Source organism: Wyeomyia smithii, chromosome 1 (genome assembly GCF_029784165.1).
Source record: "Wyeomyia smithii strain HCP4-BCI-WySm-NY-G18 chromosome 1, ASM2978416v1, whole genome shotgun sequence".
In the NCBI taxonomy this organism is placed as follows: Eukaryota; Metazoa; Arthropoda; class Insecta; order Diptera; family Culicidae; genus Wyeomyia; species Wyeomyia smithii.
Genome location: NC_073694.1, coordinates 136,799,496 through 137,023,132, shown reverse-complemented (window position 1 = coordinate 137,023,132; position 223,637 = coordinate 136,799,496). Strand labels below are relative to the sequence as shown.

General features: G+C 38.7%; 8 protein-coding genes across 12 annotated transcripts in view; 2 read left to right on the top strand and 6 right to left on the bottom strand.

The window, feature by feature from the left end:
- Positions 1-17,006: 17,006 nt before the first annotated feature.
- LOC129717223 (uncharacterized) lies at positions 17,007-29,296 on the bottom strand. Its single transcript, XM_055667078.1, has 3 exons — positions 29,097-29,296; positions 28,234-28,984; positions 17,007-17,468 (listed from the first exon to the last, which is right to left on the bottom strand). The coding sequence occupies exons 1-3, from the start codon at positions 29,294-29,296 to the stop codon at positions 17,022-17,024; spliced, it is 1,398 nt and encodes a 465-aa protein (XP_055523053.1). The 3' UTR covers positions 17,007-17,021.
- A 192-nt stretch (positions 29,297-29,488) lies between these two features.
- Positions 29,489-30,976, bottom strand: LOC129717222 (uncharacterized). Its single transcript, XM_055667077.1, has one exon. It carries the CDS (start codon positions 30,974-30,976, stop codon positions 29,489-29,491), a length of 1,488 nt encoding a protein of 495 aa, XP_055523052.1.
- A 213-nt stretch (positions 30,977-31,189) lies between these two features.
- Positions 31,190-33,091, bottom strand: LOC129717221 (uncharacterized). Its single transcript, XM_055667076.1, has one exon. The coding sequence runs from the start codon at positions 33,089-33,091 to the stop codon at positions 31,190-31,192; it is 1,902 nt and encodes a 633-aa protein (XP_055523051.1).
- Positions 33,092-34,177: 1,086 nt separating this feature from the next.
- Positions 34,178-54,404, bottom strand: LOC129729667 (mucin-2-like). Its single transcript, XM_055688413.1, has 2 exons — positions 54,083-54,404; positions 34,178-37,329 (listed from the first exon to the last, which is right to left on the bottom strand). The coding sequence occupies exon 2, from the start codon at positions 37,277-37,279 to the stop codon at positions 35,741-35,743; it is 1,539 nt and encodes a 512-aa protein (XP_055544388.1). The 5' UTR covers positions 37,280-37,329; positions 54,083-54,404; the 3' UTR covers positions 34,178-35,740.
- Positions 54,405-57,240: 2,836 nt separating this feature from the next.
- LOC129728434 (oxysterol-binding protein-related protein 8) lies at positions 57,241-130,781 on the top strand. Of its 5 annotated transcripts, none has more exons than XM_055686880.1 (12): positions 57,241-58,054; positions 87,407-87,517; positions 114,876-114,931; positions 124,725-124,871; positions 124,968-125,199; positions 125,260-125,481; positions 125,740-126,183; positions 126,267-126,415; positions 126,475-126,653; positions 126,714-127,578; positions 128,787-129,103; positions 129,158-130,781. In XM_055686880.1, exons 1-12 carry the CDS (start codon positions 57,901-57,903, stop codon positions 129,429-129,431), a joined length of 3,150 nt encoding a protein of 1,049 aa, XP_055542855.1. In that variant the 5' UTR covers positions 57,241-57,900; the 3' UTR covers positions 129,432-130,781. The 5 variants fall into 5 exon arrangements, with proteins under 5 accessions (XP_055542855.1, XP_055542852.1, XP_055542866.1 ...); XM_055686877.1 differs by having other exon boundaries at positions 124,722-124,871; XM_055686891.1 differs by lacking the exon at positions 87,407-87,517.
- A 5,455-nt stretch (positions 130,782-136,236) lies between these two features.
- On the top strand, positions 136,237-137,369 carry LOC129717873 (uncharacterized). Its single transcript, XM_055668112.1, has one exon. It carries the CDS (start codon positions 136,272-136,274, stop codon positions 137,367-137,369), a length of 1,098 nt encoding a protein of 365 aa, XP_055524087.1. The 5' UTR covers positions 136,237-136,271.
- Positions 137,370-194,178: 56,809 nt separating this feature from the next.
- LOC129730430 (probable salivary secreted peptide) lies at positions 194,179-195,067 on the bottom strand. Its single transcript, XM_055689757.1, has 2 exons — positions 194,831-195,067; positions 194,179-194,770 (listed from the first exon to the last, which is right to left on the bottom strand). Exons 1-2 carry the CDS (start codon positions 195,008-195,010, stop codon positions 194,603-194,605), a joined length of 348 nt encoding a protein of 115 aa, XP_055545732.1. The 5' UTR covers positions 195,011-195,067; the 3' UTR covers positions 194,179-194,602.
- Positions 195,068-209,894: 14,827 nt separating this feature from the next.
- LOC129718766 (uncharacterized) overlaps positions 209,895-223,637 on the bottom strand; it is an 88,651-nt gene continuing 74,908 nt past the window's right edge. The window contains exon 3 of the mRNA XM_055669816.1: positions 209,895-210,359. Coding sequence (XP_055525791.1) covers positions 210,055-210,359 — 305 coding nt within the window. The 3' untranslated portion in view covers positions 209,895-210,054. The remainder of the gene's footprint in view (positions 210,360-223,637) is intronic.

Genomic DNA, 223,637 nt, shown 5'->3' with positions numbered 1-223,637 from the left:
TATATATATGATTATTCAGTAATGCTCAATTGCATAAAAATGACAGATCGTTTGCTGCATGTTCAGTAAAACAAAATACAAATTGCTGGTTGTCAGCTATGACAATTTGCTGTACATTCAGCAAAGCATAAATCAATTTACTGGTTAACCAGTAAGTTCAAGGGAACCATGTTTCCCTAAGGCACCAGCTTTTATCCGCCCATCGGATCATAGCCAGATTACTGTTGAACTAGAGATGTATGATTATCATTTCAACCTTTAAGTTCTCGCCAAACATGTGAAAAGGGCCCATGTGCCATATGTAAACAAGCCAAATTTTCTCGTTTTTTGATCAATACAAGCGAAATCTGCTCTTACCAATAAAATTTATTGATAAAAGAATTCACTTTTTATCAAAAAATCTTATTTGTACGAGTAGATTAGGCTTGTATTAATTGAAAAACGTAAAATTGTGGCTTGTTTACATATGGCACATGGGCCCTTTTCACATGTTTAGCGAGAGTTCATCTAGCCCAACAGTGACTTAGCTATGGTACCATATCCGCTATCAGGAGCTTAGAGATGATCCCGTACCAGCTGCCAGAGGGGATTCACTGCTGTCAAATTTCATATATGTGTGCGTTATCGCAGATCAGCTCTGGTCCATGACGTTTGTTGGTCCGTGACGTTTGTAACTATGAACGATAATGAGGAAAAAATCACTACACAACACATTCATAAAAGTTTTCCGCGGTTTCTCGAGTTTTGATAAAAAAAACGTTCCAATTCTATAATATTTCACATCGATCAATTTCATAACCAAAAAGAACAAAAACCAAAACAAACACCATGTTGCCGAATATGTTGGTTACACGATGTTTGACAGATAGATCCCCCCTGCCAGCTGCACAGCGATTTGGCGCGTTTTACTAATGTCAGCTTGACGTAAAATGTTTTGACTAGCATTGGCCGATATCGTATCGAAACTTACGGTATCGATACCTTGGGGCCCAAATATCGTTATTTTTTATCGATGCAAGCGACTTCGATATCTGGCTGGATCGATACCTTCGCCCCGATATTTTTTCGATACTGAAGAGAAACTATAAAATCGGTAAATATTGTTGATTGCTACAAATTGTCTAACGGAAAAGCCTTGTGAAAGTGCGCGGATATGATCCATCACGTTAAAGTCTTCTACAAACAGTGCAGAAATTTGGTTTGTGCTCTTGTTGTAAAAGACACAAACCGGATTGAATATACCCGCTCATTTCTAAGACGGCTTTCCATGCCTCTTGCATTTGGTAATACTATCTGTGCAGAGCAAAATCGTAAGCGCCGAGTTTTTGCAAAAAGGCAGACAAAAAAGAATGACGCAGACTTTCTCAACATCTGTGAAATTTTTTGCAGACTTTTGCCTGCACGAACGCATTTTTTCAAATCAGACAATTTTTTTTAAGACTTTAAGCAGATTTTGTCGGTTTTTCGATTAGTTGCTTACATTTTTCAAAAACACCTGGCATTTCTGATTTTCCCTATTAATGATCAAGAAAAAATGGTAGCTTTTCATAGACCTGTTTCAAGTAAGAGGGCAGAGTATCGATACATCTGGTATCGATGCTCCGCCCTCGATATCAACCTGGCATCGATACCACGAAGGAAAAATTATCGATACTCGCGTATCGATACTTCTGCAATTTTTGGCCAATGCTAATTTTGACATATCAATTCTTTCGCTGGATTCCAGCAAACATTCTTTTACTGTTTTCTGTTCAGCAAATAGATGAAATACTGGTTTACAGCAAAAATAAAATTACTGAACGAAATTCAGTAAATTGTAGAACTGAATTGAAGTAAACTTTTTAAAAAAATTTACTGTAATTCAGTTATACAATTGTCAGTAAACATGTGATTTGCTGATACACTTTCAGCAATGTACTTTGCTGAACCATAAAGAGAATATATATATATATATATCTTTTCTCAGCTTTCCAATACTGGTCTCAGATCGAAAATCGGTAGTTGTGAACACGGTCAAATTTGCATTTTTCTGATATCTGATATATTTAGAGATACAGCTCAAATAATACATCAAGAATTGCAAAAATTTCAACTTTTTTGAAAACTGTTTCGCCCCTTGGTGACCAAGGGTTGACCCCTTTCGATTCGATTTCGATCAAACAAAAATGACATTATCATTTTTTCTCTATTTCTAATAACTATGTGCATTTATATCAAATTTGAAAGACCTCGTGCACCTAGTGGCCTAGTTTCAGCGAGAATTGCTCAATTTAGAGTAATAGGGATCATTCAAATAATACATAACGCGCTCAGGGGTGGGGGGGTATTCAGCGAAGCGTTATATTGCATGTGGCAAACATGTAGAATTGCGTTACATGGGGGTGGGTGGGTATTGAAAATTGCCAAATTCCGCGTTATGTAATATTTGAATGGTTCCATAAGTGTCTTGGTTTAATGGGCCCCTATACCTAGTAACAGTGGATGACAATGAACTCTGGAGTACGTAAACAAAACGAGTGAGACATACGACCTATAGACACTATATACACTATATACATATATATATATATATATATATATATATATATATATATATATATATATATATATATATATATATATATATATATATATATATATATATATATATATATATATATATATATATATATATATATATATATATATATATATATATATATATATATATATATATATATATATATATATATATATATACACTGAAAATAAATCGCACTAATCATTGTGCAGTTGGTCAAAAGGGGTGGAACAGTTATCAAAAAAGTTGAAATTTTTGCAATTCTTGATGTTTTATTTGAGCTGTATCTCTAAAATTCGTTACGTAAAGTGCTACAAGTAGCACTATTCTGTAAAGAGGAATGATAGGGCTTCCTTTTGAAGTGATCAGAATTTAGGCCGCCATCTTGAATTTGGCCGCCATCTTGGATTATATCAGAAAAATGCAATTTTGACCGTGTTCGCAACTACCGATTTCATTTATATTGTTATTTTTAATTTGACTGAAACTTTGCGTAGACGTTTCTATAGGCAAAAGATGTCATTTTATGCTATTGCTTCAATTTTCTGGAACACGACTTATTTTTGAGAAGCTATTGAAAATGCTATTTTGGGAAGGTTTTATGATTATAAATATTTCTAGGGCCAGAACGGTTTGTTTGATCGGTTTGACGTCTTCGATAAAGCTGTAGATAATGATTTTGTCTTTTCGAAAAAAATACACACTCTATAACTTTTTCTTTGGTTGCATTGTTTAGGTAATCTTTTGTAGTTTTTATGAAAATAGTTTTTTAAAAAATGAGCCTTTTTAGATAGGTATCGGCTCTATTATCGTCAGGTTTTACCTATTATCGTCGGGGGGGTAAATGATGTCCTAGAGCGTTAATTTTTTGCATGATGGTTCATCATAATGCAGAACATTTTCCTGCAAAAGATTGGTTCTCTATGTCTTCATCAACTCCCGGAGCGATAATAGGTGAAACCTGACAACAATTTCACACTTTTCTTTTACCTTTAAAAAAATCATTTTGAAGTGTATATTTTTTTCGGAGAGACAAAAATACTAAGGGGCCATCCACATACCACGTGGACAGCTTTGGAGGGGTGGGGGGTTGTTGGCTAATGTCCACGGTCCATACAATTTTTTTAGAATTTATATGGGCAGTTGTCCACGGGGGGAGGGGGGGGGTTCAAAATCGTTAAAAATCTGTCCACGTGGTATGTGGATGGCCCCTAACTACAGCTTTATAGAAGACGTCATACCCATCAAACAAATCGTGTTGGCCCTGAAAATATTTGTAATCATCAATACCTTCCCAAAATAGCATTTTTCAATATCTTCTCGAAAATGAGTCGTGTTGCAAAAAATTAAACCAGTAGCACAGAATGGCATTTTTTGCCTATGCAAAGTTTCAGTCTGTGCAAAGTTTCAGCCAAATAAAAAATGACAATACACTAAATAAAACATTAAAACTGGGACATTTTTTGTGGAACTGTTCAGTAACAAAAAAACCTATCGCTTTGTTAGCATCAAACATGTTAGTGTTGTATTCATTATTCTCACTAAACTCAAAAAAACAGTAATAGCGTACTAGTTGTAGCACCAATCGATTATGATTATATGGAGCTAGTAGGGCTATAACATGTGCATCCACTTGGTCTCAGTAGACAGGTTACTGCGTTGATCGCGTGGTGTACGTTGAATATTTTAAAACTCAGCTTGGAAAATACGTTCACTTGATGAGTTAACACTCACACCAAATTTTCATTGCTGGAAACCAGCAAAATTTTGCTGATTTTTGGTGTGCTGTGTTTCCAGCAATCTGTTCAGCAAAATAAAATTTGCTGATTATTCAGTAATGCTCAATTGCATAAAAATGACAGATCGTTTGCTGCATGTTCAGTAAAACAAAATACAAATTGCTGGTTGTCAGCTATGACAATTTGCTGTACATTCAGCAAAGCATAAATCAATTTACTGGTTAACCAGTAAGTTCAAGGGAACCATGTTTCCCTAAGGCACCAGCTTCTATCCGCCCATCGGATCATAGCCAAATTACTGTTGAACTAGAGATGTATGATTATCATTTCAACCTTTAAGTTCTCGCCAAACATGTGAAAAGGGCCCATGTGCCATATGTTAACAAGCCAAATTTTCTCGTTTTTTGATCAATACAAGCGAAATATGCTCTTACCAATAAAATTTATTGATAAAAGAATTCACTTTTTATCAAAAAATCTTATTTTTACGAGTAGATTAGGCTTGTATTAATTGAAAAACGTGAAATTGTGGCTTGTTTACATATGGCACATGGGCCCTTTTCACATGTTTAGCGAGAGTTCATCTAGCCCAACAGTGACTTAGCTATGGTACCATATCCGCTATCAGGAGCTTAGAGATGATCCCGTACCAGCTGCCAGAGGGGATTCACTGCTGTCAAATTTCATATATGTGTGCGTTATCCGTGACGTTTGTAACTATGAACGATAATGAGGAAAAAATCACTACACAACACATTCATAAAAGTTTTCCGCGGTTTCTCGAGTTTTGATAAAAAAAACGTTCCAATTCTATAATATTTCACATCGATCAATTTCATAACCAAAAAGAACAAAAACCAAAACAAACACCATGTTGCCGAATATGTTGGTTACACGATGTTTGACAGATAGATCCCCCCTGCCAGCTGCACAGCGGTTTGGCGCGTTTTACTAATGTCAGCTTGACGTAAAATATTTTGACTAGCATTGGCCGATATCGTATCGAAACTTACGGTATCGATACCTTGGGGCCCAAATATCGTTATTTTTTATCGATGCAAGCGACTTCGATATCTGGCTGGATCGATACCTTCGCCCCGATATTTTTTCGGTACTGAAGAGAAACTATAAAATCGGTAAATATTGTTGATTGCTACAAATTGTCTAACGGAAAAGCCTTGTGAAAGTGCGCGGATATGATCCATCACGTTAAAGTCTTCTACAAACAGTGCAGAAATTTGGTTTGTGCTCTTTTTGTAAAAGACACACACCGGATTGAATATACCCGCTCATTCCTAAGACGGCTTTCCATGCCTCTTGCATTTGGTAATACTATCTGTGCAGAGCAAAATCGTAAGCGCCGAGTTTTTGCAAAAAGGCAGACAAAAAAGAATGACGCAGACTTTCTCAACATCTGTGAAAATATTTGCAGACTTTTGCCTGCACGAACGCATTTTTTCAAATCACAGACAATTTTTTTTCAGACTTTAAGCAGATTTTGTCGGTTTTTCGATTAGTTGCTTACATTTTTCAAAAACACCTGGCATTTCTGATTTTCCCTATTAATGATCAAGAAAAAATACAAATATACATTTTCATAGACCTGTTTCAAGTAAGAGGGCAGAGTATCGATACATCTGGTATCGATGCTCCGCCCTCGATATCAACCTGGCATCGATACCACGAAGGAAAAATTATCGATACTCGCGTATCGATACTTCTGCAATTTTTGGCCAATGCTAATTTTGACATATCAATTCTTTCGCTGGATTCCAGCAAACATTCTTTTACTGTTTTCTGTTCAGCAAATAGATTTGCTGTATTTTTGCGAATCACTGAATCGATTACTGGTTTTCAGTAAATTTATCAATGAAATACTGGTTTACAGCAAAAATAAAATTACTGAACGAAATTCAGTAAATTGTAGAACTGAATTGAAGTAAACTTTTTAAAAAAATTTACTGTAATTCAGTTATACAATTGTCAGTAAACATGTGATTTGCTGATACACTTTCAGCAATGTACTTTGCTGAACCATAAAGAGAATATATATATATATATCTTTTCTCAGCTTTCCAATACTGGTCTCAGATCGAAAATCGGTAGTTGTGAACACGGTCAAATTTGCATTTTTCTGATATCTGATATATTTAGAGATACAGCTCAAATAATACATCAAGAATTGCAAAAATTTCACCTTTTTTGAAAACTGTTTCGCCCCTTGGTGACCAAGGGTTGACCCCTTTCGATTCGATTTCGATCAAACAAAAATGACATTATCATTTTTTCTCTATTTCTAATAACTATGTGCATTTATATCAAATTTAAAAGACCTCGTGCACCTAGTGGCCTAGTTTCAGCGAGAATTGCTCAATGTAGAGTAATAGGGATCATTCAAATAATACATGACGCGCTCAGGGGTGGGGGGGTACTCAGCGAAGCGTTATATTGCATGTGGCAAACATGTAGAATTGCGTTACATGGGGGTGGGTGGGTATTGAAAATTGCCAAATTCCGCGTTATGTAATATTTGAATGGTTCCATAAGTGTCTTGGTTTAATGGGCCCCTATACCTAGTAACAGTGGATGACAATGAACTCTGGAGTATATATACCAGATGTATCGATACTCTGCCCTCTTACTTGAAACAGGTCTATGAAAAGCTACCATTTTTTCTTGATCATTAATAGGGAAAATCAGAAATGCCAGGTGTTTTTGAAAAATGTAAGCAACTTATCGAAAAACCGACAAAATCTGCTTAAAGTCTGAAAAAAAAATTGTCTGTGATTTGAAAATATGCGTTCGTGCAGGCAAAAGTCTGCAAAAATTTTCACAGATGTTGAGAAAGTCTACGTCATTCTTTTTTGTCTGCCTTTTTGCGAAAGCTCGGCGCTTACGATTTTGCTCTGCACAGATAGTATTACCAAATGCAAGAGGCATGGAAAGCCGTCTTAGAAATGAGCGGGTATATTCAATCCGGTTGTGTCTTTTACAAAAAGAGCACAAACCAAATTTCTGCACTGTTTGTAGAAGACTTTAACGTGATGGATCATATCCGCGCACTTTCACAAGGCTTTTCCGTTAGACAATTTGTAGCAATCAACAATATTTACCGATTTTATAGTTTCTCTTCAGTACCGAAAAAATATCGGGGCGAAGGTATCGATCCAGCCAGATATAGAGTCGCTTGCATCGATAAAAATAACGATATTTGGGCCCCAAGGTATCGATACCATAAGTTTCGATACGATATCGGCCAATGCTAGTCAAAATATTTTACGTCAAGCTGACATTAGTAAAACGCGCCAAATCGCTGTGCAGCTGGCAGGGGGGATCTATCTGTCAAACATCGTGTAACCAACATATTCGGCAACATGGTGTTTGTTTTGGTTTTTGTTCTTTTTGGTTATGAAATTGATCGATGTGAAATATTATAGAATTGGAACGTTTTTTTTATCAAAACTCGAGAAACCGCGGAAAACTTTTATGAATGTGTTGTGTAGTGATTTTTTCCTCATTATCGTTCATAGTTACAAACGTCACGGACCAACAAACGTCATGGACCAGAGCTGATCTGCGATAACGCACACATATATGAAATTTGACAGCAGTGAATCCCCTCTGGCAGCTGGTACGGGATCATCTCTAAGCTTCTGATAGCGGATATGGTACCATAGCTAAGTCACTGTTGGGCTAGATGAACTCTCGCTAAACATGTGAAAAGGGCCCATGTGCCATATGTAAACAAGCCACAATTTCACGTTTTTCAATTAATACAAGCCTAATCTACTCGTACAAATAAGATTTTTTGATAAAAAGTGAATTCTTTTATCAATAAATTTTATTGGTAAGAGCATATTTCGCTTGTATTGATCAAAAAACGAGAAAATTTGGCTTGTTTACATATGGCACATGGGCCCTTTTCACATGTTTGGCGAGAACTTAAAGGTTGAAATGATAATCATACATCTCTAGTTCAACAGTAATTTGGCTATGATCCGATGGGCGGATAAAAGCTGGTGCCTTAGGGAAACATGGTTCCCTTAAACTTACTGGTTAACCAGTAAATTGATTTATGCTTTGCTGAATGTACAGCAAATTGTCATAGCTGACAACCAGCAATTTGTATTTTGTTTTACTGAACATGCAGCAAACGATCTGTCATTTTTATGCAATTGAGCATTACTGAATAATCAGCAAACTTTAATTTGGTGAACAGATAGCTGGAAACACAGCACACCAAAAATCAGCAAAATTTTGCTGGTTTCCAGCGATGAAAATTTGGTGTGTAGTGTTAACTCATCAAGTGAACGTATTTTCCAAGCTGAGTTTTAAAATATTCAACGTACACCACGCGATCAACGCAGTAACCTGTCTACTGAGACCAAGTGGATGCACATGTTATAGCCCTACTAGCTCCATATAATCATAATCGATTGGTGCTACAACTAGTACGCTATTACTGTTTTTTTGAGTTTAGTGAGAATAATGAATACAACACTAACACTTTTGATGCTAACAAAGCGATAGGTTTTTTTGTTACTGAACAGTTCCACAAAAAATGTCCCAGTTTTAATGTTTTATTTAGTGTATTGTCATTTTTTATTTGGCTAAAACTTTGCACAGACTGAAACTTTGCATAGGCAAAAAATGCCATTCTGTGCTACTGGTTTAATTTTTTGCAACACGACTCATTTTCGAGAAGATATTGAAAAATGCTATTTTGGGAAGGTATTGATGATTACAAATAGTTTCAGGGCCAACACGATTTGTTTGATGGGTATGACGTCTTCTATAAAGCTGTAGTTAGGGGCCATCCACATACCACGTGGACAGATTTTTAACTATTTTGAACCCCCCCCCTCCCCTCCGTGGACAACTGCCCATATAAATTCTAAAAAAATTGTATGGACCGTGGACATTAGCCAACACCCCCCCACCCCCCAAAGCTGTCCACGTGGTATGTGGATGGCCCCTTAGTATTTTTGTCTCTCCGAAAAAAATATACACTTTAAAATGATTTTTTTAAAGGTAAAAGAAAAATGTGAAATTATTGTCAGGTTTCACCTATTATCGCTCCGGGAGTTGATGAAGACATAGAGAACCAATCTTTTGCAGGAAAATGTTCTGCATTATGATGAACCATCATGCAAAAAATTAACGCTCTAGGACATCATTTACCCCCCCGACGATAATAGGTAAAACCTGACGATAATAGAGCCGATACCTATCTAAAAAGGCTCATTTTTTAAAAAACTATTTTCATAAAAACTACAAAAGATTACCTAAACAATGCAACCAAAGAAAAAGTTATAGAGTGTATATTTTTTTCGGAAAGACAAAATCATTATCTACAGCTTTATCGGAGACGTCAAACCGATCAAACAAACCGTTCTGGCCCTAGAAATATTTATAATCATAAAACCTTCCCAAAATAGCATTTTCAATAGCTTCTCAAAAATAAGTCGTGTTCCAGAAAATTGAAGCAATAGCATAAAATGACATCTTTTGCCTATAGAAACGTCTACGCAAAGTTTCAGTCAAATTAAAAATAACAATATAAATAAAATATTAAAACTGGGACATTTTTTTGTGAAACCGCTCAGTAATAAAAAACCTATCACTTTGTTATTATCAAACATGTTAGTGTTGTATTCATTATTCTCACTAAACTCGAAAAAAAACAGTAATAGCGTACTAGTTGTAGCACCAATCGATTATGATTTATGGAGCTAGTAGGGTTATAATATGTGCATCCACTTGGTCTCAGTAGACAGGTTACTACGTTGATCGCGCGGTGTACGTTGAATATTTTAAAACTCAGTTTGGAAAATTGGTTCAATTGATGGATTAACAATGATGCTCACCTAATTTTTTTTTTGCACCTTATAGCATTTTTTCTTAGTTTTTTTAATGCTGGTCTCAGATCGAAAATCGGTAGTTGCGAACACGGTCAAAATTGCATTTTTCTGATATAATCCAAGATGGCGGCCAAATTCAAGATGGCGGCCTAAATTCTGATCACTTCAAAAGGAAGCCCTAGCATTCCTCTTTACAGAATAGTGCTACTTGTAGTACTTTACGTAACGAATTTTAGAGATACAGCTCAAATAATACATCAAGAATTGCAAAAATTTCAACTTTTTTGAAAACTGTTCCGCCCCTTTTGACCAACTGGTCAACAAATTCGATCACACAAAAATGGCATTATCATTTTTTCTCTATTCCTAATAACTATGTGCATTTATATCAAATTTGAAAGACCTTGTGCACGTAGTGGCCTAGTTTCAGCGAGAATTGCTCAATTGCAGGAAATATTCAGTTCCTTACGCGCCATAATGACGAACGCTATCCAGCTTTTTACGCACCATAATGGCGAGTGCTAATGCGTGTTCGTAATTTGTGAACCTCTTTACCTACGTCTTGCATCTTGCCATTACGGAGAAAAGTCCATGGAGTCGTATGCCGCGAACAACAGTAAGGTCACCGACAAGTCGGTGGTAAGGTAGTGCCAAAGGAATTGAACTTTCTCGGCACACCAAAGCTCGGGCCTATAGAAAAATACTTGGCTATCGTCACGCGGAACCTCAAGGAGACACGAAAGGCAGTTGTCAACGAAATGCAGTTCAAGGCTAAAGCCTGTATTACACTCTTTGACCAAGCGTCAAATATTTGGCACTTTTTGACAGATAAAATTTTGGTCAAAGATAATTGTTTGTCACTCTCCAATTTTAACATGGGGCAAACACGGGCAAACAACAACCATGATGCCAAATAAATTTGAGCATTATGTCAGAAGGTCAAATATTTGACCATTAGACAAAGAGTGTACTACAGGCTTAACTGGCGTTCTGCGGCAAACAAAGTGCTCTTGGTCACAAAACTACGAAACTGTTGAGCTGTACAAAACTTGATGGAAAGAGTCATAAGAAAGGTCTGGCAATTCGCATTCGCTAAAAAGGAAGGTTGAGTCAATATTTTTCCTTTATTCTGTCAAACTGAATTTGCCGAGCAATAAAAAACGGCATCGCGATTTACGACACAAGTAAGAAAGAGATGCCAGATAATTGTTTACGAACTAAGGGTCAATATCGAGCGAATAAAGAAGGGTTTTGACAGCAGTTAGTGCGCTTCCAGGTCAAAACGAGGTGAGCTAATGGAATAAAGAAATTCGCTATATGTCTGTATGTGTGTTAAGGTTTTGGCACGTTTGAAAAGACATTTCTGTAGTTGTTATTGTCAAGCTCGTATTTGAAAGTTTATACACATTATACACACATTCATCATTGATGTTTCTGGGAGTCGTTCGGGGGCGCCACATTACTTGAAGTTCGCAAAGTATGTGAGAAGATCTGACACTTGTGTATCTTGTTATCTCGTCTTTACTTTTATCCAGCTCTCCACGAGTTGTAATTGTGGACCAGGGATGCCAGGTCATTTTTCCAAATAGACCTATTTACGTGCGAATGTGTTAGTGCCACTCATTGAGGAAAATATTCATAAATCGCTGTTTTGTTTGCAATGCTATGTTTTTAGCAGCTGGACAAATAATCAGTGAAACACTTATTACAAGTTCTAAACTCGTTTCTGAATATTTTTTTCATTCGTGATCATGAATCGGAAGAAGTTGCTATAAACATAATTGACCAAAAATGGTAAAAAGTGATAAAAACTCGAAGCGACGAGCTGCGATGATTTACAGTTTGGAGGAAACAAAAGCAACGGGTTTACACGTTCACTAGGTGAAAAGTCACTTATCTCTATAATAAAGTCCATCACAAAAACTGTGAAGGTGTTAACTTTTATATACTTTCACCAGAATTGATCATCATTTGAAAATCACTGTGATAAAGCAATTTTGGAGCATTCTCAATTCGTTGTTTCATAATAGAAAAACGTGTGATTTTGATTGATTTCTTTTAAAGGGACTTTAACCCCAAACGGTCATTCTTCCTTAGAACAACGTGTGACAATAAAAATATCCTTTATTGTACCTGATTGCAATACCTATGAATTATAGACACTACATATATAGACCTGCGTAGTGAATGACAGCAGCACTGGAATCGCTGGTTTTTTATATTCTTGTTATTTGTTTGATACAAATTTTTCGTTATGTTCATTTTGGCTCGCACGTTTGACAGTTATTTTGGCTCGCTGCGATTCAGTCCGCAGGTCTATATATATAGTGTCTATACTCTCAATAGATCATTGCGATTATTGCACACGAAAAATAACCTCACTTTTCTGACACTTCCCACGGGTTTGTTTACAAGGTGTTAGAAATTTCTTTCATTCACTGTTTAGTTATAGGAGTGAAAATGAATGATACGAGTATGAAAAAGATGGGAGAACAAACCGCCTATGCAAATTCGTTACTGTAATCTTTTAGAAACGCAATTTTTAAAAAACACCCGCATTTTTATTCGAGCCGAAAATTTTACTATGTAAACAAACCCGCGACAACTGTCAAATCTCTTTCTTTTCGTTTTTTGTGACGTCATCGTGCAATGATCTATGTGTTACCTTTCTTTTTCGTTTGGCTCGGATTTTGACATGTTCGTTTGGCTCACAAGATTCTCTTCGCATATCTCTCCCTCTGAGTATTGCTTGTTAGAACCGACCAAAGACTGAAAAAATTACCGGCAAATCGAAAACTGTCGAACAAAAAAAAACGACTAATGCCAATCAAACAAACCGTTTGACTGTAAAAATATTTTTAATTCCCCATAGAGTGCTCTTTTGGAAATTCAAAATATTTCTACAGCCAAAATGGTTTGAATGATTGGTATGGTGTCTTTGCCGAAAGTTATGGATAACAATTTTGTCCTTTGAAAAAAAAAAAAAAAAATATGCCCTTCGAAAAATATTCATGCCATAACATTTTTTCTTGATTTCTCAATGATCGGACCGGTTGCATTGTTTAGGCAATCTTTTGTAGTTTTCATGAAAAAAATTAGATTTCAAAAAATGAGCTTTTTTAATAATTATTTTAATTTTTTTTGTTTATCCCTAAAAATATTTGTAATTATCCAAAATAGCATTTTTCAATAACTTCTCGAAAATGAGTCCTGTTCCAAAAAATTTACCCAATAGCACAAAATGGCATCTTTTGCCTATAAAAACGTCTAAACAATGTTTAAGCCAAATCGAAAGTGACAATTTAAAAAAAAATATTAAAACTTGGACATTTTTTGTGGAACTGCTTTGTGACGTGACATGTTACATGACATGCTATGTGTACCATAAAACATGTGACACTAGCCATTTTACACGAGTTAACCCTTTCTTTACCACAAGGTTTTTACTCAAACAAAAATCGAAAAATAGGTTTTTAGCGAAAGCGCTTGAACAAACCCTTCTTATTTTATCCCAAATTATAGTTTGAACGAAAAAAAAAAACAAAATCCAAAATTGTGCTGTATCTATTTTTTTTCTTCTTCATCTATGAAATTGTGCTGTAGAGCACCACTGGGTCTTACGAGTCACATTTTACAAACAATACAAAATCAACAACTAACTTTATTTTGTCTAGATATCTTATAAAAAGTTAATAAAACTGAACGGAATAATATTTTATATTATGTATGATATGCTGTGAAGCAATTACGGTCTCTTAAAAGGCATAACGGCACTCCACATTTCGAGCAACAGAAATATGTGAAATGGTTACGAGAATCATAATGGTAACAACGTGATCGCTCGTCACATGCTACAGACCAGTGAGCAACACCACAGGCATCTGTTTCAGGGGTCGACCACTACGCTTTACTATTTGTTTTCCACGCTGAATGAGCCAATTTGCAATTTCGATACGAAAGTCCAGCAACGTAATTCTGGTTTCATCAAGTCGCGTATCGACGTGACGTCGGTATTGTAACCAAGCATTTACTACACACACACACACACACACACACACATCTAGCAAGTGATATTTTTTAGTGCCAATGTCGGTACGGTATAGTGCCACTAAATAGTCGCTCAAATCTATTCCACCCATATTTTCATTGTATTTCCTAACAATGGAAGGACGATTGATGGATACATATTTCTTATCTGAAGCTGACCATCGCTGAATAACCTCTTTTGGTTCGATTCCGCTAAAGGTGGATATCAAATGAATCGGCTTGTTATCATACCATTTTACTACGACTATACTATCGGATGATGTTCGTGCGTCGTGGGATCCGCGGCCTTTTGCTTTCATTTCCTGATCTGGCAACAATGAAATCCCTGGAATACGACTTTGACGAATGGTTCCAGTGTATTGAAATCCGATTCGTTTCAGTCCCAAGCATAAAGCGTAGGAGGAAAACCAGTTGCCCGCATAGATCCGCAAATTTCGATGTAGGGGTAGGGTAGTGTTTTAATTAACTAGAGAACTTTGTCTCCACTTACACCCCAAGTGCCTTCGGAAAAGCGTGGTGACTTTCCGGTATATATTTCAAAGTCATGTACAATTCCATCCTTACTGGCTCTTGCTTTAATAAGTATTTCAAGACGGTGAGGTTTATTTTTGATGTACTTACGAAGTGGTGAATTGGCTTTAGAAGGAACCATGATTTCATCGATTGATTGATCCGGTAATGGATCAATTTTCAAAAAGTTTGATCGGATGGCATCAACAAAAAGCCGAATTTTGAAAAGTTTATCATATCCATCCTTGTTTCGTTTTTTCATTTCGGTATTATCGTTAAAATGTAAATGTCGTTTAATCTGCTGAAATCGATTTCGGGGCATAACAACTGCGATCGGACAATATCGTGTTGATGATCCCCAATTCATAGTGTAGGAAGGTGTTTTATGGATACCCATCAAAAGGAGCATTCCAATGAATTGTTCCATTTCCTGTACAGTGACGTCAAGCGATTGATTTTTTTGTTCCGCATATAGGTTTGATTGTTCAGTCATATTTCGAATTATATCAGCATCAAAAAGCTCCTGAAAATATTTAGCAGCAGATAGAGGTTTTGGAGGAGCCAGAGTTACCTCAACAGTACAAATAGGCGGATCCAAACTAATGTCAAGCAAACTGTCCCATCGTGGTGGTTTCAACTTTTGTATTTTTGAACGTGTCATGGGGCGTTTTCGATTTCGTTTGATTACTGGTCTTTTTTCTGAACGCAATGGCTGCTCTTCAACTTCAGAGGAGTCCAAATTTTCATCAAACTCTTGATCGTTTTCGATATCGAACATATTAATTTCATCCTCTTCGTCCGATGCACAGAGTTTTTCTTCTTCCGAGACATCTCCTTCGATGGTAATTGCGTGCCTTATTTCAGATGAAGAACCTGCAGCATAAAATATGAGAGTGAAAAAGAAAAACAATGAAATTAATAGTATACCATCGAGTTTCTTCACACTCAACAATGTTTTCGGAATTTGTTTCGAAACATGGCCGATGTCCGCCACGCGGAGTCCTCTGAAAACCTCGTCATCATCGTCTTGGTCTGAAAAACCGAAAAAATCCGCTTCGCCATCAGCCATTTTAAGTTTTCACTTCGCGAGATGATGTTTATTTATGATGAAGAATGCGAAACAAGAAGGCATCGATGTGCTATTTCAGTCACTCTTTAGAAAACAGCACTTTGAACTATAATTCTGAGTTTTCAAACGTGTTGGGAACAACTTCATTTTTGTTGTTATTCACCCAGTGGTGCTCTGGTGCACCAAGGTTTGAGCATTCATAAAACTTGATTATAATGGAAAAAATGACTACAATTTGTTTTAAGGAGTGTTGTGACACCTAATCAATAAGAAAATGTTTTTTGCACGGATCAACAATAGAATGGTGATGGCTCATGAACAATTGAAAATATTGAATTATTTTTCGATTAAAAAAACGGCACTTTTTCAAATGTTTGATACTCTAATAAATTATTGACTGTACATTTTTGGATAATTTTTTGCTGGAACATAAGTTAGGTCTGCAAGAATATATTTTCGAAATTTGAGCGAGATTGCTAAATAATTCGTAACGATACACACATCCAAACTTGTGGTGCTCTAGAGCAACCATGGTAAAGAGAGGGTTAACGTCATTTTCTTTGTTATGTACCTACTAGATTTGTGTACATTGACCACTCTGTTCCGAAACGATTCGAGGATTCCAGTGAAATATATATATATATATATGAAGTTAGAATGGTCTATGTACATTGATATGATAAAATCACTTATTTCGCATAGAAAATATTAATTTTATGTATTCCCATGTTGAACCGTTTAATACCTGTTCCACATCAATGGACCATAAGACGTGGGTTAGAAACGTGAAACCCGTGACACTAAAAAGTTGTTCACGATTCCCTGGCCGGATTAGTTTAGAGTGGACTGTATACGGTTGATCGATCGATGGAATACACGTGATTTACACTTAGCAAACTATCTTTATTAGCTTTAAATTTAAATTTGATCGCGCGAACTACGAACTGAACACTTCAATGGTCGTACATAGAATGAATGGGAATTCGCGTTGACGGTGTTGCTGATATTTGTTTGGTTTTTGCATGCGAAAAAGAAGGAAGGAAATATTTTTGCTTTTGTCATCACGCACATTTTGACAATTACATATGAGTGTTCACGTAGGTGCGAACAGCCTTTAAAATCTCTTTCAACGCGAATAACCCGAATAGCATCGATGAATCGGTGCTCACTCCATCAAGCTGCTAGGTAGAGAGGGATGTACGTACTCAATTTGCCTTGTCTATGTATTCGCGTTCTTATTGTTGCTGTCGTGACGGATGGAACATTCTCCCCCCGGGTTGAAACTTCGTATCAACAAAAAAGACCGGGGCAGAGCAGATGTTGTCCTCGATTGGAATTATCAAGACCTTGTTGATTGGACGACGGTATGTTGCTCCGTTGGAAAATACGTCAATGGCTCGCACTAAGCCGTCGTCACCAGGATACACTCCGGTGATTCTGCCCAGTTTCCAGCTGAGCGGAGGTTGCGTCTTATCGTGGAGAAGAACGACCATGCCAGGTCGAACGTTCGACGTTGCTCTGGTATTCTTCTTACGTGGTTGGAGAGAATTAAGGTAGTCCCTTGACCACGCTCGCCAAAAATGCTCACGCATGAGCTGGAGATGTTGCCATCTATCGAGTCGGCTCACCTTGGTGTCTTCTAAAGATGGCTCAGCTGGTGCAGACAACGGTCGACCTATGAGGTTGTGTAGGTATACCTATATCCTGGGTATAACCTACCAGGACTTTCTCCAGAAAACCCTGTACGCGCAGCCGGCGCGGAATTAAAACGCCAGTTTTGAGCTGATGATAATTAATTAACTTTTATTCTGTACATCACTGCTTAAATATACCCTGCCGGTAACTCAGAGAGAGAGACTTTCTCCACTCTCGGTTTACCATTTACCTTAAGCTCTTATCTTATAATCTAGTACCGCATGTACGATAGAACGCATGCGAGAGCATCAACACCGTTGAACCGGCGACTTCTGTTTTGTTTACAACACAAAACTTGTTTATTTTATTCGGTTTGTTTGCCTGTAGCACAGCAGAAGGCTGCGCGAAGTTCTTTGCCGCCTATTGCATAATCTGTTGATACCTAGTATGTTGACAGAGCCGTACGCGGTCCTCTGTCAAGGAAACCAAATGTTTCGCCAACGTTTGCTTAGCAGAACCGTTCGCGGTCTTTCTTCAAGATCTTTCCCGCTTTCTTTACAAATGATCTTGTTTTAGGGGACAACGACAGGCGGCCGTGTCCTGGTTCTACACTCTACCTGTTTTTCATTTCTTTCAACGGAAGGTTTACTGTCTTTCGGACTAAGCTAAAATGTACCGTATCACAAAATTCTGCGTGACGGAACATAAGGTATTTTCTGCGCGGGGTGTGACGTCACATCTGCCACCCCGCCTAGTTGGCCATTATCTAGAAGAGATAATGGTCACATGGTCTGTTCTGATGGCCGATAGGTGTGTTTTTCTCTTTTTTATTACAATTATTCTCGCGTTTTTATGCAACTATATACACCGTTGTTTTTTTTATAATATGTTTTTTTTTTCTCTGGCAGATGAAATTCTGTTATTCAAAACTGTAGCACCGTTTTGAGTTTACATTATCATACATGACATTTTCCTTATTTAAAATTAACAATTGCTTGCTCGCCTGATGCGCTGCGTCGTGAAGATATCTGCTGTTTAGCTGTCGTGTTCAAGCGCCGGGTTGCAGGGGGTTTGAAACGGGAGGGTGCGTCTAACAGTAGAGGTTCTCATCGGTTGGTTGTGGTGCAAACTCATCTCTAAGGCTTCATCGGGTTATTTACACTAGTTTAACGATTACCATTGCATTTTAATTAAGACTGCAGTTTAGCTGGTTGTTTTACGATTGTTCAGAGTGTGTTGTTGAACTTCAATGTTGGGTTAGCCGTGTCCCTTTGGCATAGAACGGCTGTATTTTTGTTTGGCTTATAGTATTGTTATGCGCCGTGTGGCGAAAAGATTTGCGATTGCCACTGGCTCTGTTGCATAATGCAGTCACTTGGTTTATCATCTTTAACTGTCTGCGCGGGGTGTCCGATTACCCGCTAGCATGTGTGCACATTTTCAAAGCGTAGTGCGTAAAGACCATAGTTGATTAAACACGAGCAAAATTTTATAGCGTCATTTTGCTTGTTTGGCTTTGACCTCGAATCCTCATTTGTGGAAGTCAATAACTCTCAATGAGTAATATATATTTGGAACAAATTATTACGCCCTTCGCTGTGTAGTTTGCTGTATTCGTCTTCGCGCTGAAGTCTCGATTCTGGTTTGAGCCGCATTGATTGAGTTCTGTTGCACATCTAACCTCTTCAGGGATCAAAAACTGGATACTGCTCGTCTCCTCTTGGTAATAACGTTTGGCTTTACCTCCATCTCGACCATAGACACCCGCCGTTCAACTCCCCTCACAACCGTCTGCTTCCCTTTTCGCGTCATACTGGGCATTATGGTATGCCCCCATCTCAGCATCCGTTGTAATCACCTCGGTCGTCTTCGATGATCGGGAACTCGTCTCGTTGTCAATTCTTAGATGCTAGTTGCCCTACTTAGCAAGTGGTGCATTTATTTTTTTGCCATTCTTTCATCAATTTTTTTTTCCGTTAATTTTTTCCACTTGCTGTTTAAAATTAATTTCACACGCGTACGGGCTCTTATGTTCTATTATATCTTCTAATCTTCTACTTAAACACTATGCCCGTTTTTCTTTTTCTTCGGTTAACATAATTTTTCTTTTCCTACTAAAGTGTACAATATATTTTTCTCTTGATTATATCGGATGCTATTGGTTAATCAACGTCTACATTATTCATTCTCAACGAATTTTTACTTCACAATTATTTTTTTCACTTGAACTCAATCCGATTTACAAAAAAAAAATCTTTTTCTAATTCTTGTGCGTTTTTTTTTCTTTGTCAACCTCTGTTGCCCGTCGTGGCTCTTTTTCTTTTCATTAGGTGTGTTTTTTTTTTGTCAACCTCTGTTGCCCGTCGTGGCTCTTTTTCTTTTCATTAAAACATTTCTCTTTCTCATAGCAACTTTTTCTTTTCTTTTATCGGATTTACAATTCTTTTATCCGATTTACAAAAACTCTGTAGGCCACTTTAATTATGATACTGCTGTCTCAGTCCGTCATACTTACGTTCTACTTACACTTCGCCTGATATGCAGTAGTCTGCATAATACCTCTCCCCCTACCCTTCGAAGGTGCGTCTACCTGTTGCTAGTGATTCCTGAAAGATAAGAAGGTTAGGAAATAAAAGAAAAAATTTCGCACTTCCATTCATACTGGGTTGACAACTCCCTTGTCCGTTCACCTGATACGCATTCATCTCAATCGTTCCGGGTAGTCACTCCCGTTGTTTCCACTCGCCCAATCTTAACTTACAATAGATAGGTGGAATCTTTTAACGCCAGTAGTCCCCTCGTCTGGATGGTTTAGCCTTCTTGTCCAAAGTCTCTCCTAGTTTTATTGTCGTTCGTTATTTAGGTCATCTCCAATACTTCATTAATCGGTTTTCTTCTCTCATTGGGCCATTAGCCATTTTTAATTAATCAAACCCCGTTCTCATATTCACTATATATTTTTCCCATGTTAACATTTGCATTTTTACAAACAAATGCTGTTCTAAATTCTTTTAACTCCTTACAATCGCCCTCATTGTTACTTCCCGTCCGTCTTTTATCGGGCCATTGGCCATTTTTTCCTACGTCTGCCTCGCACTAACGGGGTCATCTGTACTCTGTCAATCTATCCCATGTTAAATTCGCATTTTATGTAAAAGCGTTGCCTGTGTATTATTTACTTCTGTTTTCTGTGTTCCCACACGATAGGTTATTTTTTTTGTCTATAAATTCAACCACGTCTTTCCCCAAGTAAACGTCACGCCCTTTTGACACTTGTCCATCAAAAGCTTTCCATAATATCGGGGCCTATTCATATTTCTTCACGTCATTTTATTTCAGTATACTATTTCATACAGCTTTAGGTGCTTGCTACTATAACCTATTTTATTTCATTTTATTTTATAACATAGTTTAAGTTCGTATAATCAGTCATAATATCGTTTAAGTCGGTTATTATGAACTTTCTCTAAACGGTTTCCGTTTTTGATTACTGTGGTCATTTCACTTGGGAATTCCACTACTTCATAAGGTCCTCTCCACATATTCTGGAGCTTTTGACCTGATCCTGTCGGGACTGATTTCACTAAAACTAAATCGCCATACATGGGCTGCCATTCATTTGCCTTTCTGTCATAAACTTGCCTGCGCTTTTCTTTTGAATCCTTTAGGTTGGCCTTCGCGTTCGCGTGGAGGTCAAAAAATATGTTTTTCATCTCTTGTGTATATGTTTCATATGTCAAATTGTCCACTCCATTCCGCTTGTAAATGGAGTTGGGAATGCGTGCTGTACGTCCATACAACAATTCGAAAGGAGTGTACCCCGTTGATGAGTTTACTGAAGTATTATACTGAAACGTAAAAAATGGGAGTAAGTTATCCCACGTGTGCGGTTTTCCGCCAATAAATTGCCTTAGGTAAGTTTTTAACTCCCGATTAGATCTTTCCACCAAATTTGCTTGTGGGTGGTACGGACTCGTCGTTATTTTCTTAATTTTCAAAATTTTGCACACATCTTTCATGAGTGTGCTTACAAAATTCGCACCGTTATCTGTAACTAACTCCAACGGCACGCCGAATTTGCAAATATAATTCTCTACAAAAGTCCTCGCTACCGTCTGGCTTTCTTGGTTTTCCATAGGTGCGACAGTTAAATATCTAGTTAGGTCGTCCTGCATGACCAGACCATAACGATTTCCTAAGTCGGACTCGGGTAATACTACTATATCCATGTATAATTTCTCAAATGGCTCCGATGCGGTCGTGGTGATCTGCATCGGTATCTTGTTTGATCTTCCAATTTTGTTCTTTTGGCAGGAATCACACTGCCGAACGTAGTTCTCGATATCCCGTTTCATCGTAGCCCACGTAAAAAGTGTGCCAATTCTTTGGCGCATTCGTCGCGCTCCTACGTGCCCTCCTAAGGGTGCATCGTGAAATTCCTTTAAAATTGTTTCCACTTGATCTGGCGCAATTACTGTACGCTCGCTATTAGCATTATATAATACTATTTGTTTTTCTAGCTTACCCGCTAGGAACTGAATCATTTGCAGAACTTCCTGTTGCTTGATTTTTCTGAATGATATTAGGTGAATGACCCCGGCTGCCTTTACTCCCGTGGGGCTCTTATTGAAGCTATCTTAAAATTGTGAAAAAAATTTCCGGCAATCGATTAATGAACTTTCGCTGCCGTCTACTATGAAACCGCCTACCTTCTTGTCTTTAAATTTGAGTACACCATCCTCTACGTAGTCCTTCAGTCCTTGTGACAGCTGATACAGTGTCTGAAGTTCTCTGTACGCCGTCCGGCTGTTCAAAATGACAAGACGAGCTTCGATATTCCTCTCGTCCAATATTCTCTTCGAGACTTCCACCGTCTCACTTGGTATCAGGTCATTTGATAATGCCTGTGAAAAGTCATCATATGAAATGTTGACGAGTTGTTGCTCATCCTCGTCCTCAGCGATGTCCGCAATGTCTATTGCACTCAAATCTTGTATTGTGCCGTTCAAATCATCCGAAGCGTTCTTCTGCTGCTCTAGCAGGCGTTTCTGCTGGCGCGTAATCATGGCTATCTGCCTGTGGGGTGAACTTTCTTGCCCCTGACACGTCCCATCTGATAAACGTGACAAAAAATCGGCGACTATATTTTCGCTACCTTGTTTATACCTGATGCTGCATTCCAAACCCTGCAACTTTAGTCTCAATCTTGTCAGCGTTGGAGATGTCTCTTTGAGCCTCCAAATAGCTATAAGTGGTCTGTGGTCCGTGTAAACGATAAACTTTTGACCAAAAATGTAATGTTTGAAATATTCTATGGCCCATACAATCGCCAATAGTTCCTTTTCTATGATATGATATCTGGTCTCTGCACCTACAAGTGCACGACTCGCGAACGCGATCGGCCTGTGCATGGATTTTTCATTCGACAAGACGGCTCCAATAGCATAATTGCTAGCGTCTGTCGTAATAACAAAAGTGTCTTGATAATCTGGCCGGACTAAAACTGGCTCTGTAATCAGCGCGTTTCTAAGGAATTCGAACGCTTCCTGACATTTTTTCCCCCACACAAATTTAGCGTCTTTCTTCAACAAATCATTCAGCGGCTTGCGCTTCTCCGCGATGTTGGGGATAAACTTCCCGTAAAAATTTACTGTTCCCAGAAATGACCTTATACCTTTTACGTTTGTGGGTGGCTTAAGGCTTTGAATGGCCTTAATATTTGCATTGGTGAGTTTTATGCCTTCTTCATTAACGACATGACCCAAATACTCCAGTTCCTTTTTCAAAAACTGACACTTAGATGGTTCTATTTTTAAGTTATGTTTGCGCAAAGCTTGTAATACTTTTCGCAAGTTATCATTATGGTCGGTGATAGTGTCACCGAAAACTATAATATCATCGAGGTAGACAAAAGCTTTCACGTCCCCTATCTCAAAGAGAACAGTATTCATAAGTTTTTGGAATGTTGAGGGGCTGTTCTTTAACCCCATCGGCATCCGTGTGAATTCGAAGTGGCCTTTGGGAGTGGAAAACGCCGTCTTAGCCGCATCTCGGCGGTCTATCGGGACTTGATAGAACCCCGATTTTAAATCAATTGAGGAGAAATATTTTGCTCCTCCAACATTATCCAATATCTCATTTATAAGAGGTATTGGGTATACAAACGGCTTGGTAACTTCGTTCAATGATCTAAAGTCTACCACAATTCTGTATCTTTTATTACCGTCAGCATCCGTTTTTTTTGGTACACATAACACCGGTGCATTCCAGGGACTAGTGCTGGGCCTAATAATTCCCTGCACCCTCATTTCCTCGATTTCTTTATTAATGTGTCGTTTCGTGGCCTCCGGAAATCTATATTGTCGTTTATTAATAGGCACCTCCGATGAAGTTTCTATCGTGTGTACGGCGGCGTCAGTAGTAGTTAACTTGTCGCCCTCGAAAAAGAATATATCCGCATAGCTTTCGACCATATTCTTCACTGTCCTGAATTCTCTATCAGGCAAGTGCGCCAAATTCAGCACTTGCCGTAGTTTTTCAATTCTTGCATTTCCTTTTGACTCTGGTGTCAGCTTGTGCTCCAACAGGTCATAGTCAAGCCTCGAGTCTAGGTCCAACTCGGGCATTATAGTATTCTTCGAGTCAAGAAAATTGTTCTTCGGCTCTTCATTTCGATATGTTTGGTGCTCTCTATTTATTTCGTTTTTGTCTACGTCAGCCTCATTGCGGGCTGTGTTGCTAGTATCTCGCAATTCGTTCTGCACCATAACTCTATTTCTGGCTGCCACATAAACATGTTGACTAAGGACTTCGTCTTTGGGCATACTCCACGGACTCAAGTCGTCGGGACTTCTGTTTCCGTGTTTCTTGAACACTATGTAATCAAAATTATTTCCTATTTGAAGCGTATGCTTCTTTAAGAATTCTGCGCCGATTAATCCGTCGCTTGGCAAATTTTCTAATATATGAAATTGCGTCGGGATCAAAAAGTCTCCGACTATTAAATCCAACATAATTGTACCTGAGGTACGCACAATGTCTTGGCCGATACCTCCAAAAGTGGTTACGTCCTGTGTATTTACCGGTACATTCAAAAGATTCACAATGCGTGCATTAATTATATTCGCAGATGCACCTGTATCTAAGATCAGGTTCAACGTAAATTTGACATTCTGCTTAGCCAGTAGGGTTAACATTAAGTACCCTCTGACATCGTAATATACTCGCTTAGCCACACAAGCACTGTTGTCTCTTATGTGATTGCATGCGGTCCTCCAATCGGCTATTTTTATATTGCTGGGCTCATCGGTACATCTCCGCCAGTCAACATCTTCGCAAATTTCTGCTAAATCCTCGTTAAAATATTCCTGTGCAACAGGATCCAAAATACCTTCTTTTTGCGAATTACTACTTCTTTCATTAATGTTGGCTACCATAAGCATTTTCTGAGGCATCCGGGTATACGAATTCCTGTACCTTCTATCAGTTGGTCCATTTTGACCGTAATAATTATATTTCCAACCAGTGGCGTAGCCCTTTTGACTCCGCCGACATGAACGTGCGGTGCGATAACTGTAATTGTATCGATTACCGTCGCTAGATCTACATATATTGTCATAATTGTTTTGCTTGTAGATTATTCTATCCCTATTTTTGTGATTATAATATTCATTTCTTCCCAGGCGGCTGTTGCTTCAATTAGCGTCTTCGTTATTAATTGTGAAAATATTTCTGCTACTATCAAATTGTCTAAGCGCATCGCGCTGTCTTTCGACCCATTCTAGGCCCTGTATTCTGTTTTCTATTTCCGCGATGTGATAACGCTCATGGTAGTAATCCTCTAAGTCGTCTAGCAGCTCTTCTAACTTCAATGCTCGTTTACCTTGAGCAGCTTCTTTCAATGCGGTGTCACACAAACCCGCCATAAAATGTAATCGAAGACTAACTATCATGCATGACTTCGTACAATTAGTTTCGTAGGAGTCGATTTGCTCCTTAATTTTCAATATCCTCTTTTTATAATCAGGAAAGGTCTCATTCGCATCCTGTTTCAATGTTTCTACTTGATTTATAACTGCCTCGATGCGTATAATATCCCCAAATTCCTTTAATAAATTCTGCTTAACCTGTGGCCAAGCATTTGCGTTAATTCTATGTATTGCGGCAGCAGCTCTGCCTTTTAGTTTCAATAGAATAATATAAACCAGTGGAGCGTGTGATACTCCTTCTGGTATCTCCCGAGCAAAATGCTCGATATGATAAACGAACGCTTCTAGTCCGTCTAGCGATCCATCAAATTCTGGGATGCACTGCATGGCATCTGCTTTTGGAAACATGTACTCCATTATGAATATAAAATTTTATATATATTTCTTGAAAAAAAAAAAATAAAAGGTACTGCGGAATAAATACTATAAGGGCAGAATAAATACTACTACAATAAAAGGCTTATGTGGCCTTCTTCCTCTTTTTCCTAGGTATCACCAACGATTCTGTTGACCAGATGTGATAACGTAGCGTGACCGACTCTAATTTCTTCGTCGCGCCATCAAAAAATCTGAACACCAAGTTTCGAACCATTTGGTGTTAAAGCTTCAATGTTTATTTCTGTTAATCAATCAAACAATTATTTTAATAATATTTTTACCCCAACATGTCTGAGATAAAATAGTCATTTTTTTATAGTTCAATGTTTATTTCTGTTAATCAATCAAACAATTATTTTAATATTATTTTTACCCCAACATGTCTGAGATAAAATAGTCATTTTTTATAGTGTAATTGAACCAATTTTACAACTAATCTAAAAGTGTAAATGTTCAAATTAGATGGCGTTAAGAGCTGTTTCATAAGAATATTGCAACATCTGTCTCCTTACGACAACATTCATCATAACATATTTTTGCTGTCTGTTAACATTTCCCCCCGGCGGATATTTAATTGTATCGCCGCGCGCGTTGCGCTTATTGATTTACTTTTTTCTTTGACCTACTAAACATTTCACCGCTACTGAATCGTTTTGCTTATGCCAGCAGCACGATCTACCAACGGCCATTAAAATTACTGCATACAAACCGCGACCTTGACCGTGCCTGGCACAGCTGATCGCAATAACACTGTAAAATACGTCACCTATTCAACCTGGTGGCATAAGAACGGGACGACAAGCATTCTAGAATATGCTACTATACTGTATAAGTAAAGACGCGATCGCAGAGGCTCTCACGCTCTTTTTATATCGCTAACGATAGCGTAGCTCCCAATTTTCATACTTGCTGTATGGCTACCAGTGGGCTAAAACTCTTTTTCAGAACAATTAAGGTGAGTTCCATGTGCGTAACTCTGTCTGTTTGCGTTCTACAATTCGTCTTTGCCATCGGTGTTGCCGCAGGCACTGCTATTTAATTAGTCAGGTCGTGCAAATGTCAACTAGTTTATTTCGCTGGTACGGAGTCACATTATTTTTGGGCGAAATGAATGAACCTTTTTTGTTATAGAGAAGAAAATCAAGAACTTACCGGTTAAAATTTATCCCCTGTTGCGACAGATTCGTCTGAAGGAAAAAAAAAAACAAATAAATCGAGTTCGCGTAATGTTAGATTTCTTCCAACACTTTTTCACACTTTTTACACACTGGTAAAGAAAATCCTTATCACACACAACAACAGCTTCGCACTTGTGTTCTTGTCCATTCTCAATAATTTTTCACTTCGTCTTTACTCGTATTATTATTGTACAATTGTTTACTTGATCATATTATTTTTCTTCCTCTTGTTTTATGTTGCTTCTTTATCACTATAAACCACTTTTACATTTTTTTTTCTTCAAGCGCGAACCAAATTTGTTTTTAACACTATAAAAGTTTGTAGCCAATGTTCTTCCTCACTATTTTTTTGCTGTTTTTTCCTGTTTCGCGTGCACAATTTTTTTCTCTAACACTTTTAGTTCTCGTTGCACAATATCCACTTTCGTTCAACGTTACACAATTTATACTTCGAACTATTTTATCGCGCTTTTTACCGTTATCGAACACTACTTATACTTAAGCTTCTTTTGACTCTTTTTTACCTCGCGTGGTCCGTTTCCTTTCCTAGAAACCATATCCCACCGCTGTCACCACATGTGTAGGTATACCTATATCCTGGGTATAACCTACCAGGACTTTCTCCAGAAAACCCTGTACGCGCAGCCGGCGCGGAATTAAAACGCCAGTTTTGAGCTGATGATAATTAATTAACTTTTATTCTGTACATCACTGCTTAAATATACCCTGCCGGTAACTCAGAGAGAGAGACTTTCTCCACTCTCGGTTTACCATTTACCTTAAGCTCTTATCTTATAATCTAGTACCGCATGTACGATAGAACGCATGCGAGAGCATCAACACCGTTGAACCGGCGACTTCTGTTTTGTTTACAACACAAAACTTGTTTATTTTATTCGGTTTGTTTGCCTGTAGCACAGCAGAAGGCTGCGCGAAGTTCTTTGCCGCCTGTTGCATAATCTGTTGATACCTAGTATGTTGACAGAGCCGTACGCGGTCCTCTGTCAAGGAAACCAAATGTTTCGCCAACGTTTGCTTAGCAGAACCGTTCGCGGTCTTTCTTCAAGATCTTTCCCGCTTTCTTTACAAATGATCTTGTTTTAGGGGACAACGACAGGCGGCCGTGTCCTGGTTCTACACTCTACCTGTTTTTCATTTCTTTCAACGGAAGGTTTACTGTCTTTCGGACTAAGCTAAAATGTACCGTATCACAAAATTCTGCGTGACGGAACATAAGGTATTTTCTGCGCGGGGTGTGACGTCACAAGGTAATGAGCTGGTGTTATAACCTGTGGATTGGCAGGATCGTTGGACAAACTGAACAACGGACGAGAATTTGAAATGGCTTCTATTTCGGCTAGAATGGTTGCCATTTCTTCGTAAGTGAGGTTTGCATTCCCTACGACTCGCTTCAGGTGAGTTTTCGTCGCCTTGACCGCCGCTTCCCAGAGACCACCGAACTCTGATGCGTCTGGTGGGATGAAATGCCACTGTATCTCGCGTACTTCACAAAACTGCTGGATTTTCTTCACCTCTTGTTGATTCTGAAACTGTCGGTACAACTCGTGCAGTTGGTTGCTTGCTCCATGAAAGTTGGTCGCATTGTCTGAGTGAATTTGCTGCACCATTCCTCTCCGACTAATGAACCGTTTCAAAGACGCCAAGAAGGCATCCGTTGTTAAGTCGGACACAATCTCTAAATGTACAGCCTTTGTCGCCATACATACGTCAACTGCGACGTAGGACTTAACAAGCTTCGGACGATAAGAACCTTGCCTCACCATGAATGGACCGGCATAATCGACGCCAGTAACTGCGAACGGTGGTGATGGCACAATTCTCGAGGTAGGGAGATTTCCCATTAGCTGTTTGGTTTCAACGGGTTTTGTTCGAAAACATGTAACGCACGATTGTGTTACTTGTCGCACAGTTGATTTAGCATTTAAAAGCCAGTACCTTTGACGAATGATGCTGATCAAACCGGCCTGGCCGACGTGAAGATGCTCCATATGCAAAGTTCTAATGAGTTTTTTCGTTACAGGATCTTTATCGGGAAGTATTAACTGATGTTTTGCAGCAAACGGCTGAGCGATCTAATCGCCCTCCAACTCGTAGTAAACCGTTTTCATACACTGGACGCAGGTTACCAAGACGCTTGCATGTTTGGTTGGAAATCACTCGCTTAATTTCGTCCCCAAGATGTGCTTGTTGAATCGCCTTGACGATTGCTTCGGATGCTTGACGTAGTTCTTCGATGGAAAGATGTACTTGCTTCACACGATTAGACTTTGGCCGTTTGCAATTTCGAATAAACCGTAGAACGTAGCACATGGTGCGCTGGATTTTCCGAAAAGAACTGAATTTTTCGAAGAATGGAAACGAATCGTGAGCTGACACGGTTATGACGTGGACTTTCAGTTCGGGAAGATTATTCTCCAAAATCTCTTCGGTGTCTTCAACGTCATATTCTACTTCACACAGGGACCTTGGACCGCTCAACCAGAGAATATTTTGTTTTAAATCTTATGGCAGCTTTCCTCGAGAAACGATATCGGCGGGATTATTGGCCGAGCAAACATAACTCCATCGATACTCATTGGTATCCTTTCGTATCAAAGCAATCCGATTCCTTACGAACGTCTGAAGTTGATCTAACGGTTTCTTCAGCCATGCCAGAACAATGGTGCTGTCCGACCAGAGAACAACTTCTCGAAAGTTCATTTGAAGTGCGGGAACGACCTGGCTGATCAATTTCGAAAGCAGATGAGCGGCACAGAGCTCTTTACGAGGAATGGAGACATCGTCTGATGGGGCAACCTTTGACTTGCTGCATAGAAGACGTAGGTTGGCGGATCCATTGGTGAAAATACTTCTCAAGTAGACGCATGCACCGTACGCCACGTTCGATGCATCGGAAAAACCATGCAACTCATATGCAATCGCATTCGGGAACATAACACACCTTAGAACGTGAATGCGTCCAAGGTCTGGAAGGGATGCGCGCAGAGTAGCCCAATTTTCGCGGATGGTTTCGTCGATGGGATCGTCCCATCCAGCTGATATTTTCCAAAGCTGCTGTACCAACAGTTTGGCCATGACAATTACTGGCGCAAACAGTCCGAGTGGATCAAACAATTTTGCCACCTCGGAATAAATCATTCGTTTCGTGGCTAGCTTATCATCCTGAAAAGAACATTTCGGCGGATTGGCTATCATGAGGACGTCGCCGTCAGGATCCCACAACAATCCAAGCACCTTTATTACTTCATTTGCTCCGTACTCATAAAAAGGAACCTTCCTTTCTCGGTCGGCTGGTGGAATGTGCTCTAGAAACTCTGCCGAATTGGAGCACCATTTGTGAATATGGAAACCACCTCTGGTTAGCAGTTCTTTTAATTGACGTTGGCTTTCGAGAGCTTCTTCCAACGTGTTAGCGCCAGAAAGCGCATCGTCAACGTAAAAGTCCTCAGTCAAGATTCGAGAGCCGATGGGAAACTCGGAACCTTCTTCTTTGGCAAGTTGTACCAAACACCTTGTTGCTTGGTATGGCGCACAAGCTGTTCCGTAAGTAACGGTATTAAGCTCGAGAACCCTTAATGGATGTGACGGGTCGGACCTCCAAAAGCATCGGAGGAATCGGCGTTCTTCCGGCGCAACGAACACTTGCCGGTACATTTTTTCTATATCGCTTGAAAATGCATAAGCGTACTTACGGAATCGCAGCGTAATAGAGAATATTCCATTCTGTACAACTGGTCCTGCTTGAAGAACCTCATTGAGCGATAGTTTTGATGGGTCCATTTTGGCACTAGCATCGAATACGACACGGCACTTCGTGGTTGAGCTTGACGGTCGTAATACTGCATGATGCGGCAGATAGTACGTATCCATATTACTTGGATCCTCAGCTTCCTTAACTTCTCTGCAGTGGCCGAGGTCCTCATACTCCCTTATGAAATCATTGTATTGCTGCCTCAGCTCGGGATTACGCTCCAATCGTTTTTCTAACATAAGGAATCGCTTGAGTGCTAAAGAACGGCAACTATCCAACCGGTTGAGGTTTTCTTTAAACGGCAGTTTTACGACAAACCTACCCGTTGCATCGCGCTTGTATGTCGACAGGAAATGGGCTTCACAAGACAGTTATTCGGATAAAAATGGAGATGCGTTTGGTACTTCCTCCACCTTCCAAAATTGATGCATCATATCCTCGATGGAATCGATCTAAGCATGGTTGACGTGTTGAATAGCCGCATTCGAAATGTACGGCTCGTTTATTACTCCAGCTACCACCCATGCAAGATGAGTGTCTCGAAGTTGTGGTAAATTGTCACCAAGACTTATTTGATCGGGCTTCAGTAGATCAAAGAACAACTCTCCCCCGATTAACATGTCAACCCTTTCTGGCTGGAAGAAATGTGGATCGGCGAGTTGAATGCCTTCAGGAAGTTCCCAGGAGCTGAAATCAATCGTTCGGTTAGGAATAGTTCCAGGTACCTTGGTTGTAACCAGACACGCGATGTTGGCTTGAAAGTCTCCGTAGCTCGATTGGAATTTAACGAACACCTTATCACGAGCTAGACTTCTCAGGGCATTGATTCCAGTGATTGATACATTTGCTGGCATTCTAGAACAACCGAGGCGGGTTGCCATTTTCTCGGTGACGAAGTTAACTTGAGACCCACTGTCAAGTAGGACTCGACAAGGGTGGGACTGGTTATGTTCATCAATGGCTTGAACGACAGCAGTCAATAGCAAGACGGTCTTTGATGTTGAAACGTGATTGCTTGAGCATGTAGTGGATACTGGTTTATCCACCACCGAAACAGAAGGTTGAACAACAGTTGGTTGATTATTCGCGACAGGTTGCTTTGGCGCGGCAATGTCAGCTTTTGAATCCTGACTGCTGTTCCTTTCAGCATCATCGTGGAGAATGGTGTGATGTTTGCGGCTGCATTTTCGACACGTGTTGTTAGACGTGCACTGTTTGGACTGACGTCTCTTCCGGAGGCAGTTAAAGCACAAACCTTTTGCTCGAACCTTTTCTGCCCTTTGAGTTGCTGTCAGCTGCTTGAATTCCTCACATTGGAAGTTAAGATGTGAACCTCCACAAAAGTGGCAGGAACCTGAAGACTTGCTGGAACTTGAAGTAACTGCGTTAGTCTTTAGCGATGGCATTTTGTTGTTGACTGGTGAAACTTTTGATTTTACGGCGGTTCGTTGGGAGAAAGCTTGCGACGATTCACACTGCTCCAGCACTTGACAACTGGTTTTGAGAAAGGAGATTGTTTGTTCGTATTTCGGGAGCACACTTCTTTGCTGGGTACGTTCCCAAGCCATGCGGGTCGAATCATCCAAGGCACTGACGATAAGATGCACCACGATGTGCTCGGAGATACCCGTTAACTGTTGTTTTTGGTACCGTAGGCCTTCAACATGACCGGTTGCTTCAGTTAGCAGGCCATCCAATTCTTTGAATGTTGCTTTAGACATTTTTTCAAGAGTAAGCAATCCTTGAATGTGTGACTCAACGATCACACGTGTGTTTTCGTAACGGTCTGTTAGCACCTTCCACGCTTGCTTATAATTACCCTCGTTGATTATTTTTGCATCTAATATACCTGCTGCGGATCCAATCAATGCTTTGTCTAGGTGGTACAGTTTTAATGCCTCTGAGTCCCCGGACTGTGCCATCAGGTCTTGGAAAATCGCCTTGAATTTTGGCCAATTAGCATAATTACCGTCAAATGTAGGAATAGGTGCTTTCAACGGCTGCTGCTGAATAATAACCTGTGGGGAAACAGATGAACTCACGGATTGCATTTGAGTAGCAGCATTGATTCTTTTCTGGATGTGATTCGACAACTCGGTATGACGATCCTCAAAAGTGCAGTAAATTTCATCTTGCTCATCCGATGCTTCATCAGGAATCAAGGCCATGATTTCACTATGGAAGTGGCTAAACTCGCTGTAGATTACAACTAGTTTCTTCTCCGCGCACTGCAACTGGGCTAACGTCATACTACTCTGCGTTCGCAAAGTCAACTGAGTCCTCACTAGCTTCTGTTCGATCTGTCCTCTCTGCCGGAACAAGCCCTTCAATTTTCGCATCGACTCCAGCTCCATTCCTTCCTCCCAATTGAATCCGTGAAATGAAGCGACGAATTGGACCTTGAATGTTGTCCGGTTGGAGTATTACTGTCTCGGCTTCGACTCAGAAGTGGAACATTCTGACCTTCTTGCAGTTGGTCCACTTGGTTTTCATTTTCTAGCATATTTCTTACTGGTGAATGTTTTAGCGGCATTTCGAAACTTCTCACTTCACTTCTTCTTTGTTCGATGGTCTTTTCTCACACAGTGTTCGTATCGAGACTCTCTTTCACACAAAAACGGCAACGTAGCACACGCGCAACAAAAACGTCCTTGAACACGTTCTCGCTTGTATCGACTCTGCGATTTTACCCTCGCGACGCGCACGCGACGACTGTACTTCGCGATGGCTGTACTTTCCGCTCTGCTTTTATCACGTGTTCTTGGAATGATTCCTTCTTGGAAGGAAACCTTTTATGAACTGGATACCGATCCTTTGGGTCACTTTTCATTCACTGTGCTATGATACGGCTCGAAGGACCAAATTATGTTCCACATCAATGGACCATAAGACGTGGGTTAGAAACGTGAAACCCGTGACACTAAAAAGTTGTTCACGATTCCCTGGCCGGATTAGTTTAGAGTGGACTGTATACGGTTGATCGATCGATGGAATACACGTGATTAACACTTAGCAAACTCTCTTTATTAGCTTTAAATTTAAATTTGATCGCGCGAACTACGAACTGAACACTTCAATGGTCGTACATAGAATGAATGGGAATAGCATCGATGAATCGGTGCTCACTCGCTAGGTAGAGAGGGATGTATGTACTCAATTTGCCTTGCCTATGTATTCGCGTTCTTATTGTTGCTATCGTGACGGATGGAACAATACCCTATTAGAATATTTTGTTTGGAAGAATTCGTTGAACAGAATTTTATTGAGATATTTCGAAAATTGCCTTATCTGAAAAAATGCCACTATATTTCGCAGCGGCTCGTTTGTGAAGACAATAACAAACCAAACAGAATTGAGCGTTCTAGTCCAATCTAGTTTGCACTTACGGTTTAAGGACTCAATGCCATTAGTATCTCACTGTTAAATTTAAAACAAAGACAAAGGCTTTATTCATGTATTTATTTTACATATTGTAATTCTACACTTTTTTCTCCTCATTTTCTAAGCATTTTTTGTTTCTGCTAAACATATTTGTTCATATAAGTAATATTTGTTGCTATTTTATTTTACTTGATGTTTAGATGAATATGTATGCTTTGTTAGCATTTTTTTTATTATCGTTCAATTAGGCTTCTCAGAATTAAAAAAAAATGACCTACAACCGAGATAAATTGAAAAAAAAACACACGGGCCTTAATAATCGTAAAAAAAATCTTCCAAAATTAACATCCCGGCCATCGTTCGGACACAAAGCAGGATCGTTTTGAACATTTTATCACTAAGAGATTATAAATGTATGAATCAAAATATTTCTCTCTTGAATATTTAATTATTCTAGGAATAGTTTTTTCCAGATTTTCTTTTCAAATTTTTATTTTATGATATATTTTTTCCGATTTTTTGTCGTTTCATAGAAACGTCATATACCAACTTTGAGCTACTATTTGGTTTATGAGCTACTATTTTTTGCAGCAGGTGATGTCCGAGCAACTTGGGAAATTTCATTAAGGTTTGTTCTGGAAAAACTACCAAGATTTCAAGAAAAATTAATCTCCCTTCATGATACTATACCCGTGCAATAACGATATAAATTCTGAGGACTATTATGTCATTTTATACGATAATAAAGAAATGCTCAATAAAAAAATCCTTATTACTAATGTCGTTTTCGTTTTTGCGGTGTAGCTACCCCGCGGACTACACTTTGTCCTATCACTGTTTTTTTTACATTTTCCGGACTATCCCGGACTACCCTTTTTCTGTCCCGGACAGTCCGCGCAAGAAACAGAGTGCAGTTTTGAAGACACCAACACATTCGCACGTATGTGTCAAAATCAAAAAAATGTGTCAAAATCGGTTTGCTTTGATTATCGTCCTTCGCGTGTCTAACATCAGGTTGAATTTTATTTATTTTATTTTGTTATTTTGTCATTTTTCAGTAAATTGGCAAATTTTTCGTACAGCAGCACAAACGCGATAAAAGACAATGGCGATAATGACCAAAACAAAAGTGACAGCTACCTCTGGTATTATACGCACACCATTGCAACTGCTCGGAAAGTGTTTTTTTAAAGCTGCAAAGCGTAGTCCGGGACGGGATAGTCCTGCCGTAAAAAAGAATTCGACATAACTGTTAATTTTCAAAAATTATCTTTGAACAGTGACATGATTACTGATGCTTAGGATTGTCATCCTTATTAAGGATCTGTATGTGAGATAAAAAGCAATTTATCATATTCGAAGACGAAATAGCTTCATAGCTATCATATAAAATATATTTTTTCTTTAAAAAAGAAAAATCTCATTTTGTAAAAAAAACCGCAGCCGAAATTTGCGACAAAATTTATTTGGACGAACTAAAATTTCTACGATGTGCAGGAATACTTCTGAAATTCCTGCGGCCAAATATAATAGCATAGCCTTTAGCCATAAGATAAAGGACAATAAAATCTATAATTGAAAAAATTGGACAGCGGCACATAGATTTAAAGTGTCCTAACGCATTACATAACAATGCAAAATTGTCGCTTATTTGTGACGTCTTTAACCACAACTTGTTCGCTTCCGTCTTCAGCATCGTTGCCATATTCTGAATCACCATCGCCAGAGACATGTGAAGCAATTTCGTTGGTGTTTGTCTTATCATCACCGCCATCCCCAGAAACCTTTGCGAGCTCTTCGCCTTTTGGGTCTTCGATCACCTCCACTTCCATTTTGCCTTCTTCACCAGAGATATTGGCAGTGGTAGTTGTTGCTTCGGCTGTTACAACGCCATCTGAGTTAGGATTATCTCCATCGAAGTTTCTTTTAGCAACCGGGGTTCTAGCCTGTAATCTAACTCGTGAAAGACGATTTTTGAGCATTGTTACTGGGCTGGCAACGATTCCTAATAATCCACTTAAATCCAATCGACCACGTTTGGGACTGTCAACGATTTCTTTCACATCTAATGCATCCGAGGTCGATTCCGGTGTCATCGCTTTACGCTTACGAGAGGATCCCGGGGCTGGAGTGCGTAAGCTGTCATTGTGAATCTCTGATCCGATAGTTACATTGAGGCTAGATGTGGAATCGTTGAGCTCGACTGATCGACGATGAGTCAATTGGATGTCTGTAAGAGGTCGCGTAGAGCGGCGACCAGAAATCGTACGCAAAGAGCGATTATAGTCAGATGCCGGCGAAGCTTCATTGGACTCTGTGACGCTTGTCTGGCCCTCACTAACAGTGCTAAGATTAACCATAGTGCTGGCATTTTTGGCAGCCTCATTAACACGGAATGGGCTGATCCGTGCTCTGGCTAATGGCCCGGTGCCATATTTGAGCAACTTGGATTTTCCACCAGTGCGCGGTGGCATTGGAGAATCTTCATACTCCGATGGCTCGACGACCAGTGATTCCATTTCTTCACCTTCTGCGGTGAAACCTTTCAAAACTTTGTCGGCGACCAGGGAATTTTCCGCCGAAGGTTTTTCTTTCTTCTTCTGATCGAGAGTTACCGGTGATGGAGGTTCTTTTGCTTTCTTAACGGTTGCATCTTTGGAGACAATGGTCTCCTGATCAGGTTGCGGTTGCTTCTGAGGTGTTGAACGTGGACTTTGCTTAACCTTTTTCTCTTTTTCATCTTCTTTTTTGGATGGCTCTGCAGCAGTTTTCATTGGGGTAGAAACATTTTCTGTAGTGTTACCGTTTGACGCCTTCTCCTTGTGAGTCCCATTCGTGCTGCCTCCATTAGTAGCGGTAACTTTTTCATTGCTATCCTTCACTGATACTTCCTTCGAGGGACTGGTGGTTTCATCCGGCAGTTTATTTATTGATAAGACCAAAGTTTGTGTTGATTCCTTGTCACCGACGATTGTAGGATCTGTCGTAGTTGGAACTACAGAAGTCTTCTCGCTCGCCTTCAACGAAAGTTTTGAGGAAGACGTTTTATTATTTCCATTGGTAGGTGACGTTGCACTGGCACCGGTGCTGAAATTCTGGTAAACCTGTGGAGTACGTCGGCCGGACGGCGGATGCTGACTTGGTTGTACCTGCAGGGACATAGCTGCTGCACTGACAAACTAATAGGATAATGCGCTGGATATGTGTGTGTCTGGAAGATAAGCAATGAGAAAAAGGACGATCAGTGTCGAAGAGAACTTTGGCATAGGTTTTGTCTGCAAATATACGCGAATATCATGATTCAGAGAAGAGTTGGTGAAATTATTCAATCTACATTATTTTCTTTAAATATATTGCTGTTATGTACATTACAATTCACAATTGTAGGATAGAGTATTAAAAATCACAAACAGCAAATCTCTCTATGCTATTTTCAATGTCGTAAAAAATCTTAGCGACTGACCTGGCAATTATATTCAACTAGTCGGTTTCATGTGCGATCACGGTAAATGTTTTTTTTTAATTAGCTTAATAAGTAAAAAGACCCCACGATTGTTGTCTGAGAACGTTGGTGCCAGTATTCTATCTCTGAATTCAGTATTGACTGCGTTGGTATCTGCCAAATATCATCAAGTGAAGAATAATGTTTGTCAAAACTCAAAGTTGATAAAGTTACAGTTTGAAACACATGGGTAATAAATATCGTGACTTTTTTTTAACAATTTCAGATGTTTAATACATAAAAAGTGAAGTAAAACAAGGTTTCAAACAGCTCAATCGTGAACTTCATGAACTTTATCAACCAATTTATTTACACACTAAAGGTTGTACGCGCAATTGTTACTATCTTTGGACGCGTTGAAATGCAAAACAGGGAAAGTCTTGCGGTCGCTAGTTACAGAGATGGTACATGTTACCTTTGTTTGGCTATGCAAAGAATGTGTTGGGAATGAAACGGTGTACGATAACATACCTGAACACTCCAGTATAGCATATGTATTGATTATGTCAAAATGGAGGAATTATACGAATAATTATGATATCTGTCTTGCGATTACTCTAGAAATGAAGAGTAATTCATTTTTCCATTTGACAAAAAAATGCACACTCTTTATCAATTTGTCGAGATTTTTCTTTGAAAAGTTATAACAGAATATAGAACGTGTTAGTTAGCCGCGTCATTGAGACGACGCCACATAGTTATTCACGAATCCATGTGGTGGTGGGCTAAAACTGACAAATTTTAAGGTGCGCTTCGGACAGCAATCCAGGTCAATACTGGATTAAAATCAAACAAATAAAGAAGAGTTTTGACAGCGGTTAGGTCAAAACTAGGTAGGCTAGTGCAATAAAGAAATTCGCTATATGTTCATAACATGTTATGGTTTTAGTAACTTTTATAATATAATTGCGCTTTTTCAACACATACAAGCGAGTCGTCCAGTTGCTTTGTTTGAAATCATCACATGCATGTATACGCATACGACCAATCAAACGTGCGAGATAAAAGATCGCAAGAGTTGGAAGGCTATGGTATATCCCAGATTATGAATTTTTTTGAATTTTATGAATTTCCCACAACTTCAAGATAATTTTCCCAAGACCATAAATTAATAACGAAATCTACCTTTTTCCCATATGTTCCCAAGAAACCTTTTACCCATATGCTTTCAAGAAAAGCCAAAGCAAAGTATTGCTTTGTTTCCCACTCACAAACCATAATTTCCAAACCACTCATGATTCCCACAAGTCCCAAAACGATTAACAAATCCTTTAATTTTCTCACCAGTCTAAAGTACATGTCCAGCAGTTATTCTGGGTCATGTTCTTTCCCAGCCAATAAATTATTTCCAACCTCACAAGTTGCTTAAAGGAGCTAATGCACTTGAGTTGCATAATGCCCTAGTGCCATAGTGAGTATCCAATTACACCCATAAGTAAATTATCCAGACCTATCCCAAGCCCAGTGCGATGTGCGCACATGGCTGAAAATAATAAATAAAATAACATTCAAGCTAACTGCGCCTGCCGCGCACGCTTGTATGTTATGTATCTCCTTTCACCAATCGTACCGGCGTTATTGAGCTGGCCCACGATTGGTTGACAATTATGTGAATAGCTATGTTTTCCCTCTCTACTTTCTACTCTTGTACTAAAATGACTAGGATTAAGGTTTTGCTGTATCTGGAAGAATAAATAAAGAACATTCTTATTTCAAACGCTAACGTGAAATGTTTGATTGTTGCAATATCCAGAAGAACGTTCCCTCGGTTTAATGTATGTTAGAATAGTTTATGGCGACCGTGCAGCGGCGCGAACGGGTGAATAAGTGAAAATAAGGAGTTAGTATCCCCGCGCGTTTGTTGCTTTTACACCACCAAGTGTGGAATAAAAATGTGTATGTGAAAATCAGTAGTTATTGTCCACGCGTGTCAATCAGTGACATCAAGCAAATGCATATAAAATTTCGAACATGAGAATGTCGTTTGCAGTTGCGATCTTTGTGAGAGAACAAAAGTGACAAGTCTAATTGTCTAAACTGAACTGAACACCCGAGTGAGAATAAAAGTGACAAGTTTAATTGCCTGAACTAAACTGAACATCCGAGTGAGAATAAATGGTGGCAAGTTTAATTGTTTAAAATGGGGAAAACGCAGTCAAAATCTGCGACAGTCCAGAACGCGGACCCCCAAGTGAACATAATTAATACGCAACAATTACATAGTGAGTCGTTGGAAACTCACGAAGTGCTGTTGTGGGTAATATTGTGCGCGACGGGCTTACAACTGTTACTTACCGCGTACAGCTTGCTAAAACAAAAAATCAACAAACGTGCTCTGAAAATTGCAAAAAGCTTGCAAGAAGTACGAGTAAATAACGTGTAATAAACTTATGTGACATGGGCTACTACCTCGCCCGAAGAAGGTAAACAGTGTAAAAAAAAAAAAAAAATTTGAAACATTTTTGATAAAAAACTTAACGGTAGCTACCTCGCCCGAAGCAGGTAAACAGTGTTTAAAAAAATATATATAAAAATAAACCAAACAAATCGTCACCATCAATGGATTCACTAGTGTACAGTTATCGAAATGTTCGCATCAGCAGCAGAGGTCAAGCTTCATCACCGATTGTCACCCAGCCTGTACGACACGACAGCAGCAGTAATGCCAGATAAGTGATACTTGTGTTTGTATAATAAATATAATAATTTAAAATTAAAAAAAAAAAAAAAAAACTGCTAGAATTTTGTGTTTGCATAATCAATATAATAATTTAAGATTAAAAATCTGTTCATGCTAAAATTTAAGCAAATGATTTTGCATCATATCGAATTTAGTTAGTAGTAGATGGAGCGGTTGAAAGAGATTGAAGCTTTCATAAACAGAGAATATCTTAATTTATATAAAAATAAAACTAGAGGAAGAACATTATCGGGCATACAAACCAAAACAATTCAACTTCAGGAATTGTTTACAGAATATAAAATCTTATTACAATCCCTACGGTATAGAATCAGAACTGAAAACTGGAATGAGGAAGTAGAAGTCTATACTAAATTAAAGGAAACATATAACAAATGCATAAATATTCTGGACAACACCCCAGTGACTCAAAGAGGGTATGATAGTGAGCCTGAAGTTACTTTGAAAAAAAACTTCTTCTGAAACCCGACATTAATGATTCGCTTTCAAGAGCAAACAGCGATAATAAATTAGCAACACCGAGTACCACTAACTCGTTCTCGAGAACGAACAGTGATATTCACTTAATAAAAAGAAAATTTAAATTAAAAATTTTAGCCAAATTAATCATTTGGTGTAAACGTGCTCATACCGCAGTATCAATGGCACTTAATATAAAAACAGCAGCCGAACTGGCTACCTTAATTCCTGCGTATGATGGAAACTCCGGAGGAGTTAAATCCTTCGTGGACGCAGTAAATTTAGTTGAGACAATAGTACCCGCTGAAAACAAAGCAGCGGCTATTCAAGTTATTTTAACTAAACTAAGTGGGAAAGCGAGAAATCTATTCGCTACAATTCCGGATGATTATGACGGAATTACCCAAGCTTTGATCAGCAATTGCAGTGAGAAAAGTACGTCAGATTCAGCTAAAAGTAATCTGAATAACCTAAAGTTAAAATCTCCAAGCGATTTGCAAAATTTTACTAAACAAGTAGATTCACTTGCTGAAAAATTGACTGAAACCTATATTACCGAAAAAATTCCGAGCGAAGTCGCAAAGAAAATGTCTCAAAAAGCTGCTATCCAAACATTGGTAGCGAATGCTTCAAACTCAAAGACAAAAATAATGTTAAAAGTAGGTAAATTCACCAATCTCCAGGAAGCCATTTATATAATGGTGGAGAATGAAAATGTTACTACGTCAACATCGAACGCAGTGGTACTAAACGTCACGAGTAACAGAAATAGATATCAAAACAATAACGTGAACAGGATACCGCAGAGGAATAATAATCAAAGAACTAATTTCAACAATCGATATCAACCACGATTCCCACTTAATAACTATAGAAATCATAGCAATCATAACAACCAATACAATCAACAGCAGAACAATAGAAACTTTAATCGGTTTAATAGAGGTTTTAATCAAAATTACAACCAAAACCGTCAGTTTAACCCGAATAGAAATTTCGAAGCTGCAAGAATGTTTTTCGCAAGACAGCAAAACATTCCGCAACTACCGAGCAATATTCCAACTCAACATCAAGAACGCTTAGTTAATCCCTGCTATGCTCAAGTAGCAACGGGATCCAATCAACCAAACAGTCAGCAAAACGCTAATAACCAACAGTTAGCAATACCACAAAATGGATTTTCCAATCCAAATTATTTTTTTGGCCAACAGTAACAATTGATCCTAGACGTCGACTAACTAGTCAGTTGTTACCAACCGCCACACCGATATTGACAATTAATTTAAATGCATCAAACTTTATCCAGGTCAAAGTGCACATGACCGGGAATACAATTTGTAATTTAATCATTGATACTGGAGCTGATATATCGTTATTTAAAGCGCGTAATATCAACCCAGATCAATCTGTAAATATTAATAATAAAATAAAATTAGTTGGTATTACAGAAAATAGCGTAGAGACTTTAGGCTTAGTTAACACCGCACTATGCTTTAACAATAGCCTAGTTTTGAACCATAATTTTCATTTAGTTACGCCCGATTTACCTATTCAAGCGGATGGTATTTTAGGACGTGACTTCTTGATTAATTATAAATGTATTGTAGATTATGAATATTGGCTACTTACATTTAACATAGAAAATATACAGATAGCAATACCCATTGAAGATAATTTAAACGACGGCTTTATGTTACCAAGCCGTAGCGAAGTTATCAGAAGAGTCCCACATTTAAGAATCTCAGAAGACATGGTAGTTCATTCTGAAGAGATTTATCCAGGAGTATTTTGTGGAAACTCCATTATTTCAGCAATAAAACCTTACGTTAAGTTTATAAATACTAATAATGAACCATTGTATATAGCTTATTCTCAATTTAAACCTACGTTAAGTCGTTTAACTGACTATGTTATTCTTAACGTGAATAAAAACAAACGTCAGCATGAAAGTAGATGTGAACAAATTTTAAATAACATTAACATGGAAAAAATTCCGCAATATGCTAAAGAAAAATTTATGAATTTAATTAATAACTACCAAGATATTTTCTGTTTACCAGAGGAAGTGGTTTCGCAGAATAATTTTTATTCTCAGAACATTGTTCTTAATGACAATGTTCCAGTATACATTCCTAATTATAAGACAATTCATGCACAGCATGACGAGATTGACAAACAGGTGAACAAAATGTTAGAGAGCAACATAATTGAGCCCTCAGTATCTTCATATAACTCTCCAATTTTACTGGTGCCAAAGAAGTCTAATGACAATGAAAAAAAATGGCACTTGGTGGTCGATTTTAGACAACTCAACAAAAAGATTTTAGCGGATAAATTCCCGCTACCGAGAATTGATGACATCTTAGATCAACTCGGTAGAGCAAAGTATTTTTCAACTCTAGATCTCATGTCAGGTTTTCATCAAATACCGCTAGACAATGAATCTAGAAAATTCACCGCCTTTTCAACAAAAAATGGTCATTATCAGTTCACAAGATTACCTTTCGGACTAAATATAAGCCCGAATAGTTTTCAACGAATGATGACAATAGCCATGGCAGGTTTGACGCCAGAGTTAGCATTCATTTATATTGATGACATTGTAATAATTGGTTGTTCAGTTAATCATCATCTTTCAAACCTAACTCAAGTTTTTGAACGTTTGAGATACTATAATCTGAAACTTAATGCACAAAAATGTAATTTTTTCAGTACAGAAGTGACATATTTAGGTCATAAGATTACTGATCAAGGTATGTTACCAGATGATTCCAAATTTAAAGCTGTGTTGAATTATCCAGTACCATCAAATGCAGACGAAGTTAGAAGATTCGTTGCATTCTGTAATTATTATAGGAAATTTGTGCCAAATTTCGCAACGTTGGCATATCCTTTAAATCAGTTGTTAAAGAAAAATACGACGTTCGTTTGGACTGAGAAATGTCAAATTGCATTTGACAGTTTGAGAAATATTTTAATATCACCAACATTGTTACAATATCCCGATTTTTCAAAGGAATTTATACTGACGACAGATGCTTCAGACGTTGGATGTGGAGCAGTTCTGTCTCAACAAACGCAAAATGGAAATTTACCAATCGCTTTTGCAAGTAAAGCATTTATTCAAGCAGAGAAAAATAAACCTGTTATTGGGCCATTAATTATTTCAAGCCTTACTTGTATGGAAGAAAATTCACAGTTCGGACAGATCATAGACCTTTGGTTTATCTGTTTGGAATGAAAAATCCTACTTCTAAATTGACCAGAATGCGTCTCGATTTAGAAGAATATGACTTCACAATAGAATACATTCCAGGAAAAGGAAATGTAGGAGCTGATGCGTTGTCTAGAATAATTACAACCTCAGACGAGTTAAAGAATATAAATATATTAAAAGTAAATACGAGATCTATGACTAGAGAGACTCGAAAGAATAAAATAAATGATATTATTACGGGTGAACGGGAGTCGACGCCAGAAGAGATTGATCACCTCTCCGCGTACTCGACTAACAACCCCTCTGAAACAAATAAATTACTTAAATTAGAAACAATTGTAGTCGCAAATGAATTAAAGTTTATAATCAAGAAAAATAGTAAAATTGTTGCACAAGTGCATCAACAGTTAAATAACGGAAGTCAAATTTTAGAATCTGCTCTTCTGAAATTAGAGGATATCATGGTAAAAATGAATCAAGGAAAAATAGCGCTGTCGACTAACGACGAAATATTCAAAATGATTACTGTCGAAAATTTCAAAAATATAGCCAATACACTAGTGTATTCTATACAAATTATAATTTATAAACCACCAATGATGGTTACAAAAAAGGAAGTAATACAGAAAATATTACACGATTATCATTACACACCTACAGGAGGACACGTAGGACAACATAGACTATATCTTCAAATAAGGGAAGTTTACAAATGGAATAATATGAAAAGATCGATTGCAGAATTCATCAAGGCCTGTGAATTATGCAAACGAAACAAACTCATAAAGCATACAAAAGAAAAACAAATAGTAACTACAACTCCATCATTCCCATTTGAAATTATATCAATAGATACAGTTGGTCCGTTACCTAAAAGTAATAATAACAATAGATACGCAGTGACTATTCAATGCGATCTAACAAAATACGTTGTATTAATACCAGTACCAACCAAAGAAGCAAATGTTATCGCTAAAGCGTTGGTTAATGATTTCATACTAACATATGGAACATTTTTAACTTTAAGATCCGATCAAGGAACAGAATATAATAATGAAGTCTTTGATCAGATCTGCAAAATATTACATATCAAACAAAAATTTAGTACAGCTTATCATCCTCAGACAATCGGAGCGCTCGAGAGAAATCACAGATGTTTAAATGAATACCTGAGATCTTTCGTTAACGAGCATCAATCTGATTGGGATGAATGGTTGAAATTTTACGCTTTTAACTACAATACTACTCCACACACAGATCATGGATTTTCTCCACATGAACTTGTTTTTGGAGTTAAAGCTAAATTACCACAAGAAATTTTCAAACAAGGAATAGAACCAGTTTACAACTTTGAACAATATAGTAAAGAATTAAAATATAAAATACAAAAATCGAACGAAATTGCAAAAAATAAATTGATTGAACAGAAAGTAAAACGAACAATTTCAACAGAAATAGGTACAAACCCGATCCAATTAAAAATAAATGATACGGTTTATCTAAAAATTGAAAATAGAAGAAAACTAGATCCATTTTATGAAGGTCCATATATAGTAGAAGAACTTTTAGATCCAAATTGCAAAATAAAAAACATTAATTCAAACCATTTAATACTAGTTCACAAAAACCGTTTAATAAAAACTTAAATTTCATATTACATTTCAAATTACATGTATTCAAATATTTCCAAGATATTATATACTCAGATAGCATATATAAATTAAAATCATTTTCATGTATTTTAATTCAAATAAGTAATCAAACGATGTCAAAAGCACAGTATTAATGATCATTCAATGTAATAAAATTCAAATACCGTTTGTAAGAGAAAACATAGCACATCCTATTTTTCAAATTACTCCAAAGTGTTGACAACAATAAATGGTTTCATTTCAATTTCACCATTTATGTTCCTCTTGGAGGGATGGTATGGTATATCCCAGATTATGAATTTTTTTGAATTTTATGAATTTCCCACAACTTCAAGATAATTTTCCCAAGACCATAAATTAATAACGAAATCTACCTTTTTCCCATATGTTCCCAAGAAACCTTTTACCCATATGCTTTCAAGAAAAGCCAAAGCAAAGTATTGCTTTGTTTCCCACTCACAAACCATAATTTCCAAACCACTCATGATTCCCACAAGTCCCAAAACGATTAACAAATCCTTTAATTTTCTCACCAGTCTAAAGTACATGTCCAGCAGTTATTCTGGGTCATGTTCTTTCCCAGCCAATAAATTATTTCCAACCTCACAAGTTGCTTAAAGGAGCTAATGCACTTGAGTTGCATAATGCCCTAGTGCCATAGTGAGTATCCAATTACACCCATAAGTAAATTATCCAGACCTATCCCAAGCCCAGTGCGATGTGCGCACATGGCTGAAAATAATAAATAAAATAACATTCAAGCTAACTGCGCCTGCCGCGCACGCTTGTATGTTATGTATCTCCTTTCACCAATCGTACCGGCGTTATTGAGCTGGCCCACGATTGGTTGACAATTATGTGAATAGCTATGTTTTCCCTCTCTACTTTCTACTCTTGTACTAAAATGACTAGGATTAAGGTTTTGCTGTATCTGGAAGAATAAATAAAGAACATTCTTATTTCAAACGCTAACGTGAAATGTTTGATTGTTGCAATATCCAGAAGAACGTTCCCTCGGTTTAATGTATGTTAGAATAGTTTAAGGCAGAGTTATGCTACATTTTTTATTTAACCTTAATATATTGTGTACTGCTTTTTTTTGTCTATTTCACTTGTATACAATTGCAAAACAACTCGAGATTTTTTTGTGAGAGCTTATTCTGACTCACTTAAATTTGCCGGCTTGCCGGTGGTAATGAACCGGCTGAAAGCACACCCAGAGAAAATGAAATTCATACAGAGAAACACCTCTTACATTCACCATTCACGCTGTCTACGGACGCTATCGCTCAGTTTACTATGCTAGTGCGGGTTACCCATACCATTATAATTAAGCATTCATTGTGACTACGTGATGTGATGACGGTTGTGCGGGAAGATTGATGATTAGCCTTTTCGGAGAGCGAATATAGAGGAATGTCGCTGCTAATCAATTCATCAACACATACTACGAAATGAATCCGACAAAACATTGAAAGAATATGGTTTTCATCATATCCTTCTGTGTATTTTTGTTATACATTTTTGTTATTGTAACGTAGACCAATATTATTTAAAACAACTCGAAAAGTTAGAATCAGCAAACTTTCAAATAAATATTTGCGCTTCACAATTTGATCTGGTTAGCATATTTTCCGACCAAAGACAAAAACACTGCAAAATATTGTAGTTTTAAAGCTGTTGCTAATGAACAAGCTAAAACTACTGCTGTCTTTTTTACATCTTACACACAATCGTGGCCTTTTTGCTGAGCGCAACTTTTTCATTTGATACTGATCAAGAATACGGCATAGTCATCGCTGCGCACAGCAATTCATCCAACGGTCCAAGCGAGTGACACTGATATCCGATGATACTTTGCCTCCCAAGACCTACCTGCTGTTGCCTTCTTCGTACTCTGCCTAGCAAAAAAGGTATTTATTTATAAACTCGAACCGATTGCCGAACGTCAACTTGTCGAGCATTTGGCAATTATTCTGCGTCTCCCCTATATACGTGGTCCATTATCTGTCTTAAGGGCGTAACATCAAACGATTACAAAAATCACTATACCACTCAATGTTCAAGAAAACTTGTTCATTGACATGCTGTGAACGCAGCTCGGTGAACACGGCTTAAGGGGGACCCTACTCTAGAAGGTCGAAAAATCATGAATTTTCAAATTTTTTTTTTTGGCTGTCTAGAGTAAAGTGAAGTGTTTGGCTATTTTGGCTATTGATTAAGATATTTGAAGATGTATTTTCCATGTCGTGAATGTAAATATAGTGAGTATTACACTGTTGGCAGCTGGGAACGTGGATGCTCTCTCTAAATCAGTACCTAACTGGTGGTAAGTTTTTCTCAGCATCTAGTAGACCGATCGGGCTGAAATTTTTTTTCAGTATATAGAAACATTATCTTGTTACGTAGCCGTTTATGAAAATTTCAAAAATTGCCAAAATGGCGGCCATTTTAATAAAAAAATTGTTTTTTTTTTCATGAAAAATCACTATTTAAAAAATCATAAAACATTGAAAAACTCAGATATCAAAAAACGGCTACGTAACAAGTTAGACAATCCATTTTTACATGTTAAAAAAAATTCAGCAAAATCGATTCAGTAGATGCTGAGAAAAATTTACCACCAGTTGAAAAAACATGGTTTCGAGAGAAACGCTGCTTACAGCGTAATCCTCACTATATTTGTCTCCAGAACGTGCAAAATATATCTTCAAATATACCTTAATCAATAGCCACAATATCCGAACACATCACTCTACTCTAAGCATCCGAAAAAAAAATACGAAAATTTATTATTTTTCGACTTTTCAGAGTAGGGTCCCCCCTTAAGTAGTAATTGGCCGGTAAATGATAGTAGAATCGTGTTCGGATTTCTTTCCATTCAGGCAACTGAATGTGTGTGATTGATAAATAAAACAAACATTACGGTCTGTTACACTTTTTTCGGTAGTTTTATTGGCGTGCTTCATTCTGCTATTTCTGTCCTGTAGCGAAAGTTTGAGCCAGGTTGAATGGAATAAGAGAAAAATACGAAGTATGAATTGATAACGAAATTAAACAAATGGAGTTGATTGCGATCTTCATGTCGGAGTTACAAGTTTTTTATTACATGCAATAGATAATTAATTGCTATGGGATAAATAGCAAATTCGCTAAGTGGCTGTGGAACGAAAAGGTAAAATTGATTTGATTGTAAACCAGAATAAGGCCGTAAGCCCGTTAGACTTTGAGACGATCCTGCCATTCCCATAGACGAGTGGTTGATGGGCACTCTTGAATGATAGGTTCGCGTCCAGATATTTTTCAACTTGAAGTGCCCTTTTGTAATATAATTTATATTAATAGTGTTTAAAACATTATAGGAAGATAAAGTTACATCTTTGTTGTGTATCAACAAACAGGTAGTTTAAGCTTTTTCTGCTGACCAAGATCTATGTGTTGTATAATATCTCAAATGCATAAATAGTCCAGCTCGAATCAACATAGAAATGAACCGTTTTCGTTATCGTTATTTTGATATGTTAAGTTGATAAATTGTCCTAGACCACGTTTAACTGTCTAAATCAGAAGTTTCCAGCATTTTTTCAAGCTAAAGCATTTAGAGAAGCACTTGCTTTTTTGCACCAAAGAGTAAACTGAGGAAGGTTTTTCATTGATTCACGGTCGCTCTAAAGAAGAACAATTCCTAAAACGCGAAGTATTATTACAGCATGGAATTCATGTTTTGCAGGAGCATTATTACTGCAGGGTAGCGAAAAAGTTTTCAAAGTCAAATTCCCTGATTTTCCCTGAAATATAACATTAATTTCCCTGATATTTTCCAGCATTCAGCACAAAAAAGTGCAACGTGGATGAACGCACCTCTGGAATCCCAGGGAAAAAGTATTTATTCCGATATAAAACCGAACCGAGGAAATCCCGAAATAGCCTTTCATGCTACAAAAATCAGTTTTTGCGCTAAAGAGCCGTTCAAAAAAGAGTCGCGTCTCGGATAAAATTGTTTTCCCTGATTATTTTTTCAGTTTACTCGATATTTAATGATTTCCCTGATCGGAAAATGGATTCCCTGACATTCCCTGACTTTCCAGGTTTTCGCCAACCTGTACTGGTTCAATATGCCGTGCAGTGGAGCTTTTCAAAAGGTTCTAAGTAACATTAAGAGACGCTCTTTGTTTACTTTCGTTTGAGCGATTTTCACATTTTCATAGTGCTATTTGCATAGAAATCTATGAATTTGTACCAAGAAATCGTTGAAAACATTTATCGTGACGCTGTAATTAATGAGAGTGAGAGAGAAGAAGATCTCTCATTGTTATTTAGGTCATTTTGGTTCATGTTATAAAGTGCCAATAAAATTTATGTAAAAAATTACCTTCGAATTCCATTAAACATCGAGATCTGCTACTATTATCTAAAAAAATTTCTACAGGAAAATCGACTTTCAAGTTTGCTGAGCCGAGTCCGTATTAAGGATAAAATGTTTTTAGATCCAAAAGTTTTATTCAGGGTGGCCACTCAAAACCCGAAATTAAATTCCCGGTTTTCTCCCGGTTTGTTCAAATATTTTCCTGGTTAATTGTACTTTTGAATTCTGTAGTTTTCCATGCAGTTAAGGAATAAAAAAGCGTGACTTTCGATTTACATCTCAATATGCTCTAAGTCACTTCTTGACGTGTTCAGCCTTATTGGAATCAAGAGATATAGTTGCAAAAAATCGAAAAATGCGACGGATGTCACCTTTCCGAGAGGAGATGTCTACAAGTATCTTATAAACAACGCATATAATACTCATTACCGAGGAATTTTAGGCCAAATTAAGTTTGAAGGGATCGTTTTTACCTCAACCAGATAAGATTCAATATATAAAAGAGTAATATATAAAAGAGTATTTTCATAACACTTAAAACACGTTACTCCAGCAGCTCACGCATCTCCTCATCAATATCAATTTCGTGTCCTCTTCCGGCAACCTGTACTGTTATCGTACACCAAGCGCTGCGCTACAAGACTGTCTTTTTCCAAATTCATGACTACGCACTCCTTGTTCACGGAGAAACCTTGCTCTAACGTGGCATTGCCATGCGATAGAATCAGAATCTTCTTAATAAACACAGTAAAGTTAGGAAGTTTCTTGCCTGAAGCAGCTATCAGATCTCTACAAAAAGTATCAAGGTAGGAAGTCAGCAATGTCTTCGTCGAATGCATACTCAATAGTTGTGAGTATTCTTGGCGACATCTATCAGCTACAGTTCCCGCGAGATTATCGTTGCTCTGGGCAAAATTCGAGCCATTTGAATGCTACTTCCGGGGAGCTTACCATGGTCAAGTTAGCTTCCAAGAGAAAGATGAATAAAAACAAAAAAAAACTGTTTTATGCACTGTAAGATATGTCAGCCATCTTTTCCGGGTCACAGGACTAGTCTTTTTTGGTTAAGTATTCGAGGAAACTTACTTAAGAAATTTTGGTCTTGTGATCGCCATGAGATGGCTGCAAAAAATGGGTTTGTATGGCACAATCCCACCTCCACTGTCACAATCTCACCCCGGCTTGTAATGTTCAGTGAAATTCCCGATTTTTTCCCGGTTTTTCCCGGTTCCAAACGATTCCATTTGTTTTCCCGGTTCTCCCGGTTGGGTGGCCACCCTGTTTATTTGATTGGTATAGTAGCTTCTACAAAGTTGTAGATAATAAACTTGTCCCTAAAAAACACAAAAATATGCTGAAACAGAAAAAACTTCAAGATAGTTTTTACTTTATTTATTTCTTCCAATTGTAGGCAGCCATCAATATTTAGCTAATAGTTTCAACATACACTAAGGTCGCTTTCTACGCGGTTTTTTTACGCGGCTTTTTTACGCGTTTTTTCCGCGGTTTCCGGAATTTACGTGTTTTTTTTTACGCGGATTCCGGAATTTACGCGATATTTTTTTTGCTCGGATTTCGGTTTATATTCACTCGGATTGCAAAACGCCGGTGTTTTTTTACGCGGATTCCGGAATTTACGCGGTTTTTTACGCGGATTCCGGAATTTACGCGGTTTTATTTTACGTGGCACGTATCCCCCGCGTAAAAAGCGACCTTAGTGTATTTGATTTGTAATATTTGTTTTTTTCATTCATTTTTTTCGTTACACCGCAAGATACATTTTTATGGAAAGAAAAAGTATCTACAATTTGCCGAAGACAAACTGTTCTGGCTCTAATTTGATTTTAGGAAAATTTCAAATTTCTTTTTTTATTTCAAAAACAAAAAAAAAGTTCAGTTTTGTCATTCTCGCGATGCTAACCTCACCGGAAATCAGAAATGCAAACATTTAGGATACCAGTTGCCTATTAACTCGAATCGCGGCGTCAATTCTATGACAATTGTTTACGGTTCACTGATTTACTACTAACATAGCAGGGTTGTATTGATAATGCAGGGCACGCCCGCGAAACAGCAATAAGAATCGACTTACTCTGTCCATACGACCAGGGGCGACTCGTGGCTTTTGAACCTAGCTGTTCAACTACAAATTTTGAAAATCGCAGTTTGAGGAAGTAATCACAATCATGTCCGCGTAATCACGCAAGTCTATTCTATTTGTTACTATTTGAAAGTGAAACTAAAAACCAATAAAATATTAATATAAATTTGCGATTGAAATATATTTTTTGCATGGCGTTCCCGTGTGCAATGCACAGGTTGCACTTATGGACGAGTCGCCCCTGCGAAGTTGCATTATTATTTTGGGGAATCGGGGTCAATATTTCTAGTAGAACGACCACGCAACGTATATCAAACTTTCTGTATTTAGAAAACAATTTTTATCACGCTGTTTTTTTTTTGTTCAAGATTGTGGTCGCGTGGCTTTCAAAACAAGTTCAACTGAAATCGCTGTCACAGGCGATATCTGATCCTAGACCTATTAGAACGTGTAGTTCGTACACAAACTATAATACATGTAGGATAACAGAAATAAAATGTCTAACGAAAACAGGTTTTCTAACATAGCTTCTTGATTTCCATTGTATCAAATTCCACTTGCTCGTCATTATTGCTATGCAGTTCTGACTACAGAATTCACGATACTGCAAGTTTTGGATTGAACATGGAGTCAATATTTTCGCTCTCATTTTTGTTTCAGATTTGTATTTGAAAAAAAGAAAGTTGGGTTGTATTAAATAAAATGAAGAATGTATTTGTACAATCTGCGCAAGTTTACTTTTAAAAAGATATGCATCACAAGTTTGGGAAACAGTTTAACAATCGATCGAGATTTATTTAATGTTTAGAATTCGTTAATGCATTAGAAAACGACACTTCTTCGTTACCTACACTTTTTACAGCATGCCGCCTAAGAAACGCGTAATCTTCTTTCAAAAAATAAACAATGTTATGTTCAATGTATTCAAAACATTTCTGCTTCATCTGAAATATGGTATTATAATTTCATCGCATATTGGGTGATTAAACCACTGCTTCTCATGAGACTGGTCGTTTAATGACCTATACATAGTGTTGCAGAAACATAAAACTTTCTTTTTTCTTTCTTCGCGATTTCATACATCGCGTCGTTGAAAACTGTTAAAGCTGCTATAACAGGTTACTAACTTAAATCATTTGAAACATTTCCTTAAAGGCAGGGTTCTCATAGCAGTTTTGGAGAAACACCTATAGCAAAAATTTATCACGGGTGTTTTCAAAATCTTTATTTTATTTGTGATAAAGCTTAAAATTATATAAACTTCTCTAGAAAGTTAATAGTTATTATTGGTTCGGAGCCAAAACATGACATGCTGAAAAGCTTCCCTGGTAAACGTTGTAGAACGGGGAACAATGTAAAAGAATCTCAAACACATTTGCTCTTGATAAATCGTAATCAGGCATTTGAAACATCCCTCCCTAAGCAATTTATTCTACTACCTGTTTTGACTTTTTCTACCATATTCACTGATTCCATCTTGGCAGCATATCAGATTTTCTCAAGCCGAGTTTGTTTCGGCAGCGGTGCTATAACGGTGCAGCACATCTACCCTAAATTGTGTTTAATTTTGGTTTTCGAGTTACACCAGAACTACACTGTTTTTGCACTGCATGAAAATGCAGTGCAAAAACAAATTTCAAACGAAAAATAGGACAACTACACGTACTAATGCAACAACACTAAAAATATTCGTTTTCAGCTGAAAACGATACAGCACCGCCAAAAAACGAATTCGACATCAATCTTTATGTTTGCCACTGTCTGTGGACGCCATTTTCGAATGGAACGTGCCATCCTTTTTCCACTACCGTTGAAATCCCGGAAGTTTTCTACCGATCTCTGCCTATTGCCGGTTTTGAACCCATCCCAACATAACTATTTCAAATATCCGAGATCGCACATCGTACACTAAAAATGAACCTAAACCGCGCGCGTTTTCCTGCCAAATATGTAAAAAATACAATACCTTTTTATTGCCTCTCTCTTGATTAGTTTTGCTTGCCCTATTCTCCTGATTGATTCCTTCCAAAAGTGCAATATTCTATCGGTTTCTTCGTTTTTTAACGACGTTGTTATATAATTCACCACTTATCCAATTACGGATTACAAAATTCACTTAGAATATTTGAAACGCTGCACTACATGCATACTATTTCACTGAACACCAGCGATTGTTACTACTAGAAACGACCACCAAAAGCAGAAAAAAGGCAAAACAACTTTTCCACAGCGATACACGTTCAATCAACGAACAAACCGAAAGGATCGACGCTCACAACTAGGGATGGGAAACCTATCGATAATTATCGATAATATCGATAGTTGCCGGCTATCGATAGAATCGTTAAGCTTTCAGCGTTATCGATAGCTATTGATAATTCTCTCGCGGTGGCATGCATACTCCACAATGATGCCAGAACTGAAAACAATAAATTGACCTTGCCAGTTTTGAAAGACACTTTGATGCTTGTTCGCTCTCACACGAAATCCTTTTTAAAATTGTTAGAAAATTGAAAGATAATCATTTTCGCTCATTTTAACTCGTACGGACAACGGCGAAATTTCGCATAAGTGTGAACGATATGTGCGAATAAACTATTAAATATTGTTCCTGTCCACAACGTAAGCAACATTTTGTTGTTTTTCTGCATCTGCTTCTAGCTGTCAAACTATCGATAATTATCGATAGTTATCGATAGAATTGGGAAATTATCGATAGTTATCGATAGCGATTTTAGTCGATATTTCCCATCCCTACTCACAACACAACTGAAACTCGAAACAAAATTCGGCGGATACTCTCCGACGGGCGATTCTCTTTCGGCGAAATTTGTGCAGTGATGTCAAAAATATATTCTTTTTCTACTTTTGTTCAATAAATCAGAGATGCCAGGTAGTATTGTTGATTCGGGACTACGAAGTACTGCCTTCCCGAAAAAAAATTTGCATGTAAATAGATCTCCACCACATACATAAGACATACGTAACACTCAGGAAGAAATCTTCCATAAAAATTTGGTACAAAATGAACTACTCGAATAGTACCACACCCTGAATAAAATCACTGTTTGAGTTATTTTTGAAGGCAGTGCCCCAGCGCAGCTCTGCATTTGTCTCGTTCCTACTCGAAAAATGCTGTATTGATTTTGTAAATAACTTTTTGACAGTTCCTTATGGGATTTTTTTTTGGGGCTCGATAAGGCCGAGAAAAAGAAAATTCATTTTGTTCATTATTTATCGCGCAGTTTGACAGGGCGAGGTACGGGGTACTATGGGGCAACGTGTACCAGAAAAAAACGCCAGTGTTACGTATGTCTTATGCATGTGTCTCCACTATTAGTCAATGAAGCGAAATCACCATGCAATGTGGTTCACTTTCCGCAATTATTATAAATAAAAAAAAAATATCCCTTGTGCACTGTTTGGCTAGGTTTAACTACTCAGCGAGGCAGTGCATAGTAGATCAGAAACATTCGATATATAAGGAGACTTTGAAAAAAATCTGCAGAAACCGTGAAAAAACTGCAAATATCTGCAAATCAATAAAAATCTGCACACGGACTCCAAAAATCTGCGTTTTGCAGACAAATCTGCACATTTGGTATCCCTGCCGTCAACGCGAATTCCTGATGTTACTAAAAACTTCGTTTGAGTCAGGCATGCGTTACAACAAGAAGATAGTTACACCACATACATAAGACATACGTAACACTCAGGAATAAATCTTCCAAAAAAGTTGGTACAAAATGAACTACTCGAATGGTACCGCACTCTGAACGAACTCACTGTTTAAGTTGTTTTTGAAGGCAGCGTACCTGCGCAGCCTTGCGTTTGTCTCGTTCCCACTCAAAAAATGCTGCATTGATTTTGTAAATAACTTTTTGACAGTTCCTCATGGGATTTTCTTTGGGGCTCGATAAAGCCAAGAAAAAGAAAATTCATTTTGTTCATTATTTATCGAGCAGTTGGACAGGACAAGGTACAGAGTACTATGGGGCAACGTGGTAAGTTTATGGAGGTTGTGTACCTTCGCAGCCCTGCATTTGTCTCGTTCCCATTCGAAAAATGCAGCATTGATTTTGTACACAACTGTTTGACAGTTTCGTAAGGGATTTTGTTGAGGGCTCGAGTAGAGCCGCGATTAATAAAAATTCATTCCGTTCATTTTCGTCGAGCAGTTCATATTGGTGTTGGTACCGGGTGATGTGGGGCAAAGAGTACCAAAAACAAATCGCCAGTGTTACGTATGTCTAAGTATGTGTTAATATCAAGTTCCGTCATTTTTCAGTAAATTTGCAAATTTTTCGTACAGTAGCAAAAACGCGACAAAAAGACAATGGCAATAATGACCAAAACAAAACAAAGTGACAGGTACCTCTAGTATTACGCACACCATTGCAACTGCTCGGAAAGTTTTTTTTTCAGCTGCAAAGTGTAGTCCGGGACTGTATAGTCACATACATAAGACATACGTAACACTCAGGAAGAAATCTTCCAAAAACGTTGGTACAAAATGAACTACTCGAAAGTACCAACCTCTGTAAATAAAACCTCTGTTTGAGTAGTTTATGGAGGTTGTGTACCTGCGCAGCCCTGCATTTGTCTCGTTCCCACTCGAAAAATGCAGCATTGATTTTGTAAACAACTTTTTGACAGTTTCTGTCTAAGTATGTGGTATAGTCCTGCCGTAAAAACGAATTCGACATATATCTGGCTTGGTTGGAAGCCATTTTTACGATTACTTGGGTACAGTAAACCTTTGAATCTATATCGGTTTTCGCAACCGTGTAAGAACACCTTCTTTATTTTTTCTGACATGTTGTTTTTTATCTTTTTGACAGTTTGCCTGCCTCGTGACGTTTGTTCAACACAAAGATACCAGATTTGCAGATTTATCAGTTAAACTCAGCTTCTGGAATCCGTGTGCAGATTTGTATTGAATTGCATATATTTTAATTTTTTTTTGTGCAGATTTGTGCTCGAATCTTCCCAAATTTGCGTAGACTTTTTCATGTGCATCTTTCTGCTGACTTTTACTTGAGTGAGCTTACCTTCTTTAGAACTTCGAGCAATATATTTCTTAATTCAAGCAGACTTCTCTTAGTTATTGATCTGTTGAAATTATTTCTCCAAAACATCTGGCATCTCTGGTGCAACATTTAATATCGGGCCGCCAAGAGTGGGTTGAACCGTATATCCGTCACGGTCTTTGGCACAGTTACAGTTCACGAATCACAATCGTCAAACGCGAATCGAAGATTAGTTATCCGTGTGTGTGTTCGAAGGCAATTAACATTGGTTCCTTAGCTATTGGAGAAAGAGTGTGTCATCAAATTGTGAGGTCGAAAGTTTAGAATTTTTCTCTGTTTAGTGTCACTTGAGTGTTTCTGTGTTCTTTGCTTGTGCGTGTATTTCTCTGCCGCAACAAGAACTATTCGTGAATAATCCTTTTATTTTACTAACTATAATTAAAGAAAAGTTGAAGTGAAAAAGTTTTATGTGTGCAGCGATGAAAGTGTGGTAATAGCGACTGTTCAGAAATTAGTATCTACAAGAATTTAGTAATCTACAGCAAGATTACTAAGCAAAGCAATAACACTCCATGAATCATCAGGATTACGCCATCCGTTAGCGTTATTCTATCAAAAGCGGAGTATTTCCAGTGATTCTCATAAAAAATTGTTGATTTAAGATTCGTGTATGATGGCTACCTATTGAGTTGAGAGTGAAAAGAAAGTGAAAATTTGCTGTTCAGTATCCGGAGGAGGTAGCTTACAAGGCGGAATGAGTGGTAATACTGGGCCATCGGCTAGTGCCAGTGCTGTTTCAACACCTATAAACGCCGGAACACGACCAGATTCGGCTCCAGTCTTTGGTTCATCAAACGTTGTACAGGCCTCCACCCCACCGCCTACTTCTACTGGGGGGAAATTTCTAGGTAAGCCGGTTTAAAATTTTGCTAGTTGCCAATCTAAACTTGTCTGTCTGTTTGTGCAAATCACTATTGCTTTGATTTTTAAATTTAATGCATGATTAATATCTATTGCACCGTAGAGTGCGTTATCAGTCTGCAAGTTCTGCATTGTGTTTTATAACATCCGCAAAGTTCCGTGAAGTTGGCGTGTGATAGATAACCGGATATTGACTTCTTTTCTCCACCTTTGCCTTCCTTCACCGTGTCAATTTCACGCAGGGCCGTGTCAAATGTTGTATCTTCTCTGTACAGGTGACTTATTTTTGCTACTTTACCCGAATAAACCCAACTGTTGTGTAATATCTTGCTGCCACAGGTATCTTGCTGCATACTGTCATTGTTGCTTGGATTGCTGTCTCGCTAGCTGGTATTACAGAAAAAAAGTTATATTTTCGATGATTGCCAATTAGAAGTGTGGTAAATCAGTCTATTCCGCATTATTTTTAAGCAGAACCAAATTATCTGAAAAAGGTAATTATCAGGACTGAATTCAGTAGAGTTGATAAGTAGTTTCGAACGGCTTTGCAGTTTGCGGCTTACAACAGTCGACTAGTTAGACTAAGACTAAGTCTAAGAAAAAGATATGTATTCAAAATAAAAATAAATCAAAACTTTTGTAATCTAAATCTAAATCTAAATCGGAGAGAATTTCGTTAAACTTTAAAAACGACTTTTGTTTGCGTTTGCATTAAAGCACAGATTAAAGGGTACGTTAAAGTAAATTAACTATAGTTGCTCTAAAAGTTGCTCGTATCGATTTTGATGAAAAAGCAATAATACTATTTTAGGCAGTCGTAACAATTTTACGAAATGGCATTTTTTGAAAAGTTGTTTGAAATGCAAAAAAAAAACATACTATTGAGAACCGATTGATCTTTCACAATACAGTGAATGAGGTATGATTTTTCGCGCTAAAATGGATTTTTCCAGTATAAAAGGCTAATGCGGGATTTCTAATGTTTGGTTTCATATCCAATCCAATTTTTTTCTCTTGGATTTCAGAGCTGCGTTCCAGTTGAGCTGCGTTTGTGCTGAAAGATGAAAAACATCAGGGAGAATAGTACCTATAATATTTCAGGGAATATCAGGGAAAATCGGAATTTTATCTTGAATTTTTCTTTCGCTACCCTGGATAAAGTTTGCACCAAAAGCGCTTGAGTAATGTGTAGTACGAATGTAAAGGTAATTTTTATAAGTAACAACTGATTTCTTCCTGCGGGAAGCGTTGAGGGTGACGACCGCTGGCTTTGAGTGTTTGGAACTCGAAGAAAAGGTTTCTGTTTAGATTGGTTAGTTTTCCATATTCACTATTAACTTTCCTATACCTGTCTGAACGAGCGATTGCGAATAAGGACAGAATGCCTCTTAGACAATCTGGACTTTTCAAAGTGAATACTAATGCCACTTTCGAAGAGTTTTGAAGCAGCTTTCTCGTTTTTCTTAAAATTGATCTAAGGCGTCGTACACACATTACGTAACGCTAAAAGTCTAGATTTCTCCCCTATGTAACAATAAATAGCGCAGACTCAAACCCCCTCCCCTTCATGCGTTACGTAATTTGTGTGTGACGCCTAAGAACCTTGTCAGGAGGTGTTGATAGTATTCCTAATTTTATTAGCAGATTTATGAAACTGGCCGCGCAAACCAGCTAGCTGGCATCCCGCCATGTTTCGAGGACTAACATCTCAGTGTGTGTGTAAACGAGATAGCATATCACCGCCACTTTTCATACGCATAACATAGCATCTGTCAATGGGGCCCGCAAATCGCGGATCCACTGCGATGCTAGCTGCGATGAAACAATGCCAATAAAATAGAGATGCCAGCTAGCTGGCGCAAACTGTATGATCACAATAAAATTCGTCATGGACGACGATCTATACATATTTATTACTTTACTAAATTCTTCCGGTTTCTCTTCTAGCTGGTTACTTTGATAATATCGTCGAATAGTCGTAATTTTGTATCGCGGGTCGTGCGTTGTTTGCCTTCAGAAAAATTTCTTTTTATTCTCGTTATAATGCTGGAATTGCATCTAAGGCACTTTTGTAATTATGTAATAATGAGTAATATATAGAAACACCGTTTTTATTACTTGAAAAGTTGGCGTTTGGGTAACTTTCGCGAATCGGTAAATCTTGTAAGACCTTTATGCAAATAGAAACTCTGAACCAAACCAATACTCTTCTGTTGAATTAACTAGAGCAAATGTCCCGTAACTCTTAAAGTCATTGCTACGCTTGAACATATTTTTTTTCTCATCAGGCCCAATCGAAACACGGAATACTTCTATTCTCATGGTGGCCATAAATAGAATTCGTCAATTCGAGAGCAATAACTTGAGAATGAGTTTATAACACGTCAAACCTTTGACTGCATTAAAGGTTGGTACAATTGGACAACCACAAATATTTTTGATTGGTAACGTCATCTCTTTATCAACTTAGACATTTCAGCCCATACAGTCAGAGAAGTCATACCAATTCAGTATGATATCCATATAAAAAAATCAATACATATTATACATGCAAAAGTTCAAGCTTTAATCATCCAATGTGTCCTTCCAAAACGCACACTGGTTGCTCTGATCTCGCACAAAAATGTGTGAAATACATAACGCATAAGTGAATACACGGACAGAGATCGGAATCAGAATATGTATCATACACACAAAATCGTGATGTTTCGGTATACTTCGCTTTCGGGTTAACGATCATTTTTGGGGCGCTCAAAAAACCGCTGCTTACTTTCTATCGTCGTGAAAGAAACACTGGTTGAAACTCTTGAAGTATGGTGATTTGGAAATTCGCTAGAGCATCAAATGCGTTATGCCCAGCACACATTTGTTGTACTGGTTTCAAACTCAATCAGTAAATGCGCTAATTTCGCTCATAAATGATCTGGTTACGCACATTCCAACATTTGCGTTTATGATTTGTAACGAAACTTTGTTATACACTAAGGTCGCTTTTTACACGTTTTTTTACGCGGATTTCGGAATTCACGTGGTTTTTTTACGCGGATTCCGGAATTTACGCGTTTTTTTTACACGGACTCCAGAATTTACGCGGTATTTTTTTACGCTGGTTCCGGAATTTACGCGGCTCGTATACCCCGCGTAAAAAGTGACTTTAGTGTACTTACTTTACTTTGTTGGCCGACGGACCGTTTACCGGTATAGGGCCGAACAAATTGGAGATGTCTAGCTTCTTCTGTCTTGGGCAGCTGTTCTCCAGTCACCTCGTCTTCTTCAACCACGCACGTCCACCGAGTGCGAGACCTACCACGAAGTCGATGTCCTCTTACTGGCACTCTACTGAAGATAGTTCCGGCGGTCCTCTCGTCAGGCATTCTGGTCACATGTCCAGCACACTGAAGCCTGCTACACTGTGTTGCCTTCACTATATTGGCATGAAATCTCTTTCCACCACGAGCAACGAAGTTAAAAATACGGAACGGAACAATCGGCAAAGAGGCTACGAACACGGAAACATAAGACGGTAACCGATTGGAAATTGGTTATTTGGAACGTCCGATCCTTCAACCAGTGAGTTGATAACGTGGCAGAATAATACGTCTGAGCGCTGAATCAACGGATCGCAGAACACCAGGAGGAACGAGTGGGAGACATAAATGGGCTGTGGAGTAGTATTCACGGTGCCATTGAATTAGAAGACAACTTTTCTGGAAACCAACTTCTATAGAACAGACAACAGATAGAAGCAGGAATTACCCTGTGCCGGTGATGTGTAAAGACAAGTAAAAGGAGCACTTTTGGGCGCTATTGAACGGTGAGGAGCAAGATGAGCAAAACAAGAATAGAATAACGACTATGAACGACTAACAAGCTGTGTACCCAGGTTACGTGCAGTGTTGTTAGTCTTGCTCATAAACAGCATGCATCGTTGCTACCGATACCACACACTGGAGTATTCTCTATTCAAGCTATTTCTCGTTCTTTTCGCTTTCTCCCTTACTCGCTCTCGCTCCCGATAATATATGCATACACTCGCGTCTACTCTCATACTCGCGTGTACTCCCCTACTCGCGAGCACGACCAACCGGAGACAAATTTCGACTACTTTGTCTACTACGTAAATAAAACGAGTGAGAGTTATATCCCTTGTACTTCACAAGCGTAAATCATCTCTCACTCGTTTTGTTTACGTTTAGACATACGACACATCTGTTCAACTGAAGAACCAGAAACGAGACAAAATCTCTTTATTTTAAGTATCGACATCTTTTGCCTGGTCATTGAAGCAAAAAAAAAAGTTTTTTGGTGCATGTTCAAACTATTGGAGCGAACTGTTCGAACTATGCGCTGTAAAATCAATGTAGGATGGAACAGCAAAAAATGAATGCGAAAGCTTGGGCACCGATTTACTGCAGAGTTTTGTTCGAAGTTGCATATCTGTTCTGTGCATACGACCTTATCATAAAGTAGTCGAGAATTGTTCTAAGATACATAGCATCTGTGTAAAAGACTTGAGAAGCGTAGCATATGTTTCGTTCTCAAACAAAAACGAGCAGAACGGTTGCGTATAACTTCGCACGTTTGCTCTTCGTTCTGCACCGGGCAATGTTGAACAGTAAGTTGGAGAGCGCATCTCCCTGCTCAGGTCATCTAACGTTACAAACGCGACTCCAGCCTCATAGAAAGCCGAAATTCTGTTATATTTGCAATAATTCGAAAAAAAAATCAAGATGTTTGAGTTCAGTTACCTTTATTATCTTTATTAGGAAAGCACTCAGTTCTCTAAATAGCGATATACACTTCGGTTTTCACTTTAACACCAGCTTTAACACCATTTTTTCAAATCGTTGGACACCACCAAGCTAGACGTCATGAAACCCGCTGTTTGATTTGGAGCCCTATATCACTTTCCTCGGAATATCTATAATTTTTTTTTTAGTAATTGAACGGTTTGTGCGGCTGCAGGACACAGTATTGATGCTGGATAGCTTTTCGTCGCGAACAGGTTTATCATTTTTTCTTCATTTAAAAAAAAGAGAAATCTCTTCGAAGGAATCACTCGTAGTTTCTTGATCCGCTCCGTAGTGAAGTGGTATTTCGTTCTAGCTCTGGAAGATGCGTGAAGTCTTCAATGATGATTTTGCGTATCGATTTTATTGAATTTATGGCTTCCTCGGTAAGTTTCCTGGTAAGATTCGCTACTTACGACCATCCTGGATAGACTTTTTGATCCAAGCAGCAAACTCGTAAACCTTTTTTTTAGATACATTTTTGCAAATTTGCAATGAAATAATTCCGATGTTCTGAAGCAACACTTTAAAATAAACGTAACCAAATACACTGCTAACATAAATAAGTCATTAGTGACCCAAATTATACTAATATTGAAGTTTCAATATTTTTGTATTTTGTCTTGATATTTGTTATTTGATATTTGTGAAATATTGTATGTTTAAAACATTGGTTTTGATCAGTGATGAGCTCCTCAAACGTTAGTATTTAGGAGTCACCATTTATGATTATAACTTAAATTTTTTTGAAAAAGCACATGCTTTATATAACGTGCGTGTAAAATGGGAATTATATCGAAAGTTTGGCGGAGGTGAAAAGCATATCACCCAATGCCGTGTTTGCCAACGTTATGGCCATGGTTCAAAGTTTTGTAACATGGACCAAAAATGCCTCATTTGTGGAGACTCTTCTCACAAAAAGGACACATGTCCTGTGAAAGAGAGTAAAAATTTTCGCTGTGCGAATTGTAACGGCAACTATATGTCGAATTTTTATCAATGTCCAGCCCGTTTAGCAATTGCTAAGGCAAGGCAAGGTAAACAAAATTCAAAACAAACTTCAAAACAAAATTCTCCAAGCGTACCAGTGACGCATAGTTTACCTACTCCTTTGCATACCCGTTTAACTTATGCACAGGTTACAGGTAGTTCGAACATTATACCGCCTAGTGTTGGTAGTTCGAAAATGACCGTTAATATGGGTAAGCAAAACACGCTAGAAAATAATTGTACACCTATTACTCCAGCTAATATTGCTGCCGAAAATATTTTTTCTAATGTCAACTGCCTGGGGCCTATTACGGCAGGTAAACTTTCTTTTTTGCAACAGGCAATGTTCGATCTTATGAACGCCATGTTGCAGGCAAAATCAATGTTTGAAGCCATTCAAATAGGCACAAATTTTACTATTAAAATTGTTTCTAATTTAAAATTTAGCCATGGGCGCAACTACGGGGGGGGGCTAAGGGGGGCTACAGCCCCCCCTAGCAAGTTTTAAGCCCCCCCTAGAATTTCCCAGAGAATAATTGTAGTCAATATAAATACATCCCATACTTCCTATCAGAGCATCAAAATCAACACAAATTGAGAAGTCATCATTCATTGGCTGAGAACTAGTACTGTGCCCAGGATCGATTCTCAAACCTAGCTCTCTTACTTACCTCACTAATAAGACGAGTGCCGTGGTGGCTCGTGCTGTATCAAGGAGTTGTTGCCATGCTGCTCGGTTTTGGGCTGTGTTTCGCCAGTTCCTCAGACGTCTCATCACCCGCAAGCCTCTTTCGATCTGGTCGAGCCATCGCGCACGCTGCGCCTCCTAGTCCACAGGGTCGCTGAAGAGAAGTGATTTCACAGGATCATCGTCCGGCATCCTTACGACGCGACCGGGCCACCGCAACCTATTGACTTTCGCCAGCTGTGCAACGGGGTTCTCTCCAAGCAGCGCGTGCAGCTCATGGTTCATGCACTGTTGCCATTATCCGTCGTCTGTCTGTACTCCACAATAGATAGTCCGCAGCACCTTCTGTTCGAAAACTCCAAGAGCGTTGAGGCCAGAAGCGTTGATGTATCGATTCCGTAGAGAACTACCGGTCGTATCAGCTACATCGTCAACTTTTTTCTTCTTCGCACTAGACTCGATCGAAGTGGTCATGCCAATACCCCCACCACAATTGGTGTGTACGTTTGCATGTCTGAGAAAAAAGAGCCGTCGATGAGAACATGGTCAATTTGGTTTGTTGTACGTTGGTCAGGTGATCTCCAGGTGGTTTCGTGGATGTCTTTTTGGTGAAAGCAGGTTCTTCGGACTGCCAGTCTGCGGGAAGCTGCGAAGTTGACGCATCCCTGGCCGTTGTCGTTCGTGACGGTGTGCAGACTGTACGGGCTAATCACCGGCTTATATATGTTTTCCTTACCGACCTGAGCGTTCATGTCCCCAATGACGATCTTGATGTCTCTCCGTGAGCAGCTATCGTAGAGTTTCCCCAGCTGTACGTAGAACGTTCCTTTCTCTAAATCGGGACGTCCTTCGAGAGGGCAGTAGGCATGGAGGATGGTGTAGTTGTAGAACCGGCCTTTTATTCTCAACAAACACAACGTTTCGCTGAACGCCTGCCACTTGATCGCACGACTCTGCATCCTGCCCAGCACTATAAAACCGGCACCCAGCTCATTGTTTGTGCCGCCCTGCGGCCACAAATTCGCCGTACCTTCTCTCCTTTTCGGTAAAGCACCTGGAGAGCAACGATGCCGAACTGGTGAAGCTGATCCAGCAGGATCCGGTCGGCATCCGAGGCGTTAAGCGATCTACTGTTACATGTACCGTGCTTCTAATCGTCGGCCTTATTTCGTCACTAGATCATTGCGGGTAATTCCGGTTCGTTTTCAGTTCTTGATTGTTCGTAGTATGTTTATTTTAGCATGCTGCTTTACTAGGGCTGCGATACCTAGTCTCGCGACGAGGCCGCCGTATTGGGTGTAGAGGCGAGACACCGCATTTCATAGTTCACCGTCCACTTCGGATCAGTCACTGTTCGAGCCGCCCCCATCCTGAAAAAAAACAGACGCTCAGACAAGCTGCTCTCCAAGGAGAACAACTACCGCTTCCCTGTCAGCATAAGTTCCCACCGGTTCCCAATCTTCTCATGGTTGCTCGTATTCCAGTCGGTTCCACGTGGAGTTAAGAATATGGCATTATGCCTTGGACCACACTGGGATCTATTTTATGCCGACTAGCACGGGTGTACTGCTGGTACGCACTGCCCAGCCGTTTACCAAACCTAGTTCGCCTTAATATCGAATCAGTGTCAGCTGAAAGAGATGGTCAAGATATTCAGTACATCTTCGGAGATTTATTCCCGATTGAAGTGATTTTGTCTTCTGTTACGACACTACTTTATGCGTTTTTAAATAGGCGCATTGTAACTCTTTTTTTTCTATTTTTTTTAAATGAATGAAATGTATGAAAACCAGGGTTGATATTTGTTGACACTCTTGAGTGAAGGTGAAAAAAAGCATCCATAAACGTTATTTTTTTACAATCCTTTCAGAGTTCTCCCTTCCCGCTTTTTGCATGGAAGTGAACTGTAAAAACACCTCATTATATTTCAGGCGATGAAAGCAAGACAACAAAATCAGTTTATCAGTTAACGAAGATTGTCAAGGCATCGGTCAGTGTCAGTGAAAAAGTGTTTCGGTGGATTCATTTTGGTTGAGTGGACTGTGTGTTTTTTTTTTTCGCTTTGAAGTGAAGATCATTTAGTTGGATTTGTCGTCAAATTTTATTCCGTAACCGTGAACGATGCGCGCGATCTATTTCATCTGAGTATAACAGCACGTTACTAGGACGAAAATCTAGTGTATCTGAAAGAGTGCTGCGATCATTGGAAGTGAAAATTGAAAATGATTGGCTGTAATTTTCGAAGAATTTTGCTGAGGAAAATGACTTTTATCAGCACTGATGAAAACTAGCCACCCCTAGAAATTTTCCTTAGTTGCGCCCATGAATTTAGCGATGATTTTAAATAAAACAATTAAAATATTAAATTGGAATGCTCGCTTATTGAAGGCCAATGAGAATGAGCTTTTTAACTTTTTGACAGTAAATAATGTGCATATTGCAATTATTACTGAAACATTTTTGAAACCTAACATAAAATTAAAATATGATTCCAATTACGTGGTTCAAAGATATGATAGGATTCAGGGTTCCGGCGGTGGAGTTGCAATTGTTATTCATCGCCGAATCAAACATCGTGCTCTTCCCCATCTTGAGACGAAAGTAGGGTGGTCGGTATTACCGACTTTTTGAAAACCGGTAAAAAACCGGTATTTTTATAGTTTTTTTCGGATTAATACAAATCAGAGTTGACTCGTGGTCTTTAAACCTACTTTTTCAACTACAAAATTCTTAAAATCATAGTTTGGGAAAGCAATGATGATTGTCCGCGAAAAAAACGCATGTCATTCTCTCTATACTAGGTATTCAAAATTAAACTGAACAATGATTAAAGATATAGGGTGTCGAACGTTTCCGGTAGTGGTTGTCTTCGGCCGGTTTGCTGCCGCAGTCTTATGCAAAAACCTACCGAAGTAAGCCACTGCCGAAGAATAAAATTTGGATTCGAAATTTATTTTTTGCTTAGCGTTTCCGGTTGTATTTATGTATGGACGTGTCGCTGCATGATTATGTTTTTGCATTTATGAGTGCCTATGCTTCATTACGATCCAGATTTTTTTGTAAGATTAGGACCTCTGCGACCATTGTTTTGATCTCTTGTGGTATACGATCCAGATACAAAACTGGATAACAATGTTTGAAGAACTCCAATGAATGAATCTAGTGATATGATTGCGAAGAACATAATTTCGAAACTAATGTAATAACAAAAAACATGCAGATTTTTACTTAATTTTTTTTTATATCGCAAAACTTAGTTTCAAATTAGTGAATAACATTAAAATTCGTAGAAAAACAATATTTGAAACTGTTGAGAAGAGCATATGAATGAAGTAAAAAAAAACGAAATCACGATCAGACCAGAATTTACTTTTTACGAATTCGAATGATCGAAGGTAAATACTTCTTTATTCTGTTCGATGCTCTTTAAACAGTTCGTTCAAATTATTTATTATTATAATTATTTTATTAACTTTAGCTCCTGATGGAGAAACGAAAAATGTGGCATATGAACAAGTTTGTAACTGAAATAGAAATAAATGTTTGAAATGAGAGGTTGGTAAAACATATATAACATATATATATATATATATATATATATATATATATATATATATATATATATATATATATATATATATATATATATATATATATATATATATATATATATATATATATATATATATATATATATATATATATATATATATATATATATATATATATATATATATATATATATATATATATATATATATATATATATATATATATATATATATATATATATATATATATATATATATATATATATATATATATATAATAAAAGCCCGCTGCGGTACGGGCGACGAAGGTTGACTATTCAAATTTCACTTTTTCCAGGAGCAGTAATTTTTAGGATGAAATTCTATTGGTTGATTATTTCATCCTGTAAACACTTTGTATCAACAAAAATGAATTCCTAATCCAAATTTATATTTATTTATTATTTTTTTAAGTTTTACTTTCAAATAGCACGAATGAATAATGAATTTTCGCTGACATGATTGTGATTACTGCCTTAAACTATGATTTTCATAATTTGTAGTAAAACTGGCAGGTTCAAAACCCACGCGTTGCCACTGTGAGTATAAGAGTGTAAAAAGATTAGCTGTTCTACTTAGAAAAAATGTTTTGCTTTATTGATATGAAGTTTCTTTTGACATATTATCGATACAAACAAACACATCGTCTGAATCCTAGCAGAACAAACAAAAAGATAACAAAAATTGATAAATAGTAAAGGGTAAATTATTATTTAATGTTGCTTTTGTATAAATGTATTAATTATACATATACATCGTCATGTGATTTGTAAAGCCTGTCTAGTGAGCATTCATAAGCCTAACAATGATTTGTGAACGTTTTTTTTTGACAAGTTTTTTTTTTCAATTTAAAGAAAAATACCGAAAATACCGGTTTTTTCGCCTTTCTCTAATACCGGTATTTTGGTATTGAGAAAAATATCGGTTTTACCGGTTTTTGTTTTACCGGTAAACCACCCTAGACGAAAGTTATTGAAACTTTGGGAATTGAAGCTCAAACTGAACTTGGGATTTTATTTATTGCCGCAGCATATTTACCATTTCAATGCACACGCGAGCACAAAAATTATTTTAAAGGTGATTTACAAAAACTCACCAGAAATCGTTCGAAATTTTTTATAATCGGTGATTTTAACGCTAAACATCGTTCATGGAATAATTCTCAAAGTAATTCCAATGGCAAAATTTCATTCAATGATTGTTCTTCAGGATACTATTCTATTTTGTCTCCGAATAGTCCTATATGCTTTTCTTCTGTAAGAAACCCTTCAACAATTGATTTGGTGCTTACAGATCAAAGTCATGTATGTAGTGGTTTGATCACACATGCTGACTTTGATTCTGAACATCTTCCAATAACTTTTTCTTTATCACATGAATCAGTTTTAAACCCTATGAGCTCTGTTTTTAATTATAACAAGGCTAATTGGGAAAGATACAAAACTCATATTGAGAGAAATTTCAATAATGAGCTTGATTTGCAAAACGAAGTGAATATTGATTCCGCTTTGGAAGCATTTAAATGTGCAATTGTTGATGCCAGGAATTATTCTGTTCCAAAGGCTCAAATGAAATTTGATTCACCAATAATTGACGAAAATCTTCAACTTCTAATTCGTTTGAAAAATGTCAGCAGACGTCAATATCAACGTTCTCGTGACCCTGTTTTTTAAACTATTTATAAAGATTTACAGAAAGAGATCAAACATAGATTTACTCTTCTGAAAAATCAAAATTTTGAGACTAAAGTTGAAAAATTGAATCCATATTCAAAACCTTTTTGGAAGCTGTCGAAGATTCTTAAGAAACCTTCAAAGCCTATTCCAGTTTTAAAAGATGGTGAACGTTTTCTTGTATCCAATGAACAAAAGGCTCAAAGACTTGCTCAGCAGTTTGAGAGTGTTCATAACTCAAATTTGAATTTCGTGAGTCCAATTGAAAATGAAGTCACACGTCAATTTGATTTAATTTCTTCCCAGATTTTTTTACCTGCAGAAATAATTGAAACTAACTTGAATGAGATTAAATCAAATATTAAAAATTTCAAAAATATGAAAGCACCTTGTGACGATGGAATCTTTAATATACTAATCAAACATCTCCCTAAGAGCACAATGGAATTTTTAGTGAAAATTTTCAATTGCTGCTTCAAAATTGCATATTTTCCCAAATTATGGAAAAATGCAAAAATTACCCAGATAAGAACCCAGCTGAAGTTTCAAGTTATCGACCAATCAGTTTGCTTTCTTCAATAAGCAAACTGTTTGAGAGAATTATTCTTAACAGAATGATGTCACACATTAACGAAAATTCAATTTTTGCAGATGAACAGTTTGGATTTCGCCAAGGGCATTCCACTACTCATCAATTGCTCAGAGTTACTAATATGATACGAGCTAACAAATCTGAAGGTTATTCCACTGGAGCTGCTCTTTTAGACATAGAAAAAGCATTCGACAGTGTTTGGCATAAAGGTTTGATTGCGAAATTGCAAACTTTTAATTTTCCATTTTTTCTAATCAAAATTTAAAAAAAATATCTTACTGATCGAACTCTGCAGGTTGTCTATCAGAATTCAAAATCTGATAGATTTCCTGTCAGAGCAGGTGTACCTCAAGGTTCAGTCTTGGGTCCAGTCCTGTACAACATATTCACTTCAGATCTTCCTGATTTGCCTCCAGGATGCACAAAGTCATTGTTCTGCGATGACACAAGCATTTCCGTAAAAAGAAAAAGTCTTCGTGTCATATGCAGTCGATTGCGGAAAAGTTTAGGTATTTTTTCTTCCTACTTGCAAAAGTGGAAAATCTCTCCCAATGCTTCTATAACTCAAATGATAATTTTTCCGCATAAGCCTAGGGCTTCTTTCCTCAAGCCAAACAGTAATCACGTTGTCAAGATGAATGGGATTATTTTAAGTTGGTCCGACAAGGTTAAGTACTTGGGACTAATTTATGATAAAAAACTTATTTTCAAAGAGCACATTGAGAGTATACAAGCCAAGAGCATCAAATATACGAGATGTTTATATCCTCTCATTCACAGGAATTCTAAACTTTGTTTAAAGAACAAACTTTTGATTCACAAACAAATTTTTAGACCAGCAATGCTTTATGCTGTACCGATCTGGTCAAGTTGCTGTTCAACAAGGAAGAAAACGCTCCAAAGGATTCAGAATAAAATTCTGAAAATGATTTTGAAGCGTCCTCCTTGGTTTGGTACACTCGAATTACATAGACTTACTGGTGTTGAACCATTAGAAGCTATGTCAAATAAAATTATTAACAATTTTCGATGTCCCTTAAGCTGGAAGTACAAAGTCAGCAGAACAAAGAGTTAATAGCATGAAAATTTGGTGCTCATTCGATGATGTTTGGTGATTTTCGGTTATTTTACACTTAAAGAATTGTTAAACATACATACAGGTGTTCTATTGCAATGTGCTGAGTGCGGAAAGTTAAAGTTCCACAAAAAAGTGAATTTAATTGTGAAAATTGAATATCATTGCGTTGCTTTTTAGATTCACCGAAGTGTTTATTTTTTCTCGTTTTTTTTTCTATCGCTGTCTTGGCGACGGTTTGAAAGTGTGGAGTGTGTGGTGTTATTGCATACAATTAGAATAGTGTTTTTCGGGCAGCTGCTCCACATAGTTTTATAGTGACTGAATGCTCATTAGGAATTTATCCGTAATACATCGCAAATCGAAGTAGATTTCGTTCAATCGATAAATATTTCAACCTACGCGTCGATACCTTCCATGAGGTCGTATTATCTACAGATAGATCAACAACGCGCAATAGTTTTAGGTATAAAGAGGATCACCCTACGAGGAGATATACGGTAATTTTAAGTGGTCTCGGTTTAGTCAAAGGTCCTGTACCCTCGCGTACGTTTTATTGTTCCGGTGTTACATTATCGAACTAAATAAGTTCGAATCACATTATGAATATCGTGGCGGATGTAATAAACTTGTAGGTGCGGCACTTGTTCTGAAGAACCCGACATTCGAATATAGCGCATCGTTTACCAAAACGAACTCTGCTGTATGCCTTTCCCTTTCTCCAACATCCCAGTGATTTCTCGTGGAAGTGCAGAGGTGCTCTCGGCTTCCAATTAAGCGAGTATCACGTCAACATATTCCTATACAAACTCCTTCTTTGACCTGCATTCGGATGCGGCCGGCGCTGGTATTGCCTAATATAAAGATTTAGGTCACCTGTTTTTACACATTGAGGATGCATGTTGGTCCCAAACATCATCTGTTGGTTCTTTGTGTAATTACAGCTGATCTGGCAATAACCGAGTAGCAACCGCGGGCGGTCAATCATGCTCATGCTCATGCTCATGAAAATTTGGTGCTCATTCGATGCTCATTTAATGCCATAATCCCGAATTTAATGCTCCATCATTTCTTTGAAAAATGCTCTTGTTTGCTAGCTTAAGAAAATAGCTAGCAGACAATATTCGAAAATAGCATTTTTAGTCACAAAACAGTTCTGTAACGGTCAAAAACATTTAATGCACATTAAATGCTCTTGAAAAAACCTGATTTCATGATAATTTTATTGATTTTGTATAAATTTTTCAATAATATGATAATAATATGATAATACATAAATAGATTCAGTTTTTTTCAAACATTTTCCTCTGAATACAATCAGAATCCTTTTGATACGATTAGATACCAATTAAATGCTCCCATATGCGAGCAGTTTCAATAACTTAGGTGTATTTTTCATTGAATATATTTTTTTAAAAAATATTGTTCTGCTAGCTTAAGAAAAAGTTAGCAGAACAATAGCCAGAAACAGCATTTTCAAGCAATAAACTGTTTTAGAATGGTCATAATAATTTAATGCTCATTAAATGCCCTCGAAAAAAACTGATTTTCATGATAATTTCATTGATTTTGTATAAATTTTTCAATAATATTATAATATGATAATACATGAATAGCTTCAATTTTTTCAAACATTTTCCTCTGAAAACAATCAGAATCCTTTTGATACGATTAGATACCAATTAAATGCTCCCATATGCGAGCAGTTTCAATAACTTAGGTGCATTTTTCATTAGATATATTTTTTTTTAAAATATTGTTCTGCTAGCTTAAGAAAAAAGTTAGCAGAACATTGGCCAGAAACAGCATTTTTGAACAATAAACTGTTGTAGAATGGTCATAATAATTTAATGCCCATTAAATGCTCTTGAAAAAACCTGATTTTCATGATAATTTCATTGAATTCGCAAAAATTTTTCAATAATATTATAATAATATGATAATACATGAATAGCTTCAACTATTTCAAACATTTTCCTCTGAAAACAATCAGAATCCTTTTTGATACGATTAAATATTAATTAAATGCTTTGATATGCGAGCAGTTTCAATAACTGAGGTGCATTTTTCATTGAATTTACTTTTTTTTTCAAAATTATTGTTCTGCTAGCTTAAGAAAAAATTTAGCAGAACATTGGCCAGAAACAGCATTTTCAAGCAATGAACTGTTGGAGAATGGTCAAAATAATTTAATGCTCATTAAATGCTTTTAAAAAAACCTGATTTTCATAATAACTTTATTGATTTTGTATAAATTTTTCAATAATATTATAATAATATGATAATACATAAATAGCTTCAAATTTTTCAAACATTTTCCTCTGAAAACAATCAGAATCCTTTTGATACGATTAGATACCAATTAAATGCTCCCATATGCGAGCAGTTTCAATAACTTAGGTGCATTTTTCATTAAATATATTTTTTTCAAAAATATTGTTCTGCTAGCTTAAGAAAAAAGTTAGCAGAACATTGGCCAGAAACAGCATATTTTTAAGCAATAAACTGTTGAAGAATGGTGATGATAATTTAATGCTCATTAAATGCTCTTGAAAAAACCTGATTTTCATGATAGTTTCATTGATTTTGTATAAATTTTTCAATAATATTATAATAATATGATAATACATGAATAGCTTCAATTTTTTCAAACATTTTCCTCTGAAAACGATCAGAATCCTTTTGATACGATTAGATACCAATTAAATGCTCCCATATGCGAGCAGTTTCAATAACTTAGGTGAATTTTTCATTGAATATATTTTTTTCAAAAATATTGTTCTGCTAGCTTAAGAAAAAAGTTAGCAGAACAATGGCCATAAACAGCATTTTCAAGCAATAAACTTTCGAAGAATGGTCATAATAATTTAATGCTCATTAAATGCTTTTGAAAAAACCTGATTTTCATGATAATTTTATTGATTTTGTAAAAATTTTCAATAATATGATAATACATAAATTGCTTCAGTTTTTTTCAAACATTTTCCTCTGAATACAATCAGAATTCTTTTGATACGATTAGATACCAATTATATGCTCCCATATGCGAGCAGGTTCAATAACTTAGGTGCATTTTTCATTAAATATATTTTTTTTCAAAAATATTGTTCTGCTAGCTTAAGAAAAAAAGTTAGCAGAACAATGGCCAGAAACAGCATTTTCAAGCAATATACTGTTGAAGAATGGTCAAAATAATTTAATGCTCATTAAATGCTCTTGAAAAAACCTGATTTTCATGATAATTTCATTGATTTTGTATAAATTTTTCAATAATATTATAATATGATTATACATGAATAGCTTCAATTTTTTCAAACATTTTCCTCTGAAAACAATCAAAATCCTTTTGATACGATTAAATACCAATTAAATGCTTCGATATGCGAGCAGTTTCAATAACTTAGGTGTATTTTTCATTAGATATATTTTTTTCAAAAATATTGTTCTGCTAGCTTAAGAAAAAAGTTAGCAGAACATTGGCCAGAAACAGCATTTTCAAGCAAAAAACTGTTGTAGAATGGTCATAATAATTTAATGCTCATCAAATGCTTTTGAAAAAATCTGATTCTCATGATAATTTTATTGATTTTGTAAAAACATTTCAAAAATATGATAATATATGAATAGTAGGGCGGTTCGATTTGTAGGGGATCAAAAAATCGCTTAGGCACATATGATTTTCGGATTCTAGGGATCAAAATAAGATACTTTGCTCAAAAAACCATACCTCTAAAATGAATTCTGATGTCCCTTGTACTAACGTGTAGGTACCCAAAAGGTCAAATTTCAAAAAATCCTGTTTTGACCCATTTAGAGTGCTCCAATCGAGTCCAAATGTATGACCGACCCCCACTAACTTTGGAGGGCCGACCCACCCATGCTAGTGTTACCTCCCTGAGACCCCCCTAGGGGGTCTCCCATACAAAAATATGAAAAAATATCAAAAAATCACCATTTTTGGCACTTTATATGACAAAAATCAGTGAAATGGCTATTATTTTTCCGCACAAATGAAGTTTCTAGGAAAAAAATGTTTTTTTTTTGTTTTTAGATTTTTGTTTTCTCCTGCTTCGCATGGGATTCGGTCCTGAGTCTTCAGTGCATACATACACAATTACACATATTTCTGAGCTATTCTCATTGCAGATGGCGTTTGCAGTTGGCGTCCTTTTGAACATAAAATCGTATATCACTCTGTTACATCATATGTAATATTTTTATTTCGACCAGTCAGGCGAGCACCGCTGGTATGCTACCACAACGGCTACCACGCACGGACGCTCCGTTTCCACTGTTCCCACGCACACTGTAGAACCAGAGTGAATAAATAGAGTGACGCAGAGTCTGAAACCAGAAAAACCAAACGAACACTGCAAAGTCGGGTGTTTTCGTCAATGAAATAGTCTGCTGGGAGGCAACAAAAATCCATCCACTGTTTCCTCACAATCGGATTCTTCGGGAACCGAAAAAAACTCACATTCCTTACCGTTTTTTGTTATTACACAAAACGCACTTCATTTTATTTATCTCTATCAAACTTTATCAAACGAACTTGTTTTAAATTTAAATACAATAACTAACTTTTCACTCTGACAATAACAACACTCCGTTGAAGTCAACTGGAACTTGAGCAAAAAGGGGCTACCAGAAAAATATTTTGGTGGATACATAAAAAAAACCGTGTTGCTGTTTTGACTGAATTTCTCTCTGCGTCACTCTATCTATTCACTCTGTGTAGAACTAGTGTAGGTTTCGTATAGGATAGAAACGTCAACATAAATCATTCTACATCGTCCGCCAAAGAGTCAACACCTAAAATAAAAACCTGAAAGTGAAAGTGAAAATTGTTAAAGTCAAAATATATTTTTTTTAGTTTACAATGAACCCGCAAGATGAAATAGCAACAACATCATCAGCTATCGAAAACCCAATGAGTCATATACCCAAGCATGATGTTGCTGTTTTTGGTGTGTCTTCTGATTTGAATGATATTAATTTACCAACCGATCTGGATATCTTGAGATATTATTTTTACTTAAGCGAACGTGCGAAAACAGAACAAAAAAAGTTTTCTTATAAACAATTCTCTAATCACGTAACAGATAGGTTGGTTGGAATTTGGGAAAAACTTGGTATGGAAATAATTTCAAAAAAATATGTTGCTGTTAAATTGAATAGATTGGTTGACAAATACCAAGCCGAAATTAAGAAGACGAATAGAGACCTTTTAGTGTTCCCCGGTACTCTGAACGAAATTTTTTATATTGGAGCATGTAAATGCGATTTGACGGCAGCTCAATGTAATTGCGGTTTGGTTCCAGAACGCCTCAAAGAGTTTATGCACGATCGACATAAACAGAGAAGACTAACAATTGATGCATTTCTGATGGAAATTGAAGAGCAAGGGACATCGTCATCAATGCCAACAATGCCAACATACGAAGATCCCGATGATACAACATACGTAGACGTACCGATGACGGTTGATGAAGATGTTATGAATAGAAGCACAAGTTCACAATACACAGAAAGATACGATTGTTTTAACTTTGCCTTGATGTGTGACAGATTTGGTGTGTCTGATAGAGTAGCGTCAGCATTGGCAACCAGTCTTTTCAAGGATTTTGAAATGAAAGATCAGCATGGCGAACCTCTCATCATGGATAAATCGAAAGTTCGTAGAGAAAGAGAGAAATGCAGACGAATAGTGCTCCGCAAAGTTTAATAGCGTTTTCATTCGACGGCAGAAAAGATGATACTTATACGAGAGAAAAAATTGATGGTAAGTATCATAGTAGGATGGTAAAAGAACCTCACCTTGTTATTTTGAGAGAACCGAATTCTCGATTGATTGATTACGCAAGACTGGTAGAGGAAAGTGCTGAATACAAAACAACAAAATTGAATGAATTTTTCAATGATAAAAACATATCTCTGAATGCATTGATTGGCATATGCACTGACGGTGAGCCAACAAACACTGGCACACACGGTGGAATTATACGAAGATTCGAATTGCTGCTAAAAAGACCATTGCATTGGTTTGTTTGCCTTCTACACTTCAACGAACTTCCGTTTCGACATTTGTTTGGGGTTTTGGATAAATCATCCACCACTGGACCAACATCAACAACCGGGAAACTAAGCAAGCAAATTGAAAATTCTGAAGCTCTTCCGGTAAGTTATTGCTATCACTCATTTATTATAATTTTCTAACATTTTGAATGGTGAAATCATAATAAATTTATTTAATTATTATATATTTCTAGGTGGTGAGCGACTTTCAGAGAATTGCGTTGGAAAATATGCCTCCTGTTGCAGAACAGCACAAATATTCCACCGATTCGCAGTACTTATACGACATGGCACATGCAATTTCTAATGGCGTGGTTTCTGTGGATCTGGCTAACATAAAACCAGGGAAAATTGTACATTCTCGCTGGCTCACCAAGGCCGCTAGATTATTACGATTATATGTGACAATGAAAAAACCACCTAAAAATTTAAGAATTCTGGTTGAATTTATAATTAAGGTTAATGTGCCAATGTATTTTAATATCAAGTATTACAGCTCTGTCGTGTACGGTAGTGTATTATTTTTCAAGTACATTACTTGGGCACAATTTCTGGAGCCAAATTTATGCACTGTTGTCAATCATGTAATTAAAAATAATCCATATTTTGCACATTCGGAAAATATCTTGCTATCAATGTTGTTTGATGATAGGAAAGAGGTGCGCGACTCTGCTATCAAGAAAATTTTACGATATCGAGACAATGTTGAAGACCCATCGGAACTTAGAGAATATAAAAAACCAGATATAAACTTCCATTGCTTCGATTACACGAAAATGATCGATTTGACTGATAAAAATAACGTATTTGAACCACCATTCACGCGAATCATTCCGTATGAAACATTGATAGCATATTTAAATGAAGATGATTCACCATTTACTGATCCGCATATTCCATTACATATACAAGGAACGGAACAACACGTTCAACTGCTAGCTAGCGTTTCCAAACGAGTAATATCGGAAAATGTAGAGGCTGTTATGGAGGCGTCATTAGAGAGCCGTGCGAAATTGCCCAGTGTTGAAACCAAAAAAGACTTCAAACAATAATTTTTTAGTTCCTTTCCTATGTTCTGATCGAATAAATTTTTAAAGAGAAAACAAAAATCCAAAAACGAAAGAAAAACATATTTTTCCTAGAAACTTCATTTGTGCGGAAAAATAATAGCCATTTCACTGATTTTTGTCATATAAAGTGCCAAAAATGGTGATTTTTTGGTATTTTTTTATATTTTTGTATGGGAGACCCCCTAGGGGGGTCCCAGGGGGGTAACACTAGCATGGGTGGGTCAGCCCTCCAAAGTTAGTGGGGGTCGGTCATACATTTGGTCTCGATTGGGTCACTCTAAATGGGTCAAAACAGGATTTTTTGAAATTTGACCTTTTGGGTACCTACACGTAGTACAAGGGACATCAGAATTCATTTTAGAGGTATGGTTTCTTGAGAAAAGTATCTTATTTTGATCCCTAAAATCCGAAAATCATATGTGCCTAAGCGATTTTTGAATCGACCCACCCTAATGAATAGCTTTAATTTTTTTGAACATTTCCCTCTGAAAACAAGTAGAATCCTTTGTTTTGTGCATTTTTCATTAAATTATAATTTTATTGATTTTTTCTGAATTTTCGAAATATGATAAAGATATGATTTCCATCCTTTTTTATTGATTTTCAGATCAATTCTTTTGTCCTGATAAAGTCGGAAAGATCGTTTATTTTTTGATTTGTTTTTTTTTTATCTTTAAAAAAAAATATTTTCAGCGTGCAGAACTTTTTTTTATGTAATTTTGAGTGATTGTCAGGTATCGTGTACCATTTCTAATGTTGTCTTATCGGCTTTTGAATGGTTGCGTGCGATTATGACATCACCATACCTCCATATAGTCCATTCCTGCCCATAATGCAACTGATGATGCACTAGCAGTAATGAAATGATCGGAGTACAACCAGATCGAACCAATCTCCAAAAACATGATTTCCAGTCATCGATGTTCAATGTTCTAGAGATTTTTTGTAATTGGGGCTTATTACAGAAAACGAGGCGAGCGGCGAGTTACTCGCCTGAACAATTTTGATATTGCAGATAGCTGGATTTTAGACAAGTAGCTGGTCTGCGAAACTGTTCGACTCAGCTGTCACCAAACATGTTTCATTCGCATTCTCTCAGTCAGTGACTGGAGGTGAGGCGAGCTGCTCGCCTCGTCTTCTGTAATAGGCCCATAGGCGTATCCAGAGGGAGGCAGGGGGGGGGCGTTGCCCCCCCCCCCCCCTAAATGTTGACATTGGTGCAGAATTTTGTTTTCAATAATTCTAATAGCACAAAACGACATCTTTAGCCCACACAAACATCTGTAAAGTAACGGCCAGATCAAAAATAATTGATTGAAATGCTTGCGCCATGTTGCGTGGAATTCCACAGGTTTTTCAGTTGATCCACCAAGGATATTGCAGCAGCAAAAGTACCGGGCAAATCCGCCTGCATCAACTAGCTTGGAGTATTGGAACCGAGCTGTGACAATTCCTTACTTTGATTCTCTTGTAACCTCACTGGAAGCACGGTTCGATGAAGATAGTGCACCTGCCTACGCGTTGTCCTTGCTGCATCCCGCTAACGCAATACGCATGTCGTAGGAAGAGTTCAAGCGCAAAACCAAAAATTTCGTTATTTTTTATGAAGTTGACAATTTTGTTGGAGAGGTGGAAGTTTTGTATTATCATTGCAGCAGTATGAGAGCAGACCTTGGAAGAGTTGGATCTTATAGACCTGCTAGCTAAAGACCGTTCTTTCTTCCCTGCGACTGAGAAAGCAGTTAAAATTGCATTTGCTCTACCATGGAAACATACACGATTGAACGCTCGTTCAGCACATTACGTCGGGTGAAAACCTGGCTGAGGTCAACAATATTTGAACAGCGGTTGAGTGCTCTCTGCTTGCTGAGTGTTCATCGGCAGATAGTCAACAACAATCGTGAAAAGACACATGAACCGCTTCCGGAACGTTTGACGTTTGATGCCCGAAGATTTTATTGAGACTTCAATCAATTGAGACTGTGTCTTCAATCTTCACGTCCTTGGGAAGCTTTGACAGGATGTAGTTGAGATAGCGGCTGTGCGAATGGGTGTCCAGCTTCCGCAGAAGTAAACGTACCTTCGCCGCATCATTCAGCTGGCCTGATTCATTCTCGAAGAGGTCCTGGTAGCGGTTCAATAACAACGTCCGAACGTAACTCCGTTTTCGTCGTCGAAGACAAACTCGATGATGTTCGAAGAGAGGAACTCCAGAATCTACTCCGGGGTTTGATACTGACGCTGCTGCTGCTGGACCGCTATCCGCTGTAAAACTTGGGCCATCTTGTGAATAATATCTTGAATTCCCGGTTGCGGCTGCTGATCAACTCTATCTTCTGCCATGTTCGTGGATTCTTGAGATCCTCGTCGCCAAAATAATATGTCCAAGGGTTTAAATGAACTTAAGAGCTTTTTTTTTTATTCTCGCTTATTTTCCGTCGGTCTAGTTCCGCCACTGTTGTTGTGCCAATCACCGACGCCCAGGGAGGCGACTCCACCCAGGACCCTAACTCACGACCCGTTTATTAACGGACCGGCGCCATTGGCTTTACTTCCTCATGCGATGGAAGGCGTGATCCCAGAGATTTTTCGCCTCAGAAAATCTCCCGGTGTCGGCTAGGATTGAATCTAGACCAGTTTAGTTGGTTGTGAGTGGATCACGCCACCTCACAACCATCGACACCTATGTCGGCGGTGGGATTCGAACCCAGGCGTCGAGCGTGGTTGGCGGAGAGGTTACCAACCACACTAGGCCCCGCTCATGAACTTAAGAGCTTTTAGTAAAGAACATCTATTTATATTCGAGGTTGAACAAAAAATAATCAAATTTTCCACTCTGATGTCAAGGACAACTTTTCACTGAATGCCTTGATGTAACAATCACTAAAGACTAGTATTTATTTCTGTTTTTCAAAACACACTAAAGTCGCTTTTTCTGTGGGGGATACGTGCTGAAAAAAAAACGCGTAAATTCCGGAATCCGCGTGAAAAAACGCGTAAATTTCGAAATCCGCGTAAAAAACCCGTGTAAAATCCGGAATCCACGTAAAAAAAAACGCGTAAAAACAACCGCGTAAAAAGCGACCTTAGTGTACCATTTTTTTATTTCTAAAATTTTGAAGAGCTTGCTCAGGATTGGTCGGTGTAAGCGCATTCGTAAAATACGTACACCGCTGTAAACACCACCAAAAAAGTTCTTCCACTTGTCGTATCTGGTAGATACGACCTCTCCATATGCTGCCATTTGCTTACAAATCGCGTTTGATTCGACATGAATCGGCAAATCGTGCACTCGAACTTCGATGGCATCGTCTTCAATGTGCACTGGGATGGTGTATCGAGTTTGTTGATGGGAGATAGCGTGTTTAAAGCTGTTCTGTTTCACAAATTGTTCAGCTATTTCACGTCCACCGTGAAATGTTATCAGGATACAATGCCGTACATGGTGCATCTGTATAGCCTTGCACAGACTGAAATCCAATTTCATTCTGTCTCTAGGAGTTTTTCTACCTTTTCAATCGGTGGTCGTATCGGGCATACTCGAAAATCGACACAGACAGTATCTCCACGCATTTTTGGAATGTTGTTCACTTCCATCAGTAAGGCTACTGACATACTGAGGCGTCAAACGAAGCGAAGCAAAAAGCGTCGTAAAGGCGTCTGAGCCACTTCTTCGAACGTCTATATGAAACGCTCAACCCGGTCATACTGGAGCGGCAAAGACGCGTCGGTAAAGGCGGCGATACAGAACGAGTAGTGTTTTGACGCGCGTATAGGTACGCGGTACTACCATATTCAGACTAAATTTTTCATCGCCAGGTGCTTTATATTTGCTTTGTTTTGGTTTGGTAATTGAAAAAAAGCAAATAAAATACATTTTCGTTTAGAAAATGTCAAAATGTTTAGAAAATGTTAGTGTAGTAATACCATGTTCAGACTAAACCTGATATCGCCAGGTGCTTTATATTTGCTTTATTTTGGTATTAAATCTTAAAAAAGAAAAAAAGTAGGATAGAAAGTACTATCGGGAAAAGTTTTCAGGCCGTCGGAAAAACAACACTGGTATTTTTGATTGATGTTGAGTATTGATTCGAATGGTCAGGAATCTAGCATGCTGAACTTCTTTGGTCGCGAAAGTGCAAGCCGCTGAGTAACTAGCTGTGCTCACATGGGTTTTTTAAATCCTAATAGATATTGTAAACTAGTTGAATGTTGCTCGGGGTCAACGGGTTTAAAATTCAGAATAATTTCTTATATTTTTTACTACGCCTGTAGCGCAACTCCCTTCAGTAATATTATTTTATTTCATAAAAAAATCTCTATGTTTACTAAAAACGTAATTTACCGTGCTTGAAGAAGCAAAAAAATCTCCATTGGACGAATTCATATTTCCTTCAAACAAAACCGCCACTGAAATCTAGGAATATGACAATACAACGCATTGGCGACGCTCGCTCCAGTATGTCATAGGAAGCTTCACCCAACGCTTCTGTTTATTCCGCTTCTCAAACGCTCATCGCTTCGCTTCCTTTGACGCCTCAGTATGTCATTAGCCTAACACGCGGCAGGCAAACCACTGCAAAATAATAGCAAATATAGCAACGTACGGCAATCTTAATCAAACAAAAGGGTATCGAAAGCGTATTGTTCTCGCGATCAAGAGCACTTGTGTCTGTTCTGGCTGGAAGACGAGCACGAACTGTCTTTTTTCGATTTGTTGGGTACTATTTGGTCACTTGTTTTATCAACTGCTTATGCTTATTAGCTGAGTCAATTGAAGGCCATAATCGTCTTGTTCAGTATTAAACTGATAAGATATACAAATTTTTAACCTATGACATCAAGAACGTCAAGCCGGTCGAGGTTGTCTTGAAAGGTCTCACCAACGGTCAAACCGCTCAACCACCGATCATCAAACTTACCCCAACAGAATTAATTGGCATATCTAATGAAACGAAAATCGGGCGAGAAAAGTCAGAGAGCTGGAATTTCCCTTGTTAATTATTTAATTCATTTTAACCGGACTTATCTCCCAGATGGTCTCGTCGTACGATGCTGGCCTAACAAGCCAGTCGTCGTAAGTTCGAGTCTCGGTTTGGGAGAGACTGTTAGTGTCTGTAGGATCGTAGCGCTAGCCACGCAACACTAAAACAGTCGGCTGCGAAGTCTTTGTATAGTAAGCAGAATGTCAATTTCCGAATCGGAATGTAGCACCCAGGCTTTACTTTGCTAACCGCACTGAGGTTAACAATTTTGAATTTTTTGACAAACCACATGCTATCCATAATGTTCAGGTAAAGTGGGAGTTATATAGAAAGTTTGGGGGAGGAGAAAAGCCCAATTGCGAATTTGCCAACGTTATGGCCATGGTTCAAAAATCTGTTACTTGGACCAAAAATGCCTCATTTGGGGAGACTCTTCTCACAAAAAGGCCATATGTCCTGTGAAAGAGAGAATAAATTTTCGCTGTGCGAATTGTAACGGCAACCATATGAAAAAAATTTATTAATGCCCTGTCCGTCTAGCAATTGTTAAGGCAAGGCAATTTAAACAAAATTCAATTTCTCAATCAAAACAAAATTCTCCAAGCTGTACCGCTGTGCCGTCCATTTTTTACTCTTTTGCACAGATAACAGGTTCGGAATAAAATTCTGAAAATGATTTTGAAGCGTCTTGGTTTGGTACACTCGAATAACAGAGACTTACTGGTGTTGAAACATGAAGCTATGTCAAATAAAATTATTAACAATTTTCGACAAAAATCATTGCAATTCTAAATTGCTACGATGAGCACTCTTTTTAGTCAATAAGTTTAGAATTAAGTTAGTTGTAAGTATATATTCTTTTTTGATAAGTAGGTTTAACTCCCTACGAATGATAAATCCTAATTGAGACAGCAAACAAATCTCAATAAATTAAATTACATTTTTTAAATTTAATTTTAATTTTAATTCAATTAAATTTTTTAAGCTATTGAAACTGCTCGTATATGGAAGCATTTATTTGGTATCTAATCGTATCAAAAGGATTCTGATTGTTTTCAGAGGAAAATGTTTGTAAAAATTAAAGCTATACAAATAATATTATAATTTTAGAAAATTAATACAAAATCAATGAAATTATCATGAAAATCAGGTTTTTTCAAGAGCATTTAATGAGCATTAAATTATTATCACCATTCTACAACAGTTTATTGCTTGAAAATGCTGTTTTTGGCCAATGTTCTGCTAACTTTTTTCTTAAGCTAGCAGAACAATATTTTTGAAAAAAAAAATCATTTAATGAAAAATGCACCTAAGTTATTGAAACTGCTCGTATATGGAAGCATTTAATTAGTATCTAATCGTATCAAAAGGATTCTGATTGTTTTAAGTGGAAAATGTTTGTCAAAAATTAAAGCTATACAAATAATATCATATTTTTGAAAAATTTATACAAAATCAATGAAATTATCATGAAAATCAGGTTTTTTCAAGAGCATTAAATGAGCATCAAATTATTATGACCATTCTACAACAGTTTATTGCTTAAAAATGCTGTTTCTGGCTTATGTTCTGCTAACTTCTTTCTTAAGCTAGCAGAACAATATTCTTGAAAAAAATATATTCAATGAAAAATGCACCAAGTTATTGGAACTGCTCGCAGATGGGAGCATTGATTTGGTATCTAATCGTATCAAAAGGATTCTGATTGTTTTCAGAGGAACATGTTCGAAAAAATTGAAGCTGTTCATATATCATCATATTATTATAATATTATTGAAAAATTTATACAAAATCAATAAAATTATCATGAAAATCAGGTTTCCAAGAGCATTTAATGAGCATTAAATGTTTTTGATCGTTATAGAACTGTTTTGTGACTGAAAATGCTAATTTCGTATATTGTCTGCTAGCTATTTTCTTAAGCTAGCAAACAAATGCATTTTTCAAAGAAGTGATGGAGTATTAAATTCGGCGATATGGCATTAAATGAGCATCGAATGAGCACTAAATTTTCATGCTATTAACTCTTTGTTCTGCTGACTTTGTACTTCCAGCTTAAGGGACATCAATTTTCGACAAAAATCGTTGCAATCCTCAATTGCTACGATGAGCTCTCTTTATAGCCAATAAGTTAGCAATTAAGTTAGTTGTAAGTTTACTTCCCCTTTTCTGACAAGTAGGTTTAAATCCCTACGAATGATAAGTCCTAATTGCGAAAGCAAACAAATCCTAACATATAAAATTCCAAGTTTCTAACAGTGTTGAGAAGTCACCATTTGTGATTGGACACACATACTCATTATTTACTAATAAAAAAAAACATTTATGATTAGTCACACAAAATAATTCATTGATAATTTGTTATAAAATACTTGAGTTACAAACAAACTCACCTAGTAACAAAATGAATAGAATATTAAAACTGAAAACTAAAGCTAAAAATACTATGACGTTTTCACTGAAGGTTCGTAAATCTTTTATTTTTCTTATAAAAGCGAAAGAGCCAAAGTATGAATTGATCTGTATTTTAAATAACAACATTTACTTTTAGTCTTTTTTTCTGACGAAAAAGGAAACAACAATTAATTTGTCTACCGGAGTGTTCTGGCCTATCTCGTACGAACTTTATTATTTGTCAAACAAGATTATACAGATTTGAATATCCAATCAGAAAAAAAAACTGTCTGACCTGGTACCGAGAAACCTTTCAGTTGCTCTCGAGGTACGATGCCTAACAAGCCAGTCGACGTAGATTGGAGTCTCGACCTGAGAGGAGACTGTCAGTGTCAGTAGGATCGTAGCGATAGCCAGCCCCGAAATTGTCCTGTACATCAGACAGTTGACTACGGAGACTGTGTATCATAAACAGATGGTATACTGCCATGAAACCTGCTATCTGATAATCTCTGCAGCATTTTCGTTTATTTCTTCGATTTTTTTCCCAAAATTAACACATACGAACATACACTATAGACCACTAAAAAACATTACTTTGACGCCATTTTGATCAAATTCGTAATTTGTAATTTATCATTTTGTCTTAAGAAAAAACCAGTTATAGAATATAATGTTCTGGAAAGCTTATTTGAGGCGAAAAAGATGATTAATGAAATATTCTATGTGGTAAGGGTAATTCGGATCAGAAGCCGTTACGTCCAGTCATTTTGATATTTAGCGTTGCATTTCTCCACTTATTTGTTACTCTGCCAATTCGAACTTTTAGTTTTGCAAAATCACATTCAAGAAGAATAAGTGAGAGGCCATCCACATTCCACGTGGACAGATTTTTAACGATATTGAGCCCCCCCTCCCCCTCCGTGGACAACTGCTCCGTGAACCCCCCCCCCCCCACCAAGGCTGTCCACGTGGAATGTGGATGGCCCCTAATAAGTCGGAACGAAACGGAAGTCGAAATGAATCAAATGTGGCAAATCCTAGATCGGGGTTCATTCTTATTTTTAGTGGTATAATTTAAAAGAAAAAGAATAAAAAGTTATCTACTATTTCGCCGTTGTTTTTTTTTTGTTGGTTGGGTGGGTAGTTCATAGTTTATAGGACAACAAATATTTAACCTTAGTATATCAGACTAATCGTTGTTTTATTATTTCCTTTTAGTTTGTACTATATCAACGGCCATCTAAACTTCAAAACACTCTCTATAATGGCATGATTTTGTGCTTTCTGTTTCTTTTTTCTATCCGTGGTTTTAATTTCGGTGCACGCAATCTACCTCAATGGCGAAATGGCACCGACACTGATTTGATGTATACATTGTGATATGTATGAACAAACTACCCACCTCGGAGAGCAGATCCCCGTTCCGCCGAAGAGAAGAAATCCCGACGGACATCGCTGCAAGTTCCACTACCGAAGCTGCCTTCGTCGGAGAGTCTCAGCCTTAGCCCTGGACCAGCATCGCCAGGTGAATTTTCTTTGCTTGTTGGTCCACCCTTAATTTTTTTTGTTGGTTCCAGTAGATAACGGGTAATTGTTTCTTCGTTTAATGGTGCTTTTTTGTGTCGACGATTCGAAGTCTGAGTACTGATGACGATGTATATCAGTTTTCCAATAACTTTTTTTCTAAAAAAATATTGGTGTTGTCGATAATGTGTAGTTAATTTGTCTGAACCTCCAAATTTTTGTTCATTTTAACTGCCTGAAATAATTTTATTGAAACATAAAAATTGGCTGAAAAGAAAGAGAATTTAATTGGCGTTCTTCAGAAAGAAATCGGGTAATTTTAACAATTTGCCTTACAATGCTAAATGGTCGATTGAAAGGAATAAAAATTGATCGCTTGCCTTTTTTTTGTTTGAGTATTTTAGAGTTGTACTGTTTGTTTTCAATTGTTTGATAGATACTCTATTTATGTATACTGTAGTAGCAATAAAACAATTGAATAATCAAAACAATAGTTGAGTAACACATTAGAACGTAGTAAATAGTCGATTTTCTAACACAGCATGGGATATGCTGCCAGTACAATTCCAGACATTTATGTTAGCCATGCCGCCTGAGTTTGACTTGATTTTGGCAAATTTTCTAGACATGGTATGTATGGAGAACAACTTTATTTTAAAAATAAGACATCGCCAAAGTCTCCATCATTCTAAAATATAGCTTTCTACATTTCATTTAGAACCCTCAGGAGAATCAGCCGTCGCGGGTTTTCGAAAAACTTTTTTTTCCTAAAAAAGTATCATGACAGCAAGCGTCCAATTTCCAAGAGAATAGTACAAATGCAAGAACTTCTGAAAATGCCCCTAAAATTTGAAGTAATTGTCAAAACTCCGTTTTTGGACGTTGGCTCACCTTTTCTATTTTGAACTCAATCATTTTTCAATCAATTTTTTATGTTTTGGCTGTTGAAATAAACCGGTGAAATTAACAGTCCATGTATAGTTGCGCGATGAAAATCAAACATCCCTTCCCAAAAAAATATTACTCAGCGACATATCAGCCGATTTATTTGAATTTCTTCAAAATAAAGCTGTATATTTTGCTTAGCAAAAGACACCACCAGACCTGACGAATACGGCCTAACAATTTTTAGGCTGATCGTGAACCGACACAATAGGTAGTACAATGCTTTAATCCAGGATAAAAAACGTCACAAAAATATGCTTCCTGTAAATATGACACCCTTCCATAGGAATTCTCTGGTGGAAGAGCCATCGCGTAGAATGGACATAGTCTCAGCTTTGTCCTGTGGGGAGCATTACCATTCAAATGTCTCGAGCAGATTGTGTCTCAAAAAAATCTTTTCACAAGCTTTTCGCATATTTGTTCCTTGTGCAACAAAAGAAAACCCGCAAGACCCGTTAGTCAAGAACTTTGTTACTTCGTAGATTCAGTGATGTGAAATTAAATTTACGATTTATTTGCGAGATCTAAAATGCACTGAATACGTGAATATATGCTTAAAATGGCGTAACATCAGATCAGAGTAACAGCATACCTGTTGCGTTGAGACTGTGTGAAACCATTTCCTCGAATGTGTGACACGGAATGTAAGAGAGAATTGTCGCTTGTCACTAATAACGACAGGCACGGGTTTCCTCCACATTTGGCAATTTAGCATGCATGGAGAAATGGCTTCATCGTCGAAGTTGAATCCCAGTTGACGTGCGACGGTAATTGGAAATTGATTTGAATTGATGGTGGAGAGCGTGTACTGCTTGAGTATAGAAACTTGTGATAAGCGAATTGAATGAACTGATTTGATTGGATCATTGCTTTTTGTGTGGATAAATGTTTAATTTCGTGCATTTTCATGATGGAAATTGCTTTTAAATTATCCCACATTATTTCATAAAATAACCTAAACGGCTTGCTTTGAAAAAACAACAGATGACGATTCAAATCATTCTTGAGAACAGTTTTTTAATTGTGATTTCGAAAAGTTATATAATTTTTTACTAATATTTGGAGGCCTTGCAGTTTCTTTGTATTTTGGAAAAATACAATTTATTTGGAGGCCTTGCAGTTTCTTTGTATTCTGGAAAAAGAAGTCATCGAATTTGACCTAATTTTTTTAAATGAAAATTCAATAAATTCTAAAAGCCACTTGTAGATAGTGGGCGGGCATCGCTTACCACAAATTTGACACAACTTATTGCTAATAACACAATAGAACAGTTGAGCACCATTAATCGCAGAACGATGAACGCTACGCTTAGATAAGCGAAATTTCCGCTAATCGCTGTTCGTCAAATGATTATCATTTGTACGTGGTAATGGTAAAACGTTCATGATGCGTTCAGAAAATATTATGAAAAGGTGCGAAATCGAATCATAGTTTTGGCCGTGAAAAAAAAAAAGGCTAAACCTAGCTAAATCAAATTGAGTAAATATAATTCTAACAATGATTACAAATTATTCTCTATTTATACCTCGAAGGATTGAATCTATTGGAGTTCATTTCATTGAAGAGTTTTTTCGCTTGTAAACTCTAGGAATCTAGTCCAAGACAACATCAGAAATTGTTCTATCGAAAAAAATTAAATTAATTTAGTGTCAGCGTAGAGATTCGAAATTAAATTGAAATAGTCAAATCAAATCATCTTCCAGTTAGTCTTGAGGTACGTTGCTGGCCTAACAAGCCAGTCATCGTCGGTTCGAGTCTCGGCTCGAGAGTGACTGTTGGTATCAGCAAGATCGTAGCGCTACTATCCCTGCAACTGTACTGTACAGTTGGCTGCGAAGCAACCCGGGCAGGAGAGCATAACAAAATAATAACTCATCAATAACATATTTAGCTATGAGGACTAATCGTGTTATTCGAAAGATATTCACGTTTCAAACATGCATATGAAAAAATCATAAAATTTTGATATCATGGAGTGATTCGCGATTAGGGCGCAACTAACAAAATGTAAACAAATCGTTTTATTACACCATTGGTTTCTGAAAGACTGACAAAATTCATGGAGTTTTTAGTAGAGGGCGACAAAACAGTTTACCCAAAACAAAAGATACTTTGGAACTAGGTCCTTTTCATTGTTTTGAAATATTTGCGAAATATTTCGTAAATAGGCGACAGTGAAGGGCGGATCAACAATGTTTTCAAAATACAGGCGCATTCAAAGAGGTGCAACTGAAAGAAAAATAAAAACAAGACGAAATGAAGGTGGGCGCATCTCGTTGTCAGAATGCTTTTAGGCTCATTTGAAAAGGGTTAGCAGAAAAGCGCAGATTTGGCCATAAATGCACAAACTTAATGTAGCATTGTTAGGAACCTATAAGACAGGTTTATTTTACGTCGAGTTTTGGTATAGAATCGAAGTGTAAAAAAAAAAACAATCACTAGACGATAATTATCGGAAGAGAGAAACGATCGTTTGAGCAAATTCCCCTTTCTTTCTGAGTCGCAAGTGTTGACAGTCAAATAGATTATTCATTGTTTAACAAAATGTTGCTTGCTATTATCATTCTCAACTCAATGTAGGGTAAACAGGTATAATACGCGCCCCCTAAGGAACATCGTCAATACTGTAGCTTTGTTTATCACAAACAACAAATCTTTCATGCAGTTGGATACACTATTTAGTTGGTAATGCACTGCTATTATTTTGTTTTGTTATTACTGTTACCCAAAAATGCCATAATTTTATTAAAAAATATGACTAAATTTCAAGCTTTCCAATCTACCGGGGCAAAACGCCCCAGATGCAGTATAATATGCCCCATGCAGTAGCTTCATATGCCAGCTTAGCATGCGAAGTGAAACAGCGCTTGAAGTCTCAGAAGCAAACGCTAAAGCAATGAACAAATCAGCCGGGCTAGCGGTGGGGCATATTACCCGGGAGCAGTGATGGAAACGAAACGAATATGATTCAATCGTCGTTTATTCATCATATGTGCACTTCACGAAGTGTACGGGCCGCGACTAAACTCGAATCCTCTCAACCCAAAATGAAATGATGATAGGGTGCATAGGTTTCTGGGAGAAAACAAACTCATGACTAGACTGCATCAGCTCTGAGAAGCGATTCGATCGTTGCGTTTGTCTCTCCATAGGCCGGTAGTTACGGGAAGAAAGGATAGCAACAGGAGAAAATCATGTCGCCTGAACAGCAGCAGAGGTGTGGTGCGGTGAGAGGGAATGTGTGGGGGAAGGAACTACTTCGGCAGCGGTTGAGTTTAAGCGAGAGTAGGAGAGCATACACTGTCATTTTCTTTCTTTTTCTGACAAAAAATCATATTCATGAGTCAATAGAATAAGGATATGACAAGTTTTGATCGCTCTCTGTAACAGAGACGAATAACTTCATATACCGAGTTGTGCACATTGAGAACCACGTATTGTGGTGTACACTAATGAATAGAAATATATCGTAAAGAGGAAAGCAAAAAGAGTGCACCAGCACCGATACTTTGTTTTTCGCATACTGACGACGATTTCAACGCATCCTAGGCTAGTTTTATATGTATTCATTAATCGCTAGAGGTGATTTTTTTCCTTCGCTGCCCGGGAGCTGTAGTGTAGCAGAAACCATTGAATACTTAAGCAAATTATACAATTATTATCGTTTCTTCACTAGATACAGCTGCTTAGAGGTTCGTTTGAGATATATAAGTACAAAAACTAGGTAATAAACTTTATACATTAGTGAAAAAACGTTACGGAAACGCTGCAAGAAATTAGATCTGAAGCAGCTCAGATCAAAATTGATTTTTGTTTATTTTTTTGCTGCTAGTGACAATTATCAAACTTGCACAGAAGGTTGGTCCTATGACCCGCTACGGATTCCCAATAGTCTCATGTCTTATTTTTTGTGTGTTTCCGAATAAATGGACTGGGGCGTTATGCCCCGGGGGGGCGTTTTATACATATTTACCCTACCTTTGTTTGTCGGTTTTGTTTGCATCAAAGGTTTGTTCACTGATGTATGTTGGTCGATCTAGAGAAACACACCCGAAAAAAAAAATTATGGTTATCGTAGAGTTCTAAAAATATTTATAATAAACATTATCGTAGAGCTCTCACTGCTCATAACATCTTTCCATTTCTCATTGCCTTTTTTTCAAATATTTTTTTAAAGGTTGAGTTTTCGAGCATTTTCAACTTTTTTGGTGTTATGATTCTAATGGTTATTCCAAAACATGTTCTTTGAATTGTGTTTTCACTATTACACAATTCACTCTTTGATAGCAAGAAGATTGTATGAATAATTCAGAAGTTGTACCTATCAGAAACTCTACAAACATTTTTACGCGCCTCTGCGAATCGTCATAAAACCCAGTGAAAGGTCAAAATAATGCATCTTTTCATGCTAAATTTGGTAAACATTTCTCCGAACTACAATAACAATACATTAACATGCCGGGTAAACTGAGACTTATTAATTTGCCAAACTATATGTTTACATACCGGTTCGCCGAAAACATGTGCGCTATTAATTCTTTTACAACAGGGCTCATTATACGTTCAGCGGGTGTTACATATTTTTGTTCATATACCTTCGAAACCAGAAAGTGTTTTGTTACTGGTCTGGAGAATTTTTTTTTATATGCTTTTGTCAATTATATAATATGATAATGTGTCATTTTGGGATACGTAAAAATAGACACCCCCCAGGGTTTTTTACCTCGGTGAGCTCTGACGTCAAGCGATTTTCAGGCTTTTATTCAAGTGAATAGTTACATATATACCTAAGTCCTCTTTCCGTCTGAACTGAAGCAGAAGATGACGCATTTTGTGACTCTGCTGTATTAATGTAATGTAACGTTTTTTCTGCTTCTTTTTGGACGTTGGTTCGGACTGTTTGCGATTCTAGTAAAAGTCGTCCTAAACTGTGTATGAGCTTGCTGTGTTTTGTGCAAGACGAAAAGTTTACTAGTTCGGTATGTCGTTGTGAGTCAAGCAGGTTTGTTAATAGCCTTTGAGCTTTGTACAAATAATGAATTAATAGTTTATTTCATGTTCATATATACATCTTCGTAAACTATTGTAACTTGTAACATTGAAGAATCCTCTGCGTAGCTCTCTTTTTCAACCCTAATATGAATCCCTATACCCAAGTATTGATTTGCTATCTAGGTTAAGAGGGAATAACCTGTTGCGCTTGGTGCAGCGCGCTTCAAAGACACGTCCGCCGTTTTCCGGACCGGGAATTTAGTGTGCTATGACCTCTTGTCACTAGCCATTTCCAGGTAGTACTCATGTGTTCTTCTGGCAGGTACTGCGGTGTTTGTTTTTAAGCAGTTTCAGCTGAAAGACGTATGTCTGTGTAGCCTGCCTCCAGATAACAAAGACCAACCATATTGCAACAGTTGGTTCTAGCTGTGTGAAAACCAGTTGCTATTTTTGTCATCGTTTATTCTGATGAATGCCAAAGGCAGAAAATGATGTTGCAATTAGCGACCTTGTAATGTTATGTCATACGGATGTCTCATGCTTGCTTGCTTAAACTAGAGATTTGCTAATGAGCGATGAGTTAGTGTTGTTTTGTAAAATTACATAATAGAGTCGTCCATTCAACAAATTGTGTATAATCATCCTTCTTTCTCTGGTCTAATGTATTTTGCAGACACCATAGATAAATATAAACTAATGTCTTCTGGGTCAATAGAGCCATTAACTGGCGAAAACAGTTAAAATTATCAGCCCGCTTACAAACTGGAATTCGAAACAAGTTTGAGTGAAAGAAATAATATGAATAAAGGCACAAATTAGAGACTTAGCTTCTTGTAGACTCATCAGTCAGAAGTTGTGTTTGAAACCTTAAATGTTCTATATCAGTTAATTATTTTTTTTGGGTAATCACAAAAGTTGGCTTTCCAGCACTAATCAGCCAGAAGCTTACAAAATGGGCGTGTTTACAATGTATTTTAAATTTATTGAAATAAATCAAATCAGGAATTAAATATATCAAATCATCAAAACAAAATAAAAAAAAAACGCACAGAGAACAAAACCAAAGTCACTCGAACTGAGAGCCACCACGACTCCTGGGAAACTATTGGAATTGCTCGCTAACAGTCAAAATTGTTGTGTTGGTAAAATTAATTAAAATTTTCATTTCATGCATAATTTTGATTTGTTTTATCATCAGGTCACACAACAAATCTGAAGATGCCATGGTGGCAACTGTTTGTCGGAAATTTTCACAATCATATAACAAATGCAAGAAAATTTTCCTGCAGCTTACAAATTATTTTAAACAATCATCATCATAGTACCTAATCGCTGTGATGGTTTTTCATAAAACAAAAACTCGGAAGAGTGATTTAAAAAGAATATCCCAATTTCAGGATTTTTTTAATTATTATTTTTGTTTTGGTCGACAGATATTCTTATAGTCTGAAGGTGTCATTTTATGCTATTAGTAATTTGTTTGAAATCCCGATAGATTTTTGAAAAAGGTTCATGTGAAAATGATATTGGTGCTTATTACGGGAGTCACTTCACGGTGAAATATATTTCACTCTCACGCTCACTTTACTTTTTGAGACCTATTCCCTATTCCACCTCAAGTGAGGTGAAAAGAATTACCTCCGTTAAGTGAGATTGCCAGTGAAGTGAAATTGAGAGTAGGACAAGTGAAATGTGAGAGTTTCCCAGCTTAAAAATTTTTAAGTCCTGGAATGTCGATTGAGGTGAAATTTTGTATGAGGACATTTTTCGACGAGAGGAAACTTTTGAGCCCTACCGCTAAACGAAATTCGAAGGTCAATTTTTCCCTTACGTTCCATTGGCCGCAGCTCAAAAATTTATAAGTCCCAGAGAGTCGATTATTTTCAAACAAAAAAATGATTCGTCTTGTTACTGGAAAATAAATCTGATATATATTATCATTAGATCACAAATCAATCGATTTTTAAACGTTTCCCATCTCCGTGAAATCATTTCACCATTCAAAATGGTCGGGAAATAATTCCACGCGAAACGTCGCTTTTTCCGTTTTCACTTAACTCATATGACACTCATAATAACCCAGCCCAGATTTCACGGAAGATAACACTTTGCGACGTTTTTCTCACTTACGTGAGTCCCGTAATAGGATTTTATAAGCACCATTGAAGATTGCAAATAATTTAACAGCCAGAACGATTTGTTTGTGACCTCTTCGTCAAAATTGTAGATAATTCATTTGTCTTTCCAAAAAAATATACACCGTATGTATTTGGCTCAGTGGCGTGTCAAATAAACTCTTTTGATAAAAAAACATACACTGTGAAATAAAAGTTTCAAGAGTAAGAAAGTTAAAAAAAACTTAAACAGCGCATTTTTGAAAACATTTTAAATAAAAACTACAAACGGTTAGCTGAACAATGATGGCTATCCAATCATGGAGAAATGGAAAGCAAAAAAGTTTAAATTTTAGTAGTTAATTAACGATGGCGTTATAAAAATTGACTTTCTCCGGATGGTGATTAAAAAAAACTAAAACAGATAACTGAGTTGTACAAATTTCCCATGGAAGGTAATCATGTTTACTTACTCGCAAAAAAATTCTACGATCTTGCGTGCGACCTTCCGGCAGTTAACCGGTACATTCGTCAATGGTGGACGAAAACTTGCGTATAGGCATGTCTTTTAATTCTTTCTTCGTTTCATTTATCAATTCCGCTTCAGTTTTTGCGACAAAATTGTTGAAGTAGATCTTACGCTTCAGGCTTGCCAGAAATCCTCGATGGGACGCAACTTGGGGACGTTGGGCGGGTTCGCCAACTTGGGTACCACATCGATATTCAGCCGCTCCAACTACTCAAGCGATCACTTCGAATAGTGAGCCGACGCCAGATCTATCCAAAACACCGCGTCTTCGGGCTTATGGCATTTCTTGATGAACGACGCAACTTCCGGCAGGCACTTCGTACTATAAATTTCCCCGTTCACGATCAGTCCGGAGCAAAAGAAGAGCAGCTTTAACATCTCCTTCTCGCTGATTGTCAGCCACAGCAGCACCTTCTTGGGGAACTTGGTGTGTGAAAGAAACTTCACCTTGGTGCTTACTTCCTTCGTGGATGAAGTAAAATACAAATTGCTCTGCCCGTCGTTGCCATCCAGGGTGAGACAGGTCTTGTCATCCATCACCACCGTCGTGATTTGCCGGGAAAATCGATTTGACCATCTTATTCAGGCGCTGCCGCTGCGTCATTGCCTGCAGCTCCGAGACTAGTGAACGGGACCGCTGCTTTCTGATATGCATGTCCATGTTCGCCAGGCACTTTTTCACTCTTTGGCCGGTTGCACCGACCTCTCGGCCAAGCGCACGCAGCGATGTAGCCACTTCGCCCTCGGTCTTCCTCTTCAGCATCCTTTGGAGCTTCTTGTCACTCAGGGTCGTCGGTCGTCTGGAACCGGGTTTTCTTTAAATGCTCTCATTGTTGTCCAATAGTAACAAGATGTTGAAGATGCCGGAACGGGCGTATCCGGTGTCCACTAACTGCCGCACGATGTCCATTTTCGACGCGACAGGGCGCCGTTCTTTGAACGCGCACACTTCTGAACGGAGAAGCTTCGCTGTTTTCGCCATCACGGTTAGAGTTCGACTAATAGAGCTATCAATTTTTTCTGCTGACTCATGGGGCAATATGATTGATGCTGCATGCGCAGTTTCATCAGTGCGTGTAAGCCCATAAAAAATCGGCGATTTTTGTCCATTTTTTAGCGCAAACGTTACCACAACGAAGAAAAAGAATTAAAACCTGAACGGTTTGTTTGATTGGTATCATGTCTTCGGCAAAGTTGTAGACAGTAATTGAGTCTTTTTCGAACTAAATTTCTATTTTTAACAACGGCTTTTTCCCGTTAACACGCAAGTTCATTAAGCAGACAGAATGTGAAGTAAAAAGAGCGAAAAATAAGCGAACTGGAAACGTGATACAGATTTAGAAAAATATACGGCATCCCGACGGGATACGGTATATTTTTCCAAATCTGTATCACATTTCCAGTTCGCTTATTTTTCGCAGTAATTGTGTCTTTGAAGAAAAAAATATACATCTATACTACAACAGATTTACTACCAATGATCGTGTGGTTCAGCTTCCTACAGTTCAAGTGGTTCAGCTTGCCACAGAAAAAAAAATCAAAGAATCTTATTTTTACAAATCTGAATTCCTTTATTTTTTAGATATAAAAAAAGTAGGGGGGGAGGGTTTTCACTATTTCTCCACAGTCTATCTAGGCAGGAACCGAAATATGTTTTTTGCGTATAGCAAGTATAGCGTAACATAACTTCAGGTAGGAAAGGGGGGTTTAAACTTTACCTTTCTTTTGTGTTACGTGATTTGTATACCATAATGCCACAAGATATCACCTGAATTGATTGCGTTGGGTACTTTCTTGGTGTGACACTAATTAAAAGTATAAATGATATCGATGTCTTTCCAGCTTCCTGAATAGGGGCCATCATGTACTTATGCCTCCGTTCAATTTTCCGTTCCGTGCCTCATGCGATAAGATAATTTATTATTCAATAACTTACCGAAAGATCGATACAGACGAATTGTTCAGCGCTCTGCGGGATCCAGCGGCGCCAGCCTGTGGCTTCCGACGCCATATTACCTAGTTCTATTTTATACCGTACGCAAATTATCGAGCGCTCAAGCGCTGTTACAGAATTGACAAGTGACTCAATAATGGTAGTGACGGATAATAGAATTTTCAAGATAAAATGCAGCAAATGGTGGTATTGGTGAAAAGAGAGGGATAGTTAGAGGAGAGCTCCCACGAGTAGAACACAACACAGCTTTGCAGAGTGGGGGTGTAATCTTTTGAAAATAGATACCAATAGATAAACTGCGGAGCGGAAGATAACATCGAATTGAAATTCACACATCTATACTAATGACATGCTATTCCAATAATGAGCCATGCATCACCATAATTTTGACTAAATTAAATTGTTGACTTTATTTGATTCATTGCTACCATTATTTACAGTATCATGAATTCACCTCAATACTGCAATTCAATGATTGCTACTTGGGTGAAAAGTTTCCGAAACATTCCCAGCTGCCTGCCGCATACATTCCGTGGTGTAAATTAAACGTGTCTTCTATTTTCCTACCAAGATGGTGAAGAGCGTGTAACAGAGGAGCTGAGGTATGTATATAGCATGGAAATGACCTATTTTAAAAATGATCGTTGTCGTGGATTGCATTGCGATTGCAAACGTGATGTGAACGCAACATCTGCTGCAGAATTTAAATTTCAAACCTTATATAATTTCCCTATCCATTGAAAGCCCTTCGCGTTAGCATTGTACTTCTGGAGTCGACTTTTCAACATTGTGATTCGCTTAACTATATCTCCAGTCACTTCTACATTACATGAAGGTTGGATAACGAGATAATATTAAAAGTTCAACAGAGTTTATATTTTAGTTTGTCTTGCACACTTATGCCATTGAAACTCACGTTAAATATTATATTATTATAGAATAATGCAATAATGCAAATTGAACTGTGAAATTCGATTTTGAGCAGAGACTTTGATAATTATGCATGTAATATGTATATATTGTAACTCTTGCTCTAACATAAAAAATGTTGGTTTATAAAATCCTCATAGCTTTTACAAGTTGTTCAGTAGTTTGAGCAGAGACTTTTATGATTTGGCTTGTAATATGTATATATTGTAACTCTTGCTCCGACACAAAAAAAGTTTGGTTTATAAAATTCTCATAGCTTTTACAAGTTGTTAAGTAGGGTACCGATGGGATGTATGGGAAAAATTTAACCTTCGAATATGTTTAGCGGCAGGGCTCAAAAGTTTCTTCTTCTCAAAATTTTAGCTCAATCGGACTTTGGGAATTCATGAACCAAAAATCTGGCTGGTTTCATCTCCACTTTTACAGAGAATAACCCAGTTTAGAAAACAAAGACGTAGTCTTACGTCAAAATCTAAAACGGTTGCCAGGGTGTAGAAACAGGTTTTTGTATATTATTTCCATCTTGCTTCAGGGTTTTCTTGGGGTCGAATTTCAACAGAGTACAAATTGGAATTCCCGTATAATGTCACTAATATTATATTCCGGTGGCCAAAATCCCACGGAGTGAAGCGTAATTTCATCTATACCACCACCCGTCAGTACTGGAAGACGGGCTTGGCCAAGGAACGTGCGAGATCCTGGCGGCTTCGTTTTGGCAGAATTTGACTGATTTTCTCAGTAAGATTCTGGATCTCCCAGCTTCCCGGACCTTTGGATTTTTTTGTATAGTCGTACATGCTGGCTGAGCAGAGCGAACATAAAGTGAATATTATGAACTAATTTAAAAAGTTCATTTCCAACATCTGGGACGAAATGCCGCGTACGATTCCTTTGAAAAACGTCTCAAGCTCATCATACAGCACAAAGGGATTGTGTTCCAAGCTAATATGTCGTTAAGGTTCTCAATAAACATTGTCTCGATAAAAATTGACTCAGTAAAGATTATCTTGTAATTTCATTTTTAACACAATTTTAAAGTGTATTTGAACTCATTGAACACCCTGTACATTATGTCAGAAATTATTTAAATCGAAAAGCTTATGATGACTACCTACATAAATTCTTCCGTTTTTATACGTTAAATAAAAAAAAGATGAAATTTTCCCCTAAAATTATTTTTGTGGAAACTGGACATTATTCCAAAACTTTTGATGAAAAATGGATGAAGAAATGTAAAACAAATTTTAACCTAAAAGTTAAGTTTCAAACATTTTTTCAATTACGGACCGGATCTGAACTGGGATTTTTCTTTAACCGGATTTTCACGACGCGGGCTTGTATTGTGCTTTTAACAGACGAGTTTTTTACTGTTCGTTCTACACTACAATGGGCTCAAACGTGAAAAAAAATGCTTGCAGAACATTGATACCTGGCACAAAATCAATAAAGAATATTTGTTATCATCAATACCTTCCCAAAATATTTTTTTCGCCATTTTTGTTTTATTGGTCTAAATCATGCTAAAACTATCCAGGAATCAAAATTTACATCGCCCAATAGGGTAGGGAACGGCTTAAGCAGTAGCGCCTATTTTAATCAGTCGAAGAAAACAGGCCTCAAACTCCTGCATTTTGATCAATATCGACAATTTCAATGATGGAAACGAAAACTTTGATTGTCTAGCTATCTTACGAATATAAGAAATACCGTTGATCACAAGGAAATCTGTAAACAATTGCAATTGAAACAAATCGACCTATATTGCAGCCATTCAGGAGCCACTTCGGGTGCTGAAAAAAAACGCCTGCAAAACAGATGAAAACTGCTTAAAATAGGTTCGGGGTGATTGGAATAGTGTCCCTCGATTGGTAACTTTGATTGATGATTGCTAAAGTTTGCTAACTTAGTTTTACAACCTGAAAACAAGTTCTGACAGAGAAAACGATAGAGAACAGATTGATATACTACTGTTTGAGTTTCACCCAACACATTTCGAGTATTTCGTCTGAATACACAGGCGGTTCCTAAAGCTGCTTAAAATATGTTCCCTACCCTACAGATCTAAACTCAAAGTTCGTTTAAGTCAATTTTTACCGAACAACTTTTATACTTCAAAATCACATTTTTCGTTTAATTTGGCGATGCTCGTTTTAATTTTGATTTCGAGGCTTTGTAAACTAGCAGAAGCTACCTATGATCGTTATCGTGTTTCAAATTTGAAGTATAGAGGTCTCTGCATCAAGTTTCGACCGTTATAGCGTCTCTACAGAACGTGTTTACTCACAATTTCCCTTTGTTTAGTCGATCAGCCGTTCTCGTTGTGTACATTCTTTGTTTGAGTTTTTCTATACTTTTTAACTGTGAGTTATATTCAAAAGTACTTAAATATGAGTGACAAGTTTGAGTTTTGCGTGGGATCGGGCGCCAACTGTGTCATAGTCGCTGAGCATCGCATGTCTGATATCGCGAGAGAGGCTAGGCGCAGCCATACATCAGATGACAAAAAGGAAGAAGAGGAAAATAAAACCCAGGAAAGACAACTTCACGGCGCAGGGATAGCTGACTGAAAGTAAAAAAATTATTAGGGGCTTCATAAGATTTATAGCATTTTGAAACTTTAAACGCGTTTTTCTCAAACCCATGTTTTCAAAATCGGCGAGCAGTAGAACTGAAAAAGTTTACATCCGATTGACTTGAAATTTTAACTGTAGTTTCTCCATTAGATTATCTAGTGAAATACACACGATTTTGGCGATTGATTAACAACAACAAAAGTTATAAACAATTAAAGTCGATTTTTTTTCTTGAAACATAACTTTTTTTCAAACCGTTGCCATTTTCCAAAATTCTAAAAATATAATACTAGCGACACTTATGTAGATAATGAAAAAAAATTTGTTTTGGTTATAGGTGGCGTTGGGCACGACTTCTACTGCTCGCCGCGGAACAACTTTTAAAAAAAGCGGTTCACGGCAATCGCTGCACAGCCGCCATTTTGTAACAAAAATAGCAATAAAAATATTTTTTCTTTTCTGCAAGTGTTGCTAGATCCAATGATATATTATATATATATATACCTTACATTTCAAATGTCCTGTAAAAAAGATCATGAAAAAAGCCTTGTTTTTGAGCATTTGGTAGATATTACCCCTTAACCCGATAAATAAATGTGGTTTCTGCCACAGATTTACACGCCAGGCCAGACAATCAATCTTACACAGTCTTTGAAAATTGCTCAATGTTAAAATAATGCTGACATATGACAATTGCACTCAAATATGCGGGTCTTCGGTAGATTGTTGAAAAGATCCCCGAAGTTCTCATTTTCCCAGATAATTTTGATAAAAGGATGAAGGTGCTTTTTGGAATGATAACGATAACAAACCCTCTGACGCTCTAGTGTGTAGTAATCGAATCAGCCCACCCGTCGCTATACTAGAAGGGAATTTTTGTTTCCATCATCATACAGGATAGGATGGTTTTCAGTGATTCCGGCTCGGTGATTCTCAAATGAAATAATCGGCTTGCGGCACTAGTATGCGGGCTGTATTTACCGTACACCCACCTCATGGTGAAGTAGGTGAAAACCTTTGAACTGTGAAACCTCCACGGGCTGGTGTCGCGGTGAGTTTCAATCAGGTGACTTTTCATTTTGCTGTTCGGTACCTCGGCTGCAAAATGTTGCTATGGTGAGCTGTTGTCGTTATCCGTGTCTATTTTCTCGGTTTTGTAAATCGCTCTGGTGCGGTTTATTCATTTGGAAGTTAGGTGTCAATGGTTTTGGGTGATTCGTTTCCGTATATTGAAGAATAAATAGTTATATGTAAATTTTCTGTGAATTTCATCGATTTGAAAATATTTTATTTGGAAAACACATTTTTCGGTGTAGTGAGTGAAATTGCAAAGAAAAGTCATCATATGAAGAAATATCTTGAACAAATGGTGTTAACTCATTATTTTTAAAACATTATAGTTCTAGGGATATTTTTCACGACTTTTTCTAGTTTCTCATGTATTTTAGAATATTTTACAGTGAATTTATACATTCACTTTGATTGTAGGGTATGGAACCTATTTTAAGCAGCTTATGGAACCTGCTGTGTATTGAGACGAAATACTCAAAATGTTTAAGGTGAAATACAAACATAGACATATAAATTTGATTACTACCTTTCTGTCTGTCAGCACTTGTTCTCAGATTGTAAAATTAATATAGCGAACTTTAACAGTAATCAGTTAATGTATTCTATCGAGGGACACTATTTCAACCACCCCGAACCTATTTTTAGCAGTTTGCATCTTTGCCTTTTGACGTCTGGTCTGCAATTTTTAAGGAGGTAACTGTTAGTGTACAGGACAATTGTTCGGCTAGCGCCACGATCCTACTGACACCAAAGAGCTCTCCCGAGCCGTGACTCGGACATACGATGACTGGCTTGTTAGGCCAGCATCGTACCTCGAGACCTGTTAGGAGATAAGGTAATACATTTCATAAAAAATTCCCTAAATTCCCATACAAAATTCCAGGACCCTCACTTACGACCCGTTGATTAACGGACCGGCGCCAACGGCCATGTAGTGGAAGGCGTGATCCTAGAGATTTTTCGCCTCAATTAAATCTAGACTAGTTAGGATGGTCACGCCACCCCACAACCATCGACACCCATGTCGGCGTAGGGATACGAACCCAGGCCACCAGCGTGGTTGGCGGAGATGTTATCAACTAAGCTAGACCCCCCGCCATGCAGTTGTTCTCATCTTGCAAAAAATCCTTTGTACCACTTTGTACGATGGTAAAAAAAACCAAACTTCAATAATCATATTTCAGTTCTAATTAATAATATTCGTTGCTATTTCAAGTCATAAAGCATATAATAACCATATTCTTCGAGATAGGAGACAGTCGGATTTTTTAGCTAGCAGACATGCTGCATAGTATAACCACAGACTAACAGACATAACACTTTGAACAAATTTTCAATAATAGCATCGTTCGGATTATACCAGTTTTTTACGTTAGTAAATCTTCTAGCGCAGACAAACGGTACCAATACCCTAGTTAAAAAGATAACAAAACTGCTTATGCGCCAACCCGTTTTACAACGGGATGCAGAAATGCATGTTTCATTTGCCCAACTAACTCTCTTTGAAAAATCAGCTCAACAAACTCTCTTTGAAAAATCAGCCCCGCACTCATATTGTGACAGTAAATAATGCGACAGTTTTCCGCAAATGTTCATTCTGCAGCAGCACAGATAAGGTGCAACATGCCGCATCATCATTTGTTCAATGTAGCTTACGATTCAATTGAACGCAGAAACCTTTATTTTATTTAATTTTACTTTAACGATGTTTTAAAAAAGACAATTTGTTTATTTTCAATTTAAAAAAAATGTTACAAAAAAAAATTTGACATACTCTGATATATTTGAGAGCCTCAGTAAAATAACAAAAATATCCTTGATCGCTAGACTGATTGAATAGTCACCAACACAACTTTTTACGCCCCACTCCATTCTTGTAGGCCGGAAAGTGTTCTGCTTTCATTGTTGTTGGTGAACTGATGTGGCAACTGGAAAATTGTGTCTTTAGAGCGTTTAAGACCGAGTGATGGGTACGAGGAAGTTCGTGACAACAAACAGTTAAGGATCCGGAAGTATATGATAGTTTCACAATTTCTCTTGAATGCATTGCAGGTTAATATAGATTTTTTTGTTACTACCGGTGTCTGTTTGATGGAGTAACCTGCAGAAGCAATTCATAGTTGTTGCACGCCAAACTGTGACAATGAGGGGGCACGAAATAGCTTTCTACCACCATCAGACAGTTGAGTTGCACAAGATTGTTGGGGAGGGAACCGACTGTTACATTTAATCGTATGTTGAATTATAATCTTGGCCTAGATGTTGAGAAACTAAGAACATCTGTCGCTGTTGCTCTCAAAATGCGTGTCAACCGATTCAATCATTTGCCCGGTAATTGAAGATATCAGTCGGTAAATCTGATGAATGTACAACAATTTGCAGTAAAATGTACACTTGACATTTGTAAATTACTTCGTGTAATATATATGTATAATATCTAAGATTAATTTGTTTGTGAGAAAAAATCAAGTTCATCTTCGTTCCGTTCTATACTGCCCATAATCGCATACCAGTCCCACCTGCATTTTTGTCGTTCTTCTAGAAAAGTTATGGTAAATATCTATCTCATCATATTATGTCGAAAATATGGGAATGAACCACGCTCAACAGCTGAAATAACTTAAGGAAGAAAATTACCTTAACGCGCTGTTTTGTCAACATGATGAAAATGAAGCTGGGACTGATATGCGATTATGGGCAGTATACTGCATAGCTGTTTCGTACGGGTCGCTGAACCGGGTCACACCTCACACATTTCTGTGCTTTTTTTTAACGCCACACCATGTTTCCACAAGGAATCAGTCACAATGTAGAAATGTTTCGGGTTTGGTTTAATGATGTCATCTGTACTGATAGCATATTTTTTCCGTTTTGTAACTGAAACAAACAATTTCTCCGCATCACAAGGCTATGACATATTCGAAGTTAGTTATCACTAGAGAATAAATATGAGCCAATATACTATCAATTTGTTATACCATCTGGCGCAATCCGTGAATAAATTGAGTTCAAGTGTGAAGGTGTATGTGTGCTCACCGGAAAACTATGGCGTAATTGATGTTTACTTTCGCAAAATCAGAACGGCTAAGCGATAGGGTATTTGTTGTCACTTTTTTGCTTTCAAGTGACTTTCTTAAAAATGGTACCGCAAACAGACGTCCAAGCTAAACATGTGTGACGTTTTATTATACTAGCAATACATTGTACAGCGTTACTAAATTTATTGTACAACAACAAGGTCACCATGCGGTGCTAGAATACAAATGACTTATAACGGATTTCTGTTTAAAAATTCACACAGAATTTTCGATCAAAGAACATTTATTTGTAATGGTACTATGTATTGTGTTTTTTTATTCAGATAGTTTATGTATGATGTAATTTATAATGAATAAGTGAGACGTTTTGCTTGGGCCATAGCTCTAAAACACGCTTTTAGATAACAAACGGTGAATAGTGTTGATGGCAATATTCTTCTGCTGACGAGGGGTATTCAAATGGTTGATGAAAAGCTGTTTGGTATTGTTTACAAGTTCCATCGCCACAAAAAAAGATCATTTCAAATTTGCATCCAAATAATAGTCGTCGCGCGACAACGCCGTCTGAGGCGCTGTCATGCTATCTAATACATTTTTAGGGTTGTTACAGTCGGCGCGGATTTCGCGTTTTTTGCGGATTTTGCGTTTTTTGCGGATTTGGCGCGTTTTTACTACTCCATGGCGCGGATTTTGTGGAAAGCCTTGCAACCTTGCTTTCAATTACCTCAAAAATCAGGATATCGACTGAAGGGCTGGCAGCACTCTTTCAGAGTTCAATGAAACATGGTGGGTGTGTAGTAGGGTGCCAATCACTTGTATGAGAAAAAAGTAATCAAAAAATTTAGAAAAAAACCTATACAAAATGTTTACCTGCCTGAAAAACACCCTGTGCAAAATTTCAGGTCAGTTGGATTCAAAATGGGGTGGCGCAAAACGATGTTAGACCTTGAGAAATCCGAAAAATCATAAAAATCATGATTATTTTCAGCTGATACCAGTTCTCGATGTTTCATGCATTTTTAAGCTATCTGACACCAAAATTTTGTTCGAAAACCGAAATTTCATGCAGCCAACCCCTCTTGGGTGAATTATTGGATTTTTAAGGGCCAAACTTCAATCGCTTTTTTCGATTTTTCAGGTGTTTTTTCGGGCAGGTGAAAATTTTGTATATTTTGTATTTGTATGTATATTTTGGTTGGCATCCTAGAATGTAGACTTTACTAGACTGAGCAACTTTGCATATACTATTTTTTAAAAATTATCTGGACTTACATTCAAAGAGGACTGAAGTTTTTTTGTGAATCGATATATCTTAATAATGACAAAAGATAAAGGCGTCAAGGAACGACTTTGAGAAAGTTGTCTGAATTTCCATTTAAAAATATTGAGAAAAATAAATAATTGAGACAGGGTAAGGAACGGCTTAAGCAATAGCGCCTATTTGAATTAGTCGCAGAAAACAGGCCTCAAACTCCTGCATTTTGATCAATATCGACAATTTCAATGATGGAAACGAAAACTCTCGCCAAACATGTGAAAAGGGCCCATGTGCCATATGTAAACAAGCCAAATTTTCTCGTTTTTTTATCAATACAAGCGAAATCTGCTCTTACCAATAAGATTTATTGATAAAAGAATTTACTCTTATTCAAACAATCTTATTTGTACGAGTAGATTAAGCTTGTATTCATTGAAAATCGTGAAATTGTGGCTTGTTTACATATGGCACTTGGGCCCTTTTCACATGTTCAGCGAGAACTTTGATTGTCTAGCTGTCTTACGAATATGAGAAAACCCGTTAATCACAAAGAAATCTGTGAACAAACATCATTTGAAACAAATCGACCTTTATTGCAGCCATTCAGGAGCCACTTAGGGTGCTGCTAAAAAAACGCTTGCATAACAGATGGAAACTGCTTAAAATAGGTTCGGGGTGATTGGAATAGTGTCCCTCGATTGGTAACTTTAATTGATTATTGTTAAAGTTCGCTAACTTAGTTTTACAATCTGAAGACAAGTTCTGACAGATAAAACGATAAAGAACAGATTGATATACAGTCCCTCTACAATTATGGGTCAGTCAACGTGTTGCCTAAATGTTAAAAAATGAATATAAAAATGAAAATAAATGAATATTAAAAAATCGGAAAAGTTATCAACTACGAATGTTTTACTATCTATTTCTGTGTTCTGATGTATACTTTCGATCGACAATTAGTTTCACTGCAGCTGATGTGTGTAAATCGATTAAGAAGAAAAATAGTACTTGCATAGCAAAAGACACAATTATGGGTCACTTTGGGCCTTCAAGATCATTTAGTTTATAAAACCATCAAAATCCATCACAAAAGTTACTTTATTGTTGTATAAGCTTGACAATAAGTTATTTTGTTAGGTCGTGATGTATTTTCATGCAAAAGTAATAAAAATAGCCAAAATATGGACTGACCCACAATTGTGCACCGCAAAACGTAACATTACTACAATTATGGGTCACTTCACTTATTGCACCGAGCAGAATTATTGTTTTTAGTAACATTTCAACATTAAATCATTTCAATCGTATAAACAGGGTTACAATTGAGTTATAAAAAATTCCGCTGTCAATGAAAATTGTTCAGTTTCGTGAGAATAGACGTATTTGCGTAAAAGTGACCCATAATTGTAGCTGACCCATAACTGTGGAGGCACTGTACTACTGTTTGAATTTCACCCAACACATTTCGAGCATTTCGTCTGAATACACAGGCGGTTCCTAAAGCTGCTTAGAAAATGTTCCTTACCCTACTACAAAAACAAAATGTTATCGTAACCGTTATGTTCTCGACATTAAAACACCCTTACGTGCCCCCAAAATGGTCCTTCCCGAAAAGATTCTGCTGGGGCTTCACTAATAACATAACTCTCTGTATGTTATGTGGTGGTCCTGAATAGATTCAAAATGGCAACTGTGGTCGATTTACGGCCTATGAATGTCATCCCGGCTCCGAAAATACTCATATTGGGTGGTATTTGGCCATTTTTGGCTGATTTTCATGAACCAGAAGTTGCCACCTTGGATTTCAAAACGGTCGATTTCAGGTCATCCTGATTTCGGAAATACCCATAACCGTATATATTACTTTTTAACGAGTTTTGAAAACACATGCGTCTCATCGACGTCAGTAATGACAAGAATTCAAAAAAAAGTTGTCAAGGGCTGGCATATAGAAAACCTCTGAAATTCATTGATTATTCATTGAAACTCTTCTGAACATGGTCACTCTTAAGCCGACTGTTGAGTGTACAGGACAATTGCGGGGCTAGCGTTACGATCCGACTGACACTAACAGTCTTTCCCGTGCCGAGACTCGAGCCTACGACAACTGGCTTGTTAGGCCAGCATCGTACCTTGAGAGGCCTATTTAACAGTTTCATCAAATCGTCGTTTGAAGCTTTGTTTACAAAAATGTTTATGTAAATTAATAATCAGGGTGGCCACTCTACCAGGAAAAGCGGGAAAAAGACGATAATTTCAAATCACCGGAAAAAAGACGGGAAAAGCGGGAAATTAGGCTTCACATCAGGATAATCATCGTCCTGCATGTCTTCTACTATTGTTGGCAATGAATTAGTTGTAGTAAACCAATTCCCAGATCTGGAAAACTATTTATTTTTAATAATTATTCTTGTTTTCCAAATTATAACGATCTAAAATTGATATCATCAAAAACTATTTTGGCAAAACAGTTTTTTATATATCTTAGAATTTTCAAGACGATTTCTTTAGGATGTGTTGTATACTGTTTAAAAAAAGGAGCTCAAATTTATCGAATTCCTGAAAAACTGTCATGCTTTCGTTTAGAAATGCATTTTTGCTTTGCTTTGCTTTACCATAAAATATTTATTTATTTTAACAGTTCCATGTGAATTTTTTCATTGGTCACTTTGAGGCTTTTCTTCCCGAATTTCGCTTGAGAACAAATTTTGCATGAGAAGACAAAACTTCTAAGCTCTAATCTAAAACGATCGATGTTCAATTTTTTTCCATACATTCCATTGGCATTTAAGTTGACAGAGAGAAAAAGCAGAAGGAAGATTGTCAACGATTTTTAGATAAAAAGGGTGCAAATTGTGCAGGTCTCCATGCAGGTACTTGCTAAAGTCGATGAACAGTTAAAGGAAGAAAAATTTTGAAGAAGAAATATTTTTTATAGTTCCAATAACACTATTCTCACAAGGATATAAATAAACATGTAAAATTGATGTTTTTCACATATTTTTTAATAATAAAGCACCGAGAAAATTTAAAACCTATCATCGGGAAAACCGGGAAAAAAGCGGAAAATCTAAAATTTATTTTGAGTGGTCACCCTGCATTAAAAAACTCTTACTTGAGTCTATTCCATGTTTCTACAGAGGATGTTGTTCAGACTTTCTGAAAACATTTTTAATGACATTCAACTTATGTTTGAATGTTAGACCTGAAATCGAGTTGAGGGATTTTTCTACTTTTTCGATTGTTTCTACGTTTTAGAGTTTGGCGCTATACGCGAGTTACATATATTTAATCGTATTAATAACCTTTTTTTCTAGCTTAAACCTATCTCGTCCTTTTGAATTATTTTCAACAAGATTTTCTCGCAAACTTTAGTAAAACTTGATATGGTTTGCAACTCACGAGGATTATTAATTACTTATTGAATGTTCCGACAATATACGGCATTAAATGGTTATCCATCACTTTTCATATCTTAAGTATTTATCCACATTTCTCAAATCTCGTCATTCAATTCTCACTTTTTATGTTTAACTTATGTTTCACAGGAATTTTACTCGTCATAATCATACTCTTTTCAACGAGAAAAAATCAGTGCTACGGGTATTTTACATTTGTATATAAGAATTTCCAAACAACATTTTTGGTCAGCATCATTCCTAAACATGGCCGCAGTAAGTCAACTGTCCTGCGTTTTAAGCTAAATACAAAGTTTTAAGCTAAATACAAACAAGTTATACATATCAGCATGACATTTTTAAGATGGTAATAATTTTACCATGTTGAATCATAAGTTTTTATTAGTTTTTTTTTCGGCGCGGATTTAGTTTTCACGGCGCGGATCCAAAACCCGTGGCGCGGATTTTGCGGATTCAAAATTAAGGTTTCTGTAACAACCCTGCATTTTTCGTAATTTCCAATTTGACACATGCACGTACGCTAGCGCTGTTGTCGGAATACAGGACGCAGCGTGAACACGGCAGCAGGTGGTGCTAGTGTTACTTGCGTAAACTACTGTTACCATCCGAACGATGGATTGATTGATAATTTGTTCAAAGTGTTATGTCTGTTAGTCCTGGGTTGTGTAAGCATTGCTAGCTTAAGCAATGAAGGTGGTAGGGATTGCTGAGAGTTATGAACCGCTGGCATTGGAAATGCAATGCAAGATCTACAGGAAGGGTTTGTCGTGAGTTGCTGTCACACCCCCACGCACCGATAGGCCAGAGTTAGTCCACCGCACCCTAAAGCACGCAGCCCACCACCCATCGGTTTGCCAGACACCAGCACCCAATATAGAGCAGGCGAAAATATAAATGACAGATGGGGAAAAAGCGCGGCTGCGATTATTGGCGTGAAAATTTAGACGAGGCCAACGTCTTAGGGCAAGGAGGAATGACCTGCTGAAACCACTACACTTACTCAGTAACCAGATTCCGAATTGAACGGTCACGACCTGCGGAAAATTAACTAGAAACCAAGAAGACAAGCGACTCTAAGGAGACAGTAAAAACCTTATTCACTTTCGTTCTACTCCGGGGCCCCGTTTCACCGTCAGCGCACAGTCCACCTTCTCGTTGCACCTGGTTCCTGCACACCCACGTTCTGTCCGGCGTCGTCTTGCGGCCTTTGCCGCCAAAATGGCTCCTAATCGGCGTCCTCAGTCACCGGCGCAGGGTCCAATGGGATTCTCGGCGTACTCGTGTTTAATCCCAAACAGCGGGGTTCTGGGAAATAAGCGTTGCTTTTTTTAGCCTGATTGGCTAACTGGTGACGAGGCAATTGTTACGGGACAAGGAGAGTGCCTTACCTGCTGTTCACTATAGCCACACACTTTTTACTGTCTCCTTAGAGTCGCTTGTCTTCTTGGTTTCTAGTTAATTTTCCGCAGGTCGTGACCGTTCAATTCGGAATCTGGTTACTGAGTAAGTGTAGTGGCTACAGCAGGTCATTCCTCCTTGCCCTAAGACGTTGGCCTCGTCTAAATTTTCGCGCCAATAATCGCAGCCGTGCTTTTTCCCCATCTGTCATTTATATTTTCGCCTGCTCTATATTGGGTGCTGGTGTCTGGAAAACCGATGGGTGGTGGGCTGCGTGCTTTAGGGTGCGGTGGACTAACTCTGGCCTATCGGTGCGTGGGGGTGTGACAGCAACTCACGACAAACCCTTCCTGTAGATCTTGCATTGCATTTCCAATGCCAGCGGTTCATAACTCTCAGCAATCCCTACCACCTTCATTGCTTAAGCTAGCAATGCTTACAGTTGGGATACCATACTTCTGAGTAATTTGAAAGCTTTCCTTCGCAATTAACTGTTGCACTAATTCTGTTGCGGAAAAGCTACTAAAGCTTGCATTATCTGTGCCTCGATAGAATAAAGCTTCCTGCAAAACTTAACATATCTTATGGTATCTATCATCGCGATACTGTATGATAGGTCAGACTGCTCTTGTAATATTTTAAATTTGACGTGATCTGATATGGTATCTTGAGGTTGGTACGTGTCAGTCTAATTTATTTTGTAAGGACATAGCTTATTTCACTGTTTAGGGAAATAAACTGTAAGCACATACTTTCCTCACCTCGTTCAAGGTGGACAGAATTTCATAAGTTGTCCATAACATGTTTGTTTGTCTCCTGGAAAGTTGTTGCAGTTTCTATGAAGTTTAAGTTCAGAGTTTCAGTGTTAGCAAAGTTTTTAACGTGAAAATAAAACAAATCTTCAGAGCTCTAGAGGTTTTATGACAGATTTGTACCAAATGAGTGTTGAATGAAACGGCTGTCTTTCAAACCCATATTTTTAAAGATTTGTAAATTATTTGGCCAGTACTGTAAAATACGAAAAAGTACCCCCGACACGCCGAAATTTAGATATTTGTCAACAATAATTGAAGGTTGAGTTTTAAAAACATATCTAATATCGCCAAAAACGTGAAAACATGTTTTTTTTAGAATATTCATTCTACGTATGTATGTTTATGTACGCGTGTAAGTATGTGTGTTTGTGTGAATGTGCGTATATGTTTCAGTTGGATCAATCGCAATATGTAGCCCTACTCAAATCAACTACAACTCAAATTCAACTACAGCAAAGCAAACCGCTTCGTGGCGCATTACGCGTGCACTATGACGTCGATCTTAGACTACCCAGTAGAAACTTCGGCAGGGAATTGTTAGGCAGGAAATGATTGGACTTAGTTTTACTGGTTTTGACAAAATAAAAATTCGCTGGCACTGAAATTAATAAATAATCTATCGATGCACCCCTCAGGGTTTCACTTTCATTTAGGTACTCGTAGGATGATTGTGGAGGTAATGCGGCGTACGAGCGTACTGGGTCAATCATCCGTTCCTAATATCCTGTTGCAGCTAAAAAGGGCCTTGGACATAATTCGGTTACTGTTTTGAGCTCTACTCCCCAGCGCAAGCATTACTACACATCGAGTCCATCAACACCACTGCAACGTACGATGGTGCTGATTGTCGCGATGACTCGTTTTCGCCGTTACTACCGTAGTACACATGGCTCAGTCGGTGTTCTGCTGTTGTTGTTTTGCGTTGGCCTCTTTAGTACTATAAAGTGGTTAGTCGTGTCCGGTTCTAATGTGAGCGGGTTTGTTTGTTTCGTCCAAATTCGATGCGAAAAATGATACGCGAAGTGCGCTCCCAATTATTACCTAATTGAATTATTAACGTTCACAAGTGCAGGTGGTTTTTTGACAGTGTTTGGGGTGGCAAGGTACTTTTGTAAACTGGGGTGTCTTTGAGGCGATTGCGAACATTGATCTTTGATTGCACGGATAGTGTTTTGTTATTGTGATTTTTCTACCAACTGTATACGAGACAGCAGCAACAGTTGTTGGTATTGCGCCATCACTTTCATTCACTTTACTAACTTATGCGGGTGGGTTTGATTTGTTTCGTAAACTCGTACGCCTCATTATAACATTGTTCGCCATAAACGCAGTCCATAGTAATTAATGTTACTTCGGCTATAATTCAACAAACGTCAAAACCTATTGACACGCTCGGTCAAAGTACTATTGTGAAGTGAATTGTTTTTGGAATTTTAAAAACGCTTCTTGAAGCAAATCTTCCTCAAAATCATGAAGCGATGTAATGGTTAATTTTTTGCAGTAATAGCATGTCGTGAAAAATTGTTTCGGATAGTGCAGAACTCGTTGCATCAACCGAGAATAAAGATTCTGTTTTAATTGCCCGTGAGCATTTCGTTCATAAAGCATAACGTTCATAAAGTACGTTATGTTTTGCGTGTGCTGCAAAATTTTAAATTTAACTGCAAGTGCTGTTGTTTGTTAGATTCTCACAAGCGAGGGTAAATTTTTCACATATCAAGGATACGTGCCCGGTGCACTACAACTGTTTTCTAATTTGTTTATAGTGGATGTACCTCGGTTGCAGAAACGTATCGCAACAGCTGTTATCAAAACTGCCATGAACAGCCAGGCATTTTCGCCAAGCTTTACTGGTCGTGGGTGATTTAGTTCGTTAACCAATTACGGCATTATTTGTTCACGAATAAACTGTCGGAAACAATAATTTACGTGTTGTGTTTAATGTCATCGCAGCGCCATCGTCCAGAAGGAAGAGGAAGAACAGCAACAGTGTTACTTTTTAAACAACAACAATGAATTAAGAAGCATGTGATAAGTGTTTGCAATTTTGACAGCCTATGCTTTGTTTTCGTTCAAACTTGATAATCGACGTGGTTGTGTTTTTAGAAGCAATACGTGATTCTTTTTTTTACATTTGGTCGTTTGCAATTCAACTTATCACCTTTGTAGAAAATCCCAAGTTCAGAAGAGTAACCAGCAACTGTAACAATTAGCATGAAGCACATCTTCTAAATAAAGCGAATGGCAGTACCGAATCTATGAATCCTCCATAACGAAATCCAAGGAAACCGTTTAGTACATGAGCTATGAAATTCTTTCTAGGAATCACAGGATGGAACGACAACAGTCCAAAGATTGAGGCCGGCTTCCCCGATAAGGTGAGTTTTTAGCAGAACAACTGTAATTTTATCTTAAGATCATAAATCAATTAAGTTTTATTGGTTGATATCGATTTATTTTTGTACTTTTGATCGCCATACTCATGTGATTTTATTATGTTAGGTAATGCCACCTCGTGTTTAAAATTGAGCCTATTCGTTTGATACAAGCATTTGCATTCCACGGTAGTAGCAGCATTTTCAGGAGTTAGGTATGAAAACCTCGCTCGAATATTGTAGTCTGTCTGTTTTCTGCAACAAAATGCCGAAAAAATGGTGACATGTCAAGTGCAAAAAAATCCATAGTCTTTGATTTGCACACCGTGTTTTAAACAAACTTTTTTGCAAGGAACGGGCTCTACTTCGTTTCCATACTAGCGAGTATACATAACAAGCGAAAGCTGAGTAATGACTCGTTTCGGCTGGTTGGGAAAAAAATACGTTTTGTACAAGCCAGCTCCGTTCGCAATGGTTAAGCTGTCCATATGAAAGTGCCCGTGAACATCAGCATAAAACATTTGATATTTTGGAATATAATTATTACAAGCATTGTTGCCACTTGTTACTATTTCACCTTTCGATAAGTTTTTATGAATTTGGCCTTTCTAAAATGTGACTGCACAGGGCACTGTGCTGGCACGTGCTCCGAGCCAGTTCATTTTAACTGAGGATGATGAATAATTGAAATTTAATGTTCTGTGTACAGCAAAATAAACCTCTGAATTGCACTAAGGTAGCACCTAAATCGTTATGAATTTCCAAAGAAACCCCTGTCAGGTTCCGACAATGGTCGATAATTCGCTGAACATTTATTATTCAAAGTAATTGAACACAAGCGTCGAATGTACAATATTTTGTCGAACAATTTACCATCCTGTGGTGGTGTTAAGTATTTCATAGTAATTTTTATTATCAGTGTACGCTATGGATTTTTACTTTTTTACTGATTTTTAACACTTTATTCATTTCTTGAATATCAGACATGGCACACAACAAATTGTTTTTTTTTTGTTTCAATAATAACAAACTTTTAGGTGGTGAACGCCAAAGTGATACGGGTTAGTTTAGTAGTAAACGTTGTTAATGCCAAAGCTGATACAAAACTTGCAGTTTAGCCTTGTTGGAGCCTCGTATATGCTCGAGTCGGGTTGCATTTGTGCTGCCTAAATCAAAGTTGTTTGCTGTTGTTCCAGTGATGTGATTGTTTTAAAAAGGATATGGATTTGTAAAAAATAATCCCAAAAAGAAATAGAAATGATTGTAGTTAATTTTATTTTCATATGTATGTCTGTTATTAAATTTTTGGTTATTATTGCAACTAGTTATCGAGTTTCCCATTTGGTATTGTTTGTGTTCGCGCATTAGGGATTTACTCATGTACGTACAGTTTTTTACTGGGGTTTGGTGTAAGTTGGACAAGTTTTTCATTACTGAGTCAACTTGCAGGGATTTTGAAGTCTTTTCACACTATTTACATTTACATAAGACTCTTAAAAAACAATTCACAATCTTTGCGGTGATAGATGGAACAATATTTAGCCATATTTACAGAAAACTTGTAACTAATAACACCACCACCGCTACTGATACCCGATGCAGTTGCTCCTCCTGGTATCCGCTGCTGGTACCCACTGCAGCTACCGTTGCTGGTACCCGCTGCCACTACGGCTAGGACCGTCCTAGTGGCCATCCACAAGTAAACTGATTGGTTTGAGCAGAGACAGGTTTTATATAGCCCAAAGAGTGCATTCCCGGTTAACTAGTCGACCGTGTTAGATCAATCGAAATCTGCGTTTCAACAAGGTTTGACCATTTTCAATAGTGCAGGGTTTGCATAATTAAGACTTGACCATTTTCAAGACTTGATTATGCGTTTTGGTGTCGTAGGGAAGCAGATGACAGAAGGTCACTGAAGAATGTTCTGGCCAAATGCACCTAGCGCTGATGCTGCCGCAATCGCACAAAGGCAGTTTTTTATTGGAGGAAGTAGTGCCGCTGCACCTAACGCTAACGCTGCTACCACCACTACTGCTTCTGGAACCTGCCGCTGCTGCCGTTACTGCTGCTACTCGTTGCTACTTAGTTTAGACCATCCTAGTGACCATACATTAGTAAACTGATTGGTTTGAGCAGAGATAGGTTCTTATAACGGGTGACAAATAAAATCTGGATTTTTTAGTGGCTCTCTTACTTCACAACAAACACGCTCAGAGAGAAATGAGAGTATGTATATGAAAGCTCACTTTCTCCTCTTTTTGTCAGTATTTTTTGTTTTGGCTATGCATGCCCAGCTGCATTGCAAAGCGAGTGAGAAGCAAAACCTTTCTCCTCCTTTCTGCTTGAGAACAGCGAAAAAAGACAGCGAGAAAGAACGAAAAGTAGCCTTTACTGGTGTTGAACCATTAGAAGCTATGTCAAATAAAATTATTAACAATTTTCGACAAAAAACTTTGCAATCCTCAATTGCTACGATAAGCTCTCTTTATAGCCAATAAGTTAGCATTTAAGTTAGTTGTAAGTTCACTTTCCTTGATAAGTAGGTTTAAATCCCTACGAATGATAAGTCCTAATTGCGAAAGCAAACAAATCCTGACAATTAAAATTACAAATTACTAACAGTGTTGAGAAGTCACCATTCGTGATTGGTCACACATACTCATTATTTACTAATATTTATCATAAATACTTAAGCTACTAACAAATCCCCCTCTTTAAAAAAAAAACGAAAAGTAGCTTGAATGGAGAATACTTTAGTGTGTAATATCGGTAGCTACAAGAACCTCGCTTGAGGTGTTGCATGCTGTTTATGAGTGAGACTAACAACACTGATGCCCAGTTGTGTTTAAAAGGGCGTTGAAATAAGAAGCGTTCCGCAAGCGTATTGTATAGTTCGCTATGAACTGCACAATTTCTTCCCCTTTTCTGACAAGTAGGTTTAAATCCCTACGAATGATAAGTCCTAATTGCGAAAGCAAACAAATCCTAACAATTAAAATTACAAATTTCTAACAGTGTTGAGAAGTCACCATTTGTGATTGGACACACATACTCATTATTTACTAATATTTATCATAAATACTTAAGCTACTAACAAATCCCCTCTTAAAAAAAAAAAAAAAAAAAAAAAAAAAAAAAAAAAGCTGCACAATTTTGGCAAAAAGTTCACGGTTTCGGAAGCGAAAATCTTCCGGTTTCGGCAAACCTCAAATACAATCCGCCAGGAAGGTAGTAGAAGACCGACCAGAGTAGAGGGCAGAAAAGGACTTTTCGCTTGTTGTCAAAATCATAGTTCAAGCCTAGTGGTTTGGCTATCAATCAAAATGTATACCAGAGCGGATGTTTGAACAACATTATGATTCCATTTCTTCCAAAACACCATACCGATGAAAAATATGTGTTTTGGCCAGATAAAATATCATCACATTACGTCAAAAAAACACAAACGTTTTTGAACAACCACACGATTCAATTTGTACCCCAAAAACGCAACACAACGAATTTCCCTCAGTGTCGTCCAATCAAAGGTTTCTTTAGAATTTTGAGCTCTTTTAGTGCAAAAATAACTGGAGATCAACGAATTGCGAACAGTAGATTGGTAGAATCAAGAGATGCATTCGAAAAGCGGACTTGAAGGCCGTACAACGGTCTTGTTCCAGCATCATAAGAAAGCTTCGTCGTATCTTCATGAGAACTAAATCATTTTCTCTAAGTTCATATTTTTTTGACAGCAATAGAAAAAATTTCAAATTTAGTTGTCACCCGTTATAGCCCAAAGAGTGAATATGCGGTTTACTAGGCATATAATATTGTCGACCTTGCTAGGAAAAGCAAGCATTAAGCGACCATTATGAGGTCGAAAACTCCGTTTCAAGAAGGCTGGAAATTTTTAACACTATTTGTTGACTGGACAATTTTTATTTCTATTGTTTGAAGGTTCAAAATACAATATCCTGCAGTTGAGCGGATGTGTGGATAAACTGGAAAAAACAGCAACGAAAGACAATGATTGAAAAAAGTGAAAGACATGCATTTGCCTCCGAGTGCTGGCGTCGCTGTTCAAGATTTTGGGAAACCACCACCACATTGATAGTTTACAACACAGAGGAGGGCGTTCCAGTCACCACAACGGTTTCACAAGGTTTCACTCTAGACGCGATATTGTAGATTAGAACGTTATGTATGACAAAGTGTTTAAAGTAAAGTTGGATTGTTGGATTTGCGGACGGTCTATCGGGATGGTGATCGACGACGACGACGCCAGCAAGTGGGTTTCAACGACTATCTTTGCATTATTTTGTATGATGTTAAATAGCCCAACAACAATGTTGAAATTATGATTAGTTGAAATTGTGATCAGTTCGAATAAATAAATAAATCAATTCAAGATTTATTGAGCAATCATTATCAAATAAATAATTATATTTAAAACCCAGAACTTGAAAAATCAGAGATAATAATATTTCCTTTATTAAATGTTTTTGGCTACACTGGTAAGCGTCGTGCCGTGCCGAAAAGTTAAAATGTTTTATGAGGGCAATTTTAAACGAAAAGAAAAAATAACTAGGAGCCACTTGTCGCGTCCTGTCCTAGGTTGCTCTGTATCTCACCCATGGTTCGGAAATAGAAAGTGGTGACAGGTGTGACACTATTATTCACGACTGTTCTTTTTTTTACTCTTACAGCCTCATGAATTTATTTGGTATAATCACCAACAGGCAAGCAGGTGCCCAAATGGTGTAACTTAAAGCTAACAATTAAAATATCTTCAGAGAGTCAATAAATATTACATATTTCAAGCAATATAACATTTGAACTAGTCAGATCTTGAAAAAAAATAAACGATATCGCCGACGAAGAAGCGTTCGAGGTAAATTAAAGTCGAATAGAGCAGATACTCTGTTGAACAACCTTTGGAGACCAACCATTGCGCCAAAAATGCCGTAGTTAGTTCGTTGAGCAGGCAGACGTAGCATCGAATTGTTTCGCAGAGCACGAGGTCGCACGTTTATATTTACTTGTTCCAAAAGAGCGGGACAGTCTATGCGGCCTTGTAAAAGGTCAGTGGTGAACAATGCCCTGGCTGTGTCTCTACGGACAGACAGAAGCTCCAAACGAATTAATAAGCAGAGACTTTCATAGCTTGGTAGACGGAAGCGATCCGTCCATGGCAGTTTACGAAGAGCGAATCTCAAAAAGCGCCGTTGAACTGATTCTATTCTTTCCACGTCATTGTTGTTATGAGGAGTCCAGACAACCGAGCAGTACTCCAGTATAGAGCGAGATAATGCGCAATACAATGATTTAAGGCAGTAGATATTCGTGAAGTCTTTAGCGATCCTGAAGATGAATCCCAGAACTCTAGAGGCTTTGTCGACAGTGAACGAAATGTGAGGCTTGAAAGTGAGCTGGGAATCCAATATTACCCCCAAATCTTTAACTTGGTTTACGCGCTCGATCTCAGTTCCTAGCAAAGCGTATTTGTAATGTATAGTCTGTTTTTTTCGCGAAAATAATATAATCGAGCACTTGAATTGACGTCCATACGGTTCAGATGGCACCAATCGGCAAAAACATCTAGCTGACGTTGAAGAAAGTGACAGTCTTCAATTGTGTGAACTTGAAGAAAGAGTTTGAGGTCATCCGCGTAAGACAACCGTGGTCTTTAAAAATAACTAGGTTCACGTCATTAAAATAGAGCAGGAAGATTAGCGATCAAAGGTGACTTCCCTGCGGTATTTCAGACGTAGCGTCAAACTAAGAGGATTGGCAATCCCTAATAGCAACGGTTAGACGGCGACCGGTAAGGTACGATTGAAACCATAGTAAAAGATTCCCGTTGATTCCAAGATTGTCAAGTTTTGCAACGGCTATGCGATGATTCAGTTTATCGAAGGCAGCTGTCAAGTCAGTGGAAATGACATCCGTCTGAGCACGTTTCACCATACTGTCACTGATGCACGAAGTGAAGCAAAGTGAATTAGTGGCGGTGGAGCGACCGGCTGTGAATCCATGTTGGTCAGTGCTTATGAAAGCTTTGCAGTGAGCGAGCAAAGGCTCCATGATGACAAGCTCGAACAGTTTGGCAACAGCACAGAGCGATGTGATGCCACGATAATTGCTCACATCGTTTTTGTTTCCCTTCTTGTGTACTGGAAACATGTACGCCGATTTCCAGCAGGACGGGAAGACACCGAAAGTGACAGATAGCTGGGAAATATGCAGAAGCGGAGATATTAGGTTATCAATCTGGGTTTTGAGAAACGTCGACGGAATCCCGTCAGGACCCGGGTTTAATGATGCTTCGAGTTTGCAGCAGGCTCTAGAAATCATCATCGCGTCTAAATGAAAGGTGTTCAAGGTTTGACCGGACCGTGAGGTATTACTGGCGGCACGTTTAACGCGACGATCGCTCAGTGTCTCGTCAGTGAACACACTGGCAATTTTCTCGGAAAAAAGCTGACAGACAGCTGACTGCGGGGTGGTTGCCTCCTTACCGTTGAATGTCATAGAAGAGGGTATACCACCTTCATGTCGTTGTTGATTGACGAACCGCCAAAACTGCTTGGGACGAGATTTGAACTTTCTCTGTAAATCTTGATGATATCCGAGAAAGCATCGTTTTGCAAAACTTTTGTAGGTGTGGTTGGTTCTCACGTAATGACGTTTTAGGGACAGTTTACGGTGCTTAGTAAATTTTATCAAGGCAGCTCTCTTCTGGAATTTCAACTGCCGAAGTTCTCTCGTTTGCCACAGCTGTCGGGGAGCAGGATGCTGGCACTTTTTTGGGACGTATCGATCGATGGCGTAGACCAATACGTTGGAGAAAGTTTGAGCGGCGACATCGGCATCGACGGTGTCAAAAATAAAGTTCCAGTCGAGCTCGGAGAACATTTCAGCGATTTTCTGGTGATCGGCCTTGCGGAAGTCGTAAGATACGGTAGCGGATGCAGTGTCAAGGTCGCGTTTCAATTCGGCGTTTATAGTTACTAATAATGGTGGGTGGTGGGGGACTATTTTAACCAATGGAGCAGGGGCCTTGCATAAATATGGGCCATGTCCTGGGCGCTCACAAAGCAGAGGTCTAAAATGCGGTTGTTCTGGTTGGTAATATGGTTAATTTAAGCTATTAATAAGCTATTCATGAGAGCTCACATTAAGCTGAAGCTAACACAGACAACGAATCTGTCTTGGGTTGCACACGACAGCTCTTTCTTGCGAATGTATTTTGTTCGTCAGACATGACAGCCTTGTTTTATTTATTTTGAAGATGTCCTCTCAGTTTGGCCCGCCCTGTTGACAGCCTGCTGATCGGTTGTGGCTTTCATCGCTGTAATTGGACTCGCACTCTTTCGTTTCTCCGTTTTCTTAGGCCGATACCACGAAGCAAATCGTTTCATATATTTTCCCATTGTTGATATTATCTTCCACACGGGAAAAAAGTGTTTCGCACTGCCTCGCCTGCATTATAGCGTCGGCCTTACTTTTGTGAATAATAATGACCAGACAGCCCGCTCGGATTTGTACCGAAGGATTTCTTGCTGTAAGGGCTTTCATTAGCGACAGCTTGGGAGAACCAATCACAAGGGGATGAAAATCAACAGCTCGTTTGGCATTGTATGTATGTGCTATCGTCAGTGGCTGTCGTACTGTGTACCCAACGTGTGGGGAGCAGGGCCGTGCAATACAATGAGAGCAGAAGTAGTTTTAAATTTGCTGTCACGGAAACACAGTTCTTTTGAGAAGCCTGATTTTACCACAACGTGTATTTATTGTCAAGGAAAAAATATGAAATTTCAACAGTCTGTGAGAGACACTCCCGTATCTAAATATGTGGTAAACAACAAAAACTCTGTCTTATGTATAGTTCTACATGCTGGCCAAGCAGCGCAAACAGAAGAGTGAGTACTATGGACCAAGCTCATTTCCAAGATCGGGGACGAGATACCGATGGATCAGGTGCATGCTTGATTTCATAGAAAATTTGGGTTATCCTGATTTTTGATAATTTTTCAATAAGCGCACGACTTCGTTCTTCTTGTCAGATCATGGTTCAAATCAAGCGGTTTGGTTATCAATCAAGATGTGTACCAGAACGAATGTTTGAAGGAAACTTTGATTCCATTTCTTTACAAACACTATCCCAATGGAAGATATGCGTTTTGGCCAGATAACGCATTATTACATTGCGGCAAAAAACACAAACGTGCCTGTACAACTATTTGACCGCAACCTAACGCCTCAGTGTCGTCGAATCGAAGATTTCTTCAGGGTTTTAAGTTCTTTGGTGTATAAAAATAGCTGAAGAGCAACGAGCGGCAAACATTTGATTGGTAGAATCAAGAGATGCATTCGAAAGGTCGACGCGAAGGTCGTACTAAACTTTAGTTTTGGTATCATTAAAAAGCTTCGTCGAAAGCCGGTTTATTATTTTTTTCGTTGATAGTGAATGAATTTAAAAATAAATCAGTTTTTCTTTAAATCAATGCCAACCTTTCCAAGAATTAAGAAATGGTATTGCGATTTATGACGCAAGTCAAAGAAATGCCGGATATTTTCTTACGAACTAAGCCCATGCGGTGGTGTGATAAAACTGACAAATTTAACGGTGCGCTTCGAAGATGCTGTCAGGTTAATACTGGGTCAAGGGGAGCTGCGTAGCCACAAGCTTATAGAGTCTGCTTTGTCAAGCGGATGATCGTGGGTTCGAATCTTAGAAGAATCAGGCCATTCGATGTTAAAGAGGACTTAAGCTTGGGTTTATTCTCAGGCTTCCCCACCACTCACCCTTCACATTGAATTCTATAACACCTTTGTGTGACTTCCTTTCAACAAAAAATAAGTCCCTCTTATCAATAAAACTGGCCAGAAAGACACACGACGAAATTTCTCAAAGGAATTATAATTGGCGATATTTGGCAGGAGGAACACGAGGCTCGGTATAGTAGAGCAGATAGCGTATAAAAGGAAGGGTAAAATCGCATTTCACACAAGCACGGATACATAAAAATAAGCATGCCACTTCTCAATAGCGGTATTGATAATAATAGAAGTGCGGAATACAGCAGACTCTCGGGCAGTAAGGAAGTCCATACAGGGAAAAAAACTGGGTCAAAACCAAGCGAATAAAGAAGAGTTATGACAGCAGTTAGGTTGGCTCCAGGTCAACACTTGGTAGGCTCTGAGAAAAAAGAAATTCACTATAAGATCCCGAGATTATCGAGCTTAAAGCCTATCTGCGTTAGGGGCTTTCAAGATGGGGCGCACTGTAACCTGTTATACTTTTGGTTGCAATCTACCGACCTTAACAAAATTGCACACAACAGAAAAGCTTTCTTCTTGCATATGTACATATATAGTCTGATAAAGATCTGCTAACGGTTACACTTAATTCTGTTTTTACACGACTTTTTTACGTGATTTTATTTTACACGATATTTTTACGCGATTTTCTCGAAATTACGCGATTTTTTTACGCGATTTTCTTGAAATTACGCGATATGTGACATGGGAAATATTGTTTATGAGCCAAGATGTAACACATACATACATACACATACATACACACATATACACACATATACACACACACTTACCACATAGCGAAAGATTTTGTAGCGACGTGATCTCTTTTTACACTATTTGCTCCAAATTACGTGATTTTTTTTACTCGCTTTGTTCAAAATTACGCGATTTTTTTCGGCGATTCTTTTTTGCGCGCACGCATCAATCGCGTAAAAAGAGAATCCAGTGTACTAGAGTTAATTTTTTGTCTTATTTTTTTACTTTCTAGCAGCTTAACAACGACGCAACGAAGTTGAATCGCAAGGAGTCTTACAAAGCACAACGAAAAAATTACCGCCGTGAAAAGAAGCGGGTAGCATCTGAGTTACTCAATTCGCTCCAAGATCCGGCTGTAATAGTCCTAGCTGATTGGCTCAAGGTATGATTCTTAATAGTTGAACCGGATTTATTTCGTACTGCAAATGATTGTGTTTTTGTTGTGTTGTCAAAAGGCGGTCACTTATTTTTTTTGCAGATTAGGGGCACGCTTAAGTCATGGACGAAACTTTGGTGCGTGCTCAAACCAGGTTTGCTGTTTATTTACAAAAGTCCTAAAACCAAAAGTAGTCACTGGGTAGGGACGGTTTTGCTAACCTCGTGTCAAGTAATAGAGAGACCGAGCAAAAAGGATGGATTTTGTTTTAAGTTGTTCCATCCAATGGATCAAACGATATGGGCTCCACGAGGGCCAGATAAGGAAACGATGGGTAAGCAAGATTTAACTTTTGTTCGTTGTCATGTCTTGACTGGTATTTTGTCTGATGCAGGAGCAGTCGTGCAACCGCTTCCTACATCCTACCTGATCTTTAGGGCTCCAAGCCAAGCAGCCGGAAAATGTTGGATGGATGCATTGGAACTGTCATTAAGATGTTCTGCACTACTAGTTCGGTCTGTACCAGCTATCGATACCAGTGTAATCGAGGGTACTACAAGTACTCACGAGACTCAATGGTCCGAGGCGGACTACGAGAAGCATTTTGACGAACATGGTGAGTTGCTTGAAGTGTGTCGACTGATGATTGGATGATTTTTTCGATTCTTGATCCAGTACTAATTCGACCGTCTTTTTTCGTTCGTGATTCCTTTCTCGCTTCCATTGCTCGTAATCGTAAACTGTCACTAATAATACTGTCGTTCACAAAACAAAATTGATGTTTGTATTGGATATTTTTGTGGTCACAATACTAACCCCTTGATCTCTGGCTACATTATATTGCTCCCCTTCAAACAACTTTCACGATTGCTAGTTCCCAAGTTGAAAGAGCACCTCAACTACCTGCTTAAATATTTGCCTCCCTCCCCACCGGACAAAAATAACCTTCGAGTAGAGCCTTTTAAAAAGTCATACCCACGTAGTCCGTGTCCTTCGCCAACGCCAATCTTTCAGCAGCTCTACCTGGCGGTTGCTCATTGGGAACGTTATTTGCGGGATTCTCCGGAATTCATACGCCATCGAGACGCGGACCAGGATACATTGTCACCTTGCAGTAATGACGATGTGTTCACTGAGCATTCCTGCTCTGATCAGAGGCGGAATTCACTTCAGGTGGGCTTGTCCCCGGGAGCGAGTTTCGATCGTGACGGAGCTGAAACGAGAACTCGGCGCCGTAGTAGTCCTGCTGAGTTCAACAAGCAGCCTGGAAGGTTACTTTCTGACAACGGAATTACAATACGCGTTTTGGACAGCCAATGTTAGATGTTTCGATTTTGCCTTTTTTTGTTCCCTTATTTTTATGTATTTTGGATTTAAGCCTAATCAAATAAATTTTTGTAGATTTAGATATCGATAGTCAACCAGACCAAGGAACGTTGGTGTTGTCTGCCGGGGAATCCGATTCCGAATCAGACTTGGGCGATGGGCTGGAAGTGGAAGAGTTTCCGGAAACAGCCTATGTGCATTGTCCAGAAGAGGAATTTGGGGCGGTAAGACCAATGAGATTAGTAACCGATATTTAAAGTTGATTGTTTTCATTTTTACTAAGGCTGGAGAACAAGTAGAAGAACTGCCTGAGGAACATAAAAGTCTGATATGGTTCCTGGTAAAGCAGGTTCGACCTGGTATGGATCTGAGTAAGGTGGTGTTGCCAACTTTTATCCTGGAGCCTCGTTCTTTCTTGGATAAACTAGCAGATTCATATTACCATGCAGATATTCTTTCAAAGCAAGTTGTTTTGTACAGTTTCCAGCTCGAAATTGCAATAACTTAGTAATTATTTCTTAGGGCTGTTCTAGAGGACGACCCATTTACGCGAATGAAAACCGTAGTTCAGTGGTATCTGTCAGGGTTTTACAAAAAACCAAAGGGTTTGAAGAAACCTTATAATCCTATTTTGGGCGAAACGTTTCGGTGTTATTGGCAGCATGACAATGGTAGCCGGACATTTTATATAGCTGAGCAGGTCTCACATCATCCGCCAATTTCCGTTTTTTACGTGACAAATCGTCAAGATGGATTTTCTATTAGCTGTAGCATTTTGGCAAAATCTAAGTTCTATGGGAATAGTACTTCGGCGATACTAGAAGGCGTTGCAACACTGACACTGTTACCAAGAGGTGAATGTTATACTCTGACCGTTCCTTATGCCCATTGCAAAGGTATCCTGATGGGAACGCTATCGATGGAGCTTGGTGGCAAAATATCGATTGAGTGTGAAAACACTGGCTACAAGACGGAACTTGAGTTCAAGTTGAAACCATTCTTGGGCGGTAACGAGTACACAAATCTAGTAACTGGCAAACTGAAGCTTGGAAAAGAGACACTAGCAACCATAAATGGACACTGGGATGGAGAGATACGAATGAAGGATAGTCGAACCAACGAAGAAACGATGTTGTTCAATCCGACACCGGATGTGCGATCGAAAAGGCTGCGCCGCTTCGTAGTACCAATGGAATCACAGGGTACAAACGAATCGGAACGTCTGTGGCAACATGTCGCCGCAGCGATCCGCAGGGACGATCAGGTGGGAGCGACTGAAGAGAAAACTGCTTTGGAGGAAGCGCAACGGATTGCTGCCAAGGAGCGGAAGGCCACATGCACTGAGTGGGTGCCACTGTTGTTTCAGCAAGATCTTGTAACAGGACAGGTAAATACTAGATCTTCCTACCTTTAAAGGGTGCAAGTGTGCGATGAAATTCATTCTTTTTTTATTGTTTGTACATTTGTTATGGTACAGATTATATTTTTAATTTTGAATATATTTTCAAAAGTTATGATTTTAATTGGAAACATAATTCATAAATTACCCAACGTATTCCTTGATTTAAAACTGAAAACCTGAACTAAAGATAACTGAGCGAAAATCAAGTTTTATGAGCAATCAAATGCCAAAACCCTATTCGAGCGCACTTTGGAAGTCACGCACATTAGATGATATTGCACAAAAACTACCTCCTGCTAATCCCACTTTTTTAATGATCGGCCCAATTGTACAATTCGTATTTACCTATCTTCGTTTTAATGAATAGCTTCGTTCAGTAGAAAAAAATCGTAAGATGATAAGTTTTACGCTGTAGGTATACTAGTGAAAAAAGTATTTATATATACGCGGATGCCATATAGGGAAAATGTCTATTGAATTGAACCTTTCACAAAGTTATTCAAATTAACAACAAAGAATACAAACAAGCGATCTTTAACAAAATTAATTGTAAAATTGAATTTGTACCTGTTTCGATTACATCATTTTATGTTCAGTTAGGCTGATACAAATTTCGAATTCTTTTTATGTCCAAGGTTATCAAACTTAGCAAAGGGGGTGGCAAAAAAATAAATAACACCGAGACGAAAAAAAAAGAAATATCTTTGATAAAAGTTTGTATGCAAGTTATGACGTTTGTAACTTGCACTCAAATAAATGTTGAAAAATAACACTTTATTATTATTATTATCTATTTCGCTTGCCTTTTGACGACACTCCCTCTATCACTGGACTTGTTCATTGCTAAATTAAGCATTAATGCTGTCGGAAAACAAATAAAATGAATAAAACGGTATGAGCTTTTTTTTTTCTTCCCCTTCCAATATTCAAAATTTTTGAAGGGGGGGGGGGGGGTGACATAAAATGAAAATAAAATTTGTAACGGCCTTATTTTCATTATTTATTTATTAATAGTTATTTTTATTAATAGTGAATGCATAATATCAATATTCAACCAAAATGCTAGTGCTGAAACACAACATGGTTATGTGATATTTCATTTTGGATTATGCGCAGTACCCGTTTAAACCTTCATTTTATTTCCTTGAAATACCCCTCCATGTACGATATTTATTTAAAAAAATCAATTTCAGTATCACTATAAATACGCTGATCTGCGTCCGTGGGATCCGCGTAACGATCTCCGTCAATATGAGTGTAACTATCGCATCCAGACAAAAACACGCCACCAGGCTCCAATGGTACGTACAGCTTCGGTTGTCAGCACTGAACCGCTCAGTATTCTGCAGGCAGAATCGCGCAGTTCGTTACGAAAAGGACGTCTGGTGGCAGCCGGAGTGGCACTAAAAACACGCAAAATATCATCCAACACGTCCACGCCGGATCTAAACGACCCGAACTCGGACTCTAGTCATTCAAATGATCATACCAACAGCATGTCTAACACCAGGTAAGCTTAACTGATGCTTGATTTGGAAACATACTGGAATACTTTGCCTTCTAGGGTACTGCATACGCTTGACGACATCAATAAAAAGTTAGAGGAGCACTCGAAAAAACTTTCCAAGCTGCAATTAGACCTAGATAAGATTACCTGGGCACCACGATCCAGTTACAAAAGTAACGGAATACTTGACTCCGTCAGTTTGAGAACTATTGTGTTCGGATTCATTGGGCTTCTGTTGCAAGTATTTGTTGTGTGGATTTTGATGGAACGATCTCTTGCAAATATGGCCCCATCTGATGCGGTAGCACCTTCCACCGCCGGAAGTCAGTAGAGTTGCGATTTATACTTGGATAGTCTTGTTTTAAGTTTATTTTTATAGTAATTACCTTTATATTTTACGAAAAATCCATTCTAAACACAAAACTTCTCGTAAGGCAAAAATTGAGTTAAATTGACATTGAGTTAACAGACATTGGGTGAAATTGTCACTACACGACATTGTTGTTTTAATGGAAAAAGGTGGTTAAATAGGATTGCACTTCTGTAAAAGGGGTTTTAAGTTTAAAATTCAACACACTCATTTCAACCAATTATATAGATCTGGAGGGAATAAAACTATGTACTAGCAATACAGATAAACAGGTATTCAGTCTTTTTTCTTTTTATTAATATAACAGCAACACTATTACTGTTAATACGAAATATTTTAGAAATCAGGAAAGGAAACCATAGCCCTTTGTTTCAATTGAAGAGTTCAAAAAAATTAAGGTTATATTTCGCTACCCTTGAAAGCCATAATAGAAATATGAACACTTTGTCTCTTTATCCTGAAGCTTAATAGAAAAAAAGCTACCTTTAATATACTTACATTCCGCGATGAATTGAAGATTCAAACATGCTTTGATATTTTCCACTGATACTTTTATAGCAACAACATTTAAATCTAGAGCGTCGATTTTTCACAAAATAACAAAATTTGATTCCAAATTAAGCAAACTATTTCTACATAGATGAAGAATAATGCAATAATTATTAAAATGTTTACCTCGAATTACAGGAGACAAGTTTCGCCCTATATTATGGTAATTGTATACAATGGTGGTAAGATTTAGTTTGGGATAACCACCCATATCCATAAAGAACCAGTCAATCATATTATGTGAATTCTTTATAGTCTTAATCGTTTAGTTATAAGATCTACAATATTTTTACCCAGTATGTTCAATTTCCTACTGTCAATCGTTTCGAACGAAAAATTTAAATCACAGTCTGCTTCTTGGTACTTTTTCTCCGTACTACTGAATAACTATAAGTGACATCAATCATTTTCGAAGGTTTCCCAGCGCTTTAATTTTTGGTGAACCGTTTTTTGTAGTTAGTTGTACACATTTTTAAGCATTCGCATTATAATTTATTCTGCACAGTCCTACTGATTATGGAAACAGTCAATTGTTGTTATACCAGAGGGCGGAGCGGTTTAAGTAGTAATGACGATTAACTAACTTTGTCACTATGATTCGAGTAGCAGTCGTACTGAAACAATCTAAGGTTTATTATATAACAGCACTAACAGGGAGTTTACGGGAACTATCACGCTCTGCGCGCCAAATAGATTACTTATAATATTCATCAAATTGTTACTGAAAATACAGCTTACACTGGTTACACGCGTGCTTCGAAACTGATTTTTCTGGTTCTTTTAACAGAGATGACAACCCTGGAGAGCTCCGAATGCCTGTGGTGAAGCCTGTTGAAACATGAAAAATATCACTTTACTAAAACTGCCAAAAAAATGTATTTGAAATAACCTTGAAAATAAAAGCTTTTCAATGCGTATATTGAGCCGTATTATAGAAGCTTCGACGAGCAATACATCGCATTTGAAACACATGGTTGAGTCGAGTCTATCTCTGTAATAGGACCCTTTACCTACATATTAGTAAACAGGAAAAAACTTAGCAGAGCACAACTCCCCACAGTAGTCATATTCACCTTACTCTGAATACTTTTTTGAATATTGAAAGCCAAAATGTGCATATGCAGCCAATTAAAAGCATTCATTTGTTATTGATAAACTTATAGTTTTGATTATATTCAGAATCTGTATAAAATAAAAAAAAACAATATCAACAGTTTAAAAAAAATGAACAGACTAAAGGTATGCGAGGGTTTTACCATTTTTCGTGAGATTTGGACCACTGCGACCATTGTTTTGATTTTTTGTGGGTTTTACCTCATAGCGTAACGTAATATTTGCAGTAGGTTGCTGCATTATTTTTTATATGAATTGTTTTGATTTTTATCTTTGGTTTTTGAGTCGATTTGAACTATGTAATAGGTTTAACTGACGATAAGACGACCGCTATGTCTGGTTTTATCGTCAAGAAAAACATTTGCCAGTTTTTCTTCAAAAGAGCATAAGAGCCCTCTTATTTGTTCTTATTGAAAATAAGATTAAAGAATACAAGAACAATATAACTTAAGACGATTATGTACATTAGAGTTCTAACAATATGTTTAAAGAATAAACCTGAACACTACTCTTACTACTGCGCATAGTGAGTTAGGCCCATTTTCATTTTTCAGGGTGGCGAAAACCTTGAAAAGCCTAGAAAACAGGGAATGTCATGAAGTTCATTTCTCGATTAGGGAAATCAGGGAATGTTAGGGAAAATTCAAAAACAATCAGGGAAATTTTTTTAAGCCAGACGCGTTTTTCATTTAAACGACTTTTCAGCGCTAGAACGGATTTTTACAACATTAAAAACTAATACGGAACCTCTAATGTTTGGTTTCATATCCAATCGATTTTTTCTTTCACTGGGATTTCAGAGTTACGTTCGTTTACGTTGTACTTTTTTGTGCTAAATGCTGAAAAATATCAGGCAAAAATAGTTAATCATCATCTTAAATTTTTTTTCGGTACCCTGTTTTTGCTGAAATTGATTTTTAAGGTGAAAGTGTGTTGAAGCCACAAATGAGCGACTTCGAGTCAACTTCAAATTTTCGAAGGTATCTTACTCGGTAATAGTTAATGCGTCACTTGTGAAAACATATCCTCATGTTTGTTATGGTGATGATAACATGAGATAGTGTTTTCATAGCTAACGCGTTAACTATTTCCGAGTCTTGTGCGATTGAAAATTCGTAGTGGACCACGTGGTGCATCTACTCACTACAATTTTAACCCTCTCTTTACCATGGTTACTCTAGAGCACCACAGGTTTGGATGCAAAAGTCTTTCGAAATATTTACCAATGCTACTCAAAATGCATAAATATATTCTTGAACAATATACTGATTGTATTCTTTTTTGCGGTGTAGCTACACCAGAACTATAATTTCGCCCTGTAGTTATCACAGTCAGATTTTTTTACGCCGGGGATAAGTTTCAAATTCGTATGGAGAACCGAGTAATAAAGATTTGAGTTGCAAAAAAAAACGTAGAAAACTGTCCCAAAACGTTTGAACTTTGACGGAATATGATAGTGGCCAATCGAAAGGCCAAAATACAATAATATAAATTTTCAGTGTTCATACCAAGTTTGAAAACACCAACAATAAAAAGAAAAGCTGTCAAATACCGTACGAAAAAATGACAGCTGAGTGTAGTTTCGTTTGGCTGTTCGTTTTTGAGCTGCAAAGTACAGGGCTAGTAGCGAGTCACTTTTTAGTTACTTTGTCACTATTTTGAGCCTAGTCACTAAAAAGTCACTATTTACGCTAAAAAGTCACTAAAGTCACTATTTTACGACAAAATGGTCACTAAAGTCACTTTTTTAGCTTCGATGTATAAATTAACTATTGTTGTATTGCAACATACTTTAGAAAGCTTGCTTCTCATTTACAGAATATTTGGACAGTTCGGTTTGTAAGGCATTTTCGTTAACTTTTTCCATCATAGAAGTTTCATTCCAGGCAATGTTTTCAAATTTCGCATCGAAGTGAACAGTGCAGAATAGTTACGAACGAATTGTCTAAGAGCTGCAAAGGAATGTAAAGGTTTATTCTACAAGCTAATCAGTGTTATGCGTAAAATTACGTTTGTAGTTTGATTTGCTTGTCTCAAATCAACTGTTCCTCCTGGTTGAAGTGGATTCAAAAATTTCGAGCTTATATTGTGCATGTTTAGGTCTCAATTCGTAGGATTTTGCTTTTAATCATACGTACCTACCGGTGTTTACCAGATACCATTTCGAAATTCCATAATGATAACCCGTTCTACGCATATTTGTCCCACGCTCTAGATCAAGCAAACGAGTGTTTAGTGGGACGAATTTGATTAGAAAATGTCAATTGGGTTATATATGCGTGGAAAATCGTTGATGGGACAAACAGTCTTAGTATTGTTTTTGCAGATTTTCGGAACGAACAATGCTATTTTTATTATATTTCGAAAAAACCCCTCCCTTAGTTAGCTTAACCAACTCCAAACGCTTTTCGAAGCTGCCACAGACGGCACTGATTCCCAGATTTCATCCCAGATTTTCTGGATAACCGCTTTACAAGTTGGAGATTTTGTAAAAAAAAGTTTATTGAGTTGAGATCAGGTGAACTTAACGGCAATTTATTTCTATTCAATAAGTCCCTCGAATTGTCCCTATATCAACCTTGAGTTAAGTTCGCAGTATGCGCTGATGCACCGTCTTCCTGGAACATATAGTAATTAGCTCTGGAGTGTTTTCGAAGACACGGGGTAACGTTTTTTCCAAAACTACCGTTTTATGATAAACAGCATAAAATTCGGCGTCCACTCCTTCAGAACTCTGAAATGTTGTCTCTTGCTGCTGCCCCATTCGATTGTTTTGTGTAACCAGTCACACTCCAGGACAAATAGTTTCTCACCAGAAACAATAAACTCGCGAACAGCGAGTTGTTAAAGTATCATTTCACTCTATCGAGCCTCTTTTTCTGAAAGAATCGGCCAAAATATTGTGGACCGATTCAATAGATATACTCAGATGGGTGGGAATTACAAACTGAACGTTATCATTTCGGCGGACACGCTTCCCCATAACAGTCACAATTTTACGACTTGCGGCATCCTTGCAGATAGTGGCCGACAGAATTTTCAACGATCCCCCAAAGAGAATGTCTCCTTGTATTATTCGATGGTTTAATAAACGAAATCTCGCCTAGCTTCATACGATTTGAGATGTTTGAATATTGTGCAAGGTCAGTCATTGACCGAAAATCGATTAACTACGACTTTCCGGATTTGTTACATTGTAACGAGCACCTTGGAACTATTTATTTTTAAATATTATTCTTACTAATGGTAAAGTTGATCACAGATGTTTTCTTATTTAATTTAGTTTGCATTACTCAAAATGCATGCTAGTGTCAATTTTATAATTTATGCGCTTCAATATTTTTTTAAAAATAATCTGCTGTTGAGATTACCGCAACAGGCTCAAAAAGTAGTAATTAGCATAACATTTGACCAGAGCAATGAGTTCCCTTACGTTCGCTTACGTTGCTTTGCATGCATCGCTGGCGGTCGAAGACTAGATTGACCCAGCAGAATAAGTCTATTGACCTATTGCGTCCCTGGTAGAGTTTCCTTTTTCTCTCTATCCTCGGGGATGGGATACTGGATGCTGGGTGGAAGATGCACGCTAGAAGAAGATGACTTTGCCGAAACTGCAACCTTCGGGCTTTTAGCGTGAGCAATGATCCTCGAGAGACAGGTTCCGGTAACGATGTTACCGTGGACGGTTGATCTGAGGGATCCCAATGCCTGATCTTTCATTCTTAGCTGACAAGTGCAAGAGGCAGGATCAACCTGCAGTTTAGAGTTCCGCGCGTGTACTAAGACAGGTGGTTTTTAAACCAGTGGTATCCCCTAATTAGTGTATTAAAGACAGTGTTTTTTTTCCTTAGATAGCCTTTTCCCGGTAAATAGCTAGGCAAATCAGTGCATGTGCGAAATAGGAGAAAGTGTGCAAAGTGAGCAAGGAGGTAAGAGCCAGACTCTTGCCGAGGGTGGTAGATTATAAAACGGCACGTGCGGGCCACGTTTTTTCCCCCAACAGTATCGCTGCTAGTCATCATCCACTACACTTCCGTCAGCCCCAGCAGCATTTCTATGCAACACGAGCATCGTCAAACGTTTATGCCTGTACGGAACAGGCCGAAGGACCAATAATCGGCACCACTACCCTTGATGATCTCACCCGTCTAGTGATCGAAGCATATAAATGGCAGAGCTGTATGCCACCACGGGTCGGTATTTGGCGATTACCGTAGGCCACGGAAGTGCTAACTGCAAGAACGCAGTCCCGGACCATCAGCGAGAGCTAGCCTAGGTTGTGGTGAGACTCAGGCATTGGGCCGCCGAATTCTCACAAAAGCCACATTATCCGGAAGCAGCTCTGACGGAGCGAATAGTGCCGCTCCCACCACCCAAAAGCACTAATTCGCCCATTGGGATTGATGCCAGTAAGTTCCCAATTACGGTAACTGGTCGAAACGCCATATGATAAGAGTCGGATTTCGTTTTCGTACCACGATTCTGGGCTGGCACCTGCGCCGAGCTCCCTTAGTAAGGTCGTGTGACAACGGCTTGAAACGGCGAGACAACAACCGGTGCAGGGGTCTCCGTCCCGTAAAACCTGGCAGGCCTTCCAGTACGTTCCAAATTCATTGCCCGGTGGGAACCGGGCAGGAGTGGGATCAGATGTCCTTTCCTGACTTGCGCCGGTCGGGGGTGTCATAGTTGCTCATAAGGCGCTATGGCAGCCGCCCCTAGCCATGGCCTCACTGCTTCGGCATAGACTACCATGGGACCAGATAGGCGACCACTCCAGTATGGATAAGGATAGCGGCTGGAAGGGGGACCCACTAAACAAAAATGGATTCAACTGAAAATAATCAGCAAATGGGCGCAGATGGGTTGAAAAACCCGTTTGCACGAGGAGGCATCCAGAGGTCTCCGCCGAGAAAGGCGGAGATGGATGCAGTAAAGGACGCCTGCGAAGACGGCAAAGGCAGTACGCCTACCGGATCGACGCAAGACATCGCAGTGGCTGGTCCACTGTTGATAAAGGCGGTCGGAAGACAGCGAGACACGCTACCGAAGGTAGTAGCGCTGTCGGAGCAGCTCGATGCCATAATCGAGTTTGCGAAAAGTCGCACCAACACGACGAAGTACCTGAAGCAGGCTCTCTACATGCTTCGGTCCTCCGTCGATGCTGCGAAGAAGGAGCACGCCGAGCTCAAGGCAAGAGCGGTGGCTGCAGAGAAGAATGCAACGGAGGTGACCGGAAGGGCGACGAAGTCGGTCCAAACGGACACCTGCATGTTTGCAGCGGTTTGCGCCTCCGGGTCAGCCGCAAAAAGAGCAAGGCAGTCTCCGGGGGAAGCCCCCGAGAACAGCAAGAAACGGTTGGTTGTGCTAAGCCCGCGAGATAGCACACCAACGGCCTCCAAGTCCGCCGAAAAGTCTGCCGAAGTGGCAGCTACGGGAAACCCTTGGGTTACAGTGGGAGGAAGGAAGCGCCAAAAAGACAGCAAGCGCAACGACGAGAAGGCGACAGATCGTCCAAAAATGGGAAAGAAGGCGCGAAGCAGGGGCGACGCCCTCATACTCAAGACGGAGGGGTCCAAGTACTCCGAAGTCTTGAAGAAAATGAGAGGCGAAACCCAGCTCAAGGATCTGGGAGCGGATGTGCGGACCATACGTCGTTCTCGCACCGGCGAGATGATCCTTGAGCTCCGTAAGGATGCTAAAAACAAGGGCGCTGCCTACAAGACGGTAGCCGAGCAGGTCCTCGGGAAAGATGTGCAAATTCGGGCACTCACCTCAGAGGTGACTCTCCAGCTCAAAAACCTGGATGAAATCACCGAGAGGTGCGATATTGCACAGGCCCTCAAGGAGAAGTGCGAAGTGGAAATAGCCACTGAGGTAATTCGCCTCCGAAAGGGTCCAGCGGGGACCCAGGTGGCCACTTTCCGGCTTGCATCGGCCGATGCAACTCTGGCCCTGAAGACAGCCAAACTTAAGGTTGGCTGGTCAGTATGTCCCCTGAGCATACTCCAGCAGCCGGACGTTTGCTTCAGGTGTTTCGAGGGAGGACACAAGTCCTGGACCTGCAAGGGGCCCGATAGGAGCCAGTTATGTAGGCGTTGTGGTGGTGCTGGCCATAAAGCTAAAGACTGCGGGGAGCCTCCCAAGTGCTTGGTATGTACTGGAAAACGGGACGCCAAGCACTTTATGGGAGGCCCACGGTGCCCAGCCGGTAAGGCGGCCACGAAACCACGGGCGTGAGGGTGACACAATTGAACCTGAACCATTGCTATGCGGCACAGCAGCTGCTATACCAAGCAGCGTCTGAGTCGCGGTCGGACATCGCAATCGTATCGGACCCCTACTGCATTCCTCCCGGAAACGGTAATTGGGTTGCAGATAAGTCCAGTACGGCGGCCATATGCACGACCAGCAAGTTCCCGGTTCAGGAGGTTGTGTCAACCTCAAATGAAGGATACGCGGTTGCCAAGGTGGACGGAGTGTTCTACTGCAGTTGTTATGCTCCGCCGCGTTGGTCTATCGAAAGGTTCACCCAGATGGTCGATTTGTTATCTATGGAGCTGACGGGACTAACACCCTTAGTAGTGGCGGGCGACTTCAACGCTTGGGCTGTTGAGTGGGGAAGCCGCCGCACGAACCGGAGGGGTCAGATCTTGTTGGAAGCTTTGGCAAAGCTCAACCTAGATCTGGCCAACGTTGGAACCAAGTGTACATTCAGCAGAAATGGTGCGGAGTCGATCATCGACGTGACGTTCTCCAGCCCAGGACTGATCGTGAACTGGAGGGTAGACGATGGCTACACCTATAGTGACCACCAGTCGGTCTGCTATAGCGTAGTCCAGAACGTGAGGCGGCAGGCGACGGGTAGAGCCAATACTCCGACCGTCCGCGGGTGGAAGACATCGCATTTCGATGCCGAGGTATTTGCAGAAGCAATGAGAAGAGAGCGCGAGGGGGGCAGTTGGCTCCGCCCGAGTGCTGACCAATTAGTTGCCACATTATCGCGGGCGTGCGACGCCACCATGCCTAGGACCCGCCAACCTAGGAATGGTAAGTCACCGGTATACTGGTGGACCGACGCGATAGCGGACCTCCGTAGCGCGTGCCTCCGTGCAAGACGGATGTTGCAACGTGCACGTACCGATGCACAGAGGGTAGAGCGCCGTGTAGTATTCGGATCTGCAAGATCGGCGCTTAAAAGTGCGATAAAGGCGACCAAAAGGGCCTGCTTCGATAGGCTATGCGCGAGTGCCAATACGAATCCGTGGGGCAACGCCTACAGAGTCGTAATGGCGAAGACCAAAGGCGTGTTGGCGCCTGCAGAGCGATCACCAGCGATGCTGGAGCGTATCATCGAGGGACTCTTTCCACGACACGAGCCAAATCCTTGGCCTCCGGTTGCTGAGTCTCACGTCCGACGTTCCAGTATCTCAGACACAGACCAGGGATGGTCGGCCAACCTGCCGGGCATCCAATCCGTGAGAGACGGCAGCCGTGCAGAGGTTGTGGAGGAGGTAAGGGTTACGAATGAGGAACTCATCGTGATCGCCAACTCCCTAAAGGTGAGCAAGGCATCGGGACCGGATGGAATCCCGAACTTGGCCATCAGGACGGCCATGAAAGTGGCCCCCGATCTATTTCGAGCAGTCATGCAGAAGTGCCTGGATGACTGCCTCTTTCCGGACAGGTGGAAGCGACAGAGATTGGTGCTGTTGCCGAAGGCTGGGAAACCGCCAGGGGACCCATCGGCATACAGACCTATCTGTCTGCTGGACACTACGGGCAAGGTGCTTGAGAGGATTATCCTCAACAGACTGGTGAAGTACACAGAGGGTGTAAACGGTCTGGCAAGTAACCAGTTCGGCTTCCGGAAAGGTAGATCCACGCTGGATGCTATTCTCTCTGTCACCAAGACGGCAGAGGTAGCACTCCAGCGTAAGAGTTGGGGCATTCGCTATTGCGCAATCGTCACGCTTGACGTGAAGAATGCATTCAATAGCGCCAGTTGGGACTCCATAGCGCTCGCGCTTAGGAGCATCCACGTACCGGTGTCGTTGTACAAGATTTTGGAAAATTATTTCCAGAATCGGGTACTAGTTTACAACACGGAGGAGGGTCAGAAGTGCGTCCCAATCACCGCAGGGGTACCGCAAGGTTCCATCCTGGGCCCGGTGTTGTGGAATGTCATGTATGACGGGGTGTTGAAACTAAAGTTCCCTGTAGGGGTTGTGATCGTCGGTTTCGCAGACGACATCACGCTAGAGGTCTACGGCGAGTCGATCGAAGAGGTCGAGTTGACGGCCGCGCACTGCATACGCAAGGTCGAAGACTGGATGCACTCTAGGAAACTGGAGTTAGCGCACCATAAAACGGAGGTTACGGTTGTGAACAACCGCAAATTAGAGCAACAGGCGGTGGTCAGAGTCGGTGACTGCACCATTACCTCAAGGCGTTCCTTGAAGCTCTTGGGGGTTATGGTTGACGATAAGCTCACATTTAAGAGTCACGTCGACTATGCCTGTAAGAGGGCTTCAACGGCCGCTGCAGGACTATCTCGAATGATGTCCAATAGCTCAGCGGTATATGGCAGCAAGCGTAAACTTCTTGCCAGCGTGGTTTCGTCCATACTTAGGTATGGTGGGCCAGCGTGGTCCAAAGCGTTAGGTACCAACAGTCATCGTCGAAAACTGGAAAGTACCTACAGGCTCATGTGCCTGAGGGTTGTGAGCGCGTACCGTACAGTGTCATACGACGCAATCTGCGTCCTGTCCGGCATGATGCCTATCAGCATAGCCATTAAGGAGGACGTAGAATGCTTCGATCAACGTGACACAAGGGGTATACGAGGCACCAGAAGGTCATTCTCGATGATCAGATGGCAGCAGGAATGGTCCAATTCCGCAAAGGGTAGATGGACGCATCGACTTATTCCGGACGTATCCGGATGGGTCGGGAGGCGCCATGGAGAAGTTAACTTCCACTTGACACAGATTCTGTCAGGTCATGGTTGCTTCAGGCAGTATCTACACAGATTCGGGCATGCGGGGTCCCCCATGTGTCCCGAGTGCGCGGATGCGGAAGAAACTGCTGAGCATGTCTTCTTCGTGTGCCCTCGTTTTGTGCATGCGCGGAGCGACATGATGGTAGTGAGCGGGCCAGACACCACTCCGGACAACCTAGTTCGGAGGATGTGTAAAGACCCAAACATTTGGAGGGCGGTTTGTACAGCCGCCTCTCAAATAGTTTTAGAATTGCAAAACAGGCGACAGGTTGACCACCGACACGCCAGTGTTAGCTAACGGCCAGTCTCCAGGTTAGTTAGCTAAGTTAGCAAAGAGATCTATAGAACCAAGAGGGTGCACAGAGCACAAAAGCCGCTCCCCGAAGCAATACCTAGCGGTGGTCCCGGGGAGTATTATGGGCTGGAGACTGGAGGGGTTTTAGTGGGTCCGGTCACTGATTCAAACCAACCCCACACTCCCTGAGGTTGGTCACCTCAGGGGTTTGGATGCAAATTTCCCCTCCACCTGAAACAAAAAAAAAAAAAAAATATATATATATATATATATATATATATATATATATATATATATATATATATATATAGTCCATGCGCATGCGGCTAAGCTAGGGCCGCGACCCTACGCAACCGCCGGTGAATATTACCGCCACCGCACCCGTACCCCTTTAATAGCACACTTAGAAGAGTTGAAATTTCAATGGGAAAAGGATAGGGGAAAGATGATTTAGATAAAACTAGGCCTAGTGAGAATAGTACCAAACTAATTGTAAAACCATTGTACAACAAATGCCAAGACGTTGGTGTAATGGAAAATATCAATCTCGCAATTTGAAGTAAACTACATGTAGTTGGACAGCAGAAATCGTCTGTTTCTATGTAGAGGGAATTCACTGTCCTGGTAGATGAGTTAGGGGTTTCCGCTGGTTCTTTTGCTGGGGTGGCTGACTCCGAAATCAGTCCAGGAAAGTACCCGAATCAGCACGGATCAGGCGGAGTCTGCGAGACTGGATTGGGCCAGTGATGAGAATTAACCCTCTACTGGTTTGTTTCTGCGGTATCAAGTACCGCGTTTAAGGGCACTAGGTTTGCAGCGTAGGCAAGTCATCTGACGCGCTTCTGTTGCGGAGTATAGCGAGTCATTGTAAGGTCAGCGGACAGCTTCCCTTCCCGAAACGGGATAAAAAGAACCTCCCCTTGGAAGGTCTCAGGCTGAGCAATCACATCTCGGCGGGTGGTCTCTCTTAGGAGAGTGGCGCATTTAAGCCACCCGCTTATCATCGGGGAGCGATTCGGCCGACCAGTTGCATTTGGCGCCCAACAAAACAGGCGTTTTGTGGAATAAGGGCTTCGCCAGTGTACTTTTAGTTACATTGGGAATCCTACAATAAAGGCTTGGCAGATTTGGCCTTGTAACATTTTTTTCAAAGGGTTTAGCCTGCATTGTTTTCTTTTCTTTCATAAGTTTGGCGATCATAGCAAAGGCATTTTTATTAATTTTCTTTGGGTGTTGGATATAATATCGCTAGATTCTTAATTTATATTTGTACATTTATATTACTAGCCTAATAATGCCATAATGCTATTTTCTAATAAATATTCTGTAAGCGACGTATCTATCTTCTTTTTCTAATTATTTTCCTGGGAACTCTTTGTTTTTTTTTCTCTCTCGACTTTTGTATACCATATTTTAAGAATAAATCGTTTACTTCATATTGATTAAATATTGCATGACATTGTTAGATTTATTTTATACTGAAACTTACTTTGGAAACCATACATAAATATAAAACAATTTTCACTTAATTTCCTATATTTTAAATATATATATATATATATATATATATATATATATATATATATATATATATATATATATATATATATATATATATATATATATATATATATATATATATATATATATATATATATATATATTTGCCTTCAAAAAAAAAAAAATATTTCCGTGAACCTGCTGCGTTTTGGTCAATCGACTGGTGCTCTAGCTTCATCTCACTTAAAGTAACATTGATATACCATACGGTGAACCGTTTGTTTCCACACGCGGAAGACCTCACTCAAGAGGAAGTTGACTACGAATTGATGATTCGGAAGCAACCGGAGGAAACGTTCTCGGTTGGACTTGGTTGGAAAACAAAGGGTTCTAAAGAGTTTGTTTAGGGAGGATCAGAGTGAAGGTAGAAACTACCGGGGTGATCTGAACATAAAAGACGAGGCTTCCTATGTGGAAGGCCGGATTACCAATCTGGGGAAATCTCTTAGCAGGAAAGTTGATCCGAAGTTAGAGTCAAGGGTATTACACTATTGGTATCGGATAAAGCGGACTATCGCCACAGATGATGAAGAAAAAAAGATTCGCAGGGAACTAATAAGACGAATTGAAAAATTAATGACCGATTTCCAATTTGGGCCCCCATTGTCACCGTTTAAAGAACGCATAAATAATCTTATTCAGACGGCCGAAACGCATACGGGGGAAGCAAACCAAGCCGTAGGTATGGCAAACGGGGCAGAAAACCAAAATACACAGGATACATCGAAAGGAGCCATTCCCAAGCAAACACCGCCTGGACCAGTACCTGCGAACACACCTAGGCCAGAACCGAAGGTCAACGATGAAGCAAACATTACAGTATCCAAAAAGGAATGGGACGAGATGAAGAGCGCGCTAGCCGAATTGATGGGACGCCTTAACAGAGATAGATCTCCCATGGCAGGGTGGCATCGAGAAAAGATGGACGTAGCAGGCCTGAAGAATTTCGGGAACAGACATGAGCGAGACGAAGGGCAGGAAAGTAAGGCGAGTTACCCCGCACATAGGCACCGATCACGAAATCAGAATACGGACTCCAGTGACAGCGATACACGGTGTAACAGACCCCAGAGAGAGAAAACAAGTCTTAATCGGGATAGGCAGGATAGCGACACTCGGTATAGCTCGATTTCACAAGCCGTCAGTTACGGTCATAATAGGCCGTCACTGCCTATCACGGAACGGGAAAGACGGCACTACAGGAGAAACGATGGGTACGGACGTGTGGAAAAGTGGAAGCTACGATTCGGGGGTGATTCTAGGAGCATGTCGGTGGAGAATTTTTTATACAGAGCTAAAAAACTAGCGGAACGAGAAGGGGTGTCAAAGCTCACACTCCTCAGGGACATTCACATGTTACTGGAAGGAGCAGCGTCGGACTGGTTCTTCACCTTCGTAGACGATTTGGACACATGGGAGGCATTCGAAACGAATATAATTTTTCGATTCGGGAACCCTAACAAAGATCAGGGAATCCGTTCGAAAATCCAAGAGCGTAAGCAGCAACGCGGTGAGCCGTTTATAGCTTTTGTAACAGAAATAGAAAAGCTCAACCGGATGCTTTCGCGCCCATTATCGAAGCGGCGTAAATTTGAAGTCATTTGGGACAATATGCGCCAGCATTACAGAACCAAGATTTCGATAGTCGAGGTAAATGATCTACAGCAGCTGACCAGACTGAATCACCGTATAGATGCAGCAGACCCGCAACTGCATCAAACAAACGAAACCCCTTTCCGTCGACCGGTCAACCAGATTGACGCGGAATACAGCGAGACAGATAGCGAGAAGTCGGCAACAATAAATGTAGTTCATGGCACAAGCAACCGCGAGCAAACCAGGAACGACACGGCAGTCAACGGACGGCAACGTAGAGAAACACGCACACCGATAGAACAACCGTCTAAACAAAACACACCAGGGAAATGCTGGAACTGCCAGGAAGTAGGGCATGGCTGGCGACAATGCCAAAAGCCAAGAGCAATTTTCTGTTTCGGTTGTGGGAGTTTGGGTAGAACAATTCGCAGCTGCGAACGATGCGGTGGAGCGGTGCAAGCCGGTTTCCGCCAACAGGGAAACGAATAACTGGGTGGGATGCCGGGAATATAACCATCCCACTCAAGAAAAAGATTCCCCATGCCACGAACGAAGAACGCAGAATGCCCGCAAATTAAAATGAAGATTTTCGACACAGAAATAGATGCTTTGCTTGACTCAGGGGCAGGGATAAGCATTTTGAACTCACTGGAAATAGTGGAGCGGTACGGTTTAAAATTACAACGGACTGCAATACGAATTTCCACGGCCGATGGGACCAATTATGAGTGCCTTGGGTGCTTGAATGTTCTTCTTACGTACAAAAATATAACCAGGGTTGTACCAACCCTGGTGGTTCCGGAAATTTCTCGAGCTGATTTTAGGAGCAAACTTTTGGGACGCGTTCAAAATAAAGCCAATGATCGATTTGAGCCACGGGCCAGAGGAACTAGAAACCATAAATTCAAGACAAAGTGTATGTTCAGTTTCTACTGACTCTGGGTCTGGTGTCGATTCAGTCGGTCCTTCGTACACTGGAATATCGAGGGTTTCGTCCTCTTCTTCGATTATCGGTGTGTTAAAACAATAAATGTAGTTCATGGCACAAGCAACCGCGAGCAAACCAGGAACGACACGGCAGTCAACGGACGGCAACGTAGAGAAACACGCACACCGATAGAACAACCGTCTAAACAAAACACACCAGGGAAATGCTGGAACTGCCAGGAAGTAGGGCATGGCTGGCGACAATGCCAAAAGCCAAGAGCAATTTTCTGTTTCGGTTGTGGGAGTTTGGGTAGAACAATTCGCAGCTGCGAACGATGCGGTGGAGCGGTGCAAGCCGGTTTCCGCCAACAGGGAAACGAATAACTGGGTGGGATGCCGGGAATATAACCATCCCACTCAAGAAAAAGATTCCCCATGCCACGAACGAAGAACGCAGAATGCCCGCAAATTAAAATGAAGATTTTCGACACAGAAATAGATGCTTTGCTCGACTCAGGGGCAGGGATAAGCATTTTGAACTCACTGGAAATAGTGGAGCGGTACGGTTTAAAATTACAACGGACTGCAATACGAATTTCCACGGCCGATGGGACCAATTATGAGTGCCTTGGGTGCTTGAATGTTCCTCTTACGTACAAAAATATAACCAGGGTTGTACCAACCCTGGTGGTTCCGGAAATTTCTCGACAGCTGATTTTAGGAGCAAACTTTTGGGACGCGTTCAAAATAAAGCCAATGATCGATTTGGGCCACGGGCCAGAGGAACTAGAAACCATAAATTCAAGACAAAATGCACGACTATGTTTCACGATTGAACCGACCAAAGACAACACACCGATAATCGAAGAAGAGGACGAAACCCTCGATATTCCAGTGTACGAAGGACCGACTGAATCGACACCAGACCCAGAGTCAGTAGAAACTGAACATACGCTAACGGTAGAACAACGCAAGGACCTACTAGCCGTGATTAAATCTTTTCAGCTAACATCAACAGGTGTCTTAGGTCGAACACACCTGATAGAGCACAAAATAACGCTAAAAGAGGGGGCGGTACCACGCAATCCTCCGGTTTATAAATGTTCACCTTATGTGCAAGCGGCAGTGAACGCTGAATTAGAACGGTTCAGAAATCTCGACGCGATCGAAGAGTGTCAGTCCGAATGGACGAACCCTTTAGTGCCCGTCCTCAAAAATAATGGTAAAGTACGGGTTTGTCTAGATTCGAGAAAGATCAACAAACTCACGGTAAAAGATACCTACCCAATGAAGAATATGCAAGACATATTCCATCGATTGGGAAGAGCAAAATATTTTTCGGTGATCGATCTTAAAGACGCCTACTTCCAGATTCCGCTGGAAGAAAGCAGTCGGAACCTTACAGCGTTCAGAACAGCCGAAGGCGTGTTCCGCTTTAAGGTTTTACCGTTCGGCCTGACAAATGCGCCGTTCACTATGTCTCGACTAATGGCGAAGGTTTTGGGTTTCGACCTAGAGCCAAAAGTGTTCGTGTACTTAGACGACATAGTGATCGCAACAGAAACATGGGAGGAACATTTGAAATTACAGGTAATTGTAGCAGAAAGACTCAGGAAAGCGAACCTAACGATATCACTGGATAAATCCAGATTTTGCCGGAAGCAAGTGGTTTTTTTAGGCTATCTACTCAACGAACACGGCGTGGCTATAGATAGCTCGCGAATACAACCAATATTGGATTATGTCAGGCCAAAAACGCAGCAGGACATCCGGAGGCTAATGGGCTCAGTGGGTTTCTATCAACGCTTGATTAGAAACTACAGCAAAATCACGGCTCCGATTACCGATTTACTGACGAAAGAGAACAAGCGGTTCACATGGACGAAAGAAGCCGAAGATGAATTTAATGAGCTGAAATCCGTTTTGACCTCGGCACCGATTTTAGGCAACCCAGACTTTACGAAGCCATTTACTATCGAATCGGACGCGTCTGATCGAGCGGTAGGTGCAGCACTGATTCAAGAGCAGGAGAGAGAGAAAAGAGTTATTTGCTATTTTAGCAAAAAACTCAACCGAACCCAACGACGATATGCCGCGGTGGGGAAAAAGTGCTTAGGCGTGTTGTCCGCTATTCACCATTTCCGACATTACGTCGAGGGAACGAAATTCCGTGTGGTGACGGACGCTGGAAGCCTACTTTGGCTGTTCAATCTCGGCACAGAAACCGGAAACGCTTAACTGTTAAGGTGGGCACTTCGCATACAAGCTTACGATTTTGACCTCGAGTACCGAAAGGGAAAGAATAATATTATTGCTGACTGTTTATCGCGATCAGTCGAAGTGGATACAATTTTGGTAGTCCAGCCCGACCCAGAACAGGAAGAACTAATGGAGAAGATTCGTGAAAATCCAGCAAAACATGGTGATTGGCGAATAATTGACGAAAAACTATACCGGTACGACAAAACAGCTAATCGGCGAACCGACCCTCGTTTCACCTGGAAATACTTCCCCCCGAGTGAGCAACGTACGAAAATAATGCAGAAAGAACACGACAAAGCTACTTTCGGGTTCACCAAAACCCTAGCCGCTCTGAAGCAAACATACTACTGGCCCAAAATGAACGAAGACATTCGCAAATTTTGTCGAGAGTGTCTGAAATGCCAATCGAGCAAATCAGGCAACCAAAACGTTACCCCGCCGATGGGAATGCAAAAACCCGTTCAGTATCCGTGGCAATTCGTAACCCTTGATTACGTTGGCCCACTGCCACCGTCTGGTCGAAATCGTAGCACGTGCCTCCTCGTAGCCACGGACGTTTTCAGTAAGTTTGTCCTCGTTCAACCGTTTCGAGAAGCTAAAGCAAGCTCTCTAGTGGAGTTTGTCGAAAATATGATTTTTAGACTGTTTGGCGTCCCAGAAATTATGCTGCTTCAAAACATTACTCGAAGCCTACCATGTCACCCATTGGCTAACACCCGCGTACCATCCGCAGGTAAATAATACAGAGAGAGTGAATCGCGTCATCACCACAGCCATACGAGCGACGCTAAAAAAGAACACTCACACTGGGCAGACAACATCCAGCAGACCGCAGATGCGATAAGAACGGCAGTCCACGACTCGACTAAGTACAGTCCGTACTTCGTTGTATTCGGCCGGGACAAGGTGTCCGACGGACGGGAGTACAGTTGGATAAGGGACAACTACAAACCAAGCGATGATGAGAGTAATGCTAAAGTTGAAAGGGAAGAATTGTTCGAACAAATACGAAGAAATTTGACCACCGCCTACCAAAAACACGCTAAAACATACAACCTTCGGTCTAACGCAAAGTGCGCTACTTATGACGTGGGGGAAAGAGTGTGGAAGCAAACGTTCGAGCTTTCAGACAAGGGCAAGGGTTTTTGTAAAAAACTTGCGCCGAAATACGAACCGGCTGTGGTTTGGAAAGTCCTCGGGTCTAACACCTACGAGTTAGAAGACGATGGGGGAAAACGCTTAGGGGTCTACTTCGCGAACAAATTAGAAAAAAATGAATGCGCCTCATCCAAGCCATTGAGTGGATTCAAATAGCTTATTACTTTTTAAAGCTATGAACCTCCGCAAGGAGTGACCACAGTTTACGATGAGAAAACACCGAAAGGGTAAAAATCATCAGGCCGATTTTGACGGACTCGTGCTGGCAGTTCCAAAAGTCCACCAGCACTGAGGGTACCAAAATCTGGCCGTAAACATACTAACGTCAACTAGCTATGAATAAAACTTCATCGAAGTAACTAGAAACGTACAAAAAAAAAACACCAAGAATAGGTAAACCAACACGACCACCACGCGAAGCTTAATCCATTCGCAACGGACATTGTACATACTTGTAAATAACTGTGTAAATATTAGATTAGTTTGTCAAGGGCCTATAGTCCTAATTTTTAAGTTAAAATTAGTACTTATTCTATATTAGTCTTAATTCTACAATTTTCTTACAATTTTTCCATCGGTGGTAGTGTTTATAAACGGTATACTTCCTTCCTTCTGAGGGAACATTTGCCAATAGTTACTAGTTTTAAGGGTGGTTGCATCCTCCGTGTTAAATTATAAAATAACATTCCTAGAAATAGCTTTCATTATTTTTTTCCCTGTACCTTAATTCATAACGTAGTTCCTTATCACGACTTGGTGGATGGAGTTTGTTACTAGCTATCGTAGATCCTAAGCGTTTTCTCGCATTTTCTTTTTCCTGTAAATACGTCCGTCATTCCCAGGTTCCGCATTCTGATCGAGCGGACCGCGAGCGTAGTATATTTTTTCCATAACCTTCCATACGCCGGGTGGGATTTTCCGTACCACAGCCGATCGTTTAAAATCAGTCCAGTTCTTCTTATCCCGTAAATATTTTCCCGTCCGGACACTGGTTTTTCCGGGCAAACAGATCACAACACACGTTTCACTTTCACTACGCGGTCAAGTTCACCTTTATTTGGTTGACAGTTGGATGACGTGCCGAATGATAAACATCGTATGTGTGAGAGACTGGTAGAGAGCTCGTCGGGAGATGGATTCTGACAAGCAGGGTGTAGATTCTACACCACGATAGACAAGCAGGGGATGGATTCTAGAAGGGTGTGTGAATGAGTTGGTACATTTGTATGGTTTTCGCTTACGAGAATTTCGTTATCGGGCCTTCTGGTGCATAAAAATTCTACGTAAGTTTTTCATTCTGAGTTCGCAATGAGCGTAAATGGTAGAGATACCCTCTGCGGTAGCGAATTGCAAATAGGAACGGCATTTTTAGTGGAAAAAGCTGCACTCTGCAATCTCGCTACGTGTTGGGGTAGGATGCAGGCTAGACCTACTAGTTCGTTTTCGCTTAGGCGATTATTTCGTGATATTATTTTCGCTACTCGATCCATTCGGGGTAGAAGATAATATCCAGTTAAGATAATTTTTAAAGCTGCCTCCAGCTAGTCGACAGCTGTGAGGTGAAGCTCAGGGTTCAGGGGCGTTCACTGTACATAGTATGATTGAGACGAATGAGTGGAAGGCATGAATGGGGTTAGTCAGTCACCGTCAACTAATTGGTTAAACTCCTTTTCAGATTTCCTTTGTTTTTCTCACACCATCCAAGTTTTGCACAAACGTTAGGTTCACAGTCGTTTTTTTTCTTGAAATTTTGTTTTGAATTTATTATCGCTGGAGCCTGGAGACTTTTGTCGTTGATGGTCAGTGGCGGACTATATGATAGAATATATAGTACCGTAAATAGATACTGAGTTGATTTAGTTCGGCGATGACCGTATATGACCCCGAATATGAAACAAATTTTTGAAAGACGAATGTTGTCTACGAAAATTTGATTGGTTATTGTTAGATTCCTTCCAATGCCAATCGAATTTTCGTACTTTTAGTAGGGAATGATGTAACGAGCACCTTGGAACTATTTATTTTCAAATATTAATCTTACTAATGGTAAAGTTGATCACAGATGTTTTCTTATTTAATTTAGTTTGCATTACTCAAAATGCATGCTAGTGTTAATTTTATAATTTATGCGCTTCAATATTTTTTTAAAAATAATCTGCTGTCGAGATTACCGCAACAGGCTCAAAAAGTAGTAATTGGCATAACATTTGACCAGAGCAATGAGTTCCCTTACGTTCGCTTACGTTGCTTTGCATGCATCGCTGGCGGTCGAAAAGTAGATTGACCTAGCCGAATAAGTCTATTGACCTATTGCGTCACTGGGAGAGTTTCCTTTTTCTCTCTATCCTCGGGGATGGGATACTGGATGCTGGGTGGAAGATGCACGCTAGAAGAAGATGACTTTGCCGAAACTGCAACCTTCGGGCTTTTAGCGTGGGCAATGATCCTCGCGAGACAGGTTCCGGTAACGAAGTTACCGTGGACGGTTGATCTGAGGGATCCCAATGCCTGATCTTTCATTCTTAGCTGACAAGTGCAAGAGGCAGGATCAACCTGCAGTTTAGAGTTCCGCGCGTGTACTAAGACAGGTGGTTTTTAAACCAGTGGTATCCCCTAATTAGTGTATTAAAGACAGTGTTTTTTTTCCTTAGATAGCCTTTTCCCGGTAAATAGCTAGGCAAATCAGTGCATGTGCGAAATAGGAGAAAGTGTGCAAAGTGAGCAAGGAGGTAAGAGCCAGACTCTTGCCGAGGGTGGTAGATTATAAAACGGCACGTGCGGGCCACGTTTTTTCCCCCAACAGTATCGCTGCTAGTCATCATCCACTACACTTCCGTCAGCCCCAGCAGCATTCCTATGCAACACGAGCATCGTCAAACGTTTATGCCTGTACGGAACAGGCCGAAGGACCAATAATCGGCACCACTACCCTTGATGATCTCACCCGTCTAGTGATCGAAGCGCACGCTGTGCGCTGCCAGACAGCAGAGCAGACAACCGAGGAGACAATAGGCGAGACGACAGAGTGACAACCCCCGTTTTTGACCCAGCGTGGCGCTGGTAGCGTACCGAAAGGAGTTCGGTAAAGGAGCACCCGCGTGGCGCGGAGCAACAAGTGAAGCCGCAGAGCAGCAGTAAGCAGGCATGGCGGCTACGCCATGGTAAAACCTCATGTAAGACCGGCTATGAGTGAGTACGCAAATTTATATATATATATATATATATATATATATATATATATATATATATATATATATATATATATATATATATATATATATATATATATATATATATATATATATATATATATATATATATATATATAGTCCATGCGCATGCGACTAAGCTAGGGCCGCGACCCTACGCAACCGCCGGTGAATATTACCGCCACCGCACCCGTACCCCTTTAATAGCACACTTAGAAGAGTTAGAATTTGAATGGGAAAAGGATAGGGGAAAGATGATTTAGATAAAACTAGGCCTAGTGAGAATAGTACCAAACTAATTGTAAAACCATTGTACAACAAATGCCAAGACGTTGGTGTAATGGAAAATATCAATCTCGCAATTTGAAATAAACTACATGTTGTTGGATAGCAGAAATCGGCTGTTTCTATGTAGAGGGAATTCACTGTCCTGGTAGATGAGTTAGGGGTTTCCGCTGGTTCGGGAGTACGATTAGTTTTCCGTTCTTCTTTTTTTGTTCTTTTGCTGGGGTGGCTGACTCCGAAATCAGTCCAGGAAAGTACCCGAATCAGCACGGATCAGACGGAGTCTGCGAGACTGGATTGGGCCAGTGATGAGAATTAACCCTCTACTGGTTTGTTTCTGCGGTATCAAGTACCGCGTTTAAGGGCACTAGGTTTGCAGCGTAGGCAAGTCATCTGACGCGCTTCTGTTGCGGAGTATAGCGAGTCATTGTAAGGTCAGCGGACAGCTTCCCTTCCCGAAACGGGATAAAAAGAACCTCCCCTTGGAAGGTCTCAGGCTGGGCAATCACATCTCGGCGGGTGGTCTCTCTTAGGAGAGTGGCGCATTTAAGCCACCCGCTTATCATCGGGGAGCGATTCGGCCGACCAGTTGCAACATCGCACATCAAGAACTAAATACAACTGACAGACCACCAACACACCAATGCGTATTCGAGATTGCATACATTCGTTCACGTACTTTCATTACCACTTATAACTCGAAAACTTGTATTCGAATATATTGAACAAGGTGTTATTACAACCATTTCAATGTGAAATAATGATACAGATTTTAGTTCGACTTTTGACGTAGGACTACGTCTAACCGCACTATACTGAGATACATTCCGCGAAAACTAAAACCAAGATGTAACGACGGAATGAAAGATTTCAAACGGTTATACTGATGTAACCACATGATGGACCACAATAATCGATATGTCGTTGGATTGATAAAATGATGGACAATTTTGTGATTCTTCAATTTTCATTATCACTTCATTGTTAAACAGTGAAAATTGAATAAAAGTTTCAAGGTCGAATTTTCACCAACAATGTACCAATCATATGCGAGCACGCCTAGCACAGACTTCATGAATAGACACGAACTGCCTGCAGTGATATCCTGTATAGCAGTGGCAAAAAAAAATTTGACAGAATCTCCCCGTCCCAATAGGTCAACTAATGTTAGCTTCCATCAGCCTAGACTAAATTGATGTCTTGAAGGTAAAGCTTTTTCGGAAAGTTCGTAACCACCTCCACTACCAGACAGTTTTACGTTCTGCTGTTAACAAATCTGTTAATGTTAATAAAACTGATGTCTTGAAGGAGAATATGATGGCACAGGCAACAGTACTGCACCAAGTAATGTATGAAAAGAGCGCTGGTTACTCGTCGTCTATCAGTGCAGGAAAACTTGATATTCATTTTTGTGCAGTCAAGCCAAGTGAAAACTACATTGCCACTGTGACGAACAGTGGGGCGTGGAACACAATCGAATTGCCGTTTGAATTGTCTTCTTCTTCTTCTTGTTTCGTATAGCAGCAAATATCAGAATTCAATATGATTTTTCGGATGTCGCAAAATAGGCTGCGCCGCCGGGGACAACAAAATGCGTTGTTTATTTTTGAACTCTACACTCTGCCTTTTTTTAGATTTATTTAAATAACTAAATATAAGGTATTTAAAAGACAAAAGAAAACCAAAATGCTCCGTACAGATCTTTGAATAGTTAGTTAAACGAGCTGTACTGATGATTATATTTCACTAGCTAAATGAATTTAGTCCAATATGACAATACTAGTTGCATCACGCGGGTGGCGGTTTAGAGAAAAACCAAATTCATTTCATCTTGATATTAGAGTTCCGACGTTAGTGTTTGTATTTTTCAATTGAAATTTTTTTGAATTAGCATTTGCAAGAAAATATTACTTTCCATAACCTTACTTGTAAATGAACAACGCTATGCAAACATTAATTGCTGAGGCTAACGTTGTGCATCACTCTAGCCCAGTTTATTTTCGAAGATAACGGACATATAACTTTCAAATATGGTATCTTCGTTGTTCTTTGGTATCTTGAAACTGATCAAATTTTTCCTGATTGATTCTGTATACTGATAAAATGTTTAAATTGACCTGATTTGAATGTTAACATGTTCATTAAATTCTATGTCAATTTCAAATTTTCTGTGAATATACATTTTCTACTAAAACTGTAATTCGTTTTTGATATTTTTTCCACGAGCTTGTAATTACAGGAAAAAAATTTATGTGACATCTTTGCCGCTTTGTGATCGGTGAGTGAGCCAACTTCAACAAGACAAATAGATATAGAAGGAAGTTTAATTTCTACTAAATCGTACTCAATTAAATATTTTATAGAAGGTTGCCTTTTCGCGCATTAATAAAAATTCGCTGTATTAGAATGAAAGGTATTCATCAATGGTCCAGAAACCAAATTTGGGGGAAAATCAAGTATCTAACTTTTTTATTTTTGTAGATAGAAAACCTTGTTTTACAATTTTATAGCTCCAATAATTTTAAGTAACTTTGTAAAATAAAGTTTTTTTCTAAAACATTGCTATAGAGCTCTAGACCCAAATTTTCTCCTAAATTTGGTTTCTGGACCATTGTGAATGTTAAAGAGAATATTTTTTCTTCTCAGATAGAGTGCTGCAAAGAAATAATCAAAATACAGACCCCGTTCGATTTTGGCAACACCTCAGAATTTTTTCTGTTGCCAAAATCGAACCATGCCAATAATGAACGGGTTTTTCATGACTTTTTTGACTTTTTAAATGGTCAAAGACGACCTTAACAGTAGAAATGGCCACCAATGAACTAGTTTTAGTTCCAAGTCGTTTGAGGTGTCGCTTGATGAATTTGGGCTGACGACCTAGATACTCGATATTACCACCGGAACCAAAACACCTTCCTCTTGGAAGATGTTGAGCTTAAATTGGTTAAAATAATCAAGCAAACTACAAAAGTAAAACGAGCTCAAATCAAACATAGCTTCAAAATAAAATTATAAAATTATTGTAGTCCTACGTCAACTATGCGGTCGTATCTTGGTAACCACCCTTCTACTATTTTTTTTCTACGAGAACAAATCATCGCACATCCTATGTTCTAAAGACATAAATTTCAAATAAAATTAAGTTTATTTATGGTTAAACAATTAATTTCAAACCCCTCTTTTGTATATTTTTGGTCACTATTTAGTCTCTATTTGGTCACTATTTTATTAAAAAAGTCACTAAAGTCGCTATTATTTTACTCCAAGTTCGCTACTAGCCCTGAAAGTATAGTCTGGAACGGTGTAGCACCGTCGCAAAAACGAAATTCGACATTAAATACCAATTCCGGCCGTAAAAGGTTAGAGAAAGAGAAGCAAATTGATTGAAATGATGAAGAAAAATCGAGTGATATTCGTAAATTAACGAGTGACATTCGTAAATTTGTATTTGTTTGTGAATGAAAAGATAATTTTGCTTAAACATTTGGGAAAATAGACTCTTATTTGATCGTTCTGACAGGTTCTGACGAAACCGATATGCATTAAAGTAATTGTAGAGCAACATGTCAAAAGGATCTATCTGATTTGATCGATTTTTTGATCGATCGGTTTCTTCCAACCGCCACGGCTTATTAAACACATTTCATGATATGTCCTTTACACCATTTGATGGCGGAGAATCTAATCTAGCTTTTTAAATAAAAACCACGTTGGAAATAGTTACTTTAGCTGAACTATTAAACAAATGAAAAGTCAATCAAGAAAATCGATGAAAGTAGATAGACCCTTTTGACCTGTTGCTCTACAATTACACATCTTATTTATATATAACTGTTATATGTCACATAGCTAATGATTTGAACCGCCTATGCTATATGCTTCCGAATAAGCAGATCTTAGTGTTCCGATCTACCGTCAATATACCTCTAGGTTTTCTGTTTGTGGAGAAGAATTCCGACAAAGAATTTCTTTTTATAGGAAATCGATATCTGTGCTATTGCCGTTACACACTTTGCATAGTTTCAGGAGTATTTTTCAAAATTATCTCACTAATAAACACGCTATAACACAGGGTCAAGTTATAGCACGACACTTTGCCTTATGGCATCTTGGCAGAATTATGATTTTATAGCATTTCAAATAAGATGGATTGTTCGACGAAGCTTCTGAAATATGGCCCATAGTTCCATTCATGTGCTGTGTTTGGGATTGTTTAAGGTACCACGGGAAAGTTGACGAGTAGAGTAAGTGGAAGAAGCCAAAATATTTACCGGGGATCAATGCTCAGCATAGCATTACCCCTTTGAAAATATTACAATTACACGTTTTTTTTTAAATTTTAAACATTTTTCCATTCAAACATTTTTCTTGTACTGATATTGATGACACACTGCAAGGTGGCTCGAAATGCAGGTGCCACTTGAAACAACGACCAAATCCAAATTTAATTTTGATATAAAAATATCTATAAATACGATAATCCTATAATTCTTAACAGAATATTAGTGCCAATGAAATTCTCGTAGAGACTGGCTCACTATTTAAATGAAGGTGTTGATAACCGATCAAGTTATGTTTGTGTGAAACCCCTAAAGTAAAAAAACAACACTTGGTCAATCTAACTGATGATCTAACTCGTTAATTGTAAATTAAAAATTGAATTAATATTTTTTTTTATTTTTTCGTTTTTCATAAAAACTTGACTCACCAACATTGCTCTTGAATTTCTTTATACATTAACTTTAACCAACATATCATTAGACATGGAAACAGTGGCGTAGCGTGACACCCGGGGCGGAAAATTTGAGTGTCACTCCTTTCCCCCTAGGAGTCATCCCCACCAGGATGCAGTGAAATCATCTTGGTATCAAGAATTGCGAAAGTTAGCACGCTTGTTTTCAATTAAACTAACTCTACCCCTTTTTTCGAAAAATTTATGCATACATTTTTCGAGGGTTTCAGCTCGACCTCCACCTAATTGATAATAGATGTCACGGATATCTAGCAAAGTGAAGAAAAGAATCAACGGATCGCTTTAGGCAAGATAAGTATCGTTATATTTTCGAAGTTTTGTATTAAAATGTATTAAAAAATTAAAATGTAAATCAGCTTCAAAAAGAAATGGATGCAGATAGGTTTTTCCATAAAAGCACTGCCGGTCAGTGGGAGATGAATAATTGAATTATTGTTAATACATACATACATGCATACTTATGGGCGAAAGGGTCCAGCTTGAGAAAATTAAATAAATAAAAGAGACACATAGCTATACCACAGAGAACAGACATTTCATCATCTTTTTTTAAAAGATGTGTAAAAACTTGAAACCGTAGGTGGTAATGCTCCCGCTACGTGGCGCTCGCGTCAATGATAAACCAAGCACTGATATCGATATGGCAATACTTATGCAATGCAATTGGGGCATCACTGGGGCAGACAGATGTAGTTAGTGTATTGACGTATTTTGATTCAAATTTTTACACACGATTTTCAAATTTTTTTACATGAACATGTCTGTTCTCTGTGGCTATACTACAGAGTTAAACTCCGATTTATTTCTGATATTTGTATCATTCATTTATAGTTCTAGGATTACTCCTTGATGCTTAAGGTTTGCTTGAGATTAAACAATTGACATTTTTTACGTTTTAAATGCCCAATGTCCGTAAGTTCTATTTTACCGCGCATGTTTGTTTAGGACAGCGCAATTTCATACATTTTTTGGTTTCTCTCAATCCTACGAAAAATGGGACAAATCGTGAATAAGTAAGCTTGGCTATTGTGGAAAAGATTTGGATTGCGGATTGATTGAAGAAGAGGAACTAAAAATGGATGGTATTTCAGAAATCTGCAATGACGCTGCAGTTACTGCCTCGGCTTTCTATGTCACCGATATGCGATTCCATCCACAGAATCATTGCACTAAGGATTAAACACCTTTTCGAGTTATCTTTTATAATTGTCTTTCAGTTTCAGTTTTTGTTTCAGTAAAATCGTTTTAATTTCAAAAAAAGTGTTTTTAACAAATTTCTCAAATTTTGGTCAATTATAACTAAAGAAGGGAGAGAAGGTAATTGAGGAGGGCGGTCAAGAAAGTTATGACAGTTTGTGACAAGGAGGAGGGGGGAGTGAAGTTAATTTTTTTTTCAAAATTAGGCGTGACATCATTAATGGATGGTCCCTAGGCGAATGATCGACTGTCGTAGGACTAAAGCACAGACTGAAGTGTCCCATTTGCTCAATCTATAAAATCTATCTAACTAAAAAAGTGGGTACATACCTTACTTTTGGGTAATGTATGCTACGCATACGCGTGTGCCGGGTGATGTTTGGCGTTTAGATAAACGTAAACGCTCAAAAACATCTACATGGGATGCTCTTATCACAGACAAACAGACGTACTACGAAATTTCTTTTCGTGGATCAAAATAATGGTCAATTCAAATGAGTTACGGTTACGCGGAATATGGCTGCCCACAGCGGGGATGGCGCTGATGTGCTTAATCCCTTTAAACTCAGTTGACAATTGTTTCACTTGTCCCATTTTGTGTGTCAAAAATGAATGCGAGATTATATGCATTAGTCAGTGATTTTACACTGGTCAGTTTAATAGTCTCGCGATTGTAGTTTAAATAACTTTACCAGTTCGCTTCAAAACATCGGAAGAAATACTATTCGGTACATAAGCATCGAAGCACATTAAGCACAGACACAACACTTTGGACAAATTCTCAATAAAATTATCTTTCGAATGATAACAGATAGCAGCGTCAGTGTATGGGCATATGTCAAAATGATAACCTGTAATATGTATGAGATTATATATCAATATGTTTTTGCACAACGACTGTTCTTAGAGCGCAGATTTGAAACGATCGTTTTTTGTGACGATGTTACGTCTGTTACGTTATGTCTGTACTTCAAGGTTACCTATGTATCAGAATGAAAACTAAATCAAAAGCCAATCAAAATCAGCTCAAAATCAGTTTATTAATCTAGTATAAATGAAATTACTCTTAAACCTTGGGGTAAAATTAAACATCGTACAATAATTTTGCAATCACCATAATAAATACACTAGGATTTCGAATTTACGATTTCGCAATTTAGTACGTGTAATGATGAGTTCATTCAGTTAATATCTGCTGGATCAAGTTATGCATTAGGTCTCACGTGTTACATATCAGTAGATCATGTGCGCCGTTTTTCCAACGCTTAGTTTACATTGTAATCATTCTCCCGGGGCTCCCGTTTAAACTGATTTGACCGATTGTTGCAAAATGGCATGAATCAAACTCACTGGTAAAAACGATTTCTCCAGCGGCTCCTGTTACACTACGACTCTTCGTTTGAGTAACGTTAGGCAAACATTAGCGAAGTAAAGGGACAGCGCGAGGCTTTGCTTTAAGTGTCCGATTGATCTTTCCCGGAATTCCGTTGGGCGACGTCGAATCGGTGCACTGTCGGACGAGGCGCGAACGCAATGTAAAAATAAAAATGCATCCGTCAAATTCACTATAAATTAAATAACCTCTGAGAACCTCGCTCTTTGCAATGAAGGAAAAAAAAGTAGGAGGGTGGTATTCAAGACACACGACCGCATGACGTTGGACTACGGTATTCTTATATTCCATTAAAACAAATAATAGAGAGAATTGCAACTCTGGTATTTGCTGCAATTTTATCTAACAGTGCATTTCTGAATGCTGAGACGTTAGAACGTTATAAATAATAATATATACTAAAAGAATGGATATCTTTTATTTAATCACTGTCATTTCATACATATTCGAATCAACACTTTGTTTGCTGCACTACCAAGACAATCATTTAATTGAGCGAATTGGTAAAATTTTCCTATCTAAGCAAAAAGCAAACTTTACGAAACTATCTGAAATTGGAGCCCGAACGATTCAACCGAAAATTTTAAATTTGAAAATTGTTTGACATTTAATCGACAAAACTCATGCTAGGTTAGTTCCAGCCCAGCATATAACTTCATGTATTTGAAAAAAAAAAAACGTTTGGTTCAATAACTCAATATAGCAAGACGTTTTTCGGTAGTTGTTATCAAGGTTTGGGCGAGTGACAGGAAAATATCTTAACTTCTTCAGTTGTGATTTAGAGCATTTCTAATTGTTTTGTTATTTTTCACGATAGCGACAAGTTTGTTTCTTTCTCTGTGTGCGAGAAACAAAATCAAAACCGCGCACCGAGAAACAAAAACGAAAATTTAATGAATGCTCATTGAGAAAACTTGCAACTCTTTTTACCAATAATTTATGATACTCAAAAGAACCCGTTTTGATCTAAATCAAATTTCTAGTAAATAAGTGTTGATCATTCATAGGTAGTAATTTTTCCTCGATGAATAAAGACTGGCTGAAGAAGTTGAAATCGCTGCTGTAAAATCAAATTCAAAACTGTGTTCGTTAAGACGTTTTAATATTTTCAATGACAATAATAATCTTCGATAAACACCCGCTATAGTTATTCACACACATGCTATAACTATCTAAACACGCGTTAAAACTATTCATACACACGCTGTAGCTATAGCTATCCATACACACGCTAATTCTTTCCATACATCCGATACAACTATCTATACACACGCATAAGCTATGCAACCATGTGCTATTACTATCCATACATACGCTATAACTAATCATTACACACGCAGCAGCTATCCACACACAAGCTATAACTATCCGTACACACGCTGAAGATATGCACGCAATAGCCATAATATGCAACACATGCTAGTGTCTTACACACGCTATAGCTAGCCATACACACGCAACAGCGCCATCCCTATCATCGCAAATGGCATAGCAATACAGATGCACATACGCTATATGTGCACACTGCACACACACTAAATGGCGGTAGCTTTCCTAGTGGCGGTGCTGGCTCGTGCAGTTTCTGGCTGTTTTCACCCAACTCAGATCGAAGGAGAACCGAACTGAATGAAGAAATGCAGCTTCCCACTACCTCCGCCGCTGCTGCCTGATACCACCGCTCTGGTTCTGCTGCAGCTCAGTTTGGCCGCTGGAATCAGCCACCGCTGCTGATTATACAAGACCGGCCTGGTGGCCTTTCACTTGTTAACTGAAGACTGCTATGAGACGACACAGGCTATTATATAGCCCAAAGCAAAAATCCATCCGCGAGCAAACAAGAAGCGAGCTTGTGATTGGTTGAATGTGCACGACTTTTAACACAACTTTTAACTAGTTTAGTATCGAAAACATATTTAAATTATTATATGACAATCTTGCGCAATATTTCCCCCATCAATCAAGCCATTGGTGTTTAGAATCTGTTCAGTGGTAATGATAAAAGAAGCATTTTAAAACGGTGTTGAAACACCTGTTGCAGCTACCGAAAGCGAGCTCGTTATTGGTTGAAAGCTGTGAGACTGTTTACAAAGTCAGATCGGTTGTATCCGTTAGTGTCGACTGTGCTTGTGAAGAGAGGTGTTGATTGGTTGCTCGGTATGATTTAGACAATCGATGTGATTTATCAATTTTTCAATAGTGTATCTCGAACAATAGGTTATTTTTGTTACATAAATTCAACCGTAAAAGAATTTCTGATCGGTTGATACCAAAACCTCGAAATTCTGAAAAGAAATGACTGATAAATAAGCGCTCAAAACCTGACCACTTTTCCCTGGTTTTCCCCGGTTGAATTACTAGATTTTCAAATTCAGGTGCCTAACTTCGATATAGACGTTAGTCCAACGTCAAAACCTCGCTCTTTGCAGTAGGCAAATGAAACAGGTTCAAAGTACCCACCAATTTTACGAGGAAAGCCGGGAGTCAATGTTTGTTATTCGAGACCCCCGGAGCTCTCGTTGGCGGCGCGTATTCACCGGTGGACATGTGCATGTGCTGCAATTGCATTCAATAGAAAAGGCAACAAACTACTCGTCGCCCACATTGAAACCCTGCAGCAGAGAGGGCGCTGGAAAAATATGCACCGTGGTGCACTAGATACAGCGCTTACGGTTGCTCCTTTTGAATCGGAACCCACATATTCTGCAGTGATCGATTATTTTGAACCGGATTACCGTGAATTGGGAAAAGCAGCCGTGATCACTTTCGATGTCATTAACACGGCGTTAGTGACATAATAGTAGCATTGAAGTTCACGTTTGATTTTTGTTCCCATAACTTCCTCTCGAGTTTTTTTTACCACTATTTCACAATTTACTTAAGTAAAATTTTTAAGAAAGTTGAAATAGAATGAATCTGCGTATATTACCGGTTAAATCTATGTATATTCTAAATATACGGGGTACATCTTTTCCAAATTAAGCAAGCCGTCTGAAATACATCATTGCATCTTAGGATACTCGGTTGGAGACTTTTCGTCGTTTTTTTTTGTCAAAGTCATTACTTTTATTTAGGTGATTACAGCTTGCAACGGAAATTCATATTCGATCAACAAACAAATGAGAAGGCACTATAGTGCGTATCGAATTGGCAGTATGGTGGCTATGAAAAGTGGGTCTTTAGTGATTCTCATATACATAGTCCTTTCTACAAGTATAACTCTGCATTACTGTTGGCACACTAGCCAGCTGTCAACAACGATTGTTACTGCATGCCAATTGATCTGGAGTGAAGCAGCAATTCAAATCAAGTGGATTGTAGTCCATCAATAAAACAGAATTCAAATTTATGCCGCTGGAGTACGCTCCTTCAGAGGTAACTTAAGGTCATCCACCCTGTCTTTGAAGTAACCGAAGACGAGTGGGCGAGTATAAAAGGATGTACAACCACCTACTTTGTAAGCACCAATAATATCGTTTACTAGAATTGAACATAATTTTAATTTTAGTTTAGACTTTTCATAGAAAAAATGAAATCAGCAAAATAAAGAGATGTTAATGATATTTAGCACGCAGTTAAAAGTAGGCATTAAAAGACTTAGTAACCTTCGGTATAAGAAAAACTATTTGCTCTGTGAAACTTTTGAGCCGAATATGATTGTTTTAAACACATCAAATTTAAAAACTATACTATGCGAAATTATTAGCTACGATGCAACTAAGTTGTGATTTGTATCATTACCAATCGAACCAAGTATTGCTTCAAGCAACATCCACTTAGCCATTCATTGAAGTATGTAACAGTAATAATCAATCAGCCATAAAATGATGTCACCGATTTTCTACTCTAGGAATAGGCTGGTAACCCTAGACGGTTATTTCAGATAAATGATTTGCAATAATTGTATATGATAGGCCGTTCGATCGGTCGGATGGAGCAGAGGTAATGCGGATGAATAATCAACCGGGTTTACTGAATCACTTTCGTTTTCAGCCGCTCCCGCCGATACCTGGTGTAACACATTGCTTCCCGGTATCAACGGCCGTTTGCGGCTACTTGAGGTGCAAATCACTGACAGCGACTGTGCGAAATACAAGTCAATTTTATGAGATGCTATTCCCATCCCTTACTCAGAAGCGATAGCAAAAACGAACATCCATTGCGAACTATAACCACAGACTAACAGACATAACATGTCGAATAAATTTTCAATAAAATCATCGTTTGGATGATTCCAGTACTTTACGTTAGTAACACTAGCACCATCTGCTGTCGTGTTCGCGCTGCGTCATTTATTTCGACATCAGCGCCTGCGTTACTGCATGTGTCAAATGGGGAACTACAAATGTATGTATGAGATTGCATGACAGCGCCCCAGACGACGTTTTCGCGCGACGACTGTTATTCGATTGAAAATTTGAAATGAACGTTTTTTGTGGCGATGGAGCTCGGTTGCAGTGTTACGTCTGTTAGTCTGTGCTATAACTATGTTCGATACTAGTTGGAATTCATAGACGAAGTAAACAGACGTTTCAGAAAAAAAGCAAACAACAAAAGTCTGATTTTTTTGTTATGATATTATTAGCTCATAATTTATATTTACCAATAAGCGCTTTTGTTGTGTAACAGCTTATTAGGATTTTGTTCAGCCGAAATCCGCCTAATAGCAGCTTAACAAGCTTTTAAGCAACAACAAAGTTGTTTGATGAGAATGTTCCAAATTTTACCATTTTGATATTTTTCAAATATTTTTGTTTATTTTGGTATTTTTTAAATTGTAGCGTTTTAAGTTGATTTTCATTCATTTTATATTTTTCCAAAGATGACTAGAACAAGATACCTAGCTCTCGCAGAATTCATCGGACATGATTGTCGCTGCGCGTGAGCAATAGTCGAACTAATTTATACACTGTTAATATGACGTTAACGTCAAAATCAACTGACGACAAGGCCAAGACATAACCGCTGAAATGTGAAACAATTTTTTCAGTATCCATGTGGACGACTGTACGGTGCTGCCATCCGAAAAATGTTAATAGTGTGTACGAATGCTTAGTTCTCAAACATCAAACTCTCCGGAAGAATCAAGAATAATCGGCGCATCATTTAAAAATGAGCATACCATCAGAACTTCCTGATAACCGCTATGAGCACGCTCTACAGCCAAGTTTTTCACTCTTGCCGAGGTTAATAAAGCAAAAATCGGGTGCCCCGGTGAACCTGACCATATGCTCAATGGTGCTGAAACCTGGCTTGCGACATATCAAACTTTAAGTATTGGTAGAATGGGACCTGAAAATAAATATAACCCTTAATATAAACCCCCACTTTGACAGTCAATTTCACACTTTTCATTCGTACTTTGAAGTGCAAAAAATATGGCAATAGCATTAAATGCAAAAAATGACAATATCATTAATCTGCATGTTACCTTAAGCGTCGAGCTAACCAAACTGCTACACCTTTTTCGTATACAATCTTGAACAGCTCAACGACCAATGACGGACTATGCTCGATAAATCGGTTTTGCTCATAGTGATTTATTTATGAGAATTTATGTCATCAGATGGCAGCACTAACTGTCGGAAATCGGTCGCATTCAAAATGTATGAAAAATATGGAAGTTAGGTATCCTTTTCTAGTTATCTTTGATTTTTCCTAATCAATCATATTATTATTTTTTTCATGTAATTTTAAATTCATTTTCATGCATTGTGTGTGCTGCCTATAATCGCATTCCACTCCCATATGGATTTCCATCGTTTTTGAGTTAAATATCAGATTCTATCTATTTCTTGCTCTACTATCGATTAAGGAAATAAAAAAGTATGTTTTATTTGAAAAAGTCAGAAAAAAATGTGAGGTCAAATTGTCTCATCTTAAAAATAATCGCATATTAGTCCCACTAAATGTTTTTCCTGAGTATGGCCATACTTTTTTCTTCAATCCATGTAACCAATACTTGGTGCTGTTTTTCAAGCCTTTTACTGTTAAAAAAATCATCAAATAATGAATAAATCCAAGGTTATTTCATATAAATTCCACACTTAAGTTAATTTCAAGTAGACACTGAAACTACAGCTTTTTTAAAAGTTCGTCTCCGAAAGGTTATTGATTCTGTCAATCAGATGGATAATAGCCTTGATCAAAGCTGTTTTATGTAAGGGGTAATTTCCTGTGGATGTTCTGCTCACTTCTAATGATCATTCAAAATGAAATTGTCAAAGCTCAGAAGAAATCGTTTTTAGTTGCTTAGCTAAAAACAGTTTGTACCTCTTTTCATCTCCGTCGTCTCCCGCAAGCCACTGTTGTAATGAAATCGAAAACTTCCTTTTCTCAAAATCATTTTCCATTTTGCTAAACGCACGGGCTAATGCGGAATAATTTAATTCAGCACGAAACACTGAAGACGTAGGAAAGGAAATTATTCAGTAGCATATCCAAGACTTCAACCTTATATTTTGCTTTTTCACGACGACCTTAAAGTCGGCGTAAGTAAAGGGTGGATATCTCCGCCATTCTTCATGCAGCATATCCAGAAGCTGTTTGCGGCCATAAACGTCTGCCCACATTCCAAAAACTTGAGAAAAATATGACTACTCTTACACCGAGCGGTTGAAAGTGAGACAGGTGTGCGATAATTTTGCTACTCGATGGCCTAAATAATCGCATATCAGTCTCTTCGTTATTTGTCATTGTAATTTTCACGAAAAAGATAGTTTTTTAATGAAGAAGTGATGATTGAAGTCTATTTCATTACATTATAACGAAAAAATCAAAATAACTCACCTCAAACAGGTGAAATACGCAAAACAAGAAAAATATCTTTAAGCGCTGTTTTCTCAACTCGATGATTTTCCAGATGGGACTGATATGCGATTATAGGCAGTGTGTGTGTGTGTGTGTGTGTTTGTGTGTGTATATTTTTTAATATCACTCATTTTTCTTAGAGATGGTTGGACCGAGTGGATAGTACGGAGTAATTACTTGAAAGAAAATTTTTGTGTCCTGTTATTTTTGATTCCATATAATGTTTATGTTATTGCGTAAGCTTATTAATTTTTCGCACTATTTGCATTATGCAACGTTTATTTGTATGATGCAGAAAACAACAAAGGTTTTGTATGTTAAACAAACATTTTCGTGAAATAAACTAAAATATATTTTCAGTGTATGGAGCAAACGTGTTAAGAATCATAATATTTGAGATATTCATTTATTTTAAAAAATGAGTAAATAAATCAGAAAGTATTAATGGAAAATTACTAAAACGCCTTCCAAATGCAACCAAATTTATCAAAATTAGATTTCTCTGTCGAAAGTAATTCAAGCTTAACCCTCTAGTACCCAAATTAATTTTTAGACGGACTTCGAAAAAATCACAATTAAGCCTCATAATCATTTTTTAAGTTCTTATTGAAGCTTTTTAGAGGTTCGACTGAAGACCGCCTAGAGGCGGCACTGGGCACTAGAGGGTTAAGTACACGAGAACCAAGCATGGCAATTTCCACTCACTCGCAATATGTCATGCAAATATGTTCTTTGATTCAACACGTATCTTACAATCAAGCTCACTCGCGTGCAAGTTTTCATTAGAAACGCTGTTGATTGTTTCTCACTTCAGAATGTCCTGAAAACAATACAAGGAGACTAAATGATTGCAACACGATAATATCTATTGCATTCAATAGTATCGCGAGAATCTTAGAAAAATTATCGCCAGTGATACAAAATTATGCATCCAAAGGAACGTGAGATTAAGTTCAGCGATTTGGTCGCCGAAGCAAATAGGTGTCACTGCTGCCTACGGAAATTATAGCATTTTACATAAGCATGGGATATTTGAAACCACCAAGAATTATTAGGATGTATCTCGGTGGAAGCACGATTTTAAGTTGACAAACCCTGCCCACCTGCAAACAACATTTAAAAAAATTAGTGCGATCGCGTGAGTGCAATCGGTTCCGATTCTTTCGTGAAGCATTCACTATACGTTGATCACAATACAAAAACGAGCAATACTGAAACGAAATCATCAAAGAATGCCGTGATATATTTCTTTACTTTAATTTGTCTCTTGCCTGCTAGGATTGTATAATTTTCATTACGATGGATTGCTGGGATCGAAAGCTTATGAAGTGCACTTTCAAATACGATACCTGAATGATTGTTACGCGATGCGACTTTTTCCATAATTGATAAGAACGAATCTTAAATCTCCAAACAAACGAAAACAAATAGGTTTTTACATTTTAAGTCATTATCTTTTGCTGGTCCCTGGGCGTCGTATTGTTTCTGAAAATATTTGGCCGTTTTAGGCTGTTTCCCAGAAAACTAGAGTTGCCATATAAAAGTTCGAATCGATCTCTGGTGTCGATTTCCGGTCTCAGGGCGTTGTCTCGGTTCCGAAAATACCCATACTAAATGTTATTGGGCGAGTACTTTACGAACATAAGCTTAAGAACATTGGTTTCAAGAACCATCTTCATTGGTCCGTCGTTCATTATGCTTACGACGTGCTCAGGCCACGGTAACATGCCAATATTAGCGGTGTGGACGCTAGCTGCAGCTCGAAGATCATTCGCCTTCTCCATCTGCAGTCCACCGAAGATGGTACGCAACACCATCCGCTCGAAGACCGTATAGGCGCATTGGTCCTCTACATGCATTGTACATGTCTCATGACCTTGGAGGACAACCAATCTGATCAGTGTCCTACAGATGGCCAACTTGGCCAACAGGAAAATAATAATCATCCTATTAAGTAAACGATTCGTGTTTTATTGGGAGACTATTATTTCGGAAAATTTCCCCTTTTTCATCCCGTTGGTATAACCAACAGAGATACTGCCAATAATATGAAGTGCGGAGTACAGGAAACACTTGGGCAATATCACAATAGATCAAATGTCTCTGGTTGCAGTGATGAGTCCACACAGAAAAAAAAATTGAAAAAATAAAAAAAAAAATCTGCCATACCTGGTCTCGTTGTGTCGTATGTCGATTTGAAATCGATAAATAAATGATGTGTGGGCACGTTGTATTCGTGGCATTTTTGCATAACCTGCCGAACCGCGAGTATCTGATCCGTGTTGGCGCGGGCAACCATGATTCCCTCCTGGTAGTGCCCCACGCACTACTTCACAAGTGGTGATAGTCGACGGCAGAATTATTTGGGAGAGTACCTTGTAGGCGACGTCCAGTATTGTGTTTGACCGGTAATTGCAGCACTCCAGTTTGTCGCCCTATTTGTAGACGGATCACACAATACTTTCCATCCACTCCTTCGGTACTCGTTTTTCCTCCCAAAGCTTGACAGTGCTTGTGCCTCCCAGTGCTTAGCTCTAACCAGTGTTTCTCCACCGTATTTCAGCAACTCGCTGGAAAGTTGATCCACTTCAGAGCAAGATCGCGCCAAATGACCTATGGTCGAATATCGTCCATTTTTTTTTAGGTTTAAAATTAGTTTATTTGACACGGCACGGTACATTTTCTGTTTTACTGAGCCAAGTACAATTCGTATTATTTCTACGTTAGCAGGGAAATGAGGGAGGCCTTTTTTTATTCTCGCGGCCGACTACGAGCTAGTGGGGATTTAAGGTGAGAGGAGGGGAGATACAATTCTTGCTTAAAACTAATTAAGATATACGATCTATTTGTGTTTCGACTGGTGTTCTTTTTTGTTTTTTAAACATAGATTTAGGCTCTTCGTGTTCGTTTCTTCAGCGTCGTATACGGGTATTCTGACAAATAGACAAAAAAATATTAAATTTTAATGTCAGTCTTTTTCAAATAACAGTACAGTTGTGTCATGTACTGGAGATCACCGCTTCCCAGAATGTCTCTAACGGGTACGTTCGGTTGTTTCCCTCGGGCCCGGAGGGAATCTATAAGCTCGGACCTAACATCACAGAATTCGGCACACGACCAAACAACATGCTCGATGTCATGGTAGCCATCGCCACAAACGCAGTGATTGCTGTCTACAAGCCCTATACGAAAGAGATGCGTGTTTAACGTGTAGTGATTGGACATAAGTCTGGACATCACGCGAATGAAGTCCCGACCGACATCCAACCCCTTGAACCATGCTTTCGTCGATACCTTAGGAAAAATGGAATGTAGCCACCGTCCCAGTTCATCTGAGTTCCATGATGATTGCCAACTGTTGAGTGTTCTCTGACGCAAAATGCTATAAAATTCATCATAAGCAATTGGTCTTTCATAAATATCGCCATCAATAGCACCCACCTTAGCTAAAGAGTCAGCCTTTTCATTACCCGGAATCGAGCAATGAGAAGGGACCCACGCTAAGGTAACCCGGTAATTTTTATCTGTTAAAACTTAAAAACCACCGTATTTTCCCCAGGAAATACGGGGTGTGCTTCACAGGCTTCATCGATCGCAGAGCCTCAATGGCACTGAGACTATCTGTGAAGATGAAGTAGTGGTCTATGGGTAGGGCTTCGATGATTCCAAGAGAGTACTGAATAGCAGCAAGTTCTGCGACGTACACGGAAGCAGGAGCATCGAGTTTGTAGGAGGCGGTAAAATTTTCGTGGAAAACACCGAAGCCAGTGGACTCATCTAGATTAGATCCGTCAGTGTAAAACCTTTTATCATAACTAACATGTTTAAACTTATTGGAAAAAATCTTAGGGATCTTTTGGGGTCGCAATTGATCCGGGATACCAGAAATGTCTTGTTTCATGGTGGTGTCGAAGAATATAGCATTATTAGAAGTATCTAAAAGTGCGACATTGGAGGAATCTTATGAAGAAGGATTAATATCTTGAGCCATATAGTCCAAATATAAAGTCATAAATCTGGGTTGAGATTGAAGGTCGACCAACCTCTCGAAATTATCAATTGCTAATGGGTTCATAACTGTGCATCGAATTTGCAACCGGTAAGAGAGATTCCAAAAACGATGTTTCAACGAAAGAATACCCGCTAACACTTCTCATCGTATGGGTCGACTGCATGCAACCCAAGGCAATACGCAAACAACGATATTGTATTCTCTCTAATTTTATAATGTGCGTGTTCGCGGCGGAGCGAAAGCAGAGACAGCCGTACTCAAGAACTGACAATATCGTTGTTTGGTAAAGACTTAGAAGGTCTCCTGGGTGGGCTCCCCACCAGGTTCCGGTAATCGTACGAAGAAAATTAATCCTCTGTTGGCATTTTCGTGTCAGATACCTAATATGACAAGCCCAGGTGCATTTAGAGTCGAACCCTTGCAGATCGCTAGCCTCTGCAAGTTGCCTTAGCGTGCATGAATTTGCAAGACATTCATCGATGTCATTGACGTAAAAATTATATAAGAGAGGACTTAAACATGAGCCCTGGGAAAGGCCCATTTAACTAATTCGGGAAGTTGTTGAATCGCCATGTGAGAAATACATATGCTTTTCTGACAACAAATTGAGCAAAAAGTTATTCAAATTTGGTGAAAGTCCCTGCGAATGAAGTTTCGCGCTTAAAACTTCTACAGAGACAGAGTCGAAAGCCCCCTTAATATCCAAGAACGCAGAAGCCATTTGCTCTTTTCGAGCAAATGCGAGTTGAATTTCAGTAGAAAGCAACGCTAGGCAATCGTTCGTCCCTTTGCCCCGGCGAAAGCCAAATTGAGTATCTGAAAGTAAACCGTTTGTTTCGACCCATTCATCTAACCGTAAGAGGATCATTTTCTCCATTAATTTCCGGAGGCAAGAGAGCATCGCAATCGGCCTATATGAATTGTGATCAGAGGCAGATTTCCCGGGTTTCCGAATAGCAATGACTTTTACCTCCCTCCAGTCATGCGGAACAATATTTAGCTCAAGAAACTTGTTGAATAAATTCAACATGCGTCTTTTTGCAGAGTCGGGTAGATTCTTCAACAGGTTGAATTTTATTCTATCTAACCCTGGAGCCTTATTGTTGCACGACAGGAGAGTCATTGAAAATTCCAACATCGAAAGTGGAGGCTCTTCCGTAGTTACTAAAAACGCGTCGCGAAAGGTTTTCTGTTTCGGTACAGAGTCCGGACAGACCTTTTTGGCAAAATCGAGTATCCAGCGATCTGAATACTCCTCACCAGGGTTGATATTTGTTGACACTCTTGAGTGAAAGTGAAAAATAGCATTCGTAAACGTTATTTTTTTACAACCCTTTCAGAGCTCTCCCTTCCCGCTTTTTGCATGGAAGTGATCTGTCAAAACACCTCATTATATTTCATGCGATGAAAGAAAGACAACAAAATCAGTTTATCAGTTGACGAAGATTGTCAAGGCATCGGTCAGTGTCAGTGAAAAAGTGCTTCGGTGAGGTTCATTCTGGTTGAGTGGACTGTTTGTTTTTCTTTTTCGCTTTGAAGTGAAGATCATTTGGTTGGATTCGTCGTCAAATTTTATTCCGTAACCGTGAACGATGCGCGCGATCTATTTCATCTGAGTATAACAGCACGTTACTAGGACGAAAATCTAGTGTATCTGAAAGAGTGCTGCGATCATTGGAAGTGAAAATTGAAAATGATTGGCTGTTATTTTCGAAGAATTTTGCTGGGGAAAATGACTTTTATCAGCACTGCTCCTCACTCTAATTCGAAACGTCACGGTTCCGCGTGCGCCTGGCGGTATCCCAAAGAGTGCTCATCGCTGTTTCCCTCGACAACGCGTTTACGGACCGCCGCCAGTACCCGCGTTTTTTCGCCTTTACTACGCTCTTCATCTGCCTGCCCAGTGCCTCGTACTTTCGAAGTAGGTTGACAGTGCCGTACTCCCGGTAGTCCTTATACGCCGCGGACCTTCGCGCGTACAGCTCAGAGCACTCTTTGTCCCACCATTTGTTGGGAGGGCGCTGTCTAATCGTTACCCCGGGTATCGGTTTCGTCTGAGCTTGAGTCGCGGCGTCGATTATCAAGCCAGCTAAGAACGCGTATTCTTCCTCCGGAGGAAGTTCCTCGTGAGTCTCGATAGATTCCACTATAATAGACTCATAACGCTTCCAATCAATATTACGTGTAAGGTCGTAGGAATTATTGATTGGGTTCGGGGGAGTTGAACCATTAGCAATTGACATAACGATTGGAAGATGATCACTACCGTGGGGATCGTTGATTACTTTCCACTGGCAATCTAACGCTAGTGATGTCGAGCAGAGGGATAGGTCAAGCACGCTTTCACGTGCTGGAGGATTAGGTACACGTGTCGCTTCCCCAGTATTCAAAATTGTCATATTGAAGTCGTCGATCAAGTTACAAATTAAAGAAGATCGGTTGTCGTCGTACAGCGACATAGCGAACAGTGAGAGTTAAAATCTCCCAAAATCAAAAAAGGTGCGGGAAGCAATTCTGCTATATCAAGGAGTTGCTTCTGTTCAATCCTCGCGGATGGGGGAATATATAACGAAACAAGGCAAAGGTCTTTTCCATTCATATTCGTTTGAATGGCAACAACTTCAAAATTCGAGATCGAGGGGAGGTCGATTCTGAAAAAAGAATAGCACTTTTTGATCCCTAAAAGTACCCCTCCACCGTGTGAGTCTCGATCTCGACGAATGATGTTAAAATCGTGGAAATTAAGTTGGTCATTTGAATTGAGAAAAGTTTCACAGAGCGCGAACGCATCACAATTGTATGTGTTTATCAAATGTGAAAATAAATCAAATTTGGGGATGATACTTCTGCAGTTCCACTGTAACACAGTGACAAAATTACTAACCTCTTTCGACGTATTAGTCATCGAAAGATACGATAGCTGAAATGAGGGGCCAAATTGCTGTGAGTTGCTTCAAAAAGGTTTTCACTGTAGGGAGAAGGGCAAGAAGAATGTTTTGAAGGGGATCTGGTATGTTGAATGTTTTAAATATCCAGTCCACAATATCAGAGAATTTCATGAACCCTGGTTCTTTTATGTCTTCTGATCGAGAAATGGGTGCACGAGGGGTTTTTGGTGCCCCAGGAAGCGGTGGGTACTCCTGGTTTGATTTGAAATTAAAACCGGGGGGTACTTGCTTCGGTTTTTCTTCACCGCTTTCTTTTTGTGTTGTCTTATTGGTCATTCCGCTAGGGGTTATCTTACGACCTTTGCGAGAAAGATTAGGAGAGTTGAGCATTCTCCTCTTCCTAGATCCCTCTGGCAAGGCATAGGAACACCTTTCGACGGGATCGTCAGATGTACCCTCATCAGTTGGCAAGAAGGAAAAGATGTTTCCTGTCGAGGGTGGCTCAGCCCTCTTAAGCATTTCTGCAAAAGAGCGCTTTGATCGTTCCTTAAGGGAACGCTTAATTTTTTCCTCGCGCTGTTTGTACGCGGGACATGCCGGAAGGTCATGCCGAGTTCCCTCGCAATAAAGACACTTTTCAGTATCCCCACTGCAAGCGTTCTCAGCATGATTGCCTCCGCACTTGCTACAGCGTGCCTTGTTGCAGCAATAGGTGGCTGTGTGACCTAACTGCTTACAGTTTTGGCAATGCATGACCCGCGGTACGAACAGGTGTACAGGTAGACGAACCCTGTCCAAGCGGACGTAGTTCGGCAGCGCGGATCCGGCGAATGTTATTCGGAAGGAATCCGAAGGGAGGAATTTCTTCTTCCCTTCTTCGATGGATACTGAATGCAATTGCTTGCAATCCAGTATCTTTACACTTTGCAACAAGGGGTTTTTAAAACAGCCAACTCCATGACGCAAAATGTCATCGACAGTGAGATTCCCCTGGGTAACCACACCGTCGATTTATACATCCTTGGCAGGGATGTACACGCGATACTCTCTCGTGAAGAGCTCGTAGCCTGCAATTTCGTTTGCTTGCTTCAAGCTACTCACAACAACTCGCAGTTTGTTCGGCCTCACCTTCGTAATCTCGGTTACGGCCGAAAAATGTTTTGCCAGGTCCTTGCCAATTTGAATAATATTCAATGGCTTCTTTATGGGCCGGAAAAAAACAACGTAGGGACCGCCAGCGGCATCTGGGTAAGCTTTTACCCGTACTTCCGGTACTCTTGGTACAGGACTTGGCAAAGGGGAGGGCACAGGGGAAGGTAGGGGTGAGCTGATGGGAGAAATTTCAATTTCTTCCCCATTTGTTTCCACTTCCAGGAAAAGTTGCACCTGCATGTCGTCCATTTTGCGGGAGCGTTACGCTCTACCGCACACAAACGATAAATATTCGAATATGGGGGGGGGGGGGGGGGTTCAAGTAGTTGATATTAAATTTGAAAAACAATTTTTCAATCTACAATGGATCAAATAAAAAAAAAGACAGTAATACTAATACTAATAACAATAGTAATAATAATAATAATAATAATAATTATAGTAATAATAATAATAATAACAATAATAATAATATCAATAATAATATTAATAATAATATTATAACATAGTAATAATATTGATAATAATAGTAAAAATTCTAAAGGTAATACTTCACCGAACGTCTAAGTCACGACCTCACGGCTGATAGTTGGATTAATCGAGTGTCTCCGCAGAACAAACAATGACGATCCAGCTTCGTGTTGTGACACAGTGGCCGTATCTTACACGCGACCTTGTAGATGTCACTTGTAGTTGACTTCCACTCGCTCGATCGTATGGTGGTCCGTGCTGCTAGCGGGGTAACAGCGGTGCGGGAGAATTATTCTTGCTGATATATCAGCTGCGTATCGAATCACTGGCGGGGTAGCCTGCCCCTACCAGTGTGCAGATGTTTCTGCCGATATACAACAGACTATTGTTATCGCGCAACACAAGAACTAATCGACAAAAAAACACCCGTACGATAACTCGTGTATTGTTATTTTGCGAACTCAAACGGAGATAAACAATTTGCGTCTAATCGAGACGAAAGCAAAACAACGAATGATCGACCATTTTTGATTTGAATGAAACTTTGTACACGTATTTGGCTTAGCAAACTGAGCATTTTTCACAGATGGAGAGATTTTTTACACCCATGAGTTACATTCTAAAAGGGCGTATGCCTTTTGGCATAGGTTTTATTCGAAGCATTGTAGCCCAGAAACCGTTGGTTGTATAGAAAAACTGTTTAAGAATGAGTTGTAGGAAATTAAAAATGCACCATAAAAAAAATATACACTGTACAAAAAAAAATTTTTCGACCAAAAAAAAAATTAAAAATAATTATTAAATATCAATTTAAAAAAAAAAGAGTTGAATTTTTTTTTCACTTTTTTTTGAGAAACTTGACGTTAATACGCAACTTCTAAAAAAAGTCCAGGATGGAGAAATGAAAAATAATTTTTTTATGGTAGATTAATTTTTTTAATAAAAATTCTAATTTAACCATTTTTCAAAATATTTGTATTCTGATATTTTTGAAAGATGCAGAGAATCATTTTGAATCAAAAAGCTCTTGGTAGTAAACATTCTAAAGGCATCGGTTTTCGAGTTATTTTTAATTTAAGCTCGAAAAATTATTAATATTTCGGAAAATACACGTTTTTTTTTATTTGTCCATGGTTCTCCAGCAAAAACCATACGTTCATTGGAATGCCTGATCAAAAATATACAATTCATTCTTTGACAACAAAACGATTGGATAAATAACTCAAGCGCTAAACCTTAGTCTACCTACACGTTCCCCCTTGCCGAATGTTTTATAAAAAAATATGTTTGTCGTGCAACACTACCTATTTGTTTACTAATAATAACTGTTTGTAAAGTACGCAACCAATAACTACTGGGTTACCTATAATATCTGTTTTCGTATATAAATACGATTGCACTACTCCAGATGTGTTAGTAACAGTTTGCATTTTGTGAAGATGAATAAAGTGAAAATGGAATACACCAAGCCCAAATGCTGTAAACCCTTTCCTGATCATCGGTGCTCATCGCAAATTAAACGAAAAAGTTATTGCGAAATAAAAATATTGAACAGTCAAGCTCATTTTAATACGTCTTTATCAATTTGTGATTCGTGTAGTTATTGGAATGATAGTCAAGCCACCTTTCATCCCTTCGTTGTTTACTATTCAGAATCTGGAACACTTAAGAATATCAGCTTCATCATAATATCGGAAGTACTCCAACTTGATACTCTTGCGGTTCAGGTGTTCATTGCCAAATCATGAGTTTTTAAAAAAACAACAATAGAGTTGAAAAAAGCGATATTAATGTCTGATGGAGCTGCCTCACAATATAAAAATAGAAAAAACTTTGCAAGTTCAAAACAAAATATAACGTCGATGCAGAGTAGCATTTTTTGCGACTTCTCATGTTAAAGGCCTATGCGAAGCAATTGGTGGCATATTAAAACGAATGGCAGGAAATGCAAGTTTAGCTAAAGAACATGAACATCCCATTACAAGCGCAAAAGAATTGTTTGATTGGTCTAATCAGAAAAGTAATAAAAATTAATCAAAAATGTCGTTTAGTTGGGTATCATATGAAGAATATGAACAAGGAATAACAGAATGCAGCAATATTTTAAAAAAAAATCTATAATAATAGCTGCCACACAAAAGTATTACTCTTTTGTTCCGATTTCAGAAAATAAGATACAAACGAAGCTGTTTTCAAAAGATGACGAATCATTTACTTATGATGTATATAAAATATAAAGTGAAAATAGTTCTGTAAAGTATCTATGTCATAAAAAATATGTTCCTAAGATAATAAAACTCGAAAATTAATATTTGATTCTTATATATATTTAGATCACTTAGAACATTTAACTCTTTTCTTGAGAACCGTTCGCCCAATCGTTTTGTTGTCAAAGAATGAATTGTATATTTTTGATCAAGCATTCCAATGAACGTATGGTTTTTGCTGGAGAACCATGGACAAATTAAGAAAAACGTGTATTTTCCTAAAAAATTATAATTTTTCGAGCTTAAATTAAAAATAACTCGAAAACCAATGCCTTGAGAATGTTTACTACCAAGAGCGTTTTGATTCAAAATGACTCTCTGCATCTTTTAAAATCATCAGAATACAAATATTTTGAAAAATTTCCGAATTAGAATTTTCATAAAAAAATTAATTAGTCCTGTGCGCCGCCACGCCGCGCCACCGCCGCCGACACTTTTACGCACGCCGCCGCCGATGATTTTGAGTCGGCGCGCCGCCGAGGAAATTTTTATTGCGCCGTTAGTCATTTTTTTGTTGGTTGTTAAATTGTTTGTCTACTTGATTCTTAACCATTCTTATTACTTTTTTAGACATCCTGTCATCCCAGATGAACATATTTTCATTTATTTATGTTGAAATAAAAAAATCGAACATGAGAGTGTACACATTATACGCAATATTTTAGAAGTGGTAATTAGTGTCACGATAAATACCAACGGCGTCACGCCGGCGCGCCGATCGCCGCCGAGGTAAAAATTTTTCTACGCCGCCGCCGCCGATGATATGGTCGGCGCACAGGTCTAAAATTAATCTACCCTAAAAAAAAATTATTTTTCATTTCTCCATCCTGGATTTTTTTTTAAAGTTGCGTATTAACGTCAAGTTTCTTCGAAAAAATAAAAAATAAAAAAAAACTCTTTTTTTTTTAAATTGAAGTTTAATGTTTATTTTTAATTTTTTTTTGGTCAAAAAAATTTTTTTTGTACAGTGTATATTCTTTTTATGGTGCATTTTTAATTCGCTACAACTCATTCTCAGACAGTTTTTCTATACAACCAACGGTTTCTGGGCTACAATGCTTCGAATAAAACCTATGCCAAAAGGCGTACGCCCTTTTAGAATGTAACTCATGGGTGTAAAAAATCTCTCCACCTGTGAAAAATGCTCAGTTTGCCAAGCCAAATACGTGTGCAAAGTTTCATTCAAATCAAAAATGGTCGATTAAACTTTCGCGTATTTCCAGACGAATTGAAATGATTTTGCTCTTCAGCACATTTATTGTTTTCAGCCAGTTAATCTACTCCTCCACCTCCAAAAGATCAGGACCAGAGATGCCAGATGTTTTTGAAAAATGTCTGCAACTGCTCGAAAAACCGGAAAAATTTGCTCGAAATCTGAAAAAAATCTATCCGTGATCCAAAAAAATTTCGCTCGCGCAGGCAAAGGCTGTAAAAATCTGCACACATTTCAAGAAAATCTGCGCAAACATAAGGAGATTCTGACAAAAATCTGCAGAAACGTGGAAAAACTGCAAATATCTGCAAATCAATAAATATCTGCACACGGACTCCAAAAATCTGCGTTTTGCAGACAAATCTGCACATTTGGTATCACTGATCAGGACTGGAGTACTGTTGTCTTCTGCTCATCTGCATGTTGTTGCTGCTTCTTTCTTTGGAGAACTAAGTTTTGGCTGTTCCGTGTTCGTTGGTATTGTTCCACCTTCGCTCTCGTCCGTGTTGCAGCACTCTTGCTCGTCCAGCCATCTGCGCCAAGCTGTTGTTTCGTGGGTAGCGCGTATTCCTGTGCAACGCCGAAATCCCACAGTTGCTCAATATTTGGTCACGGCGTTCGACTTTTGCTGGTATCATACACCATAGAGAGTATCATCTCCATCCACTAGGTAATGTCCGATTCTATATTGACATTGCGTTAGGTGCAAACGTTGATAACGCCAGAGAATAACCTGCCGTCGATTAGAACGTAATCGATTAGACTCTCTGTTTGTTGGTCTGGTGAGCTCCAAAGGATTTCTTAGATATTTTAGCGGAGGATGAAGGTACTTCTCACTACCATATCTGTATATTGCCTCCTGTCCTACCTGAGCCATCATGTCTTCGATGAAAATTTTCACCTCCCATCGCGGGCAGTTATCGTAGACCAGCTTAAACTGGGTATAGAACGTTCTCTTCTCGTCGTCGGGTCTCCCTTTATGTGGGTAGTGCACGTTGATGATACTGTAGTTGGCAAATCGGCCCATTATCCTCAGCTTGCACATCCTCGCGTTGATCGGTTGCCACTCCATCACGCGTAGCCGCATCCTGCCCAGTACTAAGTATGAATCCGGAAGGAATCACAGCCAGGAAAAATATAATTGAAAGGAAATTCTCATTATCAATTTTGGGTCGATACTCGATAGCAGCGATTCCCCACTGTGAACTGAAGATTTATATTTCCGATGAATTACACTGGTCGACAAAAGAGAAAATATATGCAGCCTTAGAAAGATTATAGCTTTTTAACCATTCCTGTGAATTTCGGAGCCCCTATTGTATGTAGAAGCGCGTCAGAGTGTCGCATAGTAATTGCTTGCCGGGGTTGCCTTTTCAACGTTGTTTACGAGAGAACTCGCTTAAATCTCTGGAAAAGTTGTCTGTTATAGGGGCACCAAAACTCACAGGTATGGCTAAAAAGCTATAATCTTTCATCTTTTTCAGTTTGAGCTATAGGGTCAAATCTGTGTTTTTCAGTGTCCAAATTTTTTGTTGTTGTCTTTTTATTTATTTTCTATAGACAACCTTAGACCGATTAGTCTGTTGAGCGGGTTTTCGAAAGCATTCGGGAAACTCTTGAAGGGTCAAATGTCAGAGAAGGGCAAGGAGTTAGCACCGCACTATAGAGAGTGTATGATGATATTGCTGTCGTAGTCGATAAATTCTACTATTACTGGACTTTTCCAAAGCGTTCGACACGATTTCGCACAGGGGTTTGTGTAGAAAACTGGCATCGTATTTTCAGTTCCAACGTTCAGCCGTAGAACTCATTCGACCCTATCTCACAGGAAGGACTCAATCTGTGTTTTGCGGTAATGCCCACTCGAGTAAATTAGCTGTTACACTAGGAGTCCCACAGGGTTTTGTTCTTGGTTCTTTGCTCTTTTCAATGTACATCAATGATTTACCCAACGTTCTAAGGCACAGCAGTATTCAGATGTTCGCGGATGATGTCCAGCTAATTTGCTTCAATCCCAACGTCACAGTAGAGTTGATCAGACTTATCAATCGGCAAGAAAAAACTTTTTGGAATTAAATCCTGCAAAATCCAGAAGAAAGAAAAATCCAGAAGTTGTCTGTTATAGGGGCACCAAAACTCACAGGGATGGCTAAAAAGCTATAATCTTTCATCTTTTTCAGTTTGAGCTATAGGGTCAAATCTGTGTTTTTCAGTGTCCAAATTTTTTTTTGTTGTCTTTTTATTTATTTTCTATAGACAACCTTAGACCGATTAGTCTGTTGAGCGGGTTTTCGAAAGCATTCGGGAAACTCTTGAAGGGTCAAATGCTAGTGTCAGAGAAGGGCAAAGAGTTAGCACCGCACTATAGAGAGTGTATGATGATATTGCTGTCGTAGTCGATAAATTCTACTATTACTGGACTTTTCCCAAGCGTTCGACACGATTTCGCACAGGGGTTTGTGTAGAAAACTGGCATCGTATTTTCAGTTCCAACGTTCAGCCGTAGAACTCATTCGACCCTATCTCACAGGAAGGACTCAATCTGTGTTTTGCGGTAATGCCCACTCGAGTAAATTAGCTGTTACACTAGGAGTCCCACAGGGTTTTGTTCTTGGTTCTTTGCTCTTTTCAATGTACATCAATGATTTACCCAACGTTCTAAGGCACAGCAGTATTCAGATGTTCGCGGATGATGTCCAGCTAATTTGCTTCAATCCCAACGTCACAGTAGAGTTGATCAGACTTATCAATCGGCAAGAAAAAACTTTTTGGAATTAAATCCTGCAAAATCCAGAAGAAACTTTATATTTTCAAGACTTTGTGGATTTGACAGTTTGAGTCAAACGTCAGTGACATTTTTCAGAATGGATTGGTATGATCGGAAAATTTCTGCTGCAAGTAGGGCTTCAGAGGATAGCGAAAAATAAAAAAAAATAAAATGAACGCGTAGATATTCATCTTCCATTCTCGTTTCGTCAATCTCTTAGAATCTTGCAGTTGTTTAAACTTGGGTTCGCTTATGAGGATATTGTAACAAGCCTGCATTTTGAACGTTTTCTGTCTTCGGAGAACATGTTTCTGGCCTTTTGAGACTGATCGTTCTTGGTAATCTCACTACAATTGAGGCGGTTAACGATTTTAGCCAACGTATTTAGCTTCCTGATGGGCAAACCAAATAGTTCAACCTGGACGTGATCCTTTACGGACTTCTAGAATTCTCCCTTTTGCTGGACGGTTTCCTTGATGGAGTCTTTAGTTATTTCCAGCCAAGAACGACAAAGCTGTTCGTTTCTTCTTCGGAAAAGCCACAAAAATAAATTGTGAAACGTTGTGAAAAACTTTTGTTTTGTTTATCCCAAAACACTCGCAAAACGCTTATTTAGAAACACCTACAAATGAGGTATTCAATTAAAATATGACATTTTGCCCCCAATTGTTAGCTTGCAAAGTGTTTTAGAACGATCTATTTTATGTTCCAAAAAGTGACAAAAATAGATCAAAACGTATACCAGTTTCAAAATTTTTCAGTTTAGATCTGGTATAAAACAAAATTTACAACACCGGTGCCGAAGTGAGTTTAAGTTTGTTCACGCAAAAGTTCAAGCTTACATCATCAGATGTGTCCTCTCAAAACGCACATTAAATGCTCTGGCTATGCACAACGAATGTGTCAAAAGCATAACGCAACAGTTGCGTAATCAATACATTGACAGAGATCGAAATCAGAATATGTATATTATACACAAAATCGTAGTGTTTCGGTAGACTTCGGTTTTGGGCAAACGATCAGTTTTGGGGCGCTCGAAAAACCGCTGGTAACTTTCGCGAGTCGGTGCGTATCAAAGGCTCGTGCATCCCTAATCACCGTCAGCAACCGAAACAGCCAATAGCGAGCCTTGTTGCAACAGAATTTACTGACGCTGGTGCCAGTAACCGAATGCATATGAATAAAACCAGAGTCGTCGTTAAATGCAAAATGTTTTAAACAATTCCAATGTCTTTTTAATTGTTATTGATTCGACGATGTTTTTGAATGACCGTTTTCATGATAGTGAATTGATCAGTTCATATTTGTATTAACCTAGTCAGTACCAAAATCATCAGTATTGATTACTGCTTGCACTGTTTTAACGATAGCAGCATTCTGAAAAATATTACCAATACCAGTACAAATCATCATGGCAATACTAGCACCGGTTAATACTTCAAAAGTGTTTTGATTTTGAGCCGTCCAATACATTGAACATTCGCTAGAGCACAAAATGCGTTATGAACAACACACATCCGTTGTACTGGTTCCGAAACAGTACAAAGGATGCTCTAAAAAGACGCAATATTGATGTGGTTACGCACAGTCCAACTTTTGCGTGTTCCAAAAAAATAGAACAATACCACGATTTGGACCACCGCTGAAGATGTCCTAAGTAATTTTATTGAATCACGATTAATTTTTGGGAACGATTTATAAAAATGGTATTGATGAATACATACATTTTTAGAGCCCAGAATGGTTTGTTTGATCGGTGTGACATCTTTTCCAAAATTGTAGAAATTTTTCTATCTCTCGCTCTCTGTCTTACAACTTTGCCAAAGACATCATAACAATCAAACAGAAACAGAGAACAGAACGTTTTGGCTTTAAATTTGTTTTTCTATTTTATTTTCAAAAATTATTCGTGATTCATAAAAAAACTAATAGCATAAAAAGACATTTTAGCCCAAAGGAATATCTGTGCAAAGTTTTAGTCGATTGACATTGTTGCTCTTTTTTATGGAATTGTATATTATCGAATGAATAGTTTTCCATTGGAGCAAGAATGTGTCTTCATTCAAAAACACTGTTTCCAGTATTTTTGTACTTTGAAAAAAGCATCAAATATATGCTACGTAATTACATACCTACAACAATAAGCATGTATGATGTGGATATGTCCATCACGTACATTTATATAACGGCTGTCTTGATTTAGGCTGTAAGATTCTAACATAGGTACGACGAGTGTGACACATATTCGCTTTATGTCGTTTTCGTTTTTGCGGTGTAGCTACCCCGCGGACTACACTTTGTCCTATCACTGTTTTTTTTACATTTTCCGGACTATCCCGACTACCCTTTTTCTGTCCCGGACAGTCCGCGCAAGAAACAGAGTGCAGTTTTGAAGACACCAACACATTCACACGTATGTGTCAAAATAAAAAAAAATGTGTCAAAATCGGTTTGCTTTGATTATCGTTCTTCGCGTGTCAAACATCAGGTTGAATTTTATTTATTTTATTTTGTTATTTGGTAATTTTTCATTAAATTGGCAAATTTTTCGTACAGTAGCACAAATGCGATAAAAGACAATGGCGATAATGACCAAAACAAAAGTGACAGTTACCTCTGGTATTACGCACACCATTGCAACTGCTCGGAAAGTGTTTTTTTTTCAGTTGCAAAGCGTAGTCCGGGACGGGATAGTCCTGCCGTAAAAACGAATTCGACATAAGTTATCCATTTGCTAATCTCAACAAGGGTTACTCGAGGGGAAAATGTCACTAAACAAGACAACTTGACACCGTTTGAGGCGTTGGTTAGCAACAGTAGTAGCGGTTTTTTACACTTTTACCGACATGAGACTTCGAACGAACGCGGAACTGGGACCAGCTGTCAGATTGGACAGTCGGCTGTTGCACCTGCAGGTCGCTATGTCTACTGCTTCCAATAGTTTAGTGACACAGACGTACAGTAATATCGTGCGAGTCATGAGTCATGTACCGGTGGCTCAGGTTGTGATAATGAATTAATGTAACTGGCATCGAAACAGGTTGATAACAAATGGTTATTGGGTAGCCGGATGAATTTATTTTGTGTGAGTTAACGGTAATGTTCCTGATTTGGAGACACAAACAATGTTTGTAATCAATACATCGGATGTGTAACTTCACATTTTACTTGCACTCCGGTAGTGTAACCATCGTAGCAGAAAAATCACATTTAGTTATTTCAGACATATCCTGTTCGTATAAATATAAAATACGCCCAGACTACAGAACGATGGTGAGAACTGGAAACACGAAATCCAAACTATGAAATTGTTCGTAAATGACTCCAGCCCATTTTGATTGATTAGGTTTCGATACGTTATAATCAGATCGAGATTTTCGCAGAGCGTGCATCGAAATAAATATAATTATGATGCTGTTCCTCTCACGCAGCATTCGTGCATTCGCCGCCAAAATCAGCAATATTATTATTCAAATACGATTTCATTCTGAATACCAGTAATTTGGATGTCTAAATACTCATTTTCTGGTGAATCGGCGATCGATTTCACAAGAAATTCAGACTGGCTTGCATAGTCAAAGTAGTTTTGTGTTCAGAAGTCACTTTCCATGCTTCTGGTAGCAACGCATTCAGTAAGAAAATCGGTTGATTTTTTTGTGTGGCAAAAGAAAACAAAACTAATCATTGTTAAAGGTTAAATAGTACAACATAAAACACAAGATCAAACGCCCAAACCGCCCGTTGTTTTCTATGCAGGTCACCTCAAAGATGTCCAAAAGGACCTTCGTTTATTGACTTTATTACTTCTGAAGCAAAAAATAAAACGGACATCGTGGTCAGAGCCGACCTACAATGTCTGCAAAGCAGCAATTTGACAGCAGCAGCAGATGTAACACCGGGCAACTGTTGCAAACAGGAACCGGTGGCTACTGGAAACAATAATCATCTGCGAAGAGCATATTATCTGCACCATGGCATCAATATGTCTGCAGTTTAGTATACTTACACGTTTAGTCGAACGGCTGAAATTCTCCAAAAGCAACGGTGTTTTTTTACCGCTGATCGTCAGTGGAGTATGGAAAAGTTTATATAACCTGGTGAATGTGCATGGATTATTCTATGTCAAGGTGAAGCTGTACCTTCAAATAATAGATGGATTTTAGTGGTACATACTAGATGTACGTGTGATAGAATAAGTAAAACTAAAATTTTACATCCCGTTTCGAAGTTTGATCTGCTGTCAGTTGTTAGTGTACAGAACAATTGCAGGACCGGCGCTACGATTCTATTAACTCTAAGGCGTCTCTCCCAGCCGAGATTCGAACATACGACGACTGGTTTGTTGCACCAGCATTGCACTTCGAGACCAACTAGGAAATGTGAACTATGTCTTATTAAGAAATTTTGCATACACGTTGTTATTTTATGTTTATTTCGATGATAGAATCAAACCTCGGTTCTGTAGCAAAGTTAGCTTTCGTTAGAAAGGATTCAAACTTGTCAGGTGAATGTCTTAAATAGCCATTGTTCTGCTTTTTTAAACAAGGTGCAATTTGGTGACTAATCCACTCAACAGTGTGAGACAAATTTTACTTCTCTCATTTTGGAATATGAAAATCCACTTTGTTCGGTAAAGTTCTAGCATATTTTGAAAGAAACAACTTTGAAGACATTGAAGACATCATACTTCTATCCACCAATTTAAATGGACTTCTGTGGAGTTTTCTCTTGATCACCCCTAAAAATCAATTGTTTTCAATTTAACTTGTTTGTAGTGATTTTCTACAATTTTCCAATGTTCTATAATATTGTTTGCTAAAACGGAATAAACAAATTCTTCGGAGGAAGTTTATTTTCTTCTCACAAATATATTTGGTTATTGACGATTTCTACTTGAATAATGCCCTAATTTACACTAATCACTTTTTACTCAAAAAAAAAAAAGATTCTGGAGCCGTAGTGTCTTCAGCAAAGTTGTTTTGTTGATTATTCTTCATTTCATGAAGGTAAAAAATTTGTGATTAATCTACCTAAAAGTTAGAAACGAATTTTATTTTTTAATTTTTGGACATAAAAATCCACTTTGCTTGGTTATAGCACATTTTATAAGAAACAACTTTGTCGAAGGCATCATACTTCTGTCTGCCAATTCAAATAAACTATTGAAAATTTTTCTTTAGAACGCCTTTTGAAATCATTTTTTATAAGACTTTTAAATGTGATTTTCTAACATTTTTCAAGTTCACCGAAGAAAATTTATTTGTATCTCTTATATTTATTCAGTTATTGAAGATTTTTATTCAAATAATGCACTAATTCACTTACAGATATCTACACAGGAGACAGCGAGAAACAAATGCCTATGTCTGGAATGATGGTATTTGACTTATCTATCTATCTTCTATTTATATAAAAGACAAGTTTTGTATGTTTGTATGTATGTATGTATGTTCCAGCATAACTCTCGAAGGCCTGAACCGATTTCAACCGAACATGGCATACGTGTTCTTTGTACAAAGGAAGTGATCATAGAAATATTGGTTAGGGGGAGGGGTCTCTCTTAAAGAAGGAGGGGGTCAAAAGTAATAAATTTTCATACATAATGGAAACCTTTTATAGAAATTTGATGATTTTCGGGTTCTTGGTCATATTTGGAGGCCGGAAGTTGATGTCCAGAGTCCGAAACATGATGTTCGATGCCGTTTTCAATCCAAGATGGCGACTTCCGGTTTCTGGGAAGCCATTTCAAACTGTGGAAAACGCTCACGGTTGGTATTTTCGGAGCAAAAAATGACTCTTAAGAACCGATTATTGGTGTCTGACGATACCTTGGGACCTTGGGTTGCTGACTTCCGGTTTCTGGAAATCTGCGAAAATTATTTATTGAATTATATACTTGGCAATATGGGTGAAATATCGGTCATATATTTGAGGAAATCGAGAAGCAAATGGATATACTTTCAAAAATTTGTAGAAATTTGCCGGTAAATTGGACAAATTAGAGAAACAAGATGAATATAGGTGCACCAAGCTGTTAAGATGAAAAATGGAGCGATTACCCTATTTATTGCATAATTTGATAACAGAGAGTCCAATCTAGCGTTTTGGATGAAAAATATGTTTGGAAAACTTGCTGAAGCTCAACTTTTACCGAATAAAATTTGGTTAAGAGCATCGATCAAATAAGATAAGAGCTCCTAAAATCCAGCTATTTATTTAAAAAAAGTTTTGTATGTATGTATGTATGTTCCAGCATAACTCTCGAATGACTGTATCGATTTTTACCAAACTTGGCATACGTGTTTTTTTGTACAGAGGAAGTGGTCATAGAAATATTGGGAGGAGGAAGGAGCAACCCCCAAAGGAGGAGGGGGTCTTAAGTTTTCAGTTTTGACCTTTAGAAACCAGAAATAAAAGTCCAACGACATTTATCAAATTCCGGTTTCCGAATTTTATGAAAAACGAATATATGCTCTGCAATATGTATATTTTCGATATCAAGATGACGTCCAAATCCAAATATTTAAGTCCGGCCCAAATTAAATCGCACATAGCGGATTACATTTTCTGGCAAGGTTACTAGAATACAGAAGAAGGCTTGGACGTAATATTGAAACGTTGTTTTGAAATAAATTCCGCGATTTCTGCTCTCTGTCAAGCTGTGTGTGCCCTATATAAAAGAACCATCCATCACTGGGTGAAGGACATTTCAAGGAACGAAATGGTGTATAATAATCATGCTTTTTATCAAACTAGCTCTAATAATTCGGTAAATATTGTGAAATGTTCGAAGTTTGAGACTGTTTAAAGTTTGGATCAAAACGGTATATTGAAAAAAAAAAAAAGTTTTTTGCCATTAGCTTTTTTATTTCAATTTCATAACAAAACTAGTTGGCCCGTAGTGGCTAGCCACTTTCAAATGCGTTTTGAACTATTAAAAGCTGGTATTTAATCTAAAATGAAAATTTTTTTTTTTGAAATATCGAGTTGAAGTTCAAGATGTAACTATGACACTATTGACAATTCGATGCAGATGGCCAGCGCTGGTTTAAAACTTTATTAATTATCTAAACTGCGATAAATCCTTCGTTCAGTAGATCGTGGATTGATTGCTAACTCGAAAACGAATCTGCATCTCACTTCTTATACGGATCCACTGCACAGCTGTTTTCTCCAATATCTAAGATTTTTTCACCATTATTTGATTATTTTCGAAAAATTGTTTTCTAACGATTTAATTTTTTTTTAATTTCATATCTTGAATAATAGTTCATTTTCTCAATTGTTTGATGTTATATATGTTATATTCAAACTAAACTTACAAAATAACTAAAAATGAATGTGATTGAAAAAAAAAACAATTTACAAAAACCATTGCTCATGAAAAAATACTGGATTGCTCAAAAAAATATTCACACATGCAAAAGTTTGTCTCTATGCGGGGGCCTAGCGTGGTTGGTAACGTCTCCGCCAACCACGCACGACGCCTGGGTTCGAATCCCACCGCCGACATAGGTGTCGATGGTTGTGAGGTGGCGTGATCCACTCACAACCAACCCAACTGGTCTAGATTCAATTCTAGCCGACACCGGGAGATTTTCTGAGGCGAAAAATCTCTGGAATCACGCCTTCCATCGCATGAGGAAGTAAAGCCGTTGGCACCGGTCCGTTAATCAACGGGTCGTGAGTTAGGGTCCTGGGTGGAGTCGCCTCCCCGGGCGTCGGTGATTGGCACAACAACAGTGGCGAAACTAGACCGACGGAAAATAAGCAAGATAAAAAAAAAGTTTGTCTCTGCGATTTGTTATTAACAATAGCAAAGCTTGGAACAACGAAGTACTGCCCTCTTTTGAACATTGACGGGTAGTTCAAATCCCTCTCTAATTCTCCGATATAACTTCACACATGATAAATGACGCGCATGAAACATCTGTCATCTGCGTTCCATCACAGAAACCTTATCTAGTGTTGCGTAAGAACATAACAATCCTCATCTCATCACCACCACCTTTGTCTACTCCTTTGTTTTCGTCTTCTTCTACATAAACAAACAAATATTATTGGATACAAAATAAAAAAAGATGGCTCACTGTAGCGCATTTGCAGGATAGTAGATAAACCTATGTTTAATTTTTAAAATTTTGAAACTTTTATGTCGATATATCAGAATATCATAAATCAAAACAGTTGATCAGATTTTAATAATGTTCAAAAATAATGGCCAATAGCTCAACCCGATCCCGGCGCAGAGAAATCAGTTTTTACCTCAAAAAATGAACTTCAAACTCTTATTACTCATCAACTATAAACATAATTAACACAAACTGTATTGCAAATTTTGCAAATTAAAGATCAATCTGTACCTTACTGAATAATTTCATCGTGAAAATTTTCAAGCATAATTGTTGAACTTGAATCAAAGTTTGAATGTCACTCGTCGGAAATGGGTTTATCTTATACTCTAAGTTTTTTTGAAACTCTGAATAAAACTTCTTGGAAACATTTTTGTAAATTTTGTTGAAGCTTTGAGTTATAGGGAGAAAGTTGGATAGATTTCAAGTGCGGCTAGTCACGCGCCATAAGCTAAACTTGAAACTCGATATGATGTTTTGCATAAAATGGCTTTGGCGAGTTACAGTCGGTTTTCTTAAATTTTTTATAAATGTTCGTCATTAACGTTTTCGGTCGTGACTGATATTTTTAATAAATAAACAACTTTTTGCTTCCGAATAACTGTACTGTTGAAAAATTGAAATTGTAATTTTTCAATAGTTCAGTTATTCGATAGCAAAAAGTTGTTTATTTATTAAAAATATCATATGCATATAAAAATTGCTACACACTTTAAAAAAACCAAACTGCTTATTTTCTCGAGCAAAAAGGTTTATAATCCCCATTATTTTCTTGACTTTATTATAGTCTTTCCTCAATGAACTACAACAGGTACTGCCTTATTCCATCACTTGACAATCTAATTTTGATGGTAATGCCATGACATTACAGAATTTATTGGACATGTAACTATAAAGTAATGTTCATAATCAACTGACAGTGGTTTGGCTAACTTTAAATTTCATTTACATGCTTGATATCTTTGATACTGTGTCTTTCTTACATCTTAAAACTGCCTTCCGCCCTTTATTACGTTTTTGGCGGTTTTTGCCGATGCACCTGCATCAGTACCTATAACCATGTGCTAATTTAACACGTGTGCCGAATATTAGTTAAGACGCAGTTAGCTTTGATTTTCTAACGACTGGCTTCCTACCAGGCGAGAGGAGGTGAGTGGAGGACTAAAAGCAAAGGTAACTTGTAGTCAGAACAGGAGTGTTTGCGTTGATACCCACAAAAAATAACAAACTTTAGTGTACCTCAGCTTCAGAGTTTGCTTGGGGAAAAGGCAATTTGAGTAACTTTGGTTTGTCGTGCGCGTGACTAAAAGACAAGCAAACTATATATATTCCGACTGTCATTGAACGACTTTAAGAGCGAGACAAACATTTTGCAACGCTGCAATCGATAATATCTTAATTCTTTTGAAAGTAATTGTTTTTTCTCCTCATAAAAAATACGCCCTTTTCGTTTGTTTGTCGTTCTTTTAAGGACAAACATAAAAAATATCTTTTGACTTTATTCCGAAGGCCACAATCGAGAAAAATTTTAAAATATAGTAATTTTTGTATTCACTCCTCTTCAGTCTCCCCTTACACCCGCTGCCCTGGCATTTTCGTCGACAGCACACAGTGCTCCGTGGCCAGCCAACTGTAACCTGCCGTGTTTCATCAGCTTGACAATATCATCGTGTTTGTATACTTCGAAAAGCTCGTGATTCATGCGCCTGCGCCACATACCGTTCTCTAGTTTGCCTCCGAGTATTGATCGCAGGATTCTACGCTCGAAGACCCGAAGCGCTCGTCGATCAGCCTCCTTACACGTCCATGATTAATGTCCGTAGAGCGCCACCGGCAGGATCAAAGTCTTATAGAGCGCAAATTTCGTACGGATCTGTAGGCTACGGGACCTAAGCTGGTTACGCAATCCGTAATAAGCCCCATTCGCTGCCGCAATCCTTCTCTTCGCCCCGCGATTCATCTCGTTACCACATGTCGCGAGAGTACCAAGATAAACCAATTCGTCGACCACTTTGAAAGTATCCCCATTCATCTCCACCGCAGCACCAACACCCGCAGAACTACCACGCTCTCTGCCAGCTACCATGTACTTTCGTTCTGGCAGTGTTTATGATGAGTCCAATTCTCGCAGCTTCCCTTCTGAGAGTCGTGAAGGCCTCCTCAACTGCTCTACAGTTGACACCAATTATATCAATGTCGTCCGCGAAGCTTAGAAGCATAGAGACTTCATGATGATGTTGCCGCTTCCCTGCACACCTGCCCTTCGTATTGCACCTTTCAAAGCTATATTGAACAGCAAGTTCGAGAACCCGTCACCTTGCCATCTAACGTCACAAACGCGTCCGAAAATTCGCCCGCTGTGGAACCGATAAGCGTCGCACGTAACTGTTAGCTTTGTTTGAAAACCATGTTCAAGCATTATTTGTCACAGCTCGTTGCGTTTCACTGTATCGTACTGTATCGTGCCTTAAAGTCTATAAACAGATGGTGTGCCTGCAAGTTAACGAGGGTTATGCCTCGATAATTACTACACCTGCGATTTATCGGTAATCAGGTTCCCCTCGCTGTCATTACACATGGCAGGTCCAGTTCCTGATTCCATTAATCGTTCCATAGAAGCTCCTCGTAGTGCATAGAGAATCAATCCTCCGCCTTCGTGAGGACGCGATCGTAGTGCTCATGTTTCTTACGGCAGTGAAGCCTCTTTTCGGCAGCTCTTGCTTCCCGGTATTTCTCCCGCATCTGACGCGTCACACCATTAACTGCTACTATCGGGTTGGCGTAGGCCCGGTTCTTCTCGTCCGTCATCTCTTGGCACTCAGTATCGAACCACCCACTACGGGTGGTTGCCGTTCACTTCTCGCATTGTTTCGCCGACCGTATCATGGATGTGCTTCCACTGTTCGTTCATGTCCACTCCAGCGTGTTTACCGATCCGTCTATAAACTTTCCGAGTATACTCTGCAGCAACTCCTTCCGCTGATAACCTCTGGATGTCCAGATGTATCTTTCTCGCCAATTTCGATTTAAATATGTTGGACAGCCGAGCGCGAATCTTACCTACAACGAGCTAGTGATCCAAGTCGATGTTTGGCCCTTAAAAGGACCGCACATCTATGACGTCTGAAAAGTGCCGGCCGTCGATCAGCATGTTGTCGATCTGGGAGTAGGCTTCTCCATAGGGGTGTCTCCGAGTGTGCTTCCAAATGTTCAGACGTGCAAAATGGGTATTATAGATGGCCATTCCCCTGACCACGGCGAAGTTCACTGACCTATAGCCGTTGTTGTTGGTGGTAGTAGTTTTCGCTATTAATAACGGGACGAAAGAACTCCTCTCGTCCGACTTGTGCGTTCGTATCTCTGATGACGATCTTTATATCGTGTTGTGGGCACCTTCTATACGTTTTCTCAAGGTGCTCATAGAACTCGGTTTTATCGTTTGTCGGCGCGTACACGTTGATAAGGCTGTAATTAATGAATCTGCCCTTGATCCTCAATACGCATACACGGTCATTAATAGATCTCCACCTAATGACACGCTGCTTTTGGTTTCCTAGTAACACGAAACCGACGCCTCGTTCCGCTCTGTCGCCGCCACTGTAGTAGATGTGGTGCTTTGAAGAAGTGCCCGCGGTCAATTCAACCCGGAATTCACGTTCTCCGGCTTGAAGCCAACGCCAACATTTTTCCATATGTAGATTCAAATGAGGCATAAGCTATTTTTCACGTTTGCCCGCAAAAGAACGATAAACGATTGAAAAGGGCATATTTTTAATGGAAAACATCAATAACAGAACTGAGCTATTCACGATTACAGCATTTTTGTCTTGAAAACTCAAAAGTCGTACAAAGACAGTTTTGATGTGAAAATTGAAATAAATTTTTTTTTTTTAAATTGCTCAGAATCAACGGGGACAACCTTTATCTTTATCTACTAAGATGAATAAGTTGGAGTTCTGATTTCATTGAAAATTTCAGTCATCCCAGGTTTTCATAACATAAAAATAAGCGCTTCACCATATGTAACAACTTAATAGAATTTTTTTTTCTCTAGAATATTGCTATCAAACTCTAGATCCATATTTCCCCCTGCATCCAGTTTCTGGACCAGTGTGCATTGGTATCGATTCAAAACTTCATAAATTAGCAGGACTTTTTTCTTGATTTTAGTTGTACAACAAACGCATGTTAGGTCATTTTCACTCAGATAGTTATTAAGCTTTGCCCGCTGCACGTGATTTTTTCGTATTGTTATTTCTCATGTGGTGAGCATCGTTTGATATATCATAAAAGAATATTTAGTTTTAAAATTTTCTACAGTTTTTTTGTTTACATTTTCAGGTCGATAGTAAGCTATTGCGTCTTGTCAAAGATAAATAGAACAAGATACCTGACTTCCAGCTTTTTCATACATTTTGCTCACGACATCTCTACAGCGGTCAGTGCTGCCATCTGATGACTTAAATGCGCATAAAACTGGGGTTATTAGCAAAATCGGTTTATCGTGCATAAACCGCCAGATGAAAGTGAAAACTTGATGGCAGCACTGTATAATGATATTGAAAATTAGATGAATATCGAAAAAAATTGCTTCACCTTTCGCATTTATCAGTATACAAGTTAGTTCAACTTTTGCTCATGCGCAACGACAATCCTGTCAGCAGCATCCTACAAGAGTTGGACAGTTCGTTAATTACACTGTTCAGGAATGTTGTGGAAATCTTTTATTTTAGCATGCTTTCCGAGATGGTTATGAATGAATAAAACCCTGTAAATATTGTTGTGCCACCGTTCGAGTGTTTGTCGTACCTTTATCGTCGTATGGATAATAAAGGCAAAACATCTTCAGTCAAACATTACACATTCTTCGACGCGCCAATAATAATATTTCAATCTTTATTCCAGAAGCAGACAAATAAATTTGCCTAAGAACAGAGAAACAATTTACTTATCAAAGCCAAAATCCGAAATGCTTCTGATTGATCTGGATTTGAATAATTTCCAATCTATAGACGATTTGGAACTTCTCGGAAATGATCCTGACAGGGTGGGTTAGTGAGCAGTTCAAAATGGTTATTATATTATTCCTCGCTAATTATGTGAATGCAACATTTCGTCCTCCCATCGGCAACTGTGAAGCCGCAACCGAGTATTCATCGTTCCGCACTAATTCATCTGCATGACGGCAACGGGAGTCGATATCTTGAATGATTATTATGCTGATGGAATTTCCGATGAATAAATTCCCAGACTCCAGAATGCTGACCAAACGTCTGGGAACCTAGGTATAAATTCCTAAACTTGAATGCTGGCGCAGAGGGTTATGAGCACGAGTCGTCAATTATAATATGTACACAAAGGTTGTATATGTATTTATTTGGACCGAAACAAGGCAGAATCTACTGTTTGAATTTATGACTGATTTAAAATTCTTTTTCTGTAGCGTAAAATATCTTCCAAATTGTCTGAGCTACTCTGAGTCAGCTTTCGTTGAAATATAATAAATTTTGTTCGTTTTTCCAGTCATTCTTAATACAAAATTAGGGGCGGTCCGTATCTAAATTTACAAACGCAAGGTTGACTTGAAACCACGGATAATATGGCAAAATGTTCCACTACTAATTACTCAAATACTACTGTTAACTACTATTTTCACTACGTTTTACTAATTAATTACTGCTATTTATTTTTCTCTAATTGAAGCTTCAGTGCTTATTTTCATTTTTATTTACTGAAAACGATTTTTTTGAGTTGACATTTTTTGGCAACTCAATTCCCCATACTTTGTCCCTAAAAAGTTGTTCTATACAACTAAAGTTTTCTGAGCTACAATAATTTCAATACAGTGTTTGCCAAAATACTTACGCCCTTTTAGAAAACTACTTAGAGTCTAAAAAGTTCATCCGACATGGGAAATACTTAGTTTACTAAGTCAAATATGTGTGCAAAATTTAATTCTACGAAGAGCCCTATTTTAAAAATTTGCTCAACAGGCTCAACACTATGATGTCCGTTATTGTGATTGCACGGTTGCATTCCTTATAAGATGATTTCCGTTGCAAACTGTGCAAAACTGTGTGCTGCTAGGGTATTTAGCCTGTATATATTATGTCATAGCCACAGGGAAATTATGAAACATCCACCATAAAATTGAATCCTTTTCCGCGCTGTGATTTTAAATGGATCGTTGTATGATTATAACCGACACCTCCTGTTGCCAGACTGGCATACCCGCCCTTTCCGTCTACATATTGATCAACGATGTTAATTGTCGTAATGTTGCGACCTTTTTGCCCCTAGAATAAAAAAGCAAATCTATTTAGTGGTTTTCAAATATAGAATTTTTTTAATGTCACCTTTGTCGGATAATGTAAATCCATACTCTTGATTCGCATAAACGATGATGGCTTGCTTGCATTAGTGCGGTACAACAGCATATCCCGTGGTTTCCTAGTGCCCCAAAGGTAGTTATGGCTCTGGCCCAGAACAAGAGCAGTAAAGGAAATTAAAACTATCACTGATATTAATAACTTCATCTCTATACTATTGTCAAGCAGTTTAGGAGCTGAATTAATCGAAAATAGAGTAAGTTTCCTTTTTATAGCATGCTGCAAGCGTTATCAACACACTGTACTTGTGTAAATTGTGTTAAGATGAGCTCGGATAGACTGTGTACTATTTGTCTAAGCTAAACATTTTGTGTACGTAAACAGTTTGATCAAAATGAATCATTCAGCATGGCTATTGTTCTTGAGCAAATAAAAAAAAACATCAGTATTCAACCAGTTGTGGAAACATTATATTTTTCGCTTCCTAATACCTAATCCTCATAGGCTTTGAGGCTGCGGAAAAGTTCGCTATTCTATTCATTTTGTTGTCAATGAAATAAAAAATTTGGGTTTGGCAGGTGTGTACAGTCATACTCTTCGACCTAAGCGAATATTTGCCATGAATACTATTCATAATACAGTACTTTCCTCTGTGCTGACATAAATTCTGTAATCTACTCAAAATATTTTTCACGTTATAATTACCGGAAAAGTTATGTGAATATTTTCCACTGTCATTTTACGTGATTGTCATTTGAGTTCATCATGAACTGGTGATGTGATTTATCCCGTGATTCTTATTCAGCAGACATATGCATTTCATGTGAGTTTCACGTAGAAGTCAGCTACTGGTAAAGTGAAAAGCATTTGATTGTCTAATAGCTACAACGTTTTATACAAGTATAATTTTCAATTGTGGTTTCCCAAATTTTTGATAGACTGGAAGTAGTTTTTAAAAAATATCCAAATATGTTGCTTGATAAGTCGCACGGGGATGCAAAATCGCCGATTCGTAAATAAATTAAACGACATACAAAATGACAAAGTGGTATTGCGACATTCGCCGGTGACAATCACTGTTAGCTGCAACTGTTTATGTTCAGGTAATTTCTCGCAATTTGAACTGAATCTGTGTGAAATCTTGATGTCGGATTCTTATGGTTTTTCTTGAGCTCACTTATCGAGGCAAGTCATCGAGAAATTCCTTTTTATGTTCAAAGACTGAATCAGACAACAGCTTCCCCATTTTGATTTCTGTGTATTTTCGCACGGAGAGTTCATGCGATACTTAATTCTGTTTGACGTTGCCAAGTTGACGTAGATGCTACGTGACAAAACATAGTATGCATGTGATTTTCACGTAGATATTATGTTTGTCACATAAATCATGCAAAATGACAGAAAATGAATAAGTATAGGAAATTTCATGTGGTTGTATGGTTGTATGCAAAACCACGACCGCAAGGTTGCCGTGGAACTACATAAGGTTGTTTGTTACATTACTTGTATTGAATATGTTTAAATTTTTATGCAAAAGAGGTGTTGTGCTACCGAATTTAAGTTTGCATATACATCACGGAACAGAAATTGAACAAGCACTATACAACTCAACAAGTTTCAACAGTCAGAGTGCATGTATATTAAAAAACGTGTTACTTCTGATTCTAGCGCAAAAAAAAAATTAAAATCTTCAATAATTTGTTTGCTGTTCTTATAAGGACAAATTGTTGTTCAATTTTCAAATCGAATATAATGTTGATCACATCTGTGTGTTACCCCGACAGAGGGGTTTAAAATATTACATGGTTGAAAGCTGTTTTTACGCTGGCCCATTTATTTTGAATGCAAGCATTTTTTAAACGCTTGTGTGTTGTCAAAATACGGCAACTTTTCATCAGAGGAAGTGTCGGCTAATGTACCTACTACTGATGCTGCCCGCTACCGCACAAAGACAGTATTTTACTGAAGGAAGTGCCGCTGCTTCATCCACTGACACAATTGCGGTCGCTATCCGCTGCACTACTGCTGCTGCTGCTAAGCAAGGACTGTTGTAGTCGCTGTCCAGAGCTAATACGGTCAATTTCGACTGAAGCAGGCTCTTATATAGACCAAAAAGTACATCCCGAATTACTAGGTCTATAATTCTGACGACCGTGCTTGGAAAAGCAAGCATTAAGCGACCAATCAGAGGTCGAGCTCTGCATTTTGATGAAGCTTGACATTTTTCAGTAGTACAAAACATAGTACGAATAATAAAACTACAATTTTCTGCATTTAGGTGAATGCATAGATGATTTTCCAATCGATTGCTGAAATTCATTGGAAACTAACCGATTTATTAGCATTTGAAATTGGACATATTTCTCACTTTTTCCGTTTTTAGATTTTCATTTCACATCTCTATGTAGCCGAATTTTCTGACGTCGAAAATGAAGTAGATTGAAAGTGTATAGTGATTTTATTAACAGCGCGACAAAAGTTGATAATCATCTTGCTCAAATCTCTATGGAGATTTGGAAAAATGGTCTTGAGAAGCTACTTCAAGATAGAGCAATTTGTTTTTCGATTTTTCGAAAATTGAAAAGGTAGGATACCGGTTTTCTGCAGCAGTTTTATGTAAAGAAGCGCCGAAGAAAACCACTACCGAAGACTGGTCCCTACGTAATCGCTTAAAACACTGTAAGTTTCTGTAAGTAGTTTGTAACACTGTAAGTCATTTGAGAAAATTTTCTCAGGGAGTTTTAATTCAATCCAAAAAAAATATTTTCGAAAAGAAGTGGTGCATAGCTTCTTAAGCGAATTTCGGCAACTTTCACGCACTTTCAGCTAATTATAAGGTCCATTCATTAGAACGAGAATCGAAATTTTGATCGATTTGAGAATACCAACGCCATTTGATCGAATAACCAACATTCTGCATTCAACAAAAAGACCGAACGTCAAATTTTGCTTTGATGTGCATATAATTTGCATCATTATTTTATTTAGAGCAACTCGAAAAGATGAGGTCTCTACGTGATGTTATTGATGATGTGTTTTGATCTGAAAGTTTCATTATTTTGATTGGTAGCTTTTTTCTGGTACACATAATAAATATCCCCTCAATGCTAAAACTAGATAACTCGAAATTTGACGTTTCGATTCAAATGCCATTTTGAATGGCTCAGATTTTCTGAAACGCATCCATATCATTTCAGGTCTGTTAAAGCAAAGAAAAAATCAAAGAAGAGCCAAGTTTTTCAGTTTCAGCAGAAAACACTTGTTTTAAGCTAAGATATCTATTTTTATAATGAATAACACTTTTTCTTGTAATCGTACTTCAACGAGTTTTGGATATGTTATAGAGCTCGACGCGATAAATATGATGCCATACTTAACTCAAAACCGACAAATTTCGAGTTATCTAGTTCTAGCATTAAGGGGACAATATGGCTCTGCGTAGTGCGTGTTCGTCTTTTTGCGGATGGGTGGAACTGCCTTGCGGTATAACAGGTAATTTCAATGCCACATAGTACGAACCTGGATATGAAAATATCTTGTGCTTAAAAAATACCACAGCACTAGAGCTGTAATGAATTTGAATAACGAATAAAGCTTTAAATGTTAATCAGCAATATAGTCAACGATTCAAAATTCAATTACATTTTAATGCAAAACTTAGTCAAAGTGATGGAATTAAAAATTAAGTATAAATAATGCGTATTGGCGTTATTGAGAAACAATGTGGTTTGAAACGCATAAATTCAATTTGAATTGTTAGAATTTGGCTCAAATTGTCTTTTGGCGCACATTTTGTATCCTTATTTCATCTTGATTGACAAATTTGTACATGTAAAATTCGAATTTTATCACTATAATCTAGTACAACAACATAGATTTAGATTTCTACTTAGCACATAATTAAAGTTATTAGAACAACAAATAGGACAACTTTCAAGTAGGTACATTAGAAGTTGATTTATTGAGTTTCGTAGTGCTACTGGTAGATTTGATTTATTCTAAGCAAATGCTGTTTTATGTCAAAGTTAATGATTTATATCGCGAATGTATCGAATGTAGTTAATAAACTCTTATCAACAAAAACAAAATTTATCACTAAATCTAAACCATGGCGGTGGCAACGAGGCGCAAGTGATTCCATTTACGGATTGTTAAATGAAATAAAATGCTGAAAATGTGAAACCATTGCAAAAAAGTTGACGAATTCCTGGCGAGTGGCGGCTTGTGCTTTGGCTTACTTCTAAACAATGGCATGCATTTTTAAAATTCTTCCGTTGCGTCGTTGGTCTGCGTTACTGCAAGTCTGAACTTGAGGGCGATGATCAATATCTGATCCGTGATTATTTCGGGCGTATGAAATGTGCATTGTCCGGCAAAGCCGGGTGAATCATTGCCAGGCGGGTGGCGACAACGTTGGTTGATTGTTTTCAGAAAACCGAGCCGAAAGGAGTGGACATTCCATCAATCTCTATACCAAACCACGGTGCACCGAAAATGGATTTGAAAATCTCCTAGTTTGGGCACACTAATCTCTGTAAATGGCATAAAGGCAGATTTCGGTTTCGGAAGCTGGCTTCTTTTGTTCTTATGACCAAATATTTCACGAGCGCGGTATTGATGCTTTGCCATGCAATCGGATCCCTAAAGGCATTTCTGGCGGGCGAAAATGCTCCAGAGGGACAGTGCTCTTTTCGGTAAATCCTTATAAGTAAATACCTTTGCCTTCTTCTCACCGCTGCAAGACTGGGTAAGAAGTCACCAAAAAAAAAAAAAAACGATTGGATAGAGAATTTATATCAAAACAAATGAATTGATCTTTGGTTGATTCTGTGGTTTCAACAGAACTGAATTTGCTGGAAACGGAACGGCTCTATATGGTATCATGAATCATCTGAAAAGGAGTAAGCAAACACAAACGCATCATAAACGCGTCATTATCGTCATGAGGTCTGGCTGTGCATCACTCACGATCGGGGGGTCTATCAAAGTTTATTGTTAGGTAAGTTAAATTTTCCAACTATTTGACCCACTTAATAGCATTGTTTGATCCTTAGACTACTTTGGAAGGTTTTATATTTTGTACGAGTATATAGGAGAAACAAGAATAGAAGAAAACTAAACTGATAAAAGTCTGCGAGAGCATTGCGATTGCAGCCCCCCGAAATCTATATCGCAGCACGAGCCGTTGCATTTGAGAGCGAAAGTAATTTTTCTTGTTTCGAACTCCAGGTCTCGACTTGGGACTTGTATGAAAAAAGGTTAACCGCTTAAAATACAACAAGTGAGTGAATATTTTACTTTCCGAATAAGGGCCATCACACAGATCTACATTGAATTTGAGATCTTCTTCGGCTGCGGCTGGGTTGGGATACCAGGCGGCACCAAACATTAGCTGACGGAGCGCACGAGCTGAACACACGCGTTTTCAATTTTTAGTGCCAAGTGCAACTGGTGCCCTTGTCTTTCGGAGGACTTTTCTTTGATGCGTCGGTATTCCGGATATTTGCCATGATGTTCATCACCCTTTCAGATGCCGGTGCATGTTTGATGAACCTGCCCCGTTTGCAGTTAGTGATGTTTTCAGAAGAGATTATCTTACTAGCAAGTTCTATAGAGCTAGAGCTTTCACCGTTTGTTTGCTCTACGGATTATGCTTATTTTTATGCGTAGTACAATAACAAAAGGTATGTCAAAAGTACAGTCAAATCATACGGCTTGCTTTTGACCATTAGCATTTTGTTTTCAATTTGTCTGCGTTTAAATCCTACTGTTACTACTGAATAGGTAGTGAAAAATTTTAGCGGTGGGTTGTAAAATGGACACGGTCCATACAATTTTTTTAGAATTTATATATATATATATATATATATATATATATATATATATATATATATATATATATATATATATATATATATATATATATATATATATATCAGTGCTGATAAAAGTCATTTTCCCCAGCAAAATTCTTCGAAAATTACAACCAATCATTTTCAATTTTCACTTCCAATGATCGCAGCACTCTTTCAGATACACTAGATTTTCGTCCTACGAACGTGCTGTTATACTTAGATGAAATAGATCGCGCGCATCGTTCACGGTTACGGAATAAAATTTGACGACGAATCCAACCAAATGATCCTCACTTCAAAGCGAAAAAGAAAAACAAACAGTCCACTCAACCAAAATAAACCTCACCGAAACACTTTTTCACTGACACTGACCGATGCCTTGACAATCTTCGTTAACTAATAAACTGATTTTGTTGTCTTGCTTTCATCGCATGAAATATAATGAGGTGTTTTGACAGTTCACTTCCATGCAAAAAGCGGGAAGAAAGGATTGTAAAAAAATAACGTTTATGGATGCTTTTTTTCACTTTCACTCAAGAGTGTCAACAAATATCAACCCTGATACATATATATATATATATATATATATATATATATATATATATATATATATATATATATATATATATATATATATATATATATATATATATATATATATATATATATATATATATATATATATATATATATGTATATATATATATATATATATATATATATATATATATATATATATATATATATATATATATATATATATATATATATATATATATATATATATATATATATATATATATATATATATATATATATATATATATATATATATATATATATATAATCATCAAAAATATGTCCACGTGGAATGTGGATGGCCCCTTATTCTATCCAAAATTTGCAGTTTTCTGGCGTATCCTGTTACAAATAATTAAAATCTCTGGCAGATTGTTTGCTTTTTAGCTTTCTCTCTTCACCAATGAATAAGTTCTCCGACTCTTCATCGCAGATGCTTGAATTCTGTGTAGTAATATGCAGTAGTCGAACAACAAACTTCATGTTGGGAGACAACTGGTTGATATCACAATTTTGCCGCCCAAAAACATCGACAAAAAACCTTTGTGGCACGAGGCACACGTGGTATAGTCACCTTTCTCAATTTCAAAGGGTTTAAAAAAAAAAAACCGGAAAAGTTCGTCGATTGATTCGAATCACTCGTTTCGTGGCACGCGTTTTTTCCTTCAAATTACTCACAACCCATATGCGGGTGCTGTTTTTCTACCGAACATAAGAAACCCTTTTATTTCTTTCAGGATGTTGAAATGATGGGGATGACGACTGAGGGGCGTGTTTAGAAGCATCTATACGCATTTTAATCTTGCATTCAAAGGATAACGATCTGAAGAAACTACGCTATAGTGTGATAATCGCTTCCAGTAAGCTGCCACGTGTAAATAAGACTCAATTGAAAGGGAATTCGATCTTGATTGCCGGAAAACGATAAAATAGACAGACGGTAAGGGAAAAAATCACCGTAAAAAAGTGAAACTTGAAACGCATGATTTGGCACGAGCTAAAGCTGCACTATGCTGAACGATAGAAGGAAGACCGGAACAGAAAACACTCTTGTTTTTTTTAAGGATCGCGGTTGTCGACAGCTTGCTAATGCATAAATTATGTGAACGTTTGATCGATGTTTTTAGAGTAAATTCATTATTTGATTGATAATGTAATCCGATGACAAGTGTAAAATCGAAGGGTTGGGAAATCGTGTGAAATGTTTCCTTTGTTTGTGAGGTGTATTCGACTATACAAAAGCCATTGTGTTTTTTTTTCGAAACCGATATGAGCCCCTAGAGGCTGCGAGATGAAATAAATAATTGAATAAAGCATTCTATTTTCGCTACATTTTTGGCAACAAAAAAGTTAAAAACATTTGGAATTTTTTTTCAACTAATGTGGTGGAATAGTTACGTATCTTAATTATCTTTAGTGCGTTTCCATGCCAAATGATCTGAAAATACGCGAGAATTCAATCGACCATTTTTTATAAGAATAAAATTTCGCGCTCGCGCTTATTTATTTCAATAACCTATCTCAGCAAACCGATTCGGTGCACTACTTCGCACAACTAGGTACTACGGTATTCGTTTAAACACCGATCAAAGTTTTTCGTTCCAAAACGAACCGCTATGCACTTTATTTACAGGATGTTGTTCAATGACTTCGAATACGCTTTAACCTTCATCGCATCCTAAAAAAATTTACGTTGTTTACCCTGGTGTGTGGAAAACCAACACATACAACATTTCAATTTCTTTTGGACTAGAAACAACTGATTTTGCCCCGAAAATACTTTTTTCATTGAGTACTTACATACCTGAAGCTATAGCTACCAAATAAACCTGTTTCGAAAATCAAGTGTGCAAGTATTGTAGTTTTACAGTAGACATAAAACTGTGTAAATGATGAACAATTTTTAAACAGGCTGTGCAAGCACTAAATGGGTACCTTTTTGCATTTGGGTATTCGTTTGGATTTGCACCCATAATACGTGTAAAAGTTCTCACACTGGGGTAAAACATATTTACACATACTTTTTTTTTTTAGTTGAAACTGACAACTACGATCATCAGTTTCAACACGAATGAGCTGAAAGTAATAGTTGCTTTCAGCCCCAATCAGTTGACAGTGATAATGCTTACTGGTAGCATTACTATGATTTCGCACACGCTACGTTTCTTCAGTGATGTTTATGCGGTGGAGGATGAAGATGCCTACCTATTTCATCGACTTTATGCAATAGATTGGACTAAGATGCCTACCTACTTCATCGAATTTATGCAATAGAATAATTTCGATATTATTTAGGATATATCATTCATTTCTTTATTTCTGACATGATTTTCACTGATAATTGGCTCAATATCAGCCTGAGGATAGTGAGAGTGGAACTGCCGTTGCATCATTTTCATTTTCATTTTGCAGTGTGAAAGTTTCGCAACACTGTTCTCACGTAGCTTTTTGATTTATATATTCAAGCTACAAATGGTAAGAATGCACCTATATGCATTTCTAAAACTTGCTTACAAATCCTTACAAATGTACCTAACATCCAAAATTCTCAAATCAGTAAAACCGTTGGAAAAAATGGGTTAGTTTATCGGTTCCAATATAAACTGATCACTTTTTGTTACGTAACTTTTGAACGAATCTTCGGAAGCAAACGATATTTTCCATTAACTAATAGAAATTTAAGTTCTTTCAAACGTGACTAAGAACAACGAATTCTAAGAAAATCAAGATATATTCGTCGTAGGAAAGAAATATATATACACATACTTCCGCATACATACCTTATCCGATTTTCGAAACAGGATTATTTGGTACCTTTAGCTTCAGGTAAGCACTCATTGAAAATAACAGGAGGGTTGTGTGCAAAGCCGTCATTTGCACCGTCCATTTGAAGGGCGTAATGATCCTTCCTGTAGGAGTCTCGAAGTGCCAGTGCCACGACCTTCTCCATAACATCAGCCTTATAACACGCGGCGTTAATTTTCATGTTTTTACTCGATACACACCAGTGGAAGCTTCCCACGCCTGGATACGGCCCTCCAAACCGCGAGATGTTTATGTGGGACAAGGCCAATGCTGGCCAATATCGGCGCCCAGAGCTGTTGCAAGACAAAGAGTTTCTCATCAGAAATCAAGAACTCCTGACCTGCGCGCCGCAAACAACTTCACTACGACGTCGCGGTATTCTTTCAACCTGCACAGTAAACAAATAACAAATGACTAATTAACCATGTTCTGCATAGACCTATATTTATTTATTTAATTTAACCTATATTTATTCATTTGATTTATATATGCGGCTAGAGCCGGCTCCAATACCAATACACAGAATGCACATGATGAGCATCTGCGCAACGATGAAAAGTTGTGTTCGAACTTATTGCACACCCTGTATTCAATACTAGCAATGACTACACTAAGAATCTTTGAAGTACCTATCTCACATTCTAGAAAAAATGGTTTCAAATGATAGATACATATATGGTGAGTTTTTACAAACTTTACAGATCTGACATAAATCGAATTTATTATTCTAAATACCTAGTACTAGCTTTTCGAAAAATACTAATATCTAAACAGTATACGTCAAAACAAAACTTAGTGTTTTTTTCACAGCAAACAAGTGAGGTTTAATTCATAGATGAAGAAAAAAAAGTAAGGTTTAATTCGATAGCACTGCGGTCGTTACTTAGGTTACCGATGTTATACGTAAATAACTACTGGGCTTCAAATGGTGTGTTGACAACCTGGAAGGAGCGACAAATTTAATCCTGGCCCTGATAGGTTTCTATCTCACACTTTCACGAATCATATGTTTACAATAGACTGCCAGTTGAAACATGGACACAACTGGTTGGTGTTGGCTGGGCAATGCTGTCATCCGTTAATAGCTAAGTGAGAAGGTGCAACGCGATCATTGGCGCGCAAACCATACTTCGGCATTAGAGGTAATGTTTCGCCAACCAGATAGTCTGTTTACCAAGATGATGGGGCTCAAAACAGTGTCAGATCTACATGTTAGGAGTGGCTGAGCAACGTCCCGGTCTCAGCGTGGGACTCTAGAAGATAGAGGCCTAAGTTGGAGAAGGCCCAACGACCCCGCTCCGGAAAACATTATGTCACAAAAACGTAAGAGATAATATTATAAGGCAAGATAATTTACGATTTGCTACCTCCACGCAACTTCGAAGCCGTAGCACTGCAGAAACTTTGTTGAACAGGACAGAAAGTACGGAAAATCGGGCACCGGGCGGGTTCAAAGAGCAAAAGAGCGGAACCAAGCATGCGGCCCAGATAGCTTACACGTCGTATCTAACGATAACAGCCATCGGTGTGTGAACTTGGCAACCTCCCGTGGTATAATAGTCCGTAGTACCTTCCTTCCCCGCAAAGACATCTACAAGATTAGTTGGAGATCACGCGACCAACAGACAGAGAATCAAATCGATCACGTTTCAATCGATGCCAGGTTTTTCTCTGATATCATCAAAGTTTGCATGGACCACTACCTACTAGCCGTGTACATGCGCTCAAAACTCTCGACGGTGTACGATACCCCCCGAAGTCGAACGCCGCAGCTGGAGGCAGCGCTGCCCATGGAAGAGCAGCTTGGCGCAGCTACTCTTGAAGATTGCTGGAGGAATCTTCGATTCGCTATTGGTAGCACTACTATAGTGCCACTAGGTACAAGGGTTTCGAATCAAAGAAACCACGTTTGACGACGAAAGCAGACTGTTAGTCGAGGAGAAAAACAACATGGGCGAGAGTGCTGCAACACCGTACGAGAGCGAACGTGGAATGATACCTTCGAGCACCGAACAGCCAAAATTCAGTCCTCCGAAAAAAGAAATGCCAACAAGAGGACCGAGATCGCGTAGCGATGGAAGAGCTGTGTCAATCCAACGACATTCGGAAGTTCTACGAAAAGCTCTATAGTTCTCGCAAAGGCTACGTGCCGCAAGCGGATATGTGCAGGAGCTTGAACGGTATCCTCCTCACGGACGAGTGTGAGGTAATCGAAAGGGGGAAGCCAACGGCGATGCAGTAGAGCGCGAGGACGGTATGGAAATCGATATTAGTGCATAAGCAGGGGACAACAGGACTCCAGCCACCGATCTTTTGGAGCTGGGGGAAATGATGAAGAACCAATAAACCAACCGGCTGGGGGCTGCTTTTGAAAAATTCCAAAAATTAATAGAATTGTATGCAAAAATGCATTGTAAATAACTAAATTTCTTTCCGCAAGGTAGCCCTTGAGTGTATCCCTGAAACTATAGTATATTTCCGTACCACACAAACACATACATAACCTTGCAATATGGCTGACAAAAAATTGACCGCCAATATTTTTGCCAAAATAACGATCTTTAGCTCAAATTTAATTGAACTGATGGCTGGATATGAGAAAGAAAAAGTTTTTTGACAAGGTTATCAACTAACTAAAATTAATGGCATCCAAAAATAACTATTTTGGAGTAAATGTTTCAGCAGCTTTAATTTACTTCTGCTCGTCTATTTAAGCTTGATCGTGTTCTGACGATCGAGTAATAAATTGATAAATTGTTTTATCAACACGTAGGAGATAATGTACAAGTTTTCAATGTTTTTATTTTTAATTGAGACAGTTATGTAGCTGTGATACATTTCTAAAATTAAAAATCTGAAGAAGGATGCAGATTGCTTAGCTTTACGTAATTTTAAAGGGGTAGTCATATTAATCGTCACCTATTGATGGGGTCTGAAATCTATATATTTTGTATAATGTAATTTCCATACGACACCTAATAGTAAAATGGAAAAGAATCTACCAACGCTGTTGCCGTTCAGGCGCCATTTGGGTGCTAAAAACATCCCCTGCAAAAACAAATGCGAACTGCTGAAAATAGGTTCATGGTAATTGAAATACCTAGTGTGATTGGGAATTTTAATTGATTGTTGTTAAATTTGGCTAAATCAGTTTTATAAGCTAAAAGCAAGTACTGACAAAAATAGATAGTGAATAAGTTGATAGTTTAATGATTGTATTTCATCTTACACAATTCGCTACTTTAAACCCTACCCTACATGTTGTTTTGTGCTTTTGCAGCAAATAAACTAAGCTGCAAGTCATCTTTCTTGCAAAAGCTACATTTTATCCGGAAACTAATCCCTTGTGTTTGCTAAAAGGTCCTTCAACTCGTGTCTGATGAATCCAAAGTTCGCAAATCAAAGACCTAGTTCTCCTCCGCAAAGTTTGCTCACCCGGGAGCAGACACCGGGTAGCTGTATTATTTGAGTGTGTATACTAGCCACTAATCAGACGTGAAACGGATCGCTCGCGGATCCCCCAGGCCAGAAGCACTTTACAATCGATTCATAAATTATTCCGTAATTTACGTTCCACTGTTGTAGTACAGGCTGCCGCCAGTGCCGCAGTCGGTGCAGTTCGATTTCATTTCCGGAATCGGACAAAACTGTCGTCGCGCGTTTGAAATACCTGCCTAGTAAAGTGTCTAACGTAAATACCAGTCTTTGCCGGTACCTGATGCCTGTTGCTGCTGGTGGGTGAAACGAGGGAGTGTTACCGTTTTGCACTATGCATCACTGTCGGTGCATTCACCGATTTGTTGACAATTTCATCGAAGGAAGGAAATTGTTTCGGATATTAAAATGACACATGAACTATGGAGAGCGTCTGGAACACAAAGAGTGGGATGGCAATAAGGAGGTGAATTAAAAAAGTTCTACGTCTATTAGCTGTGAAATAGACACTCAAAGTGCCACACCGTGCAACATTTATTACATCCGCGAGCAGGCTTGTGTTTGTATTTTGCTCTAATGGTAATATCTATATTATTATAAATTAGTAGTTTACCTTCGAGGACAAGTCAAATTATAAATCGAATTCTGGCGCCTGTCGCTTCCAAGCACTTTATCTATATTGTAATTGCGTATATTTATTCATTTTTTTTTTTAATTTTTTTCTTTAGAAAATAAATATTATTGGAGGAGAGGATTATATTTAGTGTTTCAATTCCACTACCTTTACTTTTTACCGGGTTCTATATTTCTATGTTTCAATGTGGTTTTCGAGGGGGACTATTCACTACGGACCAAATGTTCACCTTGCGTCAAGTGGTCCACAAATTTCGAGAATTCAACTTGCAGACTCACCATCTGTTCGTACATCACATCATAGCCGGTGAGTGTTATCGGATGCTTCCGTAACGTTAGATGATTTGGAGCAGGGCGACGAATTGTCGAACTTCTTGTTCACAATCGCATTGGAAGGTGCTATACGGAAGGCTGACTTGTAGATAGTTGGCACTATTTTTACGAAGTCGCACATACTCCTAGGTTTTGCAGACGATATTGACATCATTGGTATTAACCGTAAAGTGGTGGAAGAGGCCTTTGAACCTTTCAAGAGGGAGACTGCTTGCATAGGGCATGTCAGGAGCTCTGCCAAAAGTAAGAACATGGTGGCTGGTAGAAAGTGAAGTAGCCCGTCGAATGTTGGTGCTGTGGTTTCACCATGGGGAATCGTTTGAATTAATCGACGAGTAAGTAAGGAGAAATTTTTAATTTCAAGAGTAATTACTAAAAGGAAAATATAGAGAATTCTCTTAAAATTTCAGAAGATACTATTACTCCATTCAGAAGTGTGCGCGTTCAAAGAACTGTACCCCGTCACTTCAAAAACAGACATCGTGGGACAGTTCGTGGACACCGGATTCGCCTGTTCCGGCATGTACAATATCTTGAAACTATTGGACAAAAATCAGAGCTTCGATAGAAAGTCCCTTCCACTGGTCCCGGAGCTGCAAGCTCCGTATATGATGATCAAGTCGATTTTCCCGGCAAATCGTGACGCGGCGGTGGTGATGGACGCCGAGACCCGTCTCACCCTGGATGGCAACGACTGGCCGGGCACTTCGTATTTTACTTCCCCACGAAGGAAGTGAGTACCGAGGTGAAGTTTATGTTTCACATCAAGTTCCCCAAGAAGGTACTGCTGTGGCTGACAATCAGCGAAAAGGGGATGTAAAGGCGCTCTTCTTTCGCTCCGGATTGGCCATAAGGCCGAAGACGCGGTGTTTTGACCGGATCTGGCGTCGGCCCATTACTCGAAGCCATCGTTAGAGGAGATGGAGCGGCTGAATATCAATGTGGCAACCGTAATCGTAAGATCTATTCTATTCCAACAAGTTTGTCACGAAAACTGAGAAGGAATAAATAAAACGAAGAAATAACTCAAAGGCATACCTGCCACATGTTTTCGTCCGTCATGGCGAATGCTTCGACTAACTGCCAGAAGGCCGCTCACAAGGGCGTAGAATTTTTTGTGCAAATAAGTTAACATAATTACCTTCCATTCCAACCCCTTCCAACTAATCAAACTCAATTATCTGTCTTGGTTATTTTTCTACCACCATCGGAAAAAAGTTAATTTTCTACACAGTTAAAAATAAACATTGAAATTTACGTCGAATCGCCTATAAAGAATTACCTCCATGGTGTATAATTCAATTTTACGTGAGATTTGAAAATTACAGAAAAAAAGTATTTCGAAATAGAATTACGTGAGCTGTAAAATTCATATAACTGAATGTATATCGCGTACTGTAAAATTCAAATCACACGTAATATTCGAATAATTCGAATCCCCTTATTTTTTTTCGAAAACAAGCTGTTGCGATTGTTTGTCGTCTGATGCATTTCAATGCACGCAGAACTCGTACAGGAATAGTTTTTATATTTCTTTTCAAAAAACGAATAAAAAATGCAGAATATTATTATGTGTGAAAACTTGTTTTATTATCGCATTTCATAGAGATCTTAGTGTAACGGATCTGCCTCATTGTGCAATCGATGATTAGACAAGGCCGCAATGACCCTTTGTACTTGCCGTTGCTGCTTTCCAACACGGGTGGCTCTGGACTTTGACCCTTTGGCGGGAAAGAGTTTAAGGAAATACTCTTGTAGAAGTTCCAGAAACTTCGAAGCCTTTGGAATGTACACAAAACTGTGTACGAATTGCACGCACATTAAATCCTGAATCGCACTGAGGATATTCGTCGCGCCTTCGGAAACTCTGACGTGATCAGCGAAGACGTAAAACATCGAGTTACCATTTCCCATGTCTGAAAAACAAATTAAAGTAACAAAACTAGTTTAAAGAGGCTGTTGACTATTTTAATTATAACAAAAGTATTCAGAACCAGTTTAAAAAAAAAACTTTTCAGCAAACACCAATTTACAAACTACTAAAAAAACTTGAAATTCAAAAATTCGTCAGTTGATTTAAAAACTAGCACAACTTAAAATTGATGTTTATTTAAAAAAGGCCAAAACGCTAATTAGTATTAATTTCATTTTTTTTTCAAATTTGCAACATTTTTAAATACAAAGCTAACGTGTAGTACTCATTTACCCCCTGATCTCCATTTATGGAAACAACTTGCATGATTGATTCTCTAATCCAACGCCAAATATTACGTATACCGCAAACGTTAAAGAGCTGTAGCAAATTGGATGTATAACAAAAAACAAAACAAAACAAAATTTGACTTTGGGCTAAAAAACAACAAAATTTGACTTTGGGCTAAAAAACCGGCGTAAATGATAAATAGGGCGGGGAATATATTTCAAGCAGCTTAAGCAGTCTGTGTATTGAGACGATATAGGTACTCGAAATGTGTAAGGTGAAATACAAACATAAGTATATCCATTTTCTTCAGCACCCGAATGGCGCCTGAATGGCTGCAATTTGGCTTCATTTTTTTTCGATTGATGTTTATTCAAAGATGTTTCTGTGCTGAATGGTTTTTTATGTATTCGTAAGACAGCTAGTCAATCAGAGTTTTCGTTCTTATCATTGGAATTGTCGATATTGAGTCCAAGATTTGAATACCATGATGTAAGTGGCTTTACACTATTGGGTTTTTCTAAAACAATTTTTTTAAATTCAATTCCTTTCATGGAATTTCATCATGCTAGAATGACCTGGATGCAGACATGCAGGTCATTCTAGGCAAAATATATGATTTTGGGTGGTATTTTCACTCTAAACAAACTATTCATTTGCAGCATGCCGCTTGTTTTGCTACAACAGCAAAACATGAACGTCATAATACGGCGGGTTTGTTCAAAGTATGGCGGGTTTTAACGAGTGAGAGAGCTATTTATTTAGTTATTTATTTATTTAATTATTTATTTGTTTGTACAGTCAACAGGTAGACACAACTCCAATGACTAAAACTAAAGCTAATACTAAGATTGATAAGTAAGGACTAAATCAAACAGACAACACTCTCAAAAAGTTATTTTAATCACACGTCTAGACAAATTGAAATCGGAACAATCGAAACAATTGTCGAATACGCGACAGATTCATTTCATCGGTTCGTGCATCCCGTAGTTCGTCCTGGATCTGCCTGTGCTAAGAAACGTATGGGACCGAAGAGCACGTCTACGGGTGTTTACGTCCAGACGACTGAGTAGCTCGAAGCAATCTATATTAGAAGTTAGTAAGTCGCTGATAAAGAAAGCTTTAGCGACATCTCTTATGACGTTGAGAACGTCCAGATGTATTAACCTGCAGTGCTCAGTATATCTGGGAAGATTATTCCGGTCACGCCACGGCAAATGACGCAGCACAAAACGTAAGAACTTTCGTTGAACCGCCTCGATTCTATTGATTCCGTTTTGGTAATATGGCGCCCTTACGACGGCTGAGTACTCGAGCGTTGAGCGTACTAAAGCACAATATAGAGCCTCCAAGCAGTACACATCCTGGAAGTATTTGCCAAATCGGAAGATGAATCCTAACTGAGATGATGCTTTCGAAACCATGTCAATCAGAGTTTTCGTTCTTATCATTGGAATTGTCGATATTGAGTCCAAGATTTGAATACCATGATGTAAGTGGCTTTACACTATTGGGTTTTTCTAAAACAATTTTTTTAAATTCAATTCCTTTCATGGAATTTCATCATGCTAGAATGACCTGGATGCAGACATGCAGGTCATTCTAGGCAAAATATATGATTTTGGGTGGTATTTTCACTCTAAACAAACTATTCATTTGCAGCATGCCGCTTGTTTTGCTACAACAGCAAAACATGAACGTCATAATACGGCGGGTTTGTTCAAAGTATGGCGGATTTTAGCGAGTGAGAGATCAAACTTGATTTTAGAACGTTAGTGAAGAATCAAGAAGTACTTCCAGGTCTTTCACGGTGCTCTCGCGTTTTATAACAGTGCCGCTTAAGACGTAATCGGTGAAAGCTAGCGGTCGCTTACGCCCAAAGGATATCACAGAGCATTTGGAAGCATTAAGGACCATTCGATTCGTCTTGCACCATGCCGCAAAGACGTTTAGTTCATTTTGGAGAAAGAGGGCTTCACTTGGTTTTTAAATAACATAGTAAAGGTTAAGATCATCAGCGTAAGATTTCTTCTGGCATTCCAGGACGTGTTTTACATCATTCATGTACAACAGAAACAAGAATGGTCCGAGAAGACTACCTTGTGGAACGACGGATTTAACTTGGAATGAGAACGAAACATAATCACCTATTTTAACGTAAGTGTTTCTGTTAGTCAGGTACGAGCGCAGCCAGAACTACTATGGTGAACGAAGGCGGCAGTGGGCAGGACTGCGCCAGAGGGATTGGGAGCTTCCATAATGCTGTATACAATGCGTTCCGATTTCCGGGTCTTCTGGTACCGGCAGCGATTTCATGATTCCGGAAACTCGGTAGTGTGGTTTGCTGATGCGACCGAACAACGTTCGGGAATGAAGGAATATTGTCGAGCTCGGGAGAACTCGTAGTCACCCGAGTGCGGGTAATTTCATCACACAGAGATAAACCTGAGTGAAAGTAGTATTTGCCTGAGTATGGAAGCTGGAAGACCCGGTTCTCACCACTAGCCACAGGGCCGAGACGACTTTGACTAACGAACGCTGCAATGGGCGCGACTGGGTTAGAAAAGTCAGAGGCTTCCAAAATGCTTTTCACGGTGCGTCTCAGCTTAACTAGAAGAACCGGCTGTCAAACCTCGTCTATTATAGGTGTCTGAGCTGAATCGAAAACCAGCACTAGTGGTCCAAAATGGGCTAGCGTAGTGGAGGCAGCTGGGGCGTCGGTTAAGGACCCAACAGCTTTATCATTGTTTTGTCCTTCTATGGGCGTAAGATACTGAGCGTGTGTGGTGGGGGGTAACCATACTGTGGTCTTAGCTTGGGAATTATCAAATTCAAATTTCAAAAGTACTCCTTGAGGCTAAGTATCGGGGCTCAGGGCTACATCTTTGAATTCCAGCGCAACACCGACTTTAAATGAAATAAAGTTGAGCGTCTATTATTTATTTTGCGATGAAACGATGATTTTTAATGTCAGGAAAGGATTTTTAGTTAAAATTGAAAATTGTGAATCTCAATTTTCAACGAACGAGCCGTAATGAAAATAACTTTCAGTTTCAATCAGTTGGTAGTGATAATGATAACTAGCAACATTACTGTGATTTCGCATATGCTGTGTTTCTAAAACTATGTGAATGAGGTTGAAAATGTAGATGCTTGTCTACTTTATTGACTTCATGAAAAGGATTTGCTCAAATCGAATAATTTCGATATTAAATAATACATCTCATTTTCTTACTGATTGGATTGTCGTTGAAAATTGACACGGATGACACTGACGATTACACTGGTCGCTGGTTTCATTGCTTCTACGTTTACTTACGGGAAAACATTATTCAAGTCTCTGCAGACTTTACGCACTTCCAGTCTAGCTAAGGGCACATAAATTCACAGGAAAGGTTATAAAGCTATAATCGTTCGTTTATTTTCAGTTTGAGGTACTTGGCAAACCTGTGTTGACAACTGGTAGACAAAAGCGTCAAAAAATTATTCTTCTATCCATGCTAGGGGCACCAGAAATTAAACGGAATAGTCGACCAGTGTTGTTTTTGTCGGCCAGTGTTACTATAGTTCAAACTTGAGAGTATTTGCAATTTCGAAATGTTGCAGCCCTGCATGCAATTCGCTTTGAAAAAAATATAATATGTCGTGATCGATATGCAGTGGTTTTATGGATATCGAGGTATTTCGAGGGCTTATGCATGTGAGTTTCGCGGCCAATATAGAATTTCGCAGCTTCCGCGAAATCGCGATTTTCCACTGTAATATTCACAAAAAACATTGCTTCTCATCTGGTCTTGAATTGAGTTCTAAAATTAACGAAAGTCTATGAAAATTACGATAGTAAAATATCTTTCACGCTCGTCAAATTTAACTCTAACCTGAGTGAGATGTCACTCACTTTCGTTCAAAGTGAACCTACTCTGAACAGAGTTTTTATGATATTACTCATTTATGGGTAGAGTCACCATGTGTCAGAAAATGAGTAGGAATCACCCTCTTCTTAAAAAACCGCATTGAAATGAAACTGAGTAAAAGCTACTCAGTTTGCTCGTTTTGACTTTTGATCCCTTTGATGAATGAAACTGCCAGAGGATTGTTCCATCAAATTATAACAAAATCACAAGTTTTTTTTCAAATCTGTATTCTGCATAATAAAAAACAAAACTTATCAAATCATTAGTGTATCTTCTGCCTTAGCAGCTTCATTAAAAACCGCAGCAATACGGTTCACTGTTACCCAGGAACTGTGACTTCAGGTTTTTAATAGTACACATGCCAAAAAATCCATAACCATTCTCATATCTGGAGGTACTCTAATACACAAATAAAAAACACTTTTTTCAAACAACAATACAACACGTTTTTCCAAACAACAACTTATTTTTAGCGAAACGTTTTTAAATGTTTTCAATACCACTCAATAAAGAGTAAAGCAGAAAATTATGACAATCTGAGTAACTGTTACTCAGTTCAGTAAACAGAACTTACTCAATTTTTGACGTTTTAATAAACAATGTAAAGCTGCTCAATTTAGAGTGAAATTAAAGGAGCGTATTCAATATCTCTAATTTAGCATTGTTATTTGTTATGATGTTTATTCATAAAATTAATCCATCAACTTTCAATTAAATTTATCAAAATTTGTTGATAATTGAGTAAAAAATACAACTCTACCAAAATCAAACAACTGTGCTTATTCGCACCCAAATCGAAAATGATCGGTCCGAATCAATTAAGGGGTTATATACCTTTTTTTAGTTTTCAAAAAATCGAAAGATTTTTTTGCATTATCTTTAACTACAACTTCTTAAAAGCATTTTCACAAATTTTTAAAAAGATCTGAGCAATAGAAAGAAAGTTAAAGCGATTTGAAGCGCACCTCGTCACGGCCACATAAGGTAAACTTGAAACTTTATACGCGCTTAATTCGGATAGGTGTTTCTCAAAAAATGACTTTGCCGTGTTTACGATTGCGGTGAAACTACTGAACCGATTTTCTTCATTTTTTTAAAATGTTGGTTATTAAATAAGGTGATCGTTTTTTAATACACGAAGCTTAACTTCGCCGGAAAAAATTTTTTAATATAATGTTTAGCGCTTAAAACACGTTTATTTCGGGAAAAACGTTCCCGTTTGTACTGAAAACAAAATACTTATGAAAATGATCGTTCAGATATCCAGATATTCAGGCACACTTCTAAACTAATGAAATAATATGACTTTTTTGATTTCAGTTCAGGATCTCAATCGTAAACACCGCAAACTCTGCAAAAAACAGCGTTTCGGGGAAACGACCATTACTCAACAAGTAACTGGTATTTTTTTTATGAACAAACGTGTTTTTTTGTTGTTGATTAACAGAACTTTCAGAAAGTTACTACTTTTATGCATTAAAAGGGTGCTACACGCTTAAAATAAATTCCAAACTTTACTCTTTTTTCTCAAAAAGGTATATAACCCCTCAACGAAATATCGTAGCAAGTCCATATGCTGATATTCATCATTGCCTAACAGGATCTCACACGTGGTACCGTTATTCAAAAGTTTCTCGTTACCGTTTGCTAAGAAATCAAAAGTTTTGTACCCGGAAACATAAAAAGGAAAAGTGCATTTTAAAAATCCTGTTTCCGTTCCTTTTCACATTTTGTTCAATCCAAACTTTATTTAAGGTGAACCACACACAGGAAACGTTGTTTGGCAAAGGAACCGCGATGCGCATTCGAAATATGATATGTTAACAGAGGCGCTAGATTGAAGAAAAGATGCATCTTGATTCTTGAACAAGAGAGAAATGTTATTTTTTCACTTCCGAATAGTCGAAGGATGTTTGTAGGTACGTGTGGTTGCTCGTTGCTAGCCATCCACTTTTTGATTTCATCCCTGTTTGTTTCTGCTACTGTAAACCGTTATTATAGTTTCGAAATGTGTCAAACTTTAATAAATAAATACAATTAGGTAGGCCTACATAGATAAAGTTTGTTGCTGTTTAATAACATCGGTGATCTTTTAGAACAAGATTTGTTATCTTCTGTACATGTTGCTAAAATAGTTAAGAAAATAGCGTACACCGTTTGTATTGCTGAAATCAGTATCATTTGTTCGATTTATTCCCAATTAATATTAATTAGCTTATAATTGACAATCGTTCCCATGGCGAGAGAAAAAAGGCTCTACCTTCCCGATTGTTACCGCTTCCCTTGGGGTACGATTTGACATGGATCTCGTTTTTTATTGTTCGACACCTGACTTTGTGCTACCAGTTCTATATGTATACATACATGTTCAACGAAGGGTGCTAGTATAGATTCTAAACAACCTGTGTTATTTACCCGTTAACAGCATCGTGTGCTTCAATAGGAGAATGGACCGCACATTTACGCGTGATCGTTATCGCCGGTACTAACAAGCAGCTAATCACCGATTGCACTAAATTGATCGATCAATTCTATTAGAGAGCAGCTTGGTGCAGATGTGGGAAACTTTCGAGAAAAAAGTTAGTTTTGCTGCACATATGATACTATTCAGAACTAGTTGAAGTATTTTTACATGATTTATGGTGAGAAAAAAACGCTTCGTTGCGATAAATTATACTTAAAGGTGGAGGTTTCTTCAATCTCCTCAATCGATTACACAAACTAGTAACATAAGTTCGAAATTTCAAGACCATGACAAAAATGACAGAAACTGAAACAAAGTTCATAAAAGAGGACTAAGGTCGCACAGTTTTAATTCTATTGAAACACGTCATCATATTTGTTTATTGCAGTCGTCAGCTTTGGTATGCCTCAGATCCAAGAAAACAAACAGTGCCAGATTTTGGTAATTATAATTGCTTTATAACTTTAACGGTTTTCACCAAAAGATGCTTTTGTGACAGTAAGTCTTTCAGGGCGTTTCCGTTTACTTACTCCACTTTCTAAGAATTCAGAGCAAAGAAGCTTTTACCTCGCTTAAAACAGAGTTCAGGTCGTAAAATTAACTGTGTGTTCATGAGACCCTTTTTACTTTCGATTCTGTACAAATGCCAGAAACGGTTATATCCTTTTACTTTCATTCGGAGTCGATGACTTGAAATACGCAGCTTTCATCTCTATCGATCGGTCGTTTTGTTTCGTTCTTTATGAGGTAATATTTTTAAAACTGCCCGTTGTGGCTCGGTTTAAATTGAAGGTCCTTCTTTGAGTATGTCCATCAAGCTGCCTACCCGTCGTTTGACATCAAGGGAAAGTAATAAAAGTAGTCTTGAGTTGCACTTTTTGTCCTGCGCCGAATGGCATGTTCTAACTTTGTTGGGAACCGTTTTTGGTGCATGTCTCGAAGATCAAGCATTTAGCTTATAGCTTTGGGAGGAGCATTTCTACTTTCATCATGTTAATGGCATACCGTATCGAGGCGCAGATGGCAGTTTGTTTATCTGTTGACCATCAGTAATAATGTTGTCTGTAGCTCGTTTTTAGTTATGGTGTCATAAATACTGTTTGCAATGTTTCTTTCGATTTATCGTACTGTTTTTTATGACCAACGTGAGAGATTTTTGAGGATTGAATAATAGTCTTCTACATTTTTTTTCATAAACGTTATTTTCTCCGTAGTGTTGAATAGTTTATTCTGAATTTTTTTTTCCAGATAAAATGTTATGGATACTGGATAGTATAAATTAGAACAATTCAAGCAACCCTCTACAACATATTTTTTATGACTTATTCTGGTTTAGGTTTGGTTGATGGAACTAAGTATGACAAAAGTATACTACATAGGAAATGTTTTATTTTACCTGCATTATTCAATTCCGAATTGATTCAATTTGTCTAATGATAGTTGTTTGTTCCTTCCGCAATTTGTGCATTTTTTTTAAAAGTTATTTATGAAAAACAGTCTTAATTATTACAGTAGCAATATGATATATAGTGTGTATAACTATTTACACTGAAGTTTATTATGAATTTTACCAGGCAAGTCATTTGTTGAAATTCTTCCACGCTCCTTAGTAAAATGTCTTCACACATCCGAAAAATGTGAAACATTGAAAATTTTATTTTGCCTTGACTTCATAGGTCAAGTTAGTAACAGATTCTCGTCTCGATAGAACAGTGAAAACAATACGTTCCGAAAAATGGCAGAAATGTCACCTTCAAAGAAACAGTCCTGATGTCGCTCTAATCTTACATCCCATAAATTAGCAGCCGCCAACGATGGTGAATACAGCAACTGAATACTGTTCCTATATTTCTACTTGCTGTACAGTTATTCATTCACCTTTGAGCGATTGAGTTATTACCCTGACCATACGTCACCAGGCATACGCAATGAAAAAAAGGACACGAAAGTGCTAAAGGGAAAAAAATAAAAATGGAGAAAGTATCGCATGTATCACGCAACGATCAAACATAGAAAGAAAATTAAGCAATAAATATTACAGTTCACTCATAAATCTAATGCACACTGATCTATTCGATTCGAAGATCACACACGAAGGTTTACCAAGTTTCATAGCAGTAATCAACTGATCGTTTTTTTAATATCGTTACATCATAAATATATTACTTAAAATGAACGTGATTGATGAGTTCTCGTTCAACGTCGACGTTGCGAATCTCTTCCGTGAATCACTTTGCATAAATGTCGTGTGGTGTGGTGTGTCGTGTGGTCAGCTTCCGACGGAAAGTGATCCACGCTTTACAAACCAGACGTGAAATCGACAATCGGTTCGCATTAACCCTTGTTCAGCTGTTATTCGATAGGTTTTTCTACCGTAATTGATTCTTAATTTTAGTTCCATTGAACCTTCTGGTAACCACATTTGTTTCGTATCGTTTTTGGACTTTTCTGATTTTGCTAAAATAAGGGGATAACAAACTGCAGTTAAAAAGTCCCTTAGAGGGATATAACAAAAAGGCGTGAAAGCAGCCATTGATGCGCGCAAACGCGCTAAACGCCGCTGCAAATAAGCGAATAAAATTCCGCTCGAGCCACACTTGTTCCAACGATGAAATGCAAATTTTATAATTAATAATGACCACAGAAGCTACCACGGGCACGGGACAATCTGTGCGCATATAGCGGAACAAATCAAGTGCAATTGGCTCTTGACCGGTTCTATGCAGTCCATTTGAGCAGGTTCATCAAAGTAGTGGCGATCACACCCGAACCCGAAAATTTTATTTTTGTTAAACCCGAACCCGACCCGAACCCGAGATTTTTTTTGGATGATCGATTTTTTATACCGATTTAAGGTTGTCCCGAAGCTTTGAGCCTCGAATGGTATTGAAATGTTAGTGATTTTTACAGTTGCATGAAATTAGACATCAATATCTTATAAAAATGCCTTTTTGATATAGTCGGGTTTCGGGTTTTCAGACCTAAACCCGACATTTTCAAACCCGAACCCGACCCGAACCCGAAATTTTTTTTTCCCACCAAACCCGAACCCGACCCGTACCCGACACCTTCAAAATTTTTCAAACCCGAACCCGACCCGAACACACTTTCGAAAAACGACACTTTCGAAAACGACAATCTCTACCTTACACCCGCTGCTCTGGCATCTTCGTCGACAGCACACATCCAGCGCGTGCGCGGTCTGCCTCGAAGTCGTCGGCCTCTATCCGGTTCTCTGCTAAATATTATCTTTGCCGGTCGCTCATCCGCCATCCGTGCTACATGGCCAGCCCACTGTAACCTGCCGTGTTTCATCAGCTTGACAATATCAGCGTGTTTGTATACTTCGTACAGCTCGTGATTCATGCGCCTGCGCCACACCCCGTTCTCTAGTTTGCCTCCGAGTATTGATCGCAGGATTCTACGCTCGAAGACCCCAAGCGCTCGTCGATCGGCCTCCTTCCACGTCCACGACTCATGTCCGTAGAGCGCCACCGGGAGGATCAGAGTCCTATAGAGTGCAAATATCGTACGGATCTGTAGGCTACGGGACCTAAGCTGGCTACGCAATCCGTAATAAGCCCCATTCGCCGCCGCAATCCGCCTCTTCACCTCGCGGCTTACCTCGTTGTCACATGTCACGGGAGTACCAAGATAAACAAATTCGTCGACCACTTCGAAAGTATCCCCATCCATCTCCACCGCAGCACCAACACCCGCAGAACTACCACGCTCTCTGCCAGCCACCATGTACTTCGTTTTGGCAGTGTTTATGGTGAGTCCAATTCTCGCAGTTTCCCTTTTGAGAGCTGTAAAGGCCTCCTCAACTGCTCTACGGTTAACACCAATCTGTTCAAAGTCGTCCGCAAAACCCAGAAGCATGTGAGACTTAGTGATGATGGTGCCGCTCCTCTGCACACCTGCCCTTCGTATTGCACCTTCCAAAGCTATGTTGAACAGCAAGTGCGAGAGCCCGTCACCTTGCTTTAGACCATCCAACGTCACAAACGCGTCCGAAAATTCGCCCGCTGTCCTGACGCATGGTGTGAAACCGTCGAGTGTCGCACGTATCAGTTTAATCAGATTAGTTGGGAAACCATGTTCTAGCATTATTTGCCACAGCTCGTTGCGTTTCACTGTATCGTACGCCGCTCGAAAGTCTATAAACAGATGATGTATCTGCAGGTTGTATTCTCGAGACTTGTCGAGAATCTGTCTCAAGGTGAACATCTGGTCCGTTGTAGATCGCTCCACTCGAAACCCGCATTGGTATTCTCCAACAAAGGCTTCCTGCAACGGCCTCAGTCGCTGGAACAGGATACGGGAGAGAATTTTGTAGGCGGAATTGAGGAGGGTTATGCCTCGATAATTACTACACTCGAGTCTATGTCCCTTCTTGTAGATAGGGCATATGAGTCCTTCTAACCAGTCCGTAGGTAGTTGTTCCTCAGACCATACCCTTAGGATAATCTGGTGAATTGCACTACACAGCCGCTCGCTCCCAACTTTGAAAAGTTCGGCCGGTAAGCCGTCCTTCCCAGCGGCTTTGTTGTTCTTTAGCTCTTTGCAAGCATTGTTCCCCTCGTCCAATGTTGGTGGGTCAACAGCTTGTCCGTCCTCCCCAATTTCTATCCTGTTCCCCTCGACGACTCTCATTCCTTCCTCACCGTTCAACACAACTTCAAAATGTTGCTTCCAACGCCTGGCCACCTGCGATTTATCGGTTCCCCTCCCTGTCATTGCACATGGCAGGTACTGGCACGGTCCGGTTCCTGATTCCGTTGATCGTTCTATAGAAGCTCCTCGTGTCGTGCCTGGTGAAGCAATTCTCCACCTCCGCGAGGACGCGATCGTAGTGCTCACGATTCTTACGGTGATGAAGCCTCTTTTCGGCAGCTCTCGCCTCCCGGTATTTCTCCCGCATCTGACGCGTTACACGATTAGCTGCTACTAACGTGTTGGCGTAGGCTCGATTCTAGGCACTCAGCATCGAACCACCCACTACGCGTGGTTCCCGTTGTGATGCTTATCACCTCTCGCGCTGTTTCGCTGACCGCATCATGGATGTGCTTCCGCTGCTCGTTCAGGTCCACTCCAGCTGGATCACCGATCCGTCTATCAACTTTCCGAGTATACTCTGCAGCAACTCCTTCCGCTGATAACCTCTGGATGTCCAGATGTATCTTCCTCGCCGATCTCGATTTAAATACATTGGACAGCCGGGCGCGAATCTTGCCTACCACGAGATAGTGATCCAAGTCGATGTTTGGCCCTCGAAAGGACCGCACATCTATGACGTCTGAAAAGTGCCGGCCGTCGATCAGCATGTGGTCGATCTGGGAGCAGGCCTCTCCATTGGGGTGTCTCCAGGTGTGCTTCCGAATATTCAGCATGCAAAATGGGTACTACAGATGGCCATTTGCCTGGCCGCAGGGAAAGTTCACTAATCTCAAGCCGTTGTCGTTGGTGGAAGAGTGAAGGCTTTCCCAACCAATAACGGGACGGAAGAACTCCTCTCGTCCGACTTATGCGTTCGTATTTCCGATGACGATCTTTATATCGTGCTGTGGGCACTCTCCATACGTTTTCTCGAGGAGCTCATAGAACTCCTTCTCTACGTCATCGGTTTTATCGTTTGTCGGCGCATACACGTTTATAAGGCTGTAATTAAAGAATCTGCCCTTGATCCTTAATACGCATAGACGGTCATCAATAGGCCTCTACCTAATAACACGCTTCATTTGGTTTCGAAGTAGTACGAAACCGACGCCCCGTTCCGCTCTATCGCCGCCACTGTAGTAGATATGATACTTGAAAGAAGTGCCCGCGGTCGGATCGATCGCTCGGAATTCCCGTTCTCCGGTTTTAGGCCAACGCACCTCTTGTATGGCTGCTACCTCCACTTTTGCCTTCCGTTGGCTCTCTGGCCAAGATGCCCGCGCGTGCCGGTTCGAGCAGAGTCCTAACATTCCAAGTACCAAGTCTCCAATCGTTGTCCTTTTTCGTTTGCCTAGGTCTATACCGATTGTTCCGATTCGTATCATTCTCTGGATTGTTCGTAGTATGTTTTTTTTCAGCATGCTGCCTTACTAGGGCTGCGATGCCTAGTCTCGCGACGGGGCTGCCATCTTGGGTGTAGCTGGCGAGACACCGCATTTCATAGTTCAGCCGTCCGCTCCGGATCAGTCGCTGTTTGAGCCGCCCCTGACCTTGGGAACAGACGCTCAGGCAAGCTGCTCTCCAAGGAGAACAACTCCCCCTTCCCTGTCAGCATACGACCAAGTTCCCACCGGTTCACCGATCTTCCCTTGGTTGCTCGTATCCCAGTTGGTACCACGAGGAGGTAGTGATAGGAGTTGCTGGGCATTATGCTATGGACCACACTGGGGTCTATTTTATGCCAACTAGTACGGGTGTACTGCTGGTACGCATTGCCCAGCCGTTTACCAACCCTCGTCATTGTTAAATAGGAAATTTCTTTAGGTATAAATTCTTTCACAATTTTGATCTTGTTTTTATTTCCAATTTCTGCAAACATTTTTTGAGTGCACCCAACGGATTCGTCTATTTAATAAGATGTGCAACTAAGTTCTCATTGTTTTTCTAATATAAA

What these genes read in the sequence shown, in the direction of transcription:
- LOC129717223 (XM_055667078.1), bottom strand. Translation starts at nt 29,296, where the DNA reads ATGTGCTACGTTCTACGGTTTATTCGAAATTGCAAACGGCCAAAGTCT. An exon ending in CTTGGTAACCTGCGTCCAGT is followed by an intron (nt 28,985 to 29,096) that starts GTATGAAAACGG and finishes AAAACTCATTAG; the next exon opens with AACTTTGCATATGGAGCATC. An exon ending in TTATAACACCAGCTCATTAC is followed by an intron (nt 17,469 to 28,233) that starts CTTGTGACGTCA and finishes TACCTACACAAC; the next exon opens with CTCATAGGTCGACCGTTGTC.
- LOC129717222 (XM_055667077.1), bottom strand. Translation starts at nt 30,976, where the DNA reads ATGTTAGAAAAACGATTGGAGCGTAATCCCGAGCTGAGGCAGCAATAC.
- LOC129717221 (XM_055667076.1), bottom strand. Translation starts at nt 33,091, where the DNA reads ATGGAGCTGGAGTCGATGCGAAAATTGAAGGGCTTGTTCCGGCAGAGA.
- LOC129729667 (XM_055688413.1), bottom strand. Translation starts at nt 37,279, where the DNA reads ATGTCCCTGCAGGTACAACCAAGTCAGCATCCGCCGTCCGGCCGACGT.
- LOC129728434 (XM_055686877.1), top strand. Translation starts at nt 57,901, where the DNA reads ATGAGTGGTAATACTGGGCCATCGGCTAGTGCCAGTGCTGTTTCAACA. An exon ending in TACTGGGGGGAAATTTCTAG is followed by an intron (nt 58,055 to 87,406) that starts GTAAGCCGGTTT and finishes CTCGGAGAGCAG; the next exon opens with ATCCCCGTTCCGCCGAAGAG. An exon ending in AAGATCTTGTAACAGGACAG is followed by an intron (nt 127,579 to 128,786) that starts GTAAATACTAGA and finishes AATCAATTTCAG; the next exon opens with TATCACTATAAATACGCTGA.
- LOC129717873 (XM_055668112.1), top strand. Translation starts at nt 136,272, where the DNA reads ATGCTTCGGTCCTCCGTCGATGCTGCGAAGAAGGAGCACGCCGAGCTC.
- LOC129730430 (XM_055689757.1), bottom strand. Translation starts at nt 195,010, where the DNA reads ATGAAGTTATTAATATCAGTGATAGTTTTAATTTCCTTTACTGCTCTT. An exon ending in ATTTACATTATCCGACAAAG is followed by an intron (nt 194,771 to 194,830) that starts GTGACATTAAAA and finishes TTTTTATTCTAG; the next exon opens with GGGCAAAAAGGTCGCAACAT.